This window comes from Syngnathus leptorhynchus, chromosome 19 (assembly GCF_054491065.1).
Source record: "Syngnathus leptorhynchus isolate UIUO chromosome 19, UIUO_Slep, whole genome shotgun sequence".
Lineage (NCBI taxonomy): Eukaryota > Metazoa > Chordata > Actinopteri > Syngnathiformes > Syngnathidae > Syngnathus > Syngnathus leptorhynchus.
The window spans coordinates 2,774,682-3,018,474 of record NC_141213.1 but is presented as its reverse complement, the minus strand read 5'-3'; the positions used below and the strand labels follow the sequence as shown (position 1 = coordinate 3,018,474).

At 43.6% G+C, this 243,793-nt stretch overlaps 17 protein-coding genes and 2 long non-coding RNA genes across 50 annotated transcripts in view; 10 read left to right on the top strand and 9 right to left on the bottom strand.

Annotated features, from left to right (window-relative positions):
- Nucleotides 1-213: 213 nt before the first annotated feature.
- fbxo15 (F-box protein 15) lies at nucleotides 214-5,813 on the top strand. Of its 4 annotated transcripts, none has more exons than XM_085939758.1 (9): nucleotides 214-463; nucleotides 688-792; nucleotides 1,149-1,364; nucleotides 2,167-2,361; nucleotides 2,427-2,556; nucleotides 3,373-3,455; nucleotides 3,909-4,054; nucleotides 4,129-4,253; nucleotides 4,514-5,813. In XM_085939758.1, exons 1-9 carry the CDS (start codon nucleotides 387-389, stop codon nucleotides 4,781-4,783), a joined length of 1,347 nt encoding a protein of 448 aa, XP_085795884.1. In that variant the 5' UTR covers nucleotides 214-386; the 3' UTR covers nucleotides 4,784-5,813. The 4 variants fall into 4 exon arrangements, with proteins under 4 accessions (XP_085795884.1, XP_085795883.1, XP_085795886.1 ...); XM_085939757.1 differs by having other exon boundaries at nucleotides 2,164-2,361; XM_085939760.1 differs by having other exon boundaries at nucleotides 2,164-2,361; nucleotides 4,129-4,242; nucleotides 4,514-4,704.
- Nucleotides 5,814-9,089: 3,276 nt separating this feature from the next.
- On the top strand, nucleotides 9,090-11,491 carry LOC147041662 (uncharacterized). Its single transcript, XM_085939303.1, has 2 exons — nucleotides 9,090-9,251; nucleotides 9,683-11,491. Exons 1-2 carry the CDS (start codon nucleotides 9,180-9,182, stop codon nucleotides 10,334-10,336), a joined length of 726 nt encoding a protein of 241 aa, XP_085795429.1. The 5' UTR covers nucleotides 9,090-9,179; the 3' UTR covers nucleotides 10,337-11,491.
- Nucleotides 11,492-18,909: 7,418 nt separating this feature from the next.
- Nucleotides 18,910-34,573, top strand: neto1l (neuropilin (NRP) and tolloid (TLL)-like 1, like). The gene is made up of 11 exons (XM_085939290.1): nucleotides 18,910-18,937; nucleotides 19,084-19,140; nucleotides 19,216-19,350; nucleotides 19,434-19,682; nucleotides 28,490-28,531; nucleotides 28,633-28,760; nucleotides 30,981-31,063; nucleotides 31,286-31,431; nucleotides 32,785-32,898; nucleotides 33,109-33,727; nucleotides 34,223-34,573. Exons 1-11 carry the CDS (start codon nucleotides 18,910-18,912, stop codon nucleotides 34,281-34,283), a joined length of 1,662 nt encoding a protein of 553 aa, XP_085795416.1. The 3' UTR covers nucleotides 34,284-34,573.
- Nucleotides 34,574-36,685: 2,112 nt separating this feature from the next.
- On the top strand, nucleotides 36,686-38,746 carry timm21 (translocase of inner mitochondrial membrane 21). Its single transcript, XM_085939610.1, has 6 exons — nucleotides 36,686-37,122; nucleotides 37,225-37,287; nucleotides 37,502-37,599; nucleotides 37,685-37,758; nucleotides 37,838-37,943; nucleotides 38,110-38,746. The coding sequence occupies exons 1-6, from the start codon at nucleotides 36,810-36,812 to the stop codon at nucleotides 38,200-38,202; spliced, it is 747 nt and encodes a 248-aa protein (XP_085795736.1). The 5' UTR covers nucleotides 36,686-36,809; the 3' UTR covers nucleotides 38,203-38,746.
- Nucleotides 38,747-38,891: 145 nt separating this feature from the next.
- Nucleotides 38,892-41,842, top strand: LOC147041659 (uncharacterized). Of its 2 annotated transcripts, XM_085939612.1 has the most exons (6): nucleotides 38,892-39,260; nucleotides 39,671-39,729; nucleotides 39,817-39,976; nucleotides 40,468-40,603; nucleotides 40,680-40,787; nucleotides 41,365-41,842. In XM_085939612.1, the coding sequence occupies exons 2-6, from the start codon at nucleotides 39,710-39,712 to the stop codon at nucleotides 41,439-41,441; spliced, it is 501 nt and encodes a 166-aa protein (XP_085795738.1). In that variant the 5' UTR covers nucleotides 38,892-39,260; nucleotides 39,671-39,709; the 3' UTR covers nucleotides 41,442-41,842. The 2 variants fall into 2 exon arrangements, with proteins under 2 accessions (XP_085795738.1, XP_085795737.1); XM_085939611.1 differs by lacking the exon at nucleotides 41,365-41,842 and having other exon boundaries at nucleotides 40,680-41,157.
- A 986-nt stretch (nucleotides 41,843-42,828) lies between these two features.
- Nucleotides 42,829-49,631, bottom strand: LOC147041658 (xin actin-binding repeat-containing protein 1-like). Its single transcript, XM_085938980.1, has 8 exons — nucleotides 49,519-49,631; nucleotides 49,381-49,456; nucleotides 48,962-49,309; nucleotides 48,833-48,896; nucleotides 47,793-47,962; nucleotides 43,798-47,566; nucleotides 43,049-43,219; nucleotides 42,829-42,976 (listed from the first exon to the last, which is right to left on the bottom strand). The coding sequence occupies exons 1-6, from the start codon at nucleotides 49,629-49,631 to the stop codon at nucleotides 44,054-44,056; spliced, it is 4,284 nt and encodes a 1,427-aa protein (XP_085795106.1). The 3' UTR covers nucleotides 42,829-42,976; nucleotides 43,049-43,219; nucleotides 43,798-44,053.
- Nucleotides 43,063-96,205, top strand: csrnp1b (cysteine-serine-rich nuclear protein 1b). 2 transcript variants are annotated; one of them, XM_085938981.1, is made up of 6 exons: nucleotides 43,063-43,323; nucleotides 50,804-50,882; nucleotides 91,290-91,488; nucleotides 92,547-92,806; nucleotides 92,881-93,180; nucleotides 93,252-96,205. In XM_085938981.1, the coding sequence occupies exons 1-6, from the start codon at nucleotides 43,217-43,219 to the stop codon at nucleotides 94,173-94,175; spliced, it is 1,869 nt and encodes a 622-aa protein (XP_085795107.1). In that variant the 5' UTR covers nucleotides 43,063-43,216; the 3' UTR covers nucleotides 94,176-96,205. The 2 variants fall into 2 exon arrangements, with proteins under 2 accessions (XP_085795107.1, XP_085795109.1); XM_085938983.1 differs by lacking the exons at nucleotides 43,063-43,323; nucleotides 50,804-50,882 and adding an exon at nucleotides 85,293-85,724.
- A 423-nt stretch (nucleotides 96,206-96,628) lies between these two features.
- slc35g2b (solute carrier family 35 member G2b) lies at nucleotides 96,629-108,899 on the top strand. Of its 3 annotated transcripts, XM_085938986.1 has the most exons (6): nucleotides 96,629-96,878; nucleotides 98,433-98,549; nucleotides 98,642-98,682; nucleotides 98,883-99,129; nucleotides 105,757-106,134; nucleotides 107,202-108,899. In XM_085938986.1, exon 6 carries the CDS (start codon nucleotides 107,228-107,230, stop codon nucleotides 108,476-108,478), a length of 1,251 nt encoding a protein of 416 aa, XP_085795112.1. In that variant the 5' UTR covers nucleotides 96,629-96,878; nucleotides 98,433-98,549; nucleotides 98,642-98,682; nucleotides 98,883-99,129; nucleotides 105,757-106,134; nucleotides 107,202-107,227; the 3' UTR covers nucleotides 108,479-108,899. The 3 variants fall into 3 exon arrangements, 2 of the variants coding, with proteins under 2 accessions (XP_085795112.1, XP_085795113.1); XR_015069149.1 differs by lacking the exons at nucleotides 105,757-106,134; nucleotides 107,202-108,899 and adding an exon at nucleotides 100,525-101,174; XM_085938987.1 differs by lacking the exon at nucleotides 98,642-98,682.
- LOC147041656 (uncharacterized) lies at nucleotides 97,258-99,403 on the bottom strand. Its single transcript, XM_085938984.1, has 3 exons — nucleotides 99,146-99,403; nucleotides 98,851-99,072; nucleotides 97,258-98,756 (listed from the first exon to the last, which is right to left on the bottom strand). Exons 2-3 carry the CDS (start codon nucleotides 98,909-98,911, stop codon nucleotides 97,522-97,524), a joined length of 1,296 nt encoding a protein of 431 aa, XP_085795110.1. The 5' UTR covers nucleotides 98,912-99,072; nucleotides 99,146-99,403; the 3' UTR covers nucleotides 97,258-97,521.
- A 1,109-nt stretch (nucleotides 108,900-110,008) lies between the features above and the next one.
- Nucleotides 110,009-122,275, top strand: nck1b (NCK adaptor protein 1b). 5 transcript variants are annotated; one of them, XM_085938992.1, is made up of 6 exons: nucleotides 110,009-110,275; nucleotides 112,604-112,663; nucleotides 112,835-112,941; nucleotides 114,372-114,613; nucleotides 118,820-119,559; nucleotides 119,643-122,275. In XM_085938992.1, exons 4-6 carry the CDS (start codon nucleotides 114,388-114,390, stop codon nucleotides 119,841-119,843), a joined length of 1,167 nt encoding a protein of 388 aa, XP_085795118.1. In that variant the 5' UTR covers nucleotides 110,009-110,275; nucleotides 112,604-112,663; nucleotides 112,835-112,941; nucleotides 114,372-114,387; the 3' UTR covers nucleotides 119,844-122,275. The 5 variants fall into 5 exon arrangements, with proteins under 5 accessions (XP_085795118.1, XP_085795117.1, XP_085795119.1 ...); XM_085938991.1 differs by lacking the exon at nucleotides 112,604-112,663; XM_085938993.1 differs by lacking the exons at nucleotides 112,604-112,663; nucleotides 112,835-112,941 and having other exon boundaries at nucleotides 110,009-110,279.
- Nucleotides 121,692-125,154, bottom strand: bdh1 (3-hydroxybutyrate dehydrogenase, type 1). 2 transcript variants are annotated; one of them, XM_085938995.1, is made up of 5 exons: nucleotides 124,859-125,154; nucleotides 124,456-124,566; nucleotides 124,161-124,302; nucleotides 123,938-124,090; nucleotides 121,692-123,599 (listed from the first exon to the last, which is right to left on the bottom strand). In XM_085938995.1, exons 1-5 carry the CDS (start codon nucleotides 125,069-125,071, stop codon nucleotides 123,139-123,141), a joined length of 1,080 nt encoding a protein of 359 aa, XP_085795121.1. In that variant the 5' UTR covers nucleotides 125,072-125,154; the 3' UTR covers nucleotides 121,692-123,138. The 2 variants fall into 2 exon arrangements, with proteins under 2 accessions (XP_085795121.1, XP_085795122.1); XM_085938996.1 differs by lacking the exon at nucleotides 124,859-125,154 and adding an exon at nucleotides 124,666-124,683.
- On the bottom strand, nucleotides 125,154-127,745 carry LOC147041652 (clusterin-associated protein 1 homolog). Its single transcript, XM_085938988.1, has 12 exons — nucleotides 127,597-127,745; nucleotides 127,422-127,533; nucleotides 127,238-127,322; nucleotides 126,979-127,158; nucleotides 126,796-126,891; nucleotides 126,635-126,718; nucleotides 126,431-126,564; nucleotides 126,199-126,337; nucleotides 126,003-126,057; nucleotides 125,826-125,924; nucleotides 125,679-125,719; nucleotides 125,154-125,582 (listed from the first exon to the last, which is right to left on the bottom strand). The coding sequence occupies exons 1-12, from the start codon at nucleotides 127,616-127,618 to the stop codon at nucleotides 125,436-125,438; spliced, it is 1,194 nt and encodes a 397-aa protein (XP_085795114.1). The 5' UTR covers nucleotides 127,619-127,745; the 3' UTR covers nucleotides 125,154-125,435.
- Nucleotides 127,746-128,030: 285 nt separating this feature from the next.
- LOC147041651 (uncharacterized) lies at nucleotides 128,031-131,326 on the top strand. 9 transcript variants are annotated; one of them, XR_015069151.1, is made up of 13 exons: nucleotides 128,047-128,934; nucleotides 128,991-129,027; nucleotides 129,126-129,168; nucleotides 129,242-129,274; nucleotides 129,364-129,403; nucleotides 129,498-129,628; nucleotides 129,699-129,781; nucleotides 129,957-129,997; nucleotides 130,067-130,127; nucleotides 130,201-130,279; nucleotides 130,366-130,416; nucleotides 130,495-130,564; nucleotides 130,643-130,758. It is a non-coding gene; the product is annotated as an uncharacterized LOC147041651 (long non-coding RNA). The 9 variants fall into 9 exon arrangements; XR_015069152.1 differs by having other exon boundaries at nucleotides 128,991-129,043; XR_015069158.1 differs by adding exons at nucleotides 130,869-130,935; nucleotides 131,016-131,326 and having other exon boundaries at nucleotides 128,031-129,168; nucleotides 130,366-130,564; nucleotides 130,643-130,766.
- On the bottom strand, nucleotides 129,484-133,604 carry LOC147041650 (uncharacterized). Its single transcript, XR_015069159.1, has 5 exons — nucleotides 133,292-133,604; nucleotides 132,636-132,715; nucleotides 130,991-131,299; nucleotides 130,171-130,561; nucleotides 129,484-130,008 (listed from the first exon to the last, which is right to left on the bottom strand). It is a non-coding gene; the product is annotated as an uncharacterized LOC147041650 (long non-coding RNA).
- A 331-nt stretch (nucleotides 133,605-133,935) lies between these two features.
- gyg1b (glycogenin 1b) lies at nucleotides 133,936-138,758 on the bottom strand. 3 transcript variants are annotated; one of them, XM_085938999.1, is made up of 7 exons: nucleotides 138,597-138,758; nucleotides 137,434-137,569; nucleotides 137,190-137,364; nucleotides 136,964-137,126; nucleotides 135,337-135,463; nucleotides 134,642-134,846; nucleotides 133,936-134,306 (listed from the first exon to the last, which is right to left on the bottom strand). In XM_085938999.1, exons 1-7 carry the CDS (start codon nucleotides 138,601-138,603, stop codon nucleotides 134,118-134,120), a joined length of 1,002 nt encoding a protein of 333 aa, XP_085795125.1. In that variant the 5' UTR covers nucleotides 138,604-138,758; the 3' UTR covers nucleotides 133,936-134,117. The 3 variants fall into 3 exon arrangements, with proteins under 3 accessions (XP_085795125.1, XP_085795123.1, XP_085795124.1); XM_085938997.1 differs by lacking the exon at nucleotides 138,597-138,758 and adding an exon at nucleotides 138,461-138,563; XM_085938998.1 differs by lacking the exon at nucleotides 138,597-138,758 and having other exon boundaries at nucleotides 137,434-137,579.
- Nucleotides 138,759-139,817: 1,059 nt separating this feature from the next.
- On the bottom strand, nucleotides 139,818-142,685 carry cpb1 (carboxypeptidase B1 (tissue)). The gene is made up of 11 exons (XM_085938985.1): nucleotides 142,621-142,685; nucleotides 142,183-142,258; nucleotides 141,988-142,112; nucleotides 141,823-141,922; nucleotides 141,649-141,750; nucleotides 141,473-141,577; nucleotides 141,294-141,404; nucleotides 141,124-141,214; nucleotides 140,848-141,050; nucleotides 140,325-140,409; nucleotides 139,818-140,200 (listed from the first exon to the last, which is right to left on the bottom strand). Exons 1-11 carry the CDS (start codon nucleotides 142,683-142,685, stop codon nucleotides 140,013-140,015), a joined length of 1,251 nt encoding a protein of 416 aa, XP_085795111.1. The 3' UTR covers nucleotides 139,818-140,012.
- Nucleotides 142,686-142,935: 250 nt separating this feature from the next.
- agtr1b (angiotensin II receptor, type 1b) lies at nucleotides 142,936-157,190 on the bottom strand. 5 transcript variants are annotated; one of them, XM_085939298.1, is made up of 3 exons: nucleotides 157,136-157,190; nucleotides 150,510-150,609; nucleotides 142,936-144,623 (listed from the first exon to the last, which is right to left on the bottom strand). In XM_085939298.1, the coding sequence occupies exon 3, from the start codon at nucleotides 144,547-144,549 to the stop codon at nucleotides 143,455-143,457; it is 1,095 nt and encodes a 364-aa protein (XP_085795424.1). In that variant the 5' UTR covers nucleotides 144,550-144,623; nucleotides 150,510-150,609; nucleotides 157,136-157,190; the 3' UTR covers nucleotides 142,936-143,454. The 5 variants fall into 5 exon arrangements, with proteins under 5 accessions (XP_085795424.1, XP_085795423.1, XP_085795421.1 ...); XM_085939297.1 differs by lacking the exons at nucleotides 150,510-150,609; nucleotides 157,136-157,190 and adding an exon at nucleotides 150,142-150,208; XM_085939295.1 differs by lacking the exons at nucleotides 150,510-150,609; nucleotides 157,136-157,190 and adding an exon at nucleotides 145,566-145,837.
- Nucleotides 157,191-210,221: 53,031 nt separating this feature from the next.
- The window catches only part of zic1 (zic family member 1 (odd-paired homolog, Drosophila)), a 158,989-nt gene continuing 125,417 nt past the window's right edge, over nucleotides 210,222-243,793 (bottom strand). For 2 of the 6 annotated variants that reach the window (XM_085938968.1, XM_085938967.1), the window contains 3 exons: nucleotides 210,886-211,912; nucleotides 210,595-210,758; nucleotides 210,222-210,512 (listed from right to left, as the gene is read on the bottom strand). In XM_085938968.1, the coding sequence (XP_085795094.1) occupies nucleotides 210,285-210,512; nucleotides 210,595-210,758; nucleotides 210,886-211,912 (1,419 nt within the window). In that variant the 3' untranslated portion in view covers nucleotides 210,222-210,284. Of the gene's footprint in view, nucleotides 210,513-210,594; nucleotides 210,759-210,885; nucleotides 211,913-212,102; nucleotides 212,362-217,174; nucleotides 217,226-226,004; nucleotides 226,098-229,054; nucleotides 230,302-243,793 lie in introns of those variants that run through there. The other 4 variants (XM_085938969.1, XM_085938970.1, XM_085938971.1 and 1 more) reach the window with 4 other exon arrangements.
- On the top strand, nucleotides 214,990-220,239 carry zic4 (zic family member 4). The gene is made up of 2 exons (XM_085938966.1): nucleotides 214,990-216,130; nucleotides 219,788-220,239. The coding sequence occupies exons 1-2, from the start codon at nucleotides 214,990-214,992 to the stop codon at nucleotides 220,237-220,239; spliced, it is 1,593 nt and encodes a 530-aa protein (XP_085795092.1).

Here is a 243,793-nt window from a genome sequence, read left to right as displayed (position 1 = left end):
TCCAAATTATGTCTTTTTTTTCAAGCATTTTCTTGCTTACCTGATACGTTCGCTTTTTTAACTTCGTTCATACAAATATTTCCGCCCTGCGAGAACAAAAAATTGTTCGAAACGATTGCGTGTAGGCTTATTGTTCTTATTTTCAATTCTCATAGTTTGTCTTAAGTTTTCTTAATTGGAGGCGGAAGTCAGTCTCATGACCCGGAAATGATTGTCGCCAATTAACGACGTTGCTACGGCGACAGGATGCAGGTGTTGTCGTCATCGTTCATTGGGTTTCTCTTCCACCTCAATGTTCATAAAGACGCTCGGTCAAACTTTTAACGGTAGCGTCCAGACTTTATTTGCAAAACGTATTGCTTGAATTAGGTACGACAAGTGCGAACATGTTCGCATCGAACGCAACGAAGCGTCAACGAGCAAGCAAATGCTCTCGAGCCTCACTTGGAAACTTTATCGAAAGGTAACATGCTCGTATTTCTCAAATACGATTTTTCAAAATAAAATTCCACTTGTTTATATTTACATCACGTGGCATTTTTTTCATCATTTTATACAGTCAAGCAAATATGATAACTGCCAGTGACATAGAAAATAACAACAGGAAGAACAGCAAGTGGCATGAAAACATCTTTTTTTTTTTTTTGTTCCTTCTCATTTTTGATATTATGGCACCTTTTTTTATAGACTGCCAGATGAGATCCAGAATAAGATCCTGTCCTACTTGGATGCTGGCACACTAATCTGCATTACCCACGTTAGTAAGATCTTCTACCAACTTGGCAATGATGAGTAAGTATCATCACACACATTGCATTAAAAGGCAACAATGTTACAAAACTACTCCAAAGCCAAGAAAAAGCCAGGTCGGGGGAACCTTTGCAGAGATTATTAGAATTCAACTCCGCAGCTTCCTGCAGATCATAATTTTGATGTAGGCTATTTCCATTATATGACATCAGTGTCACTGCTAGTTCAGTGCCAATTTCAGATATAGAGCCGTTATGTGCATGTTGGTGTTAGTAGGAACATTGCGAACGTGAAGACTAGATGAGAGAAGCTCCACGTTATGTGCTCGGAATGACTAAAAAGCCTTTCATTAGATAATTCTACAAATGATTGACATTTCTCGTGTTGATACAACCAAGGGTATTATGGAGGAATATATACAAGCGGCATCTGATGAAGAAGCCAATGAAGATGGTTGGGGAGATGACCAGTTTGGAGTCTCAAGATCAACCTTCAGGTTACTGGAAGCTCCGTTATTTGAAAGCTCTGAGTGCGTGGAATCAGAGCAAGTGGAAAAGGAACGTTCGAGTCAGCCGTCACACGGGTTTGCCTCAGCACTCAGCCGAGATACTTCGGTAAGAGCACACCACCATCGTAGTCACCTTCAAGTCACAATTATGGAACGCACTTCCATTTCAACCGAAAAAAATCCAAGGCTCCATTTTATCCACTCAGAATGAGCCAAAAACAGGTTCCGCTCGGTCCCTCGCAAACTCTGCTGGCTTTTTACAACCTCTGATTAGGCGGCCCATTTCGACTTCCACGCCGCTCGCTGAGGTACAGAAGGAAAGTAGAAATAAGTGTTTTCCTCTCAGAGGCTGCCTGACTCGTTGAAATAAATGACTTCCCCACGATCCCCTCCCGACCTCTCATCTCCAACATATACTTTCTCTCTCGGAGTCAGACATTTTCCCCCCGTAGGGCTTTGTCTGTTTGAGACACTGGGGAGCGTACGATTTACCTTGCTAATAAGCATTTCAGAAGACATCACACACTCAGACAACGGCGGGGGGCCAAATCCCCTGGGTCATCTCGGTCCTCGCGGGCTGCTCTATTTTTTTTTTTTTGCTTTTGTTCCTCCCTCAGCGAGGCACTAGTTAAATCACAATAGGGACAGTCCCGAGTCTCAGTTTAGACTGAAAGACATCAAGAAATTCATCCGAGCAGGTGCGGCTTTATGTTACGATTGTAGTTTATTCCATTAGCAACCTGGCCCGACGTCTCTCGGCTGCTGATAAAGCAAACACAATAGCCGTTAAACGCTCGGTCGGTCGGGCGAGTTGGAAAATGTGCTCGCGGAACAAATGACTGCAAATATTTTAGATCCAGAGGGAGTTAGTTGAAAAAGTCTAAAGCTCTTATTATCTCACATAGCAGACACGTCACCTGGGAGCTGACGGTCATGGACAAATCCAAAAATGAAGCCACGTACGATCTGGCCTGGTTCCAGTTTTTCGAGACCTCAGTGGTGCTGTCCTGGAACGGAAGCCACTGGCCCGACTTGGATCAGATTTCCACCATTCGGCTCTACGGCGTCCGTAGAGTCGCCCTCGCCTGCCCCGGACTCAAAGCGTAAGACAGTCCAAGTCAATTGGCGAATCTGTGAAGTTTATTTGAGTTTTCCCTTGTGCTGACAGACCCGGTTGGAGATCCCTCATGGATGTGGTGGATATGAAGCATGCGAGCAAAAACATGCAGGACTTCGGCCAGGACCGCCATGTTGAATTGAAGCTGGTAAAGCCTGACATGGTGATGGGGCTTTGGAAGGTAATTATGCGAATGCACCATCATGGCGTATCAATATATCAATATAAAGTGAATGTATCATTTTCATTTTATTGGACAAGCAACTCTGCAGTCTGATAAGATCCAGCATGTGCTTTGACACTTCAAATAGTAGCCTGAGAGTGAAAATTGCTTTCGAACTAATAAGACCAGGAAGTTCTGGGTGTTAACTATATCACACCCTCTTTCCCGGATTTCAGTTTTTTCTTTTTTCTTTCACTTACTAACACCCTCCAAAACTGGCCAATTGCGGGGTTGCCTCCGTCTTCCCGCCAATTATTTCGTTTCTGTACTTTTCACAAGGTACAGCGACGCAGGAAATTTAAGTCGATTATCGATATAATCGCTTCGTGTTTGAATAATCGAGTAATCGTTTAGAGACATCTTCTGATTTCAGGCTCTCAAAGGTAATACATTCTTTCATTTCTCGAGTCCGCCATGAAATCAGACCGATTTTATCTTTTGAGTTGAATCAAAATTGGACATTTGCAGATTTCTGCTTTTTGGAAAGCAATGACCATTTTTCCTATGATATTGCTCAACTGTTATTTAGTTTTTTTCACTCACAAAATAATACCAAATCACCAAAAATGATCAGGGGAAAGAAAAATGAATACACTTTAAGACAAATAAATGTGTATTTCATTCGTCGATTAATCGATTCTAAAAACATCTGATGCTCACGGTCCTACTTGTGACCCATTCATGTGAAGTGAACAAAAAAAAACCCAAATGTTGCTTTACTTGAGTTTTTGTCAGGACAATGACAATATAACAATGCAGATTTTGTGTTCACAGGAGCAAGACAGCGTCGCCTTTGTCACATTCACCCTCCACTTGCATAGGCTGCTGGAGAGAAGTACCCAGGGAAGCTCTCTTAGGTAGGCGCCACATGTTCAAAGTGTGTCACCAGCAAATGCAAGTGACAGCGTTCATTCCCGGGGTGATCCGTCTTTGATGCTCTGCTCGCTGATGCGTCGCTGGCACTTCCACTACCACGCTGGTTGTTATCTTGTCAACATTCTGCCATTTCCCCCCCCTTTTTTTTCTCATTTGTCCGCATCGGCTTCGCCTAGGCGTGCTAAATCTGCCGTTTCCGTCAGTCTGTCATCGCCGAGGACTAAAAGATAGAATGGATTGAAATCTGGTCAACTGGACGAGGCCTTATATTAATACGACAAACGAATCCCATCTGTATTACAGTGAAATGTCAGCCTTTTTTTTTTTTTTTTAACGCTGATATTAACGCTTCATAAGTGTGCTCACAGCCTCCTCTAGTGGCTATATTTAAGAACACATTTAATATTCTTTATGAATTATTTTCCTTTCAATAGTCCCCACGTGGAGCCCGTGGTCCAAGCTCCATTTGATGACATCGACCCTGATTACGGTCTCCATGGTTACCAGCTCCACATCGCTCTCCACAGCACTGACTATGAGATCATGTCTGGAAGTTTCTCTCAGTTATTCTGCCGAAGAGGTAATTCGAGTGAAATATATGACTGAAAAATAATAATAATCATCTGTTGATTGTGAACATCGTCTATCTTTCAGATGAGATCTGTAACGGCCATATCCAACTCATTGCCGTTCATGACAGCAGCTTATCACGGCACCTAGCTTTGTCGAGAAATGTCACTCTGCCCTGGAGGTGTGAGGCCCTGCGAGGTGAAGTAAAGGTACCACTTAGTTAGAAGACTAGAAAAGAAAGTCATCTATATATTTTCGTTACCGTGACGACGGGGGGGGGGGGTGTAAATTAGGGTGTCGCGAAATCCACAATTTTGCCCAAACGTTTTAAGCGGGTGCCAAAGCAAACGCTGCTATCTAACGCTAACAGTGTAGTTTTGAAATCATGTATCTCATAGATCGTAAATTGCGAAGTAAATTGAAACAAATGGCCCTCGAGTCCATTTTGATCATGTCTTCTCTTCATCAGAACGGCTGTATCATGACTCTCACTCTTCTCGATGAGAGCAAGAAACCCTTTTGGTGCGTCAGCTCACCGGTTGCCACAAAGAATCTCGAGAAGCCCTTTTCGCTGTATTATTACGCCGCCCAACACTTCCAAATCCACTATCGGGATTCTGAGGGTCAAGTGTCGATGAAATTTGGGCAGATGGACCGGCAGGAACCGTTTTTCCTCGTGAGTTTAGTCGTTTATTTGACAACCGATAAAGTCAACAAGCACTTCCAACAAAAATTCTGAACAGGTATTGTTTGATATTAATTGGATTGAATTTAATTTTCTGAGTGAGTTTCATGCTCACCTTGGAATAATTATTCTCCAATGATGGGGCTGATGGATACGGACAATATTTGAGATAAAGCATCTATCGCTCATTTTTGTCACCTGTGAAAGATCAGACAGTCATTTTATCGGAATCAAATCAAGAAATGCTTTTTGGAATATTTGCCTGTGAATTAACGAGATTCAAAAGCATGACATCACTCGGGAAGCTCCACCACTCCATCAAATCATCTCTCCATTGTAAAGGGCCATTAATGCAACACCCATTAACGATGTTAGCCGTCAATTTTCCCGGGCTATCTTTAATATCCACTTAGCCACGAGTGTCAAAAGTAAATGGAAATATGTCGAGAATTTCTGGCATGCCGCCATTTTAATATTAGGGCATTAACTAGGAGAGCCGCCAAATGACTTGAAAATTGCTGAGTCATTGTTTTTGGAACGGTGATGTACTTTTGGTGACATTTGTGTCTTTGATTTAAGATGTTGAACATGTCATCACAATGTGTTGTATATTATAAAGAGTAATATTTGTCACTCTGTAAACATAAGATGAGCTGTACATTGTAATAAGAAGCTTCATTGTCCATCGTTAAAAAAAAAAACAGACATGCACATTAAATTAGTTGTAAGAGTTTTAAGCAGTATAGAATTTTTTCTTAATTTGAATATGTGGAAAGTGACCACACGAGGGCAGTAAAGCACCTTTGGTTCTCATGGATGGATGAATGGACAGACAGAATGTCAAGTTAGTTGCCATGGTAACATGTGATGCATTTTTGATTTCCTGAAACTGGAAATCAAAAGTAAAATGGAAGCCCGCAGCGATAATGCTCAGTTTGGTTTTGAGAAGTGCCCATTTCCTTTATTGTGCCTTTCAACCATGGTGACTCCACTTGTGTCAATCAATATTCTGCTTAGCTCATTCATTTCAGATTAGAGCACCCCAGGTTTCTCCAGGTGCAACCATCTGCTAAACCCTGCTCCAATTTAATCGGTAATAAAAGGCGATTTACCATACGGAATAGAGGAAATGAGTCCTGAGAATGGCAACTTTGAAAATGAGCGAGAGCACATAGAGTTTGTTGAATTTTTTTTTTTTTTTTTTTAAAGGAAATCAAACGGCCCTGACCGTAATATCTACAACATCCAAGAAGTCGATCCATGCAGGTAGACCTTGATAAAAACGACTCGGTGCGTGTTCCTCCTCTGCTGTCGTTAGATCAACCTTGTGAATTGGAACGCGCGCCGCGTCTCATCTGATAATTTTAGCTAACACTCAGAGGACGGCATTCATCAACGTCACGGGTGTTTTTGCCAGTCGTGCATTTCTACACATGGCGTGTGCCCATTCCTGTGTATTCCAGCAGCACCCCGTGTGGCCTTTGCCACCTCAGCAACGTTCAGTCAAGGTTAGGCGGTCATTGCGGAGAAACGACCATCTTCCCTCAATCGGTTCCTGAAAATGATCAAACGTGTGTTTGGATTAAGGACTCCATTTTCATTGATTGGCAAAACTTGTTGTTTTTCCACGCCGACATATCAACTGTCCTTTACGATTCGAGGCGTTCCAAAAAAACGTCAGCTCGGATCTCGGTGTACACACGGGTCGTTTGAAACCAATTTCAGATGTGTCAGGGGAAGCGATGCCGCACGCCCGTTGTGACAGTTTGAGTGGAGCGGCCCAAAAAAATCACCGAGTCGCTTCTATTTTCAAAAAGCTTCTGATCGGACATGTATTACTTTTATTATCATTAGCTGCAGGTTAAGCAGAGTAGTGTCAGGTGAGGTCACATTTTCTCGTCCTCCATTAAAATCACACTCCTCTGAGATCATTCGGATCAATTTTGGAAATGTAATTGGAGCTTGACATCATTCCAAATCCCGGGTTATCTGGACTCCGACTATTCCGTGCACATAAAAGAAAAAGGTTTGAGTGTAAAAAATGTCAAAAAAAAAAAAAAAGGTAATATATGCAGCCCCGCTGCTCTGTTGCATTAAAATCCATTCCTCGGTGCCCATTATGTGTCTTGTGAAAGCTTTCACTTGCAGAGTGTTCCCGCAGAGCATATATCACGGACGAGCTGTGGTCTGATGACAAAAAAGCCCCCCCACCCCACCCCACTCACTTCCCTTAGGGGCTCATTCAGTGTATTCCTGAATAATTACCTTCAAGTGATTAAAGAAATCAATGAATTGCAGTCACTCTCCCGGGCACTAAGCAAAGGCTAAATAAAAGCTTGGATTGTCACACAATGTTCCCACCTGTCCAGGCTCTCTTGAAGATTCAGTTAACCTTCAGTTTCTATTGTACATTTAAAAAAAAAAAAAGTCCATATCCGCTTATTGCTAATCAGAGATTCGTCGTTAAGAGGAAACGGCAAGGGCGGGGCCGAGGTTTGACATGAAATGATTAACAGCAGCTCCAACATGTCTGGTGGGATTTGTAAGTTTGATCTTATAAGTCTTAACAAGGGAAAACTGCCAGTGTGGCTCATGTGAATCACTCATCAAAGATTGAACAGGAAAAAAAAAAACAGAAGCGTTGAAAAACCTCAGTCGTTATGAAAACTTAAGTCGGGCCGGCCTACAAAGGTGCTTGTGCTACAAAGTAAAGGAGAAGTAGTTCGGGCTCTAATTTGTTCCTGGCAACACGTCAAGCAGCTGTTCAAGTGTTCCTCCAGCTTTAGTGAGCGTCCTACAGTTGAACCTTTAGTTAATCCCCCCCAGGAAGTGAAATGGGAGAGAGAGAGAGAGAGAGAGAGAGAAAAGTCCTACGTGGGTAAATAAACGTCTTTTCAATGACAGGAAAGTTATTTGCTGGAAGCACTTGAAGTAACACCACAAGCTCATTTCGTTAACCTTCAGGTTCTCACAGTGTACTTGTCTTTGCTATTGATTTAAAGACTTGACATTTTTTTTCATTAATCAAGTCAGAAGGACTTAGGTGTCTTTTTTTTTCCATGTTGTGCTCAAGCGTAGAAGAATTTGAAGCCATTCATCCAGTAATTAACGATAGCCTCGTCAATTCTAGTCCGCTATTATATTTCCGTACCAAGTATTTGTAGGTTTGTGTATTAAAAAGGCACCTTGCAAATGACTGTCAGGAAATCCCTGAGGTGTTGCAACGCGCAGATGTGCAAAACTATCTCGGGAGGAGATTTGACAGATGTTGAATGCAGCACAGTTCTGAACACAAATATTTAGACGTATCTGCTGGTGGAAAATGTTGCCAGACGGACTCGGTGATAACCTTCAACACCTGAGGCTGCAAAATTTCTCTCCTCCTGTCAGTGATATTGATTGCTGCCGGATAATAACAATAATAATAATAAAATTGTGTATATATAATAAAAAATATATAATAATAATAACAATTAATAAATAATAAAAAATTATATATATATATATATATATATATATATATATATATATATATATATATATATATATATATATATATATATATATATATATATATATATATATATATATATATATATATATATATATATAATAAAATTGAATAATATTTCTTTTTTCATAATGCATCTTTGAAATTCTATCCAGTGAATCATTCAATAAAATGTTGATGTGGATAAGGAGTCGAACAATGTTACCATGGAAACCAATTGGAGGCAAAGGCTTGAGATAATGGTACGGCAACATACGGTGATATTTGAGAGCGTGTGACATCACAGCGCATCTCAGCCGGATTGCAAAACTATCTAAGACGACGCAGAGTTTAATCCTCTCCCGATTCCACTGTCACTCACGCTGGCTGACAAGAGGCACGGCAGCGTGAAATGACAGACACGGCTCCACACCGATGAAGCGTCACGTGAAGATATGATAAACGAGATGATGAGGGAAAAACTTCTTGATGAAAGTTTAATGAGGAAATTAAGCGCCGTACTTTGGATCTTAATGGCAATGTGGGTTCCATACCACAATAAAGAAATAAGCCATTAAAAAGCCAGTTTAGAACCAGTATGTTGTCGGTTGCCACGGTAACAAATAATACATTTTCCCCCAAGCTGACATGGCAAGTCAAAGTGATCCTATACAAAAAGTGGTATCACACAAAAAAAAAAAAAAGATTTGCCTTCATATTTTGAGCAGTGGTCATGTTTATTATGGGATGTCGAGTCTTTCCTCTATTATGTCTTTCTTCCTTTGCGACTATGACTTTGATCCCTTATGACATCAGTCGTGTCAAAATTGTGCTCGGTTCATTTGATTTCATTGAAATGAGTCATCAGAGTGAAGAAGGGAACTCCAGCTGGCGCATCTGCGAAACTCTCGCTCGACTTTCTTCAACACCAAAAGGTTATTTGCATCTGTGAACCACAAAATGGATGAGGTGGAAAAAGTGAGCCTCGAGAAAGGAAATTTTATAAAAGAGGTAGAGGACCATCCACTCAGGGTGAGTTTTTTTATTTTTTTTTATCTATTAATTATAAAGACACTAATAAACAAATTGAAGTGAATATCAGGATGCTAATGTTTGTAGTTGCATTGCATTAATGACTCAGGTTGAGTTTTTTGTAATTATATTTACATTTTCTTTCATTTATCAATTATAAAGACCCTAATAAACAAATTGAAGTGAATATCAGGAAGGTAATATTTGTGGTTGCATTGCATTATTGTACAGCTGAAATACTTTCTATGCTAACGGACCAGCTAAAATTATTAGCTAATGAATACCTTGATCCCTTTATAAAGTACATGGCTAGCGTCTTCATGGTTGAATTTTGGTTATGTATGACTCACTGAGAACGTAAGATATCTTTTATTGTTCAGGAATATTTGTCTTATTTCGTCGATAGTTGAAGTTGTCATTGTGTCTTTCAGGCTCAACAACCTGTAGAGCAACAAAATGGCTGTTGTGGCGGCTCTGCTCAAGCAGACGGAGGCGCCGCTTTGTGGGAACCCCGTTCACACGAGAATATCTTGGAACAAAAACTCAAGGAAAAAGAAGATGAGGTGAACTCGCTTCTTCATGCCTTGAGCGACGCCGAGACGGTCACAGTGTTCGTCAGCAAGTCGTGGATGGACGCGTACGAGCAGCTCATCCAAACTTTCGAGGACGACTCCAACAACATAGCGGCGGCCATAAATACAGAGTGGCAGAACTGGTGGGCCTACCGAGAGCAAGAGACCGCCGACCAGTTCCAGACCCAGTGGGAGAACATGCGTTGGCACATGGACGAAATGGCGGCCCAGTTCAAAACCGAGCAGGAGAGCATGCAGAGGCACAATATGGAAATGTCGGCGTACTTCCGGCGTGAGATGGAGAAGTTCCGACAGCACATGGGTCGGGTCGTCCAGGAAAAGGATGATTTGATTGCAAAACTGCAAAGGGAAAACTCCATTCTGTCACAGGCGCATCATTTTAAATTCCCGGAAGAGCAACAAAGTCTGAAAGCTTTCGAGAGTGAGCAACAGGCCACGGGATCTCACGTGGTTGAAGTGACAAGTAGCGACCCAAACCACGACGCCCAATGAAACATATCGGCTACATTTGTAGCATATTCTTTACCGATTTACAAGCTAATGAGTGAGAAAATGAGATGTAGCTTAGAAATGAGATGGAATCGAAAGAACCTAAGAGTTTGGGCACGTCGACAGAAAAAGCAACCTCCAATGTCAAATCTGGAACAGGTTCAGATAACAAATGGACGGCATTAGCTAGCGTGCTACATAACAGACGGACATTAGCTAGCACGCTATAGTATTTTCTTGACACATTCTAGATGACCGAATCGAATCACGACAAGAATCCTCGATGCAGGTATCTGTGGGAATACTGTCAATTGGCATATTTATTAATTCCTGCAGCGAGGGCAAGAATTGATGAGATGGGTGTCTCATCAAATTGATAACGTCGCGCCATTTATCTGGCATTAGCATGTGCTGACTCGGCAGGCGCCATTTCAGTGGCGCTCGCATCGTCACTGCCATCGTTTGTTATAGTAGGGGTCCGATCAGAAGTTATCGAGAAGGATTCTGCTGCGTTTTCCATCAGCACTTTTCGATCATAGTTATCAGTCAAAGCACCGACGAGTATTTTCAAATAGCTGTGGCGGTTGCCAAGGCCACACATGATCGATGCCTGCTGCACGTCTCCCATCACAAGCGCCGCTCCGATGTAATAACCAACGTGACCCCTTTTTTTGGAAACACTTTTTGTTGTTGTTGTTGTTTTCAAACACGGCCTAATCCCGGCGGCATTTAGACACCGACTGTCCACCACCGACAACACAAAGCGTCTTTAGGAAAATCAGGACCGAGTCAGCTATTAGAAATAAGGCAATGACGGAGCTTGAAGCACTTGATATGCAGGCATCTGCTTTGTGGCTTATCTCCACTGCTCAACTGTGCCGAGCAATTGCTGCTTGGCTGGCCCAAGTGAAAAAAAAAAAAAAAAAGACTCCCCCACACCACAGCCTCACCCACTTCCACTCATTTTGTCTCCACTTGGCTTTTATGCCTGCTTGGAAGGACATTATTGCAATCGTTTCCAATCATGTCAATTGTAATTAAATGGATGATTTCCTTTCCTTCCGCTTATGTGAAAGCGAGTGTGGTGCTGTTCAGGCATGGAAACATCTTCGTTTGTTCTGAAAAATAAATGAAGTATTTAAAATGCATTCCAGGTGTCATGTTTTGAATTGTTTTTTGGGGTTATTTTATTGTCTAAGATACTCCTACCTTGAAATGTACATCGTATAATGTACTTTACAAATCAAAATTGAATTATATATATTTTTTTAGATATAGTTTCAGACTAAAAAAGACATTTTTACATCTGGCCTTGTAAATGAACTGAAAGCAAAGAGGAAAAAAAATGGTTGCTAAATGTGCTTACACACTGATCGGTGATGTAACCACATTGATTTCACTCAATGACTGACTCAGCTACCCTGCAAGAAAGCGGGACGTAAACAGAAACTCGGGTCGCGGAGAGAGCAGTAATTCATGCCAAAACCAAAATGGCGTGTTCAAAGGATAGACATCAACCTTCCGGCGTTTGTGAATAAGCCAATCAGTAGACGTGCATTTCACAATGGCCGTCCAACCTCGTGCGTACGTGTGTGTGATTGCTAATTGCTTTTACCTTCACCGCCACACACCGATTCATCAGATACCGCAGACAGATCGAACCAATGACTCATGTCTAATCCCGCCGCTGACAAATATCCCCCTCAAAACCCGTTTTTACCGTCTGCTGCCTTCAACTAGCATACGAATTATTAGCCAACCGACTGTCACTCAACCAACGCTTCAATCTGTCTACGGATTTTGACGCAAAGGGGGGACATAAAAAAGTTTGACGTTTTTATTTGAGCGTATTACTACAAAGTGCTGCTTTTGCCATCTTCTTTCTCCTCACCCCATTGCTCGACTTAATAAGCGACGGATACGCACGCTCACTCCCCTGCAGCGATAGTGTCTGTTATTAAGCGAATGAGTTGCTGCTCCGTAACTTTGGCCTATCAGATAGTGGTAATTGAAAGTTAATGACGTTATTGCGCAATAGCAAACAGCAACAAACGACGGCGTCTATCGTAAGACCAAACTGTCTGTAGGCACAAATGCTAGCGCGGAAGCTTCTCTGTGTCCGACGTTAGCAAACTTCACTTCTGTTCACCAATAAGCATAATAAGGACAAATAGAAAATTGATGTCTGTCCGTGTTGGAGTCGAGCCCATCAGCAAATGGATGTACAGCTATGAAAACATCTTATCGTACGACTTGATGACTCAGCAAGTCTTTGTATTGTTATGTTAGTATTTGCTCTTCACTTTTCACCTCAATGTATTTTTATTTATTTTTTTGCTTTCTTTGCTAGTTTTCTATTGTCTCGATATTATTTGTCGAAGGTTAACCGCTACATTTGAAGAGCTCTTTAGCCAGCCTTGATGGAAGCTGCTCTTTGTGGTTTTTTTTTTTAGTGTGTCAAACATGACAAGAAGGAAAAAAAAGAACAGGCAGAATCCTTAATGCAAGGCAGTGCCAACAGACATTGTGTTTGGCACACTGCCCGCTACCATGAGAAGATTCTTTCATTTGGAGCAGCTTTAGCTACTCCACGGGGGGGGGATGGAGTTTTTCTTCTAAGGCCAAAAAAAAAATCACAATTGGAATATGAAATGTGTGTATTTTTAGTCCATTGTGAGTGTTGTGTATTTTATTAAAGCGATTGTTGATTGCAGTATAACAACATTAAAGTCAATGGCATCAATAGAATTTTTCTGCACCCTCCGCTAGCAAAGATTGATTTCTCAGCGATGAGCAACTGGCCCGACCTCCTTCCATTCACAAAAAAAAGTAACTTTTCATCTCGCCTTTCCATCTTCTCCCATTTGCAAGATAAAATGAGCTTGCCGGCGCAACATTAATACTTTCCCCCAAACATTTTTCATCTCCAAATAGTGAGGAAGATGAGAAAGCAATTGGACTTGTGAAAAATGCCCAAACCTAAAATAGCAGGCTGGGTTCACGATAAGGTTGTGTGTTAAATACGCTCCATTTTTCAGAATTGCGCTTGAATCATAACAACAACAAAACATTTTTTGACTCAAACACTCCCCAACTAGGACCGGTGTGAATGAATCTTACAAGCCGTGAGAAAAAAAACAGCATGTTAGCGGAAATTGGAGACGGTGGCGCGTGGGTTGGCGGTGCACATGTGTCACCCCTGCCTGAAATCCATCAAGCCGTTGGTGGGCGCCAGTGTGGTGAAAATATTAGTGAGGTAGAAGCTTTGCGTTGGAGGCAGAATTGTGACTCGGTGAAATGCACTGACGGGAACGCGCTTGAAATGTTCGCTAATTAAAATGTAGCCATGCAAAGTGTGAAAAGGCGATGGAGGTGTAGAATCTGATGTTGAGTCAAAAATAAATCTGATTTGATTTATGTGAGTTAAAAGCATTTGAAAACAGGAAGTAAAGCAGCCTTCCACATTTATGGCCTGCTGTCTCTGGAGGACACTGGTGTCAAACTAGAGGCTCGGGGGCCAGATAGGGCCCACCGTGTCATTTTATGTGGCCCCCAAAGACAAATGAAACTTTTCAAAATATTTGAACAAATTTGACTAGTTTCTGATTTAAAAGGTAGTTAGTGATCAGTTTGTTGCGAAACCTTTCTCATATGAGGCGTTTATATATTTCGATGATGCGAAGCGCGACAAAGATGATTTTAAAACCACTGCTTTAGGCTAAACTATTGACCGCAGAAATGTCTTTTGGCTCCAGAAGAATCCAAGGTACATTTTGGGCGTGACTATGTATATTACATTCTGCCAAGTCTTGGCCTGTAATCAGCTTGCATAAATCTCTTTGATGATGGCCGCTGAAACATCTGCTGGGCCAATGAAACACATCCAGTGAGGCAATAAAATGTCTGGGCCAGCATATGAGAATGGGCTTGCGAGTCTCTTTCGAAAAAAAAAATTGCCGCAAAATAATTGCGACGGTGCCATTTATGAAATCCGGGGATTGTACCGAATGGAAGCCGAGGCGGTTTTGTTATTGCTCTCGGTAATGTGATATGATTCTCCCTCGGAGTCTAATCAGGTCACCTCCATGAGCCATTTAAAGCAGATTTTTGTACAAGTCGCTTTTACGGCGGTGTAAAAATGTGATGGCGCTCTCTTGAGCTTTTCCAACAGTTTATTTCCATATGTGACAATATCGAGGTAAATCTTGTCAAGGCCTCCAGAAGGCCGTGGTTACATCACAGATGATGAATGCTGAGAAGTCAAACCACATTCTCCCCCTCCTGTTACTGTATTGAAGTCTATACTAGTTAGTGGCTGGTGGATGTTCAAGCCGGACGGTTGCCGAGGTAACTCGCTCACGTCGCGATCCGGCGTTTCCAATCGTATTCTCTCCTGAAGGAAGAAAGCGACTTTGCCTTGAATGTTAGAGCTCCTAATTAAATGCAAATTGCATCTATGAGTTAAGGCCCGCCATTGAAAACAATAAAGCGGTGAAAAATAAACTCGGGGAAGAGCGTTGCGGTTTGATCAATTTTCAGACCGAGGTAATACATCCCCAACGGTCCAGTGAGCTCGCCATGTGTCCCACTGAGTTAGCAGTCTTTAAGTGGTGTGGACCAGCGTGATAATTGATCCATTCTGTTGCTGTAAAAGACGCCCGCAGAGCATGGCCGAGAAGCGGCTTCGGAAAACATCCACAAGTCCACAATGCGGAAATTTGCTCCTTTCTTTGTCATAGTGTTCTTCACTGTAGATGAAGACGTCCTGCTAAGGTATAATAGGGATGTCAAAATAATTGCTAATGTATTTTATGCTATAAGGGAAAAAAAAATATATGTCACCCGTTATTAAAATGAGCTCAGCTTGAGTGCTGAGGAGATTGATTCGATTAGCAGAAGTACATCTTGTAGTAAAATTAAAATCATTGATTTTTCGAATGGGCGGAAGGTGGAAGAGATTTCTGTCCTCATTGATTATTTGTCCTTTCCAATTTGTTGATTATTCCAATGGATTTGAGGAAGTGGCGAGAAGAGCTTGTATAAGAGGATGTCCATCACGACGATGAATGAGCGCTCATAAAACGATGAAAAGATCACAGTGGGATCATTTTTGGCACTTGATAAAAGACTCAAAATGTATTTATTCATTATATATTTTTATTTATTATTATTTTTATTGTTTTATTTAATTATTTTGCACGAGTATGCATACTTGCCTGCACTCGCACGAGTGTTAAATTTGAGTTAGTACGGGGCGGTGAAAAGCCTTTTACTCCCACTACTGGCTAAGCCTCTGTTAATTCCACTAACCACCTTGGCCATCGTTTTCTCCAGTCATCATTAATCATCTCTCCGCACTCCTCCGACCCATCCCCGCCCTGTCCTCTCCTTCATTTTCTTCCTCGTCAGTACATTTCCTCTCCTCTCCTCTGCAGCCACGCTGCTCCGCCATTCCTGGCAGATCCTGCAATGAGTAGATAACGGCGACATGCCTGATGGCCATAAAGTTGACAAAGAATCCACCGTGGAAGAATTAGACGGAAAAAAAAACGTCAGCGGCTATATTCCTGTTCACAGTGTAAGTTACAAAGCACACCATGAAAGTTATGAAGCAGATTGTTTTCTTAATGGCCTCACCTTTGAAGCACAACATCCTCAATTTGCACTGAATATACAATGACGGTGGGAAAGAAAATGTATTCATTCAGATAGTGGAGACTTTTTTTTTTTTTTACTCTACATGTATCCGTGTTTATGGTATAAGGGAGAGGCAATATGTTAGGGGCCGTCTGATAGATGAATTATTGAATTAAGTGCCATATGCAGGCCTATATTTCTTGCTAGGAATCCATATGGCATTTTATTCTTGCTTCGTGTTATTTTATTTCAAAAAGTAACATTGCAACTTGAGTCTTGTCACTTAACACATTTGAGCTTTTTTTGTTTTTCCATCATGTGCTTAAATAATTACAATGCACTTGGTCATATTCTCCTCTGGATGATTGATTTTATTTTTTTTTCTTCAGAGACAAGCATTATGTACCTGTGACATTTTCAAAAGTGACATCCTTGAGTGCTGTCAAATTGTTTAAGTTAAAAAAAATTCCCAGTCTTATAAAAGAAAAGGTCAACCTGTTATTTGACTCCAATGCATCTGACTGCCACTTCCCCCTGGCGTGCTTAAACATACGACAATAAAAAAATTCCATTCACGTATCAAAAATGTACGTCGCTACATTTTCACGCATCACGCCAGAGGCGGACCATTTTGTATTCTGGCTTCACTCATATCCGAACAAAACTGGGTCTCAGCGGTCGCCCCCCCCCCCCCCCCATCAATAGTGTCGTGTAGCTTCTCCACCCACTGCCAAGTCGCTAATGAGGTCAAATCACCAATTACACAGTCAGTTTAGCCCAAGAGTGTAGGACATGGATCAGATCACAAGAGGGCACGCCATTCCAAAATCCAGGACACCCATGAAGTGACATATCACATCTTCTGTCCATTGGGGCTTAGCCGGAGAGACCATGTTGCTTTCTCCGCCTCTCCTGGACTCATATGGAGCACGGCGGTGCTTTCAAGATCACAGTTGTTAACAAGGACACCCGAGTACCAAAGTTAAATTGCTTAGAGTTCACTGGATCCAGGTGCAGAGCCAAAATAAAAGCCGACCAGCTGCCAAAATACTCAGCCAGCTATTGTAGCTCATCAAAAAAGCTCATATTCCAAATCGAGCCGGTGGTCACATTGACCGCTAATGCGACAATAGTGAACGGAGAAGATACTGTGAGAATCTCATCATAAAGTTTTTTGTATTGTAAGGTGTTCTATTATTGCCTTTCATATTCAAAACCTTTGTGACAATTACAGTGGAAGCAAATGCATCATGGTAGTTAATTGCAAAGATGGAGTTGGACCAAATCCCAAATCCATTAAATCACTCTTTGCAGCAGATTAGCCAGAGCCGACTATATTAGCGGCAAATAGTTGTGAGATTTCCGACTCCCTCACGTGTTCACAAAGTGACCGCGGCACCTGTGCTGGTTCCCTCAAGCCAAACAATTAAGGGAGTGTTAAGAGGGCCACCTCAGGGACGCCATTTAATTCTGATCATGAATTGAGAAAATAATAGGTGGTAATTGGCAGTATTGTTATTTTGCCTTTTTTTCTGATAGTCTATAAAATCCCCCCCAAAAATTGCCCAAATGATCTTTAACATGCTTTATAGTTGCTTCGTCTTCTTTTTTTTATCGGGGAAAAAACATTCACGTGGTCGTAGCTTGAGGCCAGTTCATTTAATGGTGTTATTTTTAAGTCGATTCTAAGTGTGCTGTGAATGCTAACCAGTAATATTAGCATACATGAAGTGAGACTTGGAAAGCCAGACTCTGCAGTCCCCGTGAATATTTCTGAAGATGGATATTGTCTGCAGGATGCCAAGACTATTTTTGGAGCCTCACTGCCCCCTCTGATCAGCTTTGTCATCTTGTGGGAGAACCGCTGCACTCAAGGGCTGCATTCCAAAAGTAACACAATAAATTTTAAAATCAAAGATCAAGTTACTCTAAGAAAGCTATAAATAGGTTTATGCATAGTTTTTTTTTTCTTTGAGGGACATCTGATAAGCTTGCCATCTTTTATTATACACTTCCATCATTTTGGCTCCTTGTTTTTTTTTTTTTTTTGCTTACCTCGTAATTCTGCTTCAGCTCGAGATGACCTGCAGTTTACGCATATGCGCGCGCACGCACGCACGCACGCGCGACTCCTCCAACCTCAGTTTCTTCAATCGTGCGTTTGATTTGCGATTTGTGAGTTAGTAGTGTGCGCGCGTGAGGATTGTGGCGCATTGGTCCGATGTGAATGAACGTGCGCGCTGGAGGAGGCGGAGGAGGAGGAATTAGAATATGGGAAAGGGAGGGGGGGCGGGGGTGAGGATGGGGGGCGTCTATGAAAACTCCACTCGGCTGCGGAGACTCACTTGCCACAGTGCACGGTAGCAAGACAGATGCAGACACACCACATCGTCGGATTTTTCTGCAGCGGTACCAAATCCACCAAGAAAAACCAACTTGTCCTCCCCCCCTCCTCCTCCCTTGCAGGATCTTTACGCACAGCGGTGGCGACATGCTGAGGATGCGAAGATGAGCCTCGCGCGGTTCTCCGTGCTGCTGAAGCATCTCCTCTCTTCCTCCTGATGAGGGGAGCAAAGAGGACGAAAACAAGGCTGACTCATGTGTTGTTTCCCAAAAAGAAGCTCGCAAAGGTGGAGCGATTAGAGCTGGGCTCATGACGGAACTATTAATCCTTTCAGTGCACCAAAGAGGTTCGGAAACGTTTGGATGGAATTTGGACGAGTGTTTGCTACTAGAACTGTTTTTGGTCTTGTATGAAACCGGTGATTAGTTGTTTCTTCCCTGATGACTGCATTGAGGAGTTTTTTTTCTTTTTTTTTTCTTTTTTTTTAAGGGATGAGCATGTTTCCCTGAAACTCACGTCTTGTTTTCTCTCCTAAAGTACTCGCACATCTAAATGGAATTAGTTGAGACTGCAGACGTTTGTGAAAGGAACAGACATGGTACATGGGCACAGCTTCTATCACGGTAAGCCAACCTCTTTTTAAAAAAAAAAAATTCATTTAGCAAAATTGCAACATTTTTAAAAAAATAATTGGGGACTTTTTGGCCTTTTAATAGTTTAAATTTGGGGGGATCATTAAAAAAATGCAAGCTATTATTTCTCCTTCCAGTTGTTGCAAGTCTTCTCCTCCTTGGCTTGTCTGGTGCAACAAAAAGAGAAACATCAGGTAACCATCATAAATGTTTCATTTGCAGCAACAAATGTCCAAAATAATTAGCGAGCATTCCAATTTGTGTTTCAGTGAAAAACAATTCTGGCGTCAAGCCAGCTGGTGAGTGCGGAACGTGGGTGAAAGAACCAGAAGGAGGTATCTTCACTTCTCCTAATTATCCCAACAAATACCCACCAGATACAGAGTGCGTGTACATCCTTGAAGGTAAAGCTCCTCTCTTCTTATCAAGATGACTAAGTGCCCCAAAAAAAAAAAAAAAAGCTCAAAGAACTTTCCGGTCATTTCAGCCCCGCCGAGACAATGCATCGAACTACATTTTGAAGATCACTATTCCATCGAGTCTTCTTGGGAATGTAAATTTGACAACATCGAGGTTCGCGATGGACCTTTCGGCTTCTCTCCCATGCTCGGACGATATTGCGGTCAGCACAGTCCGCCGGATATCAGGAGTAGCGGACGCTACCTGTGGCTAAAATTTGTGACGGACGGCGAATTGGAGGCGGTGGGATTTTCAGCCAATTACAACTTCACTGCAGGTAGGGTCAATTAACCAATTGTTGCTCTTACTCAACATCTCAAAGTTTGTTCTTCAGAAATGTTGGTTTGATAATGACCTGCTATGTATCCGAAGTTTTTAAGAGATTTAATTGTCATTTACTAGAGATGGAGAACATTTCCATCGTTTTTTCTTGGGTTCTACTTTTCTCTGTTGGCTTTATTGGTATCCAAGCGAACTCCGTCTGGACTGGGGATCGTTACGGCATCAAATGAATAGAATTACGTTTAGGATTACAGATGGATGAGACTATCATAAAAGAGGCTAGGACCGTAAGATTGAACCTTGATAGGCTCAAGGCGGAAAATTGAAAAAGTGAATCGAAGAAATTGACTCTTCACTCTGCGGTGTGGTGACGCTGACCTCGGGGAAAGTCAAGTTTGGACTCACTTTTGTTTGAATTCCTAAAGTATGGGGATCAAAATGGAATCCGTATGCATTGTCGTTAAATGAAGAAGATCTTTCTTCGCAAACTTTGTCCTACATTGATGCGGCACGTGTGAAAGGAGCACGATTCCATTTACCGTGCCCCAAGGCTGTTTCGAGTACACTTCATACAAAAGACACGGATTAAATTCACGAGAGGAAATGAAGATAGAAGCCACCTGCAGCTGTGGAAGAGGGCTGCAGTCACCCCAGACCAGACCAGACCAGACCAGACCAGATAGTCAGTAAACACTAGCTCTTTTCTTCTCCGCTGGTTCCTGCAGCTCGGTGGACTGCAGGTCACATCCACGAGACTTGCAGCGGATTATTTATTGTCATATCTAGAAGCACCTCGATTCATTGGCATTCAATCGATGATCAAATTAATCAATTAATCAACATCTGATCAATGATCAGATTCATCGATTATCATTTTTAATCATCGGATAATCGTTTAGATACCTTTTTTTTTTATTTTCAGTTGTCCAAATTCTCAGAATTTCAGCTTTTCGGCAGTTAATCCGATTTCTGTAGTAGTCACACAAGTATTTATTGGTACATCGACAAAATAATTGAGCGATTCATCGATTAAAATGATCGTTAGTTGGAGCCCTAAAGAATCCTCCCAACATCACCGTTTTGTTTTTTTTAAACTAATCCCCGCTTGTACTTCATGTGACTCCTTAGCCATCACACTCCCGTATCACAGTTTATTGGTTTGCTCTCGGCAGTTAAAACGCAGCCCGGAACGTTGGCCGTCTTATCAGATGACGAGCTTTCACTCCGGGGACAACCAGTCAGAGTTTATCACCCCGGTGGAACTGAACTCGCCGTTCAGCATGAGATGCCTAATATTTATTTCCTTTGGGTCGCTCGCCGCCAATTACGTCGCAGATCAATCGGAAGCTAAGCTTGCCATCTTCCTCTGTGGTTGGTTTGTCAGCCAGGCCTGCTGTTCAGCTACAGATGTTGCATGTTTTTTTTTTGTTTTTTTCTTCAGTCATGGACGGACGTTGCTGATGTCGTAATGTAAAGCAATGTGGCTTATTTGTTGTTTGTTTGGGTAAAAAAAAAAAAAAAAATGTCACAGATTTTGGCTGCCATCCATCCATTGCTAACCCAGACAGCCACAATGGAGCCACCTACTATGTATTCATGGAGCGTTTACAACACACCACGCGTTGGCTCTTTGCTCTCGCAACCGCATTGGAAATTAGCTCGTTGATGTGTTTAGCTTTTTTTATTTATTTTTTTTCTCCCAGCCGCTCTGAGCAAAATGTTTGTGTGTTTTCACGAACCTATCAGCATGGTGGATCTTTGCGCTCTCACGCTGCGAAGCCTCTCTTGCTACATTGTGCCTTATTAAGTCAGCAGTGAGACGTGTGTGTTTGTGTGTGTGTGTGTGTGTGTGTGACTTCTCAAACATCCGACGAACTTTTTGATTGCCTTCCAAGATAAATAACTTCCAGGAAAAGTAGCAGAGTTGACGAATGTTTCCTTTTCATTATCCACACTTTGCTCCTCGATTTTCTTCCATCACAGTTTTGGCAGCCGAGCAAACTCGCCTCTGCCAGCTTATCATCTAAGAGCAAATGTCCGATTCTTCCGGGACCTTAATCACATTTGGCATCCCGCTAATCCAATGGCCAGCAACGGGGAGGTTTTTTTGTCTCTCGGCAGGAAGAACCATGCCAGTGTTTATGGTCACACTGTGATGGGATTATGATTATTAAATGCAAGTCATTGAGCACATTTCAGCAGGAAGCGAAAGCTCGTTGAATGGCTTTGGCTTTCCGAGTCCAAGCTACAATCCACCTCTCAACTGACTAGCTTGGATTGTTTATAGCTCACCCCTGACCTAAAAATGGACCACGTAGTATTATCTCATGCTTGTTGTCAAGCTTTCAAGACGAAACAGTCCACACATCCTTTTTGAATTTTGAAGCGAATTTATTTTTCAACCCATGAGTGGACATAGTCAATTAAGAATGTCTCGACATTTTTTTTTTTTTTTAAAAAGCAGCAAAGTCAAGTTGTTTTTCTTTTTGGCCAATGGCCGCACCGAGCCGCGCAGCCTCTCCGGCTTTTTCATTTTCCATTTGGCAAGCACGATTAATCACAGAGCCGCCATACAATGCACGTGGCCACACAGTCACTGCCGCTGCCTCTTATTATTCCCCCATGCTGGAAAATGTACATCGAGGAGCAACGCTGAAGGAAACAAAACAAAAAACAAAAAAAAAAGCCACAGTGCCGCAATGGGCCCATGCGGGGCCGCAGGCATAAGAGATCAAAATGGGAGAAAAAAAAATGGCAGGATTTCTGTGTTGATCGCTGATTAAAAGTCTTTGATTTGAATATTCATCGAGCTGACACTGACTTTCCTGGCCACCAAGTAGCTGATTAGCTTGCGTCTCTTTCCCCGATGATCAAATGCAACACGGAGCGTTGTATTCAAAACAACCTTGCATCAAAGACACATTCCTGGAAAGCTCTGAAAAAAAGAAACCCACTCACGATCACAGTTAAAGTATTGAAATTTTTTTTTACTTTTCTTTCATTACCCAGCACGAACCAAAGTGCAGGGTTTCATTACCTCAAAGTGAATCGACCTTTTTTTCCCCCCCTTCTGATATCTGATTAAAACTCTCACAGCAATGGAGTCGAGTCACATTCACACCAAGCCAATTTGAGAAAATGAAAAATCCCTTTTAAAAGACGTGCTTATCTCCTTCCTTTTTCCGGCCGACATCTTTATGTAAGCCAAGTGATGCATGATTGCTTCAATGAAGGGCCGATCGCTAAGTTGGTATAAATATTCTTTTCAATTTAGATAGTAGCGATGGCTGAATGGGCCCTTGTGTCGGAAGAGCGACATCTCGTTCATTTAGGACTCACATTTGCAAAGAGTCACCTGCTTCCGCTTATGCCAAGATACGCATCACTCTATTTAACGGTGTCTAAAATCGGAATGTGTGTAAATCCGAGATGTTTTGTTATCTTCTCCATCCACTCATTTGCTTGTTTACCCGAGGCAGCGTTAAGTAACCTTGGAACTCTCCTCCCATCTGTACCCAAAAAATTTGCCGCCATTTTGTGGATTGAAAAAATTGTTATTCCGCTTTTCGGACACATCAATCTTATTGTCCTTTTACCCTCGAAAATCGTAATAATAGTGTCTTCTAATATAGAGTGTGTCTCATTGTCATGGCAACGCCTACTTGTGTAGCCCATCATTTTTTGGTGTTAGCATTAGCATCAGCGGTACATAACAACTATCATATCAACTTGGATTCAAATTGGAGGCTTGAAAAAAAAAAACACATTGATGACATTGATGTCTCGCAACGTAATTCATTTTAGGTCCTTTTAAAACTTGTCAGATACGGAGTGCCCATTAATTTCCTGAGTTGTTTGTAGCTACTCACTGTCTCGAATTTGATCATTTCACTGCATTAGCCACTTGTGATGCATTTTGTGTCATGTCACATGAAGAAGCGGGCTGAAGCATTCCCTCGAGCTCCCACTTCTTGTCATCTCTCTTTGCCAAAACAAATTTAATACCTCATCGTGTTATGCCATGCATCCCTGGCTACAATTTGTGCTGATTTTATTTTTTTTTCACAGCTGACAGTTTAATACACACAGTTTACGGCGTTATAAAAATATGAAGAACAGCTTATCTAGTAAACGTACGCCGACAACCTACTCACGCTGGCATCGTAGCATTTTTATTATTATTACCTGACACAATGTAACATGTCAGTAGCCTATAATTAGTTAAAATTGTGAATGAGTCATAAACACAGCTATAAATAAGTTACTGGAATTTTTTACAACTAAAATGGAGGCTAGTCAGAGAATAAGCATTTACCATGAGATAAATAAATACAATTTAATTAAAGGTGACACATAAAAGTCTTCCGACAAAAAGTAGTTTATGATATCATTTCAACATTTTCTTGTTTTCTAGCAAGTGCTGCGACCTGTTGCGTAACGTGCTAGCCGCGTGAGAGCTTAGCCGCCGCCATTAATCTCGTCATTTGGCTCCTCAGAGTGCCGTGTTGAGCGTAAATTGTATTTATTTCACTTACTTCCACGGAAGCGCTATATTTAACCTATGAAATAATGTAAACGATAAAGAATGAGCGTCGCGGGGAAAAGGTGTTAGCATCCTTTGGGGGGAAATTCCAGGTCACTTTTTTGCTGTTTTTATATGGCGGTGCTTGACTGTTACGGACTTGTGTGAAATAAAGTATGTCGCGGTGCCCTTGCGGCGAAATGCCAAGGGCTCGCATTTGGCCAGCATTTGTTTGGTGTTTGTGGCAGGCGAGCGTCCTCCTGCCAACTAGGTCTGAGCCGCGCTTAAAACTGCAAAGGCAAAAAAAAAAAGGGCCTCCGATTGGTTTGAGATAAATGAGGACATGCTTTTGCTCTGCAGTCTTCCCTTTGCTCTTTTTTATTTCGGCTAGGAAGTGAAGAAATTGAAAAACTATGATAAAGTAGAATACAAAGAAGCTTTTTGTTATGATTTGATCCAAAAAAAAAAGGTCACCACGTCAACTCTTGATAAAGTTTGGCTGCGTGTCCCTCAAATGAATTCCGATTTTAATTCAATAATACGACATCAAAAAACCAAATGACTTCATACAGTAGGCTCGGTAGATAGGTTTGGATTTTTTATTTATTTATTTTTTTTGAGAGGGGATTGAAGCAACCAAATCTTTGGCTGTAATCATCCGGATTATAAAGACAAATCAATTTTGTGTTTTTGTGCCGTGTTTAGGAACACAAGTCGACACATTTTTGCATTCCGCTGGAAAATGAATGGAGGGAGGAAATCCTGATTTGAGAAAAAAAAAAAAAAAGCCAGAGATAGTGGTGGTTAGCCGTTCTGCTCCAGCTGACAAATGTTTAAGCAGTGGCGGAAGTTTGTTTTCCCTCGGCTGTCGTTGCTTATCACATTGGAACAAATATTGCCTGTCCACACTGATTATAATCTATTTTATTAAAAAAAAAAAAAAATAATTCAGCGGCATACAAGGGTTAGCTAGATTATAGTTTTACAGTTTTACAATAAAGATTAAATCCAGTTGATATCGCACAAGTTAGGCATATAAAAAAAAAAAATATATATATATATATATATATATATATATATATATATATATATATATATATATATATCAGGATATGAATGAGTTCCTAAATGAACTTTCCCTGTCACCACCAAGAATCCAGACTTGGCTTTGCTATATTTTATGACCATCCTAAGCACAAGGTACACATATAGATTAGCCCTCAAGGGCACTCGCACAGTGAGCCCATTGCTTGAGATTGATTATGGATTCAGTTTAGTGGACTGCTTCGACTTCAACTCAGCGTACCAGGAAAAAAAAAGGGGGGGGGGGGGGGAGAGGGAGGAGTAGTGACAAAACACGCTTTATTTGTGCATTTATAAGAACAGTCATGATGAAGGTGTGCCAAAATGGAACATCTGGAGATTTTTCACACTGGTGGCACATTGATGTCTTGATATAGCATGCTATTGATTTTTTCCTTGCTGCAGTTAAGTGAGATGTCAATCCAAGTAGATGAAAGCAGAGTGATGGTAGCTCAAATAGCAAAAGATTACAGAAGAGTTGAAATCAAAATATTTGGAAGTTTTTATATCGAAAAAAAAATGTTTATTGTTTATATTGCTTGTCTTGGCACTGCATTCACAATCGTTCTCGGTTCAAAAATAATTTGCTGACTGGCGCGCAATTCGTCAATCTGCCAATCGTGATAATTTGGCTAAATGAAGCTGTTTGGCCTGAAAACAGCAATGTTTGAAAGAAAAAAAAAAAAAAAGTAGTTGGCCAACCTTAATTTGAAATGACCAAATTTCTTGTCCCTGCTTTTTCTACTATTGATTAGCGCATATCGTTTTAATCATTTATGTTGGCAATCAACAATTAAGTCGCATCTTGAAATCAACGCAGCCTTAAGTGTCATTAAGCGTCACGTTTGGCTTCGGCGCCTGATTGTATTGGCTGCTGACGGAAAATGTCTTGGGCTGCAGTTGATCACTCCAGCTGGTCAAATGGAACCAGATTGTTGACATGTTTGAGCCTCCGTTCCGCCTCCTCCGGGTCATGGAAAATATGTAAAACTGTTGCTGACAGTCAGAAGAAACGCAATCTTCACAAAGCAATGGAGAGTCTCAGACTCGTTTTGCTCAAATGTCCCTTTCTCTCGCTTTGTCTCCCTCGGTTATGCGGCGTAATAAGTGATGTGTTGATTTATCGCATGGCCGGCCTAATGGACGTTGGATTGAATGTGTCTGTCACTTAGACAGAAGCAACTGTGATCCTAAGTGCTCCTCCAGGAGTTTGCTCCCCAGGACCCCTTTTGTCTTCTCCACTGAAAAACGTGTGTAACCGTGCTTACATTGGTTTTCTGCTTCCACACATGTGCTAGCCGCACACACACACCTAACGCAGTCTTCAAATCAGGATCAATAATGCCCCAAGCATGAGTTCACTCGCAAGGGCGACGATCAAATTCCGTGCCCTCCAAGCTGATAATTCTGACGACTCAGAACTCCCCCAGTCATACATTTGGGGCTACATTTGTGTTATGATCCTTTCAATGCAAGCCAAGGTCAAGCTTTGTGTCCACGCAAGTGTGAAGAACAATGGCTCCAACTCCCCTTGGTGAGAATAGATCAAGTCCAATAAAGAATAATAGTTATATCATTTAACTAATTTAAAAAAAAAAGCTGGCATTGTGCAGATGTTCCTAACCCAAGGTCGCTGTCTCTCTTAGCCCCGCCCCCTTTTCCTCCTCATTCTCTCATATTTTCTCAATGCCAGTTGAAATTGACTCACGGTTCTACCTGGCGTGATTAATGACATCACTTCATTAGTTTGATCAACCCCTTAAGCAGACATTATTAATCAGACGCTTATTCAAATGTCACAGCGGAGTCGCTGAGAGGAAATGTGGCCCACTGGGAAATTGATGTGTGTGTGTGTATGAGAGAGATTGCCGGGATATTGCAACACGCCGCCAACCCCGAGACTCATTCACATTTTTTTATTTTGAGCTTTCATTCATTCACATGTATTGGCACTTACTTTTCAATTCCCAGTTAGAGTGCCTCATTAATAAAACATTATGTTTTGCCTCTGATAGCGCGCAACACCACCAGGAAGTCGTGCTTATTAGAAATTGACATTACCGGCTGCTTATTTAAAAATATGAACACGTCGCAAAGCGAGTTAATCAGCGCCTAATAATAATTTGAACGTCTAACTGCTGACGTGAATCAACTCCGCAATGCTGTTGTAAACATAATGTTGAACGGCGAGCGATTTGTTTTCATCATTCAGTCTTTGAATATTTCCTCACTTGTCGTATTTCCCCCCCCCGCGTTAGCCTCTGCTTACATGTTTGAATTTGAATAGCAACATGGAAATCTGTGTCTGAGAGGCATTTTCCACTGTTGCAAAAGGGTAAATACAGTAAGCTCCAGAAGATTACACTCTTAGCTGAGCTTTATGAAGAGAGCGGAGGGTGTGGCGATGCGTGGATGTGCTCTGAATTCCGTGCCACGCAAGACGAGGGAGGGGAGTTGCATGCAAGGATGCATGAATAGAATTGTATAGTACACACACCTTCACACACACGGGCCAGATGTCAGCGAATGCAGTCGAGTGTAAAAAAAAAAAACATCTTGCTTACAGTGCTGTTTTGCTACTGGGAAGACGACGTAGCGACGTATCCAGCGGCGTCGCAAAATTCGGGCTCGTTCAGTACCGTTGACGAGAATAGACGTCGGACGTATCGGTCAGGGCAGCGAATGAGTTAAAGTAGCGATAGATGAAACGGAGTCCTCCTGATTGAAATTCAGCAGTCCTCGTTTTAAGAGGTCAAAGGTCACGCCAGAGACGTTTATAAACGCAGTAGCCTCTTTAGGGAAGGGGGGGGACTGTGTTGCCATGTCGGGATAGCGGCGCGCCACTTCACGTGGCGTGTATCCCGCCGAGGTGGCTCGGCCTTGTGACGGCGGCGGGTTAAGTGATACCGGGAACCAATCATAAATCTCCGGCGCGAGCGGCACGCAAGACCTGAAGGTCGCTGATTCATTAAGTGTTCTTCCTCTTTGATTTTCGTCTTCCTCCCTACCGCACACACCCACATATCTTGGAGGAGGCTAATGGACTTAGAGAAGAGCACCTTTGCAATATAGTCGTTAAAACTTATTTACAGCTTTTTTTTACATACGAGCGGCATCACAGTGGTCCACTTCCGGCTGAAATGAGACTTTGGGGATATTACGTTCCAGTTGACTCCATCCTCCTGCTTTCTCCTCAGATCCAGACTTTGCAGATTTGGGAATACCGCCACCTCTGCCCTGTAGGTACCCCCCCCCCTCTCTCTCATTTTTAATTATAAAAACAAATATTTGATTGAGTTGCCCTGACAACTGTTTGTTGCGTGTCGTCGGTGCGTTTCAGCATGTCAGTACAACATGGTCGGTCCGGAAGGTATCGTGGAATCTCATCAGATCACCAGAGACGGGAAGGCTGGCGCCAACGAAGCCGTCGACTGCAAATGGTACATCCAGGCGCCACCGCGTTCCAAGGTGAGTCGGCAGGAGTCGTATCGACAACGACGCTTGCGGTCTCCAAGGTTGAGCAATCATTCCATCCGTTCGTTTGTAAGTCTTGAAGTGACATTTTTACTCATTTATTCATCAGGAAAGAGTTATTGTCAGATTCTGCAATCTTTTTTTTGTTAGTCTTATTCATTTCCATTCAGCCTCCTAGCGTATCAACTAAGAAGAGGGTCAGAGGGTTGCATCAGCAACCCTTGATATTACATGAGAGCTGTCTGCAACTGTCAGCACTTTCCCAAAGTGGGTATTCATGGCTGCAGGGCGGGGGGGAGGGCGGTTGCCTCGTTGAGGGTCAGACACTTTGTCATGTCAGGTCACTATATTTTTTTTTTGTAGTCGCTGGGAAAAACAGACGGCGAGAGTATGAAGCGTTTAGGCTTATTAAATAGCTGTTCTCCTAAGAGGACACGAGGGCATTTACCTCCCTGCTTCCCTCGGGCTTGCTCCATCTAACTATCCATCACTCGCAGATTTATGGCCGAACGGGATGGGTTCAAATAAATACATGAAATAAATTTTTAAAAAATGTATGGCTACAACGAGTATCTCTGGGTCACATATCTGCCCTTGTTGCCTCGCATGCTTGTGCTTTTTGACTCTCTTCGATACAATTCCACAAAACCTATGGAACATCGGTATAAAGTACAAAACTTTTTAATTTCTTTGTCAAACACAACAAGGGGTTCCAAGATATACCTGTTGAATAACATCATGGAAATTCTATGTTTTCTTAAGATGGTACACAAGAAAAAAAACAACAGAGGCCCCAGTATTGAACCCTGTGGGACACCCCACATGACAGTGCAGCAACCAAAGCAGAAAGTTTTGTCTGCCAAATAGAATCTAAACTAATCAGGCAAGGGGGCTGCCACTAATGCCCACAGAATATTGCGGTCCACCGTATCAAAGGCAGAAGTTCGATCCAACCAGACATCCATAGTCTCCAGTTTCACTAGCCAGTAGGATGTCATTAAAAATCTATACCCGGACTGACTCTGCCATGTATCAGAAACAAAAACAGTGCCGTTTTTAGTGGTGTAGACTGCATCACACTGAGAGTTGTTTATAATTTCTCCTCTGGGGTTGCTAATACTGCACTGATATACTAGCGTAGTGTGCCAGGAAAAAAAAAAAAAACAAGCTATACCAGAGGCTCTAATTAACTGCATCGAAGCGCTCCAGAAAGAGCAAGGGGACCCCCAGAGTCAACATGGGAATAGAAGGGACGAACAAAATGTATACGGTTTAATGACACGATTTTTTTTTTTTTTTCGAGGAAACACAAAGAGTGAGGCAAAAGGGATTTATTGTAGTCTTCCTCTAAAGACATGCGCTGTGCAGTCATCAGATAGAGTTTGCTACTATTAAATTCTTGCTCATTGATTAAAAATGAAATACATTTCTCTCTTAGGACCAACTAAATGTAAGAGTAGAATTTTTTTTAGTGGCCGTAATGGGTTCCAGCTCACCTGCAAAACTGTGGACAAGCAAGATAGAAAATGTTAGCTTGTTAGCGACTTTTTCTCCAGCTTAGCTAGCAATTTGCTTCGGTCGTCTCGACATGCATGAAATGTAGATGTCGGTTGTGACTGAATTCAGCTTTACTGAGGCCTTTTAGCAAAAAAAAAAAAAAGTGTGAACGTATTCCTTCAGCAGTCAGTGATGGATTCTGCTTCATTACTGGCTGCAGCGGAATCAATAAGCAGGCAGCCTATTTTCCTGCTGGAACCAATCTCTCGCCTTACAAATTGGTGATTGTATCTATTTGATCCATTGCCGTCATTTGGGTTTGTGATGCAATCTGAACCTAATTTTTCCTCATCTATGGTTCTTTCTGTCCACCGGCGTGCGCCATCTTGAAAAATAACAGTTTGAATATTTTCTTATTTTTAATATCACTGTGATGTCTTGATGGGTTGTTTTTTTTTTTAGTTTGTCTCATCACGTTAGTAAAGCCTTGCTGAATTGCAGGCTTTCATCTTTTGAGCATTTAAAGTGTCACGTTCTCCTGTCACACTCAGTGAGCGGCCCTCCTCATTAACCGTAATGATGGCCAGTTCGGCGTGCAGCCGAGCGGAACGGCAGATGCGGGCAAGCCGTCGCGTCTCGATGAACGAGTCACACCGGCTGATGGAAGAAGGCGTTGTCCACTTTCTGAATCATGTTTGCCTTTCTTTGTCAATCTAGATCTACCTACGTTTCCTCGACTACGAGATGGCTAACTCCAACGAGTGCAAGCGTAATTTTGTGGCAGTGTACGACGGCGGCAGGTAGGATTTTTTTTTTTTTAAGATGGTTTTGTAAGTGCTGCCTATTGAGATGTGATATTATTTGATGTCACGATAAGATAAGTAGCTCTTATCTTTTGTCTGCACCCACTGATAAAACTTTGATTGCTCAAAGTCTTTCATAACACTTTCCTACCTGCCTTAAATTGTCATTGGGCTGATCATTTATTACACGTCTTTTTTTTTTTTTTCATCTGACCCAAGTTCGGTGGAAGATCTGAAAAGTAAATTCTGTTCCACGGTGGCCAACGACCTCATGTTGGTGTCGACCCTCGGCGTCATCCGGATGTGGGCAGATGAAGCAAGTCGAAAAAGCCGCTTCCGAATCCTTTTCACCACCTACCAAGAACGTAAGTTTTTGTTTTTTATAACATGACATAATCCAACTTCTATTTGATCATCCGTTCCTTCTTAAAGTCTCTAAAAAAAAAAGTTTCAGAATTTGGACGTTTGTGTCATTCAGTTAAGGCAACAATAGACTCTCTGAGGTTTTGTGAAGTCAGTGTCACCATTTTAGGAGACCTTTTTACCAGGATGAACTGTTGTCATGGCAACGCCTCTGCCTGAAGGCCACAAGCATCACCGACACCGCCGGGGCTAGAGGAATTGCCGCGAGGGCAGTGCCCCCCCCTCACCCCTTAAATATCTCCCATTTATTCAGTGACTTGTCTTCATGATAATATAATGTAGGCGTGAATATGTTCATACAGATAGGATCAAAATTCATGAATATAAGTGGCCATATTTTGACAAGTTGATCAAAATAGGATTTAGCCTCACATCGATGGACTTTGCTGCATAAGAATTTTCTGCAGACACTCTAATTATTTTCACCAGCGACTAATTTGGCAGATTAATTTGCTCCTCTGGTATCGACTGGAACACTACGTATGGACAAAAGGGCACTTTTATTACCGTACGTGTTGGTATTCATTTTGTAGAAGATCTTTGAGAATCACTCACCGCTTTACGAAAGGAGCCTTCATTAGCGATTGTTAGCAGCAAGCTAGTTGGATTTTTTGGAAGCGATATAGGGTTCAAATCCGAATTAAAAAAAACACACAATAGGAATTGATTAATTTTTTTGATTGTTTTAAGTCTTGGTGGAGCAAAATGAGAAAAAGGTCACCTTGGCTTTCTATGACTTCATGATGATGTCGCTTGAAACATTAGCGCACTGATTTAATGACCACGTCGACGTGATGGGTTGCGCCGCCCTTGCGCTGACATCATCCACAGGCAGAGAGGCGGGATGGGACGTTTTAGGAGCAAGGCCATGCTAAAGGGGGGAAATGAGGGTGGGATATTTTTGGAGAATAGGATGGGCGATGATGAGATAGATAGGAGCACCAAATGAAAATTTTGTTGACGACCAAAGATCTCATTCCACACACATCAAGTAAAAGTGATTTTGAAGATGAGAGTGAAGGGGAAAAACAAACAACAGATGGGTTTTGGGGGAACAGTTAAAAAAAAACAAAAAAATCGAAATGACTTCCCTTGAACTGATTTGCACGTTTTTAAGCAGCTTACAGATTTGGTGCTGTTAATGATGGGACTGAAGTGGGACGTGTGTGTGTGTGGGGGGGGGGGGGATATTTTGGGATAGTTTAAGCGTCATTGTTTCATTTGAGCTTTCTAATCTCTTCACTTTGACTCCAAAAAAAGTGTTCCGAATGAGTTCCATCCATTTTTCTTTCCAGCTCCGTGTGATCCAGATGCCTTCTTCTGTCACAGTAACATGTGCATAAATAATACGCTGGTGTGCAATGGCCAGCAGAACTGTGTGTACCCCTGGGATGAGAATCAATGTAAAGGTGAGATGTGTTAACAAAACAATCGAAAAATTGACATTTCAGGCGCACTTATTATCCTTTATTTTCTCCAAAGTCTTGTCGAGATGAAGTTGAATGAAGTTTGACCAGTTCAAATGTTTGACGTCCATAGCCGTCAATGGTAGTGAATGATTTATTCTGCGGCAAGTAAAACTTTCAGGTATGATCTCACATGATCTCTTGGTTGCCCAGAGATGACGAAAGCCAACATCTTGGACAACCTGAACAACACAAACGGGACCATCATCGGTGTCACGTGTTGTATCGTCCTTCTCCTCCTCGTCATCTCCGTTATCGTCCAAATCAAGCAGCCTCGCAAAAAGTACATCCTCCGGCGTGAGGACTTTGACCCCACCATGTTTCAAGAGGTCTTCGAGCCGCCTCACTACGAGCTGTGCACTTTACGCAGCGCCACCGCCGCCACTTCGGCGGACTTGGTGGACCTAGCGGAGGACTTTGAGAACTACCACGCCCTCCGTCGTGCCTCCTCACGCTGCATCCACGACCACCACTGTGGCTCCTCCTCCAACCCGGGCTCGGCCCATATATCCCAGCTGTCCCTCAGCGGGCGAGGGAGCCGCGGCAACCTGAGCGCTCGGGACGCGGCGGCCGGCCTCCTGGCCGACCTCCCGCAGCCCCCCATGTCCGTGCGGCCCCTGCTGCCCAGCTCGGCCAACCGTCGGAGCATCTTGGTCATGAAGCACAGCTACTCGCAAGAGGGAGCCGACAACGGTTGCGACCTAGACGACGACCTGGATGAAGTTCCAACCACCAGCCACCGACTTTCACGCCACGAAAAGGCAGTACAGCGGTCAGTATCCATCGATTTTTGATGAGACTCTGGAATATTCCCCTTTTCAGTTTGGATTATCCTTCTTAGTTGAATATTTTTTTTGTTTTTCTGGTTCTCGAGGGCTGCTGTGTTCAAGATGTTTCCCTCCTCCGACACATTCAAACCATCTGGATCAGGCTTCTTCTGAGGGGCAGCGAGGGAAAGACGCAAAAAAAATGGTGGCCCTCGAGTACCGGATTTGGAAACAAATCATTTTTTTAATTCAATGATCAGTTTAAAATTCAATCAGTGCCTCCAAAATCCAATCGCAATCCAGTTATTTTTTCTAGCTATGGAAAATCAGACGTTGTTTGACATTTAGTCAAGAAAATATCTTTCTGTTGAAGCAACTACATGATTTATTCTTGCATGCACTGCTCCTGACATTCGCTATTATTACTAGTCAAGGTTGCATGTGGAGTGTGAACCTGCCGACGCAAAGTGACATTAAAGTACAGAGGCGTGACATTTCAGGTTCTGCCTCATTGGCTCTTTGAGCAAACACGAATCAGAGTACAACACAACTAGGGTCTAAGAGACAATCTCAAGGTAAGCCCCCCTTTTTTGCTTCGTCCAACACTTTTGATGATGTATCTTGTGTTGTTGCCTTTTGCTTTGATGAATGTTTTTTCCTCTTTGTGTGTTTTTTTTTTTTTTTTTTACTAAGATGGTTTTCTTGCTTGCAGCCATCTTGGACTTTGTGTGTTTGAACATAGAATGCTCAATTTTACTGCATGTTTTTTTTTTCCCCTGGTAGACAAACTGTAGATGCATTGGATGTTTGATATGCATGGAATTGCTCGATTTCTATTTGTTACCGGTCTTAATGTGTTAATCTTTTTGTCCCCCCCCCCCAACAGCACAAATGAGCAGCAGTTCGTAAAAAAAAAAAAAAAAAAAAATGTGGGATTTGATACTAAATCATGTTACAGTTAAAGTAATACATCCAATGACTGTATATATCGTTAAGCCCATCTTGTACGTAAATAAATAATTGACAATTGATAATTAAAGTTGTGGTGCGGTTCCCTCGGACACCGCTAGAGGGAGACAACACACAACACACAACAATAAGGATCACCACTGCGCTAATTCTCAGTTTTTCGCTTTGCATGTGTTCGGTTATGTCATATTTTACATGTCTAATATTTACTGAGGTTGATCCCAGTGGATTTTATAGTCACTTAAATAAATGTTTAGCATAAATTCAATGTTCTGTTTAAAATACATGTGTGTCTGTGTATGTATGTACGCACTCATGTTCTACATTGTGTGGCATTGTCTCCATCATGTAGACATCTTGAGAGTAGTGCAATCCGGGATGAGCCCGAGCAGGCATCAACTGACGGGTGACAAAACGGACCCGGCGCGATGTGATGCGATGCTGAGGCACGAAGGGACGCTTTGACGCAATGATCGTGTGCAAAGATGAGCACAAAGGACTAGATGAAAATAGTTCATGACGTCATTCTTTGAAGGAAGTTTGATGTCCATCTCATTTTGGTTCTTGTCTCCATAGAAAACAAAAAAAACAATCCATTTTATATAGGTTATGGCTAAAATTAGGATGATATTTCTTCAATTGTCACTGAGGACGAACTTTTTGTGATCCAAAAGTTGAGCATGTTATCCAAAATGAGTAGATTTATAGTTTTCTTCATAAAAGAATTGGAGTATTACTAACACACACTATCAATGCAAGGCTGCACTTTTGCATGCTTTTTAATAGTCGTTGAAATGGACAAGAACTAAAAACTATCAGAGACCGACCTCCCATGCTAATACATTAGACAGACAGTCCAAAAATGAAAAAATGCATTGCATGCTAATAGCTGAAAATAATTAAATGAAAACCCAAAGCTAATTCAATTTTGTTGATGTTTTTGTTTTTTCTTTGACTCTCACTCATATTTCTAAGTTTGCTTGTCCCCTAATGATTGCCATATTGCTGTATGGCTTTGTATCAAACCAGACTTTTTTACTTGAGCAAAATACAAATGTTTTTTAAAGTTATTCTAACGATCCTTCAGGGCCGGTTTTATCGATTCTTTGTAACAGTCTTTTGAAATTGTATGCACACACTTACATTGTCTTCTTTTCTGCACGACTTTCCCTGTGTCTTCACACAAAGTTAAACACTGACCTGCCAGTAAATAGATGGAAACAGATATCTCGGTTCAAATAAGTAAGTCTGGACCTATTTATCAGAAGCAGGCCAGCTGGCAGATTTATAAGAAAAAAATACAGGGAAAAATCTTGCAAGGCCCAGAAAAGAAGGGAGTCGGAGTAATGGTCTTTTCATTTCTCTACAGATACATCTGATGCATCATTTTTCTGCATCTTGCCAAGTTTGACAGCATTTGGAGGTCTCTCTCCCTTGTGAAGCTTCAATATGCCTGAGTGATGGGGGGGGGGGGTAGTTCTGTGATATACGAATGTTTTCTTTGCACAGGTTGCCGTATCTGTGAAGATGAACTAGCCATGGAACATTGATAAAAGACTGAAACCAGAGAATACCTTTAATGTAAAGTCGTTTATCATTTTCATGCTTCAGTTCAACGTTTCATATTTATTGAAAGGGCCAGTGTTGTGTCATGTCTTAACAGTACATGTGTCGAAATGAAATGTATTCATTAATGACCCTTTATTTACTTGGCATACGTCCGGGCATTATAATTCCTTAGTTTGTCACTCTTTGTCATTACATGGTGCTTTTATTTAAGAGAGGCTTTTCCATACTGATTTCATAATATAAAGAAAATGCTGGAAAGAATATTTCAATAAACAAATGTTTACTGGTTAATTGTGATGAGTTGTCAATTTAGTCAATGCAGAATATATATATATATTTTTCCCCAGATTTGTTTTAAGGAGAACAAAAGAATATCACCGTATTTATTCATTAGGACTTCACTTCCCATGATTCCTAGCGTGTGACGTATAATGTATGAGCCGGGATTAGTACGGCAATAGTTCCTGGCGCACTAGTGTTTTTTTAAATACGTTCAATTGACATAGGAGCGTTTCGTGTACATTGTTTATGTTAAGAAACTAAATAGTAATGGCGTATATGCAGATATTAAAAATCCTGCATCGAAATTTAAAGCCAACCGCGACGCAGACGTGCAGATTGACATCGGGCAATTTGTTCCCCCACACGCACAGAGCAGACTCAGCTTTTTCGAGATTGACCTTCCACGGGAGGCTCGAACCTCCTGCGTGTAACTGTCACACTCTGTGCTGTATTCTGCAATCGCGCAGAGGTATTAGTCTTGACTTCAGAGCGAGAAATAAAAACGAGGAGCGAGATGATGGACACAAATCGCTCTACAAATACCAAAGTGGCAGCCCAAAGATGTCAGCTACACGCAAAGGTAAACATTGCATTTTTGACACGTTCTCTAGAAAACAAGATGGTTGTTGCAACTTGAAATTGCATTTTTAAAATAACGTTTTTGTTTTCAAATGTTTTATAGTGAAAGAGGCTGGCCGAGATTTCACCTATTTGATTGTTGTTCTCATCGGCCTTGGAGTGACAGGTAGAACAAACAATGCATTCTTGAGAGTTGGTCATAAACAAATGCTTAGCAGCTCACTTTTTTATTCAGACTTATTTAATGATGCAATTTTTTACGCGTGGTACAGGTGGTCTTCTGTACGTGGTCTTCCAGGAGTTGGTCATAAACAAATGCTTAGCAGCTCACTTTTTTATTCAGACTTATTTAATGATGCAATTTTTTACGCGTGGTACAGGTGGTCTTCTGTACGTGGTCTTCCAGGAACTGTTTTCTTCCTCCAGTCCAAATAAAGTCTATGGAAAAGCATTCAACAAAATCAGATTAGACCCAGAGGTAGGGAACACGGCACATTTGTGGTTCTTTACATGTAAAGTTATACTTTATGGATCATCTTAATTGTTGCTGTTTTGAAATACAGGTCATCGGTGCATTCGGGGAACCAATCAAGTGTTACGGTGAGACGACTCGTCGGGGGAGAAGGCAACAGATCAGGTTGGGAATATGAAAGCAGAATCCTGTGCCAAACAAAACATGTGAATGACTTAAGCCAGTTTATGTTTTTCTGCTTTAGTCATATGGAGTATCTGAAGGATGGACTCAAGCACATGAGACTGAAGTTTTACATTGAGGGATCCGAACCGGGTCTTAAAGGCACAGTGCACTCTGAGTCAAAAGAGGTTTGTATTACTCATTTGGTCAACAAGAGTACATTTCAATGTCATGCATGAATCCATGATATCAGCAGGTCAAATTATAAATACTGCTATAGTATTTGTAAGGCCACATTTGAATTTTGAAATCAATGATGTCATAAAGAAAATAAATGTTCTTTTTTTTTTACAGAATCCTGAAACTGGGAAATATGAGTTCCGCTACATATTTGTGGATGTAGACACATACCCAAGGCGGACCATCATTGTAGAAGATAACAGATAAAAACAAAATCAAACAACAAAATGACCGGACGATTTAGTGAAGATATTTGACTGGCTTTTATTTGATCGTGTCTTTGTGTATTTTGTATGTGATAAAAATGTGAAAACAGCTGAGGATACAAAACTGACATTGCTTTACTGATTAAAAGTGTTTGCATCGAACATCAACAATTACATGATTTAAACTTAGGGAAAAGCAATATCTTTCTTTTGGGGGTACACTTTTTCGAGCCTGAGATTGTTGTTTTCCCAATAATGGCCACAAGACGGCGACAAAGCGTTGACTAAAAACCTGATTGGCTTCTATAATTGTAAAGGTTTAACTCGGTGTTCTGAATCGATTACTGTAGTGCAATTCCGTCCAAATTATTGCTATAATTTAATTGAAGTTTCATGCAATTTATTATTGGCATCTGTACATTATTTCTTTATCCATCGACCATATGTGGCATTCTGAGACCCCTCGTGAATGTTAGAACTAATCTTGAAATCATGCTGGAGAAAGTCATTCCGCCTCGCGTGACTCTATCGCCACGGCGTAAGTTTGAACAATTATTACTGACAAAAGTTATTTGTACACTTAGAAGAAAAAGCCGACTTTGTTTTCATCTTAAAATCTAATTATTCACACGCATGACTGTGGTTGAATCCAGCAATTTCCGATTATCCCTGAAGGCAACAAATGAAACCCCGCCCACTAGAGTGGGCGGTGTCGAAAGTAGTCACTGGGATGTGCTGGTTCTACACAATGCTAAACCAAACTACGAGACGCGTTACTTTTTTCCCCTTATTCTAATTTACACATTTTACCTAGTAAGTACCAATTGCTTTCTCGGTATTGCATTAGAAACGCTTGCATATTAGATGATTTCCAGGTGCTTTTTTTCTGTGGAATGCTTTGGTAAACGGAAGCGGCTGTCAGTGTTTGTGGCCTGCTTTGTGAGCTTCGGCTCCTCTCTGGAGCTTCTCTGGCATCTCATCAACGCATAAGAAGCAGGCAATGATCGACCTCGGCGGCTAAACTAATCGTGTTGTGTACGTTCATGGCGCTGCATTAAAGTAAGTCCTTCATATTTTGTTAGTTTGAGGAAAAGTTTGATGTCAGATAGCTTGGGCTGCTATTTTGTCGTTTCCAACAGCTGTGTTTAGTGATTCGTGTCAACGCTGAATTTTTGTAATTATTATTATTATTATTTAAAAGTAATGCATGTGATGAATAGAAATGAGTATAGAACGCGTGGTGCGTTCGAGAGCAATTGGCTTTGATTCCGTTTTTTTGTGCGTTAGTGAATCAGGGTGTCCAAACTGCGGTCCGAATCTGTCCGACGTCCCGAAGAATAATTTCTGATAACACGTCTCTAAACTAACTTTCATATGCAATCACCATTTAAATTATGACATGATTATTTGTATTTTTTTTTTTTACTTTGTAAGACTGACAAAATAAAATCTCTTATTTGTCCTAACAGCAATGAAAGCCAGCACCCAGTGATTGAAGTCCCACCAAAATGGAGTTGTACTGGTATATGTGCGTATAATTATTAATATCAGCATAAATAATTAGGATTTTTTTGGGGGGGAGGGTGAATTTTTGTGACCCTACTTATCATTCCAGAGTGGTCATAGTGTTCATCATCATCAAGATCTTCTTCTACGTGTGCTGGTACCGCTCGAGACAAAGGCAACTGGCTGCATACCTGAGCAACCCCCGCAATGCCCAGATAGTCATCGTTGGAGGGAGAGCGTACCTCCATCAAATGTGCGAACGACAGAGTGTAAGTCCCAAATTTTTGGTTTTTTGGGGGGCCTAAAGTTCAGGAGCAGTGACGTGCTTCTTAGCACAATCACTCTGAGGAACACCGTCAAATAGCGACCGTTACGTGTGACTCATTGAAGGCATTTCCTGTTTGTCTTAACATTTCGCCCACATTGCATTCGTTATGACTAAAGATCCCAGTCAGTGATATTTTCAGCATTTTTCTTTCTTTTTTTTTTTTTGCAGATGCCAAACTTTGTGAATCAAATGTCGATATTTGTTACTTTTCTTTCCTTCATAACCATCACGGCAAATAATGTAATGCTAGCGTGTCAAGGTTGCTAGCCTGAAGCAAAGCAAAAAAAAAAAAGAACACAATGTTTCCAGTAAAACCAGTACCCCCCCCCCCCCCTCTATTCTCATTGTATTTGCATGCGTTGAGCGGTGTTGAACTTATGAATAGTAAAATGGATGTCATTGACTTTTTGGTTGTCTTCTCTCCCTCTGAAGCAAACCTCACTCTGGCCAAGTTGGTATGGCGTACCTGATGACCTGTCACAAGAAGAGCCCTCCACGGCGCTACCACCTGCTCCATCCTTCTCCCATCTGGACATGCCACCGCCATATGATGCCGCCGTCTCCGGAGGTAGCACGCACGCACGCACGCAACTGATGACGCAACATCTACCTGGCTTTTCATCTCAATTGCTTTCCTTTTTCAGAGGACGATCTGAAACCGCCTCCCTACAGCGAGTGCGCTCACGCCGCCGAGGCCGACGCGCCTCAACCCTCCAATCGCACGCCTCTCATCTCAGAAGGAGGCGACTCCGGTAGTTCCAGCGAGGCCCCGCCCCCTTATTCGCAGTCTCCCCCACCCCAGCCCCGTCCACAAGAAGGCCTTGTGAGCTGCACAGAGGCGCATTCTGAGAACATGCCTGTCTAATTGAATACCAGTTTGCCTTTTTTTTTCCTCCAGATAAACCTTTGCCCCACTGGCGGAGCTAGAGAGAGGGCCGCGGCGGGCATTGCCCTCCCCCCCTGAAATATGCTTGAACCCCCCCACCCCAAAGTGCCAGGCCAAATTTCTGGGTATTTTCCGGGTATTGTCACCCATTCCCTGAAAGGAACATATTAGAAATCTTTATAAATGGTTTCTGAAGAATTCTTTGGTTTGTTTAAAAAAAAATAAAAAAAAATAAATAAACACTCATATCTTGCCCCCCCCCCCCCCCACCACCACCACCACCCCTCGAAAAACATCCTAGCTCCGCTAGTGCTCAGCCTTGCTCTTAGTTGCACCACAAGTGAATACAAACTGATGTATGTGTTCATTGGTTTCTGGAAACTTACTTTGTTTTTTTTGTTTTTTTCTACTTTGTCGCCATGTGATCTTTTTGGTTCTAACAGCCCGTGTGCCTCCAAACCTGCCCTGTAGCAACCATGAGCGTGACAGCTCCGATGTCCAGCAGAGTCAAGACGCATGAAGAGAAATACTGTTCACTTTTTTTTTTTTTTTTACAAATGTAGCCTGAGCGTAGCTGCATTTTACGCTTCTTACAAGCTCATTTGGGGAAATTATTAAACACAAGCACACATTCTTCAGTTCAATTTTTCCTCAGTGGTTTTTTTTTTTTTTTTTTTCAAAGTGTGAAGAGATGACAGAATTTTGTTTCATGGTAAATTACTACATCAAAGAGTATCCAAATATGTGTCCTGAATTATTGGTCACAATCATGATTTTGCCTTCATAGATGTATTTGAACTAATAGTGTTTCTAATATTTTTGGACTGGCTCCTCTACGTATTCCAAACCCTGCTGCAACATACTCTTATGACTGATATTGTGACTTTTGAGCTCAAGACTGTAACGGACAAAAAAAAATAATAATATTTGAACGTGTGTATGTGATTTAAGTGAGTGGTTAAGGGCTTTTACGACTATTTTTTTTTCTTTTCCGAAATACTGCAAAATGATAACTTACCAAAAATATTTTAGCATCTTTTTATAACCTACATAAATCTACCACAGGTTGGTCAGATCCATTTCTGTTGTTATCATTACCATAAGGTTAGAATTTAGTTTTCACTGCATTTCAAAGTAAACTTTGCTTGAAGTTATTTTTTTATACACATTTTCAGTTTAAATGTATTTCGAGGGTGTTAAAATTGTCATCGTTTTGTATTGTGGTGACAAATCAATCTTGTGGTTATTTTAAAATGTAAAGGAAGGCAATGTGCAAAAATGTAGCTTAGAATGCAGACGTCTGAATTTATATCCAAGCGTCGGTGATCTCGTGTCTCTTCATCCAGTTTACCTTCCTGCTTATTTGAAACGCATCTCAGTTAAATTTACTCATCAGGTTGGAATTTTTTGACAGTTGCTTCTTATTTCTTTTCACCATATTTTTTTTTTTGGGGGGGGGGTCAACTTGTGCATTAAACTTGTTGATATTACTGTATGTGTCATTTATTTGTTTTGACTAAGAGTAATGTTTGGGGAACTGAACTGTCACAACATTAGGTTGTTGTAGCCCTCATGCTCGCTAACTGGTTTTTCAGTTCTTCAGCAAGCTATGTAAACGCCTGATAACCTTTAGACGTGTAGAACGAGGCATAATAATATCTAAAACTTTTGTGATCCAGCATTTAATGGAAATACCTGTTACTATTATATTTATAGAGATTGTCCGCCAGAGGGCAGTGTCGCTCTACTGTTAGTTATATTTATGCATTGAACCAGTTTGGATTAAAAATTAAAAAAAAATGGCATGGGAGATTGGTGTTAAAATAACATAAACGTATCAATCTCATCGGAATAGTTGGAGAGGGGAAAAAAACAGCCAGACTAATATGTTTTTCCTTCTTTTATGATTCAAAACGGAAAAAAACAGACATTAGGTCTTTAAATCAAGTTAATTTGTTTAGTAAATGAAAACAGCTAATTAAAAATAAACAATATCCTATTATGGCAACTCCAGCACAGCTTCTGGATTTAGTGCGTTGTCATAGTCACCATCCACTGAGAAGAACACAAAGAAGAAATTCATTAATGATGATTAACCAATAAGAATCATTGTGCATGTTGACTCACCCAAGGATGATCATCTAAGCCTGTGAATCGTCACGTGAGGTCTTGAGCAACCATCGGTCCTTGTGCTGAGTGTATCCGAAGCCCTCGTCGTAATTCCCTTTCTTTTGGAACAGTTGTCGGTAATGGAACACGCAGTAGAATTCTCCGTGTAAAGGAGCGTAATTGATCATGCTGGGAATTGAGCACACGTGGCCGGTTATGGGACGAAAAAAAAAAAAAACACGGCTGGCCATAGTGATCATTTGGTCAAATCAAGAGGAACGCCATTGGAAAAGGTAATTATGGAATATAATGGAGATATTTTTACACACACAGAACATAAAAATACTGGTTGATATTTGTGAGGTAATATTGTAGTTGAAATTTGCACGACTAGCTCTTTTTATTTTTATTTTTTTTTATAGGTTAATAATTTTGTTTTAACTGTCACTGTAATGATTGTTTAAAAGCGCTCTATCAATAAAGTTGTGTTGTTATTTAACACAATATAGTTCTGTCTGTTTTTGTGTGGTAGTTGCATTGTCATGTTAGGCCATTGCATTACAACATTTTTAGATGATTGCATATGTAGAATAATCAATTGATTTTAATTTGGAAGAAGTTCTGATCATCATAAGAAAACATTTATCCCATAATAATTTAAGAAAATTAAATCAATATCTATCCCTCATTGTAAAATCATTTTATAGTTATTATCAAGATCTTTTTTTGCATGAAATATATTTTTGCAATCATTCTAGATGTCTCACCTCAGTGTTTTCTTGCACTTTTTACAGCAGAAGCAACGTTTGTGAAATACATATTTGTCCGTGCTCATTTTTTCCATCGGATAAACTGGCTTCAAACAGGCCGAGCATATCTCTTGGTGACTCAGGTGGAACTGATGAGACAAGTCAGACAGGTAGTTGAAAATCAATCACGTGTATTTATCCAAAACAAAAAACCAAATCCAAATAAAAAAATCTGCAACTAAAAATCACATCTTGTAGTTTTCTGTCTTGGTTCCTAAGACTCTGCTCCGCTCCAGGTCCTTGTTTGAACCTGGAGTACGCTAATCTCTCTCTGAGGACTGTTGCATTGAACGACTTTGGTTGAGCAGAATTTCTCCGGGCTGTGCTGACAAGTTGGACAGCTTGTAGCTTCTGCTTGATCTGACCTTCTAGCCGCTGACTGGATGGAGATAAAAGCAGGACCTTCTCTGTGCTTTGAAGTTTTTGCAGCATCTTGGCCACCTGGTGAAAGGTCTTCTTTCTCCTGCACGGATTCTGTTTTGCTAATGTTCCCAGACGCTGGAGATCCTTGAACACTTCCCAACGACTCCTTGAACAGGCACGATAGACCGGCGATATCCGAGTCTGATCTTAAAGTCGAGACAGAATAAAGGGCCTTCTTGATGGCTTCCTCGATGTCAACAAGCCGTGCTAATGTTTGTTCTTTGAGAGTCATGATGTCCTCACTGGCTCGTTCAAGATCTCCAAAAACGTTCGCCATTGAGGACTTAGTCCCGGTTGCTAATGTCGTGGTCTCTTCTTTGCGTTCTGCTTTCTCTTGCCTCGGTTTCTTTTTGTTTGTGGGGACGACCCAGTCTGGGACATTCTCAAAGACTTTCCTGAGGGACCTCACGTCAACCTCGCTGGTGTCCTCTTGGATCTCTTCCACTCGACTGAGGATACCCCGCAGCTCCTCCTGCTTTCGCAAGTTGTCGAAAATCTCCATGGCGGTCCCCATGTTGCCTCGCATGATCTCATCCATGTGGACGGACAGACGTTGACGCCGTTCGTGGTCCGTCTCCGTCCTTCCCTTCTTTGCCCTCAACTCAACTTGTGCTGATATTTTGTTGTCGGGTTGAGCTATTTTCACTCGTTTTGGTTTCACGGGCTTTTTGGGACGATCGTTCGAATCCCCGAATTTTTTGCACGCCTCTTTGAAATTGATATGGGCGTCCTCTATTTCATCTTTCTCTCCTCCTTGGTCGTTTTTGTCACATTTTTCCACTGCGGTATGCGAGTCATGGAGTTTGTGATTTGCGGGGATTTCCTGAGGCTTTTGTGATCCTACATCATGTCCTGACTCTGTAGCCGGATTTATTTTCGATCTGTCAATTTCTGTTGAGGAGTTTTCAATGTTTGCTGATTGGTTATTTTGCTGTTTCAAGTGTTGTGGTTTTGGAGGGATGGCTGGTTTTGGTCCAACGGGCCTTGGATTTTTTTGTAGGGCTGACGTTTTAGCCGCAGCACTTATTTGCGCTTCTGTGACCGTATTTGGACTCAGTTGAGTTTGAGATGTTGTTACACAAAGATCTTGGTTGATGGCCTCACCATGGGAAACTTGAGCTGTATTTTTCACCCTTTCTTTGGGAGGTTTGGAGGAGTTACGGTAGATCATAGCTGCTTTGAAATCTCCTTGAGTGACATTAATGTTAGAGCGCTCTAAGGACTCCAATGCTGCTTTAAGCTTACCCTGAAAAACAATTTCCTCTTCTTCATGCTGTGTTTCTTCACTCGCTGGAGAAACCACAGCGGCTTGGAAGTGTTGCACCGGGAGCTCTTCTGTCATATTTTTGTTTTTACTGCCTGCAGCTGTGTGGATTTCCTCTGGAACAATTTGGTTGGAGCACTTTGTTTCTTGTTTAGTATCTGGTACTGACTGGATCCTCAAACCTGTTTCTTCGTTATCAGATTGGACGACTCGGTCAGTGCGCTGTTTCTTCATTTGATCCAGTGATTCTTCTTGAACTTGGCTTCTGTCATGTCTTTCAGTTTGAATGTCATTCTCCTGGGTCACATTTTGTCTTGCACAAGACTCTGACATGTTTGAACGGGGATGATCTTTATCGACAATTGGATTGGACTGGCTTTGCGTTTGATCCTCAGAGAAAATGTTTCTCAATCTCTTTACATCCACTGGTACCCACTCCTCTCCATGATCAACTTTCTCTTCAGGAGCAATGTCCGACTTCTGGTCTTCAACTATCGATTTCTCTTGAAGACTTTTCAAATACTCCAGTTCGCCCTTTTCGATACAACTCTTAAATAGTTTCACATTTCCCTTCATTCTCACTTCCGGGTTGTCAGATCCTTGAAAGGAGTTGTCTGGAGAATTTAAGGGTGATTTTCTTTCTACGGGAAGCTCTTGAGGACAATATCGTCGGACGTCTTCGTCATCTGAATATTTGTTGAGGGAGTACACGACAATGTCTGCGGATTTTCCAGCAATCTCTTGGATGATTACTCCTCTCCTCAAGGAGTTGTCTTGATTCAAAATGTCTTCCACAAGTTGAACCACATTGGCCGTGTTACATTCTGTGTCCTGGTTCGCCGTGAACTGATTCGGATGCACTGGTACCTTAACCAATGTGTTCCTAATGCCTCCATTGCAATCCTCCGTTAGGTAAGCGATCTGGGGTTTAAGGTTTGTTCGCGGTAGCACGCGAAGAATAAAGTTTTGAAAATTACCCTCAGACACCTCGTCGTAATCGATCTGGACTCCGTTGGCTGATTTTGTGTATTTGGCCTTTTTGGCTCGCATGGTTTCATTCACTTCGATGATCAAACCATCTGCACGAATGAGATCCAAGCGATGAAGAAAGCCGAGGGATTCCTCGAGTGTCTCCACCATTGTCTCCACTTCATCCTTGTTCTGATGTCTGATTTTGTCAAATGGCATTGATTCAAACAAATGGGTTCTATTCTTAACCTTGGCCGCATTGTCTTCTTCTGTTATTAGTTTGGGTTTTTCCGTATTAGCATAGGAATGTTGAATGTTTTTAGCTAGGAATGGGTTGTTTTGCATCAGAGATGCCCTCGTATTGATATTATCCTTGTGTTCGTGACTGGATAAATCATTATCTTCCTTCCATGTGCTATGACCAGAATCGCAAGACCCTTTGGGTTGTTCTGTCCAATTCATAGGACTGGGTCTCTCCAGGTACTGGATATTCTGCTGGTCACATGTCTCCCTTCCTTGTTCTTGGACTAAGTTAGCGGAAACAGCAGGAGAAGAAACTATATCCTGCTGAACCTTTTCTGGGTGAGACTGGGAAGTATCCACATATGGATTTTCAAATATCCTTCTGGTTCCCTGGACATATATGGTCTTGACATCCTCCCCTCCACTGGGATTGGGATTAGAAGCCACTGTTTGGTCTAATATTTCACCGACATTGCCTTGTTTGACTAATTCTTCAGTTGTGTAGATCTTTGGGGCGGAAGGTGATAATTGGCCACTCTGGGAACAATTCTCAAATATCAGGCGTCTGGAGTGGACCTCTCCCTCGTATCCGGTTTTATCGGCCGGCAACTCGGTCTCGGAACTCAACACCTCAGCGAGCTCCTCGTCTACGAGCTCATCCAGCATCTTCAGCTCGGGATGAGTGTGCTTCAAGAGTCTTCTCAGCTCACATTTCTGACGCTGTTGGTAAAGGTTTTGTTTGGACATTTGGGAGGGGAAGAATTGGGACTGTGTCTCTAGTCCTTGCTGAAGGTGGTCTTCTCTCTTCACCTGGGTGTCTTCCGCCATCTTATAAGGACAAAGCGATGGGGTCAACTTTTGGGATATAGTTGGTTTTTAGGGTGGCGTGCTTCAACGTGGGCCAACATGCTTCAGTTAATGAGATGCTTCCAAATTCCTTCTGTTAGTTTGGTGAACCTCAAAGCTTCCAAAAACTCTCGGCCGCCACTCCAAATTGCTGAAGTGTTTAGTCAACAAACATGCCGTTTCAAGCTCAAGCGCAACGCCAACTTACCTTCACTTGTTTTACTGGTTTCTGTTTGACTTCTTGAATCGGTTCCTGAGTTGCCACCTTTGACTGAGAGTCAAAGAGTGCAGATAAAGCTTTGACGGAGACGTACAGTTTCTCCTTCTCTTCAGCCGAGGAGTTTTCTCTGAAGTCCGACACGGACTTCCTTTTAACATCTGCGGACAGACGTAAGATGTCCGGATTTTAGTGCTGTCATGATTTTTATTAGCTACCTCGCGCTTTTTCGTAGCAACCGCTGTGCGTCAGAGTTAAAAATATCCCACTTGTGAGGGGACACCTGACTCCACTGACACACATACTGACCAAGAACTGTCACTGTTGACGAAGCAGAGACAAGCGAGAAAACGTGTTTTTCCATATCCGAAACGGCACAAAACAGAACATTTATAACAATTGACATTTATCTATCACTTTTTAGCATTTATGCTAATATTATTACATTCCAGGAACATGCTAGCAAGATCTAGTCGATGATTCTGGTCATAAGAGAAACTAATCACGCTACTCACCAGGTGCTCCTTAAAAATCAGCCAGTTTTTCTTCCAGTTATTTCCTGTTAGTGTCCGTGCTGTGGTCACGAGCTATCTGGCGCTCTAGTGACAGCTGACCGTCACATACGCCCCCCTCGCACTTATTCAGAGGCCAACTATTTCTGTCCCGTGTTGGAGGACTCTGCCATGGTCGCATCACTGCTCTCTCTTATTTTCATTCATACCACCCACTACAGTGTCAGCTATCGAGGAAATGTGCACCAGGCTACTTCTCCATAAAAATCAGACCAAACTAGATATTACGCTAGCTAATCAGTGTTAACCTATCACGGTGCCTAATATGACCAGGAAGCAATTCAAAGAGGTGTGCAATTAATTTAGTGCTTTTTTATCAGTGCAAAGGTTAACTAAGGGCAAAGTCTGGGTGGAAATGTTTGTGTTGTTTATGGTTTTATAGTTCTGTAAAAGAAATACGCTCATTCAAGTCCCTTTTGCTTTCGTCTGTGGGAAAAGAGAATTTTGTCTTGTACTCACCGGTTTTAGAGACGGGAGCCTTCTCAATGTTTTTGTCTTTCTTTGTCAGAGTTTGTGTCGTTATCTTGAATGGACACAGTGCATAAGTAGTTTGTTGAAATTTCCCTTTTCCAATTTTTGTTTCTTTACCTTACGTGTCGCCATTCTTTCCTTTGCGTCATTCTTGCCGGGACGCAGCGGAGCATGGCGAGCCTTCTGCTCCTTCTGCTCCTTTGCGGACTTATTGATCTGTCTGTTGCTCACCGTCTTGACATTTTTAGAAGTCTCATCTGCCGGCTTATTTCTCATCTCAAATTGTGCCTTCAAGGCCTCGATAGAAACCTTGGCGTCTTTTTGGAGGCTCCCCGTCGACTTACTGCGGCTTAAATTGGACTCGGGCAAAGAGCGTTCTCGTTTGTCTTCTCTGCTCTTCCGAGGCTCCCGCTGAGGTGTTTTCCTTTGCTGTGGGCCATTCCTGGGCGGAGTGACTGCTGTTTTCTTAAATCGGGAAAATTCGGCATTTATTTCATGCAGAAGTAGCTGTTTCAAAGCGAAGTTGCAAAAGTTACCTTTTGAACTGCTGCTGGTACCTTTGGTTTTGTGTCAGTGATCTCTTTAGAATCATCTTCAGTTGAAGCTTGATATCTGGTGACGTCATATTTCTAGTAACCATTTATATGAACCCATCAGGACAGTGATTCTCGTACCTTTCGACCAACTCGGACACGGACACAGTCCTACTAAGAACCTCGGCATCCCTCCGGACCGGCTTGTCGTACGACGAGTGGACGCTATGTAGGGAGCGGCTCCGTGTCAACATATTTTTCCACTTGACCTTTGAATGACACAATGGCTGCTTTTTAATTCGCAGAATACCTGAAGCAAACTTGTCGGTTAATAAATCATCTTTACCTTTTGCTAATGTCACTCCGCTCCACGAGTCGATCCGAAGCACTTCCGCAGAAAGACTTTAGAAGCAAGACCAAAGTCCTCGCAAGCTGTGTGAGATCATACGGAACGAACACGAGAACAATTTTGAGCTTCTTCCACGGGGAAAAAAAAATCTAAAGATTCTCAGAAGCTTTGGCTTGACCTATTCGACCAACACCAAGAGCACATTTGTACTTGAATGTTTCATGCTCACTCGGTTATACATTGACTAATTTACAACACAATGTGCCTGGAACCTAAAAGTGGGCTGAAACAAATGATACCTTGATATTGCGCCACACATATTTGCATGTTTACTTTGTCGCCACAAGGGGGCAGTAAAAATTAGCGCAATGACACTTTGATTGCTAACGCTGTTTTTTTTGTTTTGTTTTTACAATACTGTACATTTGAACATCTCTATTCAGGATCACACATTAACTTGATTATGTAACCATTTTGTTTCTGTTGGTCTTTGTACGCTTCTTCCCACCACTTCACACATTCACGTGAAATGCAGTGGCGCTGTGCACGGGAGACAATGCTAGCTATTGTCAGCACACACAATTCCCTCTCTCTCTCTCTCTCTCTCTCTCTCTCTCTCTCTCTCTCTCTCTCGCTCACTCGTCTTGCCTTGCTGCTAATAAGTCCTCAGACAAAGAAAAGAAGCACTCACCCCTGAGGCGGCAAAAAAAAAAAAAAAAATGGAACCCTCAACACCCTCCCTGGGCCTCAGAGGCGCTGCACAGATGAAAGGGAATACGGGATGTGCTGCCTTTTGGACTGGGAACCCTGCAGTGTTGTTATTATTATGAAGGGCCAGTTTGCCGGGGTTCTTGTTTTTAAAATGCCGGCTGACATCGGCCTTGGTGTGCCTCAACCACACATCGGGCTGTGTGAAGTGCTGCATCGAGGAATGAAAATTAGGTCTTGATGGATGCTGTTAGCAATTAGGATCGGCAAAGTATGCTGTTTTATTTTTGTTTGTTTTTTGAATGATTGCCATCAATTTTCAATTGTATCAAAACACGCTCATGCCATTTTTTTGTCTTCTTTCCCCAGTGTGTTCACCAACCAGCAGATGGTGCAAAAGCCCACACAACCGCTCACTGCAGGCTCCTACCGAACATTCTCCAGTGAGGTTAGTCCAGGCCAAATTGTGGCCAGCAGCGAGAAACTGGGTTCAGTTCAGTTCACTTCAGCTCCAACTAGTCAACACAGCGCATTGTGTGGAGTGAGTGTGAAATTGGTGTGCAGAAGCCCATCTTGCTTCTCCTTATTTGACCCAAGTGTGGTTGCGATTGTTACTTCCCTCCAAAGAATGCAACAGTTATGTCGTCGAATGCGTACGCACGCACACACACACCTGCTACCTCAAATGGCTAGTCACGATGGATTATAATAATAACATGCATCGTGACATCAGAGGCGTGCGTGTGTGTTTGTGTGTGTGTATGATTCATACTTGTACTAGTGACGTGACTAAATGTTTTGAACAGGAAAAGAACGTGCAATGTTTCCAAGACAGTTGCCTTGATGGAAATAAAAGTTATTTTAAGTCTTCTGAGTAAGGGCTGGAACATACGGCCTTAAGATGTTATCGCAGATATTTTCTTCTACTATTATCTCATTTCTCGTTGTCATTTTTCTCTGTCATCTTTTGCTTATATATAAAAAAAAAAAAAAAAAAAATCAACTGCTTATTTAAAAGTTTTTGGATTGAATAGAAAGTCAGGCAGTTCAAATCTTGGTAAGGTAAGTGGTAAAAAAATAAAATGTAAATAATGTACGTTGGGTAAATGTTTCAAGATGGATTCCTTGACTTGAATTGTTTCTTTTTTTGCTTTTCCCTGTAAGTCGATTTTACTGTAAAATAAGTTTTTTTTTTTTTTTTAGTGTGTTCACTTGGTAAAGGAAATCAATGTAACATGGCGGGCTTCCCGCAACACATGCCAGCCATTAGTCGGAACACCCTCTTCTTTTTCCACATGCGCACGGCATGAGCTGTGTGTTGGCTCTGTCCCCTCCGCAGGTGTGCGCGCGTGCCTTTGCGTGTGCGGCGCCCGACCAGCAACGTGTCTCAGTACAGCTGAGTGGGAGTGACCTGGCCCTAAGCCTTCCTCTCCCTCGCCGGCGCAAACGCCGCCCACCTCATTAGGCTTGCACAGACCGTGGCGAGGGCTCGCCTCGCATGTGTTTGTGTGTCAGCGAGAATGCACGTTTCACACGTGTGGCCGTCGTAGCCGAGGACCTCTAAGCTGCTTTGGCCGCTTTCGGAGGCCCCTCAAGTCATGACCAGTTTTGCTTAGGCTGGAGTCGTAAAAAAAAAAAATCCAATTGTGATGACATGCAAAAGAATTGATCGGGAAAAAGTGCAAACTTGCAAGTTTTCTTCAATGCACACAAGCACATCCCCCAGCGTGAAGGATTCGGATGCTCCTCTCTCCCCCCCGATCCACATCCCGAGCCGGAATATCAGGTTTCCTGCTTTGCTTTGCACACTTTGTACTCTCAAGCCTCACCTTTTTGTTCCCTCTCTGTCGGCACACAGCGGCATCAGGGCCTCTGATATTATCCACTGACGCTGTTTTGCAGGTTGCTAGGAGATCGTATTAACAACCGCAGGAGTTGTATTAGGACAATACACCATGAATGCATTTTTCTGCGTGTGTTTCATTCATGTTTCATATTCTTCCCTCTGCCTGACCCCTGTCATGGCGCCAGCTGAGGCCTGCTGGCATTGCAAGCAAGGAAGAGGAGGGAGGGGGGGGATGACGATAAAGGCGAGAATTTATGAAGTCGAAGATAGGAAGGACAAGCGTGAAACAATGAGAGGGTGGATCTGGTTTAGTTTGGAATGAATTGCTCCCGTGCGCCGCTCGGCTCTTTATCAAATAAGTCAGCTCCGGGAGGTGAAGGCTGCCAATGCAATCTACTGCGCCAGAAAACAAAATTTGCGGTCGCACTGTGGGTTAACCCAGGCAATTTGTTTTTTTTTTTTTTCCTTTTCCCTCCCTCCCTTTTTGAAATTTGAGCCAGGCCGTTGAGACGTCACCGCACGCAGCTTCTGGAATGTCACGGTAGACCGAGGCAGGCTCTTATCGGTTATCAGTCAGGCGGTGAGCATTTCTGCTCATATCTTACATAAGCAGACATGGAAGAAGTCACAACAGTTATATTTTACAAACACACTGCACACACACTTTTAACGCCTTAATCGATTTGGAATTTTGACACCGTTTTATTGGTGTGTTTAAAACAAAACACACGCAATTTCAACAGTTGTCGCTCTCTCGAAATTCCCGATGGCTAACCCCTGCCCTCAAATCATCTAGGCGCTCATCCAGAAGGGTCATGATTAGATTTTCGCCCCAACCAGTTCTTGGAAGATTGACTACTTTTAAGCTGCTCTGGCACGACATCCCCGCTGGCTTTTTTTTTTTTTTCTCTCAACCTCCGCACCACCGCCAGCTCTCTCCTGAGGCAGCACTTCGGTCACATTGGTTATTAATACGCTGCGTCGCCCAGCAAGTGTGCTCAGCACTGGAGTGAAAATATCTGACACAAGCTATTTATAGAGCCTGCAGGCAGACGGGTAGGAATCCACGGCAACGCCATCCAGCCTTTTCTGTAGTCGTGTTCCACAAGAAAAAGGCCTCGGCGGGAAAGCGACGCGGGTCAACGGTGGAGTTTTTCCGCCATGAAGGGGAAAAGTACGCAAAGCGGAAGCACCTGCTTGGGGCTCGGCGACCCATGGAGAATATTTTCACACCTTCTTTCATATCAGTGGGATGAAAGACGCATTTTCAAGCGAGACGTGACGCAACGTGAACGTAGGTGTGTGCGTTTGTGTCACTCAGCGCCGCCTGCCTCACGATGGTCCCGTGATGACATCCTGAAGGAATGCGTGTGTTGTTATGAGCTCATGCTTCTCAGCAGGGCCCGTGTTTAGATTGCACAGCAGCTGCCTCGGGACAAGAATGTCGTGTCACACGCAGGTCAGCTCGCTATGTGCCACCAAAAACGTAGCCCATTTAAATGACCCCCCCAAAAAAGAAAAAAAAAACGGATTTAGTGTGACAATTTTCCTCCCCGATTTGCTCTGAAAACATTTAAACAGAACAAAGGTCTTCCCATGTGATCCTAAATGTCTTGCTAAAATAAAGAATTAAGATTAATAGGCATCTAAGGGGCTCACCCTGCTCCGTATTGATTATTCTATTGATCGGGAGACCTCTCTCAATAGGGTTATCCATTGGGTGAATGGGATGTTGGGATAACCCCGCCACCGCCGCCGCCAAAGATGTTTCCTGTCAACGTGGCACCCCCCCCGGGAATACCTTTTGTCGAACTGTCAGGCTTTTAATGCCGAGTGGTAAAAGAGATATATGAATGATTTTTATTTATTTATTATTTTTACACAAATGAAATCAATTTCTGGGTGTCTTAATGAATTGTCTATAATGTTTTTACATCACAGAGACACTGGAGGAAAAATTGGTCTCGACAGGTAGACAATAGGCCATAATACCAAAGGACTACTTTTGTCTAAATGAAGTTCAAGGCCCCTTGTACTTTTGAACCGTATGTCGCCACGTGGATCTGTTTCATAAAGGACCTTTTTCCCTGGCGCCGTGTACTCTTTCTTTTTTTTTTTTTTTTTGTTGCTGTTGTAGCGCAACTGGATTGATGTTCAGTGCTTGTGACACATCTGTTGCCCCCCCCCCCCCTGTAGTCCACCCTTCTCCTCATCCTCCTCTCTTTTTTTTTGTTAAATACACACACAATCGACTTTGTGACACACGCACAGACGGACTCTCAGACGGCACATCTTTCTTTTGCGGTGACGACGCCGTGTACTCGCAGGCCCGAGCATGTGGAGCGAATCACGTGTTTGCGTCATGCCTGTCTGCTCACCTGGTGGTTGCCATGGGAACAGCCAGACAGCGGCAGACTTTGCACCCGCCTCCGCCCCGCTACCCCCTGGGGGGGATTGTGAGAACACAGAGGAGGTTTAAGGTCGAGGAATCACTCTGGGAGTTTGTAGTAGAGGGGAGGGGGCGAGCGGTGGAAATTTGCTTTGCTTGTGGTTTTTAAAGCCGTTAAATCGGTGACTGTGTGTCTTTTGACTGCTATTGGAAAAGACGTATTAGTTATTTCACAGCTCCCAGGTGTTTTTAAAAAAAAAAAAAACATGCTATCGAAACATGGTCTTCACTGTTATGTCACACTGAGGTGGAAGTGCAGAACAACTCGGTTAGATATTTTCCAAAGTCCAATTCTTGCACCCGGGGGTTCAGTGCAGACCCTTTATTTGGACTTAACGATTTGGCAGTTTTTGCACACAAGACTGTGTTGAGGAATGTTGTCTTTGAGTAGATAAGGACAAAGATGCTAATGTTAGCACATAATGGAGAGCTCTCGGGAATGGAGTAAACACAAATGCTTTGTTGTCTCATCATTTGCATCCTTTTAAAAAAAAAAAAAAAGGAGCAAACACAATAATTTTCCTGCATCGCCGTGTCCTGACAGAAACCCACAGCTGGACTTTTTTTTTTTTTTTTTTTTAAATGCTCAGCACTGCTGCACACTTGTTCATAGGGTTGTTGTTTTTTTCTCCCCACCCATCCTTTAATTATGCTTCCATTTTTTTATTTTTTTTTATGCTGACGCCTGAATAGCAAGATGTTCCAGGCTTTATCGCACCAGTTGCACACTTCTCTCCTTTGTGTTTTGCCAGCTGCCCTCCGAGAAGGAGGAGGCGGTGCGGAGGGTTGAATGTGGCTCTTGTGTGTTGTGTGTATGTGCAGTGTATGAGGTTAATGGCGTGTAGTAAATGATGTTAAGGCTATCCCAATAGATTTGTTGTTTTAAAGCACAGCTGATGTCCCATGAGAGCCCCTAAACATTGGACTCCTTAATTTATAATCACGAAAATTTGATCAAATTATATCTTTGTATATTAAAAGGCAAGACTTTTTTCTAATATAAATGTTATGTTGTGTTGTTAATAAAACAAAATCACAAATGTGTAATGAAAATTTGAGAGCAAATAATGTAAATATACACATTTACAAAAAATAGAAATAAATGTCAAATAATCCCAAGCACAAAAGTATATAAACGTATTTAGATATTATGCACAGGTGCAACAAAATATTGCTAACAGTTAAAATCACAAAAAGGAAAATAAAAGTCAACATTTTTTTTTATTAATTATTCAACAAACACAAAAAAAAAGTAGCCAAAACATTCCTGTGCTGCTAATGATGCACTAACATTGTCAGCTAATGCTAATCTATGCATCTCATTGCAGCTCTGCTTACCTTTTGGTTTTGACATGATAAGCCGAGGTTGTGGCACCCATGGGTGCTGTCACTTGTGTTTGCATGACAATGCCTCAGACAATGCAGGTCCCTCAGAGACTGCTCAAATTGAAAGATTTCTCACTCGTTTCAAAAACCTTGACCCGGATGTCCACCTAATAGTTTATGTGGTGCTTTTTCCTCAGCCTTTTATTTGCTTGGCTGTATTCCTCCCCCATCGCAGCTGCGATCCGCCGACAGCCTTGGCCGAAGCGGCGGCAGCAAGAATGCAAAGTGGGACGGAAGAGGAAGGGAGGTTTTTTTTTTTTTTTGGGAGACTCAAACAAAGGAGATCAGATTGATACAGCATGGTAGCAACCGTTTCACCGTACGGGATGACCACATGCGTAAAAAGCACGAGCGAGGCATCCCCCCCGTCGGAGATACTCTTACATAAAACAACTCTCGCCACACTCTCACATGGCGAAGCATGTGAGCGACACTGTGGCTCTCCTTCCCACCGCTTTGTCTCGCACTGTCCCAGACAGCCACACAAACATTCCGGCCGGCCGGCCGGCGTCTCCTCCGAAACACAGCCGCTTGCCCTTCCCGACAAGTCACCCTTATTGCTTGTTCTCTCTCCTCTGACCTATGCTGGGATGACCGGAGGTCACAGTGATGTTTAGCTGAAAGGGCGACACCAGGATAGGGCAGAAAGTGCTGACTGCACAGGAAAAGGGCCACCCACGTGACGGCACGCTCGAGGCATTGTGTCCGTGCCAGACTCCAGTGTTTCCTCTAGGACCTTCCCCGTTACCGCCTGCAGGGAAAACTACCCTGCTTGGAACATGAGCCAAAGCAAACGGGGAATGTAGTATGTCAAGAATGTAGAAGTCGGTTAGGGATTTGGAGTTTTTACAAGCCATTGTTGAGTCGATACGATTTGGATAGTCCTCGGTTTACCAACAGTCCTGACGCAAAGTATTTCAAGGTTACGAGCGGCGCGTGGAATGAGTAAACATTGTCACGCATGGCGTTCATAACCTGAAATGCCAGTTGTAAATAGTTGTATGAAAAACACTTGTCGGCAACACTTGACATTAGATAGTGAACACTTCTACAAAAAAATAGGCCAAATTCTTTCTTAGACATTTATTTTCTCTCCCGGTTAAAGTTGACTGTAAAACTAAGGGACAGGGAATGCCACGTTGTGTGTTTACCAGCTAGCTTAAATGCTAACATACCGTGTGAATGCGGCTGTAAGATACATTTCTGTTGGCTCGCTAGTTGCTGGCCGTCGTTGGGCTTGTCATGTTATACTTCTACGGGGACTTTGGCAGCTAGCCAGTAGCATGAGCCAAGGCTTCACTGTTCTTTCTCCATAAGTAGGTCTAATTGACATCAAGAGTGAATTAATCTACTGTTCTTCCAAGAGGGGTGAAAAAAGGAAGCAGCTGCGTGGCTTCCCGTTACCTATCCAGACAGACAGTCGACTATTCTGCGAGAGAATGATCCCCGGGATTGTTTTGGGTCTGTACACACATTCTGGGCGTGCTTCCCAGTCGGCAGGACGCCCTTGGCACAGATACGCATTCGGGAGCGCTTCTTCCCAACGGCCGCTACCCGCTAACCCCGCTAGCCACGCTCCAGCGGGCCTCGCCACTGGCCGAGGGAAACACGGCAAACTAGACGGATTATCTTTGTCGAGGGAAGAGATCGAGACAGATTATCACATAAGCGTCCTCGCCATCAGCATTCTGACTCCCTCCAGGGAACCTTACAACTTGTCTCTTGATTTGTGCGGATGATTAGCGATGGAATACGGCAGCTAGGATGCTCTCCGAAAAGGAGATTTCACTGGGAAAAAAAAAAAAAAAAAATGACAGCCATCCGATGCAATCGGACTGATAATCTAATTTCTGATTGTCCGACATAAATTGCCGGAACGCAACTATGAATATTTGATGAGAATGTAGGAATTAAAGCAGCCTCAGCATGGCCAGTCTTTTCTTTCCATCTCAACAGTTTATAGTGGCTCGAGAACATTGTCAGCATTTTTTTTCTCCCCCCCTTCATTTACCACCATTGGCCTGGGAAAACACACTTGCATTGTAGCAGCCATTATAAGCGCGTGTTTGCAGTTCATAAGAAAGCTAGCCGTCGCTACCTCGGCACCTTAAGTCAAGAGGTCAGATTTCTCATTTCAAACCAAAATTCAATGCATCACGAGGAGCTTTTACTTCGGAATGTGAATCGAGTTGTCGTAAAGGTGTTTTATGGCAGCTGTGAGTGCGGTGCAGTCGGTTTTTTTTGGAGGTCGCACCATTTCAAAGGAAGTGCAAGGCAACATGGAGGGTTGAGAATGAGAAAGTCACTGTCTTGGATGGAAACAAGCTTTTGACCGCGTAATAAAGTGAGAAGTGCAACGTATGAGACATAAAGTCGGTAATGGGCCAGGCGTTGACACAAAGTGGAGAGAGAAATAATGTTGCTGTAAATCTTGTCCCAAGTTCTCCTTGTGGAATTTTAAGTACATTGGAAAGTCACAAACGTAAAGTCACCGTGCCTCGAAGGGCGACAGTGCACCGAGCACCGCGACTTAACTGAAAAATCGTAAAGCAATTACAGTCGGCGTCTCCCCGCGGCACTTTTGTTCGCAACTGAAAAACTGCAACACCGGTGTTGTGATCGGTAAACGAACCACTTTTTGAGGCGTGAATGACTAAATTGTATATTTTGATTGCACTAAAAACATGGTGCGGTTGTAAAGAAGGAACACAGATTACCCTAGAAAATAATCATTTGAAAGTCTACTGGCAAAGCAAGCCCCATTTATTCACTCGTGTTTCAGAGACTCTCCACGCTTCGCTTTTTTACCCACAAGCACATAAAAAAATGAATAAAGTTAATTATTCTTTTAAAATGCAATATAAAACAATATTTGTTATTCTTTTTTTTTCAAAAGGTACTGACCCCCCCCCTCCACCTTATCAGCTTCATGATCTCAATTTCTTAGTGATAAAAAAAATATGTTTAAAAGAAAAAAAAGGCCCAATGTGTTATTAGTGCTGCTAGTGCTGCCGGCTGGTGAAAAACAGCCTCATAGATTGTTAACAGTGGTGAAGAGTTATGGCGTCTCGGTCATACGGTTGCCGCAGCAACTGTGACGTTGGTGCAGACATTGTGATGCATGAAAAACTCTTAAAAGCCAAAAGTGGGAGGAGGGGGGGGGGGGACACTTACTCGGCTACTCGGACTCAAGGCTGTCACGGGGGTTGACCACCAAGGTCTTGTGAGTTGGGGGACCAAATGACTCAATTAAATTAGCAGTTTCAAATATAGTGAAGATAAATAAAATGATCTCGGGATCATTGCATCACACTGCTCCACTTTTACACCACCCCGATCCAATTTTTTTGCTCCATTTGCCGATGTATTTATTCTGATCCTGTTAATGAATTGCCAACATTGTGTAACCTGTTACGTAAATGCAAATACAAGCTACTGATAGAGCGAGAGACACACTCCAGACAAGTCTTGGAGCCGTGGCCTCACATCCCATGATAGTCACATCGTCGAGGATGACTAGAGCCATGTTGCGTAATGCTACGAGACTTAGATTTGACACTTTCAGCAGACAAACAACAGTGCACCTATTGTGAAGCACAGTGGGACATTTTATAAAGTTATTTCATTGAGCATTGTTGAATTGCCTTTCTGTTTGCGTACGTAACCTGCGTACGGACGTATCAAGGTGCAAGTATGACTCAGACCCTCTCACAATAGATGAACAGCTGATGTGAAGCTGTCAGAGAGCACTTGAGTCAGAAATGCAGCATCTTGTGGATGGAGACTCACTCATGAAGCTGATTAGTGAGGGAGTCGTGATTGCAGGGTTAGTCATAGCAGTCGCTATGATGAGCATAACAAAAAGCGCACAAATTATGGAGGACCTAAACTGCCGGGAAAAAAAAGCAAATAAATGTCAAAATAAATATAATAAAATGAAAAATAAATTAAAGATATGGAAATTGATATTTAATTAGTTCTATATTTTGTATTTATAAATTTATTTTGTCACTGATTTATTGATTTATTTATTTTTATTTATTTTTACTTTTATTGTGCAGTGCATACGTTTTCTTGTTTTTATTTCCAAAACGTTTTCATTTCAGTTTTTGATATTCATTTTTTTTTTTTTTAAATTAGCAAAATAAATGTGAGAAGAAATACAAAATTTGATACATATATATAATTCAATATCTATGTATTTGTATTTTCAATTACCGAGTTTATATTAGTTTTTATTTATTTTCCATTTTTCCAGTTTTATTCCTCCATACAAAACAAGTCCAAAGACCATGTGCCGGAAACGGAACAAATTTGTGTCCCACTTTTGAGCCTTGGGCTTGAACATCTGTCCGATCCTGACGGGCATGTGGCATCATGTGCTTGACCGTATTGAGCAACAGATGGCAAAAATGAGAAGTTTAAAAAAGGAAGCTCTCAATGGAAGATGGAAGCGCTTATGTCATCCTTATGACTCGGGGCGAGTCTATTTATAGAATGTGCACAGGGGCCCTTTCATATCAGCGCCAGCCTCATTGGCGTTTTTAGCCTCCGCAGACAGCGTAGCCTTAACGATGGCTTGTTGATGCTGCCGCAATTTAGCGACTCACGTGTAAATGACGATGCCCCTGAAATAGATTTCAACTTTTTTTGAAAACTAGCCACTGGCTATTGTCAAAATAAAAACAGTTCCAAAAGAACATTGAAATATTACCCATAGTTCCCGTATGGTTTATATTTTTTGAAAAAAAACAAGTGGACCTCCTGCCACATAGCCGTTAGCAAACATGTCACTTTAGCCTGCTTGTTTATGATCTGCAACACGATAGCCCTTTTGGGATCCGCTCCGCCGTGGGACGTCTCGGGAACAGAAGGCGGCATGTCGCTCTCGCCTTCTTATTATTATTCTGCCAACTGCCCTGCTGGTTACCATGACACCAAAGGGGTGATTCCGGGGAAGCCACCTCTCTGCGGATTCGGGACAAAACACCTTAGGGACAAAAAAAAAAATAATAAATGCAACCACCTAGCGTCCTGCATGGATTCGGTTTCCATAGAAGCCGCATGTTTGCATCTCAACCAAAACATTTTTTTAGTAAGGTATCATAAAAGTAGTTTTCAGACTAAAAGGTATTCCAGATTATAAAAAATGGAGTTTTAAAAACAGAGCAGAAATCAGGTAGACCTGAACCAAGCCCACTTGTACTGTTATTGTCTCTGGCGCTAACCGCGTCAATCCTCATCTGAACTCTCAACAGTGACTCACATGTGCCTCCCCACAATGCCCAAACTCGGACAGATTCATGACTTGTCGATTGGCGGCCGGCGACTCGGTGAGTCAGCCTCGCGGCGCGGCGTGGCGCATGCCTCCTCCTCCTCCGTCTTGTGCTTTTGTCATCATTTCTCCATGTGCCTGAACGTACTGTTCTTCAAGGAGAGTTGTTAGATGAAACCTTTTTGTGCATATAAGGTACAAACAAAGCATTGTGAACAATAATGGAATGTTTTTTTGTACGCTGTCATTCCTCTCATACCTGGCTGTTCACTCAAACTGTCCCTCAAATTTTTTTTTTTTTTTTGATAGTTAGTCGACTACCGTAAGCAGTAAACAAGTATAGATGGGCAAACATACAAAAGCAGCAGAGGCCAGTCAATTATTGTCCATTTGTTTCTGTATCTTGGTGCCTGTCTGTGTAAATACACATAAAAAAGTTTTTGTTTTTTTTTCTGCTGGGTGTTACGTTTGACTCACTTGTTCCTCCGACCGACTTTGATGCGTTTATGAGGATTGCCCGGCAACTACTAAAACAACGTAACCTTTACACGGGACTCAGAGTGCTCGTTTTATCGAGCGTGTGAATGATTCATAAATGATTTTCCTAAAATAAAGCCGTGATGACGTGATGGTTGGGCTTGCTTGGAGTTGAGTAAAAATCCTGGTGAAAATGAGTCTTCATGGTCAGAGTTGTATGTGTCATTGTGCTAAAAACAACTCACAAGCACGTGGCCCAGGGTTTTTGTAATCACCGTTGCTATAACACCGTGGGAGGCTGCGGCTTTTGATTGCGTAAGATTCCTCGCGGCTGCAAATCAGCTACTCTAAAATATTAGCAAGCCCTTACCCCTTGAAATATACTCTTATGAAGAGCGAGGGTGCCATTTTTTATTTTATGAAGAGCATCCTCTTCGCCGGCATAAAACAGGTTTATAGTCTCCCCTCGACGGGCTCGTCAAATATACTTCATGTGTATTATTCATAACTGCCGGTGAAATCTATTCCCCACTCTATGAATATTGTTTTGCATGTTTTATTGACCAATGGTGTGGTCGGTGGCACCTGCGATGGAGTCACTGAATGACGCCCTCTCAATTAGCTGATACGGAAAAGCGGGTCAGAGGTCAGACATCAGGCTCCTGGTGAGGCAAAGGTTCACTTGCCTCACCTGGGAGCCATTTAATAAACCATGTGGGGGGGGAGGAAGAAAATTATTTTGTCGTTTTTCGAAAACCTTTGGAAAGGGGTCGGGGCATGGACCAAAGAACACATTTTTATACGGATAGCAGCTTTTGCGGCTTGTCACAGAGCCCAGACGGCATCAGCAGCATCCCTTGCGGCGTCTGGAAGGGGGGGGGGGGGGGCTCTCCTTATGCTTTTCGGAATGTGTGAATCAAGAATGTCCGCCTCCGCCTCTCCATGGGCGCCCACGTGTTGCAAAAAAAATACTCACGAATGAGAAAAACAACCAAACACTTCTTAAGTCCCAATTGCCACCGAGGAAAATATTATCTTTTAATCGGATTTATTTACCTGTTATGACCGATATGCGTCTGGACGATATCGAAAAGTGTGACGGGCCTACCTGGACAATCGTTTGTCTGAGATGGGCTAAAAAAAAATGGTAGCGCGCTTGTGACCTACAAAGCAATTGAGGGATGCGTTTCCTGTGACAACACAGATGGACCGTGTGGGAGGAGGAGGGCAAAATGGAGATCTGCAGGTTTTCTCAGAACCGCCTGAGGCTGCTAGGGTTCTTTTTTTTTCTTTGAATCTATCAGAGGTCAAGATTCGCCGTAAGCGTGCACGAGCATTCTGTTTGCGTTTCCCCCCCACCCCAACCCACTGCGGATATGATATATCAAAAGCGTGCGGCAATCACAGACGAGGAGAGTAATCAGTCAGGCGACGGGAGGACATATGGCCGGATGATTAGACTCGCCGAGCCAATTGAGATGCCGGATGACATCCACATGCGTCTCTTCTCTTGTGTTTAGAATTCAGGGTCATGCCAAGGAGGAGTACGCGTCAGCTTACGTGCGGCGTTTTTGTGGTTTTGTAACAGGCTTTGGTTGTGTTGATGTAAGTGGCCTAGGCAGTGTGGGTCAGCACACCTAATCCGATGTGTGATCCGGAGCCATTTGATTGACTTAGCCGCGAGGAGACTCGTTGCTAGTGCTGACCCTGGCTTACTTTCGTTTAAATAAGCCTCGATACTCGGAAGACGGGTGACGTTCGACAACTTTTCAGACTGGTGTTTTGTAACAATCGAGTCACCTCTTCCCTTTTTGATGGAATGTGAGCGTTGGAGTCCTGAATGACCCTTCCTCTCCGGGGGGGGCTTCGCATTCCCTCAAGAGGACAAGCCATCACTCCTTATTACACACTCCGGGAGGGGAAATAAGTAGGCCACGCCGGCATTATGTGTGTTTTCCCTGTGCCAGCGAGTGCCTTTGGAGCAAAGCAAGGGCTGTACGTCCGCCGGGGGATGTCAGAGGTGGTAAATAGACAATGGCATGTCTTAATATACACCTCACTTACACTCTCCGTGGAAAAGTACAGTGAACCGCCATTTTTTTTTCCCATATCCGTGCTTACTAATAGCTGACCAAGCAAATATTCCACATCTGAGCTGTCTTGTATTATTATTTAGCTCATGCTAACCAGCTTGCTGTTTTTTTACGTGTTCATCCCGGGAATGCTTTCAAAGCGCTCCGAGGCAGCTGACAGTCAACAGATGCGCCGTTGACCTCCCAATATCCGATTGAGCTTTTTAGGAGAAGATCTCTCCGTTACTGCTTATTATTCCGTACGCGTTAGCTCCGTTGGCACATATCCCGTCGCTGCTTGCATCTGTCTCATTAGTAGACAAGGCCTATAGCCAAGAAGCCCAATGTGAATATGATCCACTTTATAACTAAATATTATATTTTGTCAAATATTGCTAGGGAGTCTTTTGTCTGCTAATCTCTGCTAATCTTCACGGAAATCCTTCAGTATCTACTTGGATTAAGTATTCAGATGAAGATCCAGCTGGTTGTTATTAAATGTTAAAGGAACCTAAAGCCTAATTAGGCCAAGGAGTCCACTCCAGGGATGGTCCTTGGCGACATTCCTGACCACCAAACAGAGAAAGGAGTCCATATAACGTCTTGTGAATTCCAAAGGTGCAGACACCCCCCCCACCCCCTCTCTCTCCCCATTCTATTCGCTTCAGGAAAATGCTGATATGTGCCGAAGAGTGCTTATTTTTCTCATCCATTACCAGATTAATTAAAGTGTGGCTCTTGCCAATGCCCAGATGGATCCTCAATACTTCAAATGAGCTTAATCACCATGCACTCGCTAATCTCGGGCTCATTTAAGGAATTGCCTGGAACATACAGATGACTGGACTTTTGCAATTTTCTACCAGAAAAGCTTTATCTGGACTAGTTCTGCTCTGGCGCTCCATCAAGTGGAGCTATTTGACGATGGGGCTTTTTCAACCCCCTCCCCTTCTTACTTTGGATACGGCGCTTAAAGATTTCACTATGTCGTGTGACATGTAATGCCGAGCTAGCTCGTCTTGTGTTCTGGTGAGATAGCGCTAACGTACGCCGCACGCTAAGACGTGAAGGATTGCAAGGCGAGGATAGACGTTCTTGTAGCTCCTTTTGTTGTCCGCATGTCATGACGGATTTGGTCATCAGCGCCAGTAAACCAGAGTGACACGGGAGCACGCAATATGCCTCCAGGAAAACACAAACTCCGCCTATTGTGCTTATTTCGCACTCGGTGTAGCGGCGTGGTGGCTAATCTAATACGCTAGGCCCGCTGAAGAGTCGTATAGATTTAATCAACACGGGGAAATGTTGTGTTTATTTTGTGGTTTAAGTCAGGGATTCTCAAACATTTTGAGAACAGGGGGCATTTTTGGTATATAATATTCAGCGAGATTCACGCTAGCTAGTGATATTTGTTTACCATGTTGTGTCATTTAATTATTCCCATGCCCGCAATTTTGTTTATATCTCGAGGCTATCTTATAATTCCAGGGTGGGTAGAGTAAACAAATAATGGATTGAGAAATCTTTCCAATATATTATATTTTGATTTTCTATTCCCAGTTTGGGGCCTTCACACTGGGTGGCCTGGGGTGGTGGGGTGGTGGGGTCTTCAACATCCCCTTTCCTGAGTTAAGCAATGTGCTGGCTGTCTCTTGCCTGTTCAACAATTTCTCACCAGTTTCTTCCCCCGTGTCTTTGTCGGGGATAGATTTGTTTCAAGTGGAAAATTGGCTGATTCATCAGAAAAGGACAAAAGCCCTATTGACGCCATCCATCTCTGACAGTAGCAAAGCCGCAGGAATAAATCATTCATCCAGCTGTCAGTTAATGTAACATGCATGCACAGGACACTTAATGGATCCCCGTTGTTGTAAGAGATGGGGGGGCTGGGAATCGACTCGTCCTAGAAGCCTTTAAAATGGGCCGGGGCGGGTTAACGTCACTGGCGAGTGTTTGCGGACGCCATTGGCTTTGCCTTTGCTTTCTGCGTGGCTGACCGTGTTCAAGCCCCGCGGGGCATTGCAGAAGAGAGCGGGGTCACATTCTGCAAGCCGACCGGGTCTGATGTGCTGCGATCACCCCCCCCCCCCCCCCCCAAGGCTCAGGCAGAAGAACCTTCCCTGTAGCACCATCTGCTTCTTCACCACCGAGAAACCCAGGATGGGGTCTGATGGGGGCGGGTTGTGATGTCCACCCCCTCAAATGTATCTCACAGAACAAGATTTTTTTTTTTTTCTCCGCCCAAATCCACCATGTACATTAATGCTGTCGGACATTAGATCCCGATTAACACAACGCGGGGGAATGTAATGGCCTATTCAGACTCCCGCTGAGGTTTGGGATGGAACGACGGCACAGCCTGACACAATCTAATCCCGCTTTTAACAAAACGCAAGCAGCGGAGGAGGTGCAGATGATTGTTCATTAGCGCACTCAGTGGGGGTGTCTACCAAAGAGCCAACATTTGGCTTTCCTGTAAAAAAAATGTTGGAGTGCTCAGTTTTCGAGAGCGTCCATTTTGTTTGTAAACAAAAGAAATCGTTTATTTTGTGGCGCAAAGCGCACATAAGTCGAGCCTAAAGTCATTGATGTTAATGCATGTGTGTGTATGCGTGCGCGTGCTAGCATCCCTCAGCATTCCCCACGTGGCGCTATATATAGGGCCATAATGATAGCCAGCTCGGGGAGATGAGAGCAGCGAATTAATAAACTCGGCAGAAGATCTCCGCAACCCGGTCTCTAGACAATGCCCGGGCTCTCTGCGGGGAAAACGGAGCAGAGATGAGATGTTAAGAGCCTCCTTTTTCATCATTCGTCCAATTCACCCCGGTTGAAAGCTGGAAATGAATTGAATTCAGACAGGAGGCACAAATGGTTCCATTTGAGGCGGAATTTTATTTCTGGGCCCCCAAATTGTGAAGCGAAGGTATGATTTATTGATGAACTCGGTGACCGTTGGTAACTTTGCAGGTCACATGGTGATGAATTGAGCGTGAGGGCTAAAATGCTCGTCATCAGTACCCATTATAGGTTAGATAAATATTTTAATTTAAAACCATATAATGGCTAATGAATAAGTCTATATTTGCAACAGGTTTGTGTCCTGCATCCTCTTTTTTTTTTAATTTCCCCCCCTATAAGCTGCTTTTAATGAGAGGTCAGAGAATTCATCAGAACGGAACCATTTTTAATGAAACACATTTGATGCATTGTATGCATGTATATGAAATCTTAATTCCTGTCTTTAAATCATATATCACGGCAACAATGAGAGAAAAAAAAAAAAAAAAAGCCAGCGTGATCCCGCACGTGGCGCTGAGCCCGACAATTTAGTCGGCGCTTCCTCTTTAGGAGTTTGCACCGTCATCAGTCATGAGAGAACTGCGGAGGGAGGCTTGCGGTGTGAATGTGCTTTTAAGCCCGGCGAGGAAAAAGCCATCCGTTTTCCAAAGCGCTTGTCCTCATTAGGGTCACGGATAACCCGGGCTAGATGCGAGAACCAGGGTACACCCTGGACTAATCATTTTTCAACTGTGTTTAAATGCTTACATTTGTGTCAGTGCCTTTCAGTACCATTGACGGATATAGACGTCAAAAATCCATTTTCTCAGAGCCAGCAGTGAATGAGTTAATTGGGTGTGATGTAAAGATGAGAACCCCCTCCCTAGGTTTGCGATGGCGCTGATGTCCAACTAAGCTCGGGTTGATGCCTGCGTTGCTAGGAATGAGCGACTGTCTGCGTTTCCCGGTGTGTATGTGTGCAGGTGTGCGCGTGTGTGTACGCAGAGTTGTATTCTGGCAACTTAGTGGTGAATGTGTTGCCTACTTGTCAGGGACTTCACGTGCCCCCCCCCCCCTCCCCTCTGTTTATGTGCATGTGAATGGCCTTTTCTCCATGTGATCATCTTTTTTTTTTTTTATGTAGTCAATTCAGTCCATCCTTTTTTCGCTCTCATATCTTTTTTCTTTTTTTTTTTCTTTTTTTACAATTTCATCAGAGAATGTCTTTATCAACTATCTCTGTAATCCCTTTCCAGCAGAGAAAGAACGTTCTGTCAATCTTTGGAAGGCAGCCTGCTACATTTCATTTGCATTTGGAGGCTGTTCTAATCCTCTAACAGCACTTTTTCGCCCGGTTTAAGAAATCACACCGATACAGAATGGACCATTTTGTTGATACTGTATTGATCCTCCCCAGAGATCCAACAATGCCACAAAACCCATTTGTTGTATTTGTTTTGTTAATCTCAATTGTCTGATAAGGCGAAGGGCAGGGGTGACTCCCTACCTCCTCCCCCCCCTCCTCCCTTCCGGGGAACGTCAAGACAACGAACGAGCGACCTGTTTGCTCGGCGGCGACCATCTGTTGTATGGACGGACTTTAGAAAAAAAAATGTGGCCGTGTTAGCGGGATTAGCGATGTGAATCTGTCACTAGCAGATGAGGCAGACACGCACATGGCGAAGAGCGACACCGCCATCAAGCCACTAACAAGCTGATTGTTGTGAGAATGGCGGGCTGGCGTTTCGGAATTAAACCAGCTCAACCTGACCACCAAAACGTTCACCAGATGCCCTCACCGTTTATTCAGAATGATGACAAAAAACTATCTTTTGAATTTTAAAGACAGCGTAAAAGGCGGCGAGCCATTAAAGTAAAATACGACTAAATGATTGTATTTGGCCGTTTTAATGAGCGCACTCCCCCCCCCCCCCAGTCTCCAGTCTGTCTTGTGTTGGGTTTTTAAGAGCCAATATAAGCACAGAAAGAACCTTTTTATTCAAGGCCTCCCACCGACTACAGTCACAGCAGCTCTTAGCTTTTCAAAGGGGACCTTCATCATTTTCATATGAATACCGTTAATAATCACTTTGATGAAATAGAGGACATTTGAAACAGCTTTTCACCCCCCCACACCCCCACCCACCCCGCCTTTAATCAGTCTTCTCTTGCTTCCATCCCCACGGCGGACTAATTCCGGGCCTTCACGCGTCTCGTCATTTAATACACGATTGGAGCATCTGTGTCGCAGGTTCTTGCCCCGAATCGACGAGAACGAGGATTCCGAGTATTTTTCGAAGACTTGTTGATGTTCAAATGAATAACTGGAAGACTTTTTGGCTCATATTTGTTGTCGGAATTTACCCCCCCAAAAAAACGTTCGCTTATTAGCAAAACAGCCCAAGTCGTTTTTATTTGAGTATGATTAATTTCTATTATAAATGTTTATTTTGAATGTCAGAACTAGTCTTCCTTAGGCCATTAGTGTCTCGTTGGATTTTGCAGGTTCGCGTTACAAAATAAGTTAATAATTTGGGTTTAATATGAATAATTTGCAATGGATATTTAGCGACGTAGCGCAATCTGCTAGCAAAATGATGCCTGATTTGTCGAGTTCAAATCCCTTTTAGCGTAGCGCCCGCCGCGTTGATAGCGATGAGAGGCAAAGCAGTGCAAATGAGTCTTTGTTGACTTATTTATCACTTTTGTGTTACCTTGCGAGATCTGGCGTTGGCACGTTCTTTCTGCCTTTTGGCGCTCGCGCTGCCTTGTGGTTTATTCATAGCGCATCTCATCACTTATTAAAAATTCAGTCAGTGGGGCAGGCGAAGAGCGCATTAAGGAGCAAAGTCGACAGGCTGCTTGGAAAATCATCCTTCCCCGGTGCCGAGAGGTTCTCCTCCTGCCCTCGCGCCACGAGACAAAGGGAGGACGGCGTCGGTAGTCTGAGGGAAATAACACATCTCGTGGAAAAATACAGACGCAGTTATGACAGTCTGCAACTAACTTTTGTTCGCCACACAAAAGATGGGGTGAATTTGGAAGGAGTGACCCTTTTGGTGGCTTTTAAGATTCTTTTCTATGACTCCCCAAAGACAGGAAGAGCAACAAAGCATAATAAAAATTCTTTGAATCTCGCAAACATCAATGGGAAAGAACAGACCCTGCGCTAACCTCCGAGTGGAATGTCGCAGGGGTGTCAGATAATCGGTCTTTCCAAAACGGGAGCGAGTAAAAATGTCACTTGTGGTAAAGGAAGTGACAAAGAAGATATGACAAGGGGCGAGGTTCTCCACCATTCACCATTTTTTAGGACCATTTGTGACCACAAAGCCAAAGACAATTAGACATGGCAGATTTCAAATTGTAGAAACTTTAAATGTAGAAACTATGTCCAAAAAGCCTAATATTTGCTTTCCTAAGCAAATCCAAGATGTTTCTTCTGTCTCGTGAAATCATAGAAGTTACCATGTCTTGCGAAGGTCACATGACCAAACGGTGAAAACAGGTGAGTTGTGATTGGTTGTCACCTGATGTCATATTTGGTTGTATCAAAATGGCCACCCCCTGGGTTGATTGTAAACTTGATTTCTCCACTTGTTTTTCTTTCCCTTTTAATTGCTACCCACACAAATCTTTCCACAGACAGTCAGATAAAAGCACTGATTAAGCACGCAATAGAAAATACCAGAAAAAAAAAAAAATCCCCAAACGCACCCTTGATGTAATTGAAGCCACGCAGTCTATCGACCTTTGGCCGGCAACTGTCTCCAAGTTATTCAAGGCTGGCTTTCTTTCTTTCCCCTTGTGCTCTTTTACTGTTCAACAGCTGTCTGGTCTGAGCGGCCGGCATATAGATAGCTCACAGAGGGGAAAGAATCACTGGGGAGCCATTGCTCCAGCCTGTCCACTTCAAAGGATCGGACTTTTTAATGGCTTGTGTAAAAATAGTCTCCACAAATGAATGTTTTTTGGAAATGAATCTATTTCTGAAATGTGTTCGTGGGTGAGCTCTTCAGTCACAACCCCGCCACAAGGTAAGCAGAGCTGCTGCCACATGGGCAAAAACATTTTTTATTGTCTTTATAGATGCTTCACCCCCCTATTTTGCCTAGTTGTCATGGTAACGGAATCGATACTCCCCATCGGCCCATATATATGCTCATTGGCAAGAAACCAAGCTAACCTATAAAAATCCGTCTAATTGTCGAGAAATGGCCTGTGTAAAGTTCTGTAATTCTCCATCCTTGAGGCATTTTGACAAATCCGTGTCACATGGTACCAACACACAATGGGGTCTGTTTTAAATTATAAGGGGGAGACGAACGGGAGCGCTCGATGAATATCGGTAAAAACTCGGCTGTGTCTTGGCGTGATTTTCCTGGAAGGTCAAATTTGGTCCATGGCCTCGTTTTGAAACGGGCCCCGAGTATATAATGACAGATGACAGAAAGCAAATAAAAGGGCGTAACACCAACATGCTTCGATTGAGGTTAAAAAAAAAAAAAAAAAAAGCATCTGGCTGCCAGAATCGGTAGCGCCACGGTAGCCTTCGAGACAACGTGCACTTTAATAAACTTTGGTGACTCAGCGAGGCATCTTGCACAGCTTGAAATGCGGCAGGTGTTACGCCCTCCAGGTAAAACCTTATCTCTGGAAGGTAAAAAGCAAGCCGGCGTATTTTCAAAGGGTGGAAATGTACCCCCCCCACCCCTCGGGGCACGATTAGCCAGCAACGGCGCTGTCAGCGCAGCTTTAAAGTCATTAGTGAGGGAATTAGCCGAGTTGTTGCAATGACAGCACGTGTGACAACGAAAAGTCATTGCAAGAAATGTTAAAAGAAGAATCGAGTTGACGGCTGCAGGCTGACGGCACACAGAGTGTTTTTTCATTTACCTTTTTATACTGTTTCATAATTACGGCCTACAAGTTTTTGTCACGCTTCACTGTAATTATAATTTCACGTTTGAACTTTGAAAAAACTACGAGCTTAACCAAACTATATAAATAGAAAATTAAATTAAATTAATATATGAAATAGAATACAATATTTTTTGTTTCTTAGTTGGAGCCAGATGAAAGGAAAATATTTTTTTTAATGGAATATAATTTTTGACTAATTATCACACGCTCTTTGTGTAACACCCTAAGATATTACAAGAAGCCAGCAAACGCCTGGATATTGGGAAAGTAGTAATTGTTGTCAGGATCTTGAGTGTCCCACGTTTATAAACCGCGGCGTGAGCTCAGTAATAATCGTCGCTTGCTTTGCTTTCTTTTGAACTTTCCCCATCATCAGCAGAAATCTTTCCCTATCATTCCCCAACTCACTAATTCTAATGGCTTGTTTTTCGGGGTGTGATGACATCATGCATTCCGTTTACGAAAATCACCTCCTGCAGCAGACGCCGTGGCATGCACGTGATGTAATGCAGCGTCGTTTTATCTGCCATGTAGGCAGCGAGTCGGACGTCATCGCGTGATTCATCCCAGATTTCCACATTTGACCCGCAGCTGTCAATGGAATCCGATGATGTATTCTCCTATTTTTTTGTGTGTTTTTTTTTTTTCTCGATTCTCTTTTTTTTTTCTTTCATGATTTTTATATTTCTTCCTGGAACATTGCGTTCCCGCTTGTCCGCCACGTTGCTTTGATACTGCAGCTGTAACAGCTCAACGGATGCCAGCAATAACTTGGAGAAGATTGAGAGGATAACGACCGAGAACACCATCCGAGGAAAAGCGCAACAAGCTAGCTTGTTGGAATGGTTCTCGATGAATTTTGGGCATGGGAGAGGGGGGGGGGGAGTAACTGTGCTTCATGATGAAGACTAAAAAGTTGACTTATTTGTAAAGACTTCTTTAATCTGCAAATATTTCAGATATAATGGTTTCATTCTCTGCTGCGGTAGGAAATCCATTTCTTGAGAACGATTCTTCATGGGTGACATTTTGATATGACACAGTTGGAAAAGTAATAAAAGCAATGATGACTGAATTGCATTCAGCTCTTTTGAAAGGAGATGGAAGTCTTGTCTCGCCTGTTTGAGAAGGCCTCTCTGTTTCATGCAAATGAGTTCAAGCTCAAATATTGTTATAGTATGTGAAAAAGGGGCGGAGCTAAAGGATTAGCAAGAGCAGTTGTAGATGCAAAACTCAATACAGTTCTGCTTACCTTTTAGCTTTGACATGATAGCATGGCCAGGTGAAGACGAGAATTTCGCTTTAGCTCATTTAAAATGCTAGCTCAGCAGGCATAGACTGTTTTTGTTTTCCACCGTGCACCAAATCTGTCACTCAAAAGTCGCGTGAATAAGGAACAAGTCTGCCTCCTTGCAACATTTCTACTTTTCACTCACACACACACACACACACACAGGCAAAGAAAGCAAGTCTGCTTTACAGTAGCGTGTTAATCGTTCAAAGGCTTTTTCGAGCGTGTTGCCCCCCCTCGCTGAGCGTCGCTCGCGGGGCCTCGATCTGATGCAGACCGCATGCAGTGTTCGTGCGTGACGTTATTGACTTTTACATTCAGTCTCGCAGGAGAGGTAAAATAAGGTTGGCGGCGCTTTGTCGCACCAAGCTCACAGTGAGTTTTGGCACGCCGAGCCAGATCTGCGTCTAGAAAGAAAAAAAGCAGCCTTCCTTGCTTTTTCTATTGACAGCTTTTGCTGACCCGTTGATGTCATGACGGCTGTGTGAATGGTGATGTCATGTGCACATAAAAAAAGAAAAAGGCTGAGTGGAGTGAGTGCCATAAAGGAGGAGTGTCTCGCAGGCTGAGCATTAGCATAGAGGCCAGACAGGTCCGCTTTCAAACCCAATCACCCGAGCTGTCATCTTTCTTGTCGCTTCTAGCCTGTCCGACTGACATTCGTTCAATTTGGAAATTGCATATCTAAAAGTGATTGTTTTGTTTTTTTTATTCAATTGATAAAAGTTTTTTTCACGTGGTTGCAAAAGTGTGCACGCCCTCTTACAACTAAGAATGCGGCTCTATTCAGATTGAATCAATCCCATTCAAACTCATCAGCCGGCCAACAATTTAACGACCAATTAAATATTATAATTAAGCAACAATGCCCCATTGAAATACATTTCTTCCAAATATATTTGTTTGCCCCTGCAGAGTTTGTCTGTGCCTCGCCGTAATTGGGGTGTGACCTAAATATCTGACGTCAAGCTGCACTTGAGCGAATGCGCCGCCTCATTGACCCACATATGCAGAGAGCATCGGAGCTTTTGTGCGCCGATCGATACGGCGCCGTGTAACGTCCTTGCACTTGGCCTTGATCAAAGCCACTCGGTTTCCTCTGCAGGCTTTTCGACGTCCCTTCTCTGTCGCTATCCAATTAAGCGTCATTAAGTAAATATTTGTAATTAAATACGCAAGCAGCGGGTGCGGGAGGGGGAGAATGCTAATTACCATTTTGACAAGTACAAGTGCAAAGGTTCAATTGCAAATTGGGGTGTTGTGATTCAATTAAGTGGCAACAAATTAGCCCCAAGTTTGATGACACCCGTTCTCCTAAATGAGCCGATTCGGAATCCACCGCCGTCATCGTGGCAATTGTAGAAACTACGATACGCTTGATTGCTTTTGACCTATTTGTTTTATTTTGATCACTGTTGGTCTCGCTGGCTTATTTTTTTGTCCTCCCTGAGGCATTTCCACGTGGACTCGGGGTGACAGCTTGCCATTGATTACATCTGAGATCATATCTAACACGCCGGCAGATAGTGGCCATGGCTAGCAACAGGGCACTAATGGAAAATATCGGGCTTTTTCCCTTAATGAGAGCTGCTTAATGTAAAGCTGGCCCAAAATATGTTTTCATAAGACTCTTATTTTGATTTATCTGCGCATTAACACCATAAATGCGTGCGTTAAAACTAGCCCAAATGTCCCTTTCAAATCGATTATGATTTTGTTGTCATTTGAGCTTGTTTTTTTTTAAATGGACTGGCGCTAACTTCTTTCAGGAAGTGTTTCTCAGCGCGTTAAATGATGATAACAAAAGCAGACAAAGGCAGTCATCAAAATCCATTAGGTCCAATTCCCCCCGCGGTTTTTGTAATTGATTGCGACACGTCGTCGGCAGCCTGGTCCCGAGCGAGATTGATTTAGGACTTCCTCCCCGCGCTGGTCTCGCCAGCCTTGGCGACAACAATAACGTCGGCTTCGGCCTGATGTTCCGGTGTCCTCGTGGGATGCGATTCATGCGGCCTGTAATTAGGAGCGTCCTCGGGATCTTAGATTGTGATTTAAGGGGCGACTTGGTTGGCGGAATACGAAAAAAAAAAGCACCCTCCTTGTTTTACAGCATGCTAACAGCGCGTTAGCTAAGGCTGTGTTTATTTGGTTTTAGAGTGTCAACCTTTTTCGTGAAATCGAAATATTTTTAAAACATTCTGGTTGTAAAATCAGTAAAAATGTTTTGGCCCTTGGAGTATTTTGTCAAAAGTGTGTCATAGGCATGTTATGAAAGACACCTGGGAACCATTTTGTCTTGTTTCAGCGCCATAGTGAGACATGAAAGAAAGTCGTAAAGATTGTCTTTTCCCGAGCGCGGAGACATTGTGTCGTGTTTTACAGTGTCGGGTCAGCTTGGTCTCTGGTGAGAAGTTCAGGTCACGCTGCGGTCACGCGCATTTACAGATCAACAGGAATAAAATGACAAGATGGGCGGCAGCTGGGTAGGGAGTGTTTCTATTTTTTTTTCTTTTGTAACAGGACGCTAGTTTCACTTTTTGTTCAGTTCGCCGGGCGGACTGACAGGGGGGAGTGGAGGGTGGGGTGACTTGTATTTAGCAGGAAAAGCTTCCTGTGCGTGCATGCGTGGGCCTCATGGCGCCGAGCGGGGGGGGGGACGGGTTCCGTAATACAACTTACTGTCTTCACAGAAAAACACCACCAAGCTCGCACACCCTCTGGCACAAACTCTGCACTTAATTTCCTGCTTGCAATTCTGGCAGCTAGTCAGAGAAAAATCCACTTCCCCTTCAACAATCGCACCTCTCAGATCATGCGTAAATTATCGCACAACCGGGACGTTACGTAAGGACCGAGCGACGATTGTTTGCACCGACCGAACGACATTATCTTCAAGAGCGGACATCGCTTAGAAATGGATTCCGTTTCAGGGTCAATTCCGTGCGCCTGCCGCCGTTCTTTTTCTAGCCTTGAATCAGCCAATAAAATCAATAAAAGCTCTTAGAGGATAACGACACTGTGAATACTTCCAATAGTTGCTTCCCCTTCCTGGTTATTTATCCCATTGAAATGTTTTGGCTCATCAAGGCTTTTCGAAGAATCCTCTTGCCGCAAACGGTGCTCAAAAGAACATCCTGCCGGTGGTGCCGGACTATTTCCCCCTAATCTTAAAGACCAGGAAAAGATTTAGGAGAAGTCATCTGAGGCGAGTGGCATCCGACCAGCTCGCGGCATGTCAATCTTCCACTCGGGCCGATTGAAAGCAAATGCTACGCATCAGCAACCCCCCGCGACCGGCTAGCAATTCGGCCGCGTGAAATCTCGGAATTAAGCGGCGCGGAAATTGAACCTTATTGAGCGGATTCCGGGCAGCCGACGAAGCGGCTTGTGATAATTACACACCATTTAAAGTATTCACGCAAAAGCAATGTCATCAAATGGTTATTTTTCAATCCGGGTTGGAGTCCGCACGGAATGACATCCGTGTTCGACGACTTCTGTCATATTTAGTTTTGTGTTGTTTTTGCTGACTCGGTTCATTTCTGTTACCGGTTGTTTTCTCATACCAAAGTTACTACCTTCGTTGTAGTTTGCCAGTTTCCTCATCCGTCAGTTTGGGTTGCGAGGACCCGATTGAGATCAATCCTCTCCACAGGGGGCCGCAGATGAAAGAAATGTTGATCATGTCTAACGGCGAAGCAAACAGCCCGTGTCGTCCCTTCTAAATGATCGGAGCAGCCTGATCTAAGCTCAGGGGGCTTTTGCGGTTAGATTGGACTCAGCGGCAAGTGGCTTGCCTTAATGTGATTAGGGCTCTTTGAACCCTCGCAGGGGCACTGGGAAACCTTCACTGATGCAGCCTGTCCCAAGATGGTCGCCGAGCTTGCAGATTCACTGTCGTTCAAAGAAATCTAGTCCGGTCGTTGGGTCATAGAAGACTTTTTATATTGTGTCTATTGATGGGGTGGCAATCACTTGGTCCAATTGTCTCAGGTACTCATCTGCAAGGTCTCTTCAACCGAGGAGCCCTGCCCAAGTCCACATCATTGTTGTGTAAAGAGACGCCGCCTAATCCTATCTGGATGGCAAATCCTCTTCAACTCAAGCCCAGACTGTATGGAAACATTTGATTTATTGAAACTCACCTGGAGTTTTGTCCGTTCTTTTTGCAGATGTGATAGAACAGCAACTGGAAATAAAAATGCAGTGTTTTCATCTGAAATGATTAGCACAAACTCCTAAGGTCAGAAGAAATAATTCCATCACATCTCAAATTTTTTTCATTTGTATTAATCCCAAATCAGCGCCATGAATTGGGATTAATCCTCCCCCCCCCACTCCCCACCCACACCCTACTTGGATAAGAGCTGCTCTTTATTCCTCTGAGGGTTTACGCTCATAGTGGATCTATCTCTGCTCTGCAGAGCCCATAAATTGTGGCTAAAGAGGAGAGGCAAACACAGTGGGCTGCCGGTGTGGGAATAAGGCGACATAATCCTTTGTCATTATCTGACAGTCGCAGCCAGCGCACATCTGCTGTCGCCTGAGCTTTCAGGGGGAGGAAAACAAGGCCTCTTTTGGGTTAAGAGGGTCAGGGACACTCCTTCCGAGACTTCGGTGTTCTTCGACAACGGCCGCCCCAGTCACTGATAGCTTTATCTCTCGGCGACGGCTTAGTAGGCGCCTAATTGTGCCCGAGAAACCACGTTCGGGAACAAAAATAATAATACAACTTCTTCTGCTTGCTGCCATTCGGGCGGCAGATATGACGAGTCGGTTTAATGGCGGAGAAAAAGGCTGAGTCATGTTCCAAAGTGAGAACAAGGAGTTTGACTATCACTTTCAGTGGACCAGAAAATATCATCTAAGAGTTCTTTTTGGTTTTAGTTACTAACTGCGTGTTTGGAATTACACTATCATGACGCATCTGTCATTCGGAGAGCAAACAAAATATAAATCCCGTTTTACAACGTAACGCAGACAATCGCTAGTGGAAAACAAGTAGTACGATTGAGTCCAAGACAAAAACAACGCAGGGGAAGCTGATCCTGTTTGTTTCTTCAAAGGGGACTACTGCAAAGGCAGCGTGGCGGCAGGAAAACAGTCAGTGGAAAGGATACTAATCTACAACTAATCCCCTCAGCATCTGCCACCGGTGCATTAATCAGACAGAAAGGAAACATGTTATTTCTCTAATACCAAACAACACACACACACCTGAATCAAAGCTGTTGATGAATTTAACGTCGTTTTTTTTTTTTCTCAAAATATTTGTTTGGTTTTTGTTCTGGTTTAACCAATCCATGATTACAAAAATCAACCGCGCCTAATAATGATACTGAATAACTGGATTTCAAATTGCTTTGTAAATGGTTTCCCACTCCTAATTTGATAAACGCATGAATCAGGCCCTACTGGGAGTCAAATTAAGTTCCGTGTCTTGCTCAAGGACACTTTGACGTGATATCTCGTCATCTGATCAGATCTTCACACGAGCACACCTCCTGAATCCATAAGCGGCCATTTATTTATTTATTTATATATTTATTTTTGATGAACGAGACCGCATCATTAGCATATATGTGAGTTTGCGGGTCATTGCACAAATTGTTGCCAAACAAAGACTTAGTGATACGTGACTCGCCGTCCATTTTGTCCATCACGGAGGAGGACCTAGTTTACCAAGACAGTCAGTGTTGCCAACTTGGAGATTTGGCCTCTTTATTTAATCACTTTTCCAACTACTCATTCCACGATTGCTCAGAATTTAATCCTCCGCTAAGAACTTTTGACCTGAGGTATGTGGACACAATGTTATTTAAAGCTTTTTGGTATCACACGTAAAACATAATGACATCATTAGGAATTGAAAATTTTCAGCGTATTGTTAAAATGATTAACGCCACCGAGAACGGTGAACGGACAGGTCATCGATGGCGCTCGTCACGCCACCCTTAATCATCAGGAAACAGGTTGTGCTGTCGCCGCATTCCTGAAGCCCCATCAGTTAGGGGAGGGGGGGGCTTTTGTTGGGGTCCCATTCCACAGATGAGGGATGAGCTAGTGCATCTGTGTCGGGGGCGTTTGGGATGGCGGGACTCGTCTGTTATGATGTGAAAGATAACACAGCGGTGCATCTGTCAGCGCTAATCAGTGGCTAGAAAAACAAGTGCTACTTTGGAAAAACCAAAAAAAGTCTTCATGACGGTCAACAATAACTTAACTCAGTTCTTTTTGTTTGTTCTCTTAAAGGAGATGCTGTGTGCTTTTTTTTTTCCACAGATTTAAGGCAACTTGTCGGACTTGTGAAAGTACCTCAAGGATGTACCTTAAGTACCTTTTCTTTTTCATGTTGTTTTATTTATGTTTTATTTTTTTTTCCTTCATGTAAAAACGCCTGAATGATATAATTCATCATGTTCCACAGAAAGCATGGTGGTTGTGGTGGTGGTGGTGGGTTCCGGCAGTTTGAAAATAGGGGATGACCTCAGTCATGTCCTTTCCGGGCTCCGACTAAAAACGCACTGTGCACACATGGACTCGATGCGCCGGAGGCAGCCGATAGAAATAGAATTGCTGCAGGGATTCCTCCACCAAATGACCTGGAAAACATCAGCTACTCGACTTGTACGAGAAATATCGTGTTTATGAGATCAGGGAAACAAAATGGGGAAAACAATGTTTGCAGTAAACATCAGATGACTGTTTTTTTTTATTATTTTTTTCTCTTCTGCTATCTTACAATGTCAATAATATCCAAATCTGTCTTTACACCAGTTCTCCATGTTTGAATCTCAACATTAAAGCAATAAATTCACTTAGTGGGCGCCAAGAGGAACTGGAGGTTGCTCTCATGGACCGACTCCAACTCAACATTCTTTCCTCAAAGGCCCCCCCCAAAAAAATCATGTGGATTTGGGAGAGCGTGCATAGGAATTTCCTCACCCGTTGTGCCGCTGTTGTTTGTGTGTTGTGCGAGTGGAAATCAGCGTGTGGGGTCTTTGTGTTCACCAGGCAGGGAGAGGGAGACCTGCATGGGTGATTAATGGGGGGCTGCTTCTTGTGTGAGGCGGCGTACACAATCGGCCAGGGTCGGACCGCAGCCCCGCCGGGGTTGTCCTTCACATGAGGAGAAGGAGAAAAGGCGAGCGGTGGGGGTGGGCTTGGATGGGCGGGGATGGAGGGGCTTTTCCTTCTGCCCATCCATCCTGAGAAAAAAAAAATTCTCTCGTTTCCGCTGGCTCCCCTGTCCTCAGCCAAACCGTATCCCCGCCCGTTCTCACTTTTGCAGACATGTTGTTAAGGGGGGGGGATGACGCAAAAACACTAGTTCAGCAGCAAGTGTAGAAGAAGTGGGTGGGTGGATAAGGGGGGGTAGGCAGGTTGAGGACCCCAGCTGTGAATCAGCCGCCCCACCTCCCTGCGCTTTGGGTATGCGGCCCCTCTTTTCCCCTCAATGTTAAACAAGCCTTTTTAAATGGGCCTTAACCTGGGGTCCGCCCAAAGGGGCCATTGTGGGAACGGATGTGTGGACACTGGTGCTCGGTAAACACTCCGACTCGTCCCTTTTCTCACATTCTCAGGCCATTTTTTTTTTTTTTTGCCGGCCAGTCCGGAAACTGGAGTCTCTGTAATGGGAATATATTACTGAAGCAAAATGAAACACAGCCAATAAGATATTTGGATCACGTTCAACATATGTTGATTCTTAAACTGTCTTGTTGGTGAGCACAAATAATCAGATTACATAAATCAAGTCAGACAAACCGAGAGCTGATTTGCCGTCACTGGCGACACACTTGGCAAGTCACACATCCAGTAAAGTTCATCTCAAGACCCCCACGTGACCCTCATAGAGTTCCTGGAAGGTTATCATTTGGTATCAATATTCGTCATCTGACTGGACACCCTGTTTCCTCGTAAACTCGTCTCGTTCCCGGCAGTTTCTATTTCAACACTGACGCTTTGATGAGAAAAAGAAAAGAGGAAGTTGACGGAAATATTGCGACTGGTTGGTTTCCTCCTGTGACGCGGCGTGGGACTTCCAACTAGCCCAGTACACATTCACCTGGCTAGCTTATTAGAATGTTTTGATTAGCTGTACAAATAAATACAAATGATATAAAATTAATACATCTTACAGATGATTCTATTCTTATCCATGAATGAATAATTGATACTACTGGTAGTAGTTTTGCAACAGTTTTGGCTAAGAGTAAATAAAACTGTTTTGTTATCAGTACTGAGCGCAGCAGTCGCCCACAGCCAAGCACTTCCCGTGTTTCACTGGCCTCTCGTATTTCTTTGAAAGCACGTGTGGGGCATGTAAACATCTCAAGCAGGAAGTACAAGGAAGTGGAGGTTGAAAAAAAAAAAAAATATTTGGTTGTCTGACACGGCGGGGTGCTCGCTGCTATCCGCTATGGAGCCCGATGTCGCCATAAAGGACGTCCTTGCTGTTGTATTGATTTCCGAGCATAGCAGGAAACCATCAAGAGCTATAAATATTACGAGAGAGACGCCGGAGATAGATTTTCAACAATAGAATAGACAATAGAATTTCCACAATTTTATGGCGAGTCAAAGAAAACGCTAAAAACAATAAACGTGTGAATATAATCATACAGACTCCCAAGTGTTGATTTTTTTTCGATTCTGGATTGGCTTGAGGTCCGGAGACGTTAATACGCTGCTTTTCTTGAGCCTCTCCCGGAAGGATTTTTCCATCAACATTCATAATAAATATGTATATACATATATAGGAATAATGTTTACATGGTTTGTGCCTGCTACGGCTAAATCAATTTTGCATCCAGACATTAATCGGTTAATCAATCGCACGCTGGCAGGAAGTCAATGTGCTGAAAAAAAAAATATATGTTTCGGTTGTTATGTGAGCGACATGAAAACATATTCCCCCAAAATATAATGGTAATTATCCACGGCGCCATTTTGCAATCATTTCATTTGTAAGCGTAAAGGTGCCTTTAGCTCTTGATGCCCTGAGTGCGGTCGTTTCTTTTTGATGGTCTATTAAGCAATCAATAATATTGTGTCAGAGGGAAGTCTATAGCGCATCACGTCCTATGAATAAAACATCTAGCAAATGTCCTGGGAGAGACAATCCAGCATGCATTAGCACAGACAGCCCAGTCCAAAAAAAACAACCCCAAAAAAAAAAAAAAAACACTGGCAGCATGTCGGGGCCTTAAAGCCAAAAGCACAAAGTGGCGAAAACACACGTAGAGTTTGCGGCGAGCAGAGACGGCGACTCGGACATAGTGCTTGTTTGTTAGCCTATGAATGGGAGCTTTGAGCATTTCTGCTCTCCGAGGAATGGCGACAACAGCAAGTCGGACGATTTATGAGTCGTGCCTGACTCCGAGGCCAGCCGCGATAATCTGGACTACAAGCGGAGTTGCTGTTTGGGATATTTTCACCTCCATCTTCATGTTCTGAGACTCATGGCGTTTCTTATTTCTTCTGTCTGAGCGCTGGACTTCCAAAGTCAAGCGGGATGAAGTCGGCATTGAAACACAATGCCGTGGCCCTCCCTCCCTCTCTCCCTCAATCACGTCTGGGGCTACAGGTGACCAGCTGTCCGCCTGTGTTGCGCTTTCCTCCGGGACAGCTGCAGCCATCAATCACACCCTCCCTTCTTCCTCCATTCCACTATCCTTGAAACGAGTCGTGTCCGTCTGGCCGCTCTGACCGCAACAACATCAGGCTGCCTCATCTGGTCTCACGTCACTCCTCCGGGCAGTTTTTGGAGGGGGGGGGGACTGTTCTCGACTTCCACCGACCGACACAGATGTTGTCATGAATTTAAGCTTTGATGAGACGGGCTACAAGATGTTAGAAACCTCTGAACAAAGTAAAAAAAAAAAAAAAAAAACCACAACAAAGCTCATGCAGAAGACTTTTCGACACAAAATATTTGGTGTAATTATGACTTTAAGCCTTTTGTGTAATGCCCTTGGTGGTGTGAAAGTGGAAGGATTTTAAAATGTTTTAAATTTAATTTAAAAGTTTTCTTCCGCTTGGGCGCACCAGCACTCGTATTAAGACGAGTTTTACGAGGCCGTAAAATGATAACACTACCGCGGTGTGACGCGTGCGTTCAATAGCTGCAGATGGAAAGCATTGAAGACCATTATTGTGTTCCTCGGAGGGGGCTGGAGGTCGTCCTCCGCCGTGAACTCTTTGGCACACTTTTTAAAAGAGAAGGGGCTCTTAACATATGCGAGCTTGTCTCAGTTGCAACCCCATCCCCCCCCCACCCCCTACCCTGTCGACATTCAGCCAGCCGTGGCACAATTTCTTTTCTCAGAAGTGATATAAGGAAGGTTCGGTCGTAGTGTTCCCTGGAACTTCTTCCTTGTTTATCATAAAGAAAGAGGAAGAAAAAAAAAAAAAGGAGGTGCTGACAGCCACGACGGGTAACTTCAGAGGCCAACATGAAACGGAACTCGAATTCTGTGTTTATCTGAGGAGGGTTTGGCCAAGGACACCTCAATAAACAAACCGATGCGGAGAAGTCACAGCAGGGATGCGAGTAGCCAAACAACATTGCTACACATGTGTCGCTATAATTAGCCTTGAAAGCGGAAGCGATAATCCTACTGTCTGGATGCTCTGTGAGACAGAAAGCTAATTGTTAATATTTTCAAGTGATGGATATGACTGCGGGTTTTCATGCGTGGTTCATTGTTGTGTCTTTGGGAGTGGACGGTGAGTCGGTCGAGGAAGCTGCATGGGTGGAGTCCGTCTGGATGTTCAGACTTGCTGTCTCTCTGTCGAGCATATCACTTAACATTCATCATTTAACGCGGAATAAAAATTGTAGAACTGATTGACCAGATCAAGCGCTTCCATTGGCCATCTCATTCCCCAGACCTCAACCCAATTGAAAATTTGTGGAGTGACCTAAGAGGGCAAAAAAAATGGGATTTCTAGTTCTTCAGTCATGCCACATGTCACGTTAGCAAAACTTTATTGATCCCTAAGAACATTCTAGAAATGAGTCCTGGACACTTTTTGCTGGAGAAGCATTACGAGCACACATGCTACATGTTATCATATATCAGGCTCATCAAGTTTATTTTGTATAATGTCTTAAAGGGCTTCACATAGCCAAAGTACAATCCCTAGAATTTACCCAAAAACATTCCACGGTATGTTCTGAATACGTTTTGAGGGGGAGGGGCTGTTTGGAACACCTCAAATTGTCACCAGGAGTTTCACACAATCATTTAGTTTTAGAAAGGCTAATGGGATACTTCAAGCTGTCACTCATCTGGATGTGCTTGGCTGGCCTCCCGTGGAGGCTGGGAGGGGGTGGCGATTCTGCTTCGGGGTCATAATTAAGGCCCTAAAGCTCATCAAGTGTGAGAAAAGCCCCCGCCCCTCCTTTGCAGCAAGACAATTAACATAACTCTGTGTACACAAGTTTCAGGAGCCGAGCACCTGTGTTGACTTTGGCGGAACCCGTTGCCGCCGCCGCTACATTCGGGGCCAACTGGGAATGAAAGCAAAGTCGCTAGGGGTGTAAGAAGGGAAGGGTGTGTTTGTGTGTGGAGAACAGTCCTACTCGCATTCCCATCAATGACTCAGAACATTAAATAAACTCGGGCAGGTAAAAACAAAAAAGAGACTTGGGTGCACTTGGAATTAATTGCAGTTTGTATGTAATTCAATTTGATGCTTTTAGTTGCAAAATCTCATCATGGTCTTTTTCATTTGAGAAAAAAAAAATGCAATCAATAGAAGCACTCCCATTCTTCTACATACCAAAGTAGCTGACTGTCGATGTCTTTTGCTACAGTAGAAAGGAGTTGAGTCACACAAATGTTATTGCAAAACGCCTTACGTCACTCTTCACAAGTGACGTAATTCAACACTTACCAGCATTGCTCTGAAATCAAGTCTGGAACAGAACAAAAACAAAAAAAAAATTGTTCAACAGTTAAGTGCTCTCAGAAGAAAATTGTTGTTTTAATGTTGGATAAAAGTTGTAATTGCAAGAGGTAAAAAAACATGTCAAGTTTTATAATCATACAATGGTGTAAATATATATATATATATATTTTATATTTCATAAAAAGAGGTGTTCTATTTTTCGAGAAATTAAGTAGGAAACGTAAATAGGTAAAAAAAAAATTGACAACAGTTGTAATTGCACAACAGTGCTCTTTTTTTTCCCAAGAAAACAGTTTGTAAAAGTGACGTTTTTCAGAACTACTCGAATTTTGTTTACATTGTAATATTGCAGTAGTCGTATGTTTTTAAAAGATTACCGTACACAGTGATACTCTTCAACTTTTAAAAAAAAACTGCCATACTTTTTAATAAATTTAATAATTGATGATGTAAAGCCTTCTGTTCCCCCCCCTGCAAGCTCCTGCGCGTAATACAGTCACGCAGCAGGAGGAAGAGAAGAGGCGGAGGCAGGAAGCGGCGTGGGCCGCCTCCTCTGCTGTGTGTCACGGCCTGCGTCACAGCCTCACGCCGGGAGGGAGTTTTCCACTGACGAGACCGAGAAAGAGAGAGAGAGAGAGAAAAAAAAGCCCGAGCTAGTCGCCGCTTTGCTCCAGACAAGAGGACGCGCTCGAGCCGCACCAAGGTAGACAATAGCCGCGGAATCAACCGGGTGTAACATCTTCGTGTCCGTGGGGAGAATCGGACAGTCAACCCATCCACGATCGGCTTTTATGGTTTCTCACAAAGAATCCATTCGGATTTAATCCCATCATTTACCACTCATGCTGATCGGACAGTCAGACACTTGCTGGTGAGTAGTGCTTTCATTGTACTGGATGGAACGTGCGTGCTTTAACGTGCGCAAAATATATCACGTGTGGATTTTCTTTTTTTTTGTTAAAGTCAGTTAGATCAAAGAGGTGAGGTTTGTTTTGTTTTTTCAAAATGATTTGAACGTCAGAGGTGCAGCAGATTCAAACTCAATCTGTGAGATGATTGCATGTTGTAATAATCGCCACTACTGTTAAATTAGGCGTTATTTGTGCCCACGCGCAAGGCATTTAAACTGACACCGGCCGCTGTCACCTGCACACGACCCATAGCGGCCCCGCGTGATTCCTGCCATTTAAAAAAAAAAGGGGCATTTAAAAAAAAAAAAAAACCAGCTTTCCTCCTTTTCATTATTCCCTAACCTTCCACTATTTGTCTTTATTGGCACTATCGTTTGTTTTTATAGCCCTGTTTTATTTAACGTGAAACCAACACGCGTTGTGATTTTTTTTTTTTTTAATTGTGGATTCTGCCTTAGTTTGTAGTCTCATTGTGTGTGTGTGCGTGTGTGTGTAGACTGGAGAGGACTTTTAAAAGCGTCTCTAGCGCGACCTCACCCGGATCATTTTTGGAAATCATGCTTTCTGGAGTGACACACACACACACACATATGCACACACACGGGAGGAGAATGATCCTTTGTTTACTGACACAGCTTCCATTCCTTGTGCTTTTACTCCCACCACACACACATACACACACATGCTCCACTTTCTCCAGAATGCTCAGCAAGTCGCTCGTCTGGTCCAATATGGGGAATTTGTTGCATTGTGACAATGCTTGCTGGGGGTGTTCAAACTGTGGTCCCCTCACCACTGCTGGTTCCAGAAAACATTCCAAAAGTGGTCCATGAAAAGGAATTTTTAGACAATTATATTCAGCAGGTGTTGGCTTGAATGTGGCTAAAATCATCACGTTTGGTATTATATTGGGATTATTTAAGTGATTGTTATTGATAGCAATTTTTAAAATGCGAGGCATAGCACAGACAACAAGTGTCTCTGAAACATTAAGCAGGTTTAGAAAAAAAAAAAGTCCTCTTAAAACACTCCACACCGCAGGATAATCGGTCAGGATAATCTTTGGGAGAAATCTGATAATAGGGGTTTTACTGACTTGACCAAAAGGGGGCAGCAACGAGCACTCTGTGCGGTTATCAGTATATCTGAACTTTGCTTTAAACTCCACTTGACTCAGCCAACAGTTGCACGACTCGACATTTATTTATCTTTTGAATGAACACTGTCACGAATTCCTGACAAAAGATGAATTCCGCCTGGCAACCGTCTCGATGAGCACACGCTTGCGTTGAGTGTTTGCAGTAGCAGCGTTGGGTTCAAGCGAGGTTGCCTTGCTTCATTTTGCTCACGCAGGATGCCCCCCTTTCTTTTGTGCTTTGGAGACGGGAGGGGAGGAAAAAGGGGGCCGGCTGAAAGGAATCTCCGCAGCATCCCCCCCCCCCTCCTTGCCCACACACGGCAGCGACTCGCTTCCATCTGCTTCATCCCATTTAGGCTCAACTTCTCCTCAAATTGATTTTTTTACATATAAATCTCAATTAATTTAGTTTGATTTGTCAAATGGGATTTCTCTTAGTTTGAAATTTGTCCTCCTGGCCAGTAGATGGCGCTACGGTGTCATTTTGACACATCAGCAAATCATCCCGTGTCTTGAAATTTTGTATATGAATAATACGCCAGGTATCAGAACTTGGTATCGGTGAATTCTCCCACTGGTATCGCTTTGGAAAATGTGTGGTATGGAACATCCCTAATATTGAAGTTCAAATGTTTGACTGGATTGACAAATGAGAAATCCCAACTATCTCCCGACTGACTTAAAGGCATTCCCCAGTCAGGTGTGTCCCGCATGCGCCCTCGCCCGGTACCGTGTCGAACTTTCCGAGCCCGGGGAAGAAGCAAAAAAAAAAAAAAAGCCCACATCTGTGTTCGATTGAGCTCCTTTACAGCGAGAACGGCGCCGCTGCCAGAGATGGAATTCCTGCGGCTTTGGAGACATGACATTATTTATTTGCTTTGCGCTATGCTCCCTCCCTTTTCCCAGTACCTCTCCTTTTTGGAAAGCGGTGCCACGGGTCGAGGCAGGGGAACAGAATGTTTCTCTGGCGGGCCTCTGTGGGAACGACACCAGAGCGAAAACTTTGAAATGATATTGGTCAGACTTCATTAGTAGTAGCTCCGCCCTCCCCTTTGCTATCTGCCGTAAGTAATTTACACCATCCATAAGAATGTTCATAATTGCCTATATTACTAGTTTAATCGCCAATCTTGTCGCTAGGTAGACTTGATTTTATCGCTGGGTAAGGAATTCTGAATAATTTGGCCTCTCGTCATTTCGAAGAATTTGTCTTTCCAGGTGACGAAGTGAGAGGTGCGGTGCCCGGGGGCCTTGAGTCCCAACCTGCCTTGACATGTTTACACACACACACACACACACACACACACACACACACACACACACACACACACACACACTCGGGCTCATCATTACCACATTTTATGAGCACTCGCTCACTCAGTTAGACAGTAAGACAGACACTGTGTCAGTCTGCCATGTAAATGCTCTCAGCCGGCTAAGATTAGTGCCCCCCCCCCCCCAACACACACACACACTTGCACACACTTTATCGTTATCAGCAACAAATGGGCAGGACAAGGCAGCACAAAGGGGACAAAGTCAAACTATCTCGTCGGTGCGTCAGATCAATCGTGCTCCCGAATTAAACTTGCACGCGACGTAATTACCTTTAGGAGCGTTGCGGTGTGTCACTAACTTGCTTGAGTATTTTTATGATTGTCAGCCATGACAACAGAGGAAACCATTTTTTTTAAACACACGGATGGATAATCCATCAGGATGATCATTTGGAGACTTCCGTAGATGTTAATTTCGAGCAGCCGTAGCGACAAAGCGCGGCTAATGTCATCGGGTGGGGCTGACATGGCGGCGCGCCTCTCGATTGGATCTGCGTCGTGCCTTTTAGTGACAAATCTCCCCCGAGGTGGGAGATTTATCTTCCCCCGAGTGTGCGCGTCCCTTTTTATCCCACCACTGATGGAATGACAGTGATGCATAATTTAGCGCGGGGAGATGCCGGCGTGCAGCGCTGTCACTCCAGGCACTGATTACCTTCAGTGTCCTGCCAAACTTGATTTTTTTTTTAAAATTATAAATAATAATCATTTTCTTATCATACTCCAAATGAGCAATAGTTGTTGTCTTCTTTTCTGTCAAATCCACATTGACCACAAACTAGGATTAACCTCTCGCCATTGTTTCTGCCCGTTGAACAGGATTAGCAAATCAATGTGTCAGGTAGGCTGCAGTCAAGAGACAATGACCCACTTCTGACACCACCACCCCTCCTCCTCCTCTTCTTCTTCCTCCTCCTCCTGTCTCCCTTCTGGCTCACTGCAGCTTTTAATTAAAAAGACTTTGCTTAGCCGGCGCTCTGCTCTCCCTGGAGGACACCTCAAAGCATTGTTTTTTTGTTTTGTTTTTTGCCATTTTATTTTGTTTCTCTCGATTCGGCACAAGCTCGTATCGTGCGGTTGTCTTTTTTGGGTATCGAGGTGGTCTTTGTTTGTGGCAAGGTGATTTATTCAGCATGTAAAGCCCCCAGCAAGGCTTGTCAGCCTCCCGCCCTTGACTATCAGAGGGTCGACTGCCCTTTTTTTTTGTTTCCCCCCCTTTTCTGTCTTGATAACGAATGGTTAGCACGCCTTCCTTTCAAAGTTCTGGGTTTGAATCCCGGACTTGTATGTTCTTCTCATAATCACATCAGGTTAATTGAAACGGCAGAATTGTGCATAGGCGTGAATCAAAATGCCCGTGGATGCTCCCAAGCGCGGCGCGCCTCCCCACTAGGCACAACGCTGACACTTGCATAACACGCCCTGATAAGACACAGGCGGCATGCAGGTCACACTCTTCTTGGAATTCACGGGGAGAATCTGGTTTAGCCGCCCGCTTACGCCAAGGTCGCTCGCAATCCGCCGGCCTCCCGACAGGCCTCTCGACAGGCCCGGCTTGGCATTGGCTTTGTCTTAATAGCTGCCGCGCTGGAGAACCGACATTTAACGTGCCACGCGAACGCTTACCCTGCAATTATCCCCTGAAAATCACTCTGCTTTTTAAACAATAAGCAAAATTACAACTATGCCCCCCCCCCATCCAAAAATAACAAAAATCTTCGCCGGAACGCCATTTGAAAACAGCTGTAAGCGATTAAGACGCCACTCCGAAGACATCGTCAAACGGCGGCTTTATGGACCGTCATAAAAAAAAAAAACTGCTTTCCTCTCCCCTCACTTCCCGTCGAGGTCAACCTATCACGTTTCAGTCTTTCGTTTACACCACCATACCGACAACAAAGTATCCTTCTATATACTGTAAAATTCCATGGTAGGGAACTATCAGCACTGGCGGCGCTAGGGGGGGGGTTTGCACGGGCACTGGAATCCCCCCCTTAAAATATGCTTGGAGCCCCAAGTGGAAGGCTAGATATTTTTTTCAGAAATAGGGAAATATCTTTTAGGCAGAATTGCAGACCTTTTGCGATACCCTTGCCCCCCCCCCCCCAAGGAAAAAAAATTCCAGCTCCGCCACTGCATACAATATGTGCACTGCTTAAATGTTCCTATTCACATTGAGACACATCAAATTGCACATTTGGACATCAATAATAGCGGTATTCAAAGAAATGTATTTAAAAAGTAAAGAATAAATGGCCTTCCCTCATCAAAAGCTCTTTTTGTGCATGTTGTTTTTTTTTTTTTTTTTTACCCGCATGGGTATGTGCATGTGTGTGCCTCTCAAAGGACTGATTGTTTTTATCGCTGAGGCAGCAGTCCCTCTCACGGGAGCGCTGAACGCACGCTCGCTCCCTCGCACGCATGCACGGCGGGCGGGCGGGCTGGCTGGCGCAACATCTTCCAAAAGGAAGCGGACGTCTTTGTCTGCAAAGGTGTCACGAGAATACTCGGTTGGGAAGGCCAAACTTGGGTGGCATTCCTTCTAATCGATGCTTTTTGATGAGATGTTTTTGAAGGGGTGTTGACTTATGCAAATAAGGGCTGATTGATTACTTCCTGTGGCTGACTGGCTGCAGGCAGCAGGAGATGGGCTACTCGTGCACTCACATGGGCAAAGCACGGGGGGGCAACCATAGCGTATTGACAAAAACGTGTTTGGAGCTTTTTTTTTTTTTTCCTGTAACGTGGCTGAATTGTCCTCTTTGTTGATTCAGGGAGAAAAGGATGTGTAATTGTGTTGGGCCTGACATGAATTAATCATTGCTATTATCATTAGCAACTTATGTCCATTAGCTTAATGCTAAGATGCAATGGGTAACTCCATAAATAGGCTAGCGGAAATTAGCATGGTTATTGCAGTCAACTTTAATACAGAGAAATGGAACTTAATGAGAGGCATTTTTATTATGAGCTCAATTTTGTGGAAACATTTTTGAACCATGCAGCTTATGCTTCTCCATTGATGCCATTTTTTTGGTGTGGGTCCACAGATCGTCCACGCAAGCGCCATGAGCGGGCTTCTCAAGAGGAAGTTCCAGGAGGTGGGCGAGGACCCGTGCTACTCGTCGCCCTCGCCCTCCTCGCTCTCGTCCGCCTGCTCCGCCTGGGACTCGGAAGGCGAGAGCTGCTACTCGGACACCCTGGATTCCACCCCCAGCAACCCCGGCTCCCCGGCAACGCATTTCAACAGTGAGTCAAGTTGGCTGACGGAAAATATGTTGTGTTTTTTACGGCTGCGCTGAGGCTCTGATAATAAAAAACCCCACAGAACAGGGAGAGAGCTGAAGGAATCTGATCTGCTGGCAGCTCATGAAACACTCAAATAGCTCTTAAAGCGGGCCAAAGGGCCCAATCCCTTCACGCGGCGACTCCTCCAGGACAACTGGTTGCAAGCCATCCGTTGTTTCGACGTTAGCCCATCTAAATACGTTTTGGAACGTGAAAGCGGTGTGGCTAAAAAGCTCGGTATAGACGACGGGGGCAAATGAGGTTTCCTGGAAGAACGCTGGTGAACACACGGGCCGTTGTGGGAAGGAAGGGGCTGGGCCCGCACCCAGGACAGGTGCTGAAAGAGGCCCGACGGGGCGTGGGATGCGGAGGAGAAGGCGTGCAAACACAAACCTGGGGGGGGGGGGGGAGCAGATTGGTGTCGTTGCAAAGGAAGTGGAGAATATGGCAAAGGTGCTCATTAGTTCAGCTACTAGAGTTGAGATTAAGGACCCTCTAGGGATTGCCTTCTCAAATGTTCCCACCCTGGGACCTTCTGTCCCACTCTGCCATTAAAGCCATTAAATCACAATTAAATATATATAGCCAGCACATGTGGACTCATGGCACTTGAGTTGGGGTTGTTGGAGGACGTGGAAATTCTAAGAACCATGCAATAGTTGTTCTTCCATTGCGTGCACGTGTACCTTTGACCTTTGTCTCGTTCTGGCACTGTTTCGTGGGAATCTCGTCATCTTGCGGGGATTGCCCGACAATTCCCCCCCGCCCCTCCCTCGGTTGATTTTTCATTGTGGGCAACGCGGATCATTTTTTACGGTGGCGTCATGTTTCCGTGTTAATTGGGTGCCCGATAAGGCTCCGTGAAAGAGCAGCGCAATGAATCATAAGAGTTTTTTTTTTACTAGGCCCTTGTAAATTCCAATGGAGGGATATTCCGCCCTCTAGTGGCACGCAGAAGTAGTGCATGTAAAAAAAGAAAAGGGGGAACTAAATCCGTTTCTTTTTCCTCCCCTCCGCAGCAACGTCCATCCTCAAGAAATCCAAGCGGGCGCGACGGAGCAATGTCACCTTTGACCAGGTGACGGTCTTCTTCTTCCCGCGGTGCCAGGGCTTCACTAGCGTACCCAGCCGAGGGGGGTGCACCCTGGGCATGACGCCCCGGCACAGCGCCCATCGAACGTACACGCTGACCGAGTTCGCCGCCGAGCAGAGGTTGCTACGCCGGGAAAAACTGCTCAACCGGCTACGGGAGGAAAAGCTGGAGGCTCTTAAATTAAAGGTGAGTGAAGACACAGAACCGGACTCAGATTTGAGGGTTCGGGGTCTCTCTTTGACCAATGGTGTCTTCTGCAGTTGACCAAGAACGGAACCCGAGACAGCGAAGAGGCCGAGCGGCTGACAGTGGACGACATCCCCGAGCGGGACGTGGACGTGAGCGGCGCCAACTTGGAGGAGGGCGGCTCGTTCCTCCAGCCGTACCCGTCCAAACAGCGCTACGCTCTGCTGAAAGCCGCCGGAGTCAAGAAGGTCGACAAGGAGGAAAAGAGACAGCTGCACGAGCTGCGGATCTCCAGGGAACGTTGCGGTTGCGACTGTCAAGGCTTTTGCGAGCCCGAAACGTGCGGCTGCAGCTTGGCCGGCATCAAGTGTCAGGTAAGAGAACCTTTGAGGAACATTCAGAATGTGGGCTTCAGATAAGGAGTAATGGGTTCTTCCTCCGGCAGATGGACCATTCGTCGTTCCCGTGCGGCTGCACCAAGGACGGCTGCGGCAACACGCAAGGCCGCATCGAGTTCAACTCCACCCGGGTGCAGACGCACTACATCCACACCATCATGAAGCTGGAGCTGGAGAAGCGACTGGAGGAGCAGTCCGGCGGCGAAGAGGCGGCGGTAGCGACGGCGAATGCCATGGCCGCCCCCCCGGCTCACCCCGCTCGCTCCTTCCCCTTCGGCTCGGAGCTGGCGTCCGCCGGCGACAACAGCTGCAGCAGCGACATGACGGACTTGTCGGACTCGTCCGGCCACAGCGACGACTCGGAGGGCGGCGGGAGCCCGTGCGGGCAGCGCACTCCGCTAGACGTGGACGAGAAAGGCCTGAACCGCATCCTCAGCTTCAACGAGGCCGGGAACGAGAAGGACTCGTGTCCCCGGCAGGCGGCCACGACGGCCGAAACCTTCGGCAGCTTCAGCATGGCGGACTTTGCCGACGAGAACGACAACGCGGCGCCGTTGGACAATCGGACCGGGTCGGAACTTTTAGACGAGAACGCTAACCAGGGCAACGGACTCTTCAACTGCGGCGGAGTCCCGCACACGCCCTCGCCGACCGTGGACCGCTCGGCCAGCTACAACATGGACCTGAGCCTGTCATCCGAGTCGGACCTGGAGTTCTTCGACGGGTTCCCCTGCCTCGGCCCCAGCTCGCTCTACAACTCGCTTAAGGAGTACGAGCACATGGACAACTTTTTCCACTTCCAGCTGCCGAGCTACCCGAGCCTGCCGGCGTCCGGCGACCCGGGCACCTGCCTCCTGGAGTCCCTCATCGGACTCTCGGAGTCCGTCCCCGAGCCGCCTCCCGCCTTTACGGACAATCAGATGTTGGAGGAAGCCATCAAGTTGTCTGTAATGGAGTCCGTCAAAGTTTGACATACAAAAAGCTTTGGGCTGTGCTGAACCAGAACAGTGTAAAGGTTCTAGAGCCATTTGGGTTCACCTCAAAGCCCAAAATCCAAAACTCTGTGTCAAATTTGGAGGACGCTTGGTGGGACACGTCGGAATTTGGAGGATGCCGTGATCTCCTTCTTAGCCTAAAGTCCAAAGTCGCCTTTGGGCGCTGGCGTGAAGGCCCGCCGACACCAAAACATGCCGAGAGAACTCTCAACCAAACCCACGAACGGGAACCGTAAGGAGCTGTAACAACACAGCCGAATGTGCACCTCAGGGATTCTTTTGTTCTGGCTTTTCGGAGGCCATCGCTGCGACGGTTTTTGCCTTTGTCGGACCCCGTCAAGTTTTTTGCGTGGAATCACAAAGCTAGCGGACTCCCGAGAGGCTCGCATGGTACAAGAAAATGGAAAAAAAAAAAAAATCCCGCTCGATCAGCACTTTATCAAAGGCACCGTTTTGGTCGCGTGGGGTTCAACTGTTAAATTATCGACTTTCTTGGCTTAAATGATTTCAAAGCTGTACTGTTTTTTTTTTTTTTTTTGCCTTTTATTATAAGTTATTTCCTGCAAGGATTCATATTTATTTTCCACTCGAGAAGCACTGTGCTTTCCTTTCTTTCACAACCGTCAAGTGCAATCGTCCTCATTCACATTTTTGATTTTGTTTTTTTTAGGAATCCTTATCGGAAAATAAAGGCCATCAGAAAAGTATTTAATATCTATTTGCTGATTAACTTATTATCTCAACGCTTATTTAATTCTTTTGGCAATAAAAAATGGAGCCGTGGAAGCCGAGCAAGAAAACTCTTAAATCTCCCTTTAAAAAAAATAAAAAATCTCTAAATTATGGCATTTATTGTATTTCTGCCTATGTCGTGTAACCATAGAGAGAGAAAATGACTAATATTTTGTAACTAATTTATGTAGATTGACGAAAAGAGAATTCTAATGAAACTGACAAATTGACTATTTTATTAAGCAGAAACATTTTCAATCGGGGGGACAACCTTTATGATATAGAAAACTATATTACATTTATGATGTGAAGTATTTTTCACGGGCAGTTTTCGACTATGTGCCGCTCAAAAACGGATTTGATTTGATTGTATTCTGAATTTTCCTCGGAAGTCTGTGACTTTGGTCACAACGTGTTTTATCCATTTGAAAACGGGGTTTTGCCGGATAAAAATTGCATATATTATACGATTTTCTATCGTGCGCGCAGAACCCCCATTGCGAAGAAGTTGCCTCATTTTAAAGGAGACATTTTATGCAGATTGTTGAAAAGGCAGAAGGACTGACTCAGACGTTTTCAGAAATTTCCCAGATGGCAAAATATTTGCTCTAGACCTATTCCTAGACAATTCTAGAATATGTCACCTTTTAAATACTGTTCAACAGTGAGGAATGCTTAATCTGACAGGGGGGGCGCTAGAGAGCCGATGTACATATCTCACTTATGTTCTGCAACTTTTTCGGGACCCCTCTTGAGCAGGCAGGGGTGGGGAACCCGGGGCATACGCCAGAACATTTTGCGTGCATTATTTTTTCCAAAAAGCTTCCCCAGCCCTGCTTTCCAACGTAATGCATGTCGGTTCCCTAAAGCTGAAGTCTCAATGTATACTTTTTAAAAAGTGCAGCACATTGGAAATGTTATCTGCTTTTTGCCTTCTTTTTTGTATTAATTTAAAAATCCATCCGATGATGCCAAGCGGAGTTGTACAAAAACATGAAGAAATGACAACAGTGAGTGTTTATTGACGTCATGTATTAATTAACCGTACTGCCCCCCCTCCCCTCTTTTTCCACTTCAAGGAACGTGTCTTACATTTTTTTGATACATTTTTTTTTTACTTTTTTTTTTTTCTCTGTACATATTTCTGCTTCAACGCTCCCGCAGAGCAAACAAAAGCTGCTTTATTTTTTACATGCTTTCACTTAAACCTGTCTTTTCATCCAAGCCATTTTGACAGCCTGTCCCTCGATATAATAAAATGTTTTCTAAACTCTTGACTCCTGTCGTTTGTGTTTGTATAATTCATGTTGTTCCCTGAGGGAGAAGTATTAAAAAGATATGTTTTTTAATTTGCAATTGTAATATTTTACGCTTGCGGTAATTTCAGCTGAGTGGGAGGTAACGAGCAGTTCGGGCTAATTAATTTTAATTTCAATTTTGGGCGATGCTCGTTAGTAACTACGTTATTTTCTTCCACTCCAGGTAAAATTAGTCCAAAAGCTCCATAAATCTGCCCACCCTCAATCCTTTTTCTTTAAATTTCGTCAGTAAATTTGATATGTAACAATAGGCCGATAGTAATGGATATGTAACATTGTCGCCCTCTTGTGGCTATGACGTCCTACTACAATCCAAATCCAGAACGTAAAAACCCCATTAGTTTGACTTTAGCGACATGTAAACTGCGCATGCTCGAACTCGTTTACCTGCTTGAATAGAAACACCTGTGGCGAAAACCAAATGTTATTTGTTAGCATTTGATTTTCCAGGCTATATCCTTTATTTGATAACTGTATTTATGTTACTGACTACGTTTTGATTTATTTGTTCACGTTTTTTTTACCTCCTTAGAGGCGCAGTATAAAGTAGCATTCAGCTCCTCTGAGAAAACTATTCAACCTGAAAGGACTTTTCTGTGGATCCTCCTACCCCAAATGTCAACTATCGGTGAGTAAGATAATTAACGGAGGTAATTAACATGTATTCGTGTCATGACCCAAACATCAAATTAACTAAACACTTGGAAGCGTTTTGAAATATTTTAATGTAAGACTTTTGAACCACAAACCATCGTGGGTTCTCATATGGGATTCCTTTTTTACTACACACGGAGCAAACAAAAGGTTTCTCTCCCGTGTGTAATCTCAATTGCATGTTTAACCTTTCGTAGGCTTTCCCACAAGTAGAGCAACTGAAGGGTTTTTCCTCTTGTCGCATGTGCTTGTGTGTGGACGAAAGTGCGCGTTTTCTAGTCCACTTGGGTGCTGACGTAAGCTCACTTCCGGTTGCAATCTTCTTCGTGTTTACTAGCGGTTTGCAAACTATGAACTAAACATTACCGCCACCTATTGGTTTGTAACGAGTACAGCGTTTGGTCACAAATTTGCGAAAATCATGGCCAATTCGAGTTAGCAAGTCATTTGTTAGCCTTCCTGGAAGTAAATCAAAAGTGTTTACAAAATGTTAAAAAGAAATTCTCTCAACTTTATTTTTTTCCACACCCAGAACGGGAGAATTTCCATTTTTTCAGAAAAATACAAATTCCACTGTTATAATATTCCTGTGACTTCTGTAAAACATTTCTTCTCCCTTAATTATGTGTCTGCATATGTGCAGCTAAGCTGCTGCGATGAGCATAGCTTCCGCCGCAAACCGAACAACTGAAGGGTTTTTCTCCCGTGTGTGTTCTCACGTGGGATTCCAGATGTCCCCTTTGATAGAATGTTTTATTACAAAACGGGCAACTAAAAGGTTTTTCTTCAGTGTGCGTTTTCATATGCGCTCTCCAGTTTTGCTTAAAAAAAAAAGTTTTGTCACACAATGAGCAACTAAAAGGTTTCTCTCCTGTGTGTATTATCATGTGGGCCTTCACAGTTTCTTTTCGAGAGAATGTCGAACCACAAACTGAGCAAGCAAAGGGTTTTTCCCCGTTGTGTGTTCTCATATGCGATCTTAGATGTGCCTTTTGGGAGAATGTTTTGTTGCACAATGAGCAAACAAAAGGTTTTTCCCCCGTGTGTGTCCTCATGTGTGATTCCAAATGTCCCCTTTGATAGAAAGTTTTATTACACAACGGACAAACAAAAGATTTTTCTCCCGTGTGTGATTCCAAATGTGTGCTTCCCGATAATGTTTTATTACACGAGTGTGTTCTCATGTGTGCCTCCATGCTTATCTTATGAGATGTTTTACCACAAGTGGAACAATTCAAAGTTTTTTCTCCTGTGTGTTTAGTCATGTGTGTTCTTAAGCTTTGCTTAAAAAAGAAAGTTTTGCCACACACGGAGCAACTGAAGGGTTTTTCTCCTGTGTGTGTTCTCATGTGTTTTACCATGCCGTCTTTTAGAGTGAAGGTTTTCGCGCAAATTGAGCAGCTAAATGGTTTTTCTCCCGCGTGTATCCTCATGTGCGCCACCATGTTTGGCTTTCGGGTAAACGTTTTGCCACAAATGGAGCAGTTGAAATGTTTTTTACCCGTTTTCTGATTCGTGTCCTTTTCAGAAGCTCCAGACTGTTTGTCGTCACTCTCGTAGTCTTCGTCGCTCTTTGAAGGTTCTTCCATGTCGTCGCTATCTGACAGCGGCGCCAAGAGGTTGCCTGGTGGTGGTGAGCGTTGAGGTGCTTCATATTCATTATCTTCACTCTTTACAGAGATGATGTTAAGTGGCAACTTGGTGACACTAAACTCCTCGTCTTCCTCTTTAACGTAGGTGAGCTGTGGATGATCCTCTTCGCTTTTGAAGTGGGAGGGGTGTGTCACTCCCTCTTCTTCTTTAACATGGTGGAGCTTTGGAATTGCTTGATGGCTAATCAGCTGCCGGACATCTGCAGGATATGAGCAACACAAATACAGAAACCTAATAATTGTGGCTTTTTGGACATGTTTGTTAAGGTTTCTTCTCGCAAAAAGTTGTCTCACATAATTTCAACTGTTTGTCATCACCTCCACAGTCTTTGTTGGTCCTCCAAGATGTTTCCATGTCGTTGCTATCTGACAGTGGAGACCTGGTGGTGGTCCTCCACAGTGGTTTTCACTTCGACCACTGGAGTAGTTCGTTTTGAATCTTCATGGAGACAGCAGTCGGCTGAGATCGACATTGGTGCTCCCCCAATGGAACTGAGGGCTTAAGTTCTTCCCCATCTACCGGAGAAGAGAAACACGACCGCAGTTAAGGTCACGAGGTCCACTATGATGAAGGTATGAGTAAGCTGACCTTAAAGGCATAAAACAATATGAGTCATGAAAACAGCTTGTTTGTTTCTCTGTCTTTCTCGCTCTTGACAGTTGTGCCTCGTGAAACGCGATCGTTATTGGGTTTTTTTTAAGTCCACATTCGATGGTTGCTTTCCAAAAGTCTCTCAATATTAAGAAGAGGTTGTTGTAGAAAGTTTAACCACAACACTGAACCCTCGCGTTTTGAAGCGTTGGATGCTAAGCTAACGGCAGTCTTCTTTTGTTAAATCGGCTTGAACGCCAGCTGGGTTGTCAAATGTACACCGCCGCCTAGTGGTTAGGAGTGATTACTGCGTGGCGCACGGTCTTGGTTTGCGTTGAAGATTTGTCTAGTTTTTATTTGATGTGCTGGCAAAGACGACAAAAAGCAATTTAATGGAGATTTTCAGCCTGTATTCGAGCCTTTCTTTATGCTACTTCACGCATTTGTTAAATTGTTGCGCAATACGTTTTGTCTTTATGCTAGTCCTTTATAGAGTACTTTAAAATAATAACCAGCCGTGAAACATGCCATTACAAATTCAAATTGTCCCTTTGTCGGAAGTTGATTGAAATTCCATTTTGAGACACAAGGTGTCAGCAAAACACATTTTTGCCGTCACAGCCTTTATCCAACAAGACGGGTTTATGATTCATGTAGGCATGAAGTGTTAAGTCTGTTAATATTTCAGGACAAAATTCAATGCTATAATCCATCTGTATCATGTTTTTGTAATGATATGAATCCTGGTAAATCATTAGATCACCATCATCATGTGATGTCTTCCTAATTTCCCGCCCGTCCCCGAGATGACACCCAACCAGACATAATGAAGAGAATCATAGTAGTGTGAGATGCAGCTGAAGGGATGCGAATGAGCCTCTATTATTTAGCAGGGCACTCCTCTGTGGAAAAGGGGGGGGGGATGGGCATAAGGAGAGAGAAAGAGAGGGCGAACCATGAAACACGAGACGGATTTGTCGTAATCTGCGAAAAGAGAGAGTGTCTCATTGTTCACTTCAATATGCTTTTGTGCACCTGCTTGCATTGCTACATGTTAGCATTTCTTTCTTAAATTCTTAAAAAGCTCCCATTGTGCTATCTCTAATGATATTTTATCTAGTCATGTTGCTTTTGTAATGTAATCATATATTTTAACACTAATTGTTAAGTGGTTAAAGGTCATTTAAAGGCACTTGAACTTTGCAACACATTGTTAGCCCAAGGCTAGGTGAGAAACCCCCAGAACAACTGCAGAGCTTCGGCGACATTGCCCCACGTGTCATCATCTCTATTTTTTTTTTTTTATGATGTTGCAAGTGTTTCCGAAAGAAGCGATGACGCATCTGCACTGACTTGTCATCTCGGCTTTATTTCAGGCAAGCAGGCACCAGGCATCGTGTTCGGCACCAACGCCTCGCGCCTGTCGCTTACAACGTGACAAATTGTGGATTAGATAAACTCACCATGGTGGGAAGACACATGGTGAGGGGGAAAAAAGATGATGAGAATTTGACTATACCTGGAATTTGAGTAGATTTCGCTTCACAAGGAAAGATGGACGAGAATTTATTATCATTTTCTTTCTTCAACTTTCCACAACACGGTAATTCAAATCATTACTCCCCACCCATTGTAATAATACAATATACAATATAGTTTCATTTCGTAGCTATGAATTTTCTGTGAGGCATTTTTGTCTTATTCTACATCCATACCATAACTAGAGAACGTGTGTGCTTTCCAAGGCTTGTAATGACATTCATTCTGCCAGGCCTAAATTCATTAGGAGGGCGTTTTTATTTTATTTTTTGTCATCATTATAACCTCAGACTGCATGGCTACGAGCATCACAGCTCTAATGCCGCAGGCCTTGGACAACGCCCAAAGGTATCCATGGCAACATTGTGTTGTTTCATCAATCACTTGGAAAAAACACAAATGTATTTTTTTGACAAATGTGTCATTTAAGAATGCAATAATTCATTTTTTTTTTAGGATGTTTTTCTCTCTTAATGACCATAGCAGCTTGAGTGTACCTAATAAAGTGGCCCGTGAGCGGTGGCGAATGCAAAAGCCGCGTCCGCCATTCCTTCGAGTCGCCCTTTACATCTGTCAATGCACACGCCTGAGCAGAGCACCCTCAAACCTACCCCCCCCCTCCCCGCCATCCTTCAACCATGCAACATATTTGCCGTGACATCCTCGCCGCCACTGGCCGGGCCCGATTTGGGTGTAGTGAGCTGCCTCTTGGAGTTAACCTCATTTTTCTGACAAGCTTTCACCCTGCAGGGACAGTGCATGCCTGATAATGCCCTACATATACAGTACATTGTATACAGTAGAGCAGGCTCTTCGTTATACAATGCAATGCCCCGAAAAGCAAATTATGGCTTGACGAAACTGTGAGATGTTATCAGATGTCTGTCGAATGGTACAATTGTTGCAGCCATTGACAAAAAAAAAAAAAAAGATAAGAAAAACGCTGGCTGATAGCTGAACAAATGTGTTTTTATGGGGTGTGACACTTGATGCATGTTGGATTGGATGGGGAAGGGACGGGTGTCAGCTTTAAAACAGTGATAGTATACTAGGCCTTGTGCGGAGGTCGATGCGTTATTAGTCAGACTTGCTTTGGATGTTATTAGATGATGAGGGTGTGCCCAATGAAGTGCTTCAGCTGGGATATTAATAGCATGTCCCAACCCACGTCATTTTATTTTCACTATTCCCCTTTTTGGCTTGGAAGTATGAGTCATCATTGAAACCTCAATTGGGAGACACACACTTATGCTGTTATCAGGTCAGTCCAGACAGCAAACCTGCAGGCAACCCCCCCCCCCCCCCCCCCCCAAAGCTCTCTCCCACTCTGGAGACCACACAAGCTAATGCGCCGTCAAATCAGCGGCCATCTTTGGTTTGAATGTAAGACATTAAGTGGTTATTAGCGTGGTCGTGAGCAGATGTGGCTTGATGACGTTAGACGGTAATGATGGTGATTGCATGAGAGGACAGGCCTCCGGGGCTAAAAAGGATTTTGTTTACCCAGCGAGGGATGCAAACAGAATAGGCAGGTGTGTGTATACGAGCATATACTACGTGCGCTCAAGAGTTTCCAAAGCAGGTCCCCATTCATTGCGTCTCTCTGCCCACGCATGCAAACACCAAGATGTAACAGCCATCCTAACAATCTGGATTTCAGGTTAAGGTTAATATGCTTTTTAAGACTCTTGAAAGTCGTGTTTGTGTTTTAATTGATGCTAATGCCATGTCTTGGAAGTCATGGCTGCTGTGGATTTACCGCCATGCGTCTTTGCTGCCTTCGCGATCATTGATTGTTGAGACTTAAGTGTCCCCAGTTATTGATAAAATCCTCAGATTTCTTTCACTGTCACGAGGTGAAGGCAAATATCGATCCATGATATTTTTCTACAAACCTTTTTATTTTATGGAAACCATGACGTCCTCTAGCTTAATGCCAACTTTCTATCCAAAATGCCATAGACAAACTAGCATCAGTGTTGTGTGGCTATTTGAACCCCAAAGGTGCAGCAACACATGTAGACGGACAATCCAACAATCTTACAGGCATATGTATTATTTATCCTCTGCAAAAATACCTTTACTGCCACTCTTGGAGACACTTACTGGAGTAGTGAATGTCCTCTTTGTGTATATTAGAAGAAAGAAAACTAATAGATGCTTTAATTAGACAGATAAAGCTTCACCTTCTACACTACACCGCACTTAGCGAAACTATCCACAGACACGTCATCACTCAGCGTGACTCAGCTATCAATGTCATCTCCATTTTCCTCTCACTTGTTTTGTCACAACACCCAACATAAAAAAACTCTGCGGTGAAACGTAACGGAATCAAATACGTGACCTGATTACCAAAATGTTTCGTGTCCCAGATGTTTAAACGCTGCGCCGTGTGCCAGGCCGACCCTGTTGACAGCTTCCTGCTTGCGTAAACCACCCCCCCCCCTCAATAAACGAGGCCCTAGAGACAGCCAATAAGGGGCTATAATAAAATAAATAAATAAATAAATAAATAAATAAAACAGGCAGTTCAGTGGCGCTCAGGTTGTAATACAAAGAGGAACTGAGCCAGAAACAAGCACTTTGCTTCGCCACTTCATCAGTGAGTCACTGCAATTCTACATAATGAGGATTTTGGGAAAAAAAAAAAAAAGAGAGAAACTAAAGAAAGCGTAAAGACAAAGCCTCCTATCTTGCCTCCTGGTGGGGGGTTAGCACTTTTGTTCATCGAAAACCTGATCAATTTTCACATCACGATGTCGCCCCTTTCATACTGGAATGTGATGAAAAACTTAAGAGGCCACTTTAATTTCGATTACTCTTTCTTTGTTATATTTGAACGCCAACCTCCTTCCTTGTGGCCTCTGCTGCCTCTTGTGGCCAGTATTGGTACTGTAATTCCATTCTGAAGCTGATTGTTAATGAAGATATTTGTTATGTGTGCTATGTCGGTCATTTATCAAATACGCTGGCGCGTCCTTTGCAGTTTGTTTCTTTTATGTGTGTGTTTTCTCGCATCGTTGGAAAAAAAGCAATGAATGTCAGATTGAATGTCTGAGTGAAATACACTCACGCCGGAGCTGAGTAATGGGTCGATAAAACGGGGAGAGCGTGAGCCAACAAACCCAATAATTCAGTGAGGAATTTCAGAGTGTTCCCACGCTACAAGTGACAGAAAGCCAGAATTTCCCCATTATGATTTTGAGCAGGCCTTAAATGAAATTATTAGATTTTTTTTTTCTCATACAAAATCTAATTATTTGGGTTTTTTTTTTTTCTTTGCTCCCACAAGTAGCTCTGCTGAATTCACTTTACATCATTTCCGCTATGACAAATTGTGTTTTAGAAGTAGTTGGACCAGTCTCAGAACAGATTGCGTTCAATTTGAGCGGAAAAAAAAAAAAAAAGGAAATGAACAACGGCTGCCGCCATGTTCCAATTATAATTTATTCTCGGGCTGCACTGGTCCAATGAGTTGATAACGGCATAGTAGGGGGGTGGAAATGTGTTTAAAAAACTATCTGCTCCAATGGTTGCAACTTCCGTTTAAAAATAAAAAAAAACATACAAATGATTTGATCACTCTAACCTGCTCATTTTTCCGAGTATTAGCATACAAGTATTAGACCCAGAATCCAATTTTCAAGCTTCCTGTCTTTGCGGTTTTATGGTGGGGAAAAAAAATATATAAACATAAAAAAAAAAACACACACAGAGGGATTGCACCTCTTCCCTTCATGCATATTTTAAAAGGCCCCATTTAGAAAGTGCTGACTTCTCCCTGCATGTATGATTCTTAGAATCAAGTCTGAGGGGTTGATCTCGATCTGCCATTTGGCCAAAACTAGCATCACGTTGTTTGTCATACCAAACGTCAACTATATTCTGAGCTAAAGCAGCTCCTTTATTATGCATACAACTTAATTTCGGATAATTTATCTCAAATGGAAGCGAACAGATGGTAAGAGTGCCTCGTTTATTTTTTTATTATATTCCAACTAGCGCTTATCAGTTGGCTGTAGGTCAAACTAATTACCTGAGCTTAGACTGCTTCACTTACCGCTGATGGTTTTTTGATTACCACATACGCACACACACACACACACTCGCTTTGTTCTGCAGCAATGCATTTTGAAGGAAATAATGCAAAAGGCCCAATTCCAATGAACACATGAAAAACAGAATGCAAAACACACTAGCCAAATATATCAATAGAATTAAATCATGTATAAAGGTACACATAAGATAAAAAAAGTGATTTAATTCTGAGTCATGTCATAAATACAACACATAGGAATAAATATAATTTTTTTTTAACGAAACCTTGTTTTTTTTAGATCCATAAAGGCGACAATGGCATTTCATGACAAACGGTTTGATGATTACAATCACTTTCCAACTCTCCCCGTCAAAAATTTACAGCCGACCTTTCATCATAGGAGCGGTCGCTTCACGTCAGGCCGTCAATATCCTCTGATAAATATTTTCACCCCTGCTTTCATGCTGATGAATCACTCAATGCGGTACCATTATGTCGGTAATAATTAAAGTGGCCCCTTGAGGTGGCTTCACCGCTGAACCGAAATATGATCCCATTAGATTTGTTTTAATCGTGTTTAATGAGAGGAGTCAAGAGGGAATTATCTCAATCATTGCTAGATGTGACTCCACATAAAAATAAAAAAAATGAGTCATTTACGAATGAGCTCATGGGCCTTCGTTTAGGTGTTAGCGTAACACTTCCAGCTCTTATGAGGTTCTTTTAAAATGTGTGACAATGTCTTTTATATCTGAGAAAAAAATTTAAAATGACCCCACACTTAAGTATTTAGAACAAAAATCATCATAAAATCACCCTGTAAATCTTTCATGGCTGTGTCAGTTGCTAGCCAAAACAGCAGCCCATATCAAAGCATCATTCTCACCAAATGATTGAAGTGTCGTCACACTATTAAAAAAAAAAAAAAATCATCTTTCATGCGGATAAACTTTCTGCAATTATGTTCTGGTTGCTATGCCACCAGTCATCATCGCCAAGGTAATTAAATAGAATCTCCACCAATTAGGCAATCACGTCATATTTCCGTCATCAATAAGCCCCAAAAACTCGAAGTGCTGGAGCACCAGAGGAAGAGGAGGGACAACCAACCGCCCTTCAGTCCCTCCCCGTCCGCCGCAGCCTCAGCATCACCAGCAGCAGACCCTCAGCTTCATCCTCATCATCTTCATCATCCCTGAAGAGCGCCACGTTTTGGAGGAAGAAGAGCGTCGAGAGCGCGCACCCACCGACCCACCCCCCCTCCTTCCCCACCGCCACCCTCCTTTCAGACGCGCGCTCCACTCCACTTGTCGGAAGGGGTTGGAGATGCATGGAGAAATGGCTGTGGGGGAAAATGACGCCAAATCTTCTTTTATGACACCCGGAGCAGTCTTAAGAATATAAGGTAGGGCATCTTTTTCTCTTTTAGATGATAAATGTGTTTTAATTGACTCCTCCTAGAAAGCAACGCATCCTTTTTTTTTTTGTCTTTATCGTAAACCCATTGACGTGTTTCACATATCATTTGTGCTTTTGCTTCTCCATTACGATGAAAATTGTCTTTTCTCGTGAATATTACGAGGAATCAATATTTACCAACGTGCGTTTGTAATAAAGCTGAGCTCTACTGTTTCAGAGGCGAATAATAGCTTGTGCCTGCCCCCTGGTGGTCTTGACGCCCGACGTGGAACTTAGAAGGAATTATTAATGTTAATATGTCACGAGCAAAAGAGAAGGGGGGGGAGGAGCTCATTAGCTTTATCCTTTCAACCTTTTTATCTTTTAGGGTTGCCATGCTATAAATGGCCCACAGTGGTGGTGTGTAGTGTGTGTTTGTGTTATGTAACGTCACCCCCATCGCACTGAATCAGTCTCACACCACTCGCTTACGTGAGGCTGCGTGGCGTACACCGCAATATTATGACCACTTGCAAAAAAAAATTACAAGTATATTAGATTGATCATCAAGAGATATTTTCCATACATATGGGTGGGGCATAGAAAAGTTAGGTGATCCTTTTGGAGATTTGTCAAGAAAACAATATCCCTGACACAAGTTTTACAGATTTAAATGAAATTGGATGAACTTGTCGAGATCTACCAAAATAAAAAAATCTATTCGGCAGGAAAAATGAAGTGGGCTCACTTGATTAGCATGTGGGCCACACAAAAATGATGGCAGGGCGGATTTGGCTGCGTTTGACACATGCGCTTTATATCATTTTGTATGTATGTCAACGGCTGTGCTATTTTTTTTATTATTTTTTTGTCGTGTGTGTGGGCGAAGTTGAAACACGAGTGAAGAAATATGCAAATTTGGCTCTTGACTATTCTAATTAGATGAAGGATGTAATCACGGGTGAGATGAGAAACATATTTAAACATAAGAGCTAATGTGATGAAATCTGCAGATTTTCCAAATGGATTAATAGGACATGCTAACGAGCTCTCACTTTTTTTTTTTTAATTCAGGTTTAAGTTTGGCTTCCTGACGAAAGATGGATGAGTCGTCGTCCTCGCTGCCGTACGGCTCTAAAAAGCGGGTCAAGATTCACCCGAACGCGGTGACGGTGAAGTACGCCACCCATTTCCCCCAACCGGGCGACGAGGGCTTCGATGACGCCCCCTCCTTCGAAGACTTTGGCGCCTTCGCCGAAGCTAATGTGGGGAAGAAGCTGGTGATGGAAAACAAAGGTGGAAGGACTTTGTTTGGAACCCTGGAGACCCAGGCCAAGCCGTCCGGCGCCCCCAGGGACAAGGGGGTTGGCGGTCAGTTGGCCAGCTTTGGCGAGGCCAACGTCCTGGCGTCTAGGGTGACCTGGATGGCCCTTTTCGGGGCGGCGGTCGCTCACGGCTGCGTGGCCTTGATCACCCGTCTGGCTTCGGACCGCTCCAAGGTGCCCTCCCTGGAGTTGCTCTTCATCCGCTCGGTGATCCAGGTGCTTTCCATCCTGGTGGTCTTCTACCACCACGAGGCGCCTTTCGGACCCAAAGGCTACCGTCTGCGTCTTTTCTTCTACGGCGTGTGTAACGTCATCTCCATCACGTGCGCCTACACCTCCTTCGCCATTGTGCCGCCCAGCAACGGCACCATCATGTGGCGTGCCTCCACCACCGTCTTCAGCGCCGTGCTGGCTTTCCTGTTGCTGGACGAGCGTATGGCGTACACGGACGTGGTCACGGTGGTGGGCAGCGTGTTCGGCCTGTGCCTGGTCATGGTGCCCAACGTGGCGGACGAGGAGAAGTCCAGGCTGAATTTTTGGAAGGAGGCTTTCGGCTACACCATGACGGTGATGGCCGGCCTGACTGCCGCCCTCTCCATGATCGTCTACAGAGCTATCAAGGAACGCGTGAGCATGTGGACGGCCCTCTTCACCTTCGGCTGGACGGGCACCGTCTGGGGCGCGTCCACTATGTTCATCATGCAGGAGCCCATCATCCCACTAGACGGCGAGACTTGGGGCTACCTGATCGGGATCTGCATCTGCTCCACCGTGGCGTTTCTGGGCGTCTACTACGCCCTCAACAAGTTCCACCCGGCCTTAGTGAGCACCGTGCAGCACCTGGAGATCGTGGTGGCCATGATCCTGCAGCTCATCGTGCTGAGGATGATCCCGTCGGTGTACGACGTGTTCGGAGCCCTGGTCATCATGATTAGCGTTTTCACCCTCACCGGGCTCAAGCTGTACCGGGTCAGCAGGGCCGTCCGGCAGGATTACCAGGAGATCCTCGACTCTCCCATCAAATGAGACTCATCTCGGTTCTAGTCTTTGTTGTTTACGGCGGCGGTTCTCAAACTGCGGTCCTTGGATCCCAGAAACGTTCACGAGCCCTAATTTGGAGCTGATAACTTAGGGGTCCCTGGACCCAAAAGGTTTGAGAACTGCAGGTTTACAGTGTTTGCTTGGTTGTGCAATTCAAAGAATGTCTGTGCCGTCATCAGATGAATTTCTTTTGTATTGTCGTGCCAGTTGTTGGAAGAGTGCCAGTCATGTAACTAATGTCTTAATATTTGTACGTGAAATGGAAACAATGTGGTACGGTGATCTTACCCCCCCCCCCCCCGATACGTTCATGTCAAATTGTCAGCATAAAGGAAAAATTGTCATTTGGTGGGTGTATTAAAGGGGACATATTATACATAAATATTGAGGATATTATATTTGAAGACCAAACAACATGTATTTTAAACCATTAAAAAGTCAGTTTTTCCATAATATGTCTCCTTTAAGATTCTAAAGGTACTTTGATGCATAACGTCAGCCAGATGTTTTTATCATGCGGTGTGTCAACAACTCATTTAATCCAGTCACAGTTGAACAATAAACGCAAATACCAACAAGCTATGAAGATGAACTTTTTTTACATTCTGAACTGAACACAACAGTCACAATAATGCCAGATGAATAATTTCATTGGGCAGCTCAACTTCTGCGGTTTCACTGTATTTTTCATTAGTTTATCGTTTGCAAAGTGCTAATCCAAAGAGCTCTGAGATGTATTTGACATTGGCGTGCTACTGTTTGCTCTCTTACTCGTTGAAAACATGTTCCCCGAGGCCCTTATTAAATTACCCTGTCCTCTGATGATAACATGTGGCCATCTGTTACTACCCAGCGTGTGACTCACGTTGACTCCTGAGTCAGCCGGTTTGCTCTATTTCCCAGAGGGAACGTGATCTATGAGAGTGTACTTAGCAAAATATTCGTTAGAGAGCGCACCCGACTTATTTTTTATTCTCCACCCAGAGTGAGTGAACGTAATGCTTATTGTTATGAAGGTAATTTAGTTGTTTACATTATTTAAACATGACTACTATGCAGCTGGATGCATTGATGTCACACACTGACTGTCATTTTTACTCATCACAAAGCATTTAGTGTTGGTTTATGAAATAATTTCAGTTTTTAAACATTCACAGTCACGATAAACTCCATCACAATCGGAACTAATTTAATTTAATTTAGAATAAATAGTATGTCACGTTGCATGTTTGCTTCCTTAGTCAATGTTGATCACCTCAAATCAAAAAGGTGAATTTGGGAAAAAAAGATTGTACAGATTTTTTTAAAATCAAATAAGTTTACGGGAACGTAAACTTAAACTTTTGTTTTTTTCCCCATTGAAGATTAAATTGAAAATTGTTGACGTAGAACGTCTTGGCAGTGTTCCTAATAATGTGTCCAAAACCATGACGTTCGTGCTATGACGTCGACAGATGTCAAGGGGTTGACCTACAACCCTTTCGTCCAATCAGAAGGGCGTTCATTCCTAAAACCAGCCAATGGCAAGAGATGTAGGTGGGACCTGGCGTGTGAACAGATTGCGGTGAGGCTAGCTATAGTTAGCCTAGCATCAGCTAACGCCGCCGAGCTATGACATGCTTGCAAACACACAGCCATGCTACATGCAACGGCGGCTAACGTAGCCCCTTGACGTGGAGAATTCTTTAACTTGGCCGCTCTCCGACGACGTCTCCGGGCCGGTTTGGGGAGCACTGCATTGGGAGGGAGAGACAAAAAAAGGTGGCTGTCGGCGAGAAGAAGGTAGGTAAGGCGTGCCTTATAAAATCAGAGGTGCCGCAGTGAGGCTTGTTATCGAGACAAGCCCCGAGGCTAGCTCTTTTTCACTTCACCGTACGTAACCTTCCATCATCACGGCGGCTAACGTGGCTAACCAGAGGCTACTTTCTCATGTCTCCAATAACCGTATTCTGTTCCTAAAAATCAAAAGTCGTATTATTGGCGTCGCAACGTAACGCGACGTGCTTGTAAGAAGTTACCGCTGATTAAATTGTCGCAAGTGTCTTTTAATGTTTTATTTTTATTTTGTTGATGGGTAAAGAAGCCAGTTAGCATCTTCGAATGTCTAGCATTTTCCAATGAGACGCCCTAGTTGAATTCATTATTTAATTCGGAAAAAACATAATATTTATAGATCTATATATGATTCAAATGTTTTTATATGAGGTTGAAAGTTTTAAATGTCCCCAGATATTTTTTCTTTAATTTATTTGGAGCGCCAATTATTTGTATTTCTTTCTTAATGTATATATTTATGGTCAGCCTTGGTTACAGATCTTCTGTATAACTTTATCCTTATGTAGCTTTAATAGTCCCTCATAGTTTGTGTAATTATTGTCTGACTAGTTGACGATCCTCTTGACAGTCTCTCATTAAGTTTTTCAAGGGGGGGAGTGAGAGACATTTGGTCGACTTTACGCGTTCTCGTAGGAGGTTAGGAAGACCTCACACATGGATACTGCAGACCAATTTGAGTTCTTTGTTTTTTTTATTTGCCCATTGAGACATTTTGGATGTGGAACCCCTATAGAGAGAGACATATTGGATTTTTAGAGGCCGGGCGGTATTTTATTTGTTTTTTCTTGGGCTGCCAGGTCCTGCCATAACTCACTTTCTCATACCTTGAAGAATTCGTAACTGCATGGAAGCTTTATTCAGTTGGGTGTGTTGATACTGCAACAGCAACGAGGCCATTTTTTTTAAAAGCGCTAATCCACTCACCCAGAGACCGAGGTGTTGACTCTGACCAAAACTGGGCTGTTTTTTATTTTTTTGTTTTTTAGCCGTTCTGTCAGCTCAGGGCCGTTCTGTCGGGACATCGGCAGCCCCAAATCGGCCCCAACTGCGCTTATTCGTGACAGCCCAAAAAGAAAAAGCAAATGTGGCTCAACATTTCCATCGTCAGATGACAAGCTGGAGACGCGCTCCTCTACAAAGTGGCTTAGGAAAGTTTCCTTTTCAGCCATATGTTTTGTTTGAGCTTGTTTCAAGTTTCGTAAATGCTTCTAAAATCTTTAACATGTTGTGGTTTTGAAATGAATGACAAGAACATCTTGCTTTCCCTTCTCAATTTTGTATTTCTTTATTGACTCACTCTTTACATTTATTACCACCCACCTGGTGTAAAAATGAGGAAATGTGCACTAAAATGTGGTCATCATTTTGAGTTTCACAATAACACTGCATATCTAAAATGTTCCTCCGTGATTGCCTCAAACTGCTGGTAGCAATCTGTGGCCAACCTGTCTGCACGTTGTCGGTCTGGACTTTTGTTTCCCCAGCACGCAAACCTGGAATGCCTCCCCTTCTCGAGATACTCTTCCACAAGTTCCAACAGGCACACTTCCTTTTCCCAAGTGGCTTATTTAGTCCTGTCGCGACAGCACCCGGGGGCTCGTATTAGCCGGGCTGTCGGAAGCCGGCGAATTCATTTCAACAAACCACTGTCTGCTACTTTTGAAGGCAATGATGGCGTTTTCCCTGAATGCAACGAGGCTCCAATCTCTGTGGCTTGGTCAAGCACATGACTTGCATCCACACTTCCTGTCTCACAGCTGACCCAGCGAGTCTCCCATGACCCCTTTGCTGTGATGCTGCTGGGAGAATCTAGCTCCCCGCGGAGTTCAATTGCGCCTGTCCGAAGCGGGCTAAAAATCGAGGATTGTAAATCGCGGGGGCGAGTGCGCGCAATGAGCACATTCCAAAAGGCGAGAGCCCTGTGATTTTAGCGGCCTGTCACAGGGATTAGGTTACTGTCTGCCCCTGTGAGCTCACGCCGTTGCTGTGTCAGTGCCTCAGCAACCTGGCTATGCGGCAAAACACCCAACATCGCTCCCTAACAAAATTGATCCATATTTGTCCCATTAGGCTTCAGGCCTGCTCGTGACATCGTTTTTAGGACAGTCAGGGGCCATTTAGTGAAATCCAACACTGAGTTGCTTTAGCAAAGCAGACGCTGGCGCTGCAGAGACAACCGGGTCGTGCCTGCAGCTGCGGCGGGTTTCCTGGATGTGGTAATGTCAGTTTTAAAAGCAACCACCTTGTATCACAACTTGATTGTCTTGTGTTCAGTGCAAAAGTTGGCCTCCGACTTGCAAGCTTTGCCACAAGGCTCCATTTGGCTTTCCTCAGGTAACAGGAAGTGATGCGCTTTCATTTGTTTGGTTTTTGTCACTTCACTATCATTGGATAGAAAGTGAGAAAGCCACACAAAAGCCTTCATTTGCCACCATATTTAACCACCATGTGGTCTGACCGCCCATGTTGACCTTGACTTGACATTCCTTTTTGTGTTATTTTCAGAGTCCCCGCTTTTCCGGCATACCCATATAATGACCTATATTTCGCAAACGTCCAAGGTTATTTGACTTGGACCACCGACATCATTTCCTTTGTGCCCTTCATACCTGGTAAATCCCGTTTTCACCTCATCGACATGCCTTTCCGAATAAATACAACCTCTTACAGCGGCTTTTACAAGTTTCCGTGCAGGAAATTGTCCAAAAGGGGGTGCTGTTGCATACTCGCTTGACCTATTTTCAGAGTTATTATTTTGAGATGATGGAAAGAAAAAGATTCCAGCTAAAAATGAAATTTTCTCTTTTTTTTTTCAAGAAAAGCAAGGGGGGGAGGCTTAAAATGGTTAAATTAGCCTGAGGGAGGAGTTTATCCTTGCTTTACAGCGTGTGTGGCAAATGGACTGTGGATGTGACACTATTGAAGCAGTTTGACCCGTCTGCCCCGGTGTTTTAGGTTTTAGGGCTTTGGCTCACCAAGAGGCGGCCCTGGCTGGCTGTTCAGCTGACCGATTAGCTCGCAGCATCTGTCGCCGTGGTTTTTTTTCCTTTTTTTTTTTTTGATCCTCCCTTACATCTGCACGGCGGCAAGTCACTGCAGAGTTGATGTGCAGTTAGCTGCCTCGGTAGCTGGAGGGAAGTGAGACTCTGGTGCCGACTGAAATGTTGAATTATTCATTATAAAGAGAAGGAAGAGTAAAATGTCAACTGACCATGATCACGTGAGGGGATGTTGTAAGAGGATGTTTTATATTTTACCACACGACTCGGATGGATTTATGTAAAACATATGTCGGCATTGTAAACAAAGGACCACTTTGTACATATAGTGCTGTATATTTTTTTGGTTTGTTGTTTTTTGACTCTATCCCATAAATGTCTCAACACCTCCTAAAGATCTTTGAGGAAATCTCAGCTGCTGCCTTGCCATTATTTATTTATATTACCACTCGTGGCTAATCGTGCTGAAAATTACTTTAGCTCCCCGCGGTCCTCGCGTTTGCCCAAGGATCATGTTCTGCGCCGGTCCCAACGCCAGCTGTGGTTGAAACCTAGACCTAACACTAGTGGCTCAAATGAAAACCAAGCCAAGAACTCTCGATCGATGAGGTCGGCGTCTGGTCCCTTAAGTTGCGGAGGTTAAAGGTAGAACCAAGGAGCGGCTCGTGACATCGGAGCAGCCTCCTCGCTCCCGCCAATGCTAGCCGAAGCGTTCACATTAGCGCGTGCAGCGCGGATGGTGGAGTTTGTCACAAGACCTCCGATTGAATGTTGCTCTTTGTGTTTTTGGAAGCTGGTAGTGACCCTCTTGAGAATGCCTGGGGAGCAATGAGCAACTTACCCGCCTTGACTTACTACACACAGCTCAACTCGCTTAAAGAAAGCAAATGTCCAGTATTTGATTTCAAGAGTAATGACTCTGCATTCTTCCCTTTTATTGTATTTGGACAAATCCATCTGTCATTTAGTTCAAACGTCTGCAAAACGAGCTAAAATGAGATCATGTAAAAAGCTTCCATCTGTTCCTTGTGCTTTCCGTGCAGTTCCCCCTCGCGCAAGATGACGGAAGAGGTGATTGTCATCGCCAAGTTTGATTACATGGCCCAGCAGGACCAGGAGCTGGACATCAAGAAAAACGAGCGTCTCTGGCTCCTCGACGACTCCAAGTCCTGGTGGAGGGTCCGCAACGCCACCAACAAAACGGGCTTTGTGCCGTCCAACTATGTGGAGAGGAAGAACAGTGCCAGGAAGGCTTCCATTGTCAAGAACCTCAAGGACACACTGGGTAAAAGATCTCACACGTCGTTACAGGAAGCATGGTGGAGTTTGACCCGTATCTGGTGCCACAGTGTGCAAATCTCTTATCTTCAGGCTGTGGGGAACATTGTCTTCCCGGTAGCGTGGCAACGGGCCTAAACCGATTTGATCTCGCCTATGACTTTTAATGGCGCCCTTTCCGATGACCTTTTAATTTACAAGCACGGGATTGTTTTATTGCCGCACTTGGAAGCCGGCCCGTAATGTGCAAGCGCGTAACGCGAGCCTTGCCGCGACTCCCCCACCTGCCGCGCCGTTTGTCCGTGAGCTAAGCGCAGGTGAACAGCTGCACAGGCAGGCGGGCGGCGCACTAAACGCGCTCGTAGACACGCTCGGCTCTCGGGTTTACATCCGCCGAACTTGAGCTGCAGAGCGCCGAGCGGCTTGTAAAATTATAATTACAGTCGTAAGGAGCTTGTAAATACGCCAACCTGATCTATTAGAGGATTGGAGAACTTTTGAACTGGTGAATTGTGGGTGGTTATCACTTTTGTTGGGTGAGAAACGTTTTATTTAAAATAAAAAAAATACAAAAAAAAAAGTCATAGCTTCTTTCGGCGGGCCATTATGACTGTCAACCCAAATCAAATGATGTGGCGGGCCGTATCTGGCCCTCGAGCCTTGAGTTTGACACCGGTGTCCTTAAAGAATGCGTCAGGCTTTGGTGTGTGGAGTAGAAAATTCATGTAAAATTTTATTGCAGTCATGCGATGGCTCAGCAGTCCATGAATCACCCGGTTGGTAGCCCCCCCCAAGAGGATAACATTTACTTTGAATTCCAAAAATCGGCCACCCAAAAATAGCTCAACGCCTTCCTTTTACGTCTTTACATCTCATTTTCTTCTGACTTGAGCACCCCCCCCCCTCTCGCTCCTTCCCTCCTCCACCTCCTTCCTTCTTCCCCTCTCCATGAGGGCCTCCCCGGCTCTAAATCTTATTGGCTCCTCCCCGGTCACATGGTCCGGGGAGTGGGCGCCCCCCCCTCGCCCCAGCTCTCTGGGTGTTCACAAGGAATAACTCTACAGCTGCAGTGGGAAGCGAGAGCAGCCGGGAGACGGATACCGAGAGGCTGGGCGGCGGCGGCGAGCCAAAAATGGACATGGCTAACCTATTCAAACACTTCTTTCGTGAGTTCTACACTTTGTTCGGTACACGCCAGGGTCTTCCTATGACGTCGGTGGTCTAGCTTTTTTTGTAGCTTTCTTGCCGTGCCTGGTTTGACTGGTTTTCTCTTTTGCTTGTTTTGCCGTTAAACCTTTGTTAGTCAAGTCTTCTCTTGGAAACAAATGTTTGTGCTAATATGTGGGCAGAGCACGGGAAACGGGGGGGGGGGGGGTCCGACACATACACACACTGGGTGGATATTCCCTTGAAAATCCTTCTGCCCAAGCTGAAGCCTGTAATTGCCTCAGCTATCCTTCTGTCTTGCTTTTAAGTACATAGCCACGCCGCAAACCCCCCCCCCCCCCCAACCCCCTCGCTCGCTCGCTCGCTACTCGTGTCCTGCAACTCGACAGATAGCATTGTTGCTGTTGAAGACCCGCGCGCCACTTTTGTTTGGGGAACATCTCAAGACGCTCCGTTTCCTTTCATGCTCCCCCCCCCCCCCCCCTCAAGGCGTTTGATTCTGGGAGGGCCCCCACGCACGCATCGCCCGCCCGCCCGTCGGTCATGAGCTATCGCCGCTCACGTAGAACAGTGTGGTCATTGTGTCGGGTGCCATCTATCGAAATCCAACCCCCTCCCGTTCCCTCTTGCCGTCTCCTGCACCTCACAAACTTATCAGAGGAATGTCATTAGTCCGAGCCCTGTTGATCTTTTACAGGCTCTCTGTCGTGCACGCTTTTCCGTCATCTCAAACTACCCCCATGTTGTTGTCGCAACGGATTACATAAAGATCAGCTAATAAACTAGTATTTTTCCGGAGGGAGGGGGGGCAACTGGTGGGGAAGTTTGCTCTGTCCCCTCCCTCTGTTTTCCTGTTTCTCAGTGAGCGGAAACTCTAATTTGAGCCACATTTCTTACCTCCGCTGTATTGGAGGAGAGCTGGCCGGAGAGGAAGTGCACAAGTCAGAAGGAAGTTGAATCATTGTGCAGGGACTCGCATGTTCCCAAAGTTTTATGCTAGCGCCGATGGTGGAATGTCTCGAAGGCAACCAATCAAATTTGCAGTTGAAGTTTCTCATTGTCTGCAATGCGCTCGTGACAACACGCCGGCCACTTTCGAAGTGGCTGACGGCAGCCTCGGGCGGGGGGGGCGTGCTCGCTTCGTCCCCCTTTGTTGACAGCCCCCCGGATGACGTGTATAAACTGAAGAACTGATAATTATCACATCCAATGTGCTTTGTGAAGTACCGCATTGTCGTTCCACTTCATGCCTGATACCGTATTCCCTGAGGGGTGAATTCGATTTTTCTGGAGGCGTTGGGCCGTAGAGACTTTTCGATACATTATTTGAGTGGCCAAACGCATGACTTGAATGACAATGGTTTTAGTCACCTTTACTAAATCGTAATTTATGAAGAGAAGAGATGTAAGATTGTAAAAAGAAAAACGTTACTAGTGGTCATATAGGCTTTTTGGAAAAATGCTGCAATTTTCATCCAGTCCGAGTGAGCGCATTGTGTCCCAAGCTTGGAGGGGGGATGTCCCGGCTTTTTGTCAGACAGCCTGACGCGGGGTGTTGACGTCCACAGAGGAAGAGCCCTGAAATGAAGGGAAGCCGGGGGTCGAGAGGGCCGCAGACAGACAATGGACAAGCTGCCAGTAAAGGCACAAAACAAAAGCAGTTCCTGTGCGCGCCTGTTGGCCGAACAAACACCCGTCGGCGCTCGGGACACGTTCGCGCCCCCCCCCCCCCCCTCCCCCAATGGTGCCGCATATGTAAACATTCTCCTGCAGGCTTTTTGATGGTCATTAGCATACAAATGTTATGCTGACTTTCTTTTTTTTGTCATTAGAGATATGCAAATAGAAATCAATAAAGACTGCCTACCTGAAAGCTGCACTACATGCAAATTCCAACTTTTTTTTTTTTCCAATCACACTGACCCAGTTTAAGCATCTAATCAAATGAGGTGGCCTTAGGCACTATTCTGTTTTCCATGCAAAGGCTGCATACAAGGAAGCCGAAACAAATTTCTGACAAGGCGTCGGTTACCAGCCGGCCAGTTAAGCTAAAATCCCTCGGTTCAGCAACCAGAGCTGAAGATGTTTTATTTCTGCAGCGCCGACCCCAAAGACTTGTTTGGAGCTCCGGCAGGCAGTGACGACGGGGCTTCCAGCAACTCGCACCTGATAAAACATCCCATCAGGCATGTTGCGGTTGAACATGTTTCATCACTTGGAGGACAAGTGTTGCATGAGTCAGGCATGAGTAAAGCTGACCTGTTTGAAGTCTGCTTTTAAACGTGGCGCCGTGACTAATAACAGGCTCTACCTGGAAGCGGTCCTGCCTCTTTTCAACTCGTGTCGAGTTTTGTCCAGGCTTTCGGATCCCTTCCGGACAATTCGTCCGCGGCTTCTCAGAAAATGAAACGGGTCATCCATTCAGACAGCATCGTGGTGGAAAGTCCACCCTGTGTAATTTCAAACAGCTGACTTTTGATGATGCGAGTCTCGCAAACGTAATCAGAACGAGAGTTTTCCTACATCACGTCATCGGCTCGCTGATAGCGTTGAGAGCCAAGTCGTTCTGGCTCTAAGAATGATCGCACCCCCCCCCCCTCCCGCCCCCCCCCCCGGTGTACTGTTGCGTCGCTCGTTCGCACCGCTTTCGTAGGTCGCAATCGGAGTCCTGCCTGGAAGCGCTCTGCCGTCTCTCGGAAAGCGGGAACAAAAGCGTGACCCGCATCATCTGCGAACGCGCCACGCTGCCAAGTAGACATTTTTGTCCCGGTAAGACTGAGATCACAGGCGTGCCAAAGCTTGGCCTCGGGGTTTCGCCAGAGGAAGAGAGGGGTGGGCCAGAAGATCTCCTAATCCTCTTTTTTGGATTCCACTAGACCTTCAGAACTCAAATACAATCCCTCGCAGGGGGCTAATCCATTTATTTGGATTTCTCACTAAGATCTGGGCTGAAGGGAGGAGTCCAGTTTAGGGTATCTCTGGTCTGATCAATGTGTACCTTCCTGTTGCTAATGCTAACTAACTCTCACAATTGATGGTTCTCCAGGAATCGGGAAGGTGAAGAGCAGGAAGGGAGGCATGAGGGACACGGCCTCCAACGTGGACGCCGACATGTACGCAGACAACGGCGAGCGGCTGTACGACCTGAACCTGCCCGCCTTGGTCAAGTTCAGCTACGCGGCGGAGCGTGAAGATGAGCTCTCCTTGGTCAAAGGCACCCGGGTGGTGGTGATGGAGAAGTGCAGCGACGGCTGGTGGCGCGGCAGCCACAACGGACGCTCCGGCTGGTTCCCGTCCAACTACGTGACGGAGGACGTGGACGGGACGGCGGGGGGCTTGGGGGACCCGTCGGGGTCGCTCTCGGAAAAGCTGGCGGCGGTGGTGAACAGCACGGCCAACGGGAACCGGGTCTTACACACGGTGCAGGCGCTCTACCCCTTCAGCTCGGACAACGACGAGGAGCTGAACTTTGAGAAGGGCGAGGTGATGGAGGTGGTGGAGAAGCCCGAGAACGACCCCGAGTGGTGGAAATGCCGCAAGGCCGACGGCCAACTCGGCCTGGTGCCCAAGAACTACGTGACAGTGCTGGACTCGGGCTCCCACAAAACCACGGCGGGGCCCGCCGGTCCGCCCACGCCCGACTGTGACTACATTTCGCCGTCCATCAGCGGGCGATTTGCGGGCAAGGAGTGGTACTACGGGAAGGTGACGCGCCACCAGGCAGAGGTGGCACTCAACCAGCGAGGCACCGAAGGAGACTTCCTCATTCGAGACAGCGAGTCATCGGTGAGTTAATATCGGCCACCGTCCAGTGAGTTTTTCTTTTGGGGGAGAATCTCGGCTGTAAACCGATTGCTCGTGTCTTTCAGCCAAACGACTTCTCCATCTCGCTGAAGGCGCAAAGCAAGAACAAGCATTTCAAGGTGCAGCTGAAGGAGACCCTCTACTGCATCGGACAGCGCAAGTTTAACTCCATGGAGGAGCTTGTGGAACACTACAAAAAAGCGCCCATCTTCACCAGCGAGCAGGGCGACAAACTCTATCTGGTCAAGGCCCTCTCTGCCTCCTGATCCCCCCCTCCCCTCCCTCTACAAAACACAACCCCATCTTGACACACACGCTTGTAAATGACACACACACACACAAACAGAGACCAGAACACACTAACATCAAGCCTGAAGGCTTGACACGTCATCAAGACTTTGTAGGCCTGCTTGAGCATTCCAAGAGGAGGACGGACGAGAAAAAAGGCACGAAAGGAGGAAGAATGTTGGGAGTGTTGGGAGACACAAAAAAAAAAAAAGACTAAGGACTCCTGAGAGCGGACGATGGACCTCTTGGCCACTTATTTATGATGTGATCCAGATGTGTTCGCTGGCAGTCGTATATTTCCCCCTCCATAGCTTAGTCGCATTTAGTTTGTCGCAAACGTATATATATAATCTTTTTAACTGTTACTTTTTAAAATGTGACTTTTATTTTTATTTTTTTTTAACTATAGAGCAAGCCCCTCCGGTATGAAGCCCCCGGATTTAGATCTGAAGGTGTTAACATCCGCTAGTGAAGCGAGCAAAATATATTTATTGATTCTGTTGGTTTTGAAAAAAGTGGACATCTTTTGTTTGTATTATTATTATTTTTTTTGCTGTATTTTTTTAGGGGAATCCCAGAAACGTCAAAGCCACAAATGATCTCAATACTTTTTTGGGGGGGGGCTTTTGCATTATATTTATTTGATCCTTAAAAGGAGATTTGTGCATTTTTTTTTTTTTTTTTTTGCCAAATCTCAATGCAGCTCTGGAAATGGGTCTGGTGGGAAAGCCTAAGGGGGGGGCTTCAAAACATTCGTCATCTCACCAGAGCCGTGGGCTAAACCGAGTCCCAAAGATGATGTCACTGCGCTAAATTAGCACGGCTGCAGGGGAACCAAGTAAGGGAGGTCACCGGATGTGCTTGCTTGGCTGTACGTTACAAGTGGAAGAGTCCCATCTGCTGGAATTGTGTGTGGGGGGGGGGGGTGCTGTTATTTGTCTCATTGAAAGTGTCGTGTCGTAATCCAGATTGAGCGCTGCGCATCTGTGTTTCTTTGGATGATGACTTGTCCATCTGGTTAAGGAGGAAGAGGTGGTGGAAAGAGGAGCCAAGGAAGAGGAAAACGACGTCCCGTGTAGTAGAGCATCTGGAATTCTGCTCGGGCAGGGAGAAGGGGAGACTATCTCTGTGTTCTCCAGGTGAGCGATGACTCGCTAAAGAGCCCAGTCCATTCCCAGTTTTAGATTTATGATGAGCTGATCTGGCTCACATTCCAGGATGAAATATCCGGAAGGTTTATATCCAGTCAACGCCTTTTTCTCCCTGCAAAAAAAATCAACTTTTTCACAGGATTCACGTTACATTGCCCCGTTATTATGAATGACATGCATTCATTGTGACACTGCAGAGTCTTTTGAACACATTGGAAGATTTGGGAGATTTTTTTTTTTTTTTTTTTTGTAATGTGCCTTCACAGCTTTCTGTCAACCAAAGTTTTGTTATATTTGTTTTTGGCGGTCTACCGTGTTCACTTGTAATGCTGCGTGACATTTGTTTTTAAAGCAGGGGTGAGGAACATAATGGCCTTGGGGTCTTTGCAAACCTAAAGTGGCCAACTAAAGTCTGAACATTTTACTTCGCTGGCCATGCAATTTTACAAATAAACCAGTTTAACCCCAAATATGCCTCATTTTTTCCCTCCTAATGTCATGTGTATGATCCATGGAGTACTTAATAAAGGTTCTCCACCTCTGCTTTAAAGCTTTGCATGTTGCATGGGATGAGTTAATGGATGCTCATCCTTCATTTACCCCCCCCCCCCCCCCCACACTTGCCTAAAATGCCCGTTGTGTAGTTTTCAAGTGTCCTTACATTGCAAACCTGAAGTGAATGCCGACATGTACAGTTGAGAGGACGTACAAATGTGATGTAATCACGGCCGGAGCACCTGAAGTGTCACATTTGTTTGAACATTTCATTCAATTTTTTTATGTTTATTTGTTTTTTACAGTGTAACCACATACAATAGATGACCTGTAAAAGTCTCATGTAAATGTTGGGTGTTCAAATACAAGGATGACACAGAATCTGCCAACGTTGTAGATTTGAATATAACAGTAGCTTTTTTTCCTGCACCAATGGAGACGGCATGAGCAGCTGTAATGAACAAACATTTCCTTAAAAAAAACAAAACATCGGAAGCCACTTGAGACAAATATTCCAAACTAGTGTAAACGTTGGTGCTTTTGTGCTGCTTACATTTTTATTTTATTTTCCCCCTCTTCCTGTGCGCCAGAGTGAAGCAAACACATTCATGCTGATGTGGAATAGTATAAAAAGCAGTGCTGTGAAATTTATTGTCAATTGTTATGCTCTTTAAATGCTGTTTTTAACGGAGGGGAGATCGTCTTCAAGTGTTTATTACTTAGAAGAGTTTATTAATGTTTCAAAGACGTAATAAACGACATAAAACGAAGCTATGCGATTGTATTTTAATGTGCCCAAATATTCGATGTCGTTTAAATCATCTGCTGTCAGTGTTTTCAAAGGGGAACATTGATGTCACTCAAATGGGTTTGTTTACCTTTTGTATCACGTTAACCACGCCCACAACTTCCGGGTATATTCCCTTGGAAAACATTGATTGGTCCGCTCTGATTGCTAGTGACGTCGACTTTTAAACCAAAATGGCTACTCCCCGCAATGGAAGAAGTGGATGGACGAAGTAAAACTTAGAGGGCCCAATTGAGAAGCTTTCAGGTAAGTTTGAATCCCTGACGTTCTGGTGAGGCAAATAAACAAGTATGTATTCAAACAATAAGCCACATGATATTTTTTTCCATTTGTTCAGTTCCTAAACAACAGCAGCACCTGAACGCCTCAAAGTTAGCTATGTCGTCATTCATGGGCTGTATAGACGAACACTGAACTAATTTACCAGAATATTTATGCTTGCTGTTAGTTTTGGGCTCCAGAATGGAAATATTCTCATGCTAAGAGTTTAATGTTTGTATTGCACTTGACTGCTACCATTGGACCTTGTATCAAGAAATTATTGTAGAAGAGTGAACTCTAGTGGTCGTTTAGTGGTTTGCAGCCATCGCTTTAATTTTATTAACTGTACGTACTTTTCTATCGCTTTATCGCTAGCCACAATTTTAAAACGTATCATTGTGATAACATTGCATTTTTTTTTCTGTGCTATGTCTGGGGCTCCCACCAACACAATATAAAGTGCAATAATTTACTCTTTATAAAGGATTGAAATTTAAGGCTTGATCAGTGAAAGGCTTCAAGTGATGAGGAATAGCGAAGGACCCGGCACGTCGCTAGTTAGAAGTACAGCAAGTCGGAAAGCGCGGAGGGCAGGTGCGTCATCAGCTGCAATCGGATCCACCAGTGTGGCTCCATGGCATTGTACCTGGTGTACGGATGCTTGGACGTAACTGCGTCCGCCATGGCGTCCAGCACGGGACCCACGTCCTTTTGTCCGTCATTGCAATGTGAGCGCATCAGCGCCATGATCTGATCAAAGCGGGCTTTCCCGTAATCGTCCCTGATGTCCGGTGAGGCCTCGGCCCACTGTTTGTTGGCCGCGCTGGCCAAGACTTCGCGGCTCAGGATCTCCGCGGCGAAATTCCCCGGCTCCACGACAGACACTTTGACGCCCCAGGACTTCATCTCGTAGCGGAGGCAGTCGGAGAATGCTTCCACGCCGTACTTGGACACGCTGACGGGCGACTGAGCGATATTGCCCATCCGGCCGTACAGCCCGGACATGTTTACCACGCGACCTGAAAGTGAAAAATATGGGACTAGTCTGGAACCAGATGTCAACAATGCAGTAAAATTGGAGTTACAGGAAATATTTGAATAAAAATCACAATGAGGCCACAGAATGGCAGCATTGTTCCAAATATAATAGTTAAGCCTTGTGGCCCAAAGCTGAGCTGTCTTAAGAGAATTACTCCCACCAAGAATATTGCCTGTGACTTCACAAGTGAGTCACATGTTGGCGTCTTAACGGCAGCGAACCGCAAGGAATGTCTTCCAAAGCGCAGAAAAGCAAATTGTCACAACCTTGTCATTTACGATGACTGTGCGCTAATTCAGACAGATTAGTTGCGCCCACCTTTAGCTCGGCGAATAAGCGGCAAAAGCGCTTTGGTGACCCGAATGGTTCCCCACAGGTTGATCTCGGAAACTTCTTTGTAGACTTCCACAGAGGTGAACTCCACTCCTCCGAACGTGGACACGCCGGCGTTGTTGACCAGCGCCCATAAACCTGGACGGCCAACCCGAACATGAAACGTTACAAGACAAGCAAAGATGTCCTTCGACTCTGATTGTTCTACCTCTCTCTGAGTCCTCCAGGTTGTCTCGGACAAAGCGGGCGGCTCTGTTCACCTGCTCGTTGCTGCGCACGTCCAGCTGGACCACCTTCATGCGCTCTGAGTGGAAGTCCTCCAGGATCTTGGCACCCTCTCCACCTTTATCCTGCAAAGAAACTATCCTCCATTTTGTACACAGGCGCTGCAGAATTGAATTCTGTTCACAAATTGGATCCGATTAATCGTTTTATCGTAACAGCCCTAGTTACTTTGATTCTAAAACTGCCCCCCCCCCACCTCTTCCTCAGTGCACACTCACCTTAAGTAAGCATCCCGCAAAGACGGTGAAACCAAGTTTGTGCAGATGCTGGGCGAGAGTAAGTCCAAAGTCGCTGTCACAACTTGTGAGGAATACCGCTTTGCCTGTTGCCTGCACAAGATAAAACGTTCTATTCCTTGAGGCACATGTTCTCAAACTATGTTCCCCTTAACCCACTGCAATTAAAAAAACAATAATAATTAAACTCACATGGTAAAATGGCTTATTTTTTTCTTAACTCTTGACTTCAATACCATGGTAAAACTTTATTGTAGAAAAATATCTTATAGGATTTTTTTTTTATCCTTTGAAAACAGTTCATTTTAATTGGTTAGAATTCGTGTCCCAAGGCTCCGTATATGTAAATTGTTGCCCGTGATGCGTTCAGGGAACCACTTGTTACCTCCACTAGTCCTCTGGGAATCCGAGGTGTCGCAACGTACAGGACGAAAAGCAAATAGGAGACCACCACGCACTCGCTCACGCTTGCCTCCGGCACTCCCAGCAACCCCGTGAAGGCGTTCAGCAGGGCGGGCAGGCCGAAGCCTAGTGACACGGTCACGAACACGGAGAAAAAGACGAGAAGGCAGACTCGGAGCGCAGGCAGGGGCGCCATCTTAGCCGAATGATGCCTTTACGTTCCGGGACACGCCTCTCGCACAATGACATTCGATAAGAAAAAAAATTGACACTTTCGATAAGGATTAACAATTTTATTCACTTTGTTTGGTGGTTGTCATGTGTCAATACATCAACATAAATTCGTGAGGATTTGAGAAAATATAAAAAGTGAAACCGGAAGTGCATGGAAGGACCCTCTCTTTGACGTGAGCTTCATTTTCGTTATAAGTACAGTGCATTCTTTTTCCGCTATTTTCTTTGGTCTTATATTAAAACGGGTAGCCAACTAAGTTTAAAATATTTTCCCATCAAATAATGTCTCGAGTTATTTTAAGCGTACCCACAATTAGATTCTGAATTCAAAAGTCATCATCACTCTTGTCCAGCAGATGGCGTTTGGTGCCTCCCTTGGAAGTGCAAGACGCCCTCGCTTCTTGACCCCCCAAAAAGCCATCCAACCCCAGGCCCTCATCTTCTTCGTCTTCATCTCTCTCGCTCTCCTCTGACTGAAAGGTATAATTCCATACAGCTTGTCAAAATCAACTGAATGTTGGAGCAAGTTGCAGTACATGAGGGCATTTGAAATGTTTTAATAGTTTTACCTCATCACTGTCATCACCTAGCATGGTCCCAATGGCCGTTCCTAAATCAAAGAAACCATAAATAACCCCAATCTATGTAGACATTGTGATTTTTAGCTTGCTCTGGAAACTAATCACTGGCATTGGGAACATATTTTTTGTCTTTACCTGCCACAATTTCATTTAGAGGAAGTCTTGGATTAGAAGTTTGACACTCATCAGTGTCTCCTTTTAGGCCTTTGTCCTCAAGAGTGTCCTCTTCATTAACTGCAATAAATACAAAATTGGGTAATACAAGTTAGTACCACGAAGGTCAATCTGAGCTTTACTAGTTGTTTGTCTCACTCGAAGTCATCGAATCCCCATAATTCTCCTTCAGTTGTTGCAGATTATTTTCTTCCTGCAGGTATACGGAGAAACACGCTAGAACACGTTCACACTTTCCAAGTAGAGCCTTCTCATTTGATAGGCTGTTTTTCTTCCTTTCAGTATTTAACACTGCCATCATTTGTGAAAAAGAATCCTGTCTACATTCACCTACCTCAAACATCTTCTCTTGTCTGATCTGTTTTTCCTGCTGCCACTCAAGGTAATAAAAGTTTGCAAAGTTTTCCACTTGCAACTTATACTGCTCCTCCAGCTTCTCCTCGATCTTCTCGTATTCATCCATGAATAATGGCCTGAGAGATCCAAAGCAACATAGCCGTCATTCCTCCTCCTGGCAAGTCATTAACGGGAAATGAAGTCATTAATCGTTCATCGTCAAACCTCACCGGACACTTTGTAGTGTCTGGAGTCTCCTCTGATTCATCTCCAACTGCCAGTGTTTCTTTTCTTTCTTGGCATCCAGACTGGCGACGTCAGAAACAACATTCTTCATCATCACTTTGGTCTTCTCCACATTTTCCTTCATAAATGACAAAGATTTTAGGCAAGGATAGTTGACGACGCGAAAACCCGACGCCTTGGATACACACCAAGACCTCCTTGATGGCGTGTCTCAAGGCCGTTTCTATCTCGCTGATCTCCAGAGGTCTCGCAATGGCAGCCGTTCTCAATTTCTAAAAAAAAAAAAATCCCCCGAGAACTTTCTATCAATTCCTGAACCCGTCCGTGTCAGCAAATATTTTTCTCTCACCCTCAAGTCCACCTCCTTTCCTAATAAATCATACAGAGACGCTCCTTTGGACGTGGCCTCTGACGCCAGCTGCCGAGCTGCTTTCAGATCTGAAATCTCGAGGGAAATACAGAAATGATCAATTTGACGAACTATGCTGCAAAGTTTCCATGCCGTTATGAGAAGCTTCAACAAAGTTCTCACTCGAGTGCCCAGTTGAAATTTGAATTTGGTGTTTTCCTCCTCCACTCTGTCCTCCTGAGCCATCTGCTTGGTCTTCATAGCATTGTACAGTACCGAAGTGATCTTCAACATCTCTTTGACTGCGTAACCATCAGCCTGGTAAAGACGCTTGGTGTTCATTTTAATGTGAGCTTTAGTTGCCTGTCACATGAAGAGATGTAATGTTGATGAGCAAAAAAAATAAATAAAATGTTTGTACTTTTACAATTCAAGGAGTTACCATGAATTGAGCCACAGTCTTGATGAGCGATATCCGGTCTGACTCAGTGTTCATGTCGGCCGCAATTTCCATTTGAGGTTCATAACTACATTTGAGAAGAATACCGTCGTTTGGTTGGAATAAGATTCATCCTGTAATTTGCATCCTATACTTTTTTTTTCTTTCCTATTGTTTGTAAACATACCATTTAGTAAGCCATATTAAGATTTCTGCAACGAGCGTAAAGTTGGGCGTTCGGAAGTTTTCCACAGATATCAAGCGAGGGAAGCCCAAAGCTCGCATCATCTCTGTAAAGTCTGTCAAAAAAAAAAAAAAAGGTTTTAATTAACATCATCAGTGTGGCGTATATGAGTACTTACTTTGCAAGTCTCTGAAAGACATCTTGTCAATGGGCACGGACTGTTAAAAATAAAAACAACATTTTAGGAAATGCACACGTCCATTCGTTTGTTTTTGAAAAAAAAAAATGTGCACACTAAATGACCAGTCTTAAAAACAATAAAGACATGTTGTGCTTCGAATTTGTGATCTTTCTTGTTTTTATTGCAAACGTCTTGCACGACTACACAACGAGTTCAAAAGCCTTTATTTACGTTTTCGTTGCCGCAAGACGGGCCGGTACATGCCGCTCCGTCACACCTGCAATGCAAAGCGTTTCCCCAGGCAACGAAAATCAACAACGATTTTCAACTCAAAGAAGCACCCCTGAGCATAAATTAATACTTCCGGATGAAAGCTATTGTCGCGCATCCTGGTCAAGTAAAACGTCATGGTGCCTATGCTCACCAGGCTTCCAGAAGTGCTGTAATCATTTGATCCATTTAATTCGACAGAACTTTAAGCTATGTAAAGTACACTACCAAAAAAAAAGGCCGGAGTTCTCCGGCAAAATGGCAGAGTGGTTTAAAACTTTACCCGATGTTCGGGAGACCATGGTTCGAGCCCCACACGAAGCAGTCTTTGAGCTAAAGTTGGCATAGTGTAAGACTCGAACTCGGTTCTCCCGAACATAAAGCAAAAGCTTTACCCACTACACTATTGAACATACTGCGATGAGTTGGTAATTTTGTAATTTTATCCATTCTCAAAGACTTATACTATGAATACTTAAAGATTTTCGAAAATCTTCACGCCAAAATGGTTAAATGGTTTATGACTTGGGTTGGTGTTCAGCAGTCTCGGGTTCGAGACCTGCTCGGGGCATCATTTTCAATTTAAATGGAGCTACATGCGAGACTCGAACCGGCCTCTTCTGAACTCAGGGTAAAAGACTTAACCGTTCGGCCATTCGAGATCTTAAGTGTACGGGTCGAATATTTGTAATTGAAGGTTACTCTGAACCTTTAATGTAAAGATAGCTTCATGATTTGTGATAATACAAACAAATGTTTGAATGTCAGGAACCAGGCAATGGTCAAGGGGTTAACGTCATTGCCTACGACAATTGCGGCATTGGTTCGATCCCCGGGCTCTCCATAATTTCTCTGTGAGATTACTCTCTCTCATTACTGTTGAGCGCTCGTAGTTAAAATTTTTTTTTTCGTATTTTTTTCCCCTAATGACGTCATCACAAAAAAAGTATAAAAGACGTCATGAACGCGACGATCATTCTTTCACTCACCTCTGACAGCGCCACGCCGCTCTGGTCCACCTGCTGCGCCGCACTCTTTTCCACAACAGCGTTTAAAACTGACAAGGTGGGTGTTAAATATTTGATAACTTTTTAAAACTAACTGCTTTTGTTCTCTTTCAGCGTCAAGTTGCACTTTGGGCGTGCTTCCATCTTGCAAGTATGCAAGCTAAAACGTTAGCTACCGTTTGCAGTTAACGTCTTCAACGACCTGAAACTGAACCAAAACTCATTTATTTTTTTATTTTTTCTTTACAGGTGCGTTTTAATGCAACGAAATAATTGAAGCATTTAACAATGGGTAAGTACATGATTTTGAAAACTGAAGCACGCACTGTGTGGAAACTAACTTTTTTTTTTGCACAAACATTTAGCAACGTCTGAACGACAGCGCCGTTTGGCCGAAGGTAAGTAGACAAAATCGTTTGCATAAATCCACGAGAGAATTACGAAAGTATTTCAATGCATTCGTTAATTTTCTACTTTCTGTCTGCAGGCGTGAGTCTTCAAAACGAGCCCGACATGGCCGACTTTCTGTGAGTTTTAGTAGACAAAGCGTTTGCATAAATCCACGAGAGAATTACGAAAGTATTTCAATGCATTCGTTAATTTTCTACTTTCTGTCTGCAGGTGCGGCGAATCTTCAAAACGAGCCAGACATGGCCGACTCTCGTGAGTTAAGTTTCAATCGACTTCTAATTGTTCCATTTCTCTCCACAGGCCTGCATGCGGAACAGAGGGACCACATTGACTGCAAAATGGTAAAAATATTTTTATTAGCAAGGCATCTTAACAAATTGACTAAATCTATTTTTTTTCCTTTGTCTGCAGGGTCAAAAATGGCCGACTTGCTGTCTGCATGAGACTCTTGCAAGTCTACTCTTGCTGAACACGTTGCCAAGCCCAATTTGCTCGTAAGGCAGAACATTTAAAAGAATAGTTGTAACGTTACCGTGTCGTTCAGACCCGCAAGCAAGCTGTGGTTGAAGAGAAGTCTGGTGCTGCCCTGAATTCTTCAAGAGTGAAACACGCACACGCCCAAATGTTTGACACGTGTATTTCAGAATGTACTTCCTTTTTGTCCACCAGGGGGTGCCAAAGGACCTAGTTTCTGCAGCATGAATCCGCCGGTGAAGATCTCCTACAAGATTTTGAATTGAGAAATCAAATCCAAGTCTTTGACCATTTTTTTGTTCTAGGTGGTGCTGGTGCAGGCCATCAGGAAACGTCGCATCAACTTCCTGTCCAACGTGCTGACAGGTGACAACTTACTACAATCTTGGCATTATTGCAAAGCACTTACCTGTTTTTTTTTTAATGACTCTCCCTGCAGAGCAATTTCAAGTAAGGATGCAGTTGGAAAATCTGCCACCTGCTGGCCAAAGGAACAAGCCCTCCGAAACCATGCAGAGGTTTTTCAAGGCTGCCTCCATTTTCAGAGATGAATAAAATTGACTAAATGGCAGCTTGATAGGTCCCTCGTTTGTGTTGTGTGCAGGTGTCCACAATGGAGTCTTTACAACATTTCAGGAAGTTTGCCTGTGCACCAGTGAGTGGCTGCTTCAGCGAGAGGTTCCAGTCTACAGTTAAAAATAGTCATTGTGTCAATGTTCCTTTTTCTTTACAGAGGTGGCAGATCCTGGTCCAGAAAGTGTAAGCGCCATTTGGGTCCGTGCTGCCTGAAGAATCCTCCTCTGGTAAGAGAAAGAAAGTAGACTACATTTTAACTAGCATGTTTTTTAAAAATGTTTCTTTTTTTTTTTTTTTGTGTCCAGTGTGGAGCATGATCAAGTACATAAGACGAGGAGCAGAACAACACTTTGGCTTCTTGTTGCTGCCTCAGTTCTAAGGCAACCTGAGAAGTTTTGTTTTTTTTTTCCCCCCTCAATGTTTCACTAGGTAAGCCAATTGAGAACATTGTTTCATTTACAATGGCAACTTGAAGTGTGGCATATTTGAAGACTTAAGTCTAATTTTTTTTTTTCCCCTATTATCTGACAGGGAACAAGATCAGCTTGTCATGCAGCTCGCAATACTGAGTGGCATGAACAACTCCACTTGCGCACAGGTACATTTAATGCCAAAACTTTCTGCACAAAATGTTGACATGACTCTTGACTTACTAATTTCTTTTTGTCTTATGTCCAGGCATTGAGGCGACACTCGTCCCATTGGCTGACCACTTCGCCACTCGTCCCATTGGCTGACCACTCGTCCTACTGGCCGACCACTTCGCCACTCGTCCCACTGGCCGACCACTTCGCCACTCGTCCCACTGGCCGACCACTTCGCCACTCGTCCCACTGGCCGACCACTTCGCCACTCGTCCCACTGGCCGACCACTTCGCCACTCGTCCCACTGGCTGACCACTTCGCCACTCGGCAACGAGCAGACTGCCATCCAACTTGTTGCTTTGTTGTGATTGTTTACTCTGCAAAAGAAATAAAGCTTTATTACAAAGAACACAAACTTTCAACTCTTCATTTTTCAAACATCACAACTTTCACTCATTGAAAATAAAACGATGAAAAAAAAAAAAAAAAAAAATTTTTCCCCTGCAAATTTTTTTTTCAAAAAAATTTCTGGGATTTTTTTTACGGATTTTTTTTCTAGTGAAAATTTTCAGAAAAGGGGTGGAATCCAGACTGGAATACTGCATTATGATTGGTTGAGAGCTCTAAAACTGGGTGGAGCAATGATAATACAATGCTATGATTGGTTGAAAAGTGGGTGTGGATATGCAAATGAGGTGGTCTGTGATTGGTTGGAGCTTTTAGTGGGCGTGGTTCATTAAAACGAAGCAATCTGATTGGTCAGATGTGCAAAAGCTGCATTCCGATTGGCTGTTGAAAAGTGGGCGTGGTTATGCAAATTTGGGCAATACTGTGATTGGTCAGGCTGAATTTGGGCAGAGTTAGGAGGCGGGGCAAAGTGGCACTTAGGTTTTGGAAGGCTGTTTTCAGCTTTGAGTTGAGTATTTTCCTTCAGCCACTGACCAGACCCAAGTCTTTGACTCTTCCCCTCCATCTCACATGACTCAAAGTGACTGCAATGGTACAATTGCATCACTTTGACTCATGTGGAGACAGAGAGAAGCAGTCAAAGACCAGTGACTCTCACCTCAAGGCTGAAAATTTGAGTCCATAGTAGTGGACACTTAGGTTTTGGAAGTGACCGATGGGCAACTCTCACCTCAAAACTTCAAACAGTACTTTGCCACTGCAGTGACCACCAAGCATGAAAGACTTCAAATGAGTTGAGGGCAAATTTGCTCATAAATCACAAAGACTTGCATTCCACTTGAACAATTTATTGAATAGAAAAGCAGTTTGAAAACTTTTGAGCCATCAATATTTTAGTTGCACACAAACAGTGACTGCATGGAAGCAGCTTAAGTGCTTGGTGAGCTCAGGTATGAATGATGTCACTTACTTCTCATGGCACTAGGGGGAAGGTGAGCACATGCAAACAGTGACATCTCTCACTGGGACAAAACCTAAGTGCCAGCTACTGCACAGAACCACCACCAAACACTTTTGCACAAGTTTTTCCATGACACTGACGCAAACCAAGTTAGTTAAATAGATGTTTCTGACAACTTGGTTTGCATCAATATCATGAAAAAACACATTCAGACAAATGTGATGATGATATTGTGCAGTACCTGGCACTTAGGTTTTGTCAGCTGTCTGCATGTGCTCACCTTCTCCCTGGTGGTGGAAGGTGACAATATGACGTCCCACAACCACATAACACTACCAACTTACCTCATGCATCCAATACCAGGTCCCTTGAGCATGTTTCACAAGAGGTCAGCTGCACCTTTGGTCCACAAACCTCTCCGATACTGTCAAGCAGGCAAATAATAAACAAAAAAAAACATGAGAAACATACATGATCACAAAGTGTTTTCTTCTTATTTCTAGATTAAATATTTTTTTTAGATTCAAGTCATACTATTCAAAGAACAAAGTGGTACATTTTCAATTTTCATGTGTGCCAACTTTAATCAAAAATATACTATACTTTAAGTTAAAATGCAAGTAAATCCACACATTTAAAAAAATATATATATACTTCCTACGTTGACAGGTAAGTTTAAAGGTAAATGCACACATTTTTAAAAAAATATATACTTCTTACGTTGACAAGTAAATTTAATACTTTAACCATTGTAGGGCAATTATTTTGTTTCCTTTCACTGTGGCCCAAACAATCTTGTGCATTACAACAGGACATTATTCATTTGGGAAATGAGCAATTAAAATGTCCATTAATAACATTTTGGACTCTAACTAATATTTTTTAAGGATCAAGTCATATATTACATGACCTTCAATATTTCAGATTAGGAGGCAAACGTTAAGGTCCACCTTTCTAGTCACCACAGGCATAAATAGTGGGGAGGGCATGTAGTACCTACCTTTGGAGATATGCAGCTAGATGACCAGCAGCCGACGTGGAGCCTCCAAGTCTTCAAGTTTGGACATCAACATTTTCCATGGAAAAACATAGAAAAACAAACATTCAAGTCAAACGCTTTCCTTGATTATCGATTGATTGACAGCCGAGTCACTGCTACTTGTGGGCGTGCTAGCTAACGCTCCACCTCTTGTTTCACGAGAGCTAGCGATTTTCCACTGAAGTAACGACTAACAATTATTCTCCTTTCATGTAATTGTTTACATGTATGTATTTACATATAGACAGTCAATTGAAAGCTTGGACAAGGTTTGAATTACTTACTCAAAACCCGAAATGGTAACAACCAGAAGAGGTGCTCGTTGAAGCGGAAGTGTACGGTAGCCGAGAAAGCTCAATTCAAATTGACACAAGAGCGCGTCTTTGACAAATGGCAGAAAAGACATTCCCACATCATGCATACGACACTAATTCTGATAATTAAGTCAACACGCATAAAAAACACTTGATGCGCTATATGGGAAATATCATTCTGGCAGAGCAAACCATTTAATGCTGCTATCTTTGGCGAGTAGAAGGCTGGTGGATGATATACAGGTGCATCTCAATGAATTACAAGGTGATAGAAAAAAAATCATAGTCAAGTAGTTTGATTGAAAAACATTATTATAGTATTTTATTTATGAAAGAAATCACACAAAAATAAAACTGCAAACAAATGATGCACCAATTTCAAGAGGGTTCTTGTTGCTGTAACATGGCGGCAAAGCATTACTTGGATCTAGATAAAGCTTCTCAATTCATTTCAATCCACTTTCCCTCCCCCCTCATTTGAGGAAAGTATCGAGCTTCCTTTTGATATTGTCAAAGGAGTCTGTCCCCATGTAGTCCGCCTGGCCTTGCTCCCATTTCTGTTTGCGTTCCTCAGAAGACGGCTGCTGCTCTTGCTGCTGTTGCAGCTGTGGCGGCGACAGGTGGACGGCTGCAGCTGCGGCCGCCAGGTTCTCCTCCATGGCCTGAGGAAACCAGTGAAAATAGCCTATGAGTCCCAATTAAGACACTTTGTAAAAAAAAAAAAAAGCATCAGAAGAAATGAATGCTGCAGAAGCTGCTGCAGAAGCTTGATGTGAGGTGGAAGCAAAGCCAACAAGCTTTGATTTGCTTGAGTTGAGCTTCTTCCATACCTGTACGCTGCCAAAAGTAACCATGTAGGGGAACTTTACGGGAAAATCAGGAACATCATCCACCACCAGAAATACATAACAACAATCATATTTACATCATCTGTCATGATTGAAACCAAGCGAATCACATTGAAAAAAAAAAAATAAAATACGGACGGTATAGTTACCTCACCGACGCATTCCGAGTGGAAGGCCCGCTCTCCGTATTGCTCTTGGAGCATCGGCACCACGCTGGCCGAGTACAAGGCCCACCAGTCCAGGAGGAAGGAGGGGTGCGCTCCGCCGGATATCCCTTTGCTTTTAGTATCCAGGCCGTGATTCCAAGGTTTGGTCTTCCCCAAAAAGTGGACCACCTTGGCGTTGGCGCCGTAGCTGAAAGGAGACCGAGTTGCATCAACGAATGTTTCGATTTGGGAAAAACACGCTTATCGGTCTTGCATTGCCAGGAAAAAAAAAAACAACAACGTGGGGGGGGGGGGGGGGGGGGGTTGCACAGCCACAAGAGTGGACGCACAATGACCTGGCTGAGTGGTAAACATAAAAGGTCTTTAAATAAACGGCTCTATTTGGGGATTTGCTATCAGCTGTTGGGGGTGGAAACCCAATCCGGAGTTGCAGCCGTCGCAATACTCAAGTCGCTCTCAACTCCGTGTCAGCGTGTGATTACCGGCCCGTGATTTGCGTACGCCTCGTCACGGCAGACACTGTCGTATGATTTTACGCTGCAACTTTATAAAAAGAACTCAATGCCCCCCGTGCCTCTTTTGTGCACCATTGACGGCTACATTTATCACCCCACCCGTTGCCCGTTCCAAATATTCAAGGCACCCGCTCCAATATGTCAGCAAAGTGGGACACATACTGCTTGAAAGCCGGTAGGTACGTATAAATGGCGATGCTGCTGAGGTTGTAAATGAAGGGAAGATGTTTTGAAATGTCAGCCGTGGCCCAGTCGCTGAAGAAACCGTTCAGTACTCCTTGATCTCCCCCTAAAACAGAAGGAAGGCATCAGGATTAGCTCCAAATCCGACAATTCTTAATTCTTCTACCTGCGCTATTAAAATCGTTGACATCTATGGAAGTATTATCCATATGATTCGGTATGATTTTCATCTGGATATGAAAGCTGACTTTTTAATACACAGTGTACATACAGTACATATATGCTGCTTCATTTCACAGTTGGCGGCCAGAGCTTTACAGTATGTGTCACACGAGCGTTACAGTTGACACCCAAGCCTCTTCCTCATCGTGGCAAATATCAAAGATCAGTGTGTTGCTAGAAATAGGAAAAGCTGCTTGCTATAAATTTATTCAATGGGAGGTTTGACAATAACCGATCGGGACGACTCCTGATGGATCCCAACATTATCAAAGTGCTCGTGAACTTTGCAGTTTTGGAGTTCTTGAAAGCTCCATTTGTGTCCAAGTAAGTGATTCAACTCCAAAGTTGTTCTTTGTCAGTTTCCACCCGCTCCTGAGGGCATCATTGCTTAGCAGGTAGCGTGCAGAGGTTTTTTTTTTTTTTCTATTGCATTTCCAAAATGACAAACAATCAGCCTAAAGTGAAAACATCCGAGCGGGCGCGCCCTGGATTTTTGATTAGTTTTTACCATTCTTCACGGTTTAATTGCATTTATGATGTTTCATGAGTCATTTTCCTTCATAAAAAAAAAAAAAAAAAAGAGCACACAAAACACATTTACACTCAAAGCATCTGTTAAATGTCAACGGGGGTGCGGTGCTCACTTTTAAAGATTATAACAGCTATAATGTCTTTCTTTGTTAATTGCCCTTTACTCCATTATAGAAGCCATATCCAAGTTCCCGTCGTGAAATATTCTGCAAATAATGCTTGTAAGTCATCAAGCGAGGAAGGTAGTTAGCGCCGGCGTCTTAATTGACTTCCGTTGCTTTAGAAAAGTTTCAAGCGCATCGTTTCATCCCTCATTTGCTTTATGGCGATGATACCTAGTGCACTTTGGTTTTTTTTTCCCCTGACAAAATAACATTATCCCTCAAGGGATGGGAATAATTCAGGTAACGCACCGGCGCCGATTTACTGATATTTGCAGTCAACTCAATGAACTACTCTCTTCATTAACGTTTCTTTCGAAGTCTGATGTCCCTGAAGGGGGGGGGGGGGGGGGACTGGGAATAACACGACCGTATCTCGATATTATTTTTAAAAAAAATGCTAGTCATGATATTGATATCCTGCCAATTTATTGTTGTGTATTTGGAGCCAGGCACGCAGGGAGAAGACACACCGGATCCCATAGCTATCTCCGTTATCTTTTAAAAATATCATTCATAATCTGTAGAGTGATGGAAAGCTTAAGTGCCATTCTGGCTAAAAGGTCAAAGCAGTTTCCAGTCATGTGTCAGCCTAGATGAAGAATTAAAAAACAAAAACAAAACACCAATGCTAATTTTTTGGTACACTGACAGTGGTAAATCCCCCCCGTGACTTGCGCAAGTTTGCTTACCGTCAAAGCTGCCGTGTTCTGTGCAGTACTGAAGGAGTTTGTCATGAGTCTCCACAGACGGACGAAAAACAAACACGCCCGAGTTGAAGCAGTCAGGCCAGCCGGGATCGGGGGCAGCTGACAGTTCTTCTCTGTCAAAGAGCTCGTCTATATTCGAAAGCACCTGAGATGGAAAACATGCTCAGGCACTTTTTTTTTTCAAATTGATTTAACATGCTTGTCTCACCAGAGTGTCTGCATCCATGAAGACACACTTGGAGTAATGTGTGAGCGTCCAGCAGTGGAGTTTAGTGAAAGTCACGCCTAATTCGGGCCTTTTCAACAGCTCCAGGTTAGCCACGTCGCCGCTATCGAGCACGTCCACCAGCCGAACCTCGTCGAAGATCCTCCTCAGCACGGACCTGACGGTTTTTCAAGCGTCAGACAACAACATAGGATTGATGATTGGGATGGGAATGGAGATTCCTTACTGGCATTCTTCAGACACCTGGGGTCCGATGAGGGCCGCCAACTTTTTGGAGGTTTTGTGGCGGCGCAGGGACTGGCCCAGAACCATGGCTCCCTTCGCATAGCTGTCATTGGTAGCCAACGTCACAAAAGCTTGGTCTGTAGGCATTGTAAATTCTTAAGCAACATTTCAAATGGCTCCCTTGTGTATTAATAACCTTTGAAATATGAAAAGAGTGTCAGCTATGGAGTTGTTGTGGTTGTTGTTGCTACTTTCGGATTGTCCCGTCACGGGTTGCCCCAGCGAGGCACGCACATGATTTGTCTGGCACAGGTCGTAATGCCAGATGCCCTTCCTGACGCAACCCACCCATTTTATAGCCGGGCTTTGTACCAGCTGTCAAATAATAGCAGATAATACGAAACAATACATCAAACTGCTAACCACCCTCTCTGACAGGAACATTTGGCATCCATTTTATTTGCCGTAAAGTGAGCGATGTCTTGTAATAGCACACAAAGTGACACCGAAATACAGTCGTAATTCTTCAAGAAATTGCCTCACATGTTGCTAGAATTATTTGTCAAATTGGATTTAAGGAACGTTAGGTGAAACTGAACAATAATGATCGCCACAACCCGACAACCCATGTTCAGTTGTCATGGCAACCAAATGTTATGTTACCATGTTATGGAACTATACGGGCTAGCAAAAAAAAACAACAACATTGTGTTATTTGACAGGGTTATGACGTCATAGCAACACAAGTAAAATGAAAATATTCAATAGCGTATTAGTCACTTTTGACAGTACCTTTTTTTTAAATTAACATGCAAAATTAAAGGAACAAATACTGCACATTGTTCAATTGTTTGACGTCACTGCGTCTTGTGACGACAGTACGAGTGATGACGTCAAATGATCGACACGCTACTGACATTTAACGTAAAAGAGATCACTTAAAACCTCTACACACATGAGTTCGAGTTTAAAATGACGACACGCACTCCACGTAGAAATCGCGCTTCGTCACTCCGGTGACATTTTACCTCGGCGCGTGGTTTTAAATTCCAGTACAAACTTTTCCATGCTCGTCTCACGCACGCACTTCAAGTGTCAGGTCTCGCCCCTTGGACAGTATCGCGTTATTTGGGAAAAAAAAAGTCGCGTTCCGTTGTCACATACCTGCCATGACTGAAGGAAGAAAGTCCAAGCTACGTCTTCGTAGCTTCTTGGACGCGACCACCGCACACACGCACGTACACTCAGGGCAGCTTTGGCTTGCAAACGAAAAGGAGCGACTAAATTTTACCGTGGTGCATTTATAGCAATGGGACAGTGGTCAGCGTCATGTGACTGGGAATGGGGGTGTCCCGTGTGTCCTGTCTCCTGTCCACGCACGCACACATGCTTCCAAAATTTGATTTGAAACCTTAATAACAATTCTAACACGAGCTTGTAACCCCAACTTAAAAGCTAATTAACTTTACCAGCCTTAATCACTTGCCTTGACCCCCTATGAATTTGTCTCCAGTGGTTGGAGCCGCTCCAGCAAAACAAAAACTACCCCAAATTACATATTTTTGTTTTATAAATAGAGTAATTAAGTGACCAGAAATAGCGTGATAATACAGCTCCGCAAATGATGCACAGTGACAGCCAAATGATAAATAGTAAATAGGGCCAATCTTTTGAAAATCCTTGATCCGATTCCACTAAAACTTAGAAGAGTTAATCTTAGATCCTTTTTTATTTTTTTTATTTTATATATACTAAACGGCTTCACATTGGAATGTGTGTAAAGCAGTGTTGCGGTGCTCTGAAAATATTTGAAGAATGTTGCAGTGTCGGACATATCAAGGAACCGTCCACAAAGTGGATGAAGCCTAAATGTGATGCTTTGGCGTCACCTTGTGGACACAAAGAAGTACGGCAAATGCATGACTTAGTGTTTCCCAACAGGTTTAGTGTATTTTACGTTAGAAAAAAACGGATGTACGTGTCTTCTGTATACGCATATGGAGTTAGTATTTGTTTTTCGTTTTGTTTAGGTACTACTTCATAATTAATATTTTTAGCTGCAAAATACAACGCTATATTTTTTGTTGTTGTCCAGTTTCCAAAAAAAAATAAATGGAAATGATCCACAGCAATCAGTTTTATTGGCTCACTTTTTTTTTCTTAAACTCCACAGAGGCCTTGGCTGACTAAATAAATGTAGTGTATTGTTACCCCGCCTCACCAAACTATATCATTTTAAATTGAATGCAGCGAAGCCTGTATAGTGGGCCCATTGTTTTTACTAGCTATACATGAGTGTTTTATTCTACATTTGTTCCCTCCTCCCATCAGACGAAGCAGCAGACACTCTATTATCATACTCACATAAAGCTTTGATTCACCACGTGGGGATGGATCATTGATTTTATTGTTCACACTCATCTTGACATTCTCTCAAGCACAGCAAGGAAACATGGCGGGTGGTGACCGTTCCCATGGATACGGGGGTTGGAGATGGCGGAGAGGTTGCCAGGGGCCAAGGGGGGAGGCTGGAGAACTTGTTGGCGGGGGTCCTTTGCTTCTCTGGTCCCGCTCAGTTTTTTAATAGAGGTTCTTCTGCACATAAGCAGCGATGTGCTTGACGGCCAGCATGGTCTCCTCGCACGTGGGCTTGATCTGAGACTCGGGGAGCAGGAAACCGTAACGACCGGTGTCACGCAACTCAAAGGTGAAGGAGTATTTCACACCCAGGTCGTAGGCCCAGTCGTCAGAGCCTCCGGCGGCCGGGTCTGAGGGAACGTAAACAGACAGAGACAAGCTTTGTATACAGAGAAGCTAAGGTTAGCCTAGCATGGTTTTGGTCGAGAGACAACTAGACTGTCAAGCCTTCCACGGTTTGTCAGTTTTACTCACAGATGGTCGCTGCACCAGGTCCACTGGTGTAACGGGTTCCGTACAGACTGCGAAGAGCGGCAGAAGCTCCCTGAGCGATCTTCAGCTGCAATGAATACGTAGGAGAAAAGAAAAAAAGACACGAGTCAGCATGTTTTCTACACTACTAGAGATCAGGAGAAGTTTGCACCGCGTTTCTTCAACTTTGGTGGATCAGAAAAAAACAGAAAAACACGCACTTGAATTTACGAGTGGAATTGCTTGCAAGTTAAGATTTAAAGATGGACGAGAAGCCATGAACTCAATCCAGATGATAACGGCAAAAAACATGCACGTGCAACGTATTATTGCGGAAATTGCGGCGGCGCCCGGCAGGAAATGAAATCAAGGCACGCTCGAGAAATGAAATTCCTCATCTGCGAGTCTTCTTTTGTTCTTCGTCTCCTTTCGAATGTCAAAAAGATGGCCAAGCATTAGCGACTGGAGGTACGAGTGTAAACGAACTGGATCCTCCCAAATGAGAGACAAAAGTTTTGGTACTGACCAGCTCGCTGTGGTGAGCAGCCAGCTCGTACGTGTACGAGTAAGGGAAGAGCAGCAGCTGCGAGTACGAGTGGATGGTAATGTAGGCCTTGATGACGGACTTGTTGGCGCGGATGAAGTCGGCCACATTCTTGACCTCAATCTCCGACTCGGGTTTGTAGCCGCAGAAGGTGTCGCTGCAGGGATTGCTGGAGGCTCCGATGGCTGAAATAAAGACCTTGATTGTCGTCTCCGTTGACACCTAAAAGTGTGTCACCATCATCTTCATTCTACTCACTGCACCAGCCGGCGTTCCAGTTCCTGTTAGGATCGGCTCCGATGCAGCTGGATCCAGATCTCCTGGAGCGGGTTTTCCTCCACATTCTGTTCTAAAAGCATTCAGCACAAACACAGTCATCTTTTTTTTGTGGTGGTGGTGGTGGTGGGGGGGGGGGGCTGGCCACATACTCTCTTGTGGGTGTAGTCATAGCCATCAATGTTGAAGACTGGAAGAACGTAGACGTCCATCTGGTTGAGCAGGTTGGTCATCTGAGAATCTTTGCCGAAGGTGGACAAAGCCTGAAGACACAAAAGCGTTGAGGATAACATTCGTCATTTTGAAACCAGAGGGGTTCTTTGGCTCGGACCTCTTTGACAAACCACTGGCAGAAAGCGGGCGAGATCCACTCCCTGGCGTGGATGCCACAGTCCATGAAGATGGCGGGCTTGGCGAAGTTGGACTTTCTGCCGAGCTAGCGTGGACAGACAAATGGTCAGATGAGATCGTGTTCCATGATGAGATCTGCTGCTCAAAAGGCCTGACCTTAAGGAGAGTCATGGGGCGTCCCTCGAAGGTTTTCCCAATCACCTGCTTGCTGATCAGGCTCGGGTTGGAAGAAGAAATGGATGCAATCCATGCTTGGACCTAATAGAACAAAAAAATTGCAGATTGAGGAGAAAAAAAAAAGCTACAAAGAGGCATTCCACTTCTTCTTACCTTGTCCCAATTGTTGTAATTGGTGTAGCTGTGGCTTCGGGGTGAAGCTTTGTTGTCAGCCTGGTCCTCAACGGCAGATTGCAGGTCGTCGATGAGCACCCTTTAAAAAAAGGCATTTAGCCCCAAAATGCTAATGCTAGCTTGACGGGAGAATTAGTCTCTTACTCATGCTCCATGTCACTTTGCAGCAACATGGTGAGCACCATGTCCTGGTACAAAGCGGGCACACGGATGTCCACGTCCGTGTCGATGGTCACCAGCTCGACACTCTCGGGTTTCCAGAAATCCACCTGGCAAAAAAAAAAAAGACAATCGTGCTTCAGCTACAGCGATGAGGGTACGTAAGAGTTGAAAGTCTACCTCGATGCTCTGTGCCAGGTTCTTGATGAGGGTCACATGTTGGTCCAAAACTGGTTTCAGACGCAGCACTTGTTCGCTGGAGAGAAATTGTATTCATGAATTTATTCTGGAGAAAACTCTTCAAGCTCAGTCAAACTTGGATAAATACAAGAAAAGGATCTCGGTATGATACGGCGATGATAAAGTGCGTCACAGCGGGGCGTAACGAAGACCTCCCGAAGATGACAACTTTCTTGTTTGCCACCGCATGGAAAATTGCAATACTCCAAGTTGATGGGAGGCTAATTGAACTGGATCAGAAGCCAGCGCCAGCCGTGATGGATCGCAGCCACTTGTCACAGTATGCGGCACGAGCAAAAACTATGATTTGCTCAGCGTGTTTGGTATGGAAAAGAAAAATGGAATTGTCTTTTCGACAGAAGATTTGGGAGATGTTACCCGTCGAAGCGAGCGATGTCCGCCAAGGCCACGGCGACCAGTCCGAGAAGCAGGAGGATCCTCATGATGGCAAGTCGGGCTGACGTGGTCGCTGTGAGGCTCTTATAAGCACCCTTGACCCCCGCCCCCCCCCCCCCCCCCTTGTCATTTGTAATCAGTCCCGACATGCATAGGTCAATCATTAATACAACCGAGGTGTTGAAACTTGCAAGGTGACATTTTTAGGAATGATGACATATTTCATAATCAAGCAAAGAAGTAAAAAAAATATAGATTAGTATCCATTTTAATGTTATATTTGTATTTATATTCTCACATATTCACAACTGTACACAGACGTAAAAAACAATATATCGACATATTTAAATACCACAGACCCTTTGAACCTTTTTTTTTTTTTTTTTTACATTGTTACCACCAAGTATATTTTCACGAGGAGCGGATTGGACAGTACAACCACCAAAAAGCCTCCTCGATATTTTTGTCGTACAGTACATTGACGCCACATTTATCGCTTCACAAATGACGTTTTTCTTCCGATTGCACACACACGATACATTTGATGACCTCTAAGCATGACGACGCCGTGTCCTCATGGCCTCACTTCACATGCTGCATGCAAACGAAAAGACCCATGCAAGAAATTGGACACCAAAACCACCATTTTGTTATAACTATTTTGCTGAGATCACAAGGGAGGGAAAATGCTTTTTTCTTTGTAAGTGATGGACCAGCATGCTACAGGACATCAAGACAGACTTGGCATGCTTTAGCATTTCCGACCACGGAATGTCTTCTTCTTCAGCCTCTGTAATCCCCTCACCCCCTCCCCTGTTACTTCCCATCGGACGAAGCTTTGCTCTTCAGGGCGGTCAGGCTCAGAGCCTCGGAGGCCCGAAAGGACAAGGCGCTCATCTTGGAGCTGATGCTGGGGTGTCCCCCGGTGGGTCTGGCCGGCGAGCATCGCAGCAGCCGCTTGCAGTTCTTGCGGAAGTTGCGTCCCACAAAGCCGTAAACGATGGGGTTGACGCAGCTGTTGAGATAAGCCAGGCAGATGGTGAAGGGCATGGCCGTGTCGATGATTTCCACCAAGGCGCAGTTCTCCACCTTCATGAGTTGGGTGAGAACCTGCAGCAAGTGGAAGACCTGGTGCGGCATCCAGCACAGGAAGAACGCCAGGACGGCGGCGGCCAGCATCCGCAGAACTTCATCGTCGCGAGACCTCGAGCTCTTCTGGATGTGCCTGGCGCCCACCAGTGCTCGCCCGATCAGGCAGTAACAGGTGATGATGATGACGAAGGGCACCAGGAAGCCCATCAGGCTTTTCATGAGGCTGATGGCCAGGAGGAGACCCTTGAGTCTCTCGCGGTTCTCCGAGGTCGGGTGAAGGACGCCGCACAAGGTGTTGTTGGTGTTGGCCACGTTGAGCACGTCCCGCGTCAAGGCGGTGGGAACGCTGAGGACTAAGGCCACCAGCCAAACCACCACGAAGGTGATGCGGGCGTAGGCCACCGTGCGGAAGCGTCGCGAGCGCACCGGGTGCACGATGGCCAGGTAGCGGTCGATGCTGAGCGCCGTGAGGAAGAAGGTACTGGTGTACAAGTTCAACATGGCCAGCCCGGCGCTGGTTTTGCACAGAAACCCTCCGAAGGGCCAGTGGTAGCCCGTGGCGGTGAACGTGGCCCACATGGGCAACGTGATGAGGAAAGTCAAGTCGGACACGGCCAGGTTGAGCACGAAGATATTGGCCACCGTCTTGAGCCTCATGTAGCAGTAGATGACGGCCACCACCATGCAATTACCAACCATGCCGATGACGAAATTACAACTGTACACGATGGGCACCAAGGTGAAAATGATATCGTGATTTCCGGACATGCCGCATGTCAGGTTGATCTCCTTGGTCGTCCTTGCTGTCACGTTCTCCATTCTGCCGCTTGGATTCCGCGGACAGCTTTTAGAACTTTTAAATAAGCCTTGGGCCAAAGTTGCTGTAGCTTGTCCTATAAAGAAGTCACGAGAAAAAAAAAAAAAGACATCAGAAAATGGCAGAAGGTTTTGTTGAATGATGATTTCTTTTTTTTTTTTAATAAACATTAGCAAATTATGGAAAGTCGTTTGGATAACGTGTCCAGCCCCCACCCCCCACCGTCTGTCTTCTCAGTATGAGCACTATGCAAGTCAATAAAAGAGAGCAACTATTTTGAGTGCTCGTACTATTGCCACCTCTGGCACCAGCACGGCCCATAAACGCTAAATCCACACAAAAGCGCTCACCCCTTACACGCGAGCTCATTACGGAACCCGGCATTAAAAGCATCCTTACGCTTTATGCTACCTCGCTAAAAGAGGAGGCCGTGAAAAAAACAGATGTCAAATGCCCGTATATTCCAAAAATGCTCCTGAGGAACATCGTTACTCAGATGTTCAACGTCCTGACTCGTCATTTAATGAATAGGCTAATGAACGGTTACATTCCGTCCGTCCATCTGGGTGGACCCCAGAAGGAGAACCTTATTAATAATTCGACAATTTCATTTCTGCACAAAGTGCTGGAGAGCCGAGGTTGCCTTGAAATGAATTGTTGCAATATAAAATGATGAAATTTGATGTCCAGTTCTCGCTCATCAGGATAAAATGTGTCTGTATGCTTTGGTGAGCAGATGTTTTTTTTTTTTTTTAATGTCCAAGAAAACCACATCAGGGATTTTAGTTTCCATTTCGGTCCCTGTGCGTTACGGCCTGTGTTAAAGCTCCCAAGCTCGGCTAAGCGCGCCATTAAAACACAAAAGGTATAAGAAGACACGTTTGAAAAAAGCTCGCCTCGATACGTTGTGCCTCAGCGTGAGAACTTCTAATCAGCGTGCACCTAAACAAACAAGACAGCGGGGATTCGGCTCTCTGGAAACTTTTTTTTTTTTGGCCCGACGGTGAGAAAACCAAACCTGCGTGTGGTGGAAAATTAGCCTGAAGGTGGTGAGCCTTTGTTTCCATTTGTATGGGCAAGAGAGATGAAATCAAACTACCTGTTTTTATGTTTAATGGCTCTGTGGGCTTCATTAGTTGGCCTAAAATAATTGTCGCGGCATACGCTAAATAAATGAGTCACTGAGAACTGTTGTGGGTTTTTTTTCAATGCAGCTTTGTGGGGAAAGTGATTTAAAGTTTTGTTTGCCTTTTGAATGTCCACCACTAAAAGTTTAGCCCAAACACCCATCGGCTCTATAAAAAAAAAAAAAGAAGCTGTGTGCAAATGGACTGCCCCCTATATGTGAACATTGGAACTAAATATTGATTATTGTTTTTTTTTGCAATAAATCTATTCATTCACCAAAAATACCTTTGCCCACTCTATTTGTCAGTGGTTCACATACTAATGCCGCAAAAGAAGCGTTTGTGAAGTATTGTGGCAAAATTAAAGCTGAAATATAATTTTAAGTATAAAAAATAAAATTAAAAAATGAAATTATGAATGTATATTTTTTGTGTGGTGTAAACTGTATTATTATTGGCATTTTGATAAAGTGCTCAAACGGGCATTTGACAGCTCACTATTACCACAAGGGGTCAGTATTGCTTTAAGATAATATTGTAGTTCAGTGGCAATGGCTCGTTCGTTTTATATTTATGTATTTTTTTGTATCTATCATAGATGAGAAATATTCAAATATTTTGTCATTGAATAATGGGTGAAGACAAAATAAATCAAGTGTTACATTTCTGCATTTATTCCTATAATACACAAATAAATAATGATAGTCGCTGTTAATGGATTTTTTTTGAGTAAGCGCTTTGCTATTTTTCTTGACAACAATAAAGTGGCATCAAAAATATTAGTCCAATAATTAACTTTACATAATACAACAATTTTTCGGGTAATGTACAATTCATCAAAAGTAATGGAAGCCGATTCCACTCCATTCTAGCAGAACAATTTAATCTTCCCAACTTTGGTGAGGAACAACAAGCGTATCGTTAAGGTTGTGGATTGCTCAGGTCGACTTGGCACTGCCAACGACGACACAATGATGGTCTATCTTGCACGCTTTCCTGCACAGGGGCCAGGGCATTGCACGTCATTGCTTTGTTATTTACTTGTACAGTAGGTTGTTTTCCATTGTTAATGATTAGAGTAGCAGTTGAGCTTCAGGTGGCCATAAAAAGCCTCCTAGAACAGCAAAACTTTATTTGGGGTCACTTTAAACGGCGTATAGATCTCCGCATCGATCGTGGCTCCTTTTTAAGGCAGCGGTTTGCGCCACAGGTGTTCTTAATAAAATGTCCGAATGTTACTTTTGAGGCATTTCCGACAAAATCTTTCGTTTCGCAAAGGATTTACGATAAGCGCCTCTGTAAATAAGGTCTGAAAATCTCCACCATGTGCCCAGTTTATGATTTTATGAGAATTTGAAGTGTTTTTCCATGAGGGAAGTGCATCAAGGCAAACAACGAGGTGTGACAGACGGGAGCTGGGTGCTCAGAAGCTGGTGATTTTTTAAAAGCCGAGATATGGCGATATGGCACATTACAGAATGGGTGCTATAAACCCAGGGTGACCGCAAAACAGGAAGGTAAACATGGAGGTCGAAGCTACATCCTCCTCCTTCAGGGAAGAAGCATAAAGGTCAGGCAAGGCTTATGGTGAACAATCAAGACAGCAATAGCAGGATGTTGGGGGTGAGAAACCCACTGCCTGAAAGAATGACTATTGACAGCCAACATTTTTACTTACAGTACAGTGGAGAAAGAAAGTCTACAAACAAGGGTTTTTCTCCCCCTTGAAAAAAAAAAGTTTTTTATATGTATCTTTTTTTAGGGATAATTTTTTTTATATATATGACAAAACCCTGGCATTTGAACAGGGGTGTGTAGACTTTTTATATCCACTGTATTTAGAAACAACCTCCAACTAGGATCATGGGAAGTTTGTGTCCAAGTGAAATCACAGCCCAGGTTTGAGCGAGTAAATAAAAAACATGCTTCCCATCAACGGAGATATGCAAGGCTGCCCTTGGGCTGCGCAACGACTCCCGCCTTCCACACGCTTTCCACACGCCACCCGCGTAGCGTGCGCGAGGTTGACCACACACACACAGCCAAGCGTGATGTGGGCTTGATGGAGTTAATGATTGATACCAGGCCGTCATCAAGTAGGTTTCCTCTTGACGGGCGCTCCCATCAAACGTGCTAGAATGCTGCCCAATTAAACATTTACAATATTTTAGATTTAAAAAAAAAAAAAAATCCATCATGAAAAAATCCACTGCATTTGTGTGAACGTTTTTTTTTTTTTGCTATTTTATTTTTTATTGTGGCCTCATATTTTATTTATAATTTTTAAATTATTTTATATTATATATATATACATATATTTATATATCTTTCTGAATATATATATTTAATTTTTTATTGTCGCCCCATTATTTATTTATAATTTTAAAATTATTTTTATATTATATATAGATATATTTATATATTCTTTTCTGAATATTTGTGTATTTTTCCATCTACTATTGAATTCTTTACTTGCTGTCAGCAACCCAATTGTTGAAAACCATCTGATTCCAGATTGTGACGTTTTAAGTCGGGTGTGAAGTCTCGACCCGTAATGGACGGAAGGAAACGTGACCGAGGGTCCAATTGGATCCATCCACACAATGACGATGACAGCTGCTTAAAAGGGAGCACGCCATCTGCATTCTTCATTCAAGTACATGTGCATGCGTCATTGCCTAAATAGTACCGGCTAGCTCATTGATCGTTTCCATGCCTCCAACGTTCACTTTTGTCATGAAAATGAGAAAGAATTACACACTAGAGAGAGCTGATGGATTGTTTGCTTATAAATATTTGGCTCTCCAGTACCCGGCCACCCATCAAGTGTGAAATCACACAATCAAGTCCATCTTTTGTTTGCTGGCGATTTCTAAATCTGCGAACTAGCATGCGCCATTCATTTTCAGTCTCAAAGCAGTGGGAGGAAGTCCGTCTGTCTCACCAACTCCAAAATATCACAACATTTGCTGCTCATCAATTTTCAGAGGGTAAAAATAGTTACTCGAGGCCTGGAAGAATCACTAAGCCCCTAAAAAAAAAAAAAAAAAAAAAAAACTTCACACATGATGGTCTGGGCCAAACTTTGAACTCCAGAGCCTCCAAACTAAACTGTGGGTCAGACATGCTAACCAATAACGGAACACACTGACGCCAGTTTCACTCATGAGAGCCAATAAAAAACAAAGACGGCATTCAGTTTGATTGACTGCAAATGACTCCAAAGTGTTGTCAATATGATTCAGTGCAGTTCTGCATGGCTTGGAATAGCAAGCACCAAGATAAGCATCATAATGCTCCTGGAGATGTTGTCCCATCCAAAGCTCACATCCGTTCATAGAACACATTTCAAAACAACAATACGAAGCCTTCAAATCAAAATCGAATTGAGCACTTTCTTGGTCTAGCCGGGTCACAGATGCTCAGTCCAACTGGATCTAACCAAATGATCTTAACATGCAGGTTTTTTGGAATGTTGGAGGAAGCCAGACTATGACTGAAAGCGTCGTTGAAACATGCAAATTGAAGGCACAACCCCCAGAACTGGGGGACAGACATACCAGACAGACAGACAGACATAGCGAGAACGTTTTTAAGCTTGTACATTATTCAAATGCCTTTCATGACTGTCTAGGGCTCATCTAGAAAAAGTTGACTTGCATCACTGATTGAAAAATTTGATACATTTGATGACTACGATCATTTTAATAATCGGTTGACCATTGCGTTGTTGATTATTCGATTCGTTTGATTGATTTCAAATTGAAAGTCTAGAAAATGCGCAAAGAAATATGATTTGATTCTTGTTTTGGTTTAGTCCGTGAGAAGTCAGAAAATGCAATGCTTGCAATTTTTTTATTTAAATTGATTTGATAAATTGATAATTTTAAATCAAAGGTCCGACGAATCGATTTTCAAAAAAGAATCACAGATTCATTTGAGAATCAATTAATTGTTGATTTGCACCTCTACTAGTATCATTTTTTTTTTTTACTTGAAATGCCATGTACAACGATACACTTGGCTCTCATGAATCGTAGGCCTCTTTGTTTTAAATTCCTTGTTTGACAATTATGTCAAAACCGGTCATGGTCCCGAACGAGCGAGAAAACCCGTCTCCCTACATGAACTCCGATGAGAGTTTGAAAACATAATGTTAGGCATGAACCTTGCCTCAAACAAGGTCCTCTTCAAAAACCAAGTCACTTTTGCAGAAAAACATCAACCCCCCCCCATTTAAAAGCCACATTAAAAGAGGCCCATATTGACACTAGTCTCCATTTCCTCGCTCTTAAAACTCTCTCACTGGGAAAGTGAAGAGTTCATCAAGCCGGATTGGGATTTCCACTCCCTTTTACTTCCACATCAACTACTTGACCAAACAACAACAGGTGGAAAAGAAGCAGTCACTCAATGTAGCCCCCCCCCCTCCAATTACGAATAAATCAAAGAGAGCTCGGTCTTTACCTGAAGAGATGCTGTGAGAGCGGGAAAGAGAGAGAGACCACCGCCGTGCCGTGTACCACCGGTTGCTTCTGATTCGACTTAACTGGCGCAGCCAGACGAGCAGGAATACCATCCGACACACACCAACTCGGTCTGACCGCCCCCCCCCTCATACCCACCCAGCCCCTACCCCACCCCTCCCCTCCCTCTCGCATACACACACAAAGTGATGAATGAGTTACATTGGAGCTTCTACACACTCACATTGTCCTGGCCCATCTCTTGAGTGCACACAAACACCCCCACACACAAATAAACACAATCTTTCACAACAGCAAGTCTCCATCCAGCCCTCCCTCTTTGCTCCATGTCTGCTTTTAATCACTTACTTTCTCTCTCATATGAAGTCTGCTTTCTCTTGCGGGCTTTTGGAAATCAACACTCGCTGGTAAATTACATTTTCAAGGCGGTTCCATGTCATCGTGTGACCTGAAAATGAAGGTTGTTATAGTTACCGATTTATTTATTTTTTTAAATGGATTGTAAAAAAGCAAAAGTCATAAGAAAATTAAATTGAGGTTAGAATTGAAGGTAAATTTGGAAGAGGAAGGGGAAAAAGTGGTGAGCATGTTTGCATCACAGTGCCGAGGTTCCAGGTTCGAATCTCAGCTTCCACTGTGTATTTTACAAGTTCTTCCCTTCAACGCGTTTTCTCCAGATGCTGCGGCTTCTCCCCACATTCCAAAAACACGTTAAAGTTTCCATATGTGTAAAGGGCTTGGTTATATGTGCCACACGCCATCGACTGACGACCACGGCAGGTCTGACTTCCTTCCCGCTCTCCAAAAACATGTTAGCGCCATGGAAACGGTGGACATGTCCAGATGTGTGACTGATTGTTTGTCTATCCCCTGCCATTAAACGGCGACCATTCCTGTTCTTCCACATTCCCAAAACGTTCAGGCTAGGTTCACTCGAAATTGGAAGAGCAATTTTTTTTTTTTTCTTCAAAGCTGGCTTTCTATCCTTGTGCTTTACTATACCAAGTTTGGACAAGATGCATTGTCCAAGACCAAACAATCATCCCACCCGAGTGCTTCAAGTATCTCCTCACTTGGTCCTCTTTTGTGCCCATCTTTCATCAATTGTACCCCGGTCCCCCTCCCCTCCACAAAACATGAAAGCGACAAGCATTCTGATTGTGACAAGATCTGTCATCACTTTGTATTAATAGCCAATGCTAGCTCGCTCACGGCCGGTCGGGGCTATTATAAGGGTGGGCAGTTTATTTACTCAACTTTCCCCCCCCCCCCCTCACTGATGACATTTCCAGAACCATTCAGTTGTCACTCACTCATCCAGCGTTTTTCTCCGACGGGCTTTACGAGAAATGCTCACAAATAGTCGACTAGGTCAAAAATTGTCATTTTTATCCATCCATCCATTCATCAGTGCTAGACAACATTCTTTTCTTTCTAAAGGTATGAGAAGTGGGTCACATCGTCCGAAGCCGTGGCAGCATAAATGAATCGTGATGGATGAGGCGTCCGTCAACGGCAAAGGGAGTATCGACAAACGAGGAAAGAAAGGAAAAACAAACAGTTCTTTTTAAAAAGTCCGGCCGGCCGGGTGACTTTCCGGCGCTCAGGTGTGACCGAGTCATCGTCTCACAAAGCCGACAGGTGACGGCGAGATGGGAAAGTTGTTTGTGAAGCCATGTACCCGAGGCCTCTTCAGTCTTTATGCCTGTCATTAGTCAGGTCGGGCCTGAAACGCGGCAACCGAGCCATTTACACCTCCCGAGTCTCGTATGGCGTCCATTACGCCCGCCGATGAAGAATCCCCCCCCTCATTAGCCGCCGCACCTTCTCCGGACTATCAAACAACGTGGATCTGACCCACGAGAAGGCTCAGGATGTCTGTTATGTATGGAGCGGTGAATCTCCGAGAGGGGCTCTTCACAAAACAAATACTCCACAGAGGAGCCAGGATGTTGTGGCAATAGCTAGCTAGCGCTGCGCCGCAACATCGATTTACACCCCCTCGGGTGCAACGAGCGCAAACAGATGGCCGCTTTTTCAGAGTTAAGAAAAAAAATTGTGAGAAGCTTTCCTCGTGGGCTTCTGAATTGACACCGTCATTCGATAATTATTCGATTCATCGGACTATGTGTGCCGGGGATCCATTGTGATGACTAACGTCTCAAAATATTTTTCATCTCACTCTATAGGCTCCATTTGAAAAACACTTTGATTGAAGAAGAGGTGAAGAGGGCCAGACTCGACCTCGCCTGGAGCTGCAGCGCTCCGGCCATGTTCCCGCTAATCGGATCCCCTATAACACCATTAGCCACATTCACGCTTAAGCGAGCCATCCGACGAATCGCCGATTATCGGCAGCCGGGGAGGCACTTTTTTCTCGAAATGCCAAACTGTTACCCTCGGCCACCTGCCCAAGGAAAGATGACACCCGACGTTTTGTCACAGACAGAAAAATGACTCATCGCCAGTAAAAGCAGAAAGATTTCTTCTTCACATATCGAAACGTACATTTTGTTTTCACACGTGTTTCCCATTTGTTGCTGTTGCACAATCAAAGTTTTGCATTACGGTGTTAGTGAACTTTGATATCCTCACGTTTTGGCCTAGACTGATGTTTTATTGATGAGCGTGGCTTCCTCTACACTGTCTGGTGTGTTCTGTACTTTTGTTACGTAGCCCCTCGCCGTCCCCCCAAAATGCATTCATATGTCTTCACCTCAAAATGGGAATGTACTTAAGACACCATGAGTCATACTATAAGGGTATTATTAGAAGCGTGATACTGTTGTGCAGCTACTTTGAAACAATTTGTACAGCAATCTGGTCAGGTTATGATTTATGAGAGAGGAAAGTTGGAAGAAATGTTCTTTACACATACACAAATCTGTTTTCATTCTTTTTCTATTCTTCTTGGCCGAGACTTTCATTTCTTTAACATAAAAGCTGGAATGCAACAATAATAATGACAAAAATGTCAGGTGTGATTTGTAAATATTGCATTAGATTATTTTTGCAAGGCAGAAATATCAAGAAATTAAATATTAAAAATTAAACTCGCATTTTCTTGGGGTAACATTTTCAATATGTCTGATTTGACACACTAAATACATTGTTGAAATGCTAAACACCATCTGGTGTAGTTCTTCCACATTTGAAAACATTTAGCTTGGACCCATTTTTCCACCATTTTGTGCCCAGTTAAGAGTGATGCTGTGTCCTTGTAAACTGAAGTTTTTAACCAGCTGTCTAGGGTTGAGTCTTATGGCCTTGAAAAAAAAAAAAAAAAAAGTACTAAAATCTTGGCAATCCAATTTTGATAACGGAAAAAGCGATTGACAATGCCATTGTTTGAACCAAGGTTTGCTTTTTTTTTTTTTTTTCTCCTTATGGGGTTTACTTTATTTCTCTTGATACTACTAAAGAAGCACAAACAGTTTCCCTCATGTTTTTTTCCCAGCAGCAACTCCCACAGAAATAATTTACTTTTTTTTCTTTACAGATTAAATAAGTGTTTCCTTGAATCAAAACATCTATGCACAGTCCTTGAAATAAAAATAAATAAAAAATACACTTGTTTTCTAATGGCAGCATTAAAAAAACATTTGCTGCTCGGTCAGGCTAAAAGTTTACTATAAATTTTTTTTAAAAAAAGTCCTGTCAAATCAATTGGCCAACTCACCCATCCCCATTGCTGACTGAATTGTTTTACTGCTTTCAGAAATTCTTAAAATGCCATCGCTATGATTGTGGATAATGTTTCTAAATGCTTAAAAAAATGTTATTCTAGCTGAACATTCCGTGTTTTACCACAGCCATATGTTCGCTCACCCTTTTTTGGAGGTAAGTTTAGGATAACCAATCCCGACTGTTTATGGTAAACCTTGTGACAAGGTAAGTAACAATGGCGGTCTTGTCTACACACGGCCACAACATATGCTTGACGTTGGAATAATGTTTTGATTCGCACGCCGCCGCCCTTTCCAAGCCCATAAATGTCCAAACGTTATAAGCATTTCTCCCATTTTCAAGCGTTATATAACATTTGTTAGGCTTTGACTGAATTCCAAACTCTATTTGAATTTAATATTCTATTCCCAGATCCCTTCAGATGAGCGCAATCTAGTGTAAGCCCCTCTCAACCTAAATAAATATCATACGCCTGCGTAACGCAATACTTTAAATGGCCCGCTAACGACATCAAAACATTTTTTCACCCTGCTCAAACTTTCAACTATTGAACGAACACATACGTCTAAGAGCAAGTAAAAGAACCTGATGTCTGATATTACAACTGACACTTTCATCTGGGAACTGGCCCAACATTTCTTACAAGAAACGTCACGATTCTAGATCCCTCTAAACGTCTTTTTGAAATAAAGTGCTGTCTTCTAATCGTTGAATTTAGTTGAATTTTATTTCAAACGTATCACCAAATATAGAGGATTACACACATTAGCTTTGTAGCTATAATCCCTTGAATTTATATTTGTTTTTTATACTGATGTTCATTAATGTGCATTGCCCCTATTCAAATAAATAAAAATAAATAAATAAATAATTTTTATTTAAAAGCATAGTTTCTTCTAAAATAAGTTTGCAAGCATCGTGCTAACATTTCAAAAATGCCATAGCGAAGTTAACAAGTTAGCATCAACGTTAGCATCACAGCCTTTTAAAATAACAGAATAACTCAATTTATGCAGAATAATGCCGTAATAAGAATATTTGAGTGTCTATTGCTTTTGTTCTTCCTCTCGTGTGGCAATGCTTCAAGGCAGAATGACAGCACTAAAACTGACTCGGAATTATGCGCCGCAAAATTGTCAACAGGAGGGGTGAAGCCTCGCCCATTCAACACCAACAATTTGATTAAATGTCTGAAGAAATCCAGTTAGAGACATACCTTGTAGAGACAGCAACTGCTCACAAAGACCACCCACTGGAGTACGAGAGGGTTCATAAATACTGTGACGCTTGTATCATTTGACGCGGGTTAGATTTGAGGTTTGGTAAATGGCTTTTTTTGGAGTAATGTGATTACAATTGGATTGTGGTCAACTTTTCCACAGTCATTTACCAAGTAACCAGAAATACAATTGTCTCCATTTGCCAGACATAACAAACAAAAATGTGCAGGACTCCGACTGGGTCGGAACAATACTCGGGTTTTGTATCAGATCAGTATACAAAACTACGTAGGTAGTCTCAAGGACGGACTTGACTTGAGTCATGTCAAGGCTTGGACAATATTTGTTGCCGTTGCTACCTTGATTAGCGTGACTCAACCTGTTCTTCCGTGTCAGGATGACGCAAAATCAAGCAGTTATCTCTTAGAGATTACAATCTCAAGCATTTTCGGTTGATTTTGTAGTATTTACTGGATAATATTGTAAAAATTAAAAATGTACATGTACCCGTGTCGCGTCATGGAAGTCTCTGACCCGTGAAATATCTGTCGCCACTCCACACTCTTCTGTTTTACAGATATGCGAAGGACAACAAATGTTTTACACAAACAGGAAGCACCCCCCCCTCTCGAGATGGTGAGGGGGGGTCGACGGTGGTGGGAAGAGCCAGTTATGGGCCTCCAAAGAGCCACATTGTTTACGTCAGGCCTCCCCAAGGTTGACTTTTTAAATCTACACAAAGGAAAGGATGGGAAAGTCCATCAGTTCCTCTGCACGTACGTTTCCGAAGGACGTGATGCCATCTTTTTGAAAATGAGATTTATACTTCCTTCAGTTGCTTTGAGCTTCAGCTGGGGGACATTTTGAATTGAAAGCAAGGCGAATTGTCGTGCGTCACTGCGTCGGCGGCTGTTGCTGCCTTAGAGCAGGAAGTCAGGCTTTTATGAAAGACATTTATCTTTATAAGTCGATAAACAAACAAATGATAATCTAATCTAATCTAAAGCCTCTTCAACTGAAGTGTTCATATATTTTTACTCGTGTATTCCCAAAGCGGTTTCAATTTTCGTCTTTCTCGGGTCAGATTGTGATTCCTGATTGCGAATCATGATTGTGCAAAAAAAAAAATCACATATGTCTGTTGTAAACTATATCAAGCACTTTGTACGTCAAGCATTAGCATTAGCATCTGCGTTGTAAAGTATCAGTGTCTTTGCATAGTACAAATAAGTTGTATAAAATTTGACCTTGTCATAACGTACGTCATAAACACAAACTAAATTTGGCTCCTTGGTTACACAGCTCGAAAAGAGGAAAAACAAGCGCACACATGCTAGCATTAGCGCTGCGCACTGCTGTATGATAGCCCACGGTTGCTACTTTCTTACTGTACATTTCCTCAGCAGCCTTGATAAAATGACAACGTCGCGGCGTAGTACAAGTACGTGTGAAACTTAAGTTGTCTCTGGTTCCCGTGGGTGTTTGCCAATATCTTCTGGTCTTTTCCTCTCAGGCTCTGCAGGGGAGGCCCAGCTAAGTCAATAGCCGCGGGGCCCTCCAGAGCACATAAACAAGCCTGTCCTCGGGGAAAGTGGGTGACTCGCGCCATGCTGGCCATGTTATGTCACGCGTTTATCATCTGGTGCGGTAACACATTTGACAGATGGATTTAGAGCCTTTTCCTCACTCCTCAACAAGCCAATCATCCGACTAATGACCCACGTCGGCGACTCAACAACTTCTTCCTCATTTGTTGTCTATGTTAAACAAATCAAGCGGAGTATTTATTTGACTTTTTGACGAGAGATATTTTTCATTTTAGGATGATGGCCGTGCTTGCCGAGCCACATTAGATCCACTTGGTGGTCTTCTCAGTTTGGGAAAAATAATATAATAACAACCATCGGTCCATATTGAAGCACTTTGTTTTTTTTTCTACTGTGGTGGTCATCTGGGGTGCACCAGACGATTATTGAGGCCAGTCAGAGAATTTCCAGGACTGATCTATTTCAAATCCAAAGCACAGTTTAAAAGTAATCCCTCTGGAGTCTAGCACACTTTACCCACCTTCTCTGTTACGTCTTCATGCACCACTGCAAGGTTTTTCCTCGGCAACTCTGTCGTCACGGCCATTTATCTTGATGTCGTCCCCCTTGATGACGATCTTGAGCTTAGGAAGGAAGGGAAAACAAATCACACAGAGCCCATATATTTGGCTTTTTCCTTTTCACCACTGTGCTCTGTTCTGTTGCTAGTCAGAAATTTGCCCCCCTTGATTGACAGCTGTAAATAGAGGAGACCCTCATTCCCTCCCTCCCCATTGTGTGTTTTTTTTTTTTTTTTTTTACTGCTGTGTCACGTGTCAAGGTTTTCCATGTTGTGGAAAACTGGCATGTAATGTACCCAATTTGCCCCTACACTGGATTAGGTTTCATTTTTGTGGGGGTTCGTGTTGTTAAAAAATCTAAATTGGTGGCTGGTTATTTAAGCCATGTGTTTTTAGGCAATAACAGTGTATACTGTAAACACTGTTTCATTAGTGGCAATAATGGTTAACATGGTTGTTGTAATGAATAGGCCAGCCGGTCATCTTTTAAAGCTGCCTTTCGTCAACACGGAGTCGACTTGACCTGATTCTGGCAATATGTCGAGAGATTATTTCAGGCTCCCCCAGTGACCTTTTCCCTTTTCTCAACTCATGTTTGTATGTGTACTGTACTCGTTTGCTATCGCTAAGGCAACTTGTGCTTAGGTGTGGTTCCTTTTGATGATTGTAATGCAATAAAATTCCCTCATGTGTCTGCTTAAACACCCAAGGCGATGTGTGCCACTTCCTGCCCTTTTGTATTTTCAAATGGGACAATTGGCATTGCTTCACTTCTAGGAAGAATAGTCATGTTCTGATGTAACTTTCAGAGTATTTACCTTTCAATTCGAAAACAATTGGCCAACGAAATTTCTTGCCCGACCTTTCTTGTCTAATAAAAGTGAAGGAGCTTTTTCGAAAACATTTTCTTGCAATGAATCACAAGGGCGGGAAAGTACCGATATCCCGAATAATTTATTCCCAAATAAGAAAAAAAACTCAATTATATTCCATCACAGGGAAAATTAATACACTTGGCACCATCTATTTGATTTAATTTTTGGGAAGAAAAAAAAAAGCAAAATTCTTTGTATCATATTTCATAGTTATTACCGAGTAGAATGAGCGAGGCTCCTAAATTGGTCATAAGTTGCTCTGTCTTTTCCCAGTGGTAATCACAAGAGGCCCCCTCGGTGCTCGTACTGTTTGTTTCTGGGGTCAGCTCACCCCCGCTGTGAGGAGGAGGAAGCAGAGCCAGAGGAAATAACGCAGCAGCGGGGAATCTCATGCCAATCAACGTACGGCAAAGTGTGAAACATTAGCCCTTAGATGGATGTAAATGTCTTTTTTTTTTTTCTGTTGACGCTCACAATTTACCATCACTGGGGTTCAAGGTTCACAGATGTCACTGCGTTACTGCTCCACAAGGCGGCACGGGGAGCTCTGAAAATATTTTCGTCCCCTCCAGCAGGCATGCCGATAGACTAATTCCACTGGCTAATTAATCAGCCGGGAGTTGGGAAGAACTGGACAAGTGGTCGGCGGTGCTTGTGTTGGAAAGCATCCATCTATCAGCGTTTGGTACATGGCACGACCTTGACTCGTGCACGGAGTCATGCGTATGCGCAGGGGTATAAACAAAACTCTGGTCGGGAATTCCTTTGATATAAATACTCATTCCCGGATTAGTCAATTAATTGAGGACCTTTGTAACAAGATTCCCGAAAAATCTTGGTTCCAAAAAACTTTCGATCCCAAACATGATGGAATATTTGAAACGACTACCCCGATCGCATGTTGAAGGACTGACAGTGAGTCAGCTCTTTCAGGGATGTTGGACCTCCTAGAACAGATCATTAAGCCCAATCAAACTAACAGGCTGTGATGGCAAACAGGTGCTTCTGTTTTTATGACAGTTACGTAGCCAGGCCGAAACCTCGTATGTCGCATTTTCATCCATTGAATATTTTTCTCCTAACTTCTTGCTAGCTTGGTCACGACGGAATTGAAGTTTCCAAAATGACGCCACTTTTATCGGCTGATGCTAAATGGTTAAGTGCGCTAAAAGGTTGTTTGGTATCAAAGTATCACATGAGCCTTGTCATGGAAACATTCTTTGTAGAAGCGTCCATCATTTACGTCATATCACTTTGATGGGCTTTGGGTGATGCACGCAGATATTGGACTCAGAGCTAGCGTAGCGCTAATCAGGTTAGCTCTTACGTTGAATGTGGTGATGGTGGTGATGGGGTGGCCCTTCGAGCCGGCTGCCCCTGTTCCATCTCCCCCGGCCCGGCAACATTAGCCACTTGTAACAGAATTACTGTGTTCATCTCATTTTTCATTGCATTAAAAGGCCTATCGAGAGTTGGACACGAGACGGCGACTCGCATTAATCCCAGAGTGTACCTGCGATCTTGTCATTACACGCACACGCATTTCCCCCCCTTATCTCCATCACTTTTTTTTTTGCTCGTACAAAAAGTCCGTCACTAATCCCTCTGCAAAGCACATACTCCTCATTAGCCTTTTGGCTCAGTCGCCGTCTTAATTGCATTTGAACGAGAACGGCGGCGCTGCCGATGACCATTACAATGACTCAGAGCCATTAAAAAGCTTTAACAAGGCAATAGAGAGACACGAGTTATTGCTAAGCTTCAAATAGTTTGGGGTCTTATCGGGATTTGTTTGTCAGCGCACGGCCGATCGGCCGGCCTTCGTCAAAACAAAGCCTTGTCCTCCGTTTCATACCGGAAGGTATAGATGCCACTTTTCAATCTTTATCCAAGCGAGGTTTATATTTTCAACAGGTAGTCACTCATTGGTGTCACCGGGGAGGTTATGTTAATTATTATCGACTTCCAAAGAAATGTTCATGTCCCAAAACACCGCTTTCCAGCACAATAACCCACGTAGGTTCCAAAAGGACAATTGTCGTTACTTATCGTTTCTATGACATATGTTTCATATTTCATTCAGCGTAAACACTCCCTAGAGTAAATTACACAACAATATTATTGCTTGAGGGACATTTTGGTTTCCTTCTCATCACAACAAATACAATTTATTGTAATCTTTTACCCGATATAACCATTGGGTACTAACCGTTCAGTTTGTATCCCGCCACTGGGAAATTTGGATTTGTGGATAGCGGATGGAGGGGTAGGGGGGGGGGGGGGGGACATTGGTGTGTTGGCAAGAGGCTGTTTCCCATGCATGTTTCCCATGTCTATTGTGCAATTAGTTTGAGAGATGTACTTCACATGAGCAGTGGGGTGCAAAAAAAAATCCAGATGTGGTATGCTTTATAGTTTAATCCATAGCAGGAGTTTATACAAAACTAAGCACCTGTTATTCTGACACACTGAATATTTTTCAAAGCATATTTTGATTAATTATTATAGTTATTTATTATTGTGTTACGCCACAAAAAAAAAAGAAGTTTAATTGAGTACATAATACAGCACCAAATAATAATTCTCAATGATTTATTTTTCAGCTCGTTGGGCAAAGTTTGTCAGACACTTGTGCCAGGGTCATCATTGCATTTGTACTTTTTTTGTCGTGTGTCCTATACTTATCCCTCGGGAACACCATCTGCTCAAAACCACTGCTGACGTCATTCAGTTTCTTTTTAAAGTGTCCCCATATGAAAGGGACCATATTTCTCGAGCTTTACGTCCATCAGTCCACTCATGTGGAGCATGTGAGCAAGCAGGCGGGGGGGTCGTTACGTGCGCATGTAACCAGGCTGCAGTCATGTCACAACGCAGGATGTAAACGAATACTCGGCAAGGCTCACACAAATAGAGCAGCTTGTGGATTAGTCACTGCAGTCACTTCCAGGCATTGTTTACATTTGTTTACGTTTTTGTCTGCACTTTTACTGTGACTATAGCTGGATATTTATGTCATTTGGCTTTTTTTTTTTTGAAAGGTGACTATAATTGTACACATGGTTTGTAATCTTCTGCTTGGGAAACTAGTGAGTGAGCTGTTACTCTTTCCACGGCCATGTTGTCACTCTGCCACCTGGTGGAAACATTCATGAGCTTATTCTGGCCCCTGACACATACAAGTATTTTGTTTCGGATGTATTTTAAAGAACAACCTTCTCTTCAATTTGTCTAATTGTATATATTAATAGTGTCCTTATACAATAAACATAGGGGTTACTTAAAAATTGGTTGGGTAGGTTATTATTGTAAAGTTGATATATTGTATTCATTAAAACAAATTAGAACACAGCAAGACCTTAATAGTAATTTTGTACTACTTGTTTAATAAGAGTGAAGAGTTGCGAGTTCAGCATCACATTAAGAATGTGATCGGTGACATCTTGTGGTTTTTGACCTCAACTGCGGATGAACTACAGACTTGCCCCCTTTTTTGGTATAAAATGTCTAACTTTATTGGGAGAATAGTTTTGAATAATTGCTACGAAGCCACAGCAGGACTGCCGTTTTACATACATTGCACCGCAGCGTAATTGTAAAGTAGGAGTCCATGAATGTGTTGGGTGTGTCATTACAAGCAGTTTGATGCGTGGATGTTTGCAAGTCTCATGGTGAGCAGTTATCGTTGTGTTTCAAGCCTTTGCCTGGGGCGAACATGCACTGAAGGCGCCGGAATGAATGTGCATCCCTAATGTCACAACAAAAAACAAAACAACAAAAGGGAGGCCCCGGCAGTAACGTGCTTTGCCTTGTTTGTTTATTTCTAATCTCACCCTTGTCCCCGATTTTTAATTAGTCAATTAGCATAGTAAATTAGCAAAACAATTATGATGCATGGAGAACTTCCAGCACACCCAGTGATGAGTGAAGTGATATTTGTGGCAGGAGGTTACAATTGCTTGGAAAGTGAAACCAGAGTTGGTATGAAAAACATATTTGAACAAATGTCATCCCCCACTACTCTGCGTGAAAGGTCATAAATAGAATGCAAATGTATTTATTAGCTATGTATAAAGAGTAATGAGGTAATTTTCCGTGCACACAATTAAATGGCGTCTTTATTAGTTTCCTGGTATATCGCCGCTTGGGTCATTTGCGCTGGTGTTGTGACACAGCTTCACGCCCTTTTTCACCTCGCCCCGATTTCACGCAGCAGTGGCGCATCTTTACGTCGACACTAATGATGATTTGTTAACCTCCATTAGTGCCACTCGCTCATAGTTCGCAATCAGAAGACGTTGTAAGTAAGCGATATTTAACCCAATCTGGTTTTATCCCGAGAAACCAGATCTTTTTTCCTCGCCGAACGTGTGACTTTGGTGGGCAGTGTCGCCGAACTCTTTCCACTGGAAGGCTCCCAGTGGCACAAGTTCCTTGTGAATATCACATATCTCATTACGCTCCACTCACTTTACGTTCGCTGTGTAATTAGTTTAATGAGTGTTGTCCACTGAGAGTACAGTGGGGCGGGATGGGGGGGGGGGGGGGGGGGAGGCCTCTCTTAAGCTCTTGTATTTGCATGCGAGCAGATTGCACATCACAGTCTAACAGTAGGCGTCTCTCCTATGTGTAATAAAAGATCCAAAAGTCACCGGCGGTTGCAGCGAGTGGGCGCAATCATCGCACACCAACACAGCCGTCCATTTCATATCTTATTATTTTTAATTGTCTTTGGCAAATATTGCCTTTCATTTGTCCAATTTTTTTTTTTTTTTGGCCTTCATATCCGACGCAATCTGTTCTGTTTTTATCATGTAAATAAAAGATGCGAGTTGAAAAGAAATCAATTCAAAGTGGAAGCATCCCACTGGCTTCCTGGCATTCTTATCAAATGGCCCAAAACGAGCTTCACTTCTGCTTTTCTGTTGTTCAAAACCTTCCGACGAACAAAAGGCAATTTAGCGGCCGATGTGAAGGTTATCTCAGACCAGGCCCAAAACATCAAATAGGCCCTACTTGCTCATCATGTGAAGTGTTGTAAAGACGTTTGTTGTATGTGATCCGAGACGTCCTGCAGTCTGACATGAAAAGCTGGCAGCTTTTAAGAATGCTATTCAAACTTATTCAAACTAAAATCCTTTGTTTTATATTTCATTACACCAAAGACTGAACTGTGACTTCTGTCCAACTAGCCCAATAGTCAAGTCATAACTCGAGTAAATGTTTGTGCAAAAACATAATATAACTTTCCATCTGCAGCTGACTCTTCTGCCTGTCCCATTTCAAACAAGCTCGTTCAATGACCGTCGTAAATCTGAAAAGCGGTTATCGTGAAGGATGCGATTCCACTCCGGTCCTATAGGTGGCAGTCGTTCACATTACAGCACTATCTTTTTAGTTAAATCTTACTTTAGTATAAACAAAAATGGTTTTCTTTTAAGAACAATTCCTTGATCTGTCACATATTAATGGAAAAATCTGAAAACCCATCTGCTTTGCTTACCGTACTTTCTATCACGATCAGAATTCACCGATTATTCTCGCCTCTCCCCCCTTCCGGGAGGAAAGTCACCAGTTGGAACGTCAGCAGTCCTCGCCTGTCAAGGCTGTCACAGCTGGACTCCTTATGCGAGTTGATTAAAATAGAAGAGTCCACAGCTAATTAAAAAAGCTCCCCCCGCCATTTTTTTTTTTAACCGTGAGAGTGTTAAATAAAGGAGCGGGAGAGAGGATACAAACAGCCTCCTGACAGATCGTTCATTTGCAGAAACTCCAGGACTCCCCGTCGACCGGAGCTGAGCGTGTGAGGAAGGAGAGTGTTGATTTGCACCACCGAGTGTCACCTCTTTGCACTCGTTGCTCTGGTGTCCATCCGCTACGGATGGCTTTAAGACATTAAAATTCATTTTGCAATTGAATGTTCGTTTATTGCGTTATTATAGTGCCTGCAGTGAAGTACCATTTCTTCCTTAGTCTATGCATTCCTGCTCTATCCAGGCCCAAAGGGTGTGGTAAAGATTTTTTTTTTTAATGAGGGAAGGCCCTAGCTGCTGGGTGGTAAGAGCTCCCCCTGGAGGTAAAAGACAAATGGGGTGGGTAAGGAGTGTCTGGATTTGGAGTTGTTTACCCGCAAACTTTATTGAGCTAAGCTACATCATTTGCTTGAAGAAAAATATCAGCACCAAATAAATGTCCCAAAAGGTAATTGCACCTTCGGCCATCTAGTGGAACATTAGTTCATTGCGCGTTGATAAAAAATAAACCGTTCATAGAGTTGAAAGATGTTTTTTCAGCTTGGACATCGCCCCCTTTTGCCCCCCCGAGGCAGTGTCATCGTTTTCATCTTCTGTTGTGTGTCCAGTTGTAAATAGTGTAACAAAGAAAAGATTATTTTGGGTGTGATATAAAGCAGACGAGCTCCACTCCGTAGACAGCAGTTGCGCAAACAGTCGGCCTCGCGCAACAGTCGGTCCTCTAGAGCTTTTTGTGTGGCCGGCACGTTTTTATGATCCTAATTCTTTCACATATAATGCCAGCATAAATATGGCGTTTCACAGCGGGACCCTCCGCCGTGGCTCGTAAAAAGCGAGGCTCCGCAGTAACAGGTTCACATGCACATCATTTTATGGCCGGCCTATGAATTCTCCCATCGGCGGCCTCGGTGCAAAACGCAGGCCGCATACTGCGCCGGACTTTTAACGGCGTGGATTTGCGCCTATGATGATTTAAAGCTTCGGCCCCGACGGTGTAACTAGTTTGCGCGTGTTAACACTGTTGGCTATTTACTGCCTACGAATGGATTTGATGCAACGTCGGGTCAATGGATTTCGGAGTCACCGTGAAATATTTAGCCTTTCGTAGATCCGCCTGAATATCGTTTTGCTAAGCAGCCTATCAAATTGCAGCACTCGGATCTCATTGCGTTACACTTTAACAATGTTAGCCAGCCGCGTGGCTAACAGAAGCCTTAAAAAAAGTAGTCAGGAGCACCTGTCGTCACAGACGTTAATGAAGTCGCCGATGACAGACGATACCAAAGAAAGTTCGATTTAGATGGCTACGTTCCCGTATCGTTGCTAACCTGACCCGCGCGAGTCATGTCTATTTTTTAGATGGATTCTTCACTACTATTATGGAACACCTTTGAACACCCAAAAATCGAGAATGTCAAAGGCACAACACGGACGGCGGCAAAAACAGTTGACTAAATCATCCCAAGCCTTTGGCAACAACACGGTGGTGTGTGATTCAGAAACATGTGCTGCCATTTTATCATGCCGAGGGCCAAATTTGGGAGCCTTAAACACCCCGCCAAGGCTTGATAAATCTGGCTAGCAAAATCTCATTTGCAGAGAGTTAAGCATCTGCAACAGTATTTATCTTCTTACCCGTCCAAGGGTAATGACTTGGGCACGATGGATGAGGGCATAGTCCCGTTGCCTTCAGGTGTAGCCATCTTGAAAAAAAAAACAAAAACAAAAAACTGGCTGCTCATGACAGAACATAAGAAACACATCAAGCCACTCAGTAAACATACCACCACGGTTGAACAATTGCTTATTAGCATAATTAGCTGGCCTGATCTTACCCTTCATTCCAGAACGTCTGTGATCGAGGGGGGAGTTTTTTGGGTTTTTTTTTTTTTTTTTTTTTGGCCCAGCAATTAAATTGGTCTCATTTCATGAAGAGCGAATATTCTTTGGTGTTGAGGGGAAAGCTTTAGGGCACCCAAACTTTCGGAAAATTAAAGTCCTTTGTGGCAAAGAGACTCATCTGATGATTGCTAATTACGCAGCCAAACACTTCCTGGTGATAATAGACGCATGTCTGCGCCCGAAGCTTATCAAATAACAAGCAAGCAAGTCGATCTGGCGCCGCATGTAGCCATTTTGTGCCCCGTACGAGAAAACAGAAAGGACAGCTGAGGACCAAACCGTCTCAAAGGTCAAGTTCTATTAATTTATCTTGTAAAACAACCCAGCAATTCATATATTTGGGTGCTACCTAGCTAGATCGTAAAGCCTCGATACCGCTGTTGGTAGAAATGCGTACGTTATAAATGAGTGCTGAGTTTTTTTGGATTGCTTTGGGATGAATAGCTTCAGTTTACAGTGCAGCAGTAAGAAGACATTTGCCACCATTTCTAAATCTCATTAATTTCATTTACGAGTAGAGCCCCCCCCCGACTTCCCCACCCCCTAATGGAAACAGATTCCCCGTGGAAGTTGCTGAGGATCATTCCATCCGTAAAAGCCAGCACATTTTGTGACCAGATGGAAGATTGGGCCAGACTTTTTACTTAAAGATGCTGCAGATATTTCTGGATGCGCATCTTTGTCTTTAGGATCCCATCTTAGATGTTCAATGTATCAGGAAGCCACTGAATGACTTGGATAATGTTTGTTTTATATAAAAGTCTTTTTCGGGATTATTAGTTGATAAACTCTTATTGACAAAACCCAAAAGATGTTTTCTGAAGATAAAGCATCATCTGTTCTTGATAATTGCAGCCCACGGTAGTTTCTTACGACTTGTTCGGAAGCCTAATCATCCCGGACGCTTGTCGAGGATGCCAACCCACTCTATTCAAAATGGCTGCCAGTCATTTAAGGCCCGCACAGTCTCGCTCTTTAGACTCCCACCAATGCTCCGCCATATGCCCCTCAGACAGCCCTCCCCCCCTTTTTCGCAATGAAAGAGCTTGATTGGAAAGAACTGATTGGAAACAGTTGATCCAAAGGGGGCGTGAAAAGAAGAAAAAGGTGTTTGTACTTCAAAACATCTTGATTGGCCATGTTTTGCGCGGTGTCCAGATCGTCCGCCGGCGACATCAAAGCTGTCGGGCTCCAGCTGAGATGTTTATCTGCTTCCAAGTCTTGAAGCCACCCGGCCAAGAGGATCAATAGTGGGCCCTCGCCATCTGTGTCCCATGCTCGGCTCCACGCAAACGGTCAGTATCCCGGAGTTCATAGTTAGTGGCGCCATTAAACCCGGCCTAATGTCGGGCCGGCCGAGAGCATCGCTGTTGAGGGAAAGAAAAGGCAAACGTCCTCATGTCGGATTCCCAACTAGCTTTCCAGATGTGCCAGGGGTCAAGGGTTAAAGATAAAAGTACCAGGATGTGGCGGTACCCCCACTCCAAGGCAGTTGCAGTGTGCGCATTCCTCACCGGAGGGGGCCGACGAGCCGAGTGCTTTGCGTTTCTTCTTACGGCTTCTCGCGGTCGGAGGCCTCGTTTCGCCGCCGAGAGTTACGACACCGCAACTTCTACTTACTGGCTGTGTTTACCAAAAGGTAAAATGTCAGCCGCGTTAAAGGTAGCGCGGGGAAGTTGTTCGCTGCTCTTAAATTCGTCTCCGACCATCGCCGCAGGGGGCGGCCACCGGACGTGTTAAAATCATACGTCTTTTATTAGCTAGCTAAATGAAATGATTTAGCGCCACATCCGTGATTAGAACGCTTCCAAAGGAACACGTAGCAGCGAGAGGGTCGGGACTAGTAGCGTTTCACCCCCTTGCTTCCCTGGCACCCAGCGCCAATAGAGACATCACAACTTGTATTACGTCAATGTCCCCACAGAAATTGGGCTAATTTCACCCAAAAATGCTAATACGATTATTTCAAGTGTGTCAGAGGCTTAATAAGTGTGAAAATTGGCCTGTCATATGAGACCTGGGAGTGCTGCTAAATTGCGTGATTACAGCGGAAAAGCCTCGACCTGCCTTATTGTTTCTTTACATATCGTAATCTGCAAAAATTGAAAATAGATCGGATAACTTCATTAGGATTCCCAAAAGTGCTAATGTGACAGCGACAACTTTATTTTGCGGTATTATGCTAATAATGAGATTTACAGGCTGTAAAAAAAGATTATTGAAATTGCTTCTTTTATGATTCAATTTTAACTTTAAGGTTAAGGGGCTCACCTACAAAAACTGTACCGGATTAGTTTCTATTAAAAAAAAAAAAAGATCTAAAAATACGTGATTACCAGCATGCTAGTTTGTTAATATTTTTAAGAAAACTACTGTAGTATTTTTGTATATAACAGATTGTAGCTCAGCTGTTGTCAACACCAGCTAGCTAATTTTTTTTGTAGGTGAGTGGCAATGCAATGTATTTTCAGACAAAATCAGAAGCTATATTTCTTATACAATGTAGTAGAAAAATTATAAACATCATCTATATATAGATTTAACTTTGTGATTTTTTTGAATTTTTGGATTCTTAAGGGGTTTTTAAGGCCATGACCACTAGGAGGGATTTAGCGAAACACCTAAACAAATAAAGTTGCTTAGGCTGGACTAACAAACACAATTTATTTATTTACCCAAAGTCGCACAATTCTGATACCTGTCACGGGATTGTCAATATAATTTGGGGAAAAATAAATGAATAAATGACTTGGACCTGCATTGCAAATACAGTCTTGGACAAGGATTTCAAAATAATTTGACTTGAAATTACACCACAAATGTAATTTTCTGCCATTATGTCATCTGTTTCAAGCATTTTCATTCCAAAAATGTGGAATTTTTGGAAGTGTGTGACCGTGTGTGTGTGTGTGTGTGGTGGGGGAGGATGCTTATTGAAGAGCTACTCTACACCGCTAGATGGCGTCAGATCCTTCGGGAGAGCTTTGGGACCCCCTAAGAAGCCCATGAAAGTACAGCACAGGACACCACAGATTTAGACTGAGACCACAAGGTAGTCTTCCAGCGGCCTCGCACCCTTGAAGAAGCACAGCCCGCAAAATGTTTTTTTTTTTTTTTGTGGTCATAGTGAGAATTATAAACACTTTTTTTAAATAGCATTTGGATTATCCTCGAAGATGTAGGTATGTAGAAAATGGCGGCGATTGGAAGGATTGGATTAGAAGTGTGCTAATTAAATCCCACATCAAATAGCTACGATTGCCACAGATAGTTTCTAAAATAGAAACAGATGCATGCCCCCGGCCGCGGATGAAGTTTCAAGAATATCCAAAGGGGCCTTATTAAGTGCTGATAAAAGCAGAATAAATTGTTGTGATTGAAGCGTGTTGAAACAATAGTAGCAAAAAAGCCCACTGGGACTCAACCGTATTGTCACTTGTTCTGACACAACATATTTAAGCGCTCGTCCCACAGGAGGCAACTCAGTGGACGTTTAATGCTGTGAAATGAGGCAAAAAAAAAAAAGAGGCCAGTGCAACAACTCCAGTTTGACTCCATCTCTCGCGTGGATTGCACCGTTTAGCATGCGCCACTCGTGACAGGTAATTGACTTGGAGTGTTTTGCATCACGCGAGTAAATAATGCATCCCTTCCACACGGCCTTTATGAATATTCAGAGTGTATGTTTGGATTAACCGTTGCTTTTTCATGGCGCCAGACGAAATGACTTTTTTTTTATCATTATTAATTCAATTGGTTCCCCACTTCAATAGAAAACGCCATCGGTTAGAAATAGCACGGTGAATGAGCGATTGTTGGTAGAGGTTGCCGCTTGTGAAATATTAAAAGCCTAATATGTCATCTGTCGTGAGTGTCATTTGTCACGGCGGCGTGTCCCGTGGGCGTGTCAAGATTTCCCTCCAATTACTTTTATTAAGTTCCACACATTTGTTCCCGTTTTAATATGCCTGTCCGTCCGGTTTTTATTCCCGCTTTGGCTCCATTAGCAGCTGCCCGTCGTCGTCCCCCACCTACCACTCCCACTCCCCATTTACCCAATGACCCAACATCCACGTTTTTCTGTATAGCGCCTGAGCTGATTAAGAAGTTGCCTTTTGAGCGTTAATGTATTCGTCTTTTTTTTTTTCTCTCTCTCTCTCTCTTCCTACGTGGCCATTGTTTTATTTCAAGTTTGGAAGTCACGCTCGTTGTGAGCCGCTATTTGCCCTCACAATGTATGATGGATCTGATTAGTCATTCATTCGTCCGGCCTCTGCCTTTCTACTTACATTAAGTAACACAAAGAGACCCCCTACGGGTTAAAGTTTAAATGTGGATTAGCAACTCCTGATTAGGTTACCGTGGAGGCTTTATCGAGAGGAGAAAAATGGAATTTTTTTTTTCTCCTTCTACTCCCAAACATCTTCACTTGTTCCTTTTCATCATCATCTTTAGACTCCCGCTCAGCATGGATGTCTATTTTGCCGCAAAATCTTTGAACAATTATGCAAATGCCGGTACAGCCATGCACAATACAGTATGGAAATGGCGCGGGGAGAAAATGGACTCATTAAGGACAGATGGCGTGAGCGCTAGAAGCCATTTGTTATCAACGCGGGAAGATTTTCTCATGCCACGTCACAAGCAGAGAAGAAGTGTTTGTTGTGCTGCTGCTGCTTCTTGACTAGTTTAGTGTGTTTGTATATATTGGGAAAATTGCCTTTATTACAGATTAGGTTTGGGATTAAATGATCATTAAGAATTTGGATGGAGATTGATGTGTTGCGCGCGACGGGGGGCCGCAACCAACGATAAGAAAAAAGAGAAGAAAATGTTTGCATTTTAACATTTCTGCTCAATTATGCAACAGTTAAATGGTGATTTTAAAACTGAAGATCCGTTATTATTTGAATTGATGTGCCGTCATTTCGCCATACAGTCATGTGATAAAATCCAACAGGGCAGGGTGGGGCAGCCATGATGTAAACTGATGACATTACACTCGTGTCCGATAATACAGACATATAAAGCGGAGCGGCGGCAAAGATTAGCCGGCGCATATTGAAACTCGCTTTTGAAAGGACGTGTGAGACGCATAAAGTGAACAGTGGGGCTTTGCATGTCCAATTAAGATAATTAGTTCTTTTTTTTTTTCCCTGCTCCTTCCTCTCTTATGCCCGACAAGGATAAGTATTATCACTGAGGCCATGTTAACCCCTGGACGGCAGAAATATATTAAGATTAAGCTTTATATACATCTATAGTGTAAACACAGTAAAAATGCAGGGAGGAGCACTTTCAAGATGGAGATTGAATGCTTGATAGGTCTGTTTGGGCCGCGGCCGGCCCTCTACGGACTCGCCCACCATCGCTTCCCGGGCCTTTTGATTTTATTGTCGACTCCGTTCGATGCCTCGGCGGCCTCCGTATTCCTCGAGGGGAGCGGAGAAGGTAGATAGGCCACCGCCTTATTTTTGCACTTATTTTCCTTTGCGATGGATGGATTTCTTATGGTGTGGTTTGAGAAATGCTTCAACATTTTATTTTCAAGTGATGGTGGAATCTGGTAAAAACAAAATATATACTAAAATCAAATATGTAATACTGTTTGTATTCAAATTATAGAAATAAGTGAAAATTTAACTCATTTAACGAAAATTAATGATCTTTATTCATGCACTGATTTAAATATACATCGTCTAGCAAGCATTTCTTTTTTTTAATAGATTAAAAGTTAGATTCTTTTGTCAATTGAAACTAATCGGAATCTTGATTCAGATACACAAGCATGTGGATATCTACAAATTATCCCAAATTAATTACAATACATTTTGTAGCATTACAGGTCTTCCATTTATGTTCGTTTTATTCCCACAGTGGCAAAGTAAGCCAATTTTTTTCGGTTTTAACGTGTCGTCGTTCATTGCAGTAGTAGTTATAATTGCAAAAATATATGTATATTTTTTTTTACAAAAAAGGCTTGTAGTCTATCGATCAGCATTAAAAAACAATATTTGATGCTATTAATGCTTGAATAACTCTTAAATTATGCAAGCTAACTCTTATTGGAAGACGTACTTTACATATGCCAAAGTATTTTCAAGTATCCATCAAAATAAATGTAACTTCACCAAACGTACTTGTTTTATCCAAGCCCTTTTTTTTGGGAGTGTTAAACTGAGAGTGAAGGCGCCTCATAAAAAACAAATCCCAAGAGAAAAAAAAGTCAGTGAACAAACGAATCAAAGGCGGTGGCATTCAGGCCGCCTTCTTTGTTGCATCGGCGTTGTCTTTTGTGCGCCCGTCCGCTATTGTGACAGGACACAGAGACTTCTGAAGGCCACAGTCTCTTATTGAATTATTTCTGGGTGAGATGAAGAGCGGCTTGAATGGCATCATTAAAGTTCACCAGTTATAGGAATGCGTACACGCCGTCTGCAAGCGAGACTAAAAGCTGCACGTTTTCATGGCCCTTCACAAACCTTTAACCGGCCATGAAAAGATATGACATCAATCCTGGCAAAAACACAAGGGGGCAAATGAATGATGCCATTGTGTTGCCCAAAACATCAATCATGCTCAATACTTAGTAAAAACAATGATTTTTTTTGTTTGCGTTTCATTGGTGGCAAACAACACTTGTGACTGCCTTAACATTGTCAATCCCCATTACTCAAAAAGCTGAAACAAATCAGACCTCAACCGTGGCCCTGTTGCTAGGCAGCAGACTTCTCTTGACATGGTGGTTAGTTTTTCTTTCACGGCTTGACAAGAGCCCAGTGAAAGGAGTTAAGAAAAAGTTGCTGCAAGGCGCTCGGAGGAAGGGGATAATTGGGGGGCCGTCGATTGTGTGGAAACTTCCCGAGCCGGAGACAGAGAGCGTTGGACGCAAGTGAATTTTAACTTTTGTACACAAACTTGACCCTCGGGAGCAGCTGAGGGGGGCCCCGCCACCTTCGCCGAGTGTCAACATTAGCTAGCTAGCTAGCTTCAACATTCAACGGACAGTATCTCCACAAATATTAAATACGATCAATCTTTAGTCGGATGGTTTAGAGAGAAACCAAACTCCACTTGAGCCGTGAACAGAAACATATGATGCGTATTTGTTTGACTACTTTTTTAGCTTTAGCTAATCTTTTTCCTAACGGAAGCAGGTCAAGTCAACAATGAAGAAAAGGGCCCCTCGCTGGAGTGCACACCCGATTTAAAATGCAACCAATTAATGCTGGATTAGCATTGGTGCCTATTTACAGTTGCTTTTGTGTTCATTTCTCCACTCCTAACTTCCTCGCCGAGGCGTCGAAAGTAAAGGGAGTGCGCGCCGAGGGGCTCCGGTAACTGGGCCGGGGGGGGTTTGTTTGTCCGCAAGAGGTGCGGTGAGGTCCATTGTGAGGACACCACCTCTCTCATTATGCCCTCTCAATCAAGACGAGCGCTCACAGGAAGCCCGTGTAAAGCCCATCTGCCGTCGCTAATCTACGGGCAGCCCCGCGCTTGCGTCTGGGCCCGCTAGCCTCTGACGCTTTATTCTCCTATCCGAGGCTTTGGCGTAGGGATCAGCCGAAGCCCATTAAAGTAAATAATGGTCAGAAATGACAGGCTTAGTGAGGATTGGGAAGGAAGTTGAAGACTGAGAGCTCTGATTTAATAGAGAAAAGCACTTTTGAAGGGGGTGGGGCTGATCAAGAAGGTGGAGGGAGGAAGAGAATATGACCTTAGCTCGCTGCAAAGAATTCTTAAACCTCTTTGGGTTGTTAGCACGAACGCTACCATCTGAAGCATTAGCCATCCGGGAGCTTCTTCTGCTTTGATGAAGATCAGGCAGGGATGGGGTGAAGGGGTAAGGAAAGGGCGGGGGAGAGGTCTTCTCAGGAGTCAGCACAAGTTATCCTAAACATTCGACGCATTTGAGTTGAAATCCGACATTCCTTGTTCCCGTCCTTGTTGACTAAGCCTGTTGGCACATGGTGAAAGGCCCACTTTGTCATGGTCAGCTTAAGGTTAAACAATTAAAGCTGCCTTCTCGGATCCAGTTAGTGTCAAGTTAGCCATGCAAATGACTAGTTGGCTTGGTAAAGACGGAGACGCTGAACTCTCGCTACGTCAAGACGTTCAAACGAGCCGTGACTTGTTTAAGCTTTATGGATAACAACGATGCTGGTAACGTTTGCTCCGTCCGTCCTGGAGTGTTTAGTGCACAAAGAAGAAGAAAAAGCTTACTCCACTTTGTGCTTGAGCTCAGCCTGAGGATTTTAACAGGATCTGTCAGTGGGCCGACAGTGGAGACGGTCTAAGCGAGATTATGCGAAGCAGTTCCACCTCTGCTTAACTACTGTAAAAATTGCTTATACGCCTGTGAAGGAATTGGAATGCCTTCGGGAAGCGGATGATCGGGGCCTTTGCGGTCGGAGCGCTTTACCACCGGCCGTCCTGATTGGACGCGCGGCCCAGACGGGAAGAAACAAGTTAGCGCTGCATGAAAGGCGCTAGCGCTCCTTCCGAGATTTTTCTCTATTGATCTTACGCTTACCGGAACCTTCAAAAACACGTTTCCTCTGAGATGTAATGAAGAATTTAAGATCCCAATGTTTTATTGACAAGTGTCTGTAAAAAGATACCATTCATAGAAGCTGACAGAGGCGTCTGGGGGAAACACTTTAGGCTCCTTAAAGAAGTGTTTAATGGTATCGATTTTTATTGTTCGGCGAGCTGTGTGAAGCCTTTGACTGTTTTATTGAACGTATTCACACACATGCTCTTAAACACCAAGCTCGAGACTTTCTCTTCTTACGTTTAATCCATCAACGGAACGTGACAGAAGCAGACCTGTTTATAAGCCGCGCTGTATGTCGCTAAGCTAGGATTTGGCGTGTTACGGTAGCCGCTTCCTGTAAATAAACGCCTCTTAAGTGTTTTTGTTTCTCCACTAAGACGCTTGTGTTAGGACCCCTGGCAGCCAGTAGAGGCCTCTCAAGACTTTGAGGCGAGGCGGAAAACTGTTGTCGTCTTTCTTTTGGAGGGGGGGGGGGGTCTTCTTCCTTGAGCTTTCCTTTTCAGAACGCCAAATGCTCATCTTTGACCGGCTCATCTGCGTGAACCCGGCTTCTTCTACAAAAGTGCCTCTGTGATGTGGTGTCGCTTGGCTTTTTCTTCCCCAGGAGACGTTGCGATTTCCGTATCTGTTGTCATGGCGACGTGGCAGCCAGACAAGAAACTAGAGCTCTAACCTCTGATTTTAGCTTGCCATCCAGGCCAGGCGGGGCCAGGCGGGGCGGGAGAGGAATGAAAAGAAAAAAAAACACACCGATGCAGACAATTGTAGACATCTGGTAAACCGTTATTATCTGTTCAACTGACGAGATGAAGAGTTAATGCAGATTCACGTTCAAGCGGTTTTTGGCTTTTGGAAGTTTATATGTTTTGATTATTTTGTACATTTCCTCTATCTGGTTTCTGGATAACACCTTTCGTCAAACACTCTTTAACACCTTGCTGGAGCACAGGAATCAAAGGTGTCTTTCCTGTACCCAAAATCCCACCCGAGCTCCAACACAAAATAGAAATTCTTGTCAGAAAAATCTAATCTACTTCAATGCTTTATGAGGACAGTCGAGTGGAACCGAGTCCAGTTTTCTTCTCATCCGGCGTCGTGCCCAGATCTCATTCAACCCCAAATTATATTGAACTATATTGTGCAATCGGTGGAATTGATTCTGAAAATATTTATAATCTGATCGAATCAGTTTTAACATGTTGTGTTAGAAAAAAGGGGCTTTATCTAAGCAGAAAATTAATATTTATTGACATAGGGAAGCATGCTTTGTGTTGTCTTCTGAGCTCCTGGAGGGAAAGTGTGAAATCTAATAGAGCCATTCTCAGGGGGGGCCGCTTTGATCAGTGAGTCTCTAAACAAGCAGCCGCTCCCGAGCGAATCGGAATCCATAGCCTCCGACATGTGCTAGTTATCTTTGCATCTCCACTGCTGTTTTTGCTAAAGGAGAGTTTTGTATTGGAAACAGCTGAAGCATCTCACAATCCGCCTGAGGCAACATTCTCAAAGAAGTGTCAAGAACCATGTCAGAAATATTTTTCTTTTTTTTTTTCTTTTACCTACTTCACTCTACGTTTCATGTCAGAAATCGCTAAAAATATACATTTGCAACAACACAACAAGCGTGAAAAGAAGCCACCGTATATACGCTCATTTGTTTTATCCGCCGAGCTGTGCAAAAACACGCTCGCCATATCCGCCGATGGTGTTACTGGCAATTTGCACAGGATGCCAATAATTAGGTATGAAAACCAAAGCGCTCACGGAAAAGAGTTAGGGGATTTTCAACGAGCAAAAAATAACCCTGGAAGTGGCAAAAGTGCGTGCTGAGCACTCCAAGATGCAAAGTGGAGTAGCCGTGCCATGCCAACTCTTACTGTGGCTCCTCTCACACACTCCAAGGTCACTCAGAAGTTGGCTAGTGCCCACAAGCTCGAGCCCGTCCTGAAATAGCCTTGAGAAGCCCGTGCGACTGATCAGAACGTGTCGAAACAAATACTCTCCGCAGTGATTGGGGGTAAAAAAAAAAGCTGGGACATTCAGAGTTAATTAGGGCGAAACTCCAGGTCTACTTTTTATTGCTCACCCTTAACTTCCTTGTTTGAATGATCCAATTACCTGAACGGTGCTGCAAGCTTCCTGAACACAAAAGCTTTTCTGTTGAACAAAATCAGCATTTTTTTTTTTTCACCGGTTCTGGGCATGGATTGATGTTCTTATAGGATGACTTACCATAAAACCACCAGCCTGACTTTCGTAGAACTTTAGATTTGGGAGAGTGGGCCAAAAATGAACCCAATCCATCATGTTACAGATCTGCTGAGCTTGCTATTCTTGACATAGGCACTATGGTCTGCACTTTTTACGGTTGTGCCATTTACAAATAGGGGAGTAAAGATTCGGACTTAGGTTCTTTAAGTCCTGACATTTCAAGGTTACCAACGTTGCACGGACTAAGACTTCGTTATCATCGCACGGCAAACTGGAACAAATCTCTTGAATGGCAGAACCAAACTTAGATGAAAGACAACTACTGTAAATCGCAGGCCAGCCGAGAAAACGCTGTTGTGCCACGACCGTGCAGCCGTGACGCCGGCCGGGCTCAACCCACTTATCCGCTTCCTTCACATTGGATACGCTTTGACAAACGGCCTTACTCCATCCACGGTGCTTATGCCACGTTGCCGAAGCATTAACGCTAGCACCCCGCGGTATGGTCGGCTGGACAGGCACTTGACTGACGGCTCCATTAGACGTCATAGACTTCGGACCATACCTACTGCTGCTAACAGAGTGAAGGGCTGACTAAACGGAGCTTCTAAACACATCAGCAAGCACATTGAAAAAAAATGCACCTAAATAGATTCATGGGAGGGAATGGCTTCGCATGAACGCACATACAAGAAGTTGGAACGGAAGTAGTCGGGATTTAGCCATGCTTCACCTTTTGTACCCGTCTGGAACAATGGCTTAAACAAATACAACACCCAGCTGATCCGCACCCCTCTGATTCTGCTTCTGTGGTGGCTTGTTCCTGGGACCACCATGAAACATTAGGGGGCTTCTGAAAGGCCGGATCCCGATAATCAGCCTCGAAGGGGGTGGAAATACAATTCATATCGGCGCTCTCCCTGCCAAAGCAACCACTGGAGCAGGAAATGACAGTGGATGTTTTAATCTTCAATCGTTGAGCACCGCTCTCCCTCAGGCTAGATGGAAGGATCTGCTCGAATGTGACGGCGTTGCCTTCACGCTTTTTTTTTTTCTTTTTTAACATAAGTGGGGGGGGGGGGGAATCCTTTCTGAATGTCTATTCAACTGCAAAGATGGTTGGACGAACGTCACCAGAGACTCGCTTGTCCTCATTTCTCACCGCAAAGCTCATCTGTGGGTGAGATTGTGGAGATTCTGACTCTTCAGGCCCGGCTCGCCGCTTCCCTCCTGGGTGACACTATAAACACCTCAACCCACCCCCCCCCCCTTTCTGGAACCTGTCATCCACGGCTGCCTGCTCCCTTCCAACAGGACTCAAATGGAGTAGGCACGGCGCTGAAATGACATGACAATTATTTCCCAACACCTTTCAACGGCTATGTTGCTACCGGTTCTAAAACGGATTGGCGAGATTTAATCAAAGCAGCAAGTTTAGGGGCAGAGTAAAATGGATGACACGGAAGAAAATGGAGTATCTCTGGCCTGGATTCCAGTCGCAATGAGCTCAATTTATCAACGTCAATAGGTGCAGCATTTCCGAGACAGAAGGGCATGCATATTAATTGAAAATAATCAGATTAAGCTACTGGTCTTTGACATTTTCAAATGGGCACTTTATCTTCATGTCTGCGGAGATGCAAGACTGTACAAATCGGGGATCGCGCCTTAATTGCATGTTATCACCTCGTGATTGCCTCGACATTATATAAGACGGTATGGTAATTACTCGGTGACGTCGCGAGCCAGCCTCGGGGGCCGCAGCTCTCAGGTGTCGACTGAGTCTGAACATCTGGGGGGGGGCACGATTCCAAGTGCTCAGTCAGGATTAGCTACATCCCAGAAGCGTTAGCAGAAAATGGCTCGACGGCAAGCTCTCGTCATCAAATAGAAAACCGGGAATAGATAGCTCGACGTTGGAAGTGGCCCTCATGGTGTCACTGCCGCCTATTTCATGAACAGATGCAGCGTGGGCCAGCTGGCTGTACCCCCACCACGACCGCCACCTTCCTCTCCCCTCCAAAGCCCCGGAGCTCCGAGGGCCGCCGTCATATGTTTTCAGCGTTTGTACAATGCCTGATAAATGTAATGTAAAAAGGGGGCTTTGTGTGCAAGGGGAGTGGGGGGGGGGGGGGGGGGTGACTGTGATTGCTGGTAATAACTGACTAATAGAATAAAGCAATAACGCCAGGCCTCGGGGCTGAGAACGTTGCAACGACAATTTCATACGGCAGATTTATCATCGTATGGAAATTTGCGTTCCCGTCTGCCGCCGTGTGAGCGCGTTGGCCTGCTGACTCGAGGTGCTCCTTGCCAAGACGCTTCATAACTCATAAACTCCCCGTGCGGACTGACACGTTGAGCTGAGAAGTGACAAGCTACAGTCAAGCTTATTTGTGGCATGCTTTGACAAATCTGCTACTGAAATACAGTACATTGCTCATATGTTCATTTGAAAATGGGACGTTTGCGTATCGAATATTTTTAGCAAAAAAAAAAAAAATGCCTGAGCTGCTATTTTTATTGTCTATAAGGTTAAAATAAGATTGACTGTTGTGGTTAAATGTTTTTTACTTTTTATCTTTTCAATAAGCTAACGTTCCTTAGCGGGCTATTTTGCGTATAATGTTTTGTGAAGGCCTACGATAGGAATATTAATTAGGCCCATCTATGACAGTCGGATAATAACAATGTCAGGCGTGTGAATGGATTCTGTGACCTGTAAAAGGGTCTATTCACAATCTCCAGTCTTCCATAGTTCATTCTTTTGGCCACAGGCAGCAGACTTTTTCACAAGCTTTTTTTTTTTTTTTTTTTCCTTCTTAAACACCCCAATTGTCCCACATTGAAACACTGTGACTCAAATCTGTTAGGGTATACAAATATGTCAAAATTGAAGTTCAGCTTCTCTTCTCATTCTTTTTTTACCCTTCACTTGAGAACAATTTCTGAAAAGATGCCAATTAAGGCGTATCCCTTCTTCCAAAAGCTGTCTTTTAATTACATGACATGGATCACAAACATCAAAGCGGAGGAGACAATTGGCCAATGTTAACTCACAATATTGTGTTGTTGAACTCTAACCAAAAACGGGGCTTTATAAAGTCAGTATAAAAGCATGAAAATAGTTTTTGTGTTTGCGATATTATGCTAATACCTCTGATCTGAAGTGAGAAACATTTTGCAACAATGACCTGAAACTTGGCAACTGTGATATCAAAATGGCCGCCCCCCCCCTTGAGATGGATAAAAACAGGTGAATTTTTTTCTGTCTTATTCATATTCCATAAACAAAACTATAATCAAAACACTATTTGGCCACACAGAACTTATTACAAAGAATCTTTTGGGGTTGGCTTCCCCTTTAACAACCAACAAATCAATTACCAAGCCCATCATTCCTATGAGCCATTAAATACTGGAACACTTTGTCAGTTGACAAATCTCTCAAAACGAGTTAAATTGCATCCAAACCTCATGTGGGAATAATATGAAAAAGCGTTAGATAAACATTTGCAGTTGTGAGATAATAGACCTCAGGACTCAGCATAAATCAACACAACACCCCATTCTCTCTCTGCATAATACAAAAAAAAAAAAAAAAAAGAATCTATCTGAATCAGCTCGTAGAAGCATTTTGCCTCCTCATTTCAGGAGCACTTAGCGTTATGTTTGGGTCTCTGGGCTGGCAGGCATGTGGCTAGTGGCAACGCACTGCGGTGAATAAGTTAAATCAACCCCGCGCCAACTCGACCTCGTGTCGTGGCACGAGAGAGGGAGGTAAAAAAAAAAAAAAGGGCCACCGATGCACGCAACAAGGGAAATCCAACAGTGAGCTGGTATGGCAGTCTCACCACCCCCTGCTGGTCCCAGAACACCTTCAATAAGTCAGCCAAGGAGACCAGAGAGGACGGCCATGGATCAGATGGCAGACTGGATGCGGAAGGCAGCGAGGATTTGTCTCCCCGTTGTTTTAGCACCATCAATCGTGCCCGTAGTGGATTCATTGAAAGAGGAGCCGATGTTTCTGTACACCGTTGCCTGTCACCAAGAAAGGATACCGTCCACCTATGACCATCTGTCCCCCCCCTTACCCCCTTTGTTAGATAGTGTAGTCGATATTGCATCACTCGTACATGGCCTTGGGACCTGTGGTGAAAATCCAGTGTCCAAAGCGTTGAGACATAATTTCAACGTTTCAGTCCAGTTGGTTTCCTGCATTGATGAAAGACGAGTGTCAGTCAAGCAAGACCCTTCCCTGCTGTCCGACATTAAAATAGGAGCCCTGGGCAGTCTGTCTGTGCGTGTCGTTGACGGGGTCGTCGGGGTGATGGCCCTAACCGGCGGTCGACCACCTGCTTTGCTTGTTCACGCTGTCGCTGGTGCCCTTTTTTTGGTGCTTGCTGCCTCTTTAAGAGTTTAGCTATGCCTTTGAGGTCGCCTTTGATTTTCAGGAATATGCGGCGGATCAATAAGGGTTGGGGAACTTCAAAGTGGCGGTCGTAGTCACCTGCTGCTAGCCTGCCAATCCAAAGCATGACGCGTTTCCAATCAGGACTAAATAAACAACCGCCGCATGGTTTCCACATGAAATGTTGGCACTGAGATCAGACCTGAAATATTCAAACGGCCACTTGAGGTGCCTTCCGTTGATACCTTTTTTTTTTTTCTTTTAAAGTGACAACATGCAAGGCTCTTAAACATACTCTTAAAATGTGTTTTATAACACAAATGCTCTCTTCAAAGCCTTTCGATGAACACTCGGTAATCTTCAAGCACCGCAACGGTTTAACAACTCACTTAGATGTCTTTAATATGTCGCTCGTTTCTCCATCACCAAACATTTTAGAATATCATTTTCACCCCCTCCCAAATTGACCAACCTCAGTTCAAAGAAGCAGATTGTAAAGCATGTTATGGAAATAAACCAAATGCTGATTATCCATTAAATCTCCCACAACCCTCCCCCCATCTAAAAAAAAAAAAAAAAGTCTGCCATGATGAAATGACTATCCTTTTATTACATTCTTCTCCCTTAATCCTCCTCAATTTATTATAGGGGGAGTGCCTCTCCACAACAATGCCAAAACTCATTTCCATGGGAGCTCACACGGCATGGTGTCCACCAAGGCACAGACAACTGATTTCCTATGCAAAGGGTCCTTTTGCAGGGGCCATGGGGGTGGGGACACTTTTATTGCAAATGACTTTAGTATTTTGTTTGGGCGCTGAGCCAGCATGACTCCTGCTTGCACACTTAAATTTGGAGCGATGCAGGTGCGGGGCTAATTGTAGGTGTTGCACCAGTAAGGTATGCGCACCAATGAAAGCATCTCTACGATTATCCGTTGGTGTTAGCCTAGCTTCTATTTCTTTTCCTTGCTGTGTTATTATTCTTTGTGTTTCAGATGCTGTTATTCTTTTCCATCCTCTGCTCATGCTTTTTGTGGGGCAGGGTGGTGGGGGGAGGGGGGCAACTTCTTAATGAAACCTTCCCCGCCAAATGAGAGGAAATTACTCATCAAGTGATTATGAAGCTGTTGGCATTATAGAAATCAGGGTGCAAAGAATGGAGTCGGGAGAGAGGGAGGGCGCTGGCAATTTGTTCTCAATGGACAGCCGATGAAGAGGAGGCAAGTTAGTCTTCTGTCTGAAGGGTCCCCTTGGAAAGCTAATTCCGGTTAATGGCCAGGGGCCGGGGGGCTTACATGTGACATCCTGGCCGGCAGGTAATCAGAGTGACATTAATGCAGCCTCCAAAAGAGACACCTCGTCATCTGGAATTTTCCTCATTGGCGCCGAAAATGCCAGACCACGCACCTCTGACTGCGTGGCCCCCACATCTATTAACCTTATTGATTTGGAGCCCCACTGAGCCCCTCCGGAGCTCCCCGCCTCCCCGCTGCTGGACTGAAGTGGATCAATCCTCCGCCAGGGGCCACAACTCAATAACAGTCCGGTGTTCCCTGACGACTGTTTACCACCTGAAATGAATACACTTTGTCTACATCCGTGACTCATCTGTTGACTAACCCTAACCCTAACCCAGAAAAGTTCTCTAAGTGTTCTAAACCTCCTCTTCCGATGCCGATCTTGTTTTGTGTCTATCAAAGAACAACTGCCACTCTTTATATTGAATACAGTAAATGTTAGTCAATTACCAAGCTCATTTCCTCGTTTAGTTTTAACGTCAGATACAACAAATACGGGTGACTCCGAAGACAGTCCGATATTAGTCGTAAACACTTGAGCTTCATTGATTTATTTTTAATCTACTACTGTTCGTTTGAACTAACCAAGTGCCTTTTGCGAGTAAATTTGCCGTATCCCGCACTTGAGGCAATCAGCACGTTACCGCTGCACTTAGAGATTAATCAATGCAAATTTCAGGTAACAAACGGCCACGTGTTTTTTGGATCATACCACTGGGACAATTCCAGCGTATTTGTTTCGGACTACATGTGTTGCAAATAAGAACAAGCGGGGAAATTATGCACATTTCATTTGTAATGGCTATTGACTGTAGTATGTGGCTGATTAACACATCAATATTAAGCGATACCGGGGCCTGTGCAGCCTTAAAAAATGGCTGTGTCACCATAGAGGGGGTAATTGAGGTGGAAGGGGGAAAAAAAAATGTGTCTAGGATCCATTGTGTGACCTTAATACTAACGTCTGAGAAGGGTAAGATTATATATGTGCGGTTATGTTCGAAACGATCCATCAAAGAGTCGTTATCGACCAAATTATGACTTAGGACTTGCAGATGAAGCCGTTTTAAGCCTCTATATAAACATGTTTCAAAATCACTTCAACACTTTTTTTATTTGCTATCAAACCGCCGCTTGGCATTTTGTGTTTTTGAAATATGCTGCGGGTAATTCTGTGGGGATTTTTTGAAAATATTTTTTTGTATTTACACAGACACATAGGAGACGCGTTGGAGCTAGCCGTAAAGAATTTTGCTTCAGCAAGCATTGGAAATGTATCTGCGAGAAAAATGTCTCGATTCAATTTTGAGTGATTCCCATAAAAACCAAACTTGTGCCTTGTGATGAGCCAAACTCCCTCCCCGTTTCTCTTTTGAAGTACGCTCCAAAGAGGAGAGGAAAAAAAAGGCATCTGTGAAAACAACCCACTGTGTCTTTAAACTCTGAGCACATTCTTCACTTAGCAGCTGTAACAACCCGAGCTGTTCAAAAAAACGCTGGCGAGTCATGGCTGTCTATTGTAGCGCTATGGGACCTTCTGGGTCGGGGCTCTACCATCAACATATGCTTGTTTAAATTCCTCTATGACATTTCAATTTTCCTCCGCTGAGCGGCAAGACGGCCCGATTTATGTATTTGGAGGGCAAGCGTGTAAAGTAAATAGTTGTTAATAGTGATAGGGTCTCATTTAGTGCGCCAGAGTGCAGAGTGCACACGGCGGCGGGCGAGCTGGCGGGCTGGCGAGCCCCCCTGCATGATGGAAACATCAGCGTCAGTGTCAAAAACGCTGGCGCTCATCTGCGACTCATCATCAGCCAGCCAAACCCAGCAGGGGGAAAAAAAAATGTACACCCAGGGCAAATCTGTAAACACCAATTTAATCTGCATGGAGAAAGTTACTGTCATCGACGGTGACAGCTAAAGCCTCTGGGCCACGCCAATGCGCAAAGAGTCACTTTTTTTTTTTCCTCTCCCACCGCCCCCCCAATTTTTCTGTCAAAAGACGACGTTAAGCCATTACGGATGTCAAGAATCTGCCATTGAGAAGTTCTTTTCCGTCTGCCACTCAACAGAGTCGGATTTTCTACCAGTCGAAATATCAACATGCCCCGAACAACTTCCTTCTTACAGGAGGTGAAAAAAAACAACACTTGACCTTTTTGGGATATAGAATGATATGATTAATCTTCCGCCGCCTTTCATTTAGGATTTGACAATAATAAGCAAGTGATGAGCAAAAAAAGTGAAATCTTTAAATGAGTCTGGTCTTGTAGTAATTAATTTGGGGTTATGCTCTGACTTAAGAGGATTTTTTCCACCCCTAGAATCTATTGCTTTTCAAAGCCATGTCAAGCGGATCCGTGTTGTTTTCTCGGAAGTCAACACCGAGGGAACGACGAACATTTAACAACAATGAGAATTACTTGCGGTCCCACCCCTGTTTTTCATACCCTAACATTTGGATTTCATGGGTGACACTTAGGGACCCCCCCCGGGCTCCCTAATGTGCGCTCGGGGACCCATGTGGTAGTCATCGCCAAGACTCTTGATCAGGCACAGAGATGTGACGGGAACACTGTTTCTATTAAATCGAATATCCCAGCAAACATGAAATATCATTTGATTGATCATGTACCTCAATCCACATCAAAAATTGTAATCTTTTATTTGGATCTGATTAGCCAGTGGATCTGGACGCCAAACGTTATTTGAACATTCCACATCATATAATCTGTTCATAAAGTCGTATTTAAAAAGAAGTGATTTCATTTAGTCCACGCAGCATATATTTCCGATCTAATCAAATTGCCACCCCGCGGGTTCATGATTCATTTTTAAGATGGTTGAGGTTGAAGAACACCTCCAGGAGAGCCACAATGTGCATCGCCCCTCCCGCCCCCCCCTACAGCGTGAACCGATTTACTTCATATCTCCAAGCCAAGGCTGGGGATTCCAGCACGGGAGTGGTTTTGGAGAGTGCTGGGCTAAAATAATTAGATGACACCTTCAATTGTCTCGTCACCCCCTTTAACCGAGACATTCACAGCTGCTAATTGAATGAGCTGGAGGGAGGGAAAGCCCAGACAATTCCAGTCACTCGTAAATCTTCCATAAACGTTATTTGTTGGGGGAAAAATTGGGAATCTCATGCTGTTAAATTCCTTAGGCCTGCTGTTGTCGATTAAAAGGACGGTCAGCTGGACACCCTTGTCCTACTGTGTAATGGTCAGTGGCCCGGCCATTGACCCCTGCCGCTTTGAGTAAATTAACGCAGGGCAGGACATTGTCTCTTGTTTTAAATCACTCCACAAATACATGGGCAACAACCTCGGGAAGCCTACTGTCAGCACAGAGTCAAAGTGTATTGTTTGGAGAGACTCTAGGTATCAAACTCAAGGCCCGGGGGCCAGATACAGCCCGCCGTATCATTTTATGTGGCCCACAAAGAAGTGCATGGACTTCATGGGTCAATAATAAAATCACAAATTGTCTTCACTTTTTAAAGATATTGCTAGCAATGTTTATTACCGTTCATCTTTTAAAATTATTTGAACAGTTTTTACGAGTCTGTGATTTCAAAACTAGTTATCAATTTGTTGTAGTAATAATGGCCCTCAGAAGGAAACTATGACTACGACAAAAATGAGTTTGGAGAGCCTTAGCCGTGCTAGAATTATTTATTTTTCCTGGGATCTAAGCAGCCGCAATGTAGCGGTGCAATCTATTTGTTCTCATTTGCTACAAGATTATCGGTTCCAGACACAAGACAAGTATTCTTAATGATCAAGTAATTGCTCGTAATGCCCATCCTTAATACAGTTTGTACTTGAAGAGCTATTGACTCGGTGCCAACTGATCTAACATGGGCGAGAAACGCCTCCGATTAAATGAGTTGAATTGTAATTCCTAGTTAGTTTTATTTCACTTTAAAAGCTATAAAGATATAGACCTCCCACATCGCCACAGTATAAAGGTGACCTCAACAATATAAATCCATGGTTTCACACCATAACTTCCAAAGAAATTGAATTAAGATGAAACCTAATTAGATGGCATCTCTTTCATAGCGATAGCCTAATTACTGGTGAAGCCGCTTAAGTTGCTTTTTTTGCTCCTTAATTGAAGTAGCTCACCAATCCAGAGCGGATCTGTCCTGGCATGTTCTGAGCAAATCTAAATCTTAATTAAATTTTGCACCAAAGAAAATGTTGGGCGAGAGGGGCTTTAATCCATTTAGAGGAGGACTGGCGAAGGGCTATTAGAGGGTGTTAATTTGTTAATCAGAGCTCAGCGTGTCTATCCTTTACTGTATCGAAGGCTTCGCTAGATGCGAGGTGCGCAGCAGGTGGCGTACACAAACAGCCCGCGGCCATTGTGGATGCAGTAGGTGCCGAGCTGGCAAATTACATTGAGCCAATTGTTGTGAAGATGAAATATTCTCTCCACTTTTTCCATCATGTTGCCCCATTATGGCCCTCTGTTGATATTTCTCATTGTAATGGGATCATCCCAAACAAGTGGCCAGGCAGGTAAGCCAACGAGTGGTCCTATCAACAAAGACACAGCAGGGGTCAAGTTCCTTCGTAAAGCCTCGTTAATGAGCCTAGAATGGACACGGGAGCTTGTTCTTACTACCTTGGACTTCAAAGGAGCTTAGCAGATGAGAGAACCTCTTCTGTGGTACAAACGCCTTCCAGGCTCAGCTCCCTAAGCCCCGCTAGCGCAACACAAATATATGCACAAAAATGCACAACAAAGCCAATTGCTTTTAAGCCCGCAATTGAGTCGTGCCATCCTAATACAGCTGCTGAAGGAGTAGCTCTCCATTCATCACGCGTCACCGCTGAAAAGGAAAAGTTGAGGACACATCCTTGACAAAATCCTCTTTTCACACATAATCCACCTTTTACTTGAGGGCTGGAGTGTGTAACATCTGATCTCATCCCTCCCCAAAAAAGCCATTCAGTGCCATAGTAGTGGGTTTGATTATGTTCTGGTGCACACAGACAAGACCCTTTTCATTCCTCGGTGCCTTCCTATCACACCTGGGATAATAAAGAGGATTTAAACAGGTCTGAATAGGTTAACCAGGTGTTGAAACAAATAATGGTTTAAAATTGTAATTAACATGGCTTGAATAGAGCATTGCTCTTAGTAAAGGTCTTTCCCCCCGTTGAATGACTTTGGTATGCGAGGGGAACACAAAACTGAAAGGACCTCGTCTTTGTCACTGGAGAGAATAAGGAACTAATGGGGAATTAAGATCTTTAGAGCCAGTCAGCTTCTTTTATGGCTACCCCCCCTTTACTTTTCTTCCACAATGTAACGTCACAGTTCACCGTACTGCCCGGTGTATTAGTCGCACTTCACTTAAACGCACAACCCGCCGTCGGACGTTTCTAATCCTTCCCTGACGCTCGTACAGTATGTTGGCAGTATTTGTATGTAAATGGCCTGCGACTCAATGTGGGTATTTGATTAAAGAGCCTTCGTGATCAGAAACTGGCGATGAATTGCCCTGGTTCTATTCATAACTGTTTTCCCTGTAAATACTCCCCTTATTTGTAGAGCCACTTGGTGGTAAGCAAGTCCAAGCCCGAAAAGGCAAAGGCAAAGTTTTCCAACAAGGGCTGCAGAACTCGCACATGATTCTTTCATTTCCTCCGACTGTTTTCTAACCCCCCGTTGAGAGGGGTCTAATCTTGACGCATCAAGCAATGAAGAGAGAGAGAGAGGTGGGATTGGGTTGGGGGGGTAGGCTGATTGCAAGTGATTGACAGGACGTGGTTGCCACGGTAACTCTTTTTTTTTTTTTAAGCATTCTGTGGTAGTCCAATTCGTCATCAGAATTAGCGGACTAAAAGGGTGCCTATTATGATAAGGGGAACAATCGACGAACCTGCCAATCGATGAAATGTCCGAGTCGGGCTTTTGCCGTTGTTGATAAAAATCAGCGCAAAGATTTTCTGACATTGCAAGGTACTTTTAACAGCATGGCTTTTGTTTTCAACACAGCAAATCCACTTGATTGACAACCCGAGGTTTGAGTGTTTGTTGATTTCTGATTTCCAAAGACTGCAAAAAAATATTGCCGAGCTAGCTAGCGTGGCTAAACGCGGTTATTTTTTTGATGGTGCGGTTGTTCTTAATCACGGAATAAAAAAAAATGGTGTCATCTTCTGAGTTGAGCATTCTAACAGCTTCAGGAAGCAGCCAAAGGAGGAAGCGTCAGCTCAGCGTAGGCGTCAGTGTTGTGTAGCATCACTGTGTCAGAGGCAGCGGGAGCTCGTGGCACCCATGCGGGCTTCCCATCAGCACAGCCGCCCAAGTGAACTGGCCAGACAGCACCGCCGCGCACTCCCAACTTACTTAGTGTAATTAAAGTTGAGAAAGGTTAAAGTTTGACGCTAAGGGGAAACGAAGGCTGTGTTCTCTCCGGCGAGGGAGCACGGAGGGGACCTCGTCAAAGCCGCTAAGCGCTGAGGCCGCCGGCCCTCCTGGAAAGCCAGGGAGACACGGCGGGAATGTGGATGCACATCCAGTATCATGATTAGGTGTTGGCCGTTGAGAGGAGGGGACAATTGGGTTGCCTGTGTAATTAGACCCACCAACCTTTTGTGGCATTCTGCCTCGTTCCGACGGATCCGGGAACAACCATCCGGAAAGAGAAGCGTGTAATAGCGTGTCATTCGTGTCTGCTAGGGCCAAGCATGTAATCCTGAGAATAAACACAACAAGATGTAACGTCAACTCCGGGCTTTTGCGAGGACTCCTAATGGTTAAAGAATGCTACAAATGTACTTGTCAGCAAGTGGATCTCTCACGGGTGGTGCTAGTGGAAGCTATTAGATTCAGACCAACCGAGAGCTCATAAAATTATTGTTTTGACTAACACACGAAATCAATTTCCTCCTTTTTGGGGGGGGGGGGGATTTTAGCCTTCATCTTTTGTCGGAAGTTTGTTTACAATTACAGAGGGTGCTATCGCTAAGCTATTCTTATCACGCGGTTGATAGGATAGAAACAGTCAGGAGATCTTGAGTACTTATTGTATGTGAGCACCCCATATTTCCACACACTCCTCAAGCAGTGTGGGTTCATTGAAGGGGAAGAGATGGAGCACATGTCCGAGGCTTTGTTGTAGTCAGGCGCCCATACAGGAAGCCCAAGCGGGTTTTGTCGACGTGTCACTCGCACCCTCTCCGGCTGAAGCCTACTTTCTGTAAATGATAGTCCTCCTTTGTCCTCCATCAAAAGGACTCCTTCACTCGCCGCTGTGCTTTAAATGCGGCCAAGCAGCTGTCACGCAAAAAGCACCTGAATATCATTAGAAAACGAATTCATCCTATCTTAATGACCGCCTTCCCCTTCTTCCTTGAAAATGTCCCCCTTTAAAGCCACCCACCTAACTACCTCAACCTTGACATAACTATCGCTCCCAGCAGCCGTCTCGAACTAAACAAACAGCGGAATCATTAATAAAGTCAGCGGCCTGGCTTAATAGAAGCATCATTAAAGTGCGACATTTATTATGCAAACGCTGTCTGTCCAAGCGCCTGCCTTTGCAATGTCTCCTTTGATTAACTGTCAAATTTGATTACAGATGGATTATATATTTAACAGTTGTAGGTTTACTACATCCTGCTTAGCTCATTAGCATATCATTTGCATATATACTGTACTTTGCACTGTACAGCATTGCACCGGGTTAGCATAACAACACTCAAATGGGTATTTTACTGCATTTCCTTGATTAATCAAAGGGAAAATATTTTTTTATTTCATTTGTTAACGACACAATGTTTTTCTTCAATAACTCAAGTTAGATTTGCCAAAGACTTTCAAAATATTCTCGTATGGAGTCAGCAAGATATTAGCATGTAATGTGCTCGTTCACACCTCCTTTAAAAATGAAGTAATTATTTCTTTTTGATGTCTCATCCGTTACCTTTTTTTTTTCTTGCAGCAGTCAGGCATTATTAATCCGGTCCAGATTAAAACACTCCCCTGTTCACATTCTGCACATCCGCCATATAAATCTCCTAATCTCTAGTTCCCAACCGCAGAAAATCCTATTAAGATCACCTTCAGTTTAACACGTACATTGTTGCCAAATGCAAAATATGCAGCTTCACCGGTGCACTTTTAATTGAGGGTAAAGTAGCCCCCGGTTGTTCCATACTGCACTGTATGCAAAACCATTAGAGTAATTCTGAGAGTGTCTGTCAAGGAGAAATTCCCAACCAGCAGATCCACCCTCAGGGGGGTTCCCTCAGGGCTGAGCCGCGGGTGGGGGGCACCGAGGTTCAGGCGGGTCTCTCGTTGGGCGCCGCACAAGAGGTGTCAGCTCGCCAGGATTTGACTGATTAGGTAATATTCCCCCGTGTTCCCGGCCGTGTAAGCAACATTCGCAGAACTCATTTCCCTGCCGCCTAACGCCCTGTAATTCTTGTCCTTCGCGTTCCCCCTCCCCCCGGTCGGCGTTCATCCTTAAACGTGGCAGCGTTGCGCTTAAAGAGCCGCCCGGTGACAACAACCTTGACGGCAGTGGCAGGCGTCAGATTTCCGCCGCAAAGCCACTTACCCGAGAGGGCACCCGTCGGCCCTCGCCTCCCCTCCCCTCCCTTCCCCAGTGGATAGGTTGACGCTTAAATTGCCCCTGTGGCCGCCGTAGCAACGGCGATGTGACATGGTGGAAAAAGCGTCTCGACAGAGGTTGGCTGCCATTCATCATCAGGAGCTCATGACCCCCTCGATTCATGCAAGTGATGAGAGGTTGCTAACCTGTTGTTAAAAGAGCACAGTGTCAGTCTCCAGTGGGAAACAAAGGCTATTCCCTAGGTGGCTTTTGTTTGGTGGGTTACTGAAAATCTCAAATGAAATGCGCTAATAAACTCAAATTTATGAACTCCAAGGATATGAACAGGATGGTGGTCAGTCACTCCCCCTCCCCCCCCCGCCTTTTGATTTTTTTTCCCCCGGAGCTTAAAGAATGTGGAGCAGTTTCCAGGGGATACCGGTAAAAAGCTATGGGAAATGTCCACAGGGTCAAAATTGAAAGGGGTGCCTTCCGAGAGAAATTCTTTGATTAGCTTTTGTAGCCATCGTTAGACTTACGTAAATGGTTTCATGGGCTAGTTTGAGGGTTGACCTTTCCACTTCAGCTCGAGCAAGCCTGTCGCTTGACCCTCTTCCACTCTGAGGATTAACAGGAATGATCCGTCCAAACTCTGCAAATGATAGACATGGAATCAGAATTAACGTTTCACGTGAATTTGATCAGTATTGTGCTCTTAGCGTTACATCTCTAGAAGGCCATCGTGGATGCAGATCTTAAGCAAGGTCAGCGTATGACGCTCTCATTATCGCTTGGTTCCTCCCCGACTGGCCTCATTAGGTCTGACAAGTCACGCAGTGATTAGAAATTGGAATGCTGCTGCAACAGTGCAAGAATTAGGATCAGTGACTGCCTTAACCGCCTGTGACAAGGAAAGGCTGGCCGACGACTCCTCTCCAGTCAGTGGGAAGCCTTCAGCCTGACTGCCTCGCGTCCATTCAAAGTGACGGCCAAGGTCTCATTTGGGCGGTCCTTGGCTTTTTTTTACGCCTCATGGCGCCCTTATAAAGCTAACGCTGCAAACTGACGCACCATATGTTGTTGTTTTGCATACTCAGAATGTATGCATCCATTTTAAATACCGCATATCTTCTTCAGGGAGAGGCGGAGCCTAAACTGGTCACCATCCTATCACAAAGCTAAGCAAAGAACCATTCAGACCTACGGAAAATTGAGTCTAGCGTGAATTTGTTTGTCAACTGTGGCTACCCAGAGAAAATTCAACATGGTCAGAGCCAAGATTCAAATCCCGAATCTCAGAGTTGTAAGGCAGATTTGTCCATCGCGTGTGTCCATCACAATTCAGACAAGCAGAAATCAAAACAGCATTTTGTTTTACCGCTCGCTGGCAAAGGTGACGGCTGGCTGGGAGGGGAGCCAGAAGGTCTGTGACTTCTCCACCCACAGGAAGAGAGTGGGTGAAGGAACATGTGCTGGCTCAACATTGGCCGGCCACCAGACCCAGTCATCACCTTCTCCCGCTGGGAACACAAAGCCGTGTCCAGAAAATGGCAAAAATGTTTCCTTTTAGAACATAGGTGTCAAATTCGGGCCAGATCTGTGCCATTATTACAATTTGTATTTTCATAGGATGAAAAATATTCGGCATTCTAATGGTGAAGGTATCTCCTCATATAAAATCAATCCAAACACGAGTTGGCTGTCCCACTTGCACTGTTTCTACATATTACAGCTCTTGGCAAAGTTTGCTGTAGAGTCTTGGGAGACATTTTTCTGCTGTCTTCTTCTTCTCTCACCCGTTTTTTTTTTTTTTTTTTTAATTATATTCTGGCAGAGCTTAAGATCTCATTAAATTTGAGAGTATCATTTGGACGCTTGAGAGACAGCTTAGTGTCACTCGGTGCTCCGTTGATGGATACAATAAATCCCGTGCTTTCTAATCCCGTGATGTTAAATTCATTTTCCCGAACCTTGCAAATAAACGGGGAAAGACAACCCCTCCAAAATGCCTAATAACACGTGTCAGCGCTCTTGCAGAACACTTGGGAATGTCCTCATTTTGCGAGTGGCAGATAAAGACAGGGAGGAGTCAGAAAAGGAAAGTTTGATGTTACAAACTGGCCTTGATGATGATCAAAATAATATTAGCTACAACTTTTCTGCCGACATCAAGCGTTCGTAGCATGAAAAAGGTGCCGGAAGCTCACACTGCAATTAAAAGAATCAAACCTGATTCTCAATGTCTGTCCAGACACATTAGGACATTTTTTCCGGCTTCCTCAATCAGCGAACAAAATCACATTAAGGGATTAAAGTCATTGAGCCAAGTTTGTTCGCTTTGAAAACCAATGAAGAGCCAACAGGTAATTACTTCCGCTAATATCGACCGCAACCGTTGATTTTCTTCACTTGACTATTTTCGTTGCTCCGACGACTTACAAGTATTTCTGCTTTTTACCATTGCAATTTTATTTGAGTAAAAAAAAAAAATGAATGTAGGTAAGACAAACTAGTTTGTGACCATTAGAAAAAAAATCTGTTATATTTCACTTTTTGACTCCGGGAGTAATAAATGACAATGTCATCTTGTTACATCCAATTGATGCCCACGTGACACTAAACCCACTCGAGCCGCAATGGATGCGATGTTTATTCAGTTAACGCGTAAACGGCACAATCTCTCTCCTCAATGAGATTTTGTCGTCGGCGCTGGATAAGCGTCCCCCGCTGTTTGTTTGTATTTTGGCGCCATCCCCGTATACCTCGGAGAGCGTTTCCCTCTGCATCTTCCAAAATTAGATCAAAACAATATAAAACGCGCCAAGCCACAGCCACTGGTCCGGAAATGCAATAACACGCGTTTTCTCATTTGCAGCATTAATGAAGTTCATGCATTACAGTTTAGTGTAATTCGTACAAATTGAACGATGAGCTTTCAGCATTAGCCCTCGCGAACAAGCGCCGCGACAACTTCATTAGCATAAGTAGAAGTGTGTGTCATAAAAATCATATTGAAAATTGTTCCCCAAATTGCTATCTGGCTTTCTTTATGGGGTTATTTCTACACGACGGACGGTAATAGAATGTTCTTTACCCTCCGGTGCATATTAAACTCGCTAATCTTCTGCTCTCGCTCCGGTGTTATGAACTCAAAAGGGGGAAGCTAGCTCTCATTTCCAGCCAGATTTATTCCCGATATAAAAAATCTTTCTTCAGAGGTGTATAAATAGCTATTTAGCATCAGAGCCAGAAAGCATTGACTCTTAAATCGGATTTTCCGTGGCTGATCAACGAATCTTTCCAGCATTGTATCAGCACAATCGAGCGAGACTTGCTAGCATTGCCCCAGGAGCTTCTCGTTCATCAAGTGTGAACGGAAGTACATTGCTTTGTGTCATGAAGGAAATCGGCATTCTCAGGTAGCCAGCCGCTAGTCAGGCTTATCCATTTATGTGCTGTCTCTTCGTAGTATTCCGTATATAAAAAGACACAATTGGGGCTAGCATAAAATACGCTACGTCTTTAAATCTTTGAAGTTGATAATTGACAAATGAAAAGGGTTCCATCATTGTTTGAAAGGGATGCTGATTAATGATGTCATTTAATTGCATCGAAGGCAGGTGCACAATGAACACCTCAGCCGGGGTGGTCAATGCCCGCTAAAGTGCCACTTCCTGGCTTTTCCTATTAGCAGCCAGCATGGCCCCCGTCTACTCCGAGTGCCGTGCTCTTTATTGATTAATGGCCCCAATTCGTTATAGAGGAAAAAGCCTGCTAAATGCACTATTAATCAACACCGATCGTCGCATTATGAGGACCTTTGAAAATTAGCCCCTTTCCTTTCCGAAGCCAGAAGTCAAAATTCTGATTTGAGCGGGAACTTAACGTGTCGGGGGCCTCATATGGGCTGTCTTGAATGATAAATGTCTTTCCGAAACGCCGGACATTATTTCTCTCGATCGAGGGGCCTTCGCCTTCTTGCCACAGTTTGCTCAAAGCCGCCACGAGAATGAACCCCCCCTCCTCAAAAATCGTCTATTAATTTCACAATCGGAGCAGCGAGAGCCTGCAGCGGCAAATTTATCACAGATAAATCAACAATATTATATTAAGCCAAAAACAGATGAGGGGTTAAAGGACTGGAGGCAAGCCGACAATGAATTTGGACCATCGCGAATGTGAACGGGACTATTATTTTCTACTGCATGGTGACATTTATGACACTTTAAATCCAGCTTTGTATAAAAGGACAATTGATCATAATTTGTAAATGCAGTCAGCGCTTAATCTAAACGCGTTGCAAATGGAAACGGTCGGGCAGTACCACATTAATAAAAATGAATTTAAAGTGAACATTTGAGGGGCAGATTTTTTTTGCTTGCGTTAGCATTTGAGCTATAACGTCAATAGAATGTGTTCATAATTCAGGAAATTAGCTTCTATGTGGGGTGTCATGAATATTTGGAGGATTTTTTTGTCAGCTTCAGTGTCACCCCTAGTATTTTATTTTGATCTGAAGCCTTGAATTTGCATTTTTTTTTTCAAATAAAATGAGGTAATGAGTTCGAGGTTGGCAGTTAACTTATCAAAACAGCATTTAGTCCAGCTGAGTCAGTCATTAGTAGCAATTCACATAAACAGTTGTTCGTTTTAATCTCAGGTATGGGAGAACATCATTTAAGACATTTCCATTCTTCATGCCTATTATTTCTCATGATACAAATGAAATTCACTTATTAAGATAATTTTTTGAAAGATATTTTTTTTTAATAGATATTTTCGTAATTAAATGGACAAATGCTGATGATGTGATCAACTGAAGACTAGTCATCAAGCCACACATGTCCCTCAGATGCAACAAGATGATTTCAAACAAAAGGTAATGTGGCTCATTATCAGATTTTTTGAGGTGCGATGCTCCCATTAAGGTTTCCTTCCACACGCATGGCTGAGCCTGGGGGGAGGGCGGAGGGGGTGAGGGGGATGTGGCAATGTCCTGTGATGATCGGGCATCAATCCACCAGTTTGTCAGAACCTGGCTCCAGCAATAGCACCTTGTTAGATGGAGACGTTCAATCAGGGGGAGCGTTGGAGTGCCCGGCCAGGCCGGGCCAGGTCGGTGAGAGCGAGCGAGCGGTGATTACCGGGCGGCGGCTGTCCAAAGGCGGCGAAACGCTCCACCTCGCCGCAGGAGGCCCTCTGACATTCAAGCCTGCATTTTCTGAATCAGTCTTGAGTGATTAGGGCAGCCAAAGGGCCAAAGGACAGATCAAACAATTATTTCTCCTCAACCTTCCTGGTGTCCTTTTGACGTGCGCCCGAGCAAGAAGCTCAGCCGCCGGAAAATTTCCACTATTTTAATCTTGATGATTGGAGTCATTGACGAACACAAATGTCAGATGCGCCCATTTTCTGTACCGCTTCTACAAATGTCCAGTTAGCACCATCAATGACTTTACTGTTGGATTAGCTTAGTGCTAGCACAATTGTTTCCAGCTGCAGATGAACCAAAAGGGGAAAATAATCATTTTATTATCAAATGTGTACAAGCAATAATCTCATTCACAGCTCCCACATCAACACAAACGATTATGTTCATCCCCAGAAGCTTGTAAAAAATCAATAATGTGACTGTAAAGTGCACGTTGGCCCGCTCATTGTCATTTCGGCCTTTGTAACATCAATAGATTTTCGTTGCAATACATGCCCCCCCCCCCCCCCCACGTCCCCCCTTTTAAACTTTTTGCCTCCCACCTGAAACAACACAGTTAAGAAAAAAAAAAACAATCGAGAATCTCCAGCCGAGATTTTCCTTCATAAAGCTCACGGCTGAAATCGGATTAGAAAAGAAGTGGACGGCAGTGGGGACTGTCTTGTATAATGTTCAGCGGGGGCACTACTTTGATGTTTTGGGGGGGGGGGGGGGGGGACAGTGTGTAGGAATGTCATTTCAGATGCTATTCAAATATGAATTCAAGTCCTCTGCTTATTTGCTTCTCCTTTTCTTCCATTTTCCTCACCTTACCAATTAATCGAAAGCTCATATTGAGAATGTGACTGTAGGCTGGGCTACAGGTTAAAGGTCACACAGCTTTCAGAGAGAATGCTGATTTGAAATTTCCACCAGTTGTTTTGGAGAATTTCCTCGGTCACTTTGAAGTGTGCACCCTGCTGAGTGTCCTAACTTTGACACGGGGAGCACAGTGGCTGCGGCTATTTATACATCTTGTGGGAGAATAGCCCCCCCCCCCCTTTCCGTATCTAACGTGACTGTTCAGCCACTAGAGTCGCTACTGTATGTATGCAAAGAACATCTATTTAAAAAATTGTCACGTCATTATTACCAGCGTCGGTTTGTTGTTTTTTTTTTCCCCTTCTAGCCAAAGATTGTTGTCTATAGACCGGGTCACAGTCAGAGAGTCCAAAGCGATGCATCTCCTCCAATTCTCACAGTCTATTGATTCCCCCTCTGAAATTTATGTTGCCTTTCAGCGGAGCCCCCCTGCTGGGGCCCCTACCGCGGGGGTAGGTGACACAAGAGTGTCGGGCCAGATGCCGAGTGATCCCCTCCGATCTACCTCTTCTAAAAAAAAAAATAAAAAAAAAAGCCACATCCATCGCCGGCGCCGGTACAATCAGTTCCCGACCCCGTTGAAATACCACACTTCAAACCCGAATCCCCGGCGTGGCTCGCTCTCCTTCTGGCTGCGCTTCTCTTGTTTTTACCACGTGTAAATCTTCCGCGCAAATTCTCTGGGAAAGAAAGATGCCGAGAGGGAAAGAAAAGCGGGATAGAGAAATGCAGAACAAAACAAGCCAGCTGGTCTACCTTTTGGATTTGGGCTTTTTTTTTTTTTGGTGAGACTCTTTGAAGTCTGCTTCCAAAACTGTACTGTGGCATCACTCCGGCCACCACTAAGCCCCGTGCAAAAATGCGCCGGCCGATTATAAGAAACCAATAGAATTCAGTCATAAATCACCGAAATTTTCATGCAAATGCTCTCCTCGGCGGGGTGTTGATGTCATGTGTACAGTGGCGTCAATGGCACATAAAAAGGTAAGACTTAAAAGAGAACTCCCGGAGATATCTCGGCACAAAAACTTCAAGGTCAAACAGCTCCACATAATAACTGTGACAAGCTCACACAATCGGGACGTACAACAAGACCGGGGAGTCGTTAAGGCTTTTATCTTGCGACCCGAAGGGGGAAAAGATCCACCCGACATCCCGGAGGGGCTGATCAATCACAGCCTGAGTGGTTCAAACTGTTTGTGCCCGATTCCACATCTATCACCGTCCCGTGTAGACTATAAAAAAAAAAAAAAAGTACTTTTCAATTAGAGCATGGCGAAATAGAATCGCACCCCTTGATTTATAGTGCAAGACTAATTACGCAAGCTTTAGGGGCTGCATTGTCTTATGTGAAATGTCGGCCTGTGAATCCAAGTGTTGACATTTTAGAAAAGCCCCCCTTGATCGTGACACGGAGGTTCAGGAGAAAACAAAAGGTAGCAGAAACACACTTGAGTGTCTTTGTGGTGGCAATCGCAAAATCTCTGGCGATCACAAATCAAAATGGAGTCAGTCGTCCCAAGTACTGTGACTTTCATTTCTTTAAACAAGGCCACTAGCGTACAAGGATGGGGGGGGGGGGGTAGAAGGAGCTTAGCAGTCCATTCAAGCTTCAAGGCCAGGCCGAGCCCATGAATATCATTAACTGGGAGCTCATTTAGCCTTACCATGAAATCAAGCCCGTAAAGTATACGATAACATATGTTCAACAAATGCACAAATAAAAAGCCTTAAAGGTCTCCCTAGTGAATTTTGAGAGCGAAAATGCTAAGTACTCAATGTATAACATTTTAAACGAGTAATACAGTTAGCATCTCCAAATGAAGACCGTGTGTTTAGAAGCTTCTCTCGACTGTAACACACACGAACAGACACACATACACACTCTGGAGGTAACGGAGAAACTGGATGTCACATTCTCCATCAGTGAGCCTTAAAAGGATTTCACACCAGCCTAAGAAGGTCTACACCTCCCAGTCAGGTGCTACACCGAAGACAAGCGATGGCACTTTGGAGTAATCACTATTTTTTTTTTTTTTTTTTTAAGACTTGTCACATGTGAGGTCTTGGTCCTCAGATACAGAGGTTTGAAGAACAATTTTTTTTCAGAGTCAGAAAAGCTTGACAAATAAGAAATGACCAAACTGTTGATTGTTAAAGAACGACTTGAAGATGCTTTTGTTTTGAAAGGTCTTGAGATCAGGATGGACATGTTGGTTCACAGCTTAGCTGTAAAAGCAGATGAAAGAACCACGTTGTGTGACAGTGTGATCTGCCGCAGGTAGGCAACATCTCGCTTTTCAAAGCGCTTCGTTCGTCTCACTTGGCGACTCCACATAAGAGGTTGATTTCAAAGTCAGTCGTCTCGACAGATTTCCTGCCCGTGCGAGGCGTAGGTGATAATGGGGCCTTAATCGCCCCCGCTGGTTCTGCTTGTCCCTCTCAATGTCACATATCCGGATGAACGTGGTAAATATCAGCCTTGGAGTCTTTCTCAACAACACCATTTTGATCTGCTTTTTTGGGGTCCTGGTCACGTCGAAGCGGGCGAGAGATGAAAGGTGTATATGAGAAGGCTTGCAATTTACGCGCCCTAATCACTACGTTAATACTATTTGAATGGTGCGAGTTTGGGACGGTTTGGATTAAAAAAAAAATAAAGCCGGAATGAATCATTTTGCACGCGAGACGTAGTAAGGGGGAAAAAAAAAAAAAAAAGACGGCTGCTTTGAGGCTGATTAGCCTTTTGGGCACATGCGAGTGATCACAGCAGACAAGTATAGCGCTCCAGCCGTCGGTCAATAGCTTTTGTGTTCATGTAATTGGAGAATAATAACAATTAGGGCTTTATCGACTGTTAAAATCAGGTCTACTACTTTGTATTTGCTAGCAATTCTGTTAATAGAAAATAGCTTTTTTTTTTTTTGTTACCTCAGTTTGTGATCTGGATTTCCAATAACACATCAAATCCGGAACTATTCTCAATCAAATGTTGCCTTTATAAGTGAAAGCCCCAAAAGATGATGTAAAGCTCTTGGCAGAAGAACGGCCGCCTCTCAGCCACTAACATTCCGTCGGCGTTCCATCAGCGTATCCCCCGCTGTTGGATCTCACCTCATTTTTCATATATCAAACGTAAACTCTGGCGTCTTTACACATAGGCACGCATGCTCCCTCCCGCCCCAAGACTCAGCCGTGGCCATGCCCTGGCTGCCGTCCAATCCTCAGCTGAACAAACGCAAGGACCATTTGCTACTTGGCAGCCGCTGACATGTTTGCCATCCACTCGCCTCCCCTTCTTTCTCGTTTTTTTTTACTCCCGTTCAGCTTTCAAAGTCAAAAGGTGTAGCGATACTGAGAGTTGAGATAAAGAAGTGGCGAATGGAAATATCGAGAAAAAAAACGTCACGTTTAGAACACAATTGACACCGAGGCAGTAAAGAAATCCGTGGGTCTTCTTTGCCCCGCCCCCTCTCTCCTCTCATACTACCTGCATTATAATTAACCTCATGGTAACCTTGAGGTCGCTGATTAGTGATGGTTCCTCAAAATGACAGATTATATTATCGAGAAGTACACACACACAAAAAAAATCTGCGATAGTGTGGCCGCGGTAAGCGAATCGCGATAGAGCAGGGGAGAACGTCGTATCGGCAATGAAGTGAATCCGAGGCGGCGGCGGCGGCGTCATCGAATTAAAAGCACGCCAGATGTCGGGTGGGGAAAAAAGCCCCGAAGGAGTAAAACAACACATTAAAGCATAATATCACCTCATGGACTTGAAGCACAATCAGTGCGTTTCTCCAGGGAGCAGTTAGACCATGTTTTGCTGCGACACTTTCAATCTCGACTACCTCCAAGTGGCCCACGCAACAACGTACACCGGGGAGCACGTGTTGGCCTTGACAGGCTACACAAAAAAAAAAAAAAAAAAAATAGAGTCTTGTTTGCGTTCAGCATCTGAGGACATTATGTTCCAAAGCAAATGTGGCTAAGGAATTTTTCATGAATAGCAACCGTGATCTCCAGCAGGTTTTTGGGGCGCACCTGCCAGCTGCTACAACTATTGCTAGCTTCTTTTGGGCACACGCAGGTGCAGCCACGCAAACATGATTGATTAGTCCACATTCGGCGTTGGCATCCTGGTGACTGTTTTTCTGCATAAATCCAAATCCAACCAAAATATATATATTTTAAAAAGTTTTTACATCTTACGTATTGTAATCATTTCTTTCCCGGTAACACGCCACTGCAATTTGCACACAGCAAACTGCACAGATTTGCTAAACAAATAATGAATGAAATGAAAATTTATTTGCTCATATCAGAATTAAGGTTAAAAAAAACAAAAAAACAAAGAAGCTATTATGCCTCACATCTTTTTGCATTGTAACTATACTCATTTGTCACACCCGGCGGTAAAACAAAAGCACCAACATAAACATCCCAATACAGCTGGAGTTTATGGAAGGGATGAAAATATAAAGGATATTAATATCCTTTGGAAAAAAAAAATGCTTAGGCCTGTTGTTATCTCGCAGCAGATTCATCACTGCTCGTATTCATTGTCCAGACCCCCCGCGGGCGTCATTGCTCATCCTTGCCATGGCACTAAACTGCATTATTTAGTTAGCGAGTAATGCCGTCGCCCTTCGACAATCAGCCACATTCACGCATTCAATACGGAGTCGGGTGCACACGCTCCAACGCGCTTTACTGCATAAACGGAGGAATTAAATTAAAGTCTGGAATGTACACTTTGGGATAGTAAATCCCCGTTACCTTTGCTAAGGAGTCGGAATGGAGAATGATGGCAAATTGTAGCCCAGAGGTCAAGACCAAAACCCTCTTGTGATCAAAACTACTATTTATATGTCGAAATCTTGTAGGAATGAGGTGTGCTATTAAAATAAAAAAAAATCATATTTTGTACAAATATTTTGAACAAAATGTCAGTAATTTTAGCAGATAAAATAATGTGTCAATTGTGAACTTTGTTAATGTATATTTTTATTCTGGAATAGATCCCTTCTTTTACAAATATAACTATTATAAAAAAAAAAGTATATTATTCAATTAGTCCAAAGAGTGTCCTGTTTTACACGATTCCTCTTTAATTTGTTGGGGACCAATTTTTTGCTCTGGTGCAGTTCTGGGCCATCCATATGGTGGCGTGTAGATCTACTCCAAAACAAACCATATGTGGACTAATGTGGACTTGACACTTGTACGAGTCTAAAATGATCACCCAGAAATGCGAGGAACGTTGCATTCAGGCGTAACGATGCAATTCCACAAATTCAAGATGGATCCTTCCTTTTTCCACCCCTACCCTGCCCACCCCCTCTTTTTTTTTTTATTACATCCTTCTTTTGGGCCAACTTGGACCAGATGACCTTGAAACACGTACCATGTGACTCCAGATACGGACAGAGCTGAAGTGCTTCAAGGGTTCCCCTCGGACAGCCGCCGCGGAATAATTCCCCTGAATATAAGACAATAGCACACGTTAATGAGGAATGATGGAATCAAGCCAATCAAATGAAGAAAAAAAAAATTGAGGCCCATCTTGCCTGTCAGGTCAGTTGATGGGTGTTTTGGGGGATTTGGGATCTCGCACCTGGCAGACGGAGAGATTTCACGCTAGGCCGCCACGCCAGAGCAGTCCAGCAAGAGTCAACCGTCATTGTCTTCCCTCGTACCTTGTCCAAAAAAAAAAAAAGAATGGAATGTTGTTTGCATTTCAAACCATATGTTGTGTGGTGAGGCATATTTATTCTAACGGCACTATAGCGCTTTACCTTTTTTTTTTTTTTTTTTTTTTCGGGGAGGTCAATGACAGAAAAGGTGACCCCGCAGCCCGATACATAAAACATGTACGTTACACATCAATTCGATTGATAATTAATGTTGTCAGAATTGGCGTCTACGATGCAGTGAATGATTAGAAATGATGCGTCTGGAAGCAAAAAGTGACATGGTGACATGCTACACGGCCATCCCGCCGGCAGCTGATTGGATTTAGCCAAAAGTTGGTCCAGGGAAAGTCTCCCGCTGAGAGCAAAATTGACTTACGTCTGTCGGCGGCCAGTGAGATGAAGGGCGTCCGCTCTTATCTTCTTCCATCCCGTGTCGTCCCCCCGCCGACCCCAATACTTTCCCCGCGCGCCGCTGCGCCGCGGCCGCAACAATCTCAAACATAGCATGTCGAGGAGACGCTACCGTGACGTTTTTATGCGGTTCATGTTCAGATTATTCACTAGGTGAGAGATTAAGCTACACATGGAATCTTGTTTGTGTCAACACACGATAAGACATCTTGTGTTATCACCATTTTCAGCATTGTATGCGCCTTTCTTTATATTTAGTAGTAACTCGGAGCCTCTGTACTCTAAACTGCGTTTGAACCAGATCCGAATGTCTATTTTTGAAATGTGAAGATGAATTTTGTTGCATTTGTGGCTTCAATGGTTCGCTGGCTTAAACTGTTGCCCTACTGATAAACACTAATTTCGATACAAAGATGAATATATTCAGCAATCCATAAAAATGAAAGCTGTTGATTTGAGTCTGACCGGATGCTAAACTTCAACAACAAAACTATTTTCTTTCTTAATTGTGCCGGTCAGTAGCTCAAACGAATTGAACAAAAGGGTGCAAAAGACAGACCCTTGGGGAACGCCAGAAGCAATTGTGATAGCTGAATGCTTTTAGTTGAATTAAATGAGTATGGCAAGCTAGAAGTGATTTCAAACTTGACTACCAGTGTATCTAAAGTAGCTCGGGTTGCATTCAAAGCGGCGGCGTGACTCTTCTGGTCACATGCAAGACGCACAGGTGGGAAACACACAATTAGTTGATGAATCGAAGCGAGCGCAAACGTAATATACAAAAAACACCTGGACAGAGCGAGTAAGCGGCTTTAGCCCAATTATGATCAATCAGAGCAACAGGCAGGGCCGCCTAATTGGATATACATGTCTTATTATGTACAAGGGGATGTTTGGCATTTTATTTGGAAAGTGTTGATTGGAGCAAATTGGAAGGATCACAGCTGCGCTGTTTGATCAATGTTGTCTGACATTAAAAAAAAAATTTTTAAAAAGCTGTACGGTGCTCGTGTGGACTTCTTCCAAACAGACCACAACTCAATTGCAGGCATTGTGTGTAAGTAAGGAAAATAATCTGCTTCTGGATTCTTTCGATGATCAAATTTCAGCTTCAGAGACTGAATTCAATGTTTTATTTTAGTCTGGTAATTGATAACATTCCCTCCCGCCTTGGATCCTGTTTGTATCTTTCGCACGTTGGCATCCATTCCGTGGTCATATTGCACGTCCACCTGCTGAAGGCTAACATGCGTGCACCGCTTGATGGTAGCTGACCACCGGTTTTTCTTTGCCAAATCCCGATCCAATCGTTCTCATCCTACCGCCCCACCCAGCGTCAAAACAGTGACATCATAACTATTTGGGAATATTTCTGAAGGAAGTCGAGAGCAAAAATGCCACTCCGGTATGGTTTTTGTTGATAGCGCTGATATACGCAAATGTTTACAGTGATGTCATTTTGAGAAGCTGAAACTAATATAATGGTCAACATAAATAGAACTTATTGACTTTCCTTGTAACTGCAGAAATGTTTGTGTTGCATCTGTGCTCCTAATGATGTGACCATTAAGTGTCTGATTCAAATCTGTTGCACAACAAAGGAGTTAAAACAAAAAGCACATTATTGAACACCAAGTTCTTGTGGTGTGCTTTGATGGAGGAAAAATGTGACATTCATGAAAGATTTAAGCGCTTTTTTGTTGTTGTTGTCTTTTGTGGTAGCGCTATGATTTCTTACCAAGTCACATGCTCGCGTCTGGGAAGAGTCGAGGAATTTCTTTTATGGATTGGACCCACTCTGTTCTGGTAGCGGCAGACGTTTTTATTTGTAATTTCAACACCAGATACCTGATACCTCGCCAGAAAACAGAAACTAATCTATTGGGAAATGATGGGGGTATTCAAAAATGGCTCAGCAGGAAGCAGACGCTGGTACGTAGTCATAAGCAGATGTGGAGGGAGCGGCGACGACGCTACATTTTGCACCTCCCTTTTATCACCGCGTCAAGTTGAAATGTGGCCCTGACCAAACTCTCCGCTCATATTTTACTTTATGGACTTTGCAATTTAAAATTGTCCAGCGACAAAGCCATCACGGCCTCCGGGCTGTCGGTTGGGAACTTTCAAAATAAGAGTTTGGTCCACCCGATTATTCAAAGCTGCGACAAGATGTATGTTGGACTAGAGTCTGCAGATTATTTTTGTGATCCTTCCAAGATGGCAAGTCGAAAAAAAATTTAATCATGACTATGGAACGGGATTCTGTAGTGGTCCATGGAAATATTTTCTCAGAGATCCAAAAATGTTCCGAAGAGAACCTCAGAGTCATTTAACATGTACTTAACGGGAGGGCCCTTGAGCCAGGCACTTCCCCGGGTTCCAAGACCCCTGCTCAGGTTCCACCCCAGCTTGCAGCAGGGAGCTAATTGGACCGGCCTCATTAAGCAACATGTCCAAGAAAAAAAAGAAAAAAAAAGAAAAATGGGGGTAAAGGTGGGATGTTGGGGGTGGGGGTGCGGCCTTGCACGACATCACTCGGGGTCTCCACAAATCTCCCATGCCGTCCTAATAGCGTGTCAGACAACACAAGTGATGTTACGGGGGTCACACTTCACAGTGCGCGTGTCACCATAACGAACACACGAGCTGCAGATAAATGGCCCAATCAGTTGTGTGCTTATATAAGTAGAAAATGTGCAATTTCTGCAGAAATTGTGTAAAAAAAAAAAAAAAACATGTACAGTATTGTAAGTATTTAAAAACAACCATGTATAAGACAGACTATGGTATTATGTTAATGACCATGTATAGTAAGGCCTTTTTTTCTTTTTTTTTTAGAAAAACAATGACCATATATAGAATGGCTTCTTTTTTTTTTTTTTTAAATCATGTATAGTAAGGTTTTTTTTTCTTTTTAGAAAAAAAAGACCACGTATATTAAGTTGGTTTTTTTTTTTTTAATAAAAAAGACCATGTACACTTGTAAGGGTTTTTTTGGGGAAAAAAAACGAGCATGTATAATAGGGCTTTATTTAAAATAAATGATCATGTTTCGTAAAATGTTTTTTTTTTTTTTTTAAAGATGACCATGTATATATCGTAAGGCTTTAAAAAGTACCATGCATCTTCTGAACTGCTTTTCCTCATGATGGTCGTGTGCTGGAACCTATCCCAGCAGACTTCGGGCAGTAGGCAGGGGACACCCTGCACTGGTCGTTAGCCAATCGCAGGTACGGCACAAATAAACAAACAACCACTCACACTCCCAACCACACTTAAGGGCAATTTGGAGTGCCTACCATGCATGTCTTTGGAATTTCTAAGGAAACCGGAGGAAAACCACGCAGGCACGGGGAGAACAGGCAAACTCTACATAGTAGGCCGGAATTGAACCCTGCACCTCAGGCGTGTGAAGCGAATGCGCTAACCAGTGCTACACTGTGCCATGTATGGCTTTAATTTTAAACATGATGAAGTATAATAAGGCTTTTATTTGAAAAGGCAATAAATGTGCATTTTAGAATTGTGTGTGAATGCTGAAATGTAAAAAAGAAAGTTTTGTTTTCAACCACATTAAAGATTGTATGTGCCTGTGTGTGTCTGCCTACACCTCAGTGTAATGTACAAAAAGACCACAACATACCGTTGAATTATCAAAATCACATTTTAATATTTGAGCAGCCAATTAATGTATTACGTTTCACAAAATGTTATGCAAATTGTACTTTTCACCTACCTTTGATTTTTAGGAAACGTGAACTTGATGTAATACAAACCGCACTAATTAACACGGTTTAATTAGAAACCCATGTTAAGTGTAGATTAAAAAATTAAAGCAGAAAAAAGGACCAAGTGCATGTAAAGCACATTTTGGCTGCCCACCTCAAACTCTTACAGACAGCTTGCAATGTAGCACTGCAGACTACAACTGCTGAATTATTAATTCCTAATTTTTTTTTTAATGAAACATTGGTCAACTGTGACGAATTATGTAAAATATGCAATGTTATCTTACTCGGCCACAACGTCTAAATATTAGGAACATCCCTCTTGGCGTGGACCCCATATTGCAGTTAACATTATTGACAGAGTAGCAAAATGAAATAGTTTAATAAGATTCAAAATGTTTAGAATTAACGTGCAGGTGTACCTAATAAGGTGTCTCGTGAGTTTACGCGCATAAATTGCATTCCAAATCTTTATTTTTACATTTCTTTTTTTTTTCACTCTTCACCATTTCTCCCCCTCTATGCAAGTTGCAGGTCTGTATTTAGAAGCTTAAAAATAGTCACGTCATGTGTAGCGCGTCCGCAAATTACGCACAGTCCGTGGATCAAAATAATACACAATAATAACAGTCAACACTTTATTGCATCTGTGTACCCACCCTTCCCTAACTTAAAAATAAAATAATAAGAAAAAAAAACCTGCAAGCAAAAAGAAACACGTTGACCCCCCAAAAAACACTCGACTTCTTCCATATGACTGAGACTTGATGCGCATGCATTTAAAGTGCTTGCTTATGGCCATCTACTTTGGTTTCCGCGCGCGCACACGCGCACGTGCGCGTGCACACGCATGGTGTAATGCGATGAGGCGCCATTGAACGCATAGCTGGGCTGGCTTCGTGTTTGGCATGTCACTCGCGTTGGCCCAACTCGAGCACGTTGCTCGTGGAGGATGATGGCAGCTCGTTACATTTAACGTGCTGTTGACTCGGACATTATCTAGTCACACCGTGTTTACACATACTTTTATTTTTTTTAACGATGTCCTATTGCTGTTTAGTTGAATGACATTTCGATAAATAGGCCAGGTAATATTCTGGTTATGTTTTCACATAAGGGTCAAATGAATAGAAACGGCACAATAACTAACATTGTTTAATTGACAAGATAAAAAAGAAAACAGTCAATTTGAAGGTATTGGTGTTTTATTTTCGTGGTAAGGGTTTGCACTGTATCATAAAATCAATACAAATTATTATCATTGTAGAAATGTTTTTAAAATTCTTTAGTCGTGGATTTTTTTTTTTTTTATACATTGTGTTGCTAAAATATGCTTTGGGGTAATTATTGTATTTGTTTTAAATATTGAATGCGGTTTGAATAAATACACTCTTAGGTTAGCGTTACAGGTACATTTTTAGTCTTTGCACTTGACTAAGCTGTTAATCAAGAGAAATGAATGCGAGTGTTATGATTATTATGAAATATAGTTCATGCACTTTTTTATTTTTTTTATTTTGCTAGTTGCGCTCGTTGAAAACGTATTTTTGTGGTCCGTCGTTTGTCTCACACTGACAGTGGTTTCTACTCAATTGCCCAAATATGGTCAGCACAATTTTAAAAACAACCATCAGTGTGATGCAGTGCACGATGTAATGTCCTTTTTTTTTTTTTTATATAAAAAGAAAAAAAGAAAAGAAACATTTTTTGAAGGCATCTGCTGTTGTGATCGTGCGCGCGCGTGTTCGAAAAAGCGCAATGGACTCTGCCTGACGACAGCATTGTTAAATAGAGTCGAAAAAGTCATTTCCGCGTCATCCCCCGGATGTAATAGTCCATGAAAAGGGAAATATGAATACATTTCAATACATTTCCAACAAGATGGTGCATGCATTTTGCCCCCCCCCCCCATACACACACACTCCTCCTCCATTTTTACCACACACACGCCAGCACACGATCTCGTGTTTTGACTACTTTTCCCCCTATGACGAAAACGCCACTAGCTGCCCCCCCCCTTTTATATATTTTTTTGCTGTCCGTGCATTGCTGACAAAGACTTGTCACATGCACGACGATCACGACGTGATCTCTGGCTGCCTAATGGGCCGCTCAAGCAAGCTGCAGACAAACAATAAAGAAAAAAAAAAAGAGAGGGGGTCTAGAGTTGGGGGGGGTTCACTTTTCATGCTTTTCATGCACTGATGCACCCCCCCCCCCCCCCTTTACTGCCCCCCCCCCCCCTTATAAATCCAGGCGATCCCACAAACGGAAATAAATTAGATTGCAAAATGAGATTCCCCAACAATTAAGTAAGGCCAACTTATTTTTTTGTGTGTATACACAAGAGGAACAACCGGCGTGATTAATCGATTTAATTTGCACATTACTGCGGGGCAAAAGTGTTGGATGTTAATTTGGATAAACAGAAAAAAGGGGGCGCTAGGGTAGATGTGTGTGTGCGCGCGCGCGTGTGTGTGTGTGTGTGTGTGTGGGGGGGGGGGGCAATTCGTATTGACTAAAGTTGCAAACACACGCTGGCAATTGCACGTTTCCCTTAAATCAATCAAGCGATTCCAACTTTAATGAGTCACGCGGCTATTTTTTTCTAAATTATATTTTTGGGGGGTTGTTACTAAATATTCGTTTTAGAGTTTTTGTTGTTCCGCAAATGACAACAATCGGGGAAGAAAATATTTTTCAACTTGAGCTTTTGGAGTCATCTGCAATCGGTTGCTATACCTAATTAAATCAAGCCCAACGCATTATTTTTTTGCATTTGTATTTTTTTAATCGTTGAATATAGTACGAAAATGTATCCAAACATTTTTTTGTGTTGTTGGTGAATCGAAACTAAATTTGACATACGAGCGCATTTCTCCATAAATACCGACCACTTCTAAAAACATGCGGATAAATATGGAAAATTGAGCTAGTTATACATGTATAATAATAATAATCATAATAATAATAATAATACTTCCTTTCAGACAACACAGGTAACTTTTAGTGTATATTTATCACGTATACATAATAAACAGGTTGACACGGAATTGTTCAGGCTTTTTTTTCACTATTCGAGACGATTTCGTCGACATGACATTTAAATAACAACAAGGATTAAAAGTGTGCTACTCCAACGGGACCTTTTGGGACGAGAATGCTGCGAGGTGGCTGGCTATACATGATGGCGGAAAAAAAAGAGCACATTTAATACTATAAGCTCGACCTTGTAATACTGGGGATCATTCACATTTGGTACACGACTAGAACATTCTTCTTCAGTGGCGTCTATTGTCCATATACCAAGGGAGCACATTTTTTTTCTTCACAACCTTAAGATATTTACAAAATAAAATATTACAGGTATGTTTCTTTTCCATCTCGGTTGTGGTATGTACAAAAACAATTCCCCCCCTACGCCCCCTCCCCCCTTTTTTTTGCAACTTTTGGAGCAGTCCTTAGGTAAAAATAAAGAAAAGTTGGCTCCTTCTTTTCTCTTTTTTGGTCCATGCAATCTTTCAGTCCACGCTCCAAAAAGTCTTTGCAGTCCAGAAAAAAAAACCACCTTCCCATTTTTAAACCCACCCAATTTCCCCCCCAAATATTTTTTTTTACACGTACCATTCATTGAAATTGGACGTGAGCGCGCCGCTGTGGCTGCCCGCTGTCGTGGTGGTGGCGGCGTGGTGGTGCACCGCCACGGGGGCCGTGGGCGATATGGAGCTGCCGCTGCTCGGGTTCTCCGCCGACGGGGACACGATAGTGGGGGGCGTGGACGACTCGTAGCCCGAGCTGGCTGCCGGGGACGGCTGGGAGGCCGGGTTGCTCGCTTCGTGTACCTAGGAAACAATAAAAAATATATGTTTTACGCTTACAAAAACGCATGTTATGAATTCTTTTATTTTAGGAGTACGATTTTACCTTCATGTGTTTGCGCAGGGAACTCGGGTGCGTGTAGGACTTGTCGCACATTTTGCACAAGTAGGGCTTGTCGGAGGTGTGCACGTGCATATGTTTCTTGCGGTCGCTGCTGTTGGCAAAGCGGCGATCGCAGCCGTCGAACTCGCACTTGAACGGCTTCTCACCTGAATTCAAATAAGTACGTCACTTTACTGCAAAATAGCACGCATGCACGTATCGACTTTTGATTCATTTGAAATTCATTTCTTCTCGCATTCTGACTTTTTGGTTGTAGTTTTGGCGATGCCTTACCCGTGTGCGTCCTTTTGTGAATTTTCAGGTTTTCCGAACGCGCGAAGACTTTCCCGCAGCCGGGGAAAGGGCACGGGAAGGGTTTCTCGCCCGTGTGCACGCGGATGTGATTGACCAGCTTGTACTTGGCCTTGAAGGGCTTGCCCTCGCGGGAGCATTCCTCCCAGAAGCAGATGTGGTTGGTCTGCTCCGGCCCCCCCACGTGCTCCACGGTCAGGTGAGTGACCAGCTCGTGCATGGTGCTGAACGTCTTGTTGCACGACTTCTTGGGGCTTGCCAGCTGCTCGGGCTCGATCCATTTGCAGATGAGCTCCTGCTTGATGGGCTGCCGCATGTAGCGGAAGAAGGCCCCGGCGCCGTGGTGCGCTGCCATGTTCATGTTCATGGGGCCGTAGCCGTGCAACTGCGTGGACGCGTAGTCTGAGCGCGGACTCGTGACGTGGCCGTACTGCTCGGCCGCGGCGCGTCCGTACACGTCCCCACCGAAGCCCAGGCGCATCTGGCCGTTGACCACGTTGGAGGACGCGTGGCCCGCCGCTTGCTCGTGCAGCCCCGGGAAGAGCAGGTGGCCCGCCGCTTCCGAGTGTCCGTGGGGTCCCGCAGCGAAGCCGCCCGCTGCTGCCGCCGCCGAAGCGAAGAGACTGTGCTGCGCGCCCGCCGCCTCGCCGAACCCGCGGTTCCTGAACAGAAAGTCCCGCGTGGAGTTGAAGGCCGCCGTGGAGTAAGAGCCGACGTGGCCCGGGTGGTGGTGGTGATGATGGTGGTGGTGGCCCAAGGCGGCCGCCGCGGCGTAGCCAGCGGGCGCCTGCGTGGAGAACGCCGTCTGCTCGTGGGAGCCGTGGTTGATTTTGAAGGCGCCCATGCCGTCCGCGAACGGGTTGATACCAAGCGCCACCTCCCGCTCCGTCACCTCGCCCGTCGAGTGGTGCCGCGTGGAGCCGAAAGTGGTCACTCCTATGGCGGGGTACTGGGGTCCGGCGTCCAGGAGCATCTTCGCCCACTTCGGTCTGTGCGCGCGCCGACGCGACTGAAGACACGGGTGAAAAAATCACGCACAGATATTCGTCCCTCCCGCCCCCTCTTCTTCACTTTCTCTATCTCGTCCCAACTCCCCCGAAATCCGCCCGAGTCTTGTTTACTTTCTACGGCGCTCTTCTCACGCGCATCTTACGCCCACGCGTCCCCCGGAAAAAAAAAAAAAAAAAAAAGAAACCCACGCGCTATTGTCTCTCGTGTTTTGTTTTTGGGACGCTCGATCTCCCCGTGGCGCGACTTTCACCTCCTCGCTCGGGCGCTGAGCTGCAGACTGATAGTCGCAATCATTCCTGCAGATAAATGAATTGCAAAGACAACACGGTCCAGCCCTGATGAATGGGGAGGGGTGGGGAGCGGGGGAGCGGTCACGTGAGGACCCCGCCGCTCGTCGATTGGTCGGCGACTACGAGCCCCCCCATCTCCCTCAATAACATCCACTCAACAAATAACAATCCACGTAGCAAGACGATTGGTCTCTTTGCATCATCAATCCATGGAGGGTTTTTTTTTTTTTTTTGCGGGGTGGATTGCAACATTTGGAAGAGGGAAAAAAAAAAAAAGAAAATTTGGCATTAATATAAACATGAATACAGACAAGATACAAAAGTGCATCTTAGTTTAAGCCTTCACTGTTGGTATTCGAGATATTTTGCATCAGTGTTTGGAAATTTATAATGACGTTAGCTGATTAGCATAAAAGTCAAATTTGAAGGCTTTTGGTAAACAACATTTTTTTTTTAGCTTGAGTGGTAACTAAAACTGATGAGGTTTTGTTTCATTAAAATTGCCCAACATCTTTTTGTGCAGTCTTTTTGCAAACGTTCCACGTTTTTTTGCGTGAAATAACTGTCACCAAAATGTGTCCCTTCCCAATGGGCTGCACATGTGCCGCGTTCTAAACTTTTCTAGAATTTCCCACATTTCTTGTAGTTTGGTTCTTTTCAACAACTTCCCACATTCTTTGGTTGAAATCACAATTTGGTTCCTTCCCATTTTGTGAGGTCTTCTCATTACTTTCAAACTTTTGTTTGGGGGAAAATAACTCCAGTTATCATATCTGGTACATTCCCAAAAACAGTGTGACCCCCCCCCCCCCCCAACATCATCGTCCATTTTGAAGCATCTCGCCTTCCACCTGGATCGCATATATAGGCCAGCTACGTTGCCCTATAAATTGTCAAGTGTGTGTGTGTGTTCGTGTGTGTGTGTGTCTTAAGACCTTGTGGGTTGTCGAATTTATCAAGTGGGATTTGCGGCAGGAACCTGCGGCTGCCCCCGAGTTCAAAAATCCACATGCAGACTTTTTTTTTTTGGCCATACGAGCCATTAAAAAAGAATCGACTCTCCCCACACGCAAGCGTGCGCACGCACGCGTACACACACACTTGATCATTTGAATGAATGTGCTCTAGTATACAGTGTGCAGCATAGTTTATATATTTATTTATTTATATTTTTTTTACAAATTTCCGTTTTAAACGAAATTGATATTTTTTATGTACAATAGAAGAAACATTTGTTGCATTTTTTGTTTAATGTGCGTAAAAGTTACAAACAAGTGTCAAAAACAAGTTTGAATTTTTTACGACTCTGTTTGAATTTTAAAGTAAATAGTTGCCACTCTCTAAGTTGTTTGTTTTTAAAGCCAAACTAATGAACATCCGCACGAATAAACTCCCCGTTCTCTTTGCTGATATATCCACTTAAAAGAAAAAAACAGGAAACTTTTCCTTCTTCCTGTTTTCACCTGTTTCCTTTTTAAAAATTAACATGTCAAACTCTTGGCTGACAGCTTCCAGCTACACTTAAAAAGGTGAGTCAATATTTATAGAGGGGATGGCTCGCGAAATTGTTTATCAAGCTGTTTTGGAGCGTGGATATGTAATTCAAAACTGCGGAGGGGCTATTTGTGGTTGCACATTCAGTATGCATTCTACAATGGAATTATTTCCCCATGCAAACTATATTTACTTTATAGCCCTGATTGTTTATTAAGCGTTAAAATAGCACACTCAACGCATCCAGCTTCGTGCAAATTTCCGTCAAGAAAAATACACTTTTTACCCTTTGCCGCGCGCTCGTGTGCTCAAAAGTGACTCGTTGCATCTAATTCCAACGCAGAACGCGGCGAACAAGCTCAGCTTTTCCATCGGCTGACTTCTTTCCTACCGACACGCCGTTTTTCTTTTTCAACTTTATTCCCCCCCATGCATGCAAGCAAGCAAGCGCCACCTCTTCTGGCAACCATCTGCTGCTTACCGTCGCTTCGGCTCTGTCACCGACAAACCAAATTAGCCCGGATCGTGACAACAGGTCCTCGTCGTTGTTACGTTTGTTTTACTTTATTTCATTTTTGGATGACAACGACGGCGAGAAGGAGCGCTGGTGATTATTTTGAAAGCTGCGCGTGCGGACCCCAAAGGATTTATGCAAGATTTGCCAGCTTTTATCCTCCTCCTTTTAAAGGCGACTTCTCCGTTGGCAAGTATAGGAAAAAAAGGAAAATTGAAGAAAGAACAAGGATACTAATAAGAAGATATCACACGGCATAATTTGACCAAATATGCCCTGACCGTGATTTGTTTTTTAATCCGATGAAAGAAAGTAGTGGGACCTCCGGGCACAAAAGAGAAGCCGCCTCGTATCCGGATTACGCCCCCCCCCCCTTTTTTTTTTTTAATGATACAATAACGTTTTGCATAACTTTTTCCCCCTTCTCTAGTGTTGCCTGACGGCAGCGCGCATGCGCGCCCCTCCTCTTGCTCGCTTGTCACCATTTTTCTTCTGGTTGGGAATGTGTCATCGGTGACGTCAATCAACCGCCTCTGACCAATTAGAGCGCGGCCCGATTGTTTGGCTCGGCGGGCTGCGAGCGCCCACCGCGAGCCGCTATTCTCTATCAAATGCGTCCTGCTGCCCAGCGAATGTAGCCCCGCCGCTACATACAACTTTAGAAAGTTTTTTTTTTTAGTATTTTGGAATTGCGATTAAAACACGTTTGTCATCATTATTGTTTTGCCCGCTGTCAGGTGCAATAATAATAATAATAATAAAAAGATTAAAGGAGTAATGAGCGCCGATGCGCTGAGAAGCCCCGCGATGGACCCAGCCTTCCCCAAACGGAACGTGGCGCTGAGATTAGTTGACTTGGCGGGGGCTCACCACCACCGCCGCCACCACCATCATCATCATCACCGCCACCCTGCCCCTCCGAGCGTGACAGGCTTCCCGGGGTTCGGCAGCCATCCGCACTCAATGGCTCACGCGCACCCCGGGGAGATGACTGCGGAACCCTGCCTGGGGCCGAGTCCATTCGGGCCAGAACACATGGGGCACTCGGCGGCCCTCAAAATCAGCCCAGCCCATCATTATCACCAGCAGCACCAGCCTCAGCACAATCATCACATGGCAGGCCACAGTCAAGTGGTCTCCAGTCAAACGGGAGCTTTCGGGGCGACGCCGGTGCCCTACGCGGGTATGACGCACCCGGCCCAGGCGCTGACCGCAGGTAGGGACTTCCTCCGCGCCATGCCGGGGCTGGCCGACCATCATCACCACCACCACCACCACCAGCAGCAGCAGCAACAACAACAGCACACTGCCGCCGCTTCTCACCACGGAATGTTTGTCTCGACAACAGGTAGCTACCCCGCGCACTACGGCCACGACGCCGGCAACCATGCGCTCTTTTCCGGGCTGCACCAAGAGCAGCCTCCGGGCGGCCAACTCCGCTTGGGACTACCGGGGGACGTGTACGTGCGCTCGGAGCACTTGGCGGCGGGCACCCGAGCCGATGCATTTTACGGGGGGCTCAATCTGAATCTGGGCGCGCATCACCACCCGCACGCGCACCAGCACTCTCCTCACGGAAGCGGCGCATTTTTCCGCTACATGCGGCAGCCCATCAAGCAGGAGCTCATCTGCAAGTGGCTGGAGCCGGGAGAAAAGCGCTGCGCACGCACCTACGGCACCATGCACGAGCTGGTCACGCATGTCACCGTGGAGCACGTCGGCGGGCCCGAACAGGCCAACCATATCTGCTTCTGGGAAGAGTGTCCGCGCGAGGGCAAGCCCTTCAAGGCCAAGTACAAGCTGGTCAACCACATCCGCGTCCACACGGGCGAGAAGCCTTTCCCCTGCCCCTTCCCTGGCTGCGGGAAAGTCTTTGCGCGCTCGGAAAACCTCAAAATTCACAAAAGGACGCACACAGGTGAGTTTTTCCTCAGGATTTACGCGTTTTTCGGGCACTCATTTTGAGTCTTGTGGTTTGGAGGTGTGTGTCGGGGGGGGTGCATGGGGAGGATTATGGCAGCTCACTCATGCGTTTGACGCTTGGACCGCTTGTTTACACCACAGCACAAAAGAGACGTGCATGTCTTATTAGTGACCCCCCCCACCCCCACCCATATACCCCCCCCCCCCCCACACTACCTTAAGTTTGCCGCTGTCATGTTCAGACACTTGTTGCCTACTTTATTGCAATGACATCAACACTGTTACTATTGAGTATCCCAGGTGTGCAACCTGTGGTGTGTGCGTGTGTACCATTTATTCCCCCCCCCCTTTTTTTGTAAAGATATAAACTAAACAATTTACGTACAAAATATATATTAATGAACATCGGAGGTATATTTAACAACAGTATAACAAAGCGATCTTTTTTTTAAACATATCTATGAATTGGAATTCAAATCTTGAATCTTTTTTTACAGTTAAATGGCTGGAAATATATACAGAAAAAAAATACTTTGGCTAAAATGTTCCGTCAACATGTTGGTGTGCAACCTGTAGTACGTGGGCGATATATGACGCCCAAGCACATTTGATTTGGATGAAACCTTTCTTATAAAGTTTTAACCCCAAACCCATAAAATATTAAAATGTACCCTCTGAGGACCGTATAAAACTCGAATGGCTCCTGTGGGGGAAAGGGGCTCATACACATACTATTTCTTATTTATAGAACACAGCTGAAAATATCCCTAACAAAACTTCTGGAATAACTGGGTCCTGCCATTGGTGTGCAACATGTGGCACGTGTGTTATTAAAGGTCCGGCTACAGCAAACAAAATCGTAAACTATTGTAAAATATATCTATATGCATATAAACATTCAATTGTACAACATTCAATAATTCATACAAGATTTTATTTAATTTGTTTTTCATCATTTTAAATACTTGGTAAAAAAATTAAAAAAAGATCCTTAAAGGACTAGGTTCAACTGAAATGGCTTAAATATAACCCGACAAACCTTTCTGTTAATACTCCATCATTCATGCTGGCAGCTGAATATGTTGCTTGCCTAAATAATAAAAACAGAAACAAAAAATTACAATAGGTCTCATCATCAAGTCCCCAATCACATTTGGTCATTAAATTGATCCTCGAAGGACTATAAAACTCAAATGATCTCCGATGGGGGAAAAAACATCTTTGAAACGCCTCTTCTTTATATTAAATTGCAAGCGTAACTTGTCAACACAAGTTGACAATCACTTTTTTTTTTTAACAAAAGCACTTTTTTTTACCAAAGTGTTAAATACAGACCTAAAACAGTCAAATGACAAGTATGCCTGACTAAAATTAAAACAAGAGTTTTTTTATTGTTAGGTTTATAATATTCACTTTTATTGTTTATCTTTAAAACTCTTGTAACTTTTATTCCAGGGATCAATAAATGATTGAAGTCAATAAAGGATTGACGTCTTCCACGACCATTTATGTGCTATACTAAAATCATAGGTGACTGAAAATATCATCTGACCTAATAATGACTTCATTATAGTAATAATAGTAGCAACCCACATGCCCTCTCTCAACATGCAGTTAGTATGCAACCTGTGGCTCGTGGGCCACGTACGGGCCCTGCCCTTGTATTTAATCTGGACCCTTGAGTAAAACCAATTGTTATAAAAGTTGAAAACACTGAACCCATAAAAACATTTTTTGTCACATTTGTTTTTGTTTTCATAAAAGTGGCCCTCACAGGACTTGGGGGGGGGGGACTGAAATGCCTCAAATTGGGAAAACGTTCACCACCACCCCTGCTGTTTATATGATAGTACAAGCATAGGCAGTAGCAAACATTGCCTGACTTAAAAAAGAGAAAAAGAAAAAAAAAGGCTTGTCCCTTTTTTTTTTTCTTTTGGTGTGGCCTCAGTGTTGAGTTAGACTGGCCACATACACACTAAGACACACACACACACGGCTTATGCATTATTCATATAATTTGCTCACATGACCTAAGTACAAATCTGTTAAATAATTTTGACTCTCGAGGGTCCTCATGCTCCTTTATTTTTAGTGTATCATGTTTAAAACTATAAAGTGTGGTTATGATTGAGGTAGTGGGGGTGGGCTGACTGGTGTGGGGGAAGGGGGTGGTATTAGTGGTGGTGTGTGTGTGTGTGTGTGGAGGGGGGGGGGGGGGGGCGGTTGTCCGCCCCTGGGGTCTTGCCTGCTCCTCCATGCTTTCTTGTACTACACTAATATCCTTGATTGGCTCTCTCAACCCAACAGCTGAAGGTCAAATTGATATTCAAAAAAGCGCAAGTGTAATTAGACAGGCCCAATTACATGTGCTCAGAAAGCCTTCGTGCTGGAGCAGGAGTTGATTTCTGCCTAATTTATTCACACTGTCCCGTGTGTGCGCGCAAGTGTGTGTGTCGTGTGTAAAATCGTATCGAAAAGAAGAAAGAAGTATTCGAGCTGGGCTTCAGAATGCAAACAAACTTAGCCTTGAACTGTGTATATAATACACATACATGTGCACACATACACACAGTAGTGTGATTCAGGAATAGTTTTCATCAAGTGTCAATCGACAAATATTGTGCAAATATAGATGTTTATATAATATTTGAAATTTATTTTGCAATTCTTAGTGGGTTTTAATGACGTTTTGGTTAACTGTGCTACCTCCACACATTTAATATATAACCCTTAATATCTAAATATATTGACATTTTTATGTATTCATTTTTTATTGGATATTTTTGTTTGGTTTTAAAAGCATCCACCATATATTAGTGTTTTTGAATAACATAGCATTGTGTGTGCAAAAACTGTGGTGGTTTGGTATTTTTTAGTACTGTTTTCAATGCTAATATTGCGTAAAAATTAAAAACGATCTAAATCCATTCCCCAACATAGTACTTGACGTCTTCATATATTTTTGCAGCTCCCTTTCATTTTTTTCCCATATAGAGAATTTTGTGTTCAACCTGTGGTTCATGGGCTGTATGAAGTTCACGGTAACCTTTTAACTGTTCAACCAAGCAACTGGACATTTAGTTTCTCCAAAGCCACAGAAGCACTTTTCAACCCAAAATGTAAAGAACATATTACAAACTTTGTTGTAGTGTTCAACACCCCCCCCCCCACGATTAAAATCTCCAAGTGTGGCTCCCTCTAGTGGTACACAAGAAATAAATTTAAGGTTGATCTACATCACGTTACAGTAGCGTTTAGATCTTTTTAAATTAGTTAAGGTTCTGTTGTATTTAATTTTAAATAGATTTGCAATTAGTTTAATTTCTTTTCTTTTTATTTTGATGTTTTTTAAACTTGTGGTTAATTTCTCGAATCATATTTAAGCACAGTGTTAATCTGCAATTTATGCTAGTGTTTTACAAAAATATTAATAACTGCATAACTTTTTAGGATTAAATCTCTGCCAAATTTGTCATCTCTTGGGGTTTTTATGCTACTGTATTTTAATGTTGGAGTATTTTTTTTTGTAAAGGTCTACACAAATATGAAGCAAAACCGTCGCTCTCCAGACTATGGGGGATGACGTCACGCTTCAAATATAAACAAGCCCGTTCATGGCACTTTTTGTTTGTTTGTGTGTTTTGCATTGCAGGTGAGAAGCCGTTCAAGTGCGAATTCGCTGGCTGCGACCGGCGCTTCGCGAACAGCAGCGACCGCAAAAAGCACTCGCACGTGCACACGTCCGACAAGCCGTACAACTGCAAAGTGCGCGGCTGCGACAAATCCTACACGCACCCAAGCTCGCTGCGCAAACACATGAAGGTGCACTGCAAGTCCCCTCCACCGCCCAGCTCCGGCTACGAGTCGTCCACGACGTCCCTTGTGTCCCCCTCTTCCGACCCGGGCCGTGAGCCGCCGCCGCCGCCGGGAGGCGCGCCTGGCCCCGCCACCGCCCCCTCCTCGCACCCAGCCAACCTGAGCGAGTGGTACGTGTGCCACAGCTCCGGGGCCAGCGGGGCCCACAGTGGACCCTCCACGCCTGAATCGGCCACCGAGGAGGACGAACCCTCGTACAGGGAACGAGACTTGAGGGACAACTTCTAGACTCGCTGCCAAAAAAAACAAAAGCGACTCCCCCCACCCCTTTTTTAACACACAATAAAAAAAAGACTTCATTTTATGGACCGAGTCAGGTTCAAATCATCTGTGGACTTTGTGGTAGGCTACATTAGAGTGCAGGGGTGGGCAAACTGTTGGCAACTTGGGCCACGTTGGATTTGGAATGTTTTTGCACGTAATGAAGTGGAGGGGAGTAAAATATTTATAAACAAAAAAAAAAACTTCATTTAACATAAATATGCATTAAAAATTACATTCGTTTTTTTCATAAACACTTTTAAATCGATTTTTTTTTTGCGTATTTTGCTCCTTCAAACATTTTAAGAATACCCCACACACACCAAATCGAATTTAATTATTTGTAGACGTGTGTGTGTGAGGTTAGAGTCATTTCTTATATGTTGGATTTTATATCAAAATATTTTCTAAATTAACATTTTTAAATATATACAATTTTAAATCAACATTTTTCACATAGTTTATGACATGGCCTATTTGTATGTTAAAAATGAAATAAAACAAACATTAATTTACATGTAAGTAATTCTCATCATTTATTAATCAATATTATAATTCATGTTAATGTGTACATATTATAAATCTTGATTTTGTCAAGATTCAATTGCATTTACAGTAATTCGTTTAGGCTATTATTGAATGCCAAATGAGCAAACCTTGATGATAATAATAATTTACAATTTTCGTTTTAATGAACCGATTTTATTAAAGAAAAAAAAACCTCGCCATTGTTTGCCCACCCCGACGTAGACTTTTCGGGCATGCTTTTTGTGCAATGATTTTTTTTTAAATTTGTAATTGTACATAAAAATGTTCTTTATTATTTATTTTTCAATCTGGTTTTGTATCTAAGAACCAAAGTGCACGTTTCCGAAACTCCTTGAGGCCAAAATGTACATTTTGTAAGTTTTGTAAATGTTGTCCATGTTTGGTAGTTTTGTATACAGGCTTTTTGGTTGTTGTTGACGACAGTTCTGCTTTCCAACTTTTTGCTTTTGAAATACTGAGCGTGGAAATGTAAACGTTTCAACACGTTTTTGTGGTTTTTGTACCAAGTCGGGTCTTTTTTTTCCCTTCGCCTTGGTTTTTTTTTTCCCTCCCAGCTTTGAGCAGCACTCTAAAATTACGCACCAAACTGCCTTGTCACTTTGAGTATTTTCAACAGATTTTGACAAATTCGTGTGAAGTGTTTCTTCAGGTGCATTTTTTTGCAAACTCGTGTGCTCTTTTCAATCTCTTCTGTGGTTCGGCTGAATTGTTTTTCCACTGTTGTGACTCGCACTGATTTTTGTAAATTAAGTTTTTTTTTTAAGAATGGGGAATGTTGTCTTATTTAAAAAAAACATTTTAGTATTTTTTTTAATGCAGAAAGTGTTTTTTCATGGTTGCTTGTATCGTTTTTGCAAAAGGGACCTTTTTAGTCTTATTTTTTCAAATGTAATTTTTCATAAATGTATTTATTGCCAAAAAAAGTGTCTCTTGACTTTATTTTGCTGAAACTTGCGTCAAATTAGTGCAGGGTCTTGTAGAGAATTTTGACTTTATATATGTAATTTTTTTACAATTAAAAAAAGTTTAGGGTGAGATATTTTTGTGGAGTTTATTTTTGCATCGAAAAATCTGTATTTTCTGTACCTCCAAATTATTATTTGCCTAACTTTCTATTCAAGTTAGAATTTTTGATTTTTGGGTGTGGTGGTGGGGGGACAGAACCAGATCCTCGTCTAAAACAGATTTATTCTGCGTAGTATTCTTATTTTTAGATATATTTTTTCCATCTAGCAGAGTTAATTCTTTCATTTCACTTGTATTATCCTTGTCGAAATTTTGTTTTTGTCAACGGTTCAGCTTTGAGACAGGAGCTGTCTTTCTTTATTTTGCAAAAATTTTTTTACGCATCCATTTGATGCAGCAAGTGTGCGCGTGTGTGTTAAGTGTTAACTTGTCGTGGCGGTGGTGCGTGCCAAGCAACACTAACCGCTGATTCAAACTTCAAAGTGCATCGAGATACAAAAGAAGCACTTTTTTTTTTCCTCCCTTGTTTTGTTGTGACGGTGCATTAAAATTTCTATGGCAATGGCCGAGTCAAAGTGCAATGATAAGCTAAGGCTAAGGGGAAAACGGGTAAAGGGGGGGGGGGGGGGGGGGGGCAAGTCCGCCGACTCAAAGGCGTCGCTTGCAAAGAATGTAATATTCGCTTCCCCCATGGGGTCGGAAACGCTAATCTACATGCTTTATGTCAGACTCAAAAAGAGGAGAAATACTTTTTCCCCCTCGTCACACTGTGCACCTCTGCTCATATTTTAGCTTCAGTGTTCAAAGTGAACTTTTTGGGCCGACTAAAAATGCATGAAAAAGGACTTTGTGGAAGTGGGTGGAAACACCGTCTTGGCCTTGAAGTGCGTGACTATGCGCGCTTTTGTGGAGCGAGCAAACAACACGGACGATGCTTTTCTTCCCACACACCACTATGAGATAGTTGGATCTCAATTGAAAGTCTCCTTTGAAGTGCGACTTCATATGAGAGGCTGAGGAGAGAGAGGGGGGGGAAAAAAGGCTTTTGTGCTGGCTCCTCTCTATTATTTAACCAAAAACCCTTTTAGTTCCACTTGTCAACTTGGTGCACTGAGTTAAAACACACGTGCACGCGCGCGCGCCCCGTAGTGACGAGCGGGGAGTTGAGAAACACGCCTTGTCAATTAGACACGGCAATCTTTGGCCCCTTTGAAAACGTCTCTTAATTCGAAATGTGCGGAAGAATGATGGCCTTGAATGTGCGATCCTTACGACGTGGTTCGTAAGTCGAAGTAGTCGTTGGTTAAAACACTCACGTGGCAGTTAGAGGGATGCTCGTATAAACGACATGTATGAGACGCCCGAATAGATTTTATAAACTAACCCTAAATGCTACTAAAATGTTCAGGACTACAGTTAAACTCGTTAAAAAGACACCTATATGGGAAGTGTGTGTGTGTAAATGTATTTATTGTAATTATTTTGAGTCAGGCGCTCTTTGCAGCTGCCTATACGCTTATAATATAAACAGCAGGGGTAGGGGACCTTTTTCCCTATCAAGGGGCCTTTTTATTCTTCTGTATTACAGGTCCCCCAATGGGTCGTAATGGATTTATGACAAAATATGATGCAGCAAATGTTTATTGTGTATTATTAGCTATCTATGGGGGCTTTAAAAAACAGTTGCTATTTTTAATTTATTTATAATCTGGTGTGCAGGCAGTGGCGGTTCTACACTGAATTATTCCCTGGGTGAGACTATCCCCAAATGCCACCCCCCTGTACAAAACAAAAACCTCACACATTTTATTTTGCATAGACGTTTTATAGAACAGTATATGTGCCAAATTACGAGAAAAGCCCCTCTAATTGCTATTGCAATTGAGCTTGATATGCCACAATTTACCAATTTTACAAAACATCCCTCTATGAATTATACATTTTAATATAAATGCCTTTACATGCCAAATGTCATTAATGCAAAGATAATAATAAGTGAAATTATTTAATAAATAATAATAATCTTAATGGATTTAAAATAATGTTGGTATGGCCACCTTGAAAATGCAAACTTTTTATCCGCATGCTCCTTGCTCACCATTTCTGCCTCCTGTTTGTATTGCGTGTGACTACTGACAAATGTACACGTGTAAAAACACTGGCTCTCATTGGCTACCATAACGTTGCCTAAGCCAATCGTTCACTGACTTGTTAGTTAAGTCCTCACTCCCTCAGGCTAGTCTGCCCCGCCTGCAGTTGAAGGGGATGCGAAATTGCCAATTCCCCACACAGTGATATGACAAATAATAGAAAACAATTTTGTGGCGAGCATTTTTTGTTTTTGTTTTGAGCATGTGACATAAAAAAGATGCCAGTTGAATTATAATAGGGCTGCTTGTTCCCCCTTGTAACTTTGCTTGGGGGGGGGGGCCTGTTCAAATTTGCTACACTTGGTGAAAACACCCCAAGACGATACAGAAAAAGTAAACAGCCTACTTAGAAACCCTGACCTCATTTTGAAAGCCTACTTGGAAACCGTAACCCTGGCCCCAGTTTGAAAGCCAAGTTGGAAACCCTGGCTTCAGTTTGAAAGCCAAGTTGGAAACCCTAACCCTAACCTTGGCCCTAGTTTGAAAGCCAAGTTGGAAACCCGTTTCCTACTAGGGATAGGGTTTGCAACTAGGGCGAGGGTTTCCAACTAGAAAAACACAGAAAAAGTAAATTGATGCTGCCAAGCCCTACCGGGAGAAAAATAAACCTCAGTGTCTTGCCAAGGACACTTGGACATGATCAGGTTTGATGATTGAACCTACCACCTTCAAGGTTGAAAGCTATCACTCTAGAAGCGAGGCGCACTGTGAAAGAGTATTTGGTTTGGTTCGGAATCATCGTTGATGGCTAGGAATCTGAATCTGATTAAACCCACCACCTATTTTGGTGCCCCTCCTACACACATGACATAAAAAAAAAGTGTCACCCGTGCCAAAAACTGCTACTGTGTGCAGGTGTACCTAATGAAATGTCTGTCCTTCAATAGATCCTGAGGCTCGTTTGGGTGTGAACTATCATTTCTTTTGCAAAATAATAGAGGCGCTAATCCCACTTCCGGAAACTGTCCGGCATTATTGAACAAAAGCCCTTTTTAATGGGAGGGATTAGCAGGCGAGGAGTTAAAAAAAAAAAAAAAGCCTCTCCCCCCCCTCCATTTCCTCCCTCCAACCTCACGCCCCACCATCACCATCGAGGCTCCTCCATCAGCACCTCGAGCAGGTCAGTAATTATCAGGATGAAGAGAAGAAAGGAGAAGACAGGTGCAATGCAAGGAAAGGAAAAGCACACACCAAAGTGCTTGTGCTGCAGCACTAAAGCGTTCATTTATTTATTTAGTAAAAATAAAATATAATATAAATATACAGTAAAGGGTTAAAACATATATTTATTTATTTATTTGGTAAAAAATAAAATCGAAATATACCGTAAAGGCGCGTGTGCTGGTGTATTTCCAAAGGGTTTGGCAGGATGGCATGCTCGCCATGATATCGGTAAGCAGCAGCCTCGGCCATAAAGATTTATGGGAGCCCTTTACAGCAAGATTAACTGGACTTCATGCACGAAGAAAAGGAGAAGCAGCTATCCAATCGGCGGACTTCTTGCGTGTAACACGACACCACACCAAAGTGGAGAAGTAGAGCTTAAGGATTCCCATGCATGCTGACAAGCGAGAAAGACAGTCGTGGTTATGACGAATTCTGTACGGTTAGAACATTCTGTAAATTGGAACCCACCTCCAATTAAGTAAAAAAAACAAGACCTAATTAGACTGAGAATATATGAGAGAATTACAATGGTTTATTAATGCTTTACAATTAAACTTACAGTAGCCTATTGATTTGATTATTTTTACTTTAATTTACTTTTAGCCCAAGCAGAATTTGATGTTTTGTTGTACCTTGTGCATTTTGAATAGATATGAATTAAATATTTGCTTTTATTAAAAAAAAAAAAAAAACTCTACTATATCAAACTTTGGAAATCATATATGCACAGTTGATTCTTTGAAGTGGAATTTAATAACTTATTAGAACATGCAAAACTTGACTTTTTAAAACATGAATTATCTCCTGTAAGCACTTAACAGAATCAGTTCTTCATCCCGCATAACACACTTTAAGTGGAAATGAGAAGGGGGGGGGAAAAAAAAAAGTCTTGACACCAACTTTTGACGAAAGCTCCTCTCTGGCCACAGTTGGAATCCTTCTGTCCACATTGAGTGACCTGCAAGTGGTTGACATGCAAGCAAATGAAGCGTCCTGTCGAGAAGAAGAAGAAAAAAAAAAAAAAGAAAGACAAAAAAGATTGTCAAGGAGGAGAAGACGAGTCCGAGGGATGCAGCCAAAGCCATAAAGGCATAAGTGCACTCGATAAAAAGAGACAGCGTATCACCATATATCAACATAAGCCCTGAGCATTATGGGATATGAATCACTGCTTTATGTGCACTATTTCACACGTCACATAGGAAGACCAAGAAAAACACTTTACATGTATGCATCGACTTTCGGGGTCATTTCGTTACCTCCCGCAGGAAAAAAACATTACACACGATGAACATGCGCTTTTTCCCCCCCTCAATATTGGCCATAAATTGGCACACAAATGTAATGGAAGGCCGTGGCGGCCTAATGAAGACGCGCGTGACGGCTTCTTTTAATACGCTCTATTAACTATTATTATAGTAGTGTCAGGACACCGCTGGCTGCCCGTTACCACACGCCGATCACCTGCTCGGAGGTGGGCCCGCCGTGGGATGCAAATGGAGGCCATCTATAATGTCGGATGAATGCATGCATGCATGCAAAAAAAAAAAATGTATTAAGTCTCTTATACCAGAGGACACCCAATGGAGCTGGGCTATTATTGAAAAAAAAATAAAAATAAAATATATATATATATATATATATATATATATATATATATATATATATATATATATATATATATATATATATATATCGTTATAGTAATAGTAGTTTAACCCTAAACAAATATATATATATATATATATATAAAAAAAATTGGGTTCGGGTTAGTGTAGGTTCGTGTGTTTATCTGACAAAGCATGTCAAGGTTGTCATCTTCATATTTCCTATTCACGTTCCCGCCTGCTCATAGTCTGATGCAAATGGCGCAGCATAATCAGCAGCGGGGAACTGAGCTTTACGGCGTGTCCATCACGTTGAAACAAAAGCTGGCTAATAGAAGGAAGGCGATGCGAAAGGGGAGGGAGGGGGGGAGCATTTGAGCAGACAGCAAGTGTCACTTTGACGGCCAAAGCATATGGACGTCCCCCGGTGGAGGGGTCACTGCATCTTAATCATGCCCCCCGCAACACACACATAATCACAAACATGATCAGAATCATGTCCGACACCCAAGGGTCTACTTTTGACGGCGGAGGTAAAAAAAAAAAAGTATTTCAATAGTTTAATTTTAAAAAATACATTTAAACTAAATATAAATACTTGATTTTACACACAAACCTACAGCAGACTGAGGTTGTAAATGTGTGTGCGTGTCAAGCAAAAAAAAACAACAACACCTCTGGTCCGGGTCTTGTCTAATTCCTGGCCCGCGTCATTAAGTTGATGCCCCAAATCAATTGTTTCCTGCACACAGCCAGAGTCGGCGGCTGCAAGCGGCGAGAGGCCCATTTGAGTGTGGCGGCGAGCAGGAAGCAGCGCCTACCTGCCACTCATTAAAGCTGCCAGGAGTCAATAGCGAGCGGGGGGTGGGGGGTGAGATCAGACCCCCTCGTTATACCTGCCGCGCAATTAACACAACTTATTCTCCCTAACAAATAATCAACCGACTGCGCTAATCATACAAATGCTTTACTTTCTTTGTCGTTATTGTGGAGGTTTGTCTGGGCAGGAAGGAGGAAGGAGTGAGCGTGGGGGGGAGGTGGGGTGGGGGCACTTTCAGGGTTTAAGGGCCGATGGGCGGGGGGGGGGGGACTTTCAGGGTTTAAGCCCCCCCCAAAGAACAAGGAGCTGCAGCAAGTTGTCACGTTGAGGTGAATAGAAAAGCAGCACACTTGAAGCGAAAGGGGACTTGACCTTTGCCTTTGTGTCCCCACCCCATAGAAGACAATCTTTTTTTTGTCCGCCAATGACAACTGTGTCTTTTGTGAGGGGACGCGCGTCGCCGTCACGCGTCCTTTTGAGTCTCTGGGACGCGTGCGAGTAAACTTTTTCTCTTGTAAATCTGATTAAAGGTGCTGGTGAACAAAAAAAGCTTGAATGAACATTTTTGGGGTTGTCTGGATTCTAATTCTAATTACTTTTTTTGGTGGCTGTGTTTCAAGCTGCCTATGACATTGGCTTGTCTGAGAACATTCTGTCTGAAGCCTGGCGAAGGCGAGAGGGAAGTGTGACTTTTTCTGGCGTGTTGAGACTCCTTCCGAAAAGCAACTTTTTTTTTTTTGCATATGTAAACCTCCAGCTGATGCAGCTGGTCCGAAAGCTTCAGTTTTGCCTCATCCATCCCAAAAATATTTTGCTTGGCATGCTTGTCAGTGCGCATTTGAAAATTTGGCTCATATCAGTTTCAAGTTATTTCAGTGACCATTAAGGCTTTTTTTGTGCGCTCCTTCAGACATCTCACGCCGCGAAAAGGCTGAGAAAAGGCCGATAGGTGTCGTTTTAATACCATGCCGGGCTCCCGTGGCTCGGGTATGAGGGACAAGAGGTCAAAGTGATGCAGGATGTTTGGACAAGATGACAGATTGAAAGAAGAAAATAAAATCATTGAAAAACAGAACAAAAATAAACAACAAAACAAAAACACTACAAAAGCAAATAATAACAATAATAAAATTAATGAAATCAATTGATAACAGAACTAAAACAAACAATAATACAAACAAAACAAGAATCAATTCACCAGTTTAATCTATAAAAACATTACATACAAACAATAAAAAAATAACAGAAACAGACAATCGTGAAAAAACCCCACTTCTAAGCTGATTTTAAAAACATCACATCAGCTTTTCAGATATTATAATTATTTCAAAATGGATGACAAACAATAATCATAACAAAAACCATACAATTAAATAATAAAACATGAAACGGAACCCGATAAACATGTGCACCAAGAAAAGAATGGACTGTTGTTGCTCCAACAAAAGCTTCAGAGGTCTGGAACGCCTGGATAAATATTTGTATTCATTGGAGAAATGAGGATATGAACATTGCCCCCCCCCCCCCCCCTCCCTCCAACTCTAACCCCACAAACGCATGAATGCCAGCATTGTCTTGGGCTTTCTGATTGTGATCCGCCATATCATAACCCCCGCGAGGCAAAAAACATCAATATCCCCGTGGAAAGGACACGTTTCTATGGACAAACTCAAGAATTCTCCAGCATGGCGGGGAGAAAGAAAAGTGGGGGCAAATGAAAGGGATCAAAGAGAGTCCACCCGAGGAAGGGGGGCAAAAGATAGACGACTGCCCCCCCTCCCTTAAAAAAAAAAAAACTTTCCCAATAGGGCCATCGTGATTCCAGTGGCTACAAATTTCTGTCTGGGCTATACAACAGTGGTTTGCAAATTTTTGAAAAACGTTTTTTGCCCACCAAGCACGAGAAAATCGATCATTAAAATACAGCAACGACCAACGATTATTTTGTTTTGTGTTACCACTGGAGCATTAACATTTAAATGGAGGGTTTTTAAGAAATTAAAAACATATTTCACTTTAAAATAAACACACACAACAAAAGCAAGACTAATAAATGCAAATGTGATGTCGTTAAAACGTTAAATACAACTGAACTGTTCGTAAATAAATGTACTGTACATGAATGTATCGAAATGCGATGCACCATTAAAGTTGCTGGAAAGCATTTACGAAAATCACGAAACATTTATGGTGGTTTGCTAGAAAATCGGGCTCGTAAATCAAGTCGTCGTGATGTGACGACTCAATCGCGAGCCCCTCCCCTCACGTCGACGCACCCGTCCAGGTAGTTCGTCTGCACGGAAACAAGGCCAAAATAAAGCAGGCCTAACAGGAGACTGGTCCCTTTGTTGCCACTCAGACAGCTGGCCGGCCCTCTATTATTCGCCGGCAGACTGACCGCATCCGTCCTTAAGACCCCCGCAGCCTCCCCTTGCACAAAAAAAAAAAGAGGAGAGGGCTGTTGTGCTCGCTCGGACCCGGCCCGGGCCTCTCCGGGCATTCCTGCCGCTTCCCGGCTGAAAGGAGTGGGAGTTGCAGTGGATGGAGACCGAGCGGCGGGAGCACAAAGGCCTCTCGGCATGCCGACTCCCGGCAGGGTGAAAGACATGAAGGGGCTGCCGGGCATCTGGGGGGGGGGGGGGGGGTTAGCGGAAGTAGTGTTGTGCTTGATTTGTCCTCCTAACTAGCCGTGGAGTGCATTCTCCTCGCCGAGATTCACGGAAACACCAACCGCTGACACCTTGTGCTTGGACTCCACTGAGAACACCACCTGTAAAGATCAGGCAATTTGGAGTTGGTTTCATCAAAGTCTTGAATCCCGCGGCACTGCAATCACTCATATCGTTAAGCGAATACCTCGGCGTATCGCTGGATTGACCGACAGCGAGAGAATGAAACGAATTCGGTGTATAAGATGCCAGGTGGGGGGGCAAGAGATGTGCGGACACGCGGAACCCCAACGCTGTTTCAAAATGGCTTCGTGATTTACGCCCATCACACTTGTAGAGGCCCGGGCGGTGTTGACAGCTCCACTTGACGGCTTCCCGTTCGCACTGTTTTTAATGGCGGCGTGCGTGGCGCGCAGGGCCGCCATCACGCCGAGGAGCTTATGTGCCGCCCCCGCCGCGCCGGCTCGGATGCCATGCGTAAAGCCCCCCGTGCTTTTATTTTATTCTTTTTAACAACCCGGCTGCTACTTTCCAGCCCTTTTACACCGATAGCGTGACGTTTCACTTCATGCAAAGTAGAAGGTGGTGGAGGTGGTGGTGGGGAGACACTGGTGCCACGGGAAGGGGAAATCTCCTGACACCGACCCGGGAGTCCTCTTTTGAAGGCACATTCCGCAGGTCACAGTGCAGACACCACGCGGTTGCCATGTTTCATCTCACCAACATTTGTGTAAGCAGCCCGGATGCCCCTCGGGCCAAAAAGTGTCCAGCCGCAAGAGATGACGGTGTCCATACTTAGCTAAGGTTTTGCCATAAAATATTCACTATGGTTCTCATTTCCTATGTGCCAGTGGATAAAAAAGCAAAGCGTGGAGAGTCTCTGGGTGCAGTCGCTTAATTATTAATACACAGCTACAGCAGCAAGGACAATTGAGCCGGGTTTGTGACTCAATAAAAGTAGTACACGTGGCGCCTCAAAACCTAGTTAAAGACGTTTTGTTCGTTGTAGCAACTCTTATGTATCAAGCTAGCTTTGTACTATGACTAAGACTATGAGCATGCAAGGCTATGGGCGGCTGTAGATTAGTCTCTCCTTTGTTTGACATTTACACAGTGCCCCCGGATTTGTGTCATTATCGGCCTACTATACTGGTACATATTTAATGCCCTGTAAAACAGCTGGAGCTTTTGACATAGTGCCCTTTTACTGTAATGTAGTGAAGTGAAAGGAATATAATCCATAAGTGATATGAGCAGTGACTCATTTGAGAAGCCATTAAAGTTCTTGGAGAAGTGTATAACAGCTGATCATTTGATGGAAATGAAGTGGAACTAGAATGAAGTTGTTTTTCCAAAATCCTACAATGTGGACGCTAAGCGGGTTATGCTAACGTTGAGAGCGGTCTCGGCGGACGTGAGAAACACATGTCCGCCGCTGCGTGGGAACAACGGGGCTACACGCATGGCCGCCGAGCATTGGCCCTTACGCTTTCGCACATGTAGGTAAACAATCCAGCCTTGTCTGCAGCCCGGGCCCTGGCCTTTCTACATGGCTGCAGAACATGTGTTGCGGCCAGAGTGGCAGCAAAGGTCGGGGCAGGCGAGTCGCGCTTTGAACACTTCAAAGCTGCGGGATGGGACTGTAGCTTTTAAGTTTTATGGCAGGTGTAAGCAGGGGTTGCTGACCAGCCCAGGGTGGTCTACTCCCTGGTTAGCGCGCCAGAATCAAGTCCCTGCCATTGGGGGCAGGGGGAGGGACTCTCTGGCAAAAAAACTGGGGCTGACCAGAAGGTGTCCATCCCTCCCTCCTGTGCAACAGGGGCCACATTTGGAGGCTCGCATATGAGCGGCAGCAGACTGGACACTTCAAGGGTCTCTGGTTTCAGAGGACCCCAGCGGGGAACGTCTGTGGCCTGCGTCAGGCCCATTTGGAAACAGATACATCGGCCGAGAGGACGGACGGGAACCCGAAAGTCCGCAGCAGAGTGACCAGGACGCCGCACTCCCAATGCCCCCAACAAGTGGACCTTATAGCAAGTTCAAAGGATCTGCTGCTCTCATTTGCCGCATTTCATTTGTCTCTTCACTGAAGACACTTCAAAAGTATCTCACTGTGCTTTACCACGCCCAATCACCTTCTAGTACATGACTCAATCACTTTCCACAATATAATAGCCATACAAGACAACGATGTGCTAGCAAAACTTTCCCCTGCTTCTGATCAGAGCTTATCCTGAGCGATGATCTTGTAGTGTGGGGTGTGTTAAAAACGATTTCCATCGGTTGCAATTCAGAAGCACCACGGCGTGAACATTCAAAATGGAAACAAAAGTGGCATAATAGCTCCTCTGGCGACACAGTCATTTGAATGGATCATTTCCAAAGTCTGGCAATATCCATAATTATGCGTTCCAGGTACTCGGAAGACGCGGCGGAGCCTTCCGCTTGATGATCCCCCGAATGACAGCTCCCTGTGACAAGCTGCTGCGCAAAGGAGGGAATCCATTACGAGCATCGGGCCAAGCAGGTGTCTGCTTCCCAGATGGTTGGTGGAGAAGCTAGGTGGTGGTGGGGTGCTCTTAATGACATAAGAGCAGAAATAAAGTCAGATCATTCCTGCTAAGGATTCAAGATTCAAGTCCACCGGGACCCAACAGAAATCGGATGCATGGGGTCCTCACCATTCATTGAGTCTCGTTTCAAATTGGAGCCCCGAAAATATCCCTGCAGAATGTTTAACTTCTCTCCGTGTTACTGTTAGGCCGAGCTCCCGGCGAGGCATGATTAAAAGTGCATTACCTGAGCCGGGCGATTCCCTGAATGAGCGATGCTAAATCGCTCCGTTTCTCCACTCGCTGATTAATTGAACTTGCCGAGCTACATTTCAGTGCGCTTTGTTTTCCCGTCCGCGCTCATCCACCGTTTATTCCAGACATGTTTCTACCGTCTCTCCGGGAGTCCAATTAAGGATTTACATTGTGACAGAATTTTTCACTTTAATTACCATACGTTGAGCGCACCTTTGACGAATTCCCTTATTTACCAAACAACGCAGAAGAACGGAATTCATCAAGCCAATGTAATTGCGTCGGCTTTTTGTCTCAGGAAAACGATCAGATGATGATGAAGTGCTGAGACTTGTCTTGGCCGCTAAAACTGACTGATGTTTGTTGCTTGCCGGTAAAACCTTTCAGCGTGATGTCATCAAGACGTAAATTGGAACCAACAAGTGACGCGGAATTCCAATTCCAACAGACATTTCCTGCGTGCACGTTAAAGCCGATAAAAGGCCCCGAAGAATTTTTTTCCACATATCGTGGCTCCACGGGCTGACAGCAAGATCACGACCCATGCGGATCCTCAATGAATAATCATCTCATTTCCAGAAAGGAGTGGAATAAATAAGAGCGTCACTCTGCCTGCAAGCGACGCCGGCGCTAGTTTCAAGCTAGCTGGGGCATCCCCGCTTAATGTCCAATTTTCTTGTGCTACATCCTTGCCGTGACCCTGCAAATATCCTCTGGGCCTCTTCATTAGTCCGGCAGGCTTGCGTGCTAAGGCTCCCCACTCAATTTGGCCCGGCAGGACTTGGTCCTCCCCCCCCCACCACCACCCGAGTGGGAATCACACGGGCCAAACCAGCCGATGCGTTTAAGTACAAGCGAATGTAACACAAATCTTTCCAGCTCGTTTTATGACATGGATCTCGTCATCTTTTTTTTTTTTTTGACCACTTGCTGCTCCAATTGACCTGCAAGCGGGTTTGATGAGAGCCCCCCCAGAGGAGATGGCATCATGCGAGGGAGGGCTAAACTTCTCATCTTATGACTTTTGGTGGCCGGGTGATTCTTCCAACCTTACAGTATTAACAAATTCCCATTAGTCAGCCATTTTTGAGCCTTGATTATATTTAAATATACAAAAGAGTCCACGCTGAAAAGATCACTAGTCCTTGACAGCGTTCACCGAGAAGCACCTTGTCTTAAAAGCAGGACACTCTCCTGCGAGTGGACGTCAAGTCCCCCCCCCCCACCACCTCACTTTCACAGCATCCCACCTTGCAGGTTGCCGTCTGCTCTGTAATTAGCACGGTTACCACGACGACCGGGATAGGGTAATGTAGCGATAATGGGGGAATATACAAACTAGATGGAGGATGTGGACGGAGCTGTAAAAAAAAAAAAATTAATGAGGAATTTGCGCTTGACCTTAAGATTGGCTCAGGATAGGCAGTGATGTTTAAGATGGAGTGGAAAATACATTTAAGTGGATTCCGATTGTTGGCTTACTCTCTGAAGAAAGGTTGGTGACGGCTAGCTAGCTTAAAAAGTCTTCTGCTGAGCTTTGGAGACAGCAGTGGTACTAAAGATGCCCAGCAAGTCGTGGACGCCATATTGAAAGGTTCTCATTTTGATTCTGGATGTTTTTTAGAGTTGTTGTCGGGTCTGTGCGGGCCCATATCGTTTTTGTTTTCAACAACAACTTGCGTCCCCCTCGGTTCTTAAGCGTTTGATCTTTGTTGACTTCTGACATTTACGACATTTAGGTTTCGGATTGAAGTCGCCCTGATTTAGTCGAGCGGATGTTCAAACACTGCGGGGACGATTCAGTTGTGTTGATCAAGCGGACGTATTTTGTTCGCTCATCCCGGAGAGACCCCTGCAGATTTTACGGGGGTCTCCGACGTAGAAGGTCTACAGATGTTTGCAAGATGTTTTTTTTTTTTTTTTTTAATTCACCCCCCAACCCACTCTTAGATTATCCCCTGTAGCAAAATCTCATTAAAGCGCAATTTACAGAGCCGCACTGATGTTGCCATCAAGCAAAATTAAAGGCATTAATTTTTCACAGACACACACACACACACACACACACACACACAATAAATGATGAAGGACATTGTGGGGGGAAAAGTATTATCTTGAAATGAAGTCGCATTAAAATAAAATAAAAAAAAGAGGATGATGGAGCAACGGGATTGGACGTGAGGGAAGATGTGCAAATGTGGCCCATTTAGTGGAAGCGTGGCCGTGCGGAGACGTGCACATTACGGGGCCTCCATGCTGGGCTGGCATGAGGGACGGGGGAAATATGAAAGCCCTCGTGGAGGCTAAAGGAGGCTGAGGTGCATGCATGGACACTCACAACTTTACTTCACACCAAAGCAAGAGTGGCAGATTTTCTCCAAAATGACAAATATATAAATATTGGAAATAATGCAGGGCTTAAGGAAACAGTGAGCCACTTTGGGCCGAAAAATAAAGACAAAAAATTACTCCAACGCTAATAATCATGAAAATACTAATAATATTTTTCATTTTTTTTCTATTCATTATCACAAATGAAATTGTAGCCCTAATAGGGAAAAAGGTGCCCACAATTGAAATGGGGCATATTAAATGTAATAAATATAATTATTTTACCTCAAAGGTGTAGAGGTATTTTATTTTTATTTTTTTACATTTATTAAACAAAAGTTTAAAAAAAGCACTTTTGTTTGCAAATCTCATCAGTTCAGGCAAAACATGCAATCATTTTCTTTATTAAAACAGTTTATTAGGGAAATGATCCTCCAATTGGGAAAAATATTTCTATATTACAGAGGTCTGACTTAAACATTCAAACCATTTAATAATTCATTTTTCATTAATTTATGACTCGTATGGGAAAATGATGTCCCGCTTTGTGTATTACAACATAGTAAATAATAGAGAGTCTATATTACAGACAATCAGTGATATCAAAACATTTAATAATTTATTTCTATGATTCAGATGATTTATTAATACTTTGATTTGATAAAAAAAATCGTTTTTTATATTATAACGACTAAATAATCAAGTATATGTTTTCATGCAACTAATAGAACCCCAAACAGAAAATTTGATTTTGATTCAATACTCTATTCAGTTTTTAATGTTTAAATGGAAATACCGCCACCATCACACACACATAACGGTTTACAACAATTATTTATTATTGCTTGTCATTTTAAAAATGTTATCGCGTGGGAACGTTAGCATATTTTTTTTTAATAACCACGATCATCTTTTCCATTTGATGATACTTCTAACGAAGCTCCGCGTGCCATCGTTGACGGATGAAACGGAGTACATTTGAATAATAACAACAATTAAAATAAAAGAAGGGCGGGAGGAATCAATGGAATGTCCATTGATGACTAAATGAGGCCTTAATCTTTCACGCACAGAAAAGTTAGGGGGGGGGGGGGGGGCGTGCAAATTGCAGGCTGAAGCTTACGAGCGTGAACACGCAGCGCGCACGCAGGGCGGCGGAGGTGATTTATTCAGCAGCTCCTTGCGCACCACGTAGGGGGACATTAGAAAAGTGGAGCGTAATATTGTACACCGTTGATTTATGTCAGCGTTTATGATACGGAAACGCTGCGATTAACATTCAGGAGGAGGAGGAGGAGGAGGAGGACAACGAAGAACTCCGGAGGCCCGCGACGCTTCGGGTCGTGCTGCATGGGACTACTTTCCATCTAACATTAATATTAATAATAATAATAGTGATAAATGTCGTTCTGTTACATGGAAAGTATTATTATTATTATTATTATTGATACTCAATAAAAAAATACAAAGCAAAACGTTTTGCGCAAGTCGCGTATTGCGCACTCCACAAAACGGTCGATACACAATTTATGTCGCGTTTATAATTCTGCTTCGTGTTTATTGTTTTTGAATCGTTAAGTTAATCAGGAATTTGTAAAAACACAGTCCAAATAATCAGATGCATTTTAAATGAAAGATTTGATTGTAGTTCTAGTTTTCCATTCCATACTTAAATATTCTTAGATTTCATGTAAACCGTTCTATTATTTTTCATCTAAACGTAAACAAAACATCAAACTTGATTAGGTTTATATATTTTTATTCCGCCCTAGCAATATAGTTATTTGAAGGAGTCTTATAAAGAATACATTACTTTACAGGTGGTAATTCTAACAATATATTTTATGATCACTATTTGACAGTATCCTTGTTCAAAGTATTGCAGGTGCATATATGCTTAATTTGCTTTTAGTGGAGAAAAGGATGTCTCAGTAAGCTTCACATGAATTGTGTGTGTGTTCGTGTGAGACAGAGGAGCACTTGTTTTTGTCCTCCGCTGCTCCACAGAATCAACTAAATATCAAAGATGTTTCCACGAGTGGTGCATTTTCTCCCTTCTCGCATCCCATCCCACCTGCTGTCACGAGTTAAGTTGTTTTCAATGCAGCTTCCATTGGGAGGCTGCACACGTCTGCACGCTCCAAATTCCATTGTCTTCTTTTTTTTCTTCCTTCCCATTTCCTTTCTCCCCCCCCCCCCCAATTCATCCTCAGATATCATGATAGGCCATCTCTTTTGCATACTAATTTTGTTAGACTTGCCTCCTGCGGTCAGTGTGGCCATTAGTGAGAGCACTATGGAATTTATTTGGATTCAATTTGAGGAGGAGGACATAGAGTTTAGAGTCATGTACCTTCTGGCAATTTTTTTATTTTATTTTTAAGATGAACGTGAGTGCGCAATTAACTCCCCCTTCCTCCTTCATATCAAGACACCTCCGATATAAAAAAAAAAAAAAGGTTTTTAAAGGTGAAAGGAAATATTTTAACATTTAGCAGTGGGATTTGTAAAATAAATAAGTAAATAAATAAATAAATGGTGAAAGATTTTTACTGTTGGGGATTGGATGGGAGGGAGGCTGGGGGGTGTTTGAATGGCAGGGCAGGGGAGGAGGGAAAGCTTCAAAAGCTGCTTACCAGCAGGGGGCGGCAACATTGCATTGGAGAGACCCCCCCCTCACACCCCTCCCAAGCTCCCATCACCCCCTCCCCTCTTTCCTCCTGCCTGTGGACTTTTCAGGCATTATTAGCAGGTGTTTCATGGCGGAGGACTTACGGCTGTCAACATGTCAGCCGGTGTCCTACTTGAAGTTGCTTCTTATTCAGCTTATCTTTCAAATGTTGCACTTCAAGATCAGAGATGAGGAGAGTGGGACTTAAAAAATGGGCATCCATGATTGTTTTTTTTTTTTTTTCTTTAATTTCGGGGTATAGGTGCTCGGCTGCCAAGTGGATGATACGGAGTCTGATCTGACACAATGTGTGAAGAAGAAGAAGAAATGTGAGTTGGTAGGAGTCAATCAAACTTACACGAACAATATTTCTTCAAATTGAGGACAATTGTCCTTTGGTAATAAGGTGCTCAGCTGCCCAACAAAAAAGACAGCGAGAAGACAAACAAAATGTCAACGTCAGCCAATGGTTGGTTATTGATAATAAAATCTTCAACTGTGTGCCAATATGAGCAGCTCATTACAAATGTGAGAGGGAGGGGCCGACCAGGTGGTCATTTAGAAGATGAATCACACGATCTCATTTTTAATTTCCACGCGGTGGCCTCGCTCCAAAAGCCGGTACGGGTCGCCTTGGAATTGGACGGCGGACAAGCCGGGAGTCCGTGGTGGTCACTTAAAGATGTGATTTACGAGGGTCATTAGGAGGGGGAGGGGGGGGAGCGGCCGGTGCAGGTGGGGGCATCCTGGGCACCCTCTGCCGCCAAAAAGTCTGCTCGGAAAAAACACCACGTGAGGCAGCGTGTCGTGGAGTGAGCCCGTTACACTTTGTTCAGAACATACTTAGAACGTGCTCCCTCGCCACGGCGGGCAGTCACCCTCTTTCTGTCGATTCGCGTCGCACGATAATGGCTTTGCACACGGCGGGCCGCTTGTCAGCACGTTTGCAGACGCGTTAGGAATTGCCACGTTTATTTTAGGCGGCGAAAACCTGATTGCCGCCCTCGCCGAGGTGTCGCACAGTCGAGGGCTTCCGGGTCAACTTCTTCTTCGGGGGGGGACGCCAAAGCACCTTTTTGTCGGTGTGCGCTGTCACAATATTTAAGGCAGACGTGAGGTGTTAATGTCAATCTCTATCACGGCGGCACTTCCCTCAGGAACTAGCAAAGCAGACAAGCTAAGCACTCGACCATTGCAAAGGAGCTAGGGAAAAATGATTAAAATAAAAAAAAAAAACGACGCCCCCCCAAAAAAAAGAAAGTGACGGGACCACCTCCGGAGTGCGTACAAGCCCAGCATCTGTGTCAGATGTTGTTAATTAACGTCAGTATGTTCCTGCCTGCCACTTGGCTTCCTGTCCTTCGCACGGGATAGATTCCCAGTGAGGAGGTGGTCAGGATGAGGGCCGCATCCTCCCAACAGGGGGGGCTTAATCCAACTCATTACAATTCCAGTTTTGCCAAAGGGGGACCATGACCCCGGAATCTGTACGTAAACCAGAACGCTCAGGATGTGTGAATAAAATCTCTTTCAGGACTAAAAAAATGGAGATATTTTTCTTCTGCTTTGCGAAAAGTGGCTAAGATGACAATAGCGACGATGCTATTATAAACTAGCGCCTCTTTGTTGTCGCTTTGTGCGTGTCATGTTTTGATAAGATGCTAAAAAAAGAAATTCCAACAAAACAGGATCATAATTGACTAAAACCGCATTTTTTTGTGTGTTTTCAGGCCATATTGTTCAGTCCTTGGTAATATTATATATAATTAATTATTTGGCTCCACGGGTGGTTGCGCTCATTTGGAAAGTACAGTTCAATGTCTTTGTTTTGAAGAAAAAAAAAAAAAAAAGACACACAAAACACACACACACACTCCGGGCTTTGCCGTGTCTTTAGGGGATTTTGAATTTAAAGACAGTAAATTATTTTTAATGCCCACACAAAAATAATAGGCTATTTTCCAAACGATGTGCCACGCTGGCGCCCGGCGTCATCAGGACGCCATTTTCGCCTCCCTGTTGATCTGCTAATTTGCGAGTGAGTGCACCTGGTGCGTGATACGGCGTTCGCGGGTGCTCGGAAAATGGCTTGATTCTCGGCCGGGGCTTTGCTTATTCCCGCGCGGGGCGTCGTTGTCGACAATGTTAGCATTAACGGGGCTATTAAAACCGAGATGGATGAAGTTTGGTTGCTGGGTAAAAAGAGGGTGAGCACCAATTTTTTTGTTTTCTGGTTTGGAATAGTGACTGCCATCTTGCTTACCGTGTGTTTTTTTTTTTTAGGTGGGGGTTGCTGTGGATAGCCAATTGTGTGAGCGGGGTGGGGGCAAGCACAGTTTGGGGTGGCGCCGCACCTTGCTGCTAATTTCAGGGTTAGCAGGAAAACGCCCGACAGGAGGAGAGGATTGCCATGGCAACCAGCTAAAAAAGCACTGTCCGCAGTCTCGATAGGGGCCCTCGAATAATAAGTGGTCCTGTGGCATACGCCGCTTCTGCAAGCAGTACGGAACAAACACGTAACACTGTACTCAATATGCTTTTTTTCAAAATACATATTTTTAGGAGGAGAAAGGGGGGGGGGGCATAAAGTCTCATTGGTGACGGTGTTTTGTTTTGACGACGGAATAACGGGAGATCAGGGGAGATTGACCGCCTACTTTCTGAGATGATACAAGCGTTCAGGTATTCCTCGCACCCCCTCATCTGTCTCCTTTTATATTTTTAGATGTGAGCACAATGGCGTCCATATCAAACATTTTAAATGATGCTTGAAATACCACTCGCTTGACTTTGATGTCACAGGCAATTAAATCCAACCTTACCCCCTTTTTTCTACCGTTAATAACAGCAATCTTGCCAGGGCCCGCTGCCTAATTAATATGTGCTATTTGTCACTTTCCCTTGACACATGTATTTCAAAGTGGGGGGTGGGGGGGGGGACACATGGGTGGGGGAGGCAGTGGTTTGGGTAAAAGGGAAGGGGGGGTGGATGGCAGAAGAGGTAAAAACGGGCTGCTCGCTGCTTAGCGACTGTGCAGGTGTGCAAATTTTTTTATCACGTCGGCATTTATTTCAATTCAGTGAATGCTGATGCTTTCAGATCTAAAAAAAAAAAAAAGGGATGTGGATAACAATACTCGATTTCGCCGGAAACACGATGGGAATTAAGGCTTTAATCGTTGTCTAGCTTAAAATAAACTAGCAAGATCCCAACAGGTTGTCTGAAGCGAGCTAGCACAGGAAGTTCCTGAATTTAATAACAAAAGCTTCTTTGATGGAACCAAAGATGAAATTTCCCCCCCAAAAATGCAGAGAGGTCAGCTGACAAACAGCAATCATTCATGCAATCACGCCCGATGTAACACTCGTGGCGGCCGAAAGCTTTTGGCAACCTCGCACATCTGCGCCCAGCCCAGAGCCAATTGCATCCCCGAGCTCTCGTCTTCGGGATCGGCGCGTGTACAAAGCAGTTTTATTGGATGAACAGACTAATGTAGCATGCAGTGTAGCATTTTATGCCACATTGACGGAGTCAATTAATTTGCATAATTCCAAGCGAGCGTGCATTGGGAAAACACGGCGAGGCGTTCTGTCCTCCTCGCACCGACTTGTACTAAATTCATCATTTTGCCACACAATTAATTACACTTATGGCAATTTTAAAACACCGTACCCCCGCGATCGGCGCGGCTCTTTTTTTTCGCCCGCCGCACTCCCGAGTGCGGGAGCATCGTGATTGAGAGAACACCTAAACAGAGAGATGGCACGGCACGCCTCGGGCGGAATAAAATTAATATTTTGTTTCCCATCTGGTGGAATCAGCAAAATTAATGAGGGAAAGAGGCCCGTAGCGACACGTGAGCCGGGCTTCAATCTGCCTTTCTCTCGACTGCTTGCTGGAGGAAGTGGGCCCAGTTTGGGGAGAGAGGGCAAACGGGATGGGTGGGTGGGTGTGACTGCTCATGGTGGGTTGCACCGCCGTCCGGCAAACACAATGCTGCCACATGCTGATCGTCGCTCTCAATAAATAATGGAATTGCAGAGCCTTGCTGATTCATTTTTTTTGGAGTATTGTTGAAGATTTTTAAAAATGCTCACATTTCATTTATTCGGGGTGTCAATTTGCTTTTGATGGGGATGAAGGGGGGGGGCACTTGTATACCAAGATGGGTACTCTAACGGTGTCATCCAATCTGGGCACTCCATTACCTCCATCATCTTTTTTTTTTTTTTTGCATGTGTGTGAACCCCTAAACCCCCCCCCACCCCCCAACGTCTGTATTGCTCGCTCCACGCGGCAGCCTGCAGAAGGTGGCAGTCGTCTCTTTGAAGCATCACTTTAATTACGGGGTTTAACCCCACAGGTCAGCCCTTGCTTGATTATTTACACAAATCGCAGTGTCGTTCAACTGGAAACCCTTTTTTTTTTTTTTTTTTTTTTGCTTTTGCCATCACTACAAAGATGGCCTTCACTTGAATGGAGTGAATTGCACGGTACGGCAACACTCTCTGACCCCCGAGGCTGATATTACATGGTTACACCTCACAGACACAAAAAAACACATTGGTCACATTGATTTGTACATCAAAGTAGAGATTGTTAAACTAGAAGAACCTTGACCTCAGACGTTCTATATAGAGTAAAATGTCAAATAGTGTTTTTTACACCTATGCTGTAAAAAACTATGTTTGATAAAACCGTAAAGTCTCCTTGAAGCACTTGGTCAAGTCTAAAGCAGATCAAGACCACCTAACCCATGTCTTCTATCTTCTGATCAATTATCACCACGTAAAATTCGATCACACCAAAAATGTCTTTAAATAATAGATAGTTTTTCTTATCCTGGGTTGTTTACTTCCCCTTTTGGATCCCACCCTGTTCCGGCTGCACACAGTTGGTGGTGTTCTATTGACTTGTTATTTTTTCATGAGGGGGGAAGTGAGGCTGCTATCACTCCTTCTTAAATAATATAAACAACAACCCAAAAATGGAACGCGTCCTCCATTTGAGCCTCGGATGGTCGTCGTGCGCTGGAGCATGATGCGTGCTTCGAAAACTACCGGGGCCCCGGTGCCTCTCTTCACCGACCCCCATAAAAGTTGCAGCTGCCAGCTCAGGTGGAAAAATGTAGCTGAGTAAAAGATGTATTCAATAAATAGCAGGGGCCAGCATGGGGCCTGGGGAAAGTGTGCATGAGACGGAGGTCTGGCGAGAGGAATATAATGGAGGACAAGGTAGATGAGGCATGAGTGTACATTAAACAGCAGCGTTTGATGCCTGGGAGAGCAAGCGTACCGCTGGGAATACAACTCTTAACTAGCATTGTCTGCTTTCAATTTTAAAGGGGAAGTCAGGCTTTGCATGGGTGTGTTCTTTTCTGCTTCTCCGATGGATCGGATTAGAAAAATGGCTCCAAATTTAACCAGAGATGGGCATGAGATTATTTTTCCTTGATCAAAAATGGGGGAATCAATTAGCAAGTTCGGGGTCGGGCCCGTTTCCCGTTTTTGTCAAAATGTTGTCAGTATCAGGCATTCAGCAAACCTCACAAATTTAAGATGACGATGATGCAAGGTTCCAGACTGAGATAATATGATGAAGGTCAAGGAAGATTTAGAGCCAATGAGCATGGGAGAGATGGATCACTTATGGTTTCTGTTAGCTAGCGTCTAATTTTATTTTTAGCTTGTTAGCGCAGAGTGATTTAGCTGAGCTCTCCGTGCCACCTTGCTCAGAATTGAGTGATTTTGGGTGACACGACATCAAAAAAATGGCGACTCAAC

Coding starts and splice junctions, on each gene's coding strand:
- nck1b (XM_085938991.1), top strand. CDS start 114,388: ATGACGGAAGAGGTGATTGTCATCGCCAAGTTTGATTACATGGCCCAG. Junction 114,614..118,819: donor GAACCTCAAGGACACACTGG/GTAAAAGATCTC, acceptor ATGGTTCTCCAG/GAATCGGGAAGGTGAAGAGC. Junction 119,560..119,642: donor TTCGAGACAGCGAGTCATCG/GTGAGTTAATAT, acceptor CGTGTCTTTCAG/CCAAACGACTTCTCCATCTC.
- LOC147041662 (XM_085939303.1), top strand. CDS start 9,180: ATGGATGAGGTGGAAAAAGTGAGCCTCGAGAAAGGAAATTTTATAAAA. Junction 9,252..9,682: donor TAGAGGACCATCCACTCAGG/GTGAGTTTTTTT, acceptor TGTGTCTTTCAG/GCTCAACAACCTGTAGAGCA.
- zic4 (XM_085938966.1), top strand. CDS start 214,990: ATGAGCGCCGATGCGCTGAGAAGCCCCGCGATGGACCCAGCCTTCCCC. Junction 216,131..219,787: donor TCACAAAAGGACGCACACAG/GTGAGTTTTTCC, acceptor TTTGCATTGCAG/GTGAGAAGCCGTTCAAGTGC.
- LOC147041652 (XM_085938988.1), bottom strand. CDS start 127,618: ATGTCTTTCAGAGACTTGCAAA. Junction 126,338..126,430: donor CAGACACTACAAAGTGTCCG/GTGAGGTTTGAC, acceptor TGGATCTCTCAG/GCCATTATTCATGGATGAAT. Junction 125,583..125,678: donor TAGGTGATGACAGTGATGAG/GTAAAACTATTA, acceptor TATACCTTTCAG/TCAGAGGAGAGCGAGAGAGA.
- timm21 (XM_085939610.1), top strand. CDS start 36,810: ATGGCGTATATGCAGATATTAAAAATCCTGCATCGAAATTTAAAGCCA. Junction 37,123..37,224: donor GATGTCAGCTACACGCAAAG/GTAAACATTGCA, acceptor AATGTTTTATAG/TGAAAGAGGCTGGCCGAGAT. Junction 37,600..37,684: donor AAATCAGATTAGACCCAGAG/GTAGGGAACACG, acceptor TTTGAAATACAG/GTCATCGGTGCATTCGGGGA.
- fbxo15 (XM_085939757.1), top strand. CDS start 387: ATGTTCGCATCGAACGCAACGAAGCGTCAACGAGCAAGCAAATGCTCT. Junction 2,557..3,372: donor TGGTGATGGGGCTTTGGAAG/GTAATTATGCGA, acceptor TTGTGTTCACAG/GAGCAAGACAGCGTCGCCTT. Junction 3,456..3,908: donor ACCCAGGGAAGCTCTCTTAG/GTAGGCGCCACA, acceptor TCCTTTCAATAG/TCCCCACGTGGAGCCCGTGG.
- gyg1b (XM_085938997.1), bottom strand. CDS start 138,500: ATGGAAAAGTTTGTACTGGAATTTAAAACCACGCGCCGAG. Junction 137,570..138,460: donor ATTTAAAACCACGCGCCGAG/GTAAAATGTCAC, acceptor CAATGCCTACAG/ACCAAGCTTTTGTGACGTTG. Junction 134,307..134,641: donor ACTCGGAATGCGTCGGTGAG/GTAACTATACCG, acceptor TGGTTTCCTCAG/GCCATGGAGGAGAACCTGGC.
- csrnp1b (XM_085938981.1), top strand. CDS start 43,217: ATGCTGGGAATTGAGCACACGTGGCCGGTTATGGGACGAAAAAAAAAA. Junction 91,489..92,546: donor CCCGGCAACGCATTTCAACA/GTGAGTCAAGTT, acceptor TCCCCTCCGCAG/CAACGTCCATCCTCAAGAAA. Junction 92,807..92,880: donor TGGAGGCTCTTAAATTAAAG/GTGAGTGAAGAC, acceptor TGTCTTCTGCAG/TTGACCAAGAACGGAACCCG.
- LOC147041659 (XM_085939611.1), top strand. CDS start 39,710: ATGGAGTTGTACTGGTATAT. Junction 39,977..40,467: donor AAATGTGCGAACGACAGAGT/GTAAGTCCCAAA, acceptor CTCCCTCTGAAG/CAAACCTCACTCTGGCCAAG. Junction 40,604..40,679: donor TGATGCCGCCGTCTCCGGAG/GTAGCACGCACG, acceptor TTCCTTTTTCAG/AGGACGATCTGAAACCGCCT.
- LOC147041658 (XM_085938980.1), bottom strand. CDS start 49,631: ATGTTGACACGGAGCCGCTCCCTACATAGCGTCCACTCGTCGTACGAC. Junction 48,897..48,961: donor AAAGAATGGCGACACGTAAG/GTAAAGAAACAA, acceptor TGTCCATTCAAG/ATAACGACACAAACTCTGAC. Junction 47,567..47,792: donor AACCAGTAAAACAAGTGAAG/GTAAGTTGGCGT, acceptor TGTCCTTATAAG/ATGGCGGAAGACACCCAGGT.
- cpb1 (XM_085938985.1), bottom strand. CDS start 142,685: ATGAGGATCCTCCTGCTTCTCGGACTGGTCGCCGTGGCCTTGGCGGAC. Junction 142,259..142,620: donor GACATCGCTCGCTTCGACGG/GTAACATCTCCC, acceptor ATTTCTCTCCAG/CGAACAAGTGCTGCGTCTGA. Junction 141,051..141,123: donor CTGGAACGCCGGCTGGTGCA/GTGAGTAGAATG, acceptor TCTTTATTTCAG/CCATCGGAGCCTCCAGCAAT.
- slc35g2b (XM_085938987.1), top strand. CDS start 107,228: ATGGATGAGTCGTCGTCCTCGCTGCCGTACGGCTCTAAAAAGCGGGTC.
- bdh1 (XM_085938995.1), bottom strand. CDS start 125,071: ATGGCGCCCCTGCCTGCGCTCCGAGTCTGCCTTCTCGTCTTTTTCTCC. Junction 124,567..124,858: donor TTCCCAGAGGACTAGTGGAG/GTAACAAGTGGT, acceptor TATCTTGTGCAG/GCAACAGGCAAAGCGGTATT. Junction 124,303..124,455: donor TTGCGGGATGCTTACTTAAG/GTGAGTGTGCAC, acceptor GTTTCTTTGCAG/GATAAAGGTGGAGAGGGTGC.
- LOC147041656 (XM_085938984.1), bottom strand. CDS start 98,911: ATGGAAACATCTTGGAGGACCAACAAAGACTGTGGAGGTGATGACAAA. Junction 98,757..98,850: donor TGACAAACAGTTGAAATTAT/GTGAGACAACTT, acceptor CATATCCTGCAG/ATGTCCGGCAGCTGATTAGC.
- agtr1b (XM_085939295.1), bottom strand. CDS start 145,680: ATGAAGCCCACAGAGCCATTAAACATAAAAACAGGTAGTTTGATTTCA. Junction 144,624..145,565: donor TAATTTTCCACCACACGCAG/GTTTGGTTTTCT, acceptor ACTTCTTTATAG/GACAAGCTACAGCAACTTTG.
- neto1l (XM_085939290.1), top strand. CDS start 18,910: ATGGTACATGGGCACAGCTTCTATCACG. Junction 31,432..32,784: donor TTTCACCACCTACCAAGAAC/GTAAGTTTTTGT, acceptor TTTTCTTTCCAG/CTCCGTGTGATCCAGATGCC. Junction 33,728..34,222: donor CACGAAAAGGCAGTACAGCG/GTCAGTATCCAT, acceptor GTGACATTTCAG/GTTCTGCCTCATTGGCTCTT.